At 43.1% G+C, this 212,500-nt stretch overlaps 14 protein-coding genes and 1 long non-coding RNA gene across 24 annotated transcripts in view; 10 read left to right on the top strand and 5 right to left on the bottom strand.

Annotated features, from left to right (window-relative positions):
- Positions 1–7,643, top strand: part of engl (endoglin, like) — a 20,885-nt gene extending 13,242 nt beyond the window's left edge. For 4 of the 5 annotated variants that reach the window (XR_015110243.1, XR_015110242.1, XM_086186289.1 and 1 more), the window contains one exon: positions 1–1,402. This exon is cut by the window's left edge. The gene's annotated coding sequence lies outside the window, so the exon portion shown is untranslated. The other variant, XR_015110241.1, reaches the window with a different exon arrangement.
- On the bottom strand, positions 1,317–3,609 carry LOC147245842 (uncharacterized). Its single transcript, XM_086185303.1, has 5 exons — positions 3,395–3,609; positions 2,894–3,063; positions 1,903–2,046; positions 1,657–1,822; positions 1,317–1,552 (listed from the first exon to the last, which is right to left on the bottom strand). The coding sequence occupies exons 1-5, from the start codon at positions 3,441–3,443 to the stop codon at positions 1,317–1,319; spliced, it is 765 nt and encodes a 254-aa protein (XP_086041429.1). The 5' UTR covers positions 3,444–3,609.
- Positions 7,644–14,199: 6,556 nt separating the features above from the next.
- On the top strand, positions 14,200–20,510 carry LOC147245840 (volume-regulated anion channel subunit LRRC8D). The gene is made up of 6 exons (XM_086184665.1): positions 14,200–14,291; positions 14,705–15,065; positions 15,850–16,431; positions 17,218–17,468; positions 17,766–18,143; positions 18,278–20,510. Exons 2-6 carry the CDS (start codon positions 14,724–14,726, stop codon positions 19,392–19,394), a joined length of 2,670 nt encoding a protein of 889 aa, XP_086040791.1. The 5' UTR covers positions 14,200–14,291; positions 14,705–14,723; the 3' UTR covers positions 19,395–20,510.
- Positions 20,511–20,737: 227 nt separating this feature from the next.
- On the top strand, positions 20,738–28,098 carry ddx39ab (DEAD (Asp-Glu-Ala-Asp) box polypeptide 39Ab). The gene is made up of 10 exons (XM_086184177.1): positions 20,738–20,876; positions 21,762–21,979; positions 22,546–22,673; positions 22,990–23,266; positions 23,383–23,501; positions 23,655–23,786; positions 25,128–25,237; positions 25,426–25,570; positions 26,795–26,942; positions 27,354–28,098. The coding sequence occupies exons 2-10, from the start codon at positions 21,772–21,774 to the stop codon at positions 27,368–27,370; spliced, it is 1,284 nt and encodes a 427-aa protein (XP_086040303.1). The 5' UTR covers positions 20,738–20,876; positions 21,762–21,771; the 3' UTR covers positions 27,371–28,098.
- A 653-nt stretch (positions 28,099–28,751) lies between these two features.
- Positions 28,752–38,270, bottom strand: LOC147245838 (CCN family member 1). The gene is made up of 5 exons (XM_086184178.1): positions 38,100–38,270; positions 36,318–36,531; positions 35,280–35,720; positions 34,683–34,861; positions 28,752–32,008 (listed from the first exon to the last, which is right to left on the bottom strand). The coding sequence occupies exons 1-5, from the start codon at positions 38,148–38,150 to the stop codon at positions 31,703–31,705; spliced, it is 1,191 nt and encodes a 396-aa protein (XP_086040304.1). The 5' UTR covers positions 38,151–38,270; the 3' UTR covers positions 28,752–31,702.
- Positions 38,271–47,714: 9,444 nt separating this feature from the next.
- On the top strand, positions 47,715–53,768 carry txn2 (thioredoxin 2). Its single transcript, XM_086184448.1, has 4 exons — positions 47,715–47,813; positions 49,734–50,014; positions 52,662–52,785; positions 52,899–53,768. Exons 2-4 carry the CDS (start codon positions 49,734–49,736, stop codon positions 53,013–53,015), a joined length of 522 nt encoding a protein of 173 aa, XP_086040574.1. The 5' UTR covers positions 47,715–47,813; the 3' UTR covers positions 53,016–53,768.
- Positions 53,769–63,535: 9,767 nt separating this feature from the next.
- LOC147245836 (myosin-9-like) lies at positions 63,536–99,609 on the top strand. 2 transcript variants are annotated; one of them, XM_086185171.1, is made up of 41 exons: positions 63,536–63,779; positions 78,915–79,246; positions 80,443–80,599; positions 81,902–81,929; positions 82,066–82,159; positions 82,847–82,867; positions 84,340–84,432; positions 84,532–84,595; positions 84,757–84,855; positions 85,008–85,151; positions 85,261–85,356; positions 85,450–85,721; positions 85,827–86,000; positions 86,092–86,265; positions 86,405–86,519; positions 87,633–87,820; positions 88,009–88,130; positions 88,213–88,282; positions 88,361–88,521; positions 88,742–88,850; positions 88,981–89,112; positions 89,312–89,518; positions 89,619–89,756; positions 90,725–90,848; positions 90,963–91,134; positions 91,279–91,491; positions 91,620–91,764; positions 91,845–92,051; positions 92,160–92,264; positions 92,782–92,934; positions 93,079–93,327; positions 93,427–93,639; positions 93,738–93,950; positions 94,163–94,324; positions 94,469–94,597; positions 94,727–94,815; positions 94,893–95,016; positions 96,204–96,412; positions 96,521–96,629; positions 97,144–97,316; positions 97,946–99,609. In XM_086185171.1, the coding sequence occupies exons 2-41, from the start codon at positions 78,920–78,922 to the stop codon at positions 98,052–98,054; spliced, it is 5,883 nt and encodes a 1,960-aa protein (XP_086041297.1). In that variant the 5' UTR covers positions 63,536–63,779; positions 78,915–78,919; the 3' UTR covers positions 98,055–99,609. The 2 variants fall into 2 exon arrangements, with proteins under 2 accessions (XP_086041297.1, XP_086041298.1); XM_086185172.1 differs by lacking the exon at positions 82,847–82,867.
- Positions 99,610–100,305: 696 nt separating this feature from the next.
- slc25a38a (solute carrier family 25 member 38a) lies at positions 100,306–106,310 on the top strand. 2 transcript variants are annotated; one of them, XM_086184435.1, is made up of 8 exons: positions 100,306–100,642; positions 101,497–101,611; positions 103,122–103,246; positions 103,403–103,487; positions 103,576–103,755; positions 103,998–104,166; positions 104,285–104,445; positions 105,103–106,310. In XM_086184435.1, exons 2-8 carry the CDS (start codon positions 101,597–101,599, stop codon positions 105,223–105,225), a joined length of 858 nt encoding a protein of 285 aa, XP_086040561.1. In that variant the 5' UTR covers positions 100,306–100,642; positions 101,497–101,596; the 3' UTR covers positions 105,226–106,310. The 2 variants fall into 2 exon arrangements, with proteins under 2 accessions (XP_086040561.1, XP_086040559.1); XM_086184433.1 differs by having other exon boundaries at positions 101,493–101,611.
- Positions 106,311–106,760: 450 nt separating this feature from the next.
- LOC147245834 (small ribosomal subunit protein uS2-like) lies at positions 106,761–114,180 on the top strand. 2 transcript variants are annotated; one of them, XM_086184626.1, is made up of 8 exons: positions 106,761–106,838; positions 107,555–107,726; positions 107,834–107,952; positions 109,431–109,676; positions 109,813–109,941; positions 111,576–111,717; positions 112,965–112,997; positions 113,094–114,180. In XM_086184626.1, the coding sequence occupies exons 2-8, from the start codon at positions 107,594–107,596 to the stop codon at positions 113,807–113,809; spliced, it is 1,518 nt and encodes a 505-aa protein (XP_086040752.1). In that variant the 5' UTR covers positions 106,761–106,838; positions 107,555–107,593; the 3' UTR covers positions 113,810–114,180. The 2 variants fall into 2 exon arrangements, with proteins under 2 accessions (XP_086040752.1, XP_086040753.1); XM_086184627.1 differs by having other exon boundaries at positions 106,783–106,838; positions 107,569–107,726.
- On the bottom strand, positions 112,138–118,040 carry LOC147245833 (uncharacterized). Its single transcript, XR_015109992.1, has 3 exons — positions 117,979–118,040; positions 112,813–112,874; positions 112,138–112,434 (listed from the first exon to the last, which is right to left on the bottom strand). It is a non-coding gene; the product is annotated as an uncharacterized LOC147245833 (long non-coding RNA).
- On the top strand, positions 117,716–120,212 carry rpsa (ribosomal protein SA). The gene is made up of 8 exons (XM_086184628.1): positions 117,716–117,870; positions 118,423–118,594; positions 118,699–118,817; positions 119,106–119,351; positions 119,463–119,591; positions 119,676–119,835; positions 119,946–119,981; positions 120,080–120,212. Exons 2-8 carry the CDS (start codon positions 118,462–118,464, stop codon positions 120,172–120,174), a joined length of 918 nt encoding a protein of 305 aa, XP_086040754.1. The 5' UTR covers positions 117,716–117,870; positions 118,423–118,461; the 3' UTR covers positions 120,175–120,212.
- Positions 120,213–121,181: 969 nt separating this feature from the next.
- On the top strand, positions 121,182–133,964 carry ubn2b (ubinuclein 2b). Of its 2 annotated transcripts, XM_086185396.1 has the most exons (17): positions 121,182–121,813; positions 122,166–122,294; positions 122,366–122,464; positions 123,256–123,387; positions 123,536–123,642; positions 124,068–124,563; positions 125,317–125,387; positions 125,472–125,601; positions 125,885–125,991; positions 126,085–126,195; positions 129,598–129,741; positions 129,824–129,874; positions 129,961–130,003; positions 130,660–131,925; positions 132,337–132,544; positions 133,049–133,117; positions 133,369–133,964. In XM_086185396.1, exons 1-17 carry the CDS (start codon positions 121,499–121,501, stop codon positions 133,413–133,415), a joined length of 3,525 nt encoding a protein of 1,174 aa, XP_086041522.1. In that variant the 5' UTR covers positions 121,182–121,498; the 3' UTR covers positions 133,416–133,964. The 2 variants fall into 2 exon arrangements, with proteins under 2 accessions (XP_086041522.1, XP_086041523.1); XM_086185397.1 differs by lacking the exon at positions 133,049–133,117.
- Positions 133,965–135,217: 1,253 nt separating this feature from the next.
- On the bottom strand, positions 135,218–136,955 carry trir (telomerase RNA component interacting RNase). Its single transcript, XM_086184852.1, has 3 exons — positions 136,149–136,955; positions 135,724–135,795; positions 135,218–135,638 (listed from the first exon to the last, which is right to left on the bottom strand). Exons 1-3 carry the CDS (start codon positions 136,431–136,433, stop codon positions 135,531–135,533), a joined length of 465 nt encoding a protein of 154 aa, XP_086040978.1. The 5' UTR covers positions 136,434–136,955; the 3' UTR covers positions 135,218–135,530.
- Positions 136,956–138,498: 1,543 nt separating this feature from the next.
- On the bottom strand, positions 138,499–157,016 carry hook2 (hook microtubule-tethering protein 2). The gene is made up of 22 exons (XM_086184874.1): positions 156,733–157,016; positions 155,593–155,675; positions 153,662–153,734; positions 153,515–153,565; positions 153,274–153,406; positions 152,873–152,940; positions 150,122–150,187; positions 149,927–150,007; positions 148,669–148,829; positions 148,250–148,390; positions 146,815–147,016; positions 146,544–146,654; positions 145,993–146,080; positions 144,228–144,294; positions 143,767–143,904; positions 143,060–143,147; positions 141,471–141,505; positions 141,288–141,370; positions 140,681–140,784; positions 140,475–140,582; positions 140,317–140,388; positions 138,499–140,086 (listed from the first exon to the last, which is right to left on the bottom strand). Exons 1-22 carry the CDS (start codon positions 156,775–156,777, stop codon positions 139,943–139,945), a joined length of 2,142 nt encoding a protein of 713 aa, XP_086041000.1. The 5' UTR covers positions 156,778–157,016; the 3' UTR covers positions 138,499–139,942.
- A 47,784-nt stretch (positions 157,017–204,800) lies between these two features.
- Positions 204,801–206,497, top strand: junbb (JunB proto-oncogene, AP-1 transcription factor subunit b). 2 transcript variants are annotated; one of them, XM_086185195.1, is made up of 2 exons: positions 204,801–205,010; positions 205,107–206,497. In XM_086185195.1, the coding sequence occupies exon 2, from the start codon at positions 205,115–205,117 to the stop codon at positions 206,027–206,029; it is 915 nt and encodes a 304-aa protein (XP_086041321.1). In that variant the 5' UTR covers positions 204,801–205,010; positions 205,107–205,114; the 3' UTR covers positions 206,030–206,497. The 2 variants fall into 2 exon arrangements, with proteins under 2 accessions (XP_086041321.1, XP_086041320.1); XM_086185194.1 differs by having other exon boundaries at positions 204,801–206,497.
- The last annotated feature ends 6,003 nt before the right edge of the window (positions 206,498–212,500 follow it).

Here is a 212,500-nt window from a genome sequence, read left to right as displayed (position 1 = left end):
GCACATGACAAGGCACACAAGGTCAAAGGTGAATGGAGATGTTTATTTTTGAGTCTGCCAGTTTGAAGAGTCATGTTCAGTATTTGTGATGTAACTGTGAATAGCAGCTGGATATCAAAATCATATCTATCATATTCATGTGATACATAATTGAGATGTATGAAATGAGCCTCTGTAAATACAACATTGTGGCAAACATAGCTGATTTTTGTCTGCATCAACCCTGAATGGTAATCTGTTACCATGATGTAGCACACACAAACCCAGAGGTAATATTACATTGCTGCACTTATATGTCACATTTGTCATTTTGATCCATTGTTAAAATACAAATATTCATTCTATCAGTTGATTCTTGGTGCTGAAAATTTGGTTGTCATCCGAGGAAATAATTACAAAACTAGGAAGCAGGCAGAGGGCAAATACAGATGTCATCAAAATCCATCTTTATTTCTGTTTCTGAGATGTCCTGCTAGCAGCATTTATAAGAATATGAATGGATCATCATCTCTATTGGGAGCCTGCTTTGTTCAGTAATGGGGCTGCCACACACACACACACACACACACACACACACACACACACACACAAACACACACATACATGTCCTGTGATGCCTCTCCCACAACTTAATGAGGTCAGGGGCTCCTGAAAAATAACGGTGTGCTTTCATGTTGTTACATGAAGAACTCTGCGCCCCTGGGAAAAACAACCCATTTATCCTCTGCTGATCTTTTGTGTTGATCCTAGTTGTGTCACCAAAGCAGAGCTTTTTAACAGTGGCCTGAAGATGCAATTTGCTCCTTAATTTTACTTGTTTTGAGGCCAAAGGATAGAATTTGTCCCTCAGTTTGAGTTATTTTAAGGCTACAAGGTGTAAGTGCGACCTGTCCAGGATGAACCCCACCTCTCGCCCAGTGTCAAGATGTAAGATGTAACTAAAAAATAACAAAATTTAGGGATCTAGTTGAATTTCGTGGCCCTTCAAAAAAAAAAAAAAGGGCCTGGTTTCATAAGATGTGGCGGCCATGACTCCATTAAATAAGGGAAGAGTTGTAGGATGATACTCTAAAAACACAACTAATGATGCTGCTTTATGAACACAACTAATTAGTTGTTGATTGAGATCTTGTGGCCTCAAAATAATTATATTGAGGGAAGAAGTTAAATCTTGTGCCCTCAAAGAATATTTTTCTATGTGCTTCCATTTTTTTTTTTCCTCTCTATGGCCACTCCAGGTCCCTGTGCACTTTGAATGAGACCCATTTTCAGAGGCTACATGACATTACTTGGTAGACTTTCAGAATTATGAATGACTAGGAACCATCTGCAAATGCTGCCCTTGCTCCATGGGGTGAGTTTTGCGCATGCACTGGCCCATAGCTGCATTGTCTCTCTTGATGGTGTTGCAGGTCCACCCTGCGCTGGAAGCTGACCTTACACTGGGGGCAGCTGAAAGGCCGGTAGCTGTTGTGCTTCCTGCTGTGTGTAATCAGGTTGGAGCTCTGACTGAAGCCTTTACCGCACACTTTGCACACATGCGGTTTCTCACCTAAGGTTAGACCAGATTAAAACAACAAAGGGCATTGTTTCATCATATATACACAACAGTATCACAAGATATACTTGGAAACTTCACCTCCTTTTGTCACTCACCTGTGTGAATGAAAGTATGTTTCTTCATGTCTGACTTCTGATGGAACCGTTTACCACAGTACTGGCAGGGGTAGGGCCGCGTGTCCGAGTGGATGAGCAGATGGGTAGACAGGGTGGATGAGCGCTTGAACACCTTTCCACACACCATGCAGCTGAAACTACGCTCCTGCAGGAATACACACAAGTGACATGAGTTTTTGCTCCGAGAAGGATCAGATATTTTGCATGTAAACATTTTCACTGTACCTTATCTCTGCTAAAGCGGCCTAGTGCTTTCACAGACATATTGGGCATGTCTGTGGATGCTGGGGACTTCAGCAATGGGACAGAAAGGGTGTCGTGAACGTGAGCCTGCAGGCCAACTCCTGACATGTAGACTTCTGAAAGAGCCTGAGGGAGACGGCAGAGGAGGCGGGCTGATATAAATTCTCCAATAATAGGAGGATGTGGATGAAGAATTAAGCTTCCATGATTACACAGTTTGTCCACAAGAGTGCACTGACAAATTTGGTTTTACTTTCATAAACTTTTCCAACACATTGTGGTCAGAGTTCTTAAATAGCCATTTTTTTTGTAAGTTATTTGCTGATGTAATGTAGATTTTTAAAACAGTATACATTGATGTCTTTTGTCAGGCAAAAGACAAGAAAATTCACTCATTCACTGCTCACCCTAGTGCTGATTGAAGATCAGTGGAATTTGTTTAGTCACTTTTAGCTTCAGTTGTTTGGGAGATTACTTCAACATGCTTTTCTGCAGCAGTACTTTGTGACCTAAAAAAACTCTGCGCAACCTTCCATCAGCATTAGGGCGAGTAGATAATGGCTTCTCATTTGCGTGTGACCCTTGATTTAAGAATCGAGCATCTAGCACAAAGGTGGGCAACATTTTTTTTCAGAAGACCATACAGAATCTAATTGAAGGACACTTTGCTGAGGCAGCGTGTAACTAAATTTCATTGCCAATTCTTTGATGGTGGTTTGTAAAGATGTTCTGCAATGCGTTTCAAAAACAAATGTGGGGCTTTTTTTTTATCTTTACTGCAAGACACATTTTCGTCAATTTTTTTTGATAAATTAGATTTTTAATTTTTTGAAGCATTTATCTCTGTCATTGCAGCAATGTTATCCTCAATGTTCCTTCGAGGATATTGCAGGTGAGGTCGAGTTCATTTTAGATCCAAACCTCCACCTAAGACAGCAAGGACAAGAGACACAGCAAATATAGTCTTGCCTACCTTTTGACACAGAGGACATTGACTGAAAGGAGATTTGAGGTCTGTGCGTGTTGTGCGGTTGAGTAACATGAAGACCAGTCTCTCCAGCTCTCTCTCTCTGTCAGACGGCGGGTGTCTGTTTGCTGACCAAGGCGAGACCAGCAGACGAGCGTCTCCATTCCTCACTGTGCCTTTTGTTAGAATATGAGAAGTTGACAGTGTTTTTTTAGTTTACATGCCAGGGATTGGGAGTATTTCTACCATATTCAGTAGGATTCTTAGTTGGCCCATTGTGGCCTTGTTATGTTCTGTATGCATGAAGGGTACAAAATCCTGAATGTTGTCTCAAATAACTTGACTGCTTCTACTTTCTTCCATAATATTGCAGGAAAGTTCAATGAGTTCAACAACACTTTCTTGAGGATTAATTGTGGTCCCATTAAAAAAACAAAAACAAAACACTTCCATAACCTTAACAATGTCAAGATATAATATTTTTATGCTAAAGAAAGTGTTGGGTACCTGAAGCCCAAGGGTCATCTGTGGAGACATTGTGAGTCTGCACTGCCATCCTTTCCCATGGTGTTTGGCTTTCAGCTAAAGTGAGGGACACAGGCTGCACGGTGTTTTGAGTGTCCCCAGTGTCAAGTTCCCCAGACTGGTAAAAGTCTGTTTGAGACTGGGACTGTTGTCTACACGGGTCCTTAGATGGCAAAAATAGAGTCCTTTTGCTCCGGACAAGGAAGGATCGTGGCATGGTAGAGGGAGGTAAAAAAAACAAACCTGCAGAAAAGTCAGAACTTTTAAGAGAATCACACAATCAGATGTGCCGCACCTGCTGGTGCATTTTCAGTTACAATGCCAAAACTTGAGGTTTCCTTAAAAAAAAAATGCAGCCATGCACCTGCAAAATATGTCAGAGCTTTATTGGAGGATAACTGGGGTTGATATTGCCAGACTACAACTGCTAACCTATTGTGCTCTACTTTCTATGCCTCCTTTGTGTATATAACCCCCATTTAGGTATGTAAAATTTATTAGAGTTTGATTCCTACCTTACCAAAAGTAAACAAGTTAACAAAGCAATGTTTAATACATGCTGAGTTATGATACATTACAAAAATGATCTGCTTGGAACCGCTTTTATATTAGAAAATTCTTCCAAATTTGTTTTAGGATTTTATACACTTAACTTTTATATTTTGTGAAAGCCAATATAATACAGATTATACACATTGATTGTACAGTAACAATCAAAATATGTATTTATGAAATAAAACCTTGATAGCAGCAGAAAATATTCCAGCTGAATTGCTGATCTTACCTCTGTTGCAAAGCTGTATGGTGAGAGTTTCCTACACCATCCTCTGTCTTTACATCCCCACCAACTGGTGACAATGAAATATGTTCTGATTTTGAAAAGCTGCTGAGGATCATCGAGCTGAGACCTTTTACTCACACACACACACACACACACACACACACACACACACACACACACACACACACAAATTCCCAGTACTCCATTGAGATGATAGAGAAAATTACAAATGAATCAAGAACCATAAGTTAAAAAAGAAAACCAGATCCTTATTTCCTCACTTTTTTGTTATTTGATGCCTCATTTGGAAAAGTATATTTACATAAACAAATATTGTATATCGTCCCCAGAATTCTGGGTAGTTGTAAGCATATAAACTGTAATAGAAATCAGCTGTCATGATGCCAGAGTCACTGTTCGACCAATGTGATAAAGTCATCGTTGGATGAGAGGTGTATGATTCTGACTGTGAGTGAATAAGTGGAAATTTAAATATGTCTTTATTCTCACATAAAAGAGTCTTCATGATGTCATTAACACACTACCCACACAGTTTCATCTGTGAATGGAGGGAGATTTATTTCTCATGCTAATATAACCCATGAAGCTAGTTGTAAAATGACCAAGCCTCAAGCTGACACTGAAAAGAGTTACCTTAGCTCAGGAGAACCAAAAATACAGATTTCAGGGTTTAACTAGTAATTAATGAGCTTTTATGTTTGGCAAAAAAACATTTAGGGACACTTTGATTTTATGAACAATGTGTTAAAAAAAAAAATCACTTGTAGGTAGACCAAAAGAAAAGCATGCTCCCTGGAGACAGAACACTGCAATGGCTCAACCCTGCTTTTGCTAAAGCTGCCAACAGTCGCTGGTACCCACCTATCCAGCAGACAACAGGCACACTCTTGTCTGTATGGCTTTCAGATACCAACCACCAGAAGCAACTAAATACTTTATTCAAATTAATTTCACATTACCTGATCACATATTTACTGGTCCCCAAATAAGTTGTCATTTTGAGAGAGAGAAAAAAACTCAAACAGAGGGAACACAATAACTGAGCAGAAATCAATGATCCCGCTCAGTCAGTTACCATGACAAAATGTAAGAATGGAATTTGTGGATGTCTTCTTCCAAATTTGAAAACAGACAAATGCAATTTATGGACCAGTAGGACACACAATGCAAGAAATCAGTCAATAAAACATCCATCCATCCATCCATTTTCTACCTCTTATCCTGTTAAGGGTCGCGGGGGGGCGGGACTGGTGCCTATCCCAGCAGCCTTCAGGTGAGAGGTGGGGTTCACCCTGGACAGGTCACCAGTCCATGGCAGGGCCAACACATAGAGACAGACAACCACTGGCTCTCCCAGCCACGCCTACGGTCAATTTAGAGTCTGGATTAACCTGGTCCCCTCTTGATGTCTTTGGACTGTGGAGGAAGCTGGAGTACCAGAGAGAACCCAGCAGGAACAGGGAGAACATGCAGACTCACCCAGAAAGATCCCGTGCCCAAACCGGAACTCGAACCCGGGACCTTCTTGCTGTGAGGCAACAGTGCTAACTACTGCACCACCATGCTGCCCGTCAATAAAACATACCTAGAAAAATTCAGTATTTCTGATTAAATACAACAATATGCTCAGCCACAGAAGTTTCTAAAATATAGATTTCAAAACAGGCTCCATTCATCAAGTGAAAAGCACTTAATGATGTGATATCAATCCATATGCAGATGACACACTCCTATACACTTGCTAACAACTGACTCAGCTTACAACTTCTATTTACATTGGTTATATAAATGCTGTTGCTGTAACAGTGGATTACAGTTGCACAGCACAATAACATCAAGTATCGACTAACACAACACACAAAGTCTGAAAATTCTGACCTCAGATTGAAATCAGATAATCAAGGGCAACAAATGAACTGAAACAAAAGCATTACACCATGTATTTTTGTACACACGTCTTTGAATTCTGGAGAGAGCAACATACAATGAATTTTGATGTGCATGAAGAGACGAATGTAAGAGCCCTGTGGTTGATGTGGCAGGGGGCTTGCAGGGGTTGTCAGGGAGAGCAGACGAGAGCAGTGCAGGGAGCTGAGATGGCTGGTGGGTTTGGTGGGTTTTGGGGGGTTCAGGGCCTCCTCCCCTTGTGAGGGAAGAAAACAGCCTTTCTAGGAACCTGAATCTTAGGGAGGAGGGAGAGAAGAGAAGAATGTGAAAATAGTCAAAACCTCTTGAATTTTAGAGGGTGTTAAATGAATCATGTGTTGAAAATACTATATGGAAGTCAAAGTCAGTTGTCACTTAAAACTAAAATTTCAAGTTGGTTTTAAAAAGTTTATTTTAATCCCAGCAAAGTTTGTGTTAGCAAGATTAGGGGACCCACTACAGGATCACCGTGGGATTTTATTAAATATTTGTAATATGAAAGAATACATTTGCATTTCCTCTGATTCAAAAGGGACTGTATTGGGATTTATTAGGTAATCTGTATCAGTTAAAGCTGTAGTGTTAGGAGGGGACTCATCAGCTGGCTCAGATGCGTGTTTCAATCAAGCTAATGTCACAAGAACTCGGGGACACTGACTGTCCATGAAGAAGTGGCTTTAGCCTCATTTGACTGCAGTCACATTTTTTTGGCTTTGATTGTTGGGGAGAAGGCAGGCTATTACCAAGTGTAATTCACCCCGTTGGCCTGTCCTAGAGGCACCCCATGACCTGATTGAGGTTGTGTAAGAACTTATCTCAGACCTTTTCACGTACTTAGTTAATATGCATTTTGTGGCAACAATGAAGAAGTTTTGAAGTTGAGAAAATTGTATCACAACATCATGAGCTTTCACAAAAAAAGACAATAAAAAAAACACAGGGAAACTTCACATAATCATTTCCGGGTCAAGTAGAAGTCTCAAGTTTCTGTTGTTTATCTGTGTAGCTGTTGTGGCTGGTGGCTTAAAGTTTCAGGCAAGGCAGTCAACAAATGAGTGCTGTGCCACGTTCTCACAAGCCTCTCAGCCGCACCGTCACCTTCCAGTCATTTCTTCACAACACGCTTTTTATCCCTTCTCACCAATCTCTGGTTGGCAGAGGAGATGAAGTTTATTAGCATGACTGAAGTTCCGTTTCCTCATATGATGAGAGAACGTACATTTTTTTTAAAAAGTCAGAGGGCTATCATTACTTGAAGGGCAAGATGGCCTAAATGTGTTAATCTATGCTTTACTGCAAAAGCTATGGGAACTGCAGATCACACCCTCTCTTAATGTCACACAACACCACAGGGTCATATCAAAAAAGGCTCACAACCCTCTCAGCTATGCCTGTGCCTCCCACTGACAGGAAACGTGTTTTGCTGAGGTGTTTTTCTTTCGATGACCTCATCTTACTCTTCAGTTAATTTGCTCATCTGGTTTAAAAAAAGTGCAATAAAGATGATGTGCTCTGTCTGTGGTGTCCCTGTTTTGCATGACTCTGGCGAATAACTGCCATATGAGGGGGTTAATGAAAAAAGGTTATATTTAAGATGTAGATGATGATGACCACTTCAAAATTAAGTCAGGTATGTTGTATTTGTGTAACACCAAAACACAACAAAAGTTATCTCATGACATGAAGTTATCACACTCCATCCATCCATTTTCTAGCGCTTATCCTGTCAAGGGTCACAGGGTGGGGGGGGGGAGCTATCCCAGCAGCCTTCAAGCAAGAGGTGTCACCCTGGACGGGTCACCAGTCCATGGCAGGGCCAACACATAGAGACAGACAACCATTCGCTCTCACAGCCACGCCTACGGTCAATTTAGAGTCTGGATTAACCTGGTCCCTCTTGATGTCTTTGGACTGTGGAGGAAGCTGGAGTACCAGAGAGAACCCAGCAGGAACAGGGAGAACATGGAGACTCACACAGAAAGATCCTGTGCTCCAGCCAGGGCTCGAACCCGGGACCTTCTTGCTGTGGGGTGACAGTGCTGACCACTGCAACAACATGCCACCCCTAGCACCACACTCTTTCAATTAATTTACACCCAACAATTCTCCATCAGCAAGCACATCTTGCAACAGCTGCAATGAAAACCTTCCTTTTAACAGGCAGGAATGTCAAGCAGATCCAGGCTCAATGGGGAGGGGGATCTGTTAATTAAAGATGGTTAGCAATGACTCATGCACTAACAAGCACTGATATCCTGTGATGGATGAACTGATTGTTTCTTGTGTTTATGCACTACAGCTAATACCACAACAGAGGCACCTGAATGAACCCGTGTTGCCTAAGCACCACTGGACTCGAACGCCAAACACCACCCGTTACTGCTCAGAACATACCATTCACAAGGTCGTCAAATTCAAAATGTATCTCCATAAAATGACCACATGTTGAATGTTCAAACAAATGGAGCGCTGCCCTTGCCCTCTATCCATCCATCCATCCATCCATCCATCCATCCATCCATCCATTTTCCATACTGCTTATCTGTTAAGGGTCGGGGGGATGCTAGAGCCTATTTTACTGTCATTTCACCTCGATTGCCATCCAAAAAAAAATCCCCTCAATTGTATTTATTGTATTATCAAACATTCAACTTTTTTTGACAGAAACATAGTCCATATATAACAATTAAAAACATACCAAACACAATAAAAGGCTTATACTTATACAAGTATCTCCAAATGTAAGAGTTTTCTCTCACTGAACTATACCAACCTTTGCCAACAGGTTGATACTATTTTGAGAAGCATTCAAACAACAGATACATTTCTACATTAAAATTCTCAGTTCTGCCTGAAAAGTGCTAACTTTTCTCATGGGTTTTACGTATCCTAAGCTTTTGTCATGGGTTTTGCACAACGCAAAGCAACGCAACGCAAAGCAACGCAACGCAAAGCAACGCAACGCAAAGCAACGCAACGCAAAGCAACGCAACGCAAAGCAACGCAACGCAAAGCAACGCAACACAAGATAATATAATGTAAGGAATTTCCAAGCTTAACTGATCATAAATGTAGATCACATAGGTAACATCACCGTATAAGCATCAGTATATGTATTTAAATTGTCCATCCCATCCCATCTCTGTCAGAATCAATATTTATTTTGCATGCATTTCCTGTTTTGTTTTGTTTTGTAGTCTATGTGCTTGTTGTGTTGCTGTCAGTTTTGCTTCCTGCTTTGTTCCCTGCAATGTGATTGCCGTCTCTGCCCTACTGTCTTTCACCTGTTTCTCATTCCATAGTGGATTTAAACCCTGCCTCATGCCCCTGTCTTTGCCAGATTGTTTTTGTTACCTTGTGGTCAAGCACTCTAGTATTTTGTGCTCTCGTTGCCCCCTTTGTATAACCCATTTTGGTATTTTTGTGACTTTTGGATTTTGTTCATTCCCTGTCTGCTTTGTTTGCCCAGTTCTGAATGCCTTTTTGGATTTTTGACATTTGCTACATTTTGGATTAAAGGGTTGTGTTGTGGACATTATACTTCTGCCTCGCCTCTCCTTTTTGCATTTGAGTCCTTGCACACTTGCGCCCCTTACAGTTCCCCTTTTTTGATTGGTGGCAGCACTTTTTTGTTGGACACATCCTTTACATAGAGTGCAGAACTTTTCATCAATACATATTCCAACTTGCACAAATTGGGGTCAGGCCTTAACCTGGCCTAATTTGAAAATTTCAGGAAGGCACCCTGCAATTAATTTCAGTTAAATGTGCAGCCTTTGGCCTTTGGGCCTACACTACTAAGCTGTATCTGTGTAACAGGGCTGCCTATAATTTGTATGGTCTGGCAAAGCCAAGATGTTGAATCATCAACCAACATGGTGAGGTGGAGAGTTGTTTTTCACTCAAGAGGAATAACTTTCACATACACTTACCAGTCAAAAGTTTGAACACACCTTCTCATTCAATGTTTTTCTTTATTTTGACTTTTTTCTACATTTCGTCTAAGAAACACAAGGAATGGACATCAGACCAGTGGCAATCTGTGCTTTGGTCTGATGAGTCCAAATTTGAGATCTCTGGTTCCACGCGCAGTGTCTTGTGCAAAAAAGTGAACGGATGGTCTCTACATGCATGGTTCCCACTGTGAAGCATGGAGGAGGAGGTGTGTGGTGTGGGGGTGCTTTGCTGTTGACACTGTTGGGGATTTTTTTTTTAAATGGAAGGCACACTGAACCAGCATGGCTACCAGCTCCCATCCCGTTTGCGTTAAATTGGACTATCGTTCATTTTTCAAAAAGACAATGACCCCAAACACACCTCCAGACTGTGTGAGGGCTATTTGACCATGGAGGAGAGTGATGGAGTGCTGCTCCAGATTACCTGGCCTCCACAGTCACCTGACCTAAACCCAATCTAGATGGTTTGGGATGAGATGGACAGCAGAGTGAAGGCAAAAGGGCCAACAAGTGCTCAGCATGTCTGGGAACTCCTTCAAGACTGCTTTGAAAACCATTTTAGATGACGACCTCATGAAGCTCACTGAGAGAACGCCAAGAGTGTGCAAAGCAGTAATCAAAGAAAAGGGTGGCTATTTTGCAGGATCTAAAAGATAAAACATGTTTTAAGGTATTTCACACTTTTTTGTTTCCTTCATAATTCCACATGTGTTCATTCATAGTTTTGATGTCTTCAGTAAGAATCTACAATATAAATAGTCACTGAAATAAAGAAAAACCATTAAATGAGAAGGTGTGTCCAAACTTTTGACTGACAGTGTAGTGTGGAATATAAATCCATAAACTGCACTAAAAGTAACTCAAAAACACACACACACACACACACACACACACACACACACACACACACACACACACACATCCATGCCAGCTTGACTCAGTTACAGGAAGTGACTGTATCATTTGTGTGCCGGTTTGTGTGCATCTGACTTGAGAGCATGGCCTGACACGGTATCTTAGCCATTTGATGTGCAGAGGTCTGTAGAAACCTTGTGACATTTTCTCAAGCATCTTTCATGGATGTGTGAATCCTGTCTCATCACACTACCCCACCCAAAACATAACACAGATGTGTGAGTGTGTGTAACAAACAAAGAGGTGTGAAGCTGCAAGCCTTTTTGCGGCATAACTTTGAAATCGAAGGTGTTGATCTCATATCTGCCCCTTTTAATGTCACTCTGCCCAACACAACGCAGCCCAGAAGTCTAATTTTAAAGCCCCGCTTCTGTTGAGATACAAAAATCTGTTTTTGTATCTCAACAGAAGCGGGGCTTTAAAATTAGACTTCTGTTGAGATACAAAAATCTGTTTTACTTGTGAGGAACTGAAATGTGTTCTGAAATGACTAAATGTTTGGGGTTTCCTTTTCACATTGTCCCCTGACATTCAACACACATATGGTATGATATGGAGGTATTGCGATAAGATTTTTAAAATCCAAACTTTAATTAATCATTTTAAAACAGGAGACACTATAAATCTGGTATTCCCTCTCTATCAGTGTACGTGATTCCGCCACATTACTGATGACATTGGGACTGACGATGGCAAATGTGGTCGCTCCCCTCTGGAGAATCTGCAGCTTGCTGGATGGAAGATAGAATTAGTCAGATTAAGATATTTACATCTAAAATGTTTTGTATTAATTGTATCAGCCCGGACACATGGATGTTCATGAATAAAAATGCTAATTTAAAAAAAGCAACCAAATATATTGAGGCAGGTATTGAAATATGCAATGAAATGTTCTGAATATTAACATGTCTCTACTTCATTTGATTTCCATACATTGTGTGCACTATCTGCTTTTGTTTGAAGTATCTGAATATTTGGAAGCCATGTATATTCTTCTGTACAGCCACGTAAAGCAGAATTCATTACAGTCAAGCAGGGCACCATTATTACTTTGGCTCTTCATTTTTGCCATGTCGGATTTCTGAACTTTATGTTTGTGCTGATTTTGGCAGGCCCTCTGGCCAAAAGTGGCCATGCTTACCAGTAAGGACACTGCAAATTTTCATGAACACCTCATGTGGTAAAGATCTTAAACTCAAAGAGAAGAAGGGCACAAAGTCTTTAGTGTGCAAGATGCATGGTGATGAGGTAATGTAGTTTTTGCCATCGGCCAAAAAAACTGCTACCATCTGGCTTTTGGCTGCTGTTTGAACAGATCTAATCAGCATTCGTTCCCAGGTGAAATGAGCAGTAGACGTGGGTATTTATTGGTTCTGGTGATGAAGGAACTTGATGCACCAGGGGGAAAAAAGGCACATCTACTAGCAATACAAGTAGGCCTGATCTGAATTTTAAAGCAGACTTAACAAGTTCTGACAATCTGAGGCAAAACATGACTGTATGTGATCATTTATTTTTTGAACAATGGTGCTCACATCAAGGCGGCACTGTGGTGCAGTGGTTAGCACTGTTGCTTCACAGCAAGAAGGTTGTTGGTTCACCTTGACTCGTGTGTAAATAATGAGAATTAATCACACACATCACTGCTGCAGCTATGTGATTTTTCTTTATAATACATACTCACTTGTTACACGCAGTGAATTCACAAACCAGCTGAGTGGAGTATCTGACTGTGGTTCAGTGTCAGTTTGTATCCTTGCTCCAGATTCTTCTTGGCCCACTTGTAAGGAAGCACAATGAAGAGCTACATCGTTTGTGTGCACACTGGGGATGTAAAACCATTCATTACAGAGCCAATAATCAATTTGAACAAATAAACTGCAGCTCGTTGTTGTCCACAACGAAACAAAAGATATATTTGGTTTTCAGTTGCTGGGGAGGTTATTTTTCTTCTTAATGTACCAGACACAGAAGACTGACTTAATACCAAAACACTGACCCGCATATCATGATAAAAAATGCAGCCGTGGGTTTGCTGAACCGTCCCACCCACAGCACACATATAAACACACACTTTCACACAGGTACATACCTTCACAGTCAGCATCTTCCCTAACCTTTAACCTCTCAGGAAACTATTATAACCAACACTACTATCTCAGATATGTAGATTTAAATTAATCTAGGTTTTTTGGTATAAAATTCAACTTCAGAAAACATCAATTTGAGACACCGAAGCAGGGCATATTAACCTTTGGCTGTAATGTGGTAAGCTCACACCTGTACAGTTTTAAAGAACCTTGTTGTTTTAATTGTAATCTGGGCCAGTTCAAGTAAGAATAGGTGGGCCTAAAAAAAAGAACAGGCTGTGAACCTGTGGTTTAGGGTTAAACAGTGCTGGTTTGCATTTTAAACTGCAACATACGAACTGGGTTGACTAGATTAAGTGTCTGGAGTCTAATGGACTGCAAAACTCACAGAGCTGCGACTTCAGCAGCCCCTGCTGGAAATATCTGAAAACAGTGTGGTATGTAAGACACCCGACGATGCTGTAACTTGCATAGGAAATGGGGGTGGGGGGGCCTCAGGTCAGTCTAACTAAAGTGTTTATTTTAATGAAGTATATTACTTAACTTGACATGTTGGACACTGGAGTGTTACTGTACATGGAACTTACATTAATTAGTAATTATCTGCACTTTACAGATAGGGTCAAGGATTGACATTCAGTGTAATGTATACTTTTACATCATTATTTTTAGAATATAATTGTGTTCACTTGTACGTGTTTTCTTTGGTTCCCAATTAATTGAATTTCAATTTGGATTTTACACATTAAACCTTTGACCTCCTTATAAAATTTTATAGATTACACAAACAGAAGACAAAACGTACCTCATGTAGCAAGGATATTTAGATTGTGAAAGGGCACCGTCTGAGCGGCCTATAAATCTGCTTTTGACATGCCTGTAAATTTCTTTTTAATACCTTGATGTCTTTTAACTCCCTCCGATCATTTGCTCAAGCTTAGTCAGTCCTCAAAGAGTTAAGGGGGCATGTCCCGAGCCAGTCTTGAACCCGCTGCTGAATTAGATTTTTTAGCAACACATCCTCCGCTTCTATGGCAACTGTTGAAAAGCTGTGTGTTGGCCAGTTGAGGTGGAGTTTGTTGTAAAACTTTCCCAGCAGAACCAGACAGCACCGGCATGAATGTTCTATAAGGCAACTGTGAGTTGATCAGAGAGGAGCAAGAGAGGAGAGAAGAAAAGTGTTTACTCAGGTAAGCGAAGGTTGATTCTAGGCTGTAAAAATGGCAACAATTGATCAAACTTTTAATTTCTTTTTGGGGACGCTTAAATTAATGATAAGAGCAAAGAAAGCAAGTGGTGCCATTTCATTTCCCATTCGTTGTACTGCCTTTTTGGAATTGTTTAAGGTGCAATATTGCAAAATTGATTTACATATCAATGCATTAAAACTTGCATGTCTCAAACATTTCGACAAAAGTGTGAGGCCAGAATATTCAGATGAGATCGTCAACTTATTTTGTAACATCAACATCCATTTCATCATTGAACATTTAATGATCTTGTTGAATCTAACGCGCGTGTTTCGGTTTAACACAGACATCTATGTGTTCATGTGTACTTGCCAGCCAGAGATTCCTTCACTTTTTTACAATAACTTTTGCAGTCGTCCTTGTCGTCCGGTGATGTTCTCCCTATCAGAACTGGCCCCCCTGAACCAGCATCAGACCCGGTCTAAACTGTTGAAGCCATGGTGGGAGGTTTTCATGGACTACTTGGTGGTCCTCATGGTAATGGCATCCGTTCTAGCTTGTACCATGCAGTTGTCAAGGGACAGAGTATTGTGCATTCCCTTGGATCCTCTTGTCACTGGAAATATGAGTGTTCACAGTTCGTCCACTGAGAGAAACGCAGCACCGGCTTTATCTTCAACATCTGTTCCACATGACATCAGCCCAATTCTTCATTCTACATCTCAGGGTCGACGCACACATCTGGACTACCAGCAGTATGTTTACATTAGCCAGGTACTGTAATACTTCCTTGTTCTTGAAAGAAAAAAAGAATGTCTGCACACTGGAGTGGGAGGAGCTCCAGTTTCACTAAATGGAAGTGAAAGAATATTCTCTTATAGTTATGAAATTGTCCTGGCTTGGAAATGGCTGAACTGTGTGGGATTGATTAAAGAGACTAAGATCCGTTTTTACAGAATGGAGAATTTTACTATTTTTCTTATTTTCACAGTGAAAAACAACACAAAGCCTTTTATGCATTTGGTGCAGTCTGGAGATATGACAAATGGCTACATTTGGCTGCCTTGTGTCTATTGTGGAATGTCCATCCATCCATCCGTTTCCTGTTCAGCTTATCACAGTTGTGGGGGGGAGGCTGGAGCCTATCCCAGCTGACATTTGGTGAGAGGCGGGGTCACCAGGTCTGGACAGGTCACCGGTCCATCGCAGGGCCATCGGGAGCAATTAGGGGCTCAGTATCTTGCACAAGGATACTTTGACATGGTCACTGGGGGAAGTGGGGATCAAAGCGGACACCCACTTTACCTACGAGCCATGCCGCCCCCTATTGAATGTCTCTGGGATCAAATAACTTAAATCATGATTGGCATCCAGGAACTTAAGGGCTGTAGGGGTTTAAGGACACTTTGAAATCTCCTGTTCTAATTAAATGTTCTGGATCTGCTACATTAATGACTTGATCATTTGTTAGTGTTTTCCAGCTTGCTATTCTCCCACCAAGTGCCACAAGGGACGGCGGGTTTAAGTGCATCTTCTGTCTGTCTGCCTGTCTCTTCAGGTGTGCTACCATGAGGCTTTGCCCTTCTACTCCCGATTCTTCCCTTACATAGCCTTGCTGCAATCTTTAGTGCTGGTTGCCAGCGGCTCCTTCTGGCTCCACTTCCCCCATACCTCCTCCCGAATAGAGCACTTCCTGGCCATCTTGGCAAAATGCAGTGAGTCACCCTGGACATCTCAGGCCCTGTCCCATGCTGTCCAGCAGGAGAACATTCTTGAAAAGGAGATGGTGGAAGAGAAGCAGCAAGCCCACCCTCCTCCCTCCACAGTTTCATCTTCTTCCCCGGAGACCTGCATTAGACACTCAAGTATGGACTCCGGCACAGACAGCCCACTTTTGAAGCGGTTAGATAATGCCACCCCTCCTTCTCCAAGCCCCTCCACACTCTCATCAGAATCCACCACGTCAATTATAACCCTTGGCTCCCAGATGCACTTCCCATCTTCCAAGACCTCAGGCATGATTGACAGTCCCAGGCAGGAAATCAGACTGGATAAAAGTGATGGGGAACAGGCCAGGGCGCTGTTTGAAAGGGTCAGGAAGTTTAGATCCCACTGTGAAAGCTCGGACGTCATCTATAAGGTTAGAGATCCTTTAATCAGAGGGTTTGTATATCATTCTTTGTTTTTTTTAAATATATATATCTTAAACAGTGAGATTTTTCTGATGTTTTATTGCTAAAAGAATTGAACACTTTGTGATGTGATAACATGTTCTCCCCAAAGCCTGACAAGACAGATACCCTGGTCTTCTCTGTGCATGCATAAGGAAGCCCAGACCAACAGAGTCCAGCTGACCACTATTTAGCATAGCACTATGAATTGTAGCAGGTGGGAAGTGTTAGCATACCAGCATCAAAAGTCATCACACCTTGGTTTGTCCGGAAGTTATTTCCCCTTGTCCTCTCTTACAAATGGTTAAAAATAGCAGTCACTTCTTGTCTTCAGCACACGTCTTCAGGGTAGTAGGTCAGATGTCTGTTTCTTAATTTGCAGGATGTCATCATTTTAAATTTCATAAGGAATGTTATGTGTACAATCTTTAGCATTTTAAAGAATACAAAGTGTGACGCAGTATGTTCGATGACTTTTGATAAAGGTACCATAACACTTCCCATCCACTACCATTCTTCAAGCTAAGCTAACTAGCAAGTTTCAGGGACTCAGCTCCCTATTGTATGTAGGGTATCTATGGTATCTATCTTCTTGTCTGGCTCTGGGAAGGATGGACAATAAGCATTGAAATGTTTCTTCACATACCCCTAAAACTTTTTTTTTTTAAATTCAGGTATGTAATTTGATTTGATTTCAGTTTTTGATAAAGCTTGATGACATGTTTTATCCATCACTCCTGCTCTCACCCATTTAGGTCTACTTGGCTCAAACAATACTGAAACTGCTGCTGGTCTCACTGATCGTGAGTTACACCATCCCTCTCCTCAGCACCCTCTCCTTCACCCACATCTGTCACCCTGAGGATCAGACCTTGGTGGGCTACGCCACCTTTGAGTGTATCCATGTGCTCTCCTCTCTTCTACACAAACTGCTAGTGGCCTACTTGACCTTAATGGGACTGTATGGACTGCTGAACTTTTACACCCTCTGTTGGATTTCACACAGGTCAGGCTTTGCATATACTGTGTACTATAAGCAGTATAAATATGTAGGTGCTCAGGACAGTGCATGCACAGTGTAAGGTTGAAGAGGCTTACGAGAGTATAACTTTGTATGAACAAGATAAATTAGTCGACATATAAAAAAATATATACATTTTTTGAGAATTCTTTTTGATTGTTCATAGAAGACTTTAAATAGAGTGATGCTGGTGAAGTTGAACAGGTTGAGCCTGATCAGAGTGGAAAACTGCTGTTTTGACATATTCTGTCTGAGATCATTCTTCATCTGTCTCCAATTCAGTTCTCTGCGGCAGTATTCCTTCCACTCACTGAAGGAGTTGTGCTCGCTGAGGGATGTGCCAGACCTGAGACATGACCTGGCCTTTCTTTTACACATGTTGGACCAGTACAACCCTTTGCTGGCCCAACACCTGTCCGTTTTTTTGTCCCCCGTCAGTGAAAGTCGGCTAATGGAGGAAAGCCTGGAGAGGCGCTGGGGGGGCAGGGAGCTAAATGCCATGTCCAGCATTGACTCAGAGGGCCGCTCCACACTGCAGCTGGTGGCACTGCCTCGACTTCCTCCAGCCCTCTTCAAACTCAGCCAGCTTCAGGTCCTTAAACTGGAGCTCATCACAGATGCCAGATTTACAGCTCAGGTGTCATTCATGGTGGCACTCAGGTGAGGTGTACAGTATAAGGGTGCACACAGGTTATTTCCACCGCCTGAATGCTTGGATGTGCATACTTCCCCATACACTTACGCCTTGTTTTTGCATGTACTTACTTGATTTCTGTTGGTTTATCCAATAACAGGGAGCTCCATCTCTACCACTGCACTGCAGCTGTGGATCCCGGTGCACTTGGATTTCTCCAAGAACGTCTAGAGGTCCTTCACCTCACTTTTACTCAGACATCAGAGATCCCCAGCTGGGTCCTCTCCCTCCGTAGCTTGCATGAGCTTCACCTCTCAGGTCGCCTGAGTGGTGAAGGGGGGGTGGGCCGCAACTGGGCGTTAGGGAGCCTCCGCCAGTTGCGTCACCTGCGTGTACTGGTGATTCAAGGCATGTTACAGCGAATCCCCGGTGAGCTATATGAGGTGGCCAGCAGCTTGGTAAGGCTGGAGATCTGCAATGAGGGCACACGGCTGCTTGTACTGAGCGGCCTGAAGCGGATGGTTGACCTAACAGAGCTGAAGCTGCAGGACTGCCAGCTGGAGCGTTTGCCGTCCACACTGCTGGCTCTGACCAAACTACAGACTCTCAACCTCCAGCATAACAACTTGAGAACGCTGGAGGAGCTGCTTAGTCTGGCTCATCTGCGTCGTCTGTCTTCCCTCAGGCTCTCCTTTAACCGTGTTTTTGCATTGCCGGCCAGTGTTGGTGTGTTACGAGGCCTAAAGCTGCTTGATCTGTCCAGCAATCAACTCCAGAATCTTCCCTCTGCACTGTTCACTCTATGCAATCTTCAAAGGCTCCTGCTGGCTGGCAACCTGCTAGAGAAGCTGCCTGCAGAGGTGAAGGGACTGCAATTGCTCACAGAGCTGGACCTTAGTGGGAACAGGCTCCAGAGTCTGCCCCCTGAGCTGTTCAGTAGCTGTTTGGAGCTCAGTCTCCTAAATGTGTCTCACAATGCTCTTAGGTCACTACCAAGGGGGATTGCATCTTTACGTCAGCTTTGCAAGTTGGACCTGCGCAGTAACTGTCTGGAGGAACTGCCTGCTGAATTGGGCTGCTGCTCAGGGATGCGTGGAGGTGGTCTTCAGGTGGAACACAGTCTCTTCCTTTCCTTGCCTGCATATGTTAGGGACTTCCTGAACCATTCTTGCTCCTCCTCCCACTCAGAGGAACATTCCCAGCCACAATCAGACAGTTTCCCATACTTTTCTCCTACACAGTGGAGGTTCTCTTCAGCTCTGGAATCACAGATTTAAGGTCAATAAAAATCTGCCGCTGAACTACAGTCCAGGCACTGATAGCATTATCCAAATAATAATGATGATGGTAAATATTTGCCTAGTTGAGGTTTACTGCTAAAAACTGCCATTTCATGTCCTGATTTCAAGGTAATATTTGTCTACTGTAGTGTTTTGTTTGTCCTTTTAATGCGAGGCTTTGGCAATCACAACATTGTTGGATTTACCCTTTAGCCCATGTACAAGTATCCATACTACACACTGACTTTCAAACGTTTAAACAAATGTCAAAAAAACACTAAAAGGCATTTGGAAAATTATCAAGCTTTGTGATTTTCCATGAGATTGACTATCGATTTGTAAAATAGGAATCTATAAACATCAGAATGTGGAAAACTCTATGACTTAAAGAGCTGGAGAATGATTAAATCAAAAGATGGGCCTGGTAGGCTAAGATAAGGCTGGGCATTATGAAAAAAGAATATCAGGAGATTCAGAAGTCCTTTTTTGACACTAACATTTATCACAATATTTATGATGGTATGGAAAATTCATGCCTGATAAATCATCAACATTCATCAAACTGGTCCTTGATGGCAGTGAGAAGAGTAACTGTAAACTTCACCAGACTTTTGAAACATTTCCTTTTGCGAGACATCGTTGACTTTTTTTTGGGACTTATTTACAAATAGTGTATCTCATTTCTGGCTAAAAATCCATGATACAATATTAGATTTTGATATTATTCAATACATTTCGATATACTGCCTAGCACTAGGCTTATGTTCATTAAAATTTTGAACAACGTAAAGTATCGTAACACCTGAGAAAGGCCTGTTTGCGGTTGGTCATGATGTGCTGGTAACTCTAGCCAATACGTGGGACCACCACAAGACAATGCATGTGTTTGGAAGACTTCTGGAGGGATGAACCACTTTCTTCCAAAGATACCCCCCATTTGTCGTTTTGAGGATGGCGTTGAAAAACGCTGTTAAGCCTAAATGTTCTAAAAGTATTAATTTGCGCTGATAGTGGTGACGTAGTGACCCGAATCTAATTAATTGCATTCATTGTATTCGTTATGATGTATTCTTTAGAGGAAAACATTAAGACAGCACTGACAAAAAAAATAAATTCAAGGAATGAAAATAAATAAGGTTATTGTCATTCTTCCTCCCACAGTGAGGCTACATTCTCCTTTCAATCAAACAATATTCATTTACTTACTTATTTTCATTATGTGGTTGATGTAAATGTGTTTTTCACGTATGGGTGAGGTAGACGAGAGTAGCGCTGACGGATCCCGCTTTTTTAAAATGCAGTGGACTGCGGCACACCTTTCCTCCAATCATTGGCTTGTTTTATCCTTTGTCATCCAAATCCACCAATTATGTTTACGCGCTTTTGTGAAGGCGGGACTTCCGGTTCCTCGTATAAACCGACTGAGGCCTCCCCATGCGGTTGTGATCTATTGGTGGAGTCGTAGTAAACACAATAAAGGTAAGAATCTGAAATCATTTTGATTAATTTCGATTCTCTTACATGTAGCAGGCACGGAAGTTAAACAGTCGCTTAAATTTAGTGAAGTAGCCTCTTTCATTGTTTGCTTCTGGGTATTAGCAAGCGTCTGGAGCCTATCACCTCCTTGCTTGACCAACCCACTAGTCCTCGTAATTTTCCGTAAATGAGCGGATTTTGAATTATTTCATCCAAATCATTATCATCAACAGTGTTTTGTGTATTTGGATCAGCCGGATAACGTTAGTATAGTAGCTCGAATAGCAGACTCGCTTGCAACCTAGCTAGCTAACTCGCCACGTTAGCACGAAGCTAACGTTATGCAACACAATGGCTCTCTAGTAGCTCTGAAGCTAGCGGCTATGGTTAATTCATTACTATTGGCCGAAGTCGTAGTCCAAGCTTAACCAAATACGTTTGCTACGTGGTTTTCTTTCGGGCACTGTCGTGTAACAGCGACTTCTCCCTAGGCCCATTTGTGCGCCTTCTCCATTCAAGCTTAATTAACAGGTCTTTGTCATCAGCCGGCCTCGCATGTTAGAATGGGATACGCGGATAGCACTCCAATGTGCTACCGTACTGTGCAAGGGTTAGCCTCTCGACTGTGGACTACTTAATACACCATTTGCTTTACACCAACCAAAGTGTGATTTTAAAAAAAAAAGTTTTATGGATAACATGGAGATAACTACACCATTGCAAAACCCAGTACGGTTTCTGAACTAATCCTTGTGGTGAGACAAAGAGTGGCAACAACAGGTGGGCTCCTTGAGCTGCTCATCCCGTTTGCTCAAGAAGGCAGTAATGACTACCATGGTAGATGTTCAAACAGATGAATGACCCGACCTTATGCTGCTCCTGTTCTAGACCAGAAACAATGGCCGAAAATGATGTTGATAATGAGCTGCTCGACTATGAAGAAGACGAGGAGCCTCAAGGAGCCCCTGAGAGCGCAGCCCCCGCAGGCAAGAAGGAGGTGAAAGGTTCCTATGTCTCCATCCATAGCTCTGGCTTTAGAGACTTTCTTCTCAAACCAGAACTGCTTCGTGCCATCATCGACTGTGGTTTTGAGCATCCATCTGAAGGTGAGGGGCATTCCAGTGTCTTTACTGTTGAGGTGGTAAAATGTCTTGTTTGGCTGTAAAATGCTGTCTGATGGATTGCATCTACTTGGCCCATTAATGTCAATCCTGTTGAAGTGATTTCCTGATTAAATCCAAATAGTGTTGCTAGAAATCCACCCTCAACTCTCAGAAATGTCAACATCTGTTTCATCTGGAACACACAAACTTCCTAGTTGCAGTTCCTACATGTGGACACCCAAGAACCCACAAGTGCTATTCAGAATGGCTGCTCTGTGCATCAGAAATGTGCTAATGGTCTTTTTGGCACTTGCCATATTAATTTGTTAGTACTATTTGTGTAATATCTGTACAGATGTCGCTGTAATGTTTGTATGGGCCAAATATTGCATAATATATCAAGTAGTATAATTACACACACTTCTACTGGAACACAATCAACTTGAGTGTGGCCTGACCCCCAGTTCTAATTAATTCAAAGCACACCTCAACTTCTAACCTGTTACTTCCTCTTCCGGCAGTCACATTTATGCATTGTTTGAAATCTATTTTTCTTTGTCTTTATGTAGTCCAGCACGAATGCATCCCACAAGCTATCCTGGGCATGGACATCCTGTGTCAGGCCAAATCTGGAATGGGCAAAACAGCTGTGTTTGTTCTGGCCACACTGCAGCAGATTGAACCTGTTGACGGACAGGTTCGTGTCGTAATCGCTTACAGGTTCTATGCACTGAAGTGGATTAAAAGGATTTTTGTCTCCCTGGTGGCCATGGTTTCATTCAAGCTCAGTAAAAAGACACACACTAGAAAGCACTGACCAGTTCAAGATGGGTAATAGTAATGACAGTAGACCCCTGTCAGTATGTGTTCATCCTAATTTTGCAGTCCACAAGAGGACAAAATGGTATAAAAAATCTTTTATAGCAATGTTTCCTAAATAAACACAATTTGCATTCCAATTGGGAACTAAATGAACCATATTTCCTCTGCATGTCTGTTTTTCTCCTCTTCAGGTGTCTGTATTAGTCATGTGCCACACACGAGAGCTGGCCTTCCAGATCAGTAAAGAGTACGAGCGCTTCTCCAAGTACATGCCCACTGTAAAAGCAGCAGTATTCTTTGGTGGCATGGCCATCAAGAAGGATGAGGATGTCCTAAAGAAGAACTGCCCTCACATTGTTGTTGGAACACCTGGCCGCATCCTGGCGCTCATCCGTAACAAGACACTCAGCCTGAAGAATGTCAAGCATTTTGTCCTGGATGAGTGTGACAAAATGTTGGAGCAGCTAGGTAGGTTTTACTCTGTATTAGTGGATCTTTTGTTCAATTCAAATGTGTGAGGTGATGTGTCGACCATGAATAGTACGGCCACTGACTTATTGCATCTCTCCCCTTTTGTGTGGCAGACATGAGGCGTGATGTCCAGGACATCTTCAGGATCACACCTCACGAGAAGCAGGTCATGATGTTCAGTGCAACGCTGAGTAAGGAGATCCGACCCGTCTGCCGCAAATTCATGCAGGATGTAAGTGAACGATGAAGGGTTTTCTTGTTACTGAAAATGTCCCCCAACCCACCCCACCCCCCTGGACTGTTGAGTTCTGTTGCTAAACCTGCCATTTTGTGTCCTGATGTCATGCTTAACTACGTGATTAAGTCTCTGTGCTCTCCTGTGTAGCCCATGGAAGTATTTGTGGATGATGAGACCAAGCTTACACTGCACGGTCTCCAACAATACTACTGCAAGCTGAAGGACAGCGAGAAGAACCGCAAGCTCTTTGACCTGCTCGATGTGTTGGAATTCAACCAGGTAAACTCTTTCAGTGCCTGTTGCTGCTTTATTTTTATTTTTTTATTTTTTTTTAGAATTAAGTAGATCGGCTTCAGCGGGCCTCTGGACAGATTCCTCCAGAAGTCACTCTAGCACAATTTTCCCAGTTGTCAATATTTTGATGTCAACATTGTTTCTCTGCTACAAGCAGCAGCTGTCCAATTGATAATTCTAATTATATACGATTTAATAAATGTACAGAAACGTAAAAATATGAAATAAAAACTAGGTATAACTGCATTGCCTGTAGCTGTCTGTACTGTCAGTAGTATTTCTGATGTAGGAGCAATTTAGGAACATGTTTTTACTTTCTTGTAATGTTACATTCATGTCCAGTGCAGTGTTGGGCTCTCATTAAACAATAATAATATACACTGGAGAATTTGAAAATAGCGACAGCCTCCATTTCATCACTGTGATGTCATTAATGGGGGAATTAAGCCTGGTTTATGTTTCTGCGTCGCGGTGACGGCGTTGACGCCACAGTCCTCGACGTTCACGTCACGGTCAGGATTTTTTGGAGGCACACGTCAGGCTACAGTGTAGGGTCGACGGCGTAGGTACGGCATCAACGCGACGCAGAAGCATAAATCAGGCTTTATTGTGTCATGCCGTGTGTAATTGCGTTTTGTTTTGTGTTAATGCGGGGCCACCTCTTTCCCGGTCAGCGGTTCACTCTTTCTCCCCAAAGCCCAGGCTGTTTGATGTCTCTACTCATGTTTAGATGGCGGTGGGAGATACGATGCATTTCTGCTGGTGATGACGGAAATGCTGCAGTGATTCGGAGCCTTTTCTGCGTTCACTGTGCTGCACTTTAGGGCTGACATGACTATTGAAGATACTCAGAAGGCTGATGTCCTATTAAAATATTCTACATCATCATATATGACCATCTAATTAAAGAGCAGGATACAACAGTAAAATGAACACGACTGAAGCACCAGAGCACTCTCTGCTGGACACACTAAGCAACACAAATTTGAAATCACTGTAGGCGTTGTATCTGAAAACTGAGAAGGTGGGCCAGTTTCAACCAATACATTGGTGGACTGGTGCCAGCCTGTCCCCCCCCCCCCATCATTTCGCTTGGCTTAGTTGCGTCTGTGAGATTACGAGGTTATTGGGTAGGCGGAAGACAGCACATAGCTTGAGCTGATGAGTTACATGTGTAGTAGTGTCAGTGTTAATGTGTATACTGTCAAAGCCATGTGTTGCCAAGTTCAAATGTGGCAGTCCACACATCAGCACCCTCTTTATCTGCTTGAAGGCTGCTGGCAAAACCTGCTTGAAGTAGTTTTAATGCCTCTGCTTTGCCTCTAGGTGGTGATCTTTGTCAAGTCAGTCCAGCGCTGCATCGCTCTGTCCCAGCTCCTGGTTGAACAGAATTTCCCTGCCATTGCCATTCACAGGGGAATGGCTCAGGAGGAGAGGTGAGATGCACATCTTCCTCTTGTGTACCTATGCTTATAATATATGCCCTCTTGAGCTGCAATGTATGTTTATGGCACATAGTGTCATCTATTCACTCAACGCATCATGGCCTTCAAAGGGGGGCCGTCCAGTAATGCTTACAGCAGCTGTGTCGTTAATCCTCTTTGGCTCTGCCCCCATTCCCCAGACTGTCTCGCTATCAGCAATTCAAGGACTTCCAAAGGCGGATCTTGGTGGCCACCAACCTCTTTGGCAGAGGGATGGACATTGAGCGAGTCAATATTGTGTTCAACTATGACATGCCAGAAGATTCTGACACCTATTTGCACAGGGTGAGAATGTTTTTCCTTGCACTGGTCTATGGTGTAGGTATGAAGAGTCCCACCAGCGCATGCACTCACACACAACTGCTGCTACACATCACAACAATGCACACTGCAGCAGCAGCGAATTGTCTGTTTACTAGCAGCACAGTTCCATTCAGCCCTTTTTCTTACGCTAAATGTAACTGCTGTTCTGCTTTCAGAACGATCTCTGCAGTTTAAGGAACCATTCATTGACAGACACTCAGTACAGCACCATAGAAGCCCAACCATCAACTAAATGCCTTATTCTGCTACTCTAAAGTGTCTGGTGTTCATACTGGCTCATCATCATGACTTAAGACGAACAAGTCAGTGTCTTAATGCTTGGCTTGTAGAGATTTGCCACATTCTCATGTTTTTGTTCAGCTAGAGGTGGGTGGAATGGAAACTACCCAGTGTCTCAAGTGTACTTTTATACATGTCCTACATGAAATGCAGGAGAGGAAGAATGGAAAGAGATTGAAAGTGCATTCAAAATACGTTGAAGTGCAAAACTTGCCGGCCATGTGATCGTGGACGCCCATAGCAAACACAGAGCGTGTTTCCTGCCGTGCGTCATTTGTACTCCCGAGACTGTCCTTGGAGGCAGCAATGTGCCACAGTGCTTCTAGTCTGCTGGAAATCCATTTTGCTGATTCATAATGTCTTGATTAAAGGTTATGAAGCTCATGATATTTTTCAGTAATCAATCTCTCATCATCTAATTTTTTTTAAACCTTAATAAGCTATCAGACAGAGGTAAGAAGAGAGTTTACTATTCCACCCACAAGTTGAGCTCTTCAGAAGCTGGCAAGTACAAACAAGCCAGTTGGAGAGGGATGTGGAGGCTGGAAAGTAGGACGATGACATGAAGTGTGGCTGCGGGGCTTCAAGCGATCAGCCTCATGCGGGGGGGGGGTTAATTGGAAGTAATTTGCTCAGATCTTTTGACGTGTCCTTTGGCAGCGGTGAGTTTTGCACTTAAGAGTGAGTCAATTCAGTCTTATCTGTATAGCAGTAAGTTGTAAATTTTATGACACTACATAGAGCAGGTCTTCAACCATGCCCTTTAATTTAAAGAGGCCAAGCTGCTCTCGTAAGGAAGCTTTTCGCCAGTGGAAAAAATACCTTCTTCTTTTATGTCTGTTACACTTGTCTACAGACCAAAATTGGGGGTGATGTTTGACTCCCGTGTCTTCTCTACTCCATCAGGTTGCCCGTGCTGGCAGGTTTGGGACCAAGGGCCTGGCTATAACCTTCGTGTCTGACGAGACGGACGCCAAGACTCTGAACGACGTTCAGGACCGCTTTGAGGTCAATGTGGCTGAGCTGCCCGATGAAATTGACATCTCCTCTTACAGTGAGTGAACACACTTCTGAGTGCCTACCAAAATGCAGCTCTGCTCGATGTTAATTAAGTTAGCTTGATGGGTTGACCCAGTGGAATGATTGTATCCCAGTGGATTAAATGGATTCAGAGCAATTTACAGTAAAACTACATTTGATCACACGTTAATTGTTGGTGGTCTTTGTTTTCTGGAGCTATTTAAGCCGCTGAAGTCTTGCGCCCCACTGCTAATCACTGGGTGTTATACACTCTTAGTCATTTTGGCAGCTACAGACAACAGTTGGCACTGCTTTGTAACATCAATGGAAGAGGCCTTTTGGTGATTAACCTGTTGGTGAAACATCGGTATGCCCAGCTGTTGCTCATTGTGCTTCACTTTTTCTTGCTCAACTCACGCCTCGTCTCCTTTCTGTCCCACTCCAGTTGAGCAGTCCAGATGAATCCTCCAGCCAAGCAGAAGCCTCCTCTCTATGGATCTTGTGTCTTGTAGTTGGAAGTAGACGTACTTTACTGTTTATTTGAAAGCTCTGCCCGTTCCCTCTGTTCAAACATTTATTTTTATTGTCAGTTTTGGGGACTGGGGTGTATGGTTGGTTTTAATTTGTCTTTTACTGTTTGTTTTTGCTCAATGAAATTAAAACTTTTTATAAAATGCCATTTCACTATTGTGGTCTCTTTTAGAGGCAATGGTCTGTACCCCTTTTTAATTGATTACTGTCTCTAGTACAGTTTGATGGAAATGGAGAGATAGTCATAAGGATCATGTAACGTGGTTTCATTTTTGTTTCTTTTGGTTCAATGTCCAGACTAGTTGTTGTATGAAAAAGTTTGTTTCTTCCTCCCCGCTGCAGAAGAGTTCATCTTCACAAAGTAATGAGTAATCATGTAGTGACACAAGTAAAGAAATGACTTTAGCTCAAATGGCAGCTCTTTGAATTTCCAATGGAATGCCTCCAATAAATGTAGTCACCAACTGGAGCTTGAGTAGTGAATTTGCAAGTTTTATACAAGTAAAATATTTGATGCCACATTTTGTCTCATGTTTGAGGTTCTGAAATTGTGTAACACAAAGTTCTCTGCGTTCAGGCTTCAAACGGTCCTGAAAAACTTGCAAGTCACTGGAATTTGAAATTCCAAGGCCTGGGAAAGTTTTTAGAGGAAAATTTTTTTTTTAAATTAAGTCTTGCATATTTGATTTTATTTTAACTGTCTGTTTGACAGAATCTTTTTTTTTATGTATCAAATCACATGGCTTGTCATCAATTTTTAGTAAAATACACTGGCAAATTTTGATACGGATTTCTGTTAATTTTTCTGTAGAGCACATTTAACACATCAATTAAAATCTTTCCTTTAAGACTTGGGAAAAGTAACTAAACTTATTGATAAATATATGAACCCTGAACATTGCTACTTACTCCTTGAAACAGCAGAAACCACAGGAATCAGTTGACTAATGTTTTGTGAGGGGTGTAAAGTACGTCTACCACCTGTGATATTAGTGTACTCAAAATTCAACTCAAAATTCCTCAAATTGGTGGGTTTGTGATTAAAATTGTTCAGCATCAGCTCTGAAATGTTAGCATGCTACAGTGCGGGACCAAAAGTGGCATGCATGAGAAGCCAACCCTAATTAATAGCATTTTAGCGTTCAGCTTGAAACTTTTAAGTACATTTCAAATAATTGTAATAATATAGAATTTAATTATTGACAACAGTATTCCAAGATATAACAAAATAATATGCTGAAGTTTTTTGGTTTTTTTTTTTTTGCAAATCAATACAAGTCTCCTAACATAACTGCAATGCAGAAAAGACTACTACAACGCTACGTAGGCAGATTGTAAAAATACCAGTTCTAGTTTATCATGGTATACAGTGACACAACAAAAATACAGATTGAGAACCTCAGTAAGAGTTTATCTATTGGGGTGAAAGATTTATTCAACGGGACAAATCAAAACCCGGTGTATGACTGTATGGCCAGTTTTTAAAATTTGTCTATAAGGGGAACTAATGGGCATGTAAATGCTTGCTTGCAGTTTTCTGTTGTCATCCCAGTAGTATTTTTTTTTTAGACATATAATCACTATGCCACATATAAGAGTTGTACCACCTGCAAGTCATTTTATTATCTTATTCACTGGACTAACACATTATCAGTGTCACAGCTGTAGAATCGGCTCCATACAGGCGTTACAGTTCCACCTGCCTGCCTGCCTGCTCGATTGCTTTGCTGTCATGAGTTGAAGGCCAAGTGCAGCGCATCAGTAAGATCTGCAGTGGTAGAGTCATGAGTGTTGACACACCAGTGATTTTTTTTGGACCAACTGTGACTTTCATTTATGTATTCGTGCTGTTGATGAAACATAAGGGTATGCAGTTCTAGGCAGGTCAACAACACCTCTGTTGAATAAATGCACCCACACTGTAAAGTCATCTCTGAACATTGATGAATTAAAGGTATCGACACTTGCTCATCAGTTTTGTATCCATGTAATTCCCACCTGGTCTGAGAAAATGTGCAGGTGTCAGCAGGTAATAAAAGATCTCCACATCCAAAAACATGCGGGTTGGAACATGAACAAACTGATCAGCCCATCCCAGCAAGATCAAATGTTTGTTTTACACCCTTCTACAGATGGATCATGTGGGATTCATTTTTGAGTCTTTTTTTAATATATATAGATTGTCCAAAGCATGACTTTATTATTACAAATGGTATTTAAAGTACTTGCAGACATACACTCACCATGCTTTCAAATTGACACTTAACTCTCATAAAGGATCTGACCCTGGCCTTATTCAGTGCTAAAGTATACATGAACTACTTCAGTATTTAAGTGAACAATGTATCTGTACATAGCTGCTCTATAATGTCCTCAGAACAACGCTACACTTACAATACAGGAACCCATAGCATCTACATCGGCAAATAGCAATGGTAAAATGGCACGCGCGTGCACACACACACACACACACACACACACACACACACACACACACATATACATACATACACACACACTTATTATCATCTGTAAAATTTTATAACAGTTTTGAGGCAACAAATTCTCTCAAAAAAGAAAGCCTACTGTAACCAAGAAATGGTAGAAAATGGGAATATTTTTCCAGTTTCACAGAACTTCACTGTAAATGCATTTGTGCCACTATGTCATGGCACAAATGTTTGAAAGAACAATAGTATGAAGCTTCAAAACTCTGCCTTTAAATTTGGTTTAGATGAAAACTATTTTAAAACAACTTCTCAATTATAAAATACAACATTTCATCATGACTCAAGGCTGTTATAAGGTGCATGAACATAAACCCAAGTCCCAGTTTATTAAGATGTTTGACTTCTCAAGGTTCTTGTCCCGAAAACGATCCTGCCCCAACAGGTAGTTGTTGAACTCTGTCGTTCCTGGTCCCATCCTCTGCGCGCTCTTCTCTGACAGTGATGTCAGAGCCTTCGCCAGCTTTACCCAGAAATACTTGAACATGAAGAAGGTCTTGTTTCTTTTCAGTGAGTTGGCCTGCAACCGTCACTGCTCAATGATAGGCCCAATCGGGCAGCAGTGCAGTTCCACCCACCAGTCACAAATTACATGTTTACCTCTGTGATGCAGTTTTCAAATTTTATTTTTAAAGCAGACCAGTGAGTGGCTGATTTCTCTCACTGCCCCCTTGGAGTCAGGATTGTAATTTGCAGAGGATTAGGCGGTCGACTTGTTGATGCCAGAATCCCAGGCTTGTTCCTCTGGTGCTTGCTAAATATCTCAGTTTCTTGTGGAGATAAGGCAGGGGATGAGTCCAGCTGTTTAAACAACCTTTGACATATACCCTACTAATGCACATGAAGCCATAACCCATCAGGTTCAACTGCTGCCTTTTTCCAGTCTCTTCTCATCCTCTAGCCTCCATCATCCATCATTACACAAGGCTTTCTGGCCATTCTGACCTCTGATGTGACCCTGGCGTCAAGCCCTGGATCTGTGGGAGTCCTCCTCTCCCTTCCATGGCTGACAGCTCTCAGCTGCTTTGTCCTTTTCAGATCCCCGTTCAGCCGTGCTGATGCTCCAAACATAGCAGCACAGCCTTCCCTAGTGGCAGGCCACTGTGTCTCATCATGTCTGTCTCAACAATAAATACCAAATGAATAAATACCATAAAAGGAAACAAGCCACGCTCCTGTCTGAGATGCTCCTCCATCTTCTGCTACCATCATTCCAGTCTTGTTTGTCTCCATGAGTCTTTACCTTGATTATTAATACTCGGATGTCAGCGTGCACAGATTGGTTTCAAATATGGCTCCAAAGAAACATCAGTTGCCTATCATCTTGTCAGACCAGTTGTTCAGTCACTGTCATGTGACCACAAAGCAATCATGTGTACGTGTTTCAGCTTCTGCCCCATCATCCCCAACTAAAGTTTCATAGAGTTCAGGGGATATTTGGTGCATGGTAGCAACATGGCTACATGGAAAATCCACGTATTGCATTTTCCACTGGAGTCTACACAAGTCTGGCTGGGCCAGAAACAACCCTTCATCTATACTAAAGCAAGGGCTGCTCTTGTTGCTCTTTCCAAGTTGAAAATGCGCCCAACTGATTCAATTTTCTCCCCATTCCTCCCCAAATCATTTGATGTATGCACATCGCTTGCATCTACTCATAGACACACTAAGAAGAGCTATTCTATAACGGGGATTGCCGGGGGCAGGGGGAGTAAATGTCTTTTTAGTGAAGGAATGTAGATGGGGGATAACACTGCTAGTCAACGAACTTGTGTGTGTCTCCATACAGCCATTGCTGTGGGGGCATGGCTGCTTCGTTGAGGTGGTTGCACTCATCGCTGCACTTGCAGGACTGGATGAACATCACGGACCTGTTGAAGTGTTCACCATCGGGGCAGGCGAAGGTCACACTGGCATTGCGTGTGCGACGGGGCGAGCAGCAGCGGCCATCCCGACAAACGCCGCAGTAGTTGGGTCTGTAGAGACGAGTGCTCCTGCAGCCGGCGTAGGACAGACGCTGTGGCTCGGGGGCCTTATGGGTTCGTGAGCACTTCCTTCCTCTCTGTGGAGAGAGAAGACAGAAATCAAATCAATTCAGTTGTTGTTAAATGTTTCCTCTTGCAGCTGTGATTCCATATGCAGAATCACATTACCATTTGCCTGGAATCAGCGATGTAAAATAACTCAAAGACAGAGACATGAAAGACCAAGTTAATGCAGTTAAAACCAGAGACAGGGGAAAACAAAATAAAGGTCAGGCCAGCAGATGAATGCTGGCGTTAGGAGCATACCAACAATAGCTGAAGGATTGCTGCTGATGCACATTAACACCCACAACAGCTCTGCAAACATTGGGAGAGTTGAGGAAAACAGGTGGATAACAACCCATCAAGCTCATGAGTGGCTGATGGCAGGAGGCAGCGTGTTTGGGAGAGCGTTGTGTATGAAATGCGAGAGAGCAACTGAGTGGGTGAGTCAAGTGCTCTTTAAATCACACAGCAAAGAGCCAGTGAGTGCAGCTGACAGCCACGGGGGTTCAGAGCGGCATAGCTCCAAACCCAACCCCCACAAACAAACCAGGGGAACACTTGTGGTCTCTAAAAAGTTCACGGAGTTAATCCTGTGTCAAACTAACTTTTATTGTTTTAACTGTTTTGATTTATTTCAAACCAAAAATTACAAAAAAAAAATTGCTGAACCTACACGGGTCTAGTTTCCATTTTGGTCAAATCATTAACGTTAAGTACGAATCACAGGCAGATATGAAGGTGATTTATAGATATGTTTACTTCATAATAAATGTCAGATTGATATAGCACATTTAAAACAAGCACAGCTGACTAAAGTGCTGAAAAACACAATTTAATTGATTATCATTGGTAGTATGTTCAGAGCATGATTTTTTTGTTTTGTTTGTTTGTTTGTTTGTTTGTTTGTTTGTTTGTTTGTTTGTTTGTTTGTTTGTTTGTTTGTTTGTTTGTTTGTTGCTGACACACTGATCTTCAGTTTCTGTGTACTCTTCCATCTTTGTGCATTCATTAGGGAGCTGAGACCCACAGAGACGGGCTTGTTAGCTTAGCACGATGAATAGTTGCAGATGGGCAGATTAGCATAAATATGTCATTAGTAATCAAATGCACTTTTCTCCAAAATGGTCTTTTTTTTTTGCCTTCATTAACAGAACTAGAATTGTGTATAACATTCGTTATGAAACAATTTGGATGCACCCAAACTACTTTCGTAGCACAGTGATTTGATGCAGTATCTCTAAATCCCCGTTGTAATTTCAACCAATCCAACGAAACATTTGTTGACCAATAGAATAGCGTCTGCTTCTACTAATTACAGCCGAGTTTGTGACAGAGGCTTACGAGAAAGGGTATCAATCTTCATGTCTGGCTCTGGAAAGGAGGGCAAACAAATGAATTTTCCCCAAAAAAAGTTGTTGTGTAAGGGTAACAATAAACGCAACTCCTGAGTGGAGGCTTTTGAGGGTCTGTGTGGGCAAGGCTGACCCTACCTAAAAGCAGAGCAGGCGTTGTTTATAGGGCCTCACGTTTGGAAGTAGGGCTTCTTTTAGCGCAAGATGTGCAATGAATGTGCATATTCACGTAGTGCTGAAATGAGGCTTGCCCATTGGCCAGTTGGAGGAGAGAAAAGACACATGTCAATCAAGATGAAATGCCTGAGGGTAGGTATGTTGTAAAACTGTAAAACTTGTGGCCCTGAACACTTCAGCTGCTACTCACTACATAAAGAGAAGTTCATTCTCTGAGGAAACATAGACTTAGCATGTTTCTGAGGACTGTGCATTGATAATGATAATATATTAATAGAAATAATAATAATAACAATAAGAATAATGGAAGAAATGTTTGGATTATATTACTACTGGTCGTGGAGTATGTACTAAGCGCATTTTAATGTTTTTTCAGGCAAGTATTTTCAGTCATTTCATGCTTGTGTGTGATATTAAGACCAAAATAGTAATTTTAGTGATAATAGTTGTAGTATTTGTATTAATGACATTTAAATCCTTCTTAGGCGAGTATTTTCATCAACTTCATTCTTCAGTTTACCATTAGGGGACATAAACAGAGTCAAAGCTGAAATGTGTTACCCAGGGAGATTCACTACCAGCACATAAACCAGTTATTTTTTTAGGTTTGTCCAAGTTATTTCTATTGGACTTATTCTTACAAATAAAGGCTGTTCATTTCTTTAGTATTTTATCATGCACTGCACTTTCATATATAGTACGGGTGTGAGTATGGAAGGGGATTCCGTTTAGGGCCCCAACTAGGACAGGGGCAGCCCCAAGTGTGGGATCAAAGAACATACTTTTCTTGTCCATGGTACTTATATATATTTTTTCCTAAACAAAAATATCTGACAAATGCATAAACATATAAACTTTCTATAACTAACAGTGAACACACGTACAAATAGATCTTATGTAAACTGGGCTAATGTTTTAACCCCAGCTTTCTCATCATCCTGTTGGATGTTGCCCACACAGCAACAGAACTGTGAATAGATGGAATGGACCAGAAAGAGCTATAGCAACAGGGGGATTCAGGAGCGGGGCGTTGTAGGCATGCCATGATATTAATACCAATCTGTCCCCTTGAGAGCAATCTGTCCCTGAATGTATTTAGCATGGTGGCTGGTTGTGGGCCAGTTGAGGAGCCACTCCAATCTCTTCCTTTATCATTTCATAAGAATACATTCCTCACCTTGAGAGGGACAGACATGGAGCTGCAGGGCCGGATGTTGCACAGACGTGTCTCCTTGATCAGCTTACACCGGGCATTGTCATTGGTAACACGAGAGGAAACACCCATCCCACAGCTCCGAGAGCACTGGGACCAGGAAGTGGTCTGAACCACGCACTGATCGCCCACCTGCCTCCACGCTAGGACAGATGATGAAATAAGGACATCAGAGAAAGAGAACCAAGATCAGCAAAAGTGAAATTGGGGGGAAAAGGGCCGGTGGGAGCGGGAGGCAAAAGGAGAGGCACAGAGAGATGCAAAGCACACTAGCCTCATTCAAGGAACAGTAACACATAGAGAGGGTGATTACAGCGGGGGAAAGCTGGGTGACAGAGGTATGTGCTGTGTGAGAGCACCTCTGGTGTGCAAGGAGCCAGTGGAAAACAAGCCTCACATAAATGCTGACATACACACATCCACACAGATGCAGAAGGAAAAGCTCACAGTGGGGTCGTTTGTGCGTCAGGGGGCTAAAATGGCTAAAACATAAACATGATGCTTTACAGAGTCGAGGAAACAGACGGTGCTCTGAGGGGACACTGCAGTGCCCTCTCTTACCCGCCAGGTGCTTGTGGCCACGTGGCTTGTCCCATTTGCGCACCACCTCCACCAGCTCGTTGCCCAGGGAATCCTTCTCTTTTTTGGGTTTGTAGGGGTACAGCTTCCGGTAGGGTTTTTGATATGGCTTTGAGTATGGGTAGGCAGGGTATGGGATGAATGGGTAAGGCGGGTATGCTGGAGGTTGGGGTCGTCGGTGCATTGGGGGCACAACGGTTGTTCCCTTGTGGCAGTCGATGCTGAGGCAGCACTGGCCTGGCACCTTGACCAGCTGTGGGGCAGGACAGGAAGGGGATGCCAAGGGTACATGGCTAGGGCAAAGCGGCACACAGCCCACTGCCCCATCGATGCAGGTGCACTGGTGCTTGCAACCAGCACGGAAATTCTCGCCATTTTGATAAATCCGCCCATTGTATTCACAGGAGCGGCCCTCTGCCTTTGCTGAGGGAAAGGAAGAAGATGAGTTGGTTCAAATGAAAAAATACCAAATATTTATACAGAAAAAAGAAAGCGGCTCATACGTAAGTGTGCCTTTCATATGCATGTAAGAGAGAGAGAGACAGACACACTATCTCCAGATTTGTGAAGCAAGCTCTATTCTTAGACCAGAGAGGAATTTTGACTGGTTTACAATGTCCTTCCCCTCCGCTCTCCCAGTGGGACTCCCCATACAACACCCCGGATACCCCCCTTTATATAGAAACACCCCCAAATAAACACACATAAAAATACCACTGTGTGTGTGCGTGTTTGTGTGCTCCATGGGACTGTTTGTGTACACACTGGACTTCTTATATAAATCCGGGACTTGGCCAGTTTTCAGTTGCAGCTCATGAAGGTGCTCTGTTTTTGAAAGGTGGCACGGGCTTCAAACCTCAAGCCCCTATCAAAGAGAAACGCCAGCCGTTTGGAGAGGAAGCCAGATTCCCCACCCTGAAGTTATACATTCCCTCACTCAACCCTGAAGTAAAACCAAAACTCTGAGGCCAAGCCAAACCCAAATCTAAGTCTGACCCCCACCCCCTCCTCTGTACATACCCCTGCAGATGCCATGAGCGCGGCCCACATCATTGCCATAGTTGCACTCCAGGCCTTTATGGTGGTCGCAGGGCCTTCCTTCGTGGCAGTCCTGGTTGAGCTGGGCGGCACACACCTTGCAGCAGCTGCAGCCATCGGGGACTGAACTGACCCCGGGAGGACAAGACGGCGGTCCTGCGGGACACTCACACACCACTGGACAGTCTGTAGTCACCTAAAGCAGGGAACAGTCACAGCTCAGCATGAAATCATACTAGTGGGGTTCACCTGAATATTGAAACCTTCACTTGGTGCAGGAGTCACACTGGCAGCAAGTCGGACAATAGTTGAACTCATGTTACACACATCATAGACATTCCTCATAGTGTGTGTGCGTGTCACTGAATACCCAGCACTGTCCCAAGCCCCACAGGGATATCTGTGACCCTCTGTCGCCTTCCGCTTGGCATTCGCTGGGGTGAGCGAGGATGAAAGGGATGTTCTCAGTCCCCCACCAACCCCACCTCTCTGCTCCTACATCTTTTGCTCCCTCCTCCTCCATGCATGCACAAACACACTCACACACACACACACACACACACACACACACACACACACACACACACACACAAACACACACACACACACACACACACACTCTCTCTCTCTCTCTCTCTCTCTCTCTCTCTCTCTCTCTCTCTCTGTCTCTCCAACAACTCCCAGCAGGCAGTAGATCCCTTCATGCGTCTCTCTTGAGGACAGTTCTCCCTCACTGCTGTCACTCAATGTTGGGGGTCTTGGGTAGTAAAAGCTGGACACGACATCACAGTGACGATAACGTGTTGAATTACATCTAGCATCAGACATAGAAACATCTTCAAGGTAAAAGCCACAATGTATTCCTGTGGCTATTAATAGATTTGCCACTTCATATTGACCTTATGAGTATGTCTGTCTCCATTAGGGTAATATTACTGTCATGAAATTGGGATCCTATAGTAGGATCTACATATAGCTGGCAAAAGAGTAGAGTGCTGTAGGGTTGCCCAAGGTTAGAAGCCTCTGTAGAAGCCCCGCTCCACACACCCACCATCAGCAAGTTTGTTCCAAGTGGATGAAATATAAGAATATCGTTTTATCGTCTGATATTAAAATTTAAATGAATTCAACCATGTAACGTCCAGCATTAAGTTTTTACTTTATACTTCTACTCCAGTATAAATTATTGTATAGAATATCATGCAGTGTTAAAGATTAAGGTGAATGTGTAAATGAAATTGATGAAATAACTAAAATCATAGTGAAAAATGTAATGTGGAAAATATTTGTTATTTTTTTTAAATGTAATACTTATTATCATTATTTATTATTATGATTACTATTGCTATTATTGTCATATTATCTCATGCCTTGTTTTTGAACTTATACAAGCCTACATATGAACTGGTTTGTAATGCAGTATTATTACATTTACAAAAGCTTTCAAACTTTTATTTTTCTTAATTATGCTGATAATTTTGCAATATAACATGCATTACATGAGTATTTAACACAGACTCCATCCATTACTATGCATAATTGAAGGGGAAGAGAATAGTGGTGCCCACATTTTTGACTTGTGGCAGTTCATTTCATCAGACTGTTATTTTGAAAAGCAAAACGGTGTTAAATGGACGTGTAACCAAATAAGAGCAGCTCAAATCCACTGGAGCTGCACTCGCAGTGCGGACACGTGAGTCTTTATTCCTGCATGTGTGTTTACATGAGCAAAACCATGACACTAAATACAACTCGTGCACTCACCAATGTGACTGTCACCACCTGCATAACAGCAAGTAAAAGCAGTGTCCGCATGCTGTCAGTTGATTCACACAGAGGAAGAGCAATGATCCGACAAATAAATCCTCCAGGTACAATAGCGTTTGTCCACCAAAGATTAAATCCAACTTGCACACTATGATCCTCAAAAGTCCTCCATCACTTGCAAGATTTCATCGATCAAAGTTTGGAGCTTGTTTTTATATCAGCTCATTGCTTTTTATAGCAGCCCCGCCCCCTCCGGGCCGCCTTTAGCCAATTAGGACGCCGATGGGCGGCCAAGCTGTCCCCCAAGAGGGCGGGAAGAAGGGGGTGGCTTAGAGCTCCAATACAGAGTGGAGGCTTGGGCGGGGGCGTGGCCAAGAATGAATGCAGTCATTCATAAAATTCAGAATTACTACATTCCAAAGAGGACCTGGCTTTCTGGTGTTTATTTATTTTTGTTTGAGCGAAAATAATATTTTTGGTGCTTTAAACTTCTTTTCACACGCATACCTCTGTCCAGCTTTGTGAAAGGTAAAACAAGTATAGCCAGCTGCTGCTGTGTGCTGCAGTAACACTGGAGGGGAGCAAGATTGATGGATGGATAGTGATGTTGAGAATGATAATCTACCATCACTCTCTTTTCCTTCCCCATATCCTGTTTTTAGACCCCACATCCCTTTTACCTGCTCAGAGGTTCCCAGGCTACCCCCCTCTCTCTCCCTCACACACACACACACACACACACACACACACACACACACACACCACACAAAACACTTAAGTTCATTTTTCATTTGGGAGTGGGTTTTCATTGAAGAGTGCAGAGCGGAGGCAAGGGACTGCCTGGATAATCTCCCTGTCATCCCACAGACACGCTCACAGGAAACCAACCATCTACAGAACTTACCTGAGCTGGTGGCTAACACTGCAGCGATACACACCGATGCTGTGTGTGTGAGAGGTTAAATACATATTCTACATCTGTGCACTCCTGGAAACACACATTTAACCCTTCAGCCGTGAGCTTCTTGTTGGAATTCAGTGAGAGGGATTGTCTGGCTGGATTGTTACTTTCCATTAGAGTTTTCATCAGAGGTTTCATTAAGCTGATGGACGCCTGCAGAGATGAATGCCAACACTGAAGAATTGGTCACCCTTCATCCTCCATAAATCGCTTTCTGCAAACTCAAAGGGTTGAACACACACACACACACACACACACACACACACACACACACACACTTCCATGTGTGCACTCCTATTGGAGGCATAATCGTATTTGCACACACACCTATTATCAAGTTCATCCCACTTAACACCCAAACATTAACGATGCTATCCACTAGGTTTACTTAATGTTAAATTTAATTTCTTATTTGAGAACTTCTTCATTTGAAGTAATGCTACCAGTTCAGTGACATTTCAGATTATCTTTTAAAGACACGCGAGTGGCGTGTTAGGAGATTTCCATGTACTACAAGAATAATTTGTGTCTTTTTAATTTATATGAAGCTAAATGTCTGCTTCCTGTGACGGTAAAGATGATTTTAAAAATGTGAATCCATCCACTTGTCCTTACTCCCACATGCATGAAAACTGGAATCAAAGGGAAAATTCATTAGTGATACTACATGTATCTCCAGTGTATTTAAGCCGAATGAAAAACTGTTTTGATGGAGAATGTAAATGAAGGACTGCACTTTTATGCCTCGAATTTCTTCAGCCTTAGCACACATGTTCACCAGGATTTGTTGATGAACTGAAAAGATTTTGGTCCAAAGCCCAGGTCATTGTGAAAGGTCAACAATGCGGGAGCATATAGCTGCAATGCAAAATTTATAATTGTAATTATTTCATATATTTACTTTGCACAAAAAAACTCATTTAACTCGAGACACCTCACAACTAAAAACGTGAAAAAAATTGATTCAATTAAAAACAAAGACTAAAATGAAAAAAAAATAGACAAGGAATTTACAGCAGAGGAGGATAACTAACAGAGTAAAGGAGAAAGAGCATTTTAGTGCTGTGTCATCACACATTTATTTTAACAGCCAAATACAGAGCAAAACCCCTTTGAGCGAGTTGCCCTGTTGTTTGTAATTCAAACAATGGCAGTATCCTAGAACATACGTACCCCTGCTTGATGTTTAAAGTACCAAACCCAGGAAGGAGGTTCATTTCCATATTTGCCAATATTGATTTGGCTCCTGTGTCAGAATCCAAAATAACACAATGTACAAAAGAGGTGGATGTTCATGGAAAATAAGTGGCAGCTTAAGACACACATTGCATTTTTATGACGCAGGAGACAGAACATTTACTTACCCTGATTGCTGAAAGAGTCTGAGGATTTTAGAAAAATGCCCCTGGGTTTATCAACAATCTAAAGAAAACTAAATGCTATAACTTGAATGCAATGATGATGAATGAGAGTTTTTACCTTCATAAAAACCCAGAGTTGATTGTCCAAAGCACGGCCGGCAAAGAACTCACTTGATGCAAAAACTCTGGGAATATTTTATGTACGTATGTATTTTTTATGTGTTGTTCGGCTGACAGAGTTAAGCTCCCTCTGAAAGGAACCAGCGCTTAAGAAGCTAACAGACTCAATCAAACCATATTCTTTCATATGAATTTTCTTTAATGCCATCAGGACAGCGGCACCTCTGATTGGATTGGCTTGATTTGATTGTTTTTTTGTTTGTTTTTGCAACTGGCTGGCTGGAGGACTGAAATGCACCTTAGGGACAGATAAAGTTCTTTAAATATTGAATCTTAACTGAACAGAACACACCCTATCACACACTGCATGCAGTTTGTGTTCACATAATCGCAGACACACAGAGACATACACTCACAAACACACACACGCACACATGCACAAACACAAATACATGCACACCCATGCGCACACACAGAGGCCTACACAGAAAGCAAGATTATGTATTCACCAAACCTCCATCCTCTTCCCACACAATCCATCTCTCTCTGTCAGAGTGCGGAGGTGATGTAACAGCTCTGTGTAAACAAGCCTTAAGAGAAAATGAAGAGAGCGAAACCTCTGGAGCTAAGCTGAGACACACACACTGACACACACACACACACAGGAACACACACAGTGAAAAATGTGTTTTTGCAGTGTTCTTGAAGTTCCATTGACTCATCAAAGAATCATTCCTTTCCACTTCAGTCTCAGTGGCTTCCATCCCAGACATAACAAACAAACATGCAAGATTTCCAACACACACCAGAGCAGACACATTCATTTGCCCTGGGGGATACAAGACTCTGCCACTGAGAACTTGCCCTGTACTCTGACCTTTACATTCTAACCTGACAGCGAACGTCAACTTGTAATGGTTAAAGTGACACAAGTCTGCTTTAAGAGTTCACTGGAAAGCCTCCCTGTCACTTCCATTGAAAAGTCAAAGGAGTGGTAATGGTTGAAGGCTGCAGGAGAGGTGGGGGCGGGGGGCAATGGCAGGTGAGAAACAGATCAAACATTCAAAAACAAGCCAGTGGAAACTGGACATGAGAGCGTGAGGTGAGGCTGGAGCCGCGGAAATATTAGGCAGTGAGAAAAGCAAAAAGAGGAGAGGAGAGTGAGGTCAGTGGAACAAAAGCAAATCACCTCTGATTCATGATCACCATCAGCTCAACCCTACTGAAGGGGAGGTGTGTGTGTGTGTGTGTGTGTGTGTGTGTGTGTGTGTGTGTGTGTGTGTGTGTGTGTCTGTGTGTCTGTGTGTCTGTGTGTGTATGAGTGTGTGTGTGTGCGCGCGCATGTGTGTGTGAGAGAGTCTGACGCTGTACTATATGAGTTGTGTTTCTAAGAAGCACGACACAACAGGAGCTCCACCACACCCATCTCTGTCTCTCTCTGTGTGTGTGTGTCTCTCTCTCTCTCTCTCTCACACACACACACACACACACACACACACACACACATACAATCGCACACCTTTCACACATATTTATATGAATATTAGCACATTTAAACATATTAAGAATGTATAATTAGTGATATTCAGTAAAAGTTATAGTCATAAGCATTTTCATATAATAGAAAGGTCGCTTCTTCTAAGGTTTGCAAAATGAAATGCTTTTTCTGTCTCGGTGCTGTCGGCAGTGTGGGCATAATATTTTCAAGTTGTCCCTCTGTCCATCCCATTATCAACAATGCAACATCTATAAACACCTGGAGGGATGTGCCTCTAATATCTACTGAGACTCAAGGATGCACTGAAGAGAATTTGTTGATTAAGGTCAAAGGTCATTATTACTTTATATCATCATGATGGTGGTGGGACATTTATGCTCAAGGATTTATTAGTTTAACATTCATTGACAAGATGTTCTCATAAGTTAAAGATGAAGTAATCATGAAGTAATGAATAATTACTGTCAAGCAATGTACCTCATAAGTTCAGTGTTACAAGGAGTAACCGATGAAGAGGCTCAGTATGGTTACTTCACATTTTTTTAGGAATAAATTATTACCTTTTTGGAGTATATCATTAATATATTATCTAATGGACTTTTCACCTGAACTTGTTATCATCCCCAGATTAAGAGAATTGATTAACCATTATTTTGTCCTAAATTAGTTCCTCACTAGTCACTTAAGGACTGATTGATGAGGAAATTGAGGAATTGACATCAGCAACATTCAGTCAGCTCTCTGGTAATTCAGCTCTGGTAATTCCCAATTCCGACTCATTAGTTCCTCATTTGTTCATTAGTAACTGACACTCATGGCTGTAGACTTTCGTTTTTCCTCTTTAACATATTTATCTCTAGGATGAAGGAGTGACCGATGTATTGCAGTATCACATTTGCGCTTTATTTGTACATGTAATGTTACATTTTACAAATAAGAACATGCACACAGAAGCAGTAGTAATTTGGGTTTTTAATCCACTTCACGTCTTTAATTTTTTTGGTATTTTCTGTGTATGAGTGTGAGTGTGTGCAGCATGGACCAATAGCGGGAAGAAAAAGAAAGCCGCAGAGTGTAGCCTGTTCCAAAACAGAAGAAATGGGGAAGAAAAACAAGCAAACAGAGGTTAGGAGAGTGCCGGTAAGAGAGAGGATGGGGGGGGGGGGGGGGGTCAAGGAATTTAAGTCTCAAAGTTATTTTTAAACCAAGAACAGGAACTCTACTGTTGACTTCCCAAACACTGAAACATATAGTTGAGAAAAGAAGGCACGGAGGGCATACACACACACACACACAAATTTATAGCAGCTGTCAGGTGTGTGACATTCACATGTCTACACCCAGATCTACACACACGCATCCCTCCAAACACAAACAGCTGCATTTTCATCTTCATGTAAATATAGTTTACAGCTGTGCAGACATTCAATGCCTCGATGAGAGAAGAGAAAGGCATTGATTTAAACTTCTCTATCTATAATTCCTGCTGTCTCCTGTATATATTTATGTTGAATGTAGACTATAATCAAGGCATGGTGTACATAAAAGAGAGAATCACAGGCCAGAACGATTTGAGTCACAGCATCCATAAAAATGACAGACCAGCAAAACAACATGTGAGGAGATTGAGAAATCATGCAGACACAGTTTCAAACTAAGTGAAATAAGTACAAGGTCGTCATGTTGTCCTCTCAGCACAGTCTGTCCAACAACAGATTTCATACTGGGTGCTTTTCCACAACACCAGGCTTTTTTTGGCCAATAAAAAGGCTGCGGTTTAACCCATTTAGACCTAACATGGCAAGAAAAGCATGTGTCAGTTTTGTAAATAACCTACAAAACCAGTGCATTTTCTGAAAAACTCAACATAAATATCAGTGTCCACTGGAATCTCTATTTCACCACCTCTGTAGCAAATAGAAATGATAAATTAAAAATACAAAAACAGCTCACAGCTTCAGCTTCTGCGTAAAAGGACTTGCCTTTGCCTTTGCTGTTCATTAAATATTTTTCATACAGCCTTTTTCATCAGCATCGTCCAAATGGGTTGAAGGGAACTGTTAAAATTTACACAACCTCAGACTCATACATGTTTTGTCAGGGGGTTATAGTTGCACCTGCAGCCAATTTGGAATGACCTCAAGAGAAGAAGGTGCAGAAATTACAATCATCCTACGAAGTCATTATCTGTTGACAGACACGCGGTACACTTTGATGCGCATCCCAGAGTATCAGTTCTTCTTCATGGATAGCTGTGGTCCATTCCTTAGGTACTGAATGAGGTCAGCCCTAAAACACACTCCAGGCTTGGTGCTCCTGATGGGGTCAAAGGAAACTGGGTCACCTGTACTTGTTAGTCAATGGATATGCATCTTACTGAGGCAGCCCACCCTGCCAAACCACCCAAGGCAAGGTCACGCCCTCCTCTCTGGACACCCCCACCCCCTTCCTCCCTTGTGCTTCTTTGCCCTCCCCTTAGGTGTCACAGAGAGCACCCTTGTTCTAGCCCTCTCCTCTTTTCCACCGGGACCCCTCAAAAATCCCAGATATCCCTGCAATTTCCGGTGCAATGTTTATTTGGCGGAAAGAGGGCTGGGGGGCGAGCTGCCTTGAAAAAAGAGCCTCCCTCACAAACAGTTTGGGCTGCGTTTGAGGGTAAACATGTGCAGGACGGGTATGTGAGCCGAGTGGTGAGAGGGACTGAGGCTTGTGTGTTCTGGTCCTGACACACAGATCCCACCTCAGCAAGCACATAGAGGACAGCTCTGTTCAGGCTCCAACAGCCACTGTCTCAACCCCCCCCCCCCCCCCCCCCACACACACACACACACCTCAAGTCTGGACAGCACCCTCTGCTGGAGGAATACTGACACCACAATGAAAACATGTTTCTCAAAACAAGCGCCTGAAATAAACAGTTAGGTAATTTAAGATTTAAGAAAAATAAAAGCCAGGATGATGAGACATGAACACAATAATGCAGATGGAGCGGCTCCATCAACAGCAGCAACCTGGATTACAGGACAAGGCAACAATCAAAAGAAAGAAGAAACAAATATAACAAACCCTTTGAACCAGTGAGAACCGGCAAATCAAAAGGCTCAAGTCCTTACTTCCTCCTTTGTTTGTGTTGCTGATGCTGTGGTGGTACAAGAAAGGATCGGATGGGAGCAGTGGGGTAGGTGCAGGGTGAGGGTGGCGGGGAGTTTTCAGGAAGCAGGAGGGGTACATGTAAGTGTGAGCGTGGCTCACAGATGGGAGGTAGGAAATGGGGTCGTCTGTCTCTCCTGTGGCTCGCAACTGCGTCTGGCTCTCTGTGGCCCATAACCCCTTTGCACCTGGACACAAACAAATGCTGCTGGTTGCTTGTAGCATCCTTCTCCTTGTTATCTGCAACACCCAGACTTTGCAGCCACTTACACAGTCTGGCATCCTCCTCTTTCTTGGTGAAGGATGGTACTAAATATTTCTGTTTCCCTGCGCAGTCCACCCTATAGCTTCTCTTTCTCCTTTGCTGCTGGCGCCTTTCTTTGATCGTAGCCTCCTCTGATGTCTGAAGTGGAGTCACCAGTCTGCCCCCTCTGTCTCTGCCAGTATCTGTCACAGGTGGACAGATATTTGAATAAAACCCATTTGATGCTTGAGGGCTTGCTGAGACTGCAGACCATGTTTCTGCAAAACCCAGTGACTTATGCACAGCTCCCCTTTTCAGATGTGAGTCCATGTCAGGTTGTAATGGGTTCATCACTGTGCTGGACTGGAAACTCTCTGAAAGAACATCACTGCAACCCAAATGACACATAATTGTACAAGCATGGTTGCCTGTCTGTTTGACTGTAAAGGTGTGTGTATCTGAGACTTGAAGGGTGTGTGTATCTGCAGGCAACACAGATGGGGACCTGCAAAATTTAGAGCGAAGTCGTCTGTGTGGAGGCAGACTGGTTGGAAGCTCAGGCAGGCAAATACTGTGGAACAGCCCTGGAGATTGTAAAGTTGACGAAGGTCTCAAAACTTCACCTTTCTTCTGCTTGTTTTTATCCATCTTTTCATTTGCAATACACATCCCAGCTGGAAATTCCTGTACGATATATACATATATCAAACACACAGTAGTGTGAAGGATATCAAAAAGATGGTTACCATAGAAAAATCCTCTTTAAGACTTCACCTTTGTTGGGAAAAATTGAAGTAATTTGAATTGACGATAGCTACGGCAACAGAGGAGAGGTAGAATCAGACAAACAGAGTTCTCATTTATGCATCGGCTTTGTATTGTCCAGGAAAGCCCAACTCTAACCTTACAAGAGGAAGTCTGGTGCCGGTCTTCTGTTCTCCTTATCATCTGGTCCCAGACTCTGCCACTTTGAATAGTCTCTTGTGTAATATTTTCCCTGCTGTTGGTCCATCCATGTTCTTCTTTGTCCAGTGTGTCTGAGAATGACTTTCTCACCGATCCTGTGACAACACCCGTTCAGCAACTCGCCCACCCACCTTCCCTGTCTTTCATCCTGATGCCCTCGTAGACATGAAAGGTGCAGTGCATCAACCACTCCATCTCAATAAACCATGGATTCACAGTGAACAGAGAGCAGGTACTTTCACCAAAGTGGACCTGACAGAATGTGTGACTTGTTTATTGTTCTGATTCGGAATTTGGGAACCTGAAATAGGCTTTGCTCAGTTCTTTTTATTGATGATATCAAAGATAATATCACAAGCTGGTTTGAGTCTTATTTGTTAAATTCTTTGGTTTCACTGGGAATCAACAGTTATATCTGTTGTGGTCTGTGATTTGCTGTCACTTGCTGGAGATGTTTTTCTTTCTGTCAAAGCCAAACCAAAACTGTGACCCAAAAATGGCAATGCTGTCCAAACCATGGGCCTGAGGAACCGTGACACCCCTAGCTTGCATCGCAGGTTGGGTTGTTCCTGGATGTTTTAACCCATTTCCTGAAAAGAGTCAGATGAGAGTGTTGATGTCACTGTAACGCGTGTACATTTGTTGGTTAGCTTAGCTTGGCTGAAAGAGTCAAAACAGCCTCAAGTTTATTCATCAAACTGTAGAAGCAAGCTGCACAAACATGTAAATGTTTTACTTCCGTTTTTGTACAGGTTAAACAAAAACATTCTACATTTAAGTGGTGCAGTTGGATTATGCCTTTATTATGTTTTTATGCTAACTGGCTTCTGGTGATATAGATCTTATTTAGAGACATTGATCTCTAAGCTAACTCAGGGTTAAAAAAAAAAAGAAATATTCCTAAAATGTGAAACTATTTCTTTAGCCGCATTCCTCCTCTGTTAAAATGTATATATAAAACAATTTATTCTGCGATTATTTTTGGACCAATTGTCAAGGCAATAGGGCTCCACAGTCAGAGTCGATATTTAACTGACTTTCTGACGTGCTCAGAGCAGATTTTCGTTGAAGACTGTATGATACATTAACATATAGGGAGATTTGTTGAAATGTTCATGAAAAAAGGGGGAAAAGTCAAAGTGTGGTCTTAAATGTCTGAAATGTTTTCAGGGATAATTTTTTTAAATTGTCCCGTCCAGGGTGAACCCCAGATGCATGGATGGAATTATTCAAATTCATTTCCCTCAGCATAACGTGCCTGTACTTCCCATCTTGACCTACAGAAGGCGCTACTCGCTATACTGCAGCCATGAAAGACCATAAACGCTGCTTTGTGGCTCTTGCGTAGCACCACAGCGGAAGTGTTTCGTCCGCTCGGCGAGTTCAAGTACAACGATAGCTAAGCAGCAAGGTAAACACGGGAATATTGGTATTTTTAGAAATGTTTTAGTAATTTTTGTGCCCTCTCTTGTGGACTGTAGTCCTTGGTTTGAGTATTTGTTTGCTTCGTAGCCGGAGGAAGCTGAGGCTGGTAACTTCAGGTTTGCAGGAGGAGGACGAAGAGGGCAAAGTCATACGTAACGTAGGTTAATGGAGGAGGCGAGCCGCCGGTAGATACGCAGCTAGCGCAGTCCGTTCTGTCGAGGAAATATCAGGCTAATAGGGAGGAGATGCGCGCGCGTGTGTGTGTGTGTGTGTGTGTGTGTGTGTGTGTGTGTGTGTGTGTGTGTGTGTGCGTGTGCGCGCGTGTGTGTGTGTGTGTGTGTGTTCCTTAAACAGTGTCAACTTCTCATCTGTTCTCGAGACTCCAGACTCCTGTTTACAAGCTGAACTGGCTACTAGATATTGCTGCGTGTTCGCAAACATTGTTGATGAAATCTCATCAGCAACCATTTATTGAATCTAAAAGTGAATAATTGAGAGTGCAATTTGGAAAAAAAATGGGTTTAACGAATGATATTGCTGATCAAATATTTAAGGGGCTCCTGACTGAGTTTATTGGTTTTTGAAATTAGGGATCGATTATCATTTTGATGGATTACCAGTTTAGATATTTGTCATTTCGGTAACAGCATATTTGGATTTGTCAGATGATTTTTCTTTTAATTCAGTGTACCAAAATAAGACAAAAACACCAACATTTTTTTTTGATTAACGTGTAAAATCTGGTTGTAAAATGTGTAAAAGCTGTGTTGCTTCTTCCTATTTTTAAATGATTGAATGTTATATATTTATTTTTGCTTGTTAACTTCCTGTTTCAGTCATTTAAAAAGTTGTGATGCCAAGCTGGAGACTGATTGTACTGTAGGTGGTTGGTTGGACAGAACAAGACCTTTGAATGTCAGCCAGCTCCCTGCACGATAGCTTCTGCACATCAGTGGTACTGGCAGTGTTTAACGCTACGGTCTCATATTCTGCTTAGTTCTTTTATATCTTTGGTGAGGAAACAACAATAAATGCATGATTTGTGGGCCTTTCCAAGTGTTTTGTCAATAAAGAAACCATTACTTTTGTTAAAATTAATAATGTTTACATCTGGAAAATGTGAATATCATATAAACTTGTTGTATACAAGTTATATCAACATGGATTCATATCATATCAGTATTGGATGTGGACCAAAATAATTGCACTATTGTGCATCCCTGATTATGTTGTCCAACCACAACCAAAACACACTACATTTTTAACAAAAAGCAGCACATCCTTACATTTGAGAGTCTGAAACCAGAAAACATTTGACATTTTGGCTTCTTTTTTTTTTTTTAATTTAATAAATGATTATTTCTCGATCAACATTGTTTGAAATGTAAATGAAAAAAAAATCAGATCAGCTAATCAATTCATGTTTCCAAGCAGTTGTGATAAGGATTTTAATTTTGTTGCATTTCTTACACTGAATTAATATTTAAAATAAGCGCTGCATGAATCAATGACAGAACTAGGCAATAATAATTCTTTTGTCTGTCACTTAAATGCAATGCCAAGATTTGGTGAACGGCAGAGTTCTGTAACTACCAGTCGCTTTTTGAGTAGATTTAAGATCTTAACGTCTTGTGCTCTACTGTAAATCAGATAAGACGTTTAGAATTAGTTGACAGGTTTGCGGGGGTGGGAGGGGAACCATAACGTCACAGTTATGGAAGAATGTTTTTTAACCTTTTGACGTGTTTCAACTGAACACATTGACCACACGGAACATACACACCCACCCCTACATATAGGGGTCATGTGCTGACCCTTAATGTTTCACTCAAAAAATAAAAAAAATCCAGAAATGACAACAAATTAATTCGTCGTGCTCTGTTCTTCTGTCTTTTCTATGGCACAGATGGCTCACAGGCTGCTTATACGTAGAATTTGGAGGTTCTCTGCAAAAGACATCCGCTGCCTCCCATCATCCTCCGCCACCATTGTCTCCTCATCTTTTTCCACCTCCCTGCAGTCTGCCGCCACACCCCGTCTCTCCTTCCTGTCTCCCTCACGCACTCATCCTCGCACCCTACCTCACATCTCCCGCCGGGGAGTCTCCTTCAGTGTTCAGGACCATGAGGATTTCACAGAAAGGGTCATCAATAGTGAGCTGCCAGTGCTAATTGACTTCCATGCACAGTGAGTATCCAGAGGTGGGCGATAAGTGAAAGTGATCAACTGCAGTTTGTGTTGCTGGGACATAAAGGGAGGATTAAAAAGTCCTAAAATGTTATTTATGCAGCACGTTTCACACTGAAGAGTCCTGTGTGCTTCCCAAAACATGTTAACGCGTGAGATGGGTGTGAGAAAAGTTATAAATATTGAGAATATGTCCATATTTACGCTTGATTTTAAAAGACTTTTTTTGTAAGTGAATTGCAAGCAGACACTGAGACACGTCAGTAAAGTTTTCCCTGATGCTCTTAAGCCTGATTTGTTATCCTACATTTCTTTGCATGTCAGGTTTTTCTGTAATTATTGGGGTTATTATCACAGTGCATGTAGTTCAAAGTAGAGATAACTGCTCATTAGAGAAGGAAAAGGACTTGTGTTTATTTTTCACACAGTAACGAGATAAAGATCACCGCTGTTCTTGCATCTAAAGGTTGAGAAATGATCCTGTAAATTACATAACCGATTCTTGAAACGTATACAGACTTTCTCTGCAGGGAGCCTGTGACTGGCAAAGATTTAGGTCGCAGATTTTTATTTATTTTTGTTGTTGTTGTTGTTGTTGTTGCTTTCTCCAATCAAATTGACATGTGATTCCCCCAAACTGACCTTTGACTCATAAATTAAACATGTATTCTGTATTTGGATCAATTAGCTCACACAGGATTAGGTGACAGTTCCTAATTCATCTTGGTAGGAAAAGGACCCTGTACAGGATCAGATTAGGTGTTCAGAAGGTGAGTGTTAAACCCAGGATTAAATGGTTCTCCAGTCGAATGGGCTTTTCTTATCGTTACCTCACTTGCGGTTCATTTACTGTTACGTTGGGTTTCTTTTAATATTGTTTATGGTTTGGTGCCGCTGTGATGGAGTAGATTAATCCAGGTGCTGAAGGGAGCTACCTGCTGGAACCCTTGTATTTTGATATGATTTAGGAATTCCAGCACTGACCTTCACAAGACCTTGTTGTGTCACATGCTGTGTGTGTCTTGCTGTTAAAAATAAACGTTGACAAGGGGGATTCCAATTTCAAGTCATGCAAGATTCAGCAACAGCTACTGGTAGAGAGCCACTGGATTGTTGTCTCCGTCGTTGAGTGATTATACAGAACCAGTCTTTATGTTGTAGTATGTAGCTGCATGATGACGCAGATGGTGTAATATGTAGGTGGCTTCTTGTTGTTTTGTTAATTTAACTATTTGATTAAATTTGAGGTGCCTCTTATTTCGGAGAGTGAACAAAATGTAATTAATTTTTTTTTTTTTAAATTGTCTCATTGCCCGGTTCATGTTTTTGTATTTTTTGTTTTTTCAGTTCACCAATCAGTCGGTCTCTCTTTAATAGTTTTTTGTTATTTGTTTTGTTTGTTTCAATGCAGAGACAGTTGAATGTTATTTTATTTGAATTATTACATTAATACTTGTTATTTTTTCATATTATTGAAATTTTGCTTTGTTGTTGTGGGCGGCATGGCTCAGGGGTAGAGTGGCTGTCCAGCAACCAAAGGGTCGCTGGTTCGATCCCTGACCCCGCTGACCATGTCCAAGTGTCCTTGAGCAAGATACTGAACCCATAATTGCTCCTGATGAGTAGGTTGGTGCCTTGCATGGCAGCCTCCACCATCAGTGTGTGTGTGTGTGTGTGTGTGTGTGTGTGTGTGTGTGTGTGTGTGTGTGTGTGTGTGTGTGTGTGTGTGAATGGGTGAATGAGACGACACTGTAAAGAGCTTTGAGTGCTGCTAAGGTAGAAAAGCGCTCTATAAAATTGAGTCCATTTACCAGTTGTTTAGATGTTTCCTCTTGTCAGTGTTGTAGTTTTTACACTATTGTTTTAAGTAGCATAAATATGTATGTGTGTGTATATATGTATGTGCGTGTATATGTGTGTATATGTATGTATGTATGTGTATATGTGTGTGTATACATACACATATATGTGTGTATATATATGGATATATGTATGTGTATATATGTGTGTATATATACATATGTATATGTATATATATATGTGTGTATATATACATATGTATATGTATATATATATGTATGTATTTATATACATATATATACATACATATGTATATGTATGTATATGTATGTATATATATCCATATATATATATATATATATATATATATATATATATATACATATATATACATACATGTATATATGTGTGTGTGTATGTATGTATATGTTATGGATCATTCATGGTAATCGCTATTCACTCGATATAATACACTATGACAATGTAGAACATTTATAGTTCAGAACCCAATGATTTCAAAGGGAAATGTCATTCATGCTGGTCGGTGTAGACTCCTGAGTAAAATCGTTCAGTTTGTGTCTTTTGTGGGTTGAAGGAACTTTCTTAGGTTGAAACACAAAGTTTCAGGATTCTGTTGACTTGTCTTATAGAAGCTGTGGGATCAAGTGTTTGTTGAGCTCATTTCATACTCTTTTTGTCTCCCAACTTTGTGGAAAGGCAGTTAGGGTTCCCTGGCCTCTTCCTTTTAGAGTCCTCAAACGTGCACTCCTGATGACTGGGTCATCGGCTGTCTTCTTTTTTGAACACATTCACACTGGGTCTTTCTGTTTGTGTTTCTTCTTTCCAGGTGGTGCGGTCCTTGTAAGATCCTTGGTCCAAGGCTGGAGAAGGCTATTGCCAAACAGAAAGGCCGTGTTGCCATGGCGAAGGTTGACATTGATGATCACACAGACCTGGCTATCGAATACGGGGTGAGATTTGCAGTTTGCATGGAACATTTGTTGTGTTAAGGTTAAGTTACTAGCTGGCTTTGTCCCTTGTGCATTTACACAAAAATCCAACTTTGACCCCTGTCTCCCTCCAGGTGTCTGCTGTACCCACAGTAATTGCCATGCGAGGGGGCAACGTTGTTGACCATTTTGTGGGGATCAAAGACGACGATGAGCTGGACTCATTTGTCAGCAAGATAATTGGACAATAAACCAACTCTCCCCAACCCTACCACATCGCCGCCGCCATCATCAGGGTGATTCTGGCGTGTTCGGCAGACGTTAGCTGCCATTTTGAGCCTGTTTAGTTCCAGCCATGAAACACACAAACCCTGCCACAAGTCCAGCAGGCAACCTCTACGATAGTCACACCCATCCGTAGACACACTGCCTCCGCTGTGCATTACTGCTTCGCTCTCTCTCTCTCCATCTGTTTGTCTGTCTGTCTCCTCTGTCTAGTAACGGGTGTACACCTCAATTGACCATTTTATGTCATGTTGTGTTCCTTCGCAACATTTCTCTCTAACAATGTCATGGTTGCACAGCTCTGCTCATTACCTGGAGCTGCTGTGGGACAGTTTGCTGTAAAAAAGTCTATACATTGAAAATACACCGCAATACTGCTCTTATACTGTATAACATGAGGGATGGACATTATAGTTTTTGACTCAAAGAGGATTGAACTTTAAAATCTGACTATGAATGTGGTTTGTGACAGTGTAACCTGTAGTTCCTGCTTTAGTCCACAGGAGGGTGGCATTTCTCTTAACATCGCAAAGCCACACATGGTCATTTTACACCATTATGCCTAATACTGTGAGAAAGGTGTGTGTATGTGTTTCTGTGTGTGCCTGTGAGTCCTGACTGTGAAACTTGCATCATATACAGTTTGATTTAGTTTATTACTGAAATGAACTCTCTGTACAGGAACATGACCATGTGATGTAATAAATGAGTCAAGAGAAGTATTGTACGTGCGATATGTGGGAAAAGATCCCAGACTCTGAGCTCTACTGTCCCAAATGACACTGTTGAAAAACTGAAGTGGTGTACTATTCTTCATTTGATACAGAAAATGAGGCGTTGAACATTTGGTGACAAGTTTAAGGGGAGTATAATGAGTTTTATGAGTTTTTAATCAGACTGGAAAACACCAAAGAAATGCACTGGAGGTTGTCCAAGTGTAAGATTTATTTATATCATTATTTTATCTAATGTCAGAGTCCCTCCAACTTCTGCCTGAGCCTGTGTGGGCGTTTATACTTTACAACCGTCTCATCAGTGTGATTCAACCACCCACACACACACACACACACCACCCTCCACTTACTGCTCCTCCTTAAATAACCTTGCCTCTAAAACAAGTGCCCTTCTGTAATATCTTCTTTTCTATCAAACATCCTTATCCATATCACCATGATCCCCAGTAAAGATGGAACTTGAGCTTCCAGCACTCAGGCAACCGTCTCATTAGAACTTTCAATTTCTTTTTCACCTGCAAGCGTCTCACCAGGCCACATGTTGTTGCAACCTTGAGCAGGCTAAGCTTTGTTAGGTATTTCAGGAAGAGGGGTGGGACTCTCCTCTTCTGATACAATAAAGATACACTGGCACTGCCTATCAGTTTTTTATTACAGCAGCTGATCTGATTTAACCAGTTGCCATTTTGTTTTACCATGTGAAGTTCATTGTTCTAAGCTAAGATGTTGATTGGTGTTGTTTTCGCCACAGTAAATACTCACTTCCTGCTTTTCTAGGTGTATTCTTTAGTTACATGGCTATTGGGAAGTATTTTTTTGAAATAAAGAGTATTTGAAGCATTACTGTATCATGATACTATCATGAGCAAAGTATTGTGAAGTGAAGTACTGCAAGTTACTCTGCAACTGACTCCCGTCCCTGCCTAAGGCCCCTTTACTGCAGAATTTTAGATTTTTGCTACTGTTAGCTTGTTCACATTACCTTTGCTAACACAATGTGCATATTAAATAATGTAGGAACAAGAAGTCAACAGTAAGCATCAAACTAGACACTTCCAAACGGTGTCTACAGGGGGCCGTCATTACTGTTTATGGAAGATGCGGGGGTCCATTTTAATAACCACCATTTCCATAATTCAGTGTATCTCCTTCCTATAGAATGAACGAGATTATCAATTGAGGCTTTTGGAACATCATCGCACTGCTGTGCAGAGTTGAAGGATACTCTCTGGAACACACTGACATACCACAACGGTCCGGAACATTCCAGAGGTGCTCAGTAGGAGACTAGGGATACTCAATTTCCAGAAACTGTATGCACAACCTGGCAACATGTGACCCAGCATTGTTACGCTTTGTGTTACAGGCAACCTCAGGAGTCCTGGGATACTCAGGGTTGCAAGAAAACCAACTCATCAAAGATAAGGCCTATGTGTGATTTAACATTCAAATGTACATAAATAGCCCTCGCAACCCTGTTTTTTTGGTTTTTAACAAATGTGATCAAAAGTACCCCACAAGGGTGGAAAACTGCCCGGGCTGGCAATGCTGGGCCTCATCAATTTGAGAATAATTCTATGCTTAATAGTGAGACTGTGACGGTATGAAACCGGGGGTTGTAGTGGAGGACCCAAAAGCTTAAATCGGAGGCGGGTTGAAGGTGCAATAGAAAAGGATTTATTAAACATGGTGGAAACTGTAAGGTGAACGGTTGTGAGGAGGGCCGGCGTGGTGTGGGCTCGTGGAGGCACTGCGAAGAGAGAAGAAAAGCAGAGAGCCGATGAACACGTGGGCAACAGCAACATAAATACTTCAATGGCCTAGGCCAGAATACTCCAAGAAGGAGATCAAGCTTGCTGAGCGTAATTTGTGAGAAGCTCCTTAGAGGGCCAACAAACCACAGAAGATGTGGAATCCACTGGCAAGGGTGAAACCTCCACGAGCCGGTTTTGTAGGTGGGTGATGAAGTGATTCCTCTCAGGTGTGCAGCTACCGGAGCCACGCCCACTCCTCATGCAGCAGAGGGAGCAGGAAGGCAGGGAGTTTATGGGGGAGGAATCCCCACAGAGACAAATTCGGGGTTGGGTTCACACATCAGGTATCAAGGGTAACCAGTGCCCCCTGTCTATGACCTGGCATCTCGAGAAATTCCCGCCTGTGCAAGACATAGAGCGTGATAAGCAAAATAACTCACAAAAACTTACAGAGACGAAAAAGACCACAGTATACAGAACAAATATTTAAGATATTAATTAATCAAAATAAAGATGGCTTAAATAGGGAGACCTTGGATGGCCATAGGGAAAGTTTGTTTGTTGTTGTTTTCTGGTAGAGTTTTTTTTTTTCCTTAACATATGTTAAGGCCACAAGATCTATTTTTTTCCACAGGTTACTAATGTCATATTTTTGAACAAGTTATATATTTTGGCTTCATTAACTGAATTGTGGGAAGTTTTATTTCATGGCATTAATTTTTTTCCACTAAATGCTCACATTAAAAAAAAAAACCCTCTCTCAGGCCATTCCAAAGCTCCATATAGGATAATAAAATTGTTTGCTTCCTTCTACTTGTTTGGAGGGCTACACACACTCTTTGTAAGACCTATATTAGGTGTGTGTGTATGTGTGTGTGTGTGTGTGTGTGTGTGTGTGTGTGTGTGTGTGTGTGTGTGTACGTGTGTTAAAGGATTAAGGTGTTTCTGTGTCATTGCCCTCTAGAAACACCGAGTGGAGTAAATGAGGTCAAACGGGGCCAGAGGTGGGGAGCGAGGAGAGCACCTGCAGCCGATAGTCCCTCCAGTCATCGTTTCGTCATCCCAGCTTAACTGAAAAACATTCTGGCTTGCCTTCTTATCCCTGCGTGTTATTACAGCGCCCACAGCTGACAGCATGATGGCAAGGGCCACTAGACTGCTTATTATGTGCTCATCATTTGACTTGTTCCATCTACACATTTAGTGACTCGGATTAGATCACTGCAAATGAGGCTCCAGGATGAATTCATGCTGAGCTGCTCGGTAGCAACCAGAGGCAGGAACCCAGTGGGCTTCATTGAATAGGGGGGGAATTCCATCAGCATTACACAATCAGGTGTGATTGAAGCAAGAGGGCTGGACCAGCTAGTGGTGTGGACACGATTGTTGGATGGAAGACATTCCTGCATAGTTTTGAGATGTCTGGGGCTGCACCACAGCACCTTTGTTAATGTTTTTTTAACCGCTAACTGCATCTATTAGTGACTAGCCTGAGGATTCACACAAATGAACCGAGCTGGCCCCTACATGTACACACACACGCACGCACGCACACACACACACACACAAACTCCATCCTTTGTGTCTGCACTTAGACACAGCAAAGAAATGACGACAGGCTCAAAAGGTTCAAGAGCAGCACGTAATCCTACACCTCTTCCGCCAAAAACAATAGACCACACCTCCATCCTCACTCTCGGCTTGTCTCTCTCTCTCTCTCTCTGTTACTCAACCACTCTTGTGACCATATAAGGCAAAAAAGTCAAGCAGGGGAAGCCAGCGGCTGCTGAACAAACGGCTGAGAGGCAGAGTTGCAGAATTCTTCGAGTGACTCTCTTCCAGTCAGCCTGCCTCTCTCAGAGCCTGAAACTGTTAATGTGTTTTTGATAGAAATACGATTTGCAATCACTACGCCGAAAGCCTATTCTGTGTGTGTGCGCATGGATTTGTGTTGACATTACGTGTGAGAGCTCTACAACAACCAGTTCTAGCAGGGCCTTAGAGCATTCTCTGTTTATAGTAAATACATAGCTTTATTTTTATTTTAAACACATGCTGCCCTCCACCTTGTTAGGTCTCCATTTTGTTCCAGACAAAATACCCACCAGACAGACAAAGCAGTCACTGTTGCTGTTTATATCAGTCTAACTTTTCCCATGCAGCGTGCACACACACACACACACACACACACACAAAGCCTACAATACCGTAATTACTTAGCATGCATTAGCCATGTTGTCCAAGCCCTAAAAGATGAACGAGCAGGGCATCTCGACAAAATGGAAAGCTTTGCGTCCGCTCCCTTTGCTCGACATTCCTGAGTTTTGTGAGTCAACATGTATGTTATCACTCCTTCCTGTGTACTGATTACTGAGGAAAGGAAGAAGATGGAGGTGCTGCTAGAAACAAGGCAGAGTAAACATCTAGTTGCTCTCTCATCCACTCATTGTCGCACGATTCAAACCTGCTCTTGATTATCCTTTGTGGCTCTGAGCTTTAAGGGTCACAAAAATACACTGCTTTGCTGTGGCATGTCAGTTTGTGTAAATCCCATCGTCTTGGTGGGGGTAAGTACACGAGCGGGGGAATGATCTTAGTTGTCAGAATGAACCATGTTTACACATAGCTTACATTCACACATGAGTGTGTTGAATGTTCTCTCATTGTATGTCATGTTAAAGGGCAAAGCTGAAGATCCGGATCAGAAAAGAGCAACGAATTACAAATTCTCCATCAGATTGGACTCAGATCTCTAAACAGTAGACAATATCGATGCTCACATGCCAATTTAGCAGGTACATCAGGATCAAGCTGACAGCCTGGTAAGACATCCCACCTCCATCAGGAGTAGATGCTGAGATCTTATTACCTCCACCAAGAAGGTCATGTAATCCCTAGCATGCACAGAAAAAGCTAATGGACAAATTTGGATTCATTGTGGTGTAGATACAAGATATGTCATTTTATCAGAGGCGAGCCGGATAAAATTCTAGAACGTAAAGACTCCTTTAAGCCATTGGCAGAATAGAGCTATTGGCTGTATTTTTCTGGACATGTCATCGTTGAACATGATCATATCCTGAGTCCATGTGATATGTTTGAAAGAAGAGCATTTCATCTTTCAAAAATGACCTTGATCTTTTTCTGGATCTGTGACACATTTAACCTATTTTCAACAATAATGCTTGACATCTCTGAAAATTCTTTAGCATGTTTTGATTAAATTCTTTGATTTAATGTATTCTAATTTGAGTATTAAAGTGACACTGCAGCTGAAAAGAGAATTTTCCCTGTTCAAGACTCACAAATAGGCATGTTGAGATCACAAAGATGTTTTTTCCTCCTGCATCCCCTTTGTTTTGACTCCAGAATGTAGAAAGAGTCAGCTATGCTAATTTTGGCATCTAAACTAATGGCCCCTGGGAGCAAACAACAGCAAAACTGCCATAAAAATGTCATTTTACAGACTCTTAAGTCCACTACAGAAACAAACTATAATTCCTGCATATTCCGTCGAGAAAAAAACCCCACTCATGTATCCTCAAGGTAATGCGGAAGTGTTTTGTTTGTTTTTTATTGCTCATACTGAAGTGTTTGTAGAGCAACAGCTGAATGGACGATGCACTTGAGAGTTTGTGAACGGACATTTCAAGAGGTTCTGCTGTTGCCGGCCGTCAATTGCCATAAGTTTCATGCTAAATATACATAGCTGCTTTTGGAGTCACAAAGAAATCATACAGTAGGTGAAGAGCACTTTGTGGGTTCAAGGCACAAGGCACACGAAACTTGAAAGGTAAAAAGTCTTGCTTGAAGCTCCCGGAGATGGTACAGATTGTGTTGTGTGTGTGCGTACTTTGTTCATATGCTGTACCCACGTCCCCACCTGGGGAAGCATGGTAGGTGGAAGTACGCAATCTCAGTTGATTTCGGTCTGTTTCAGATCGTTCTGATCGTCTCAATTAAGATGAACAAATATTAGGAACACATTTCAGTACAAGCCAATGCAAAAGAACAGCAGCAGAAGTTACAGCCTCCAGAACGAACCCAAAACACTTGTAAACAGTTCTATTCAATTAAAAAAAAAAAAAAAAGAGTATTCTAATCCTATCGGGGGGATTTAGCAGCTGTCGTAGTTCGCTGTATTAGCTCTATCATGGTGTCCCTAATAAACTGGCAAGTGCTCTCATGCATGAGGTCTCAGACTCCCACTAAGACAGTCAAGCATGAATGCCCACACACATGAAGTAATTACATGGTGAGAGTGGTTTGCTCCCCTTTTAACATGCTGACACTGAATAGGTCCCTTTCTTTCTAAGCGCATGATATAATAGCTTCACACACCCTGAATTACAGACACACCCTGCCGCTATTACAACCAACCGAAGAGAGAGTAGGTCACAGTGGGAAGGAGAGCGGGAGGTTGGGCGAGGAGGAGGAGGAAGAGGAGGAGGAGGGAGATAGTGAGGTCAGATGTGTCCATATTTGGTCATTCATGCCTTCATTTCAATCTTGCATTTCTTTCAGTGCCCAGGTCTGTTTGTTTTTATTACCATATTGGCATCAAAGTACAACATGTGTAAACACAATGAAGGGTTATACAATTCTAACCCCACATTTTTCATTTTCATTTCAACTTTTTATGGAATCTCTTGTTTGGTGTCTGTTACCTGACTTACTTGAAAGGTTATGGAAAGATTTTCACTAAAGTTTTAGCAAGAATGCATCTCGGCCCGCCGAAGAACACACTGAATTTGGAGATTGATCCAAATCTAGATCCAGGAATTTTCAAAAAGGATTTTTCCCCATTGATATTATCATTATATATTGGATATTTGATATTTGAAGTCTTCTCAAATATTTGATTGCCAGGTAGCATTTTTCACAATCCAAGGAATTTGCCTGAGTATAACTGAATCCAAACACTCAAACAAACACAACCTGCATACTTAAAAATGAGCCTTGACCTGAAAGAACCACAAAACCTTTTGGGAAATCCGTTTATTCATGATTCTTCCAAGAACCAGACCAGACGAGAGATACCCTTCTCTCCTCTGTGTGTGCGTTCGGAAGCTGACGCCTGGAGAATCTGACTGACCACTCGTTAGATTAGTACAATGAACAATAGTGGAATGGCAGGTTAGCACACCTCTTCAAATACACTGTGCTCTGTAGCAGCCTGTGCCTGCATTAGTGTAACTAAGCTTTTACAAAACCTTTATTGGGAATCCATTTAAAATGATGTACCATTACTATAGTATTGTAATCTTAGTACCAGACACATAGCTGGAACTACTTTCCTGACTTGATGCACTTATTTGACACAGCACATCAAACGCCCCGCTGGAACTTGGACTGACAAAACAAAATCATGGTCACCTTTGTAAAAGAGGACAAGGAGGATTACCTCTGGACAAACTAAGATCCTGAACCAGACCTATTTGAGGACTTTTGAAAAGGGTATGCTAGCGCTTACTATCTACTACCATTCATTATGCTAAGCTAACTAGTGGTCAGCAGGTCTCTGTGAGGCTCAGTTCCCTAACGCAGCACTGAGGAGAAGAGGGCTCCATCCTCTTGTCTGGTTCTGGGCAGATGAGTTCATTCCCAAAAAGCTGGCATGACTTAACAGAAAAAAACTAAGTGCAATACTGTTTTTGCAGTAACGTGCAAGCTTAGCTGCTAGGGGATGTAAATAATAACGTGAAAGGCACAAAAAGTGGGGGACTATTGCAGCCTGGTTCCTTTGGTTAAATCATGCTGAAATCTAGGTTTGTGGCGTTTTTATGCACTCGGTGGAGGTTTGCAGTTAGACTGCTCATTTTCCATCTTCAAAGTGGCTTAAAAATTCAAAGTTGTTCTTTCAATTGTTTTGTTTTTTTTAATGTAAAAAGTCCCTGTTTGTTTTACTCCCCCTCATTCTCCAGTCTTTGCCTCCCTCACAATCTGGTTCTGCTCAAGTAGTAGAATGGAGTGACCTTTGACCCATCTGCTGACATTTCGGATATTTCCCATCCATCCCAGTGAGCCAGAGTGTGAGATTTATTGATTTTCCAGCAGACATGCGAAATGTTCAGTTTTGTGCTCTGCTTACATGTGATGCCCAGCTGCTGAGAGTATATGAAAACACACAGACACATTCCTCTCCGTAATGGCAAATAGCAAACATAAATCACACATTGTTCAGAAAATGTGATTTTCCGATGAGTGAGCGTCACGCTTGAGACAGCGTCACTTTATAATGTGGCTACTTTGAATAATCCAGAGCTGCACAGTGTTTATGATGGTGGTGTTGAGACACGTTAGTCAGGTCGCAACAGCATCTGGCATCAAAACAGAAAGTGCTGGATCTTTTCCCTCTTTACACTTTTTCATTATGTGCCATGAAGTCATCTGGGTAAACTTGATTATCTCCTGCTGATCAGAGCTCTGAGTTTATTTTCACACGTTTACACTGAAAGAGTAAAAAAGCCTTATTTTCCAACTGTAATGTCTCCCCGCTGGGTGTGGGACGAGCTTGGCCCTGTGCCCTCGGTTCTACTCGACTCGGATCACTCAATCTTGATCCCGGGAGACTATTCGAGGTAAACAGGCTCACGTTGTCCCGTTCAGTTCTTCTGTGTAAACTTTGGCAGAGGCAGAGAACTTTTGAATCCATCATTTATTTTTTTGTTCACTTCAGTTCACATTCCTATTTTTCTTTTCCCGATGTCCTCATCCAGTTGAACAATTCTCTTTCTAAAAGTCTTCTCGTTTACACCTGCGCCTGCATCAACAGGTGTTCTATTCGTGTCTCTGTACTTTTGACAAGCCAAGAAAAACTAATGCGATGAGTAATGGGAGCAAGTGTTTCCCTCACTATCGTCAATTAAATCTGCACCAGCGGCGGTTCCCATGTAGTGTTAGCATGACTGGACATGCACCTGGGCTTACCTGTTTGAATGATGGGAACCTGTAAGAACAAATCGCCTGACAACACCGCTCTTTAATGGTTAGTTCTTCAAATGATTGAATCACATATCATACAGGAGCACTTGTGCATGTGAATGAATGCAAAACGCTCATGATGTATTCATATTACTGTGCACTACAAAATGAGCTGAGAAGTATAGTTATAGTTTGATCAACCATATTCACTTTTTGTTGCGTTCAGGGGCTCAGACAAGCAAAACACTTATAAAGTTGTGAGATTCCTTTGCCGACACAGGGGCCAAGTAGGTGGAAATTCTTTATTTTTAACCATGACAAGCATTTAGAAGGAGTGGGTGGATTTGTAGGTTGTACAGGAAGACCTCTGAGGAAAAAAAAAACTGTGATTTTGGATTATATAACTGAAAATGGACCTGACTTGAACCAGACACTACTGCTGAGTTTAATGTGTGCTCAAATTTCCTATTTGAGGACAAAACAGCACAGCCATAAACAACTGTATTATTCATAGCACATATGGGAAATATCATAAACCTCTCATGATCTGACAGGCAGGTGTGCCAAGGCCAGAGGAGTTTCACTCCTTTTTTTTGTGGAAACTATTATGTGTAACACAACAAAGTGTATCAACAACCTAAAGAGACAATGGTACTTGCCTGCAACAAACATCTGGAGCCATTGCGGCTTGTTGTTGAAGCAGACAGTGGTTAAATCAGACCCTGATGACACAGAGGGAGAACCTGGATGATGCAGGCCATGCTGGGAATACCTGGTACTTATATGGTCATAAAAATCCTAAGTATGCACATACCTCTCTCATTAAACACAGCTTTATCTCTACCCCCTCCTCCCCTCCACTCTTTCAAGATCAGTTTTTGTCTGCGCCCTGCCCAGTGTGCCCAGTGGCGGTCACCCCTCCGCTCCGCAACGCCCCTGGCCGAAACCTGATTGGTCCAAAGTGTGTGGATTATCAAAACGCGGCGGTCATTGGCCAGAGGGGCGCATACAACCGGGCAGGACCCGCCCCGCCCCGGACCGCACCCCGGCTCCGGCTGGCTACACACCGAATGAAGTTGAGCGAACCAGTGAGCAGCCAGTGGAAGAGGGAGGGCAGAAGGAAGAGGGGGAGAGAGAAAAAAAGAAAGAGTGAGTGAAGCAGAGAAAGAGAGGGAGGAAACGAGCACAGTAGTTAGGCTGAACTCCCTGCGAAATTGCTGCTGTCGACTGGAGAAGAAGTTTGACTCAAGGCGACGCTGACCGAGCCACCCGGTTGTTGTTAGCATCCTTTGAACGGCGTCCTGCACCCCAAACCCAGGTAATATTCCCTGTTTGAGCACTTCAGCCTGCCATGCTCTCTCTCTCCTTCTGTCTGCCCCTTCCATAACTCATTCAATCCTCCCGTCACTCCAGCAAGTGAACCAGGAAGCTCGGCTTGCTAGTTCACGGCGGTGCTGGGTGGAGTGAGACCTCCTAAACTCATTTAAAACTCTACCGCAATTGCGTACATGTATGATTGTATAAACTTTAACGAAAGTGCGTGTGTGGGGCGTGTGGGGTGAGTTAGTTAGGGGGAAAAAAAAAACAGCATCAGCGTTGTGGCAGCTGGCGACAAGCTAGAAGCCATAACGGCGGAGGCAGGAAGTGATTCGCTTGAATGAGTTGCAGAAAAAGGCCGCGGAAGAGTTTCAGCACATGACGGGGAAGAAAACTCGAGTATAGACTGGCCTGCCCCACCGGGGGTATCTGGACGTGTCCAACTTGTTTTGTAGCCGAACATTTTTTTTTTTTTGGCGTGCAGCGGTTAAACAGACTGTGTGTGGCCAGTAATATGTCTGACCGGTGGCATGACGTCACTGTTTCGCCGGTGGACGGAAAAGCGGCGCCCTCGCCGAAACGCGTCATTTGTCCGCGTGCACTTTACTCCCAGCTTGCTTTCTTTATTCCTTTTTTACTTTAGCATGAATAGCGGGGCCCGAGATGGTGCTTCAGGGCCCCTCAACGACACAAAGAATACATTTGACTGTGATTTATTTATCTTGAACGTAATATAACTGATTAAAATTGGTTAGGGAGAGAAAAGAAAGTAAAATTGTAACTTCAAAAAAAACAACAACCCCAAAGCATAGGTTTCTTTTGTTCAAGTTCAGTGCAGATTAAACTATTTAGATCAGAGGTTTTCCAAGTGTGAGGCAGGCCTCCCCAGGGGCGCTCCAGAGAGTTTCAGGGGAGGATTAGTGAGTGGAGGTGAAAGACTATCAAAGGGTCATCATGTAGAACAACCCAAGTGTATGTGGTTTGGCCAAGAGAAATAATATTTGAGTCTTTTTTTTTTTTACAGGGTTTTTCTTTTTATTTCCTTGTTTCAGAGTCAAAATCTAATAAATGACTCAGAACAGACTGTTTTCATGTATTTTATTTTCCCAGACGTTATGTGAAACGGCAGTATAAATCAAGTTTTTTAGCCAAACTAGTATTTCTATGGGATCACATAATAAATATATGAAATGTAAGGAGGGGTAGGGGGTGACTCATCTCACGCTTTATCTCAGGCGAGGCCCACCGTCTCTGAAAACCCCTGATCTAGCATACTACGTCTGACGAACAAAACAAGAGAACCCATTGGACAAAGATGCTTGTAATGAGTTTTTTTTTTTCTTCAATAGTTTAGAAACATTTAAATGATTCCTTACAGACATTCTCAGCAGAAAATACTGGGAGTCCTCTTGTGGTTACCTTGCAGCAGACTGCGACAGACATTTGCCAGGCAAAAAAGTTTTCCGTGGTTTAAGATCTTTTAAAGTATCAAAATGAGTTAATTCAGTTAAAACTTCTACAATCTTTTTTTTTTTTAAAGGGATTTGTGTTTAGAGGCGGGCGGAATAAATTTTTTCCCCTGCAGGCTTTACATATTAAATATGCAGCAATGAATTATTAACATATATAGATCAAGAGACTGATGAAATGAAAATCTTCAAAATGCCAAACACACAAAATACAGAACTGACGGTTGATTTTTATTCGTTCCAACTGACTTGCATGGGACTAGTCGAAGAATATGACTTAGCAAAGACTTGGAACAGTTTAGAAGAACCGCATTATTTGATGTTTCCCATAGGAATTTTTTATTGTTTAGCATAAAACAAATGCGCAAATTTACTTTAGGCCAATGTGAGAGTTTGTTTTTTTGTTTTTTTTTTACAAACTCTGACTATTCTCTGATCGGTTGTGTCTCTAGTGGGTTGTTCTCATCAGGCGAAACAATGCTTAGTCATCATGCACCTTTTAACACAATTGTGCTTTGTCGGAACAAATCATCCTTGCTCCGTTAAACTGAACATCTGTGTTTGGCAAGTAAACAGACTCTGGTATCTGGACCATGTATTGAAGAACTCAGAACTTTGGCTGTCCACCAGCCAAACTTGCTTTATTTGTACAAAGTCGCCTATGAAGAAGGAGGGAGTGCAGCACCTTTTCTGGTTGGTGGTAATCAGAAACATGTACTTATTTATAGCTGACGCTTGCCAACATGCTGTTAAACCACCGCGTGAGCTCACCACACGAACAGCTTTTTGATTTTGAAGCAGACATGTTTGACAAATGAAATAGACATTGCAGTGGCTTAATAATACAACCATTTCCGTGTGTATGTGTAGTCTTATGTACCCTGTTTGTATCTCCTTATCAAGGTCTTGTGTCTGATGGTCGTCCTTCATCGAGCAGCTGTCTGTGTTTGCTATGCTGCTTGGGGTAGATTCACAAGTAACTGCTCAGCCTCGACGGGGCGCATTGGGTGACATGCATGTCATATCCTGTTGTTTTATTTGAGTCACGAATAAAGCTCTGCTAGAGCATTGTGCAATTGACTCTCTGGAGGTTCACTTATTGCCGTTTTCAGTTGAGCGAGCCCCCTGCTGAGATTATTACATTCCATCATTTGTGTGTCAGCAATGTCCATACTGAAACCCCCCCCGGGAGACTCCTGTGTAGGACTGAAGAGACAAAATTAAACACAGGCTTCTTACAGTGTGAGCACTAACCTAGTGTGTGTGTGTGTGTGTGTGTGTCTGATTTTCTTCATGATAGTCTGGGTGAATATGCCTTGTGGATGTTTAGATTTAATGGAAGAACTGTTGTTCCGACTGAGGGAGATCACGTGTGGTTGAGGTGGAATGGGAGTCCAACTTTGCAATATTAGCAGGACACGGCTCACACAAGTTGTCGTAGCAGTGAAGTTTCAGGGTTGTGTGTGTGTGTGTGTGTGTGTGTGTGTGTGTGTGTGTGTGGTTTTTTAAATTTTTTTTTTTAAGGAATTGTTTTGGAATCTTAAGTGTGTGTGTGTGTGTGCTTGTTTTGTCATTCGTTCTCTGGTCCAGTTCTTTATCCAACCCAGGTTGTAAGCACTACAGTTGAAGACTAGCTGACCAAGAGGATTTTCACCTGTGCTGGTGATCAAAAAAACAAAACCAAGGGGTGGTAATTTTTTATTTATTTATTTATTTTTTTAAGCATGGATATCATAAAAGTCACTGATTCCAGTTTAGCTTCTCGATATGAGAATTCACTAGTTTTCGGTGTAGTAAATGCATTTTTTTTTTCCAAGAAGGTCTCCATATTTTGCTGGTAGGCTGCATCTTCTAATCTTTGTTACTGCTGCAGCCATGCGTTTATATTTCCTCTGCTGTCATCTGACACCATTAAAAAGCCTATTTTATTCACTCCAAACCAGTTGATGGAAATGCATATGAAGGGCATTTCCTTTCCTATGACATCATCCACCGTTCAATTGACAGATAAAGTCAAACACTTATACAACAGGCTGAAAATTTTTCCTCTGGAGATGCTGGCCTGAGCTGTCACTCCCTCAACCTGGTGGTCTCCCACTCCCAACAGTGCAGGGCTTTAGACTGTAACTCCATGAGTATAGATGGAGTCTAGTTGGACAGCTGGTGCTCATTTGAGCACCATTGTGTCTCACCCATAGCTGAATGAAGAGCTCAGGAGAGGCAGCAGAAGTAGGGCTTTGGCAAAAAGTTTCTTGGCGACAAAATGTAATCGCACTTGCTTCTTCTGGCTACAAGTATTCTCTTCATTATGGATCGTAAATCACTGGAGTAACTGACGTTTTATAGGAAATGTTTTGCAGTTTGTGCTCAGTGTTTTGGGCTCTCACTTTTTCAAATGTTTTAAGTTTGACTAAAGTTTGAATGCCCACAATGCATTTGAATAAAAAATGACATCCTCAAATGCAAAGAATGAAAAGTCCTGACAAGGAGACTTTTGGTTGGGTTTTGCCTTTTCTAAATACTTGTGCAGTATTTGGTAATATTTAATGTGTGGTTGACGATAACACAAGGCAATGTCATGCTAGTTTCTCACACGCCCCTGTCAGCTGAGATTCATTCATGCAGGCAAGCATTTCAGTCAGAGCAGAGGCTGCTGTCCATTAACCATGGCGGTGCTGAACATGCCATGTCTCACTATGTAGTTATAGTGTTGGTTCTTGTCAACACTGTGTGACATTCAGGCTCAAATCCAGACATGGACGCATTTTAATTTTACTGGTGGCGTGATGGTTGTTAGAGTTGCACTCTGCCAGTCTGTGCTGGCTTGACATTGTGCCACAATGCTGGCCTTTAATTCGGATCTTTCAAACCACTCTTGAGAATGTATTTTCTACTTTTGATCTGCCCAGAAATATTACCTCTGGTTGACATGGTCAATGTAATTATGTTGCCTCTGTCAGAGTGATTGAAGTGACTGGTTTCAAGGGAACATTTCCTCTAGTGTCTGCGTTGGCCTTCCACTGCTGTTTATTCCACGCATTTCCTGGTTGTCTCCTCTGCAGGCCTTTCTGTGCTCCATGCTTCATGTCTGAGTTCTCCCTCCTCCTCCCACCCATGACTGTTTTCCTGTGCTTGTGTTTTTGCTACCACCCCATCAGTTCCTCACTCCGCAGCATGCACCTGTAAGGTTTCAATAGAGCTGAACAATACCAGGAAATATCTGCATTTTGACTGGAATTACACACAAAGGATTAGCTGGGAGTTCTGAGTTTGCAGGACAGTCCTTGACCATGTCTCTTCAAATGATAGCTCAAGGCTGTTCTATTTTTATGGCTTAATAAATTAGGTTTAAAGATTAGAAAGTCGGCACCCGCCTGTCCACTCCCATATGTAATTACTGTAGTTTGGGACATTCTCTGCTGTTGTGCATTTGGCTCTTGAACATGCAAAATGGGGGGCGGGGGAAGCCATACATTGTTAGAGAGGCTTGAAGAAATCATCACTCTAACCCTCAAAAAGTACATCGATCAGCACATCCGTTGACAGTGTTGGGAAAATAGACTTTGTCCATGGTTTTTATGTGTGAGTGGTACACCTGGCAGTCATACTCTTGGAGGTTGTGCAACACATTCACTACAGACTCTGAACTTTGAAGCATGGTGATTCGCCTCTGACTCCTATTGGACATGTCATTCTAAACTTCTGCTACACACCAGATGGCTGTCTGATGTCTGAGTGTATTGTTTGAGGTGATTGTTTGAATGAGATAGACTTACGTCATCTGTTTGCCCTCTTGACTGACTCAGAGGGACTATCCTAAAAAGAGATAACAAGTGATCAGGCTAACAAAGGCCACACAAGAATAAAGAAGTAAAGGCAGCTGTCTTGGAGTGCAGTGAGGATTTCACAAATGTATTGCTCACAAAAAGAAATGTATAGCTTATACTCCCTCTGCATTCTTTCACTGTCTGTTAATTGGCTTACGTAACCCTTTATTTATATAATGGTCAATACTGCCTGTATCGTAGTTCTTAGTCCCATATTGGTACAGTGTTTGAATTTGCTTGAGGCAGTATTTGCTGTTTGGCGAATAATCAGTTGTGCATTCAGTGGCGTAATCGTTTAGTTGTTTGGACGACAGATGTGGAATTTGTTCTATGACCCCGAAAAAGATGTGCTTATCTGACCAACACCCTCTTTTCTACTGTCCTCGTCATGGATGTGCTCGGGCCAATAGAGTGTGGGATGAGTAGTTGGTGTGTGACTAGAGAAGTTGTCAAAAAGCAGTGGATAAATGTTTGAATTGTAACAATATAGGGAGAGAAAGAATTAATGTTTTAATCAAGCAGTTGAGAAATAAAGTTTAGGATACAAGTGCATACCACTGCCAAGTTCCATGTTTAAAAAAAAAAAAGAAAAAAAGGGATGCACCCCTAGATTTATAAATTGTGTTCCATGAAATTTTGTGAACAATGGCCATGGGGTTTCTGTTCAGTCCCGAAAGTCACATAAGTGTCACTGAAAACATAACTAGTATCATTAGGTGTTATCTACTGAAATGGTCACAGGGATCCTTGAGTTCGTCTGATGGGGCCGTGGGGTTTGGGAGGAACCAGTGGGGTGTGCAATGTGCAGAGAGCTATAGTAAGTCCTAGTCTTGGGCCTCTACTTTTTAATGGTTGATGGCATTGGCCAGCCTGCAGTTCAAAGTGAAACTGGAGCTCGGTTCGGGCAGGAATGTGAAAAGTAATGTGGAAAGTGATGTAGATCTGTCATGCAGTGCAGTTATTTTCCAGCAAGGGCTTAATTTACTTCTCAGTCCTCAGAGCCGCTCCGCTTTTGCTTAAGGAAATGCCACCTTCCCTCCTCCTCCTCCTCCTTTAAAAAAAAAAACACAAAAAAAACCCTCCACACAACAAATTCCACAAATGGCAAAATAGTTTTCTCGTTTTGTCATTTCCTTTTTTCTTCCCTTCTCTTCTTCTTACACAGCCCCTCCCATTTTCTGGGAAGAGGGGATGAAGGGGTTAGGGATTTGATGCGTGAGCTCGTAATGAGTTCTGACTGACTCGTACCTTTCGAGTCCCTGTCTGGCACCAGCTCTTTTTGCATGGGTGAACTTGCTGTCGGTAGATGATCGGTCAAGTGAAGGGGATGAAAGTAGTTCAGCCTCAGCACAGGAGGGACAGCGCGGCAGAATTTGTTGGCAGGATTGACATTGTAAGGACATATCTGGGATGGGGACGGAACTGGGAGAGCAGATTTGGCTCCATCTCAGCTGGCTGAGATGTTGTTGGATGCCAATGATGCCATTAGAGCATCATTGACGTTGTTGTTGCTCTATGAATATTGCTGTTAATGGGCATTCAACCCGGTACAGCTGGTTTATGGGTCTCCTTTTAGCTGGAGCAGGAGTGGAGTTCTATGACTGTACATAGGCATGCTGTGGTTGAAAACGTCACAACTCCTGGTTTTTACAGAAACTTGGGGAGAGTCACTGAGGTGGAAAGGAATGAGAGCGAGATGGATGTATGGGCTCACTTTTATAAAGACCAAGGTTGACCTGCTTTCTGAAGACGGAGCCTGAAATGACGCTCTTTAGCGAGTCCCCTTTCCTTTCCTCTAACCCGTTCCTCCTCTGACTTGTTCTCAGAGTCCCGCATAACTTCCTCTGTTTATAACCACACTCTGGTCTCTGTGATGAGGCGGGTTTCTAAAACTGGCCTCCCGCTCTCTTCCTCATGTTATTCATTTCATGGTTCCTCTTACTTTTTAATGTTGCCTGCTGCTTTGACAGGAGACTGCTAACTGTTTTGATTCAGGCATTTTTTTTTTAAGAAGATAATCCTTTAATGGTATATCAGATTCCATAAAAATGTATTACGTTGACTTGTGCCAAGGATTACTTTCCTGGATGACTGTGTCCTACCTCCTCCCTATTCAGTTAATGAGTAATCCTTGTTATGGATAACAAGACGAGCTAATCTCTTCATAAAGGGGTCTCAACAGAGTAGATAGTGAATGCTCTCACAGCTGACTGGTGCTGCAAGGTGACAGGCAATCAAGGAAATCTCGACTTGCAGGATTAAGGAGGGCCTGGCTGGGAGTCGGCAGGAATCCGAGCCACAAACTCACATCAAGGTTGGCTGTAATGAGTGTGAAAGCACACCGCTGAAACTCTGTCAAATCAACGTTCACACCTTGCTTTAACTATGACACACCGTAAGGTGAGGTCCAGGTCTGATGGGAGTGTTTTTTTTTTCTTTCTTTTTTAATTTTAAATCCCGCTTTCAACATAGAACATCTCTTGTCGAATCAGACTAGTGTTAGTGTTATTTTGGTCTTCATGCCACTCTCTGGAGAGGTAGTTTGAAGTGTGTCACTGAGTTTTCTATGTCAAGCATGTGCAGCCGACATCAACACACTGGACTCTGTATCTCTTCTCCCCAACACTCACCTAAATTGGTTGGCACAAAAAAAACCTAGATTTCTAGAAATGCTCTGATCCACCTTTTCATTTTTGATCTGCTAAAGACCTACTGATACTAGAGGTCTTTTTCTTGAATATTATCACTGTAATTATGTTCTTGGCATTATATTCAAGGCTAAGTCATAAGGCTGTAGTAAATCAAACAATTATTTATTTATTTTTACTAAAAGTGCATTCAATTTAAATATGCTGTTTATTAGAAGTGTATGCATCATTGACATGTCTCATGATCTCATGGCAGGTTTACTCGACAGTGCAAGCTGTGGAGTGGAATCTGAATTGGTATGTGGATCCGTGCTAACATTTTGACATCTGATGTGGGAATATTACGATTGGTATTCAGTATTCCATCTCTACCTATTAAGAGATTCAGGTGTTCAGGGAAGGGGAAAGTAGCTTTCTCTTTAAGCTAACTTTGACTGAGGTTGACTTCTTTCTGCATTTCACAATGACATTAAAACCTAGCAAGCTAAGTAAACACAAAAGCTTTGGGTGTGTTCAGCCTGTTCTCTTTCACTTCTTGTTTTTGCCAAACAACAATGTAGCAGGGATTCTAATCAGCCATGTCTCGTATTAAATCCTGCACAGTGCCAATTGATTCAGATGTACTGAAGTGAGTGATTGTGCCTGGACTCCCTAACAGAGACTGAAAGAGCTCAGGTTTGTTCGATCCATGCAGCCACAGAATGGGTGTGCTACCAGTGTGAGTTAATACTGCTATGAAGAAGCCCCTAGAGACACATATGACCTGATAATGTTGTGGGAATAAGAGGCAGGCAAAAACGGAAAGGAGAGCAAGAGATTTTTTGAGAAAGATGTAAGGGAGGCATAATGGATAAAGGACAGAAATTTGTGGAATGCCTGCCTCTCCCTGATAAGGGTGAGTATGGCAGGAATGTGACCCTGAAAAGACTGGATAAACAGAAGAGGGGCTGGTGTGTGGATTGGGTAGGGGGGTGAAGAAGGGAGCCTGGATTCAGCTGAGATGTAGAGCACAACAAGATTTCCCCGTGTAAATTTACAGGACAGTGTCAGCGGGCTTGAAAAGAGTCTGTAGGCGTGAGCTCTGATGGATGTCAGCTGTAGCCTGTGACAGTATTGAGCAAGGATGGAGGGATGCTGGGGTCATGAGAAGAATGGTTCCCCCTCTGCTTTCTTTCTCAGAGATCAGGGTTAATGTGCTGGAACAGATGCAAGACTGCTTTTCTTTCAGAAGATTCTCAAGGGTCTGTCACCTTTACTCAATATAGCTTTGTTGGTCTAAAGTTGACTGGAACATTGTCCAAGTGGAGGAAGTTTTGCCATAATTTGTATGTCCAAAGTACAACATGATTTACTGTAAAAGTGCAAACTTTGTGTACCTCCAAAAATATGTATTTTGGAGAGAGGTTAAGTTCTGGTTATGAAACTGCATTAAAGTTGATTTTTTTAAAAAAAGGGGGGAAAAAAACACATCATTTGACAGAATTGGTTGAATGAAGTGTTTGTGGAAGTAATTAAAGACTTGCATTATTGGTGTTATTTTTATCCAGTTTCTAAGAAATGACTGTCCTTTGTACAAAAGCATTCTTGAGCATGAGAATTTGGCAGCAGCATCCTGTCCCTCTGGACCACATTGCAGTGTGAGCTTACTCTCATGGATGTATTAATCGGGCTAATAAATTATTTCGGATACAAAGAACTGGACCTGACCTGATCTCGTGTGTGTGTGTGTGTGAGTGATATCAGGGAATGTTGACGAGCTAATGAACCCTGTGGTGCAAGGGAAACGGTGTCATTCTCCTGCTGTGTTGGGAAAATAATTGAGACTATAAAAATCTGGAGCACCAGTGTCAGTGAATCTGCAATATGTTCAGTAGGGTGATAACTTTTTTGCAACCTCATATCCCTGTGTCATAAGATGATGAACTTTTATGAATGATTAAATTAAATCCCATTTTAAAATTTATTGGATGAAAAAACCTCACGCACAAAATGTTTTTAAATTCTTTAATCACCAGCTTTTTTGCCAATTCTAGAAATCATACAAAGCACATGCCAGTTTGATTAAAAAAAAAAAATTAATAATGATAATGCATGGCCTATGGAGAACAGTACAAAGTGTCAGAAAACACTCAAAAGGAGGTCACATTGATGTCATTGGTCAGGAGGAATCTCAGGGGGAGGTTGTCCTTGTTGCGGCATGACTCATACAGGTCCTGCATAACTTTGATTGCACGCTCGCAGCATTGGTTGCTTCTGGCAATATCAATGGGCGATTCATCTCTTGTCCAGTGGGTTTCTAAGCATTTGAGACCTTTTGGGTATCCATCCAGTGCAGCTGACAGTTCACCAAAATCTTCAGCACGGAACAATTGGTCGCTGAACCAATGGTCGGCCCATGGGTAAGAAATAAATGTACAGATTTTCTGCAGCCTGATTCGAGTTTCAGGCATCAGAATGAATGCAAGGAGGGCCAGAATGGCACGAGAGTTCCAGCGTGCATTGCTGATGTTAGGAATCTGCTGAAAGTTCACAAAGGGGACCTCGTCTTTCTCAGTGAAGTGACGGAAGACACGCGTGAGGTGGTACAAAAATTTCATGTCGTCTCTCCAACCACCAGTTTCCTTGATCTCAGCCCTTCCATTGCTGAAAACTGCCTTCAGTCGGTCATAATTGTTCATCAAGTCCTTCACAAAAAAGTACTCAATGTTTGGAGATTTGGTTGTGCCATGGAGCTCTTGGCCCATGACTACACATAGGATGCGATCGAGCACATGGTGCTGACAGCTGATGAACTTGGGTCTGGGACTCCCATTCTTTTCAAACATCTGCTGCAGCCGAACGACTACACCTGACTTCTTTCCGGTGTTTACACTTGTCGTGTCAGCAATTATCATCAGAACTGATTCCCATAAGTTGAACTCCTGTAAGACACCCTGGAGCCCTTTTGCAATGGTTGCGGCTGTACCATCCTTCAACTGAAGCACACTCAGCTTGATTTCCTTTTCTTCATTTTTTAGGACCACTGCTTGATGTTCAATGCCATCAATTTTTTTACCATCGAAATGCAAGCTCCACTTTTCCTGATGAAGTGTGCTAACCAGGAGCTGCTTCACTTCAGCAGCTCTCCTGTAGATAGCCTTGTGGATTCCTGGCTGACTTGGGGTTGGGATCTCGATGCCCTCACCAGAAAGCTGACGGCACACCCTTGCTGCTCCGTGAGTCGATAGCTTTGCGCTTGTAACAAGGCGCCTTGCAACACCGGTGGGGTTATGCTTCCTTTTACTTGCTGATACTCCAGCCTCATCTTCCCAAGAACTGTCTTCAGACTCTTGACTGGCATCGCATGAGTCTGTGCCAGTTTCAGAAGAAACTATTTCTGCTGAAGTGGATGCTTTTGGTGAATTGGTCTTATTCCCTGGCAATGTCTTCCTTCGCTTGGATGGGTGGATGGTCTTGGCACCGGCAGGCTTGCCAGTGGAATAACCAACCTGGCCTTTGCTTTGGATTTGAAGTTTGTAGAGATTCTCATCCTCTTTGCACAGCCATTGGCCTTTCACCTGGGTCACATCAAACAGCTCATTCAGTGAATCAACATTTTGCTTCTTTCTGCAATAGTCAGTCTCGTAGGAGCTTTTCTAATTTTGCATGAATGGCTTGATCCGATAAATGCAGAAAGTTCAATGTCATGCTCCATAAAGACTTCAGCTCCACAGCAATCAGACCGACCCTCTCTTTCCGTTGTTTGGCGATGGATTCAAGGGATTTGAAATGTCCTATCACATGGCTTTTCAGAGGCATGCGGCTCCGGTCACTCAGGGGTGCATCATAGACTGCCACATTGGCTCGTCTAGATGGTGCTTGAAACTGCACCAAGTTTTTTGTCCAGGTTTCCTTGTTCTTCTCTGTGGTAGAAGAACTCTTTTTGAACGACATGTTGTACTATACTAAGCAATGGCCTGTTCTGTTGTGTCACTCAGGAACACTTCAGAATGACCTGGACACAGAATGTACAAGATCATACCAGCATGCCAAGGAGGTAATGGAAGATTTCAGAACAGTTGAGAAGGTTATGCAAAGAGTTCTGAAAACTAATAATCATGCACATGAGCTACTGGGTGCCCAGTAGGGTAAGTGATAAGTCTGAGAATGCGAACCTGATTTTGCAAGGGGAAATACTGATTCTCTGGAATTAAGCATTCAATGCTACTCATATTCATCTACTCTAAAAATAACTACCAACATTTATTTCACCTTTTTAGATGTTTAAACACTCCCGTTTGAAGGGTTAGTACACCGGAGACCACCTGTCAATGTTTCCTTGTCGTTATTAGATTTTAATGGGATAAATGTCATTTTGGGCAATTGTAAGCAAATATTCATTCATTCCTGCCACAGGAAATCAGGTTTGAGAAAAAAAAAGTCAAAGTTATTACCCTAATGTTCAGTCTCTTTGCAGCCACTCTAGATTTGGTCTGTGCTCACACCTCCTTCCAATACAGGTAATACTTGTTTAGTCACTTTCTACATGGGCTTAACCACAGCACTCCCTGTCAACATGTATTTATGAGTGTTTCAATGCCTATTAAAGCAGCTTGCATGGGTTTACACTTGTATAATATGTTGTAGTTCATAGTTTGATATGAAAAGTCTGAGTTGTAACTATATTAAATGTTTTGTTTAACTGCAAATATTACAGGAAGTTTTATATAGTTAAGATAGACTTCCCTCTCCATCTTTTTTTTGTGAGGTATTGGGAATAAACAAATCGGATCAGACCTCAAAGTTTTAAAACAGTGAGCTTCTTAAGTACTGTATTAACATTGCTCTCTACATTGGTGTAGCTTTGCCACTGGCACTTCTCCAGATTGCCACGACTTGTTTACAGCCCTTGAGAGAGTCAGTGTTCTTGCAAGATTGAATAACTGGAATGACAATAAATATTTAGTGACACATTTTGTACACTCAATATCCCGAGTAGACACAAACCAGATGGTTGGCCAATGACACACAAACATTAATCTGCTCATTTTTGTTCTAAAGTCACTTTTTTAAAGTCATTTTTAGAATACCATCAACTGTAACAAAAACGTGTGATGTCTAGTAAAATTGACCCCGAAGCCACGTTTAGAGATCCCACGATACTGTCGTAAAAATGGTAAAAGCTTGCATATGTATGCCATTCCTGCATTCTGCAACAGATTTGACATGTAAACACAGCAGCAATACTGTGAACTGTTCCAGATGGACACAGACAGCGACCCTATCCTCTCGTTCTGTCTGCATTTTTATACAGATGGCGAGGTGTTCGAGCAGTTAGCCTGGGAGCGATGTGTAAAACCTTTCTATCTTTGATTTTATCTCTGGAATGTAGAAAGGGGACTGCAGAACATGATTTATTCAGAGATACACATTATCTCTCAAACATCAGCCAGAGTCAACTCCTCTTCTGCTTTCTGACCAACCAGTCAGATATTAACAGAGTCGGACATCATAGGCCTCCCACTAGCAAACACAGCATGTGTAGCAGTACCCAGCCGAGCTGGAGGTGCCTCTGCTGCAAGAGCAACACTTGTGTCTCTGATCTGGGGCAAATGTCTCATCTCTTGCACTCAGACAGTCCAGCTGAAGGAATTTGATCACGTATTCACAGCAGTTAGCCGAGGGGTGACACGCAATCTGACATGGCTGCATGTTGTATGTCGACCTGACCTAACCTGAGCCGACATTTACGCTTGTACATCCCATCAGTGGTGACCTTTGCATTCCTGTGTTGAATGTGAAGAAGGAAGAATAGCCATGGTGTGGTAAAAGAAACCTTTTTGACACAAACACTCTGCTTATTCTTCAACTAGATTATTGCAGGCCTGTAGAATAACACTTATATGGGGTGATGGATAACAGACCTTTTAATATGGGCCAGATTAGACTCAGTCAAAACTAGAGCTGGGTATCACCACTGACCTCCCGATACGATACGATCTCGATACATTAGGTCCCAAGTCGATACAATTTCTGATACGATTCGATACGATAATTTAGTTACAGTACCAATTTTGCTTCGGTACTGGAAGAGATTCTCAAAGGACTAATGCTGTAAATTCAATTGTAAAAGTAACCCTCTAACCTGCTGCATAATTAAACATTAATATTTGCATTGAGAACTGACCATTAAACAATAGTTATACAACGTCATGCACTTTTTATGTAAATATACGACCGACTGTCATTCAAAACAAAAGAGCAACTTAGACTTCCACAAACCGTCAGCAGCTCAGCAAGATGACTCGCGGTGTGGCGAGCTTCAATCGCCCGCGTTTGTAAAACGTGGGACATGAGGGACCAGTGACTGTCAGTGTACTGAGAGGTGATGGTCAAGTAGGAATCGTAGCTCTGCTTGTCCAGCTGTTGCAAGTGATGGCAACTCTCTCTGCTGATTTCATTGCAGTTGCGACGTTGATTTTAACTTCTCTGTACATCTTTGAGATTGTGACTTGAGTCAGTTGTTTCCGTGTCAGTAGCACATACCGTGGTTCCAGTGTCTGGACGAGGGGTCTGAAGCCTATTTTTTCTACTACACAGGATGGTCTGAGGTCCTTGCAGATCAAAATTGCCAGAGCCGAAGTGATGTTCTCTGCACATGGAGACGTGGATGGAAACTTCATCCCAAATGCTTGCAGTGCCTTGTAGTTTCCTGGTTGCTGAGTGTACTCTGGGTGATGCCGAGTCAAATGGCTCCAGAGATTAGTTCTACTTTGCACATTTTGCGCACAGCATTATTTTTGTCAAGTTGGGCGCAGTTTTCTTGCTTCTTAAAGCCGAAGTGCTGCCAGACATCGGCTCTTAAATTTGCTGGAGATTAAAGTTGCGCCTCCGCAGTCTTGTTCTCTGATCGGAGGCACATGGCCTGGATCTCGCGAGATCTGATAATCTGACTGCAATAACGTTGCACTAAGCACTAAATCACGCAAGACTAAAGGGGCAAACAAAAACAAAAAAATAAACGGGTAAAATGTAATGCATTTTAAAAGATCGAAACTGGGATTCATGTATCGATCATCTTTCCTACAAATGTATATTGATAAAATATCGGTATATAGACATTTTAACCCACCTCTAGTCAACACCTCCATTAGTGTTATTCATAATGTTGCAACTCTAACCTCAAACATTCGTTCTTCCTCTCTCTGAACAGCTACCATGTCGGATGCAGACAAGTTCTTGTACGTGGACCGCAATCTGGTCAACAACCCACTGGCACAGGCTGACTGGGCCTCCAAGAAGCTGGTATGGGTTCCCTCGGAGCGCCTTGGCTTTGAGGCCGGCTCTGTGAAGGAGGAGCGCGGTGACGAGTGTGTGGTCGAGCTGGCGGATTCTGGAAAGAAGGTCAGGGTGAACAAGGATGATATTCAGAAGATGAACCCTCCCAAGTTTAGCAAGGTGGAGGACATGGCCGAGCTCACCTGCCTGAACGAGGCGTCTGTGCTCCACAACCTGAAGGAGAGATACTACTCTGGTCTCATATATGTGAGTATGGAGCCTCTCGTACACAAAAAGCATTGAACAAATAAATTTCCCAACACAATTCTTTGTGGTCTTGGAATTAAAAATGGCTGGATGTGTATGTAAATGTGTCCTGGAATTGTGCTGCAAAGTAATTTGTTGGTCATTTTGTACGTGCGCAACATTTCCCTCCAAATTGTCGGACTGGCCTCCTTGTAGAATGTAAATCAGCACTGACCAGAAAGGTTGCAGTCTATTAACATACATGGTATGTAAGCTCTCTAGTTCCTCACCATCTTGTGTCTTACTATTCCCCATAGGACTGTGTTGTTTGCTCTCTCTTATCTGGTGTACAGGAAGCTGCAGGGAACAATACTGTCCGGTCCATGTGGAGATATAATCCACATGGTTTTGTAACTGCTATTACTGCCTCCATAATTGATGCTATTTATCCCCATGTCCAGGGCTGTGAATGATTTGGTCGCGTTGACTCTGTGGTGTGACCGGGTCATATCAGCACAGCCTGTTATTCCCTCCCTCACTCCCTCTGGAGTTTCAGGCCATGGTTGGTTTGAGTGCCTCCAGGCTCTTGACCAGCTCTCAGGGGAGAGCAGCTATACAACAGAAGGAGAGAAGCCTGGTACAGATATCTTGGGAGGGCAGCACAGGAATCCAACAAGGGGGGGCAAACAAACATCAGAAGCTATGATATGATGGGAAATGAGTCAAGAATACAGTCTCTCACAGGGTATGGAAGTAAGATTTAGTAGAGTTTATGGATTAGAATGAAGGTCTTGAAACAAAAATAATCCTTCTGCCGTGTACTCTGATGTTACGACTCAATTAACCTGTCAAGTTTAGTAGTTTTACCAGGCCTCACACACTCTTCAGTTGGAAGTTGCAGCAGGGTGGGGTTGAGATTACATAATGAAGGGAGGACCAAATCAGGGTTCATGAGAAACTTCAACATACTGGTGAAGGGGGTGGGCGTCTCGGTAAATGGGGAAACTTGTACAGTACCATGAAATGAATTAAATCCACAATCTCCCCTCTCCTTTGCACATAGACTTTAACTTTCCTTTTATAGTATTTTCACATGTCCACTCAAGTATTTGGCCTCATCATCTTATCCATTCCAGCTAACACAAACAGCTTCAACTTCAATTCCTTCTTCTTAGTCAGTGTTTATGTAGTTTATTTTACCCCTCTTTGTTCTTCAGACATACTCCGGTCTCTTCTGTGTCGTCATAAACCCCTACAAGAACCTGCCAATCTACTCCGAGGAGATTGTTGATATGTACAAGGGCAAGAAGAGGCATGAAATGCCCCCCCACATCTACGCCATTACTGACACATCCTATAGAAGCATGATGCAGGGTAAGTCGCTAAACTTCCCTGAGCTTCTAATATGTCAATTGGTACTGGTCTCACACACAGGCTTCAAGGAGACTAGGTTTGGCTCCTTCTTACTGTAATACATTCTGTCTGTTTGCTCTCAATGTATCTCAGAAAGGTTATATTTAAAGTTCCCCTCCAGTCAAAAAAGTGTTTTTCTTCTTGTTCCCACAGTTGAATGTTTGAGCTTCACTGTATAGAATTATCTGTGTGCAGAGTTTGACAATGGAACATTGTCATCGGTCAAAGTCTGCATTTGTTCTGAGCTCATTGAGGAACTGATTTTTAAGAAGGGGTCCTACTTGTAGGATTTTCGGGATCACAAGCATTTTGGAGACCGATCTTGGTCCAGAGATTGTGTATTTTGGAAAAAAATAAAGGATGATCTTATTTTATCTCTTAAATTCAGTGAGCTCAAGAATGGTCTTTAAACTTGAAACCTACAGAAGAATGAGAATTAACTTTCTAGAGAAGACAACTGGTGTGCACCTTTTTAAACATGAGAAATGACATACTTGTATATAAATGTCACCTGGAACTGGAAATGAGGAAGAGTAGCAGATGTTGCACAAAGTCAGACAAGTATTTAAGGGTATTTTTGTATACCTTTTATACTTGTGTGGAGGTTTCTTCCCTCTGCAGCTCATTTATCAGTCATTGAAGGATGTACAAGTGATGGAAATGATCTGCTCTATATATTTATTTAGCTGAACTAACATTTGACACTGCATTTTTTTCCTAAAGGCTATAGATACAGAGATCTTGCAAACCAAATACAGTGTCAGGTGCTCACCTTCCTTTGCTAATGTCTGTTTCCTGTTTGTCATATATCATCTATCTTTTTGAGTCTTGTTTCACTTCAGTATGCAGTGTTTAGTCACCGATTCACCAAAATCCATAGTAACATGACATGCACCGGATTTCCTGCAAGACTATTTTTTGTAGTAGGTTTTAATGTATCTCTCCTGTATGTTTTGTCTTCGTTTGCCATCATGGCCCCCTTTTTTGTGGACTTTTTCCTGATATTCTGAGCTTTGCCACCCAAAACCTTCTCCTTATCAGTGGTGCTTTTGGTCTCACTGTGAGAGGGAATGAGTAATCAGCAGTTTAGCTAGAACCCCCTCTGCAGCTCTTTGTAGTCAAAAGATGCAGGATGTCAATATCCTGTCTGTGGCCAGTCTACTTCCTGTTGTACATGAAAAGTCAATGCAATTTGTTGATAACATACTTAGAATGATGTTGTGCCATGACTGGATAATCAGTAGTTGTACATCTTCTCTGCAGATCGTGAAGACCAGTCCATTCTTTGCACGTGAGTTAACAGTATACACACAGGCCTCACGCACACACTTTTTTTTATTCCACTTTAACATTCCACATGTGTTTCAGACTATTCTCTTCTCTTTCTCGCTGTTCTTATATAACTTTTTTGACTTTTCCTCAAACAGAGGAGAGTCTGGTGCTGGTAAGACTGAAAACACCAAGAAGGTCATCCAGTATCTGGCTCACGTGGCCTCTTCTCACAAGACCAAGAAAGATCAGGTAAGTCCTCTCACTCATACACCAGTACTCTTTCATGCTTCTTATGTTTAATGTTATTCCACCATCTTCCTCTTCACTCCCTGCTGTTTTATTTTTTTAAGTACTTTTCAAGAGGGGCAATCCCAAATGCCACCAGTGCCTTTATCTTGCAGGAAAAGCACTTCCTTTTCTTCTCTTCACTCTTCACCCACCACTTTGACATTGTGACTGTGATGTGTATACCAGTGCACTGGCACCATTACATAACTGTTAATCCATCACTATATTTTTGTGTTGAAATAGTCTGGCAGTTGCCCCATACACTGTCTACAGCAGAGAAAACAACTGCTACCAAAGGAATTGGGTGGCAATCGAGATAATAGGTCCCCGGAGGTACAGAAAAACAGAAGTGCAGATTAAAAAGCAGGCTTGAAAGCTCCTGGAGTTCTGACATTTTACAGAAACCAGAGGAATTACTTCATCTCTGCAGTGTGAATTAACTGCATCTCCTCATAAGAATTAAAAGTGAATTCTTCCATTTAAGTCAAGAATGTCACCAGGCTCAAGTAGAAAACCTGCACTACTGTTATCTGGCCTTCCAGGCGTATGATAGATGCTGCTGAGGACTCAGTGGGGTTCAAGGAAAACCACATCAGTTATCTATCATCCCTTTTTGAGGTTGTTGTATTTCTCTCTTCCCATCAACAGAACAGCTCGGTCCTGTCACATGTGAGTTAACTCTCTCCCTCCGTTCACTCTTCCTCCCCACCTGCTTCTGTCACCACCTTCCCTTCTCTCCACCTCCTCCTCCTCACCCCTCATCCTTTGCCTTCCCCTCGCTGGAGCGCACAGTTGTGGGAATAATGTTGTATTTCGGGGGAAAGGTGACTTGTCTTGGGAACCAATAGGAGGTCAGGAGGAAGTTTGTTTGCAGACCAGCAGCAGCTGTATGTGTTCCTGTGAAAAATTCAGCCAGACAATAGTAGGATACGAGGGAGGGTTCCTTGCTGAGAAAAACCCAGCAATTTTTTTTGGCGTGAACATCTAGAGCTGATAGCTGTATATATGTGTGCCTGGCTGAATTTTTCATGATTTCTGTGGCTAATGTGTGTGCTCTTGATGTACAAAATGTGTCATTTTATCTTGTTTGACCAGAAAATTTGCCTTGAGCGCCGTATGCTCATAAAATACTGCCAATTTCTGTTCAGTATCTTTAACTGTATTTTAGGGACAAACAGACGAATACAAATCTAAGGTTTAGATCACATGGAGGGGTGAAGGGACTCTGATTCCAAGTATATATGCTGTGTGAACTCAGTAATCCAGTCAGTCAGTTACAATTTCCACCCTAGATGGTGTCTGACCAACATGTTTCTATTCATATGTTACCATACAATAGAAGGCCACTGTTGGGAAATCTTCTGAAAACTCAACGTGTAATAAGGACTTCATCTGTGAGTCAATACAAATGCAACATTTGGATTATACAAAAGCTACATTGAGTATCTGTGTGTAAGTGTAGATAAAAAGTACGAATACTATATAATTTGTGGTTAAAAAAAACAACTACCTGTTCAGGCTTTTGCCAGTGTGTGTGAAGATTCACATTTTAACCATGTAAACTGTACAAGAGCAGAGATTTCTACATGAGCCAGTGTAGCATGAAGCGGTGAAGTTGGAAAAAGTGCAGTTTGTCTTGTGCTTCGTTTCTGAAGTATTCCGCTCTCTGTAATGGGTGATGGGTTACTGAGAGTCACAGGGTCTCTGGGTGTTTACAGGTTTTGGCACTAACATTAAGGTTTGTGTGGGGAAAACGCTTGGGTGCAATGTTTGTTTGTGTGTATTCCTGGTGTGTGTGTGTGTGTGTGTGTGTGTGGGTGGTATCCCTACATTTTTCTCTTTAAAAAATGTGGAAACCATATTGTCCCTTCTCCTCATGTAAGTATTTTGTGTCAATCATCAAATACAATTTAACATTTATATCAAATAGGTACCATTTTGGTAAATTAAAATTGGATCATGATAAGATTCCCACAATACTACCATTGAATTACCTCTTTCAGTAGCAAAACACATTGAATCCACAGCAAGAAATATCATTGAGTTTTATTTTGTAATTCAGCGGCGTTCTTCTCATGGAAGCAAAATGGGGAAAAATGTTCTTTTAAAATTATCTTTGCTGTTCTCTTCTTGTCCACCAGGGTGAACTGGAGAAGCAGCTGCTGCAGGCTAACCCCATCCTGGAGGCCTTTGGAAATGCCAAGACAGTCAAAAATGACAACTCCTCTCGATTTGTGAGTTACATCTTCTGTCTCAGACCTGAGATTAACTTCTGTTTTCCTATTTAATGTTTCAACATATTCAAACTTCTTTTTTTTTTTTCCACCTTCAAGGGCAAATTCATCAGGATCAACTTTGATGTCAATGGTTACATCGTTGGTGCAAATATTGAAACTTGTATCCTTGAAAATGTGCGGTCATTATTTCATTTTTAATTCAACATTTAGCTGTCAGACATGTAAGGTGACTGCAGGAACTTGACAGTATGATGGAAAAACTTAGATCTGGGAGTTTGTTCCGAGTGTTGTGAAAACTGTCCTTAACAGACTGACTTTCAGACTTGTTGGAGAAATCTCGTGCCATTCGTCAGGCTAAAGAGGAAAGAACCTTTCATATCTTCTACTACCTGCTCACAGGAGCTGGAGATAAATTGCGTGGTAAGCATCACATTGCAGAACTCTGTAACCCTTTGAAGACAGATTGAGACAGGTTTGATAATGATTTGCATAACTCCCTGTAGTTTCAGTATTTTAGAGGAGTTGTAATTTCCCTTTTACCGTTACTCTCACTCTTGTCATTGTTCTTTCAGGTGACCTCCTCCTTGAAAATTACAACAACTACCGCTTCCTTTCCAATGGTAATGTTACAATCCCTGGACAGCAGGACAAAGACCTGTTTACAGAGACCATGGACGCCATGAAGATCATGGGCATCCCGGAGGATGAGCAGATTGGTAAGAACAGGCAGATTATTCTTCTTGTGTTAGGCTCTTTGCTAGCTTTTTCCAGCATGTTGTCAGTGCAATATAAAACTGTAACCACATTTGTTCTGTATGTGCTCAGGCATGCTGAAGGTGGTGGCCTCTGTGCTGCAGCTTGGGAACATGAACTTCAAGAAGGAGCGCCACACAGACCAGGCCTCCATGCCAGACAACACGGGTAAGTTGGATCAAACCGCGGTGCTCTGTTAGAACTGAAATACTTGGCGTTGACTGGATGCCACTTTACCTCCTCATGTTTTCTCCTCAACAGCTGCTCAGAAGGTGTGCCACCTGATGGGGATGAATGTCACGGACTTCACTAGGGCCATCCTGTCACCCAGGATCAAGGTGGGCAGAGACTACGTTCAGAAGGCCCAGACCCAGGAGCAAGCAGAGTTTGCTGTGGAGGCTCTGGCCAAGGCCACATATGAGAGAATGTTCCGCTGGCTGGTCATGAGGATCAACAAAGCCCTGGACAAGACCAAGAGACAGGGAGCCTCCTTCATTGGCATCCTCGATATCGCTGGCTTTGAGATCTTTGAGGTAGACTGTTAAGGCATGTATGCCTCCGATAGAACCCTGCACACAGGCACTGTATTGTATAAATGCCTGCATATTGTGGCTCCTCACCTTGTCTTGTTCCTCCAGCTGAACTCCTTCGAGCAGCTTTGCATCAATTACACCAACGAGAAGCTGCAGCAGCTCTTCAACCACACCATGTTCATCCTGGAGCAGGAGGAGTACCAGAGGGAAGGCATTGAGTGGAGCTTCATAGACTTTGGCCTCGACCTGCAGCCCTGCATTGACCTCATTGAGAAACCTGTGAGTTTAGTAAAAATGGCTTACTGTACTTAGTTGGGTTCAGTATTGGGTGTTTCTGTTTCACTTCATGAACTCTCCCCTCTGTTTCCAGGCCAGCCCCCCTGGTATTCTTGCTCTACTGGATGAAGAGTGCTGGTTCCCCAAAGCCACAGACAAGAGCTTTGTGGAGAAGGTGCTTCAGGAGCAGGGCACACATCCCAAGTTCTTCAAGCCCAAGAAACTGAAGGATGAAGCTGATTTCTGCATTATCCATTATGCTGGCAAGGTAAACATGTAGAGTTTTTTTCACATATTTTTGGACTTGCGTTGCATTTGACGACTCATTTTTAAACAGGTTCTCATCAGATTTGAGAGCGTCAGTGAGCCACTTCTGACAACAATTTCTGAATCTTGTTGCCCCTCAGGTGGACTACAAAGCAGATGAGTGGCTGATGAAGAACATGGACCCTTTGAATGACAATGTTGCCTCGCTGCTCAACCAGTCTACTGATAAGTTTGTGTCTGAGCTCTGGAAGGACGGTGAGTTTAGCCAAATAAGTTTGTTGTGGTAATCCAGAAGCACAGAGGGCAGTGCTAGATTTGATCGTTGTATCATGTTGGCTTTCTGTTCCCATTTTTATATTTCACAGAGTTTTCTTTCTCTTTATTGTCTGGTTGTGGACCTTTGTTTTTACCTTTTCTTTATTTCAAAATCCCATCCATTTCTTCCTCTGTATGGCCCCATTTTTGTCTTTCGCCTTCTGGGTCTCAGAGGTACAGAATTGTCAGAGAGCCTATTTTTATCAACGTTTTCCTATTCTACACTCAGACTCAGGTGACATGGTTTCCTTTTCATTTATTTAGTCTTCCCCTTTTATTCCCACTCCTGTCACACATTTTAACATGCTTATTTTCACCATAAAATACTATAAGTTGTCTCCTTCCATTTTCTCCTCAATGATCAAACCTGTAACTCCAATGGTAGCTGCTGCTCAAAAGATTTCATTTAAATTTGTGAGCTGCGTGTCTGTGTCTGTGTGTGTGTGTGTGTGTGTGTGCGCGCGTGCACAGTAACGGTGTCTATTGGTCACCTTACCACTTGTCCTATTATTGAATTCTTCCTCTCTCCCTCTGTGTAATAGTGTTGTTTGGGACTCCTGGTGGTGATCATGGGTACTGCAGCAATGGGTATATACTGCATGGGTTTGGTTTGTTTTTGGGTCATCACAAAGATACATGCCCACTGCAACCCGCGAAGTTTGTCACCTTTTTGACACACAGACATATGTAAACCACCACACATAGTTTTCACCCAAAATGACAGACCATCAGTGTCTACCGTTGACATTCACCCACTGCACTGATTATTTTTCTCATTATGGTGTGACTGAAATCTCCACGCTTCACTTGCTTCTTGTGACTCCTCCTCATTTGTGTCCCTCTGCATTCACTTGGTGTGGTGTTTCACTTGTTCTGTTTTTCTGGAAATCACAACCTCCATCTCTCTCCTGGTGTTTATTTACTGAGAGAAATTGGAGAGAACCTAGTCGTGTATTTGGTTTGAATTTACCTGGTGGTTAAATATTCACTTTAATTTAACCCTCTGATTTTTATAAATGTCACCTTCTCTCTGTTTCTTGTTCCCTCTTTCAGTTGACCGCATTGTGGGTCTGGATAAAGTGTCTGGCATGTCCGAGATGCCCGGTGCATTTAAAACTCGCAAGGGCATGTTCCGCACAGTGGGCCAGCTGTACAAGGAACAGCTGTCTAAGCTCATGGCCACTTTGAGGAACACAAACCCCAACTTTGTGCGCTGCATCATCCCCAACCATGAGAAAAAGGTGTGTGAGAAATACTGGAATCAAAACCACCAAGTGTACCTGTTGCCTTTATGTTTTTTGAGTCTGTCTGTCTGAATGTTTCTCTTTTTTTTTCTCACTCTCACTCTCTTTCACTCTCACTCTCACACTCACTCACACACACACTCACTAAAATATTGTATGCTCCTGTGTCATTTCACCTCCTTCAGGCGGGTAAATTGGATCCCCACCTGGTTCTGGACCAGCTTAGATGCAATGGTGTTCTGGAGGGGATCCGTATCTGCAGACAAGGCTTTCCCAACCGCATCGTCTTCCAGGAATTCCGACAGAGGTAATAAGGATAAACTCGGTGCTTCTCGTCTGGCTGATGTGTGTGAGAACATGCAAAATACCATCATCTGCTTCTCTGATAGGTATGAAATCCTCACTCCCAATGCCATCCCCAAGGGCTTCATGGATGGGAAGCAGGCTTGTGTGCTCATGGTAAGATCTACACTAATTCACCAAAATATGTAGTCCCAGAAAAGCAGTGGAATTGATGACTGCTCCCTGCCCTGTCAGATCAAAAGCCTCGAGCTCGATCCAAACTTGTACCGGATTGGCCAAAGCAAAGTCTTCTTCCGAGCTGGAGTCCTTGCTCACCTGGAGGAAGAGAGGGACATGAAGATCACGGACATCATCATCAGTTTCCAGGCATGGTGCAGAGGCTATGTAGCCCGCAGGTAAGAAGACACAAAGTAACAACTTCAGATGCTCTTGATGAAATACTTTTCTACACTTTTTCAAAAACATTTTACATTTTGTGACCCAGTTTTGTGACATTATCCCTGTGATCCACTGAAAAAATATCGAAAGGAAATAAGGTTTTGATATAATATTAATATTTTCTTTAAAACTATTTTTTGTCAAGTCTGCATGAATCTTTGTGATATTACTCTGCAGGGCTTTTGCCAAGCGACAGCAGCAGTTGACTGCGATGAAGGTGATCCAGAGGAACTGCGCTGCCTACCTCAAACTCAGAAACTGGCAGTGGTGGAGGCTTTTCACCAAGGTGAAGTCCTGTGTACCTCTTCCCAGATCTCGCCAACATCTTGGATATTGTACCTTTAGCCTGTCTTTGCTCAAACACCTGTTGTTGTTGTTGTTGTTGTTTTTCTTAAACACTTCTGTTTTGTCTTTAGGTGAAGCCCCTGCTGCAAGTGAGCAGACAGGAAGAGGAGATGCAGGCCAAGGATGAAGAGTTGTGTAAAGTGAAGGAGAAAAATGTGTATGCTCAACAGCAGCTCCAGGAGATGGAGGAAAAACAACACCAGGTAAACTTTAGGAAACTGAATTTGTGTTTCGTTTTTTTTCCTCACAGTAGGAAGGCGTATAGAGTTCAAAATAAACGCCACACCATTGAATACTGACGTTGGATCGATGAGGATTATTTGCTTGGCTTCACAATGCCGTTTATTTTGATTTAAAAGAAATATACATTACGTTAAAGTTGTACTTGTGCTCTGCCTGCAGCTGAATGCTGAGAAGATGGCCCTGCAGGAACAGCTTCAGGCTGAAACAGAACTGTGCGCTGAGGCTGAAGAGATGAGAGCTCGTCTGGCTGCCAGGAAGCAGGAACTGGAGGAGATCCTCCATGACCTGGAGGCCCGTGTGGAGGAAGAGGAAGAACGTGCCTCTCAGCTGACATTAGAGAAAAAGAAGATGCAGCAAAACATTGCTGTAAGTAGTTCGCTCACTCTAAACACCTTAATTGACATTTCAGAAGGTACTCTGTGACTGGATTGTTGGACCAAACCCTCTGTTATTCATCTGGAAATAGGACTTGGAGCAGCAGCTAGATGAGGAGGAAGCAGCCAGACAGAAGCTACAGCTGGAGAAAGTCACGGCAGAGGCCAAGATGAAGAAGATTGAGGAGGATGTCATGGTTTTAGATGATCAGAACAACAAACTAAACAAGGTTGGAATGAAAAAAACATGTTTTCAGTTTACTGGAAAATGCAGGCGGACTTTCCATTGGGTTTTTAGCTATCAGAGGACAATCTGCCTCGTGGCTTGTAAATGTTTGAAACAAAATAGTAATTTAATATCTCTCCTGATCCAATCTAAACAAAACTGCTGGATCGATCCAGACAGTTGGATAATACAAAGGATCTCAAGCCACAGACCATCTACAGGCTTCTAGATTTGCTTTATTTTTGGAGCTTATGGGAGCAGGCGCCTGGATCAGGATTTGTGTTCATACTGCAGTACTAAAACTGTTTTACACCGAAGGGTTGCATCATATCTCATATCTACACTGCCATTTAAGACTGTATAGGAGTGACTTCATGGCGTTTTCAATGCACCTCGTAAACTCTGATATCTAAATCACTTTTGTTCAGAAAAAAAACACAAGACTTTATGGTGCACTCAGTGGCGCCCTGTAAACTCAGAAATGTATTTTAAAGGGCAGGGAAGCTGTTTAAAACAAGAAAATGTGGATTTTTGTTTACTGTGGTGAAATGACTTGTCGTCCTTTCACTTCTTTCATCCGTTTTTCATAATTACATAGCAAAGCACAGTGGATTCCAGTCTTAGAATTATGATTAAAAAATGAAATCAGTTTGGGTTAGTCAAATGTTTCTACACTCATCACAATACAAAAAATGATTTGCTTACAATCAGTTCTGGCCACTAGTCTTAATCACCACCATAGTCTGTTAACATATATGCTTGATAACTCAACACAAAAAGATGTACATATTAGCTTTTTTTTTAAAAATTGGCTTATTTAAAAACAAGTCTCCCAGATAAGAAATAATAAAATATCATCTACCAGATATTAGGCTGTTAAGCATAAAACATATCTGACCCTGTGCTTAATGAGCGCGTGCGCATTAATGCTTATATTACTTATATCCCCCCCCTTTTTTTTTTTGAATACAGGAGAAGAAGCTGCTTGAGGAGAGGATCTCTGAATTCACCACCAATCTAGCTGAGGAGGAGGAGAAATCCAAAAGTCTGCAGAAACTAAAGACCAAGCACGAGGCCATGATCACAGACCTAGAGGGTATGGCGGGAGTGCACCATAGGGTGCATACAGAACCCACCTATTAGACCTCCTTTTCTGAACATTCAGATTTTTCTTTTTTCCCCTATAAACTCTTGTTTTTTATTCTGGCAGACCGGCTGCGCAGGGAAGAGAAGCAGCGGCAGGAGCTGGAAAAGAACCGCCGCAAACTTGAGGGGGACTTCACTGATATACACGACCAAATCGCGGAGCTGCGGGCTCAGATTGCTGAGCTCCGTGCCCAACTAGCCAAGAAGGAGGAAGAGCTCCAGGCAGCACTGGCCAGGTCTGTGGATGGTTATTTTCATTGTTGTTCTGTTTTGACTATCAGTCAATAGTTGGTCATTTTGAATCCCAAAACATGAACTATGTTGTTGTTGTTGTTGTTGTAATATTATGAACTCATGTGCTGTTCCACTGCTCCCATAAGGATTGAGGAAGAGGCAGCGCAGAAAAACCTGGCCCAGAAGAAGATCCGTGAGATGGAAGCTCAGCTCTCCGAACTGCAGGAGGATTTGGAGCTTGAGAGGCAAGCTCGGACCAAAGCAGAGAAGCACCGCAGGGACCTGGGAGAAGAGCTGGAGGCCCTCAAGACTGAGCTCGAGGACACTCTGGATTCCACAGCTGCTCAGCAAGAACTCAGGTAGACATAATATTGCAGGAAGAACTCATTCCATTTATCATCATATTATGTGACGAAAATAACAATTTTTTTTGTCTGAGTTATTTTCTCAATATAATCAGAGATACACCTGTGTTCTCTTTGCTTAGGACCAAACGGGAGACAGAGGTGGCCCATCTTAAGAAGACTCTGGATGAAGAAGCAAAAGTCCACGAACAGCAGCTGGGTGAGATGAGACAGAAACATGGTCAAGCCTTCGATGAGCTGAACGAGCAACTGGAGCAGGCGAAAAGGGTAACCTGACTGTTCTCAAAGCCTTCTATCAACTATATACATTTGACTGTAGAAACATTAACGCTTTTCCTTTCCTGCAGAACAAAGTGTCAATGGAGAAGGCCAAACAGGCTCTGGAGTCTGAGAGAAATGAGCTCGCCATTGAGCTGCAGTCCCTGATGCAGGGTAAAGGAGAGTCAGAACATCGGAGAAAGAAGGCTGAATCCCAGGTTCAGGAGCTGCAGCTCAAACACTCAGAGAGTGAGCGCCAGAGGGTGGAGCTTGCTGAGAAACTTGGAAAGATGCAGGTACAACTTTTGTGACCATTGATTTGTGCTAATGTTGATAATACTAAAGCTAAGTAGCTGATGTGTTCCCTATTCAGTCAGTTCATGGGTTTGTGCTTTCATCCACAGGCTGAACTGGATAATGTCACTTCTCTGCTAACTGAGGTGGAGGGCAAGTCCATTAAGGCAACCAAAGACCACTCTTCTCTGGAGTCCCAGCTGCAGGATGTTCAGGTACATGGTGGTTTTACCCTCTTGCATGAACGTGTCCCACAACAAGATAAACCGCCCGCACTCATTTTCCCTGCTTCATTTGAGTGTCAACATTTCGGTCAAGCTGTAACTTTCTTTTGCATCTGTATTGTAGCCATTTTTCTTTTTGATTTAGGGTGTCATGATCTGATCTAAGTGCCCTTGAATCGCATAATTTATGGCCCATGAGTAATGCTGAAGTATTTGATATGGTCTTATATGGTCAAATGTGGTTGAACAGGCAGCACAGAGGGATTCAAACCACGTCTGGAAAAATATCTCATACTAGTTGTGACATGGTTTTGTTGGCTATAGCCAAATACTGTCCGCACTGAATTATCACTCCATCTACAGACCGGACTGCGGTTTCTCTTTCATCCGCCGATCTATTTTGTGTCTGAGGGAAAACTTGTTCATATTAACATGATCAGCCACCTTCAAACATCAAATGGTCTTCTGTTTGGAATTCACCTTTGTTTTCTGTCAATGTTGAAAATAGGAAGTCCTCCAGGAAGAGACACGCCAGAAGCTGTCGATGGGCACGCGTCTGCGCCAGCTGGAGGATGAACAGAACAACCTGAAAGAACAGCTGGAGGAAGAAGAAGAAGCCAAAAAGAATGTAGAGAAGCAGCTTATGGCAGCGCAGGCTCAGGTATGAAACTGCTTATATTGGCTGCTGCTAATTTAGACGTTCAGAACAAAAGCTTAGCATAAAAGAAAACGTTTCAGGAGGTTCAAACGAAAGAAACAAACAGCTGTTACTACTGTATGACTAAACTTTGATTCACTTTGGTAGCTTATGGACCTGAGGAAGAAGCTGGAGCAGGATGCTGGATGTCTGGAGAGTTCAGAGGAGGGAAGGAAGAGGGTTCAAAGGGACTTGGATTCAACTAGCCAGCGGCTGGAGGAAAAATGTGCCGCCTATGAGAAGTTGGACAAAACTAAGACTCGTATCCAGCAAGAGTTGGATGACCTGCTGGTAGACCAGGACCACCTCCGACAGATCGTCTCCAACCTGGAGAAGAAGCAGAAGAAGTTTGACCAGGTGAGTAGACATTTGAATTCAGACTTGTGAATGATAATGAGGCCTGTTGGTCACATGACCAACCATATAGCTAAACCCAACCATCCTGCTGTTCTCCAGATGCTGGCGGAGGAGAAGAACATCTCTGCCCGCTATGCAGAGGAGCGTGATCGAGCTGAACAAGAGGCCCGTGAGAAGGAAACTCGGGCCCTATCTTTAACTCGTGAGCTGGAATCTCTGATGGACATGAAGGACGAACTGGACCGCAGTAACAAACTGCTACGTGCTGAAATGGAAGACCTGATGTCATCAAAGGATGATGCTGGAAAGAATGTAAGTAAACCGAGTTCATATCCAGAGCTGTGTTTCTTAACCCCTAAAGTGTGTCGTCTCTCTCAATACAACTCTGTCTCCCGATTACTGTTCCACAGGTGCATGAGTTGGAGAAGGCCAAACGTGCCATGGAGCAGCAGCTGGAAGAGATGAAGACTCAGCTGGAGGAGCTGGAGGATGAGCTGCAGGCCACAGAGGACGCCAAGCTACGCCTGGAGGTCAACATGCAGGCCATGAAGGCCCAGTATGAAAGAGACCTGGCAGGACGCGACGAGATGGGCGAGGAAAAGAAGAGAGCCCTGGTCAAGCAGGTACACGGAAGAACTCTTAGATGCTGGTTCCCTTTGTGCTGCAAACTAAATTGTGATTATAGTTACTATTTGACTAATTTAATTGTAGAGTTAAATGTCTCTGATTGAAATTCTGATGTCATATTTTAAAAATCATGGACATGGACATTTCTTAGAGGATGTAAGCATCTGTCGACAATTCCTTGGACTGAATTTATCTCTTCGTACTACAGGTCCGCGAGATGGAAATGGAGCTGGAGGATGAGAGAAAGCAGCGCTCTGCAGCTGTGGCATCCCGCAAGAAGCTGGAGCTTGATCTGAAGGAGCTGGAGGCCGGCATTGACATGGCCAACAAGAACCGTGACGAAGCCCTAAAACAGCTGAAGAAACTCCAAGTGAGTCAGATGTTGGAATATTGTCCATATAATGAAAATGCTCTTTCCACGTCAGCTCAACTAGCATTTAAGCAGTAGCCCTGTAGTTTGTTCTCTGCGTCTTTCTCTCTGAGTCTTTTTTTTTCTATTCTGTTTGTTCCTCAGGCCCAAATGAAGGACCTTGTCAGGGAGCTGGATGATGCTCGTATATCCAGAGAGGAGATTCTTGCTCAGAGCAAGGAGAATGAGAAGAAACTCAAGGCCATGGAGGCGGATATGCTCCAAATGCAAGAGGTGGTGATTTTTCCGCACTTTGTTTTATCATCCTGCCTTTGCTGCAGGGCGCTTTCTTTCACCTGTACCTGTTTTTCCTAACTCAAATGATGATCATTATTTGCTGCTTTATCTTCCATTCCTTTGTAGGAGCTTGCAGCTGCAGAGCGAGTAAAGAGACAGGCCCAGACGGAGAGAGATGAACTGCAGGATGAGATTAATAACCAGGCAACCAAGAAGTAAGACATCTTTCACTCAGGGAAATGTCACTTAGGCATTTTATAAGCTTCCTTCATCTTTTCATTGTTAATGTCAGTGCTCAGATTGCAGAGGACAGGAGGCGGCTGGAGGCTCGTATTGCTCAGCTGGAGGAGGAGTTGGAGGAGGAGCAGTGCAACACTGAGCTGGTCAACGACAGGCTGAAGAAGGCAATGCTGCAGGTCCGTAGGCTCACAAGGCAGTTTTTCCAAAATTGGGGCCTGACCAATATGGAATTTTTAGGGCCAATATCGATATTAGGGAATAAAAAATTCTGATAACAATATATCGGCCAATTAAATGTGTTACGTTTTTCATATAAAAAGGACAAAATACCTGCTTTTGTTGTCTTAAATATCATTCCAAACACTTGTTACCAAGTTTCACCTTGAAGGGCAACCCACTATCATCTCACTAAACATTTACAAGTCTCTCTGACAGTGTCAACATTTACAAAGTAACAGATTTATTGAAGCAGAACTCATGGCAGGGCTGTTATTGCTGTGCATTACATTGCTCAGTGTCTAATTTAGATGTCGGTCAGTGTGTCTCTGTAGGTGAGAGGCAGGCGGATGAACAGCGTCGTATGGATTCGCATGCCCTCTCAACGGTGTTCATTTTCTTTCCTCCATGAAGTTCTAACTTCGGCCAGAAACGCTTTTTCCTCCACAGAAGTTAAAAACACAACTGCTGAAAATAAAAGCAGCCACAACGGGTTTTTTTGCATTGCGATGAAATTATTATAAACTCACCACTGAGGCAAGCTGCTTGATTTCAGTCTGGTATGCGATGCTGTCTTTCCAGCACCGTACACTCCTTCACGCTCACACGTGGGGTTGCTGTGGAGCGTGACGTGAGAGTCGGAGCGCCCTCTACTGGATACACAAGGACATAATTTCTCAGAAAAACAACATATTAATGGCATTTTATTAATGAAAATTACGTGTTGAAATGGGCATCAATTTGCCAACTTGCACCACTTGCTGGCTGATTACTGATGATGCTCCATGGAGGGCCGTGTGTATGCAGGTTTTCCTTCCAACCAAACACTTTCACAGGTGATTCCACTGATTAGCACTCTTCTGTGGCTGAAGGTGTGTTAATCACTGGAATCACCTGTGAAAGTGTTTGGTTGGAAGGAAAACCTGCATACACACGGCCCTCCATGGCACATGATTGCCCACCCCTGCTCTAATGGCTAGAATCGGCCAAAGAATGGGTTGGGCCCTGTTCAGAACCTCAAGTTGAGTTGGGATCAGCTGAATAACAAATAGATAATTCTTGCTGTCTGTGCTTTGAAAATGGTTGGCTTGTATGTTCTTGAGTGTCTACTCATTCAAGCACTAACTGAGTCTCTTGCATTTTCAAGACTGACCAGTTGAATGTGGAGCTGACAGCAGAGCGTAGCAGCACTCAGCGTTTTGAGGGGGCTCGTTCCCAGCTGGAGCGTCAGAACAAGGAGCTTAAACTCAAGCTGCAGGAGCTGGAGGGAACAGTCAAGTCAAAGTACAAGGCAAACATGGCTGCTCTGGAGGCAAAGATCGCTCAGCTGGAGGAGCAGCTGGACATTGAGACCAGGTGAAAGAGTCTGTCGAAGGAAAACTGAATATTCTTGATATCAAAGTAAAATCTCATGGAACAGAGAAGTAAATCTTTATCCTGACCCCTGCTGTGTTGTTGATTCAGGGAAAGGCAGGGCGCCACCAAGCTTGTGAGGCGCACTGAGAAGAAACTGAAGGAGGTCATCCTGCAAGTGGATGATGAGAGACGCAACACAGAGCAGTACAAAGACCAGGTCAGAGGTTTTCCGTCACCACTTTCTAACTGGGGGGGGGTCTGAAATTTCTCCCTTGGAGAGCCAAACCAAGTAAATGATGGGCCAAAACACATAATTTGAACAGCAGCGGAATGGCATTTTGATGACTCAACATATAATTCTTTTTATTGTATATTTTCAATCAGTCTGTATTTTATTTATTATTTTATTGTTCATCTATTTCTACATATGGCGGGCCAAATCCAAACTTGTGTCCCCTGGGCCCTACTTTGGGCAGCCCTGTTCTAACGGTCCATTACATAGTAATTTGTCAATTATAGGTGAGACTCTATTTGTCTTGTTATCTCTCAGATCATGAGATCTGACTTCAGCAGAAGTTGATTTTAATGCCAGAATAACTCCAGGAGGTCCAGCTGGTGTTTTAACTCTGTCAGAAACAATTGCAAATAAATTTCCCCTGCATCTACGAGAATCTATCATGAACATGCACCTGATTTTTCTTTTTTTTTTCATGCTCATTGGTATTTTGCAGGTGGACAAGTTGAACTCTCGTATGAAGCAGCTGAAGCGTCAGCTGGAGGAGGCTGAGGAAGAGGCTCAGAGAGCCAATGCTAACCGAAGGAAACTGCAGAGAGAGTTGGAGGATGCCACAGAGTCGGCGGATGCCATGAACCGTGAAGTGTCCAGCCTCAAGAGCAAGCTCAGGTAGGCTGAGCCCTGTCACTTGGCTCTCTAGATAGTTGTCAGATCTGTGGACGTGTGGGGAAACTGTTGGTAATAAACCAAATTCTAGGGGTTTATGATACTGGACTTTTGCAGATTTCAGAGATGCCGATATTTTACAACTGAAGTATCTGATACTTACCAAAGTGGATACCACCTATAAAGAAGTTTTTATGATATTCACATTTTAGAAATACTGAAAAATGCATGTGAACATTATGAATTTGAAGAAATTGATATTTTATCATCCATTTGTCAAAACAAAATCTGTTTATTTCTTAAGTCACGTGTAAATCACCCACTTTTGACCAACGTGCTGTATGACAAAGTCCCAATAGAAGAACAAACATAGCAAGCAGGAAAAACCTCAGCCTACAGCAGGATAAATTGACATGGAGATAGAGGAAGGACTAGCCTACTGGCCAAAAAGCCCAGGGTTGGGGTCACATTTACTAAAAAGAGCCTTCAGATAAATGGAAAATAAAAATGCAAACAAACAAAATCTGCTAACCATCAATCAATGACATGCTTGTATCATCGTATCTCCTTGCAAGATACAATCGTGGCGTTATTTCAAACATGACCTTTCACTTTCTATCCCTCTGTTGTAGGCGTGGTGACCTCCCCTTCACCATGCGGCGCATTGTCCCCCGCCCTGGCGTGGAAAGCGACGAGGAGGCCGAGCCCAAGAGCGAGACCCCTGAGCCCAAGCCTGAATGAACAGCCGCGGTGCCACTTAATTACTTAGACGATTGAACAGCATCCTAAATAGACCCAAATAGACATCAGAGCACACGTCACTGTACATTTGAACAGCGACCAACACAAACGACAAGTTGTTAAAACTCGAGGCAGGGACCAACTCCAGTCCTTTGACCATCTGATCTCTTTAATAGTGACAATCTATGCATCCTTAAAACTCTTCTCTCTCTCACACACACACACACACACACACACACACACACACCGAAGCCAGTAAACTCGGACAATCACCATGCTGACTAATTTTTCTTTGGGCCAAAATTTCCTTTTGCTTCATTTTTTTCATTCTCTGGGGGAAAAAAATTAAAAGACAAATATTTTTCTAAGGAACCATCACAGGTATAATAGTCCTGATGTAGGCTCTATTTTTCTAGTGGAAGAATGAGAGACGAAGGAAAGAAGCAAACCTAAATGAAGACCGATTACTGGAAGGGGACCAAAGTAATATGTCAATCTATAGATTTGTATTTTATGCAGAAGTTTTTTTTTTTTATATAATGGTTAAGAATTGAAGTACTACATGTTTATTATGGCTCTTGCTTGCGCTCTTGCCTTTCTAATGAAGGTATATATGCTCAAATGTATTCTATCGATTTAGCTGCAGTTAGAAATGGAAGCATCTCTGCTTTTGGGTTATAACACATGAAGGCAGACGACACGGAACACAATTGGAGACACATTTGACCGATACTGAAGGCATTTGATTGTGACTGTGCGGAAATTTCTTAATTTTGCACTGAAATAATGATTAAAAAAAAACAAACGCTTAAGCCTAGACATTGTAAACCACTGCATTTGTGTGCTTCATTGAAACCTAAGTGGAGAAGCTTTTTTTTTTTTTTTTTTTTTTAAAGACCATGCACATATAGGTGCAAAGAACACCAACACACACACACACACACACACACTTAAGGCCTTAAATGCAGCTGAATTGAACTGGGCAGTGTCGATGGTTTTTGTTTTCTCTGGACATGCATTGATTTTTTTTTTTTAACTTTTTTTTTTTAATGTTTTTCACTATCAGTGTTTTTGTTCAGGTTAAAGTTTAAATGGGGTGGTTGGGTTGTTTATTACTCACAGCACACACTGTATTCTCAGGGCACAGCTTACTGTGGGAGGAGTAGCGTTGGAAAACAAGATCTTGGAGTTACACGTACTTGGATCTGAGGACATATTTCATCACAGTAACCTACGTACGCTATACTCAGTCTGGCAGATAGACTCAGGGAGTTGAGATATTTGACCAGGGATGTACTGGATGACGAGCTGGTTACCTCACAGGCTGTGCTCACGGTCGGCTTTTGGCTCACACTGCTGGGAAGTGAGAGGAATGTGTTGTTACTAAGGAATAACGGCTCACAATTAAAAGGAACACTCTTTCGCACTTAAATAAACGAAATCCAAAAAAAAAAGATGAGAAATTATCAATTATTTTATGTTTGTCTGCACCTCTGGAATGGAAACCATGTTGTGACAATATTGGTAATGCAATTAAAACGGCTTTCTGACATGATGATCTCACCTGTGTCATTATTTCATGATCATGAAGATTATTTTGAATCCACTTCAAGAAAATGATTAACTTGTGTTTTGACATCAGAAACGGAATTTATTTTCATGTAATGATGATTCATGACCAGCAGAGGGCAGGCAACACTTTACTGTTGGGAGCGCACGAACGAGTCCGAACCGTTCCAAGGAATTTGGGGTGACGTTGTGATGTGGCACGTCCTCTTATATACTACAGGAACAGTGCAGCTTTAAGTTGAGTTACCAAGATGTAAATTTGAATGAGAAAGGAAGTCTAAAACATCACCAATAACTCTATTTTGTGTTCTTAATATGTTAAACATTCCCTCGATTCAGTGTTGAGCAGATCTACACGCCCGACCCACACCAACTGTATCGATCTTGTATAATTGGTGGTATTTGCAGGTTCCCTCAAAGGTCGAACGGGCTGCCGCCTCACCACCGACACCTGACGTCTCCTTTAATCTCAGTATCCCAGTAACGCCAATCACAATAAGTGATCTAGGGGAAGTTGGCATCGAGGACTCGGTAACTAAATTCCACATTCATGCCTGCCAATGGTGAGTTGGCGTCCTTAAACGAGTTCACGACAAATCAGAGGACGGGTTCTCACTGGTGGGCGGGGTTTTTCTCTTACGTCAGTGACGCGCCTCCTAAGACGCGCTCCTCGCCAGGAACCGGCTGGTTTTTACCTTGTGTGAAACGGCTGGTTTAGTAGGATTTTGTGTGCGTGTGTGCGCGCGCGCGCGCGCGCGTGTGTGTGTGTGTGTGTGTGTGTGTGGTTTGACTCTCAACACAGTGCTCTTGAAGGAGAAGAAAGCGTGATACTGGGAGACCTCCCGGCCGAAAGGTTACTGGACTGGGACACGATAGGAAGGAGAGAGAGAGGACACGAGGATTTTTGTGGTTTTCTTTGCAGTGTCCCGTTTGTCTTTTCTGTTGTTGTTGTATTTGTCAAGTATTGAACGACAATTTCAGTGTCCCACCATATCAGAGAGACGTCTGGACAACTGAGGGTAAGAAACAGCGGAACTGCTCCTCTGCCTTTGGAACTGTGGCACTGAGTTACTCGCAGGTGTTTGCCACATGAGAGACATTCATTGACATTCAGTCAAGAAAACCTGCAAGTGAGGTTTTTAAGAAATGAAACACAACCAGAAGGCTGTGGAATTTGCGTCACAAATACCGGCACATTAGAGGGCAACATCTGGGTTGGTTAAGACGGACCTGGTGGCTGATATTGAGACACTTCAATACACGATTATGTTGTCATTTTATTTAAATAATGCCATCGATTTTTTTCATGTGTTAGCAGACGTTTCATAGAAAAGAGTGGCCATGAAAATTCCCCCGTAAATTGAGGAAAAGTGACGGAAATTTATTGGGAGCAGTGTGTTTGAACACCTCCATTAAATATAACGATGACGTGTGATATTTTAAGAGTTAACTTGGTTCGCTGGCTGATGTGACGTCGCTGTCTCCCAAGCCCACCGGCATCCTGACAGAACACCGCTCACTCAACCAAAGCAGGACCGAAGTCTCGCAGTAATCGCGCTCTCACAGCAGGGTTTCATGCAGCAGGGTTTCATGCAGCAGGGTTTCATGCAGGAGTCCAGCCTGTCTAGTAGGACGCAGCGTGACCTTTGCTAACTAGAAGCTGCATGCTGTATCAGGTGGTCACAATTAGAAAACTCGATGTTGGTCAGGCGATCTGTTCGTGTGCGTGTGTGTGTGAGAGAGAGAGAGAGAGCGAGATCATCAGCAGCCTGACACACACACACGTCGTGCATCATTATTTTGCAGCTGAGCGCTAACTGTAGCCTGTGACCAGAGAAAGCGCACCTCTCACAATGTTTCTGGCGCTAGGAAGGATTTCCACCTGAGAAGCTGCCAGCAGCTGAGTGAGGATTGTCGAAGGGAGGCAATTTCTTGGTTGAAAACCCACTGCTAGATCAACTCCAAGGAGAACTATGGATGTGTTGGTGGTAAGTTGTCAGCATGGAACTGTCCAACTGTTGTTGTTTTAGTTTTATATTCTTTTTTTTTTTTTGGGGGGGGGGGGGGGTTGAGCATTGGAGATTTCTCAATGTCATGCGTTCTAACTGAAAGCTTCACTTCGACCTCCTGATTGACCCAGTTGCGCCTCCCCTCTCGCTCAAAAAGTCCCAGCAAATACATCTTGAGCACAACACTTGGTGTGGGGTCAGCACTCACATTTCACGTCCATGGCTTGTGTACATTTGATAAAACGTAGGTGTTGTAAAGACAGGACCACTGCACAGAGATGCGATGTCGGGGAGCTGATACTGACATCATTCAGGTATGGCCTTATTTACCCATCGACCACATATGGAAGTGCTAGTCCCAGTCCAGGTGTTGGTTTACTGCAGCCTCATGATGTCATGTGAAAGCTAAAATATTCAAAGTGATCATTTTTTATTTAAAAAAAAGAACTCTGCTGTTGTTATCAGCGGGTGTGGATCAGTGCATCTCCACTACCGCGCATCGGTGAATGAACTCCACACACTATTTGTGATGGGCAGTTTTTAATGGAGATTTTCAAGGGGACAAGAGTGGGGAAAACGGTTCCACTTCATCACTTCGCGACCGAGAGGGAACAGGCTGTAACAGGAAGCTAAAGATAACTGTTCATTATCAGCTGCTCTGGTTTGGTTTATGACATGCAGTTGAGATAGCTTATCAATTCACAGTACAAGCAGAATCAAAGGAAGATAAAACTGGCAAAATTCTGGGATGTCTCCTTGCTCCTGTTGTGTTTTTGGTGCACCTCCTAGAACTGCCAGTCGCCCAGCCTAGCAAAGGGAGTCTTGCAATGCTTCGCTGGGCCACACTCGTCTGCTCCAAAGAGCCGAAGGGATATACACATTGTTTGGTTGAAATGCAAAATGCTACCGAGATTTCAGGTTCCCTCACTACCCTACAAGTTTCAGATGGAGTTTAAACGAGTTTATAAATTGCTTACGTCGCAGGTAATTTTTCAAGCGCAAGTAACTTTCTGAGCCAAGCAGAACAAGTAGAACACAAATGCACCGTAACCAAGGAGGTCAGTCTTTAACTTCAGTGACTGAACACTGACGTCCTGAGCAAAGTCACACTCTGCAGTCTCCTGGTGAAATTACGAGTAGTCATGATGGATCCTATCAAACTTAAAGAGCGTTTTCGTTTTGTACCTCGCAGAAAAAATATTTGAATGAGTTTTAAAATGTTCCCACTAAACTGTGCCCCACTTTGGGCAACCCTGCGATGGATGCTCCTCTTGAGCAGCTAGTTGAGCTTCCTCTCTTCTTCTTGGGCTGTGCGAGACCGAAGTTGTTTCTCGCTGTGTTGTTTTCTCCCTCACGCAGTACCAAACCCTAACAGACATGGTCATTCTCCTTCTTTCCTTCCTTCCCTGCGTCCTCCTCCCCTTTGTCTTATCCTGCTCCTTCATCCCCGTCCTCCATCTATATCCTCTTTCGCCTCTCCATCACTCAGGCACACCCAGCAATTAAAGCCTTCATGTGTGGTTCCCTCAGTGGAACCTGCTCAACGCTGCTTTTCCAGCCCCTCGACTTGGTCAAGACCCGTCTGCAGACGTTGCAGAGCAGTGTGCAGCCTGGGTGAGTGTTTAATACGCACACACAGACAGACACACACACACACACACACAAACTAGAATGTGCACAGATGTTTTGAGAGGCAGGTGCTCTAACCTGAAATGGGTGAAACACCTTTTGATAGTGTGTCTCTTCTGGATGTTCCTGCTGGATGTCCAGGTCAGGCAGAGTGGGCATGGTGAAAGTGCTCCTGAATGTGGTGCGGACAGAGAGGCTGCTGGGACTGTGGAAAGGAGTTTCCCCGGTGAGAACCTCACCCTACCTCCACCCACCAGATAGCGCTTTCTCTCCTCTGTGATTGAGAGTTTGACTTTGTTGGTCTGCTTCTCCAGTCTTTTGCACGGACCATCCCAGGCGTTGGGCTCTACTTCAGCACCTATTACTCCCTTAAGCAGCACTTTTTCTCCCAGAGCCCCCCTGGGGCCCTGCAGGCTGTGCTGCTGGGAGGTGGGGCACGGATGGTGGCGGGGGTCTGCATGCTTCCAGTCACAGTCATCAAAACACGCTTTGAAGTAAGCACAGGCACTGATGTAAGGACAGAAAAAGATCATCTTGAGATTAGGATGCAGAATTCTAAGGAAATGCTGATTGTCTTTTAACGAACCAGAAAAAAACCAGAAATCATTATTTTGATTTTATTCATCTGTTATTATTGCTTTAGTCTTATTTAGGATTACTACATCGTGCATTCTTATATAACAATTTCTGATTCTGATTTAAACCGAATAATGAATGTTACATCATTGTGCTTCAGTGTGGCAGGTACCGCTATGAGAGTGTGACGGGGGCCCTCCGCAGTGTGTGTCAGACTGAGGGTCCTGCAGCTCTGTTCTCTGGGCTGATGGCTACTCTGCTTCGAGATATTCCTTTCTCTGGGATCTACGTCATGTTCTACAGTCAGACAAAGAGCTCTCTGCCTAAAGGTGAGTATCCACCCAGATGCGTGTTCGCAGTGACTTAGAATACATCAGACAAGCATCAAGTGAGCTGCCATGTTTCTGATGGTGGTTAAATGAAACCTCTGCTGCTTGTTGCTTTCAGAGATCAGCGTGTCTGCGTATGCACCGTTGGCGAACTTCAGTTGTGGGGTCCTGGCTGGTGTGTTGGCCTCGCTCATCACTCAGCCTGCTGATGTGATCAAAACACACGTCCAAGTGAATCCTCAGCTGAGGACAGTCGACGCCGTCGGTTACATCTACGTGGTAACGAGCTTGCTCATGTCTGTCCATGTTGGGGTTTGGTTTGAGTGTTGGAGACCTGAAGGCACAATCATAGCGGACGTAACTGAGAACATTGATTTGGTTCAAAGTCGATGTAAAGACACTGTGACACTGACCTCGATAAAGTTCCTTTAACATGGAGGACAAGTTGATCATTGTAGTGTCTGGGCAACCAGAGCTGACGAACGAACGAAAATGTCCGTGGTGTTTAAATACAACATATTATCAGAGATGGGAGGTCCAGCTAGCGTGTACACATAGCTTAGCTAGCAGCTAGTAGTCTCTCCTGTAGTTATACACCAGATACAGCATAATGAACAGTCAGCAAGTCATCAAACCCAATGTTCACTGCAAGGCGTGCTAGCTGTCCCCGTTAGCATCTCCTACCAGTCGCGCCTGCTAGTCGTTCCAGCTAGCAGCTCCCTCACACCTTCAAAAAGTCCTCCGATTTGAGGTGAGCGCTACGTATTTTGCCTTATAGATTCTTCAAGTCCACATTACCACTCATAGTTTAACAAAAACAACAGGAGTGTTCCTCTCCTCCTTTACGGGGGAGAAAACTGCCTCCTTAATAGAAAATAGCTAAATGGCTGCGAGATACCCTGCGTCTTATTTTCCATCTTTTCATGTCCCTCTAAGGAACACGGACTCCAGGGGTTCTTCAGAGGCGCAGTTCCACGCTCACTGAGGAGGACTTTGATTGCCGCCATGGCATGGACAGTTTATGAGCAGATGATGGCCCACATTGGACTGAAGTCCTGAAGAGGATGTTGCACGAAGTGAAGAGCAGAAAATGGCTCCAGTGGAGTTGCTCTCCAGAGTCTGCAGGGATGGATGAACTATGAAAGCTCCCATTGAAAAGAGCCACAGAGAGTTTGCTCTATAAAATATGTTTCACTGGGTTATGACTTAATTGCCTTTGGCTCTGCTACGTAACCTTCGCAAAGCTATTTCAAATCACAGGACTGAACTGTGGTCTTGTTTTGCACTAAATTCTAATCCCTAATGAGTTTGTGTCCACAGAACATGAGACTGAGCTTTCCCACATTTTGAAGTGATGTAGAACAAACACATCCTTATTATGTGAGACGGTCTGCTTTTTAGTAGGCCGTTATTAGTCAAGACTGTGTTCCACTTGAAGCTCTGACGCACATTGACCTCACCCTCACAGATAAAACCCAGAGACTCCGGAGTGTTAATTTGAGGCTCCATGACGTTCCAGTACCACAATGTCACCGAACCCTGATATTTGCCTGTGGTCCTTCATCTGCCTTTAAATTGAATATTTCTGTTTGTTTTGATGTTTGCATTGTATTTTCTTGAACCGCTTTGAAGATACTCACTATTTAAGTACTAACATTCTTGATGAAGTTTTATTTAATTCAGTAAGCTGAGAAATATTCTACATTATGTGAACATGTGAAAATGATTCAGTGGAATGTGACAGTTTTGCATGACTGTCATGAACTGTGAGACGCTGGTGCGCAGATATGGCTGTTGTATAACTAGACGCACTGCTGTCTTGGTCCAAGATCGTTGTGACACAACACTTATCATGCCCTGCTATTCCTTTGCTCTATTTATTGATCAAATAGTGGTGGTGTAAAATTGATGTCAAAACAGACTACTGCTTATCAAAATAAAAAAAGTGTTGTCACTTGTTTCACTCCAAGAATACGATGTTAAATATGGTTTAGAAGGTGGTGTAAAAATGTCTTGGGATAGAAAGACCTTGCTCAGCGTATTGCAGCTGGAGCAGACTTATGTGGACTTATGGTTCTGTAACAGAGATAAGCAGCAAGGGTGCAGGACATGAAGCAGTAAATATGACTGGACAAAATTACTTGCTGAGAAACCAGATAATAAATTACTTATGAGGTATTTCATTGACAGATCATTCCCCTGTGTGTGTGTGTGTGTGTGTGTGTGTGTGTCTGTTGATGATTCAGCTTTTCGGGTTTTAAGATTATTATTATTATTATTGGCAACATGTTGAGAGAAGCAAACCTTTAATGCCATGCACATTACTTTTAAATTATTTCTCAACCTGCACCCCTGACATTGTGTACTGGTCCCTTTTCCTGGAACTCTTATCTTTTGCAAACAGAGTTGCGACACGGTCGTGAGTCCTTCACCGGGAAGTCAGCGTCTCAGCATTGTCTTAATATGGTCTTTCCATCTCCATTGTCTTAATATGGGATACCCATCCGACCCGTCAACGACCACTCATCCTGCCGTGACGACACCCCCCCTGGTGGCGATATCCCAGAAATGCAACTGGCGCCTTCACTGGAACCAACCAATCAAACGCTTGAAAGTTTCCGCCCGCTTTCAGACCGTTCGCTTAGATTTCCTCCGCAAGGCGCTGTTTCGCAGTAAGTTTTGAAAATATATTTGGTGAAGGGTATGAAAAATGTCCCAATTAAAGCCAGGCTGTCTTCAAATTAATCACTGGGGTTGTATATTCAGTGTATATACGGCGTTTTGATTTTTTTTAATCTAATTTGAACTATTTGTGCTAACCCGTGAAGCTAACCTTTTTGCACACATGCTAGTATTCCAGCATGCAGTTCTAAATACTTATTATTCCATCTCCTCCTTGTAAATTAGTTTAATCCAAGAAATTTACGTTGAAATAAAAAATATATTTAATTGGGAGTTTGGAAATTTGCTTTGAAATTCCTAAATTATGGATGTGGATTGGATCGCTTCTTTAGCCTTTGGGCTGAAGTCTCCTTAGCTTTAGCTCTCCTGTTTGACTACAGGATCGAGTTGGATCGTCTGAAAAACCGGGTTGGCTTATGTCTCTCCTGTTGAATTCCATGACAGGAATTTTTAGGGTTATTCTTTTCACATCTTCTTCAACTTCTGTGCGAACCAAAATTCCTCAGTCATGCATGCTTCACAAATGTGAATAATAAATTGAAAGAAAATTCAATTCTGTCTCGGTGTCAAAATGGTATTTATTATTAATGCTTTTACTTGAGATAGGAATCACTCAACTCAAGACAAACACAGTTGATCCCGCGCAGCAAACTGACACAACAAAACTTACTGTGACTTTTTTCAATAGTGCTATTTTACTTTCCAGCCCTCCTGTTCCAGTTATAGCGCAGGGAAAGCGGTCAGAATGTCCGGTGGTCTGGATGTCCTTCAAATGACTGAGGGGGATGTGCTGAAGTTCTTGGTCGCACGTACTCACTTGGGAGACACCAATTTGGACTTCCACATGGCGCAGTACGTCTTCAAGAAAAGAAGTGACGGTAAATCCACTCAGGTTATCCAGAGACAGTTTGGCAGTGCCATCTAAGGTTGCCAGTTCTCATGATCTGGATTGTAGCTAAACCTTAATTTTGACCTCACCCATCAGGTGTGTACATCATTAATCTGAGGAAGACCTGGGAGAAGCTGCTGCTGGCAGCCAGGGCCATCGTTGCCATTGAGAACCCAGCTGATGTCTGTGTCATCTCCTCCAGGAACACCGGGCAGGTACAGTGGGACCATAGATCCTTGAAGCAGTGCGACTCGCTGACTGCTCTCTCTTTTTTCTTTTTTTGAGCAACTTCATTTCAATTACATTCCACGTTTATATTTTTTCAAAACTTATTGTTGTGTGTGTATTCGAGCTGCACAACTTAAAAAAATAAATGCAATCAGAGTTATTTTGACTGATATTGAAATTGCGATGTGATTTTTTTATATAAGATGGAATGTAATTTTTTTAATGTACACCAATACATATTATGAGTAACTGTGGAATACAATGTGTGGCAGGATACCAGTGTAGCACTTCAATATTTATTTCAAAGTTATGTCTTTACGTAGTCAGCCTTTAATATTGTGCCCTCCTGCAATTTAAAATTTGCATTTGCTGTTGGCCATGTAGTGATTTAAATTACATTTTGATTATTGCACAGCACTAGTATGCATTCATCAAATGGGAAATTATGATGAGATAACTTAATAATGTTGGATAACATAATAATTTGATAATAATACACTGAAAAATGGTTCAGGTCCCCTTCCTGATTCTCATCTGCTGATAATGAATCTGATACTGAATCTGGTTTTATTCATGATTACTGTCACTATGAGGCTGTAGAAAACCACACAACTCCATCCATCCATTTTCTTTTGCTTATCTTGTTAAGGGCCGCGGGGGGGGGGGGGGGGGTGGAGGGGTGGAGCCTATCCCAGTGGCTTTTGCGCGAGAGGTGGGGTTCACCCTGAATGGGTCGCCAGTCCATGGCAGGACCAACACATAGAGACAGACAACCATTGGCTCTCCCAGCCACGCCTACGGTCAATTTAGAGTCTGGATTAACCTGGTCCCCTCTTGATGTCTTTGGACTGTGGGAGGAAGCTGGAGTACCAGAGGGAACCCAGCAGGAACAGGGAGAACATGGAGACTCACACAGAAAGACCCTGTGCTCCACACAGGGGCTCGAACCCCGAACCTTCTTGCTGTGAGGCGACGGTGCTGACCACTGCACCACCGTGCCGCCCTGCACACAAATCGTACTGAGTAAAAATAAACGGATGCGTTATCTTTCAATGTATTCCAGAGGCATTTATTTGAACTGTAGGTATCTGTGACATGCCTCATATCAAATCATGGCAGATTTCATGTTTCAGCACAAGCAAAGGAACCTGTACTACCAAGCAGGATCTGCACATTGGTTTGGGAAAGCTCTCGAGCAGGTTGGGTCCATAGCAGATGTGACTGCGATGATATATTCTGCTAAATAAAAACTCAGAATCAGCCTCAATCAAGAGGGGCTGTTCTCTCAGCCTGTATGGGGTCCATTCAGGGGCCCCAGTCTCACTGCACAGGCGACATCACAAACAGTCACATTGCTCTCTTTACAATATATACACATATTCTGTTAAAGCTGAGCTGTCAGTGTTCAGGTGCAGGAAGTGCGCAAGAGCGTCGAACATTCATAATTTGTTTGTTCCCACTCTAGAGAGCAGTGCTGAAGTTCGCCTCTGCCACTGGTGCCACCACCTTCCACGGTCGGTTCACTCCTGGTACATTCACCAATCGGTTTCAAGCATCTTTTTGGGAGCCCCGCCTCCTGATTGTGACAGATCCTCTTGCTGACCATCAGCCAGTGACTGAGGCTTCCTACGTGAACATCCCTACTATTGCTCTGTGCAACACTGACTCTTCACTAAGATACGTGGACATTTCCATCCCCTGTAACAACAAGGTGAGCGTAAAAGATGAAAATCAGTGGTGACAGATTTAATTGGCCTATTGTGAACATTTTGCACGCTGTTGCAGCCAAGTACTACCCTGTTTGAAAAAAGGGATGAAGGAAGTGCTGAAGAAGATGCCTGTTATAGGGTCACCACTCTGTGGGTCTGATGTGGTGGATGTTGGCCAGGGAGGTCCTCAGGATGAGGGGGACCATTTCCAGGGAGCACCCATGGGAGGTCATGCCAGATCTGTACTTCTACAGAGACTCTGAAGAGGTAAAAGATGCAGTACACCTGGTCACATGTGCAGTAGCATTAGGGAACCATGTTATTGTTTCCATAAATTAGGGCTAAGAAGTTAATCAATTTTAAATGGACATCATGATTTAAGACAATGCGATTAGCAGAGCAAATTAGCAAATTATGTAACTATACAGTGTGGTGCTTCTGCCCATTGGGATCTTTGACCAGCTCAGCTTCTTGCATCCAGTGGCTGGGTGGAGTCGGGGCTCTGTCCCCTACCTGCAGCATGCAGGGAGAAAGCAGAGATGAGGTGGACACGAGGCAAAGAAAAATGAGTACCAGTCGCAAATTCACAAGTTCTGGTATATCGTTGAACATAGGTCACCTGAATTGACGGAGCGACTGGAGTCCAACATATGTGTGGTTACTATGAAGTATTGGTGTGCTAAATCACACAGGGAGAGTGTGAGTGTCGACCCTGCCTGTTCTGTCCCTTCTCTTGTCCTGCAGTGTTTGTCTCGTGCACGAACACAAAATCAAATGTGGACACGGCTCTCAGCTAAATGATGTGTCCATTCCAAATATATCACATGGTATCAGAAGTGCAACAAGAAACAGCAACTTTGTGAATTTAGCGTCACCACGATTCAGACATCTCTCGATCGACTGGGAAGCTCCTGCTTTGTACCAAAGGTTGGAAGATTTGGAGTCACGTCACTTTTGGGTGTCCTCTCTGAGCAAACAGCTAAACAACAGCTGGCTAGTTCCAAGAGAATGACAGAGAGGAAGACAAGACTTTAACCCGGGTTGATGGGGAGAAAGAACAACCTCACAAGCATGCTAACTACATCAGACCAAGAAAAAACAATCGTGAATAGCCAGAGATTGCTTTAAACAAAGAAGACTAGACCTTTGAAAGCTTTGTTAAGACTTGAGGTTTATGTTAATGCATTGTGAGTACACAGATCTGAACGACATGCTGATTGATGGCATGGCAGGAGTGAGAGAGAGGTGATTCCAAGAAGTGATGCTGCCTAAAACAACAGAAATCCCTCAACAGTTCGAAATGCCAAAAAAAAAACCAAGTGTGAATGGTTGGAGAAGTGGATTGATGAGTAGCAGCAGTATTCATCAAGCAAAAGTAAGCATTTCATAAAAAAGCAACAGAAGCAAGCATTGTTCATCAAAGGAAAAAGTTACTCAAGCTGTGACAAAGAGCACAAGTGAAATCAGGGCTGTGCCCAGCTGAAGGCTCTGTCTGCTCCGACCGTCACAAACCAAACCTGGGTGTCTGTGTGCCGTGAGCCAACAGTAAACACTGAGTATCGAGCAAATTCAAGTTTCACCAAATGAGGACATTCCCAACGTAACCTGAAACAGACTGACAACACACAGGAGGGTTGATGTTGAACTTAAGCCAGTTGTTGCAGTTGACCTTCACATTAAAGCAAGAGAAAAAAGGTGAAGTGAATGCAACACATGAGATTGTGAACATTAATCAAGACAAGGACTGATTGTCCTCCTTAATCCACTTCCAAATATTGTGGGGGGAAAAAATAAGCCAAGTGACTGTGATGCACCTCACCGTTGGATTTTCAATTCAGTTTTTCAATTTTTCTTGGAAGGTGCTATACATGCTTGCTAATTTACATTCTACCAATATTCAGATTGCAAAGGAGGAGCAGGCTGAGAACGCCGTTGTAAAGGAGGAGCTCCAGGGCAACTGGACTGATTTTGCCCAGCCTGAAGAGACTCTGTGGTGTGAGGGTGTTGCAGTGCCATCTGTACCCATCCAGAAGTTCCCTGCATGTAAGTTCTCTCATTTCACGAAGAATGCACCCTTATCAAACCATCATTTCATGAAGAATGCACCCTTATCAAACCATCATTTCATGAAGAATGCACCCTTATCAAACCATCATTTCATGAAGAATGCACCCTTATCAAACCATCATTTCATGAAGAATGCACCCTTATCAAACCATCATTTCATGAAGAATGCACCCTTATCAAACCATCATTTCATGAAGAATGCACCCTTATCAAACCATCATTTCGTTTATTTTCGTCAACTACTTGTCTTTCCTGCTTAAGATGTGACAAAGACTGGCTAAAATACATCTGTGATGATAAAAACTGTGTCAAAACACATGATGAAAATTCAACGAGACTTGACAGGATGAAAATGTGAGTTATGAATTCCAGGACATTAAAAAAGAATTTGTTTTGTACAATGCATCCTGGTCTTGGATTGAATTGCCATGACTGCGATGTGTTTGTCAGCCTCACAGACAATGGTGGCAAGATGGCTCACCAACTTTATTGTGTGTAAACAGCTTCTATTTTTGGTAAATAGAGCAACAAACCTGGCAGCAATGTTTTGGTGGGAGAGTCTAGGGTAGACGTGTCCATCAAAGGAATCTTGATGCCACACAAGTTGAAGTTAAGAGAGTGAGAATGCAGTGGTGCTTTACAAGTCTCTTTGTTGTTGTCATCTTGATTCCAGTTGTCAGTGTCCTTATTACCCTAAAAGAATTACAGAGAGAACACTATTTTGACTTAAAATTGACTAAACTGTAATGAATTTTTGACGGATAAAACTGAGCTGAAATCTACGGATAACAAAAATGACTCAAATGTTGGGTTGGGTATGGTTTGGATTATACCAATTCCGAGTCCGATTCCGATTCTCAATATCGATTCCGAACCTTTGAGATAGAAGTCAACAGGTCACAGCCTATTCATCGCTGGCTGCTAAATGTAGCAGCAGCAGGTTGTGACTGGCTAACGTTAGCGTCACTCTGCGAGCGTTCAACCACTATAAACAGATATACACAGTTTCAGAAATTGGTCGTCTATCACTTAAGCAGGTTTAAGAATGAGACAACCATCATTTTCACCTACCGGACTCCGTCAGCAACGAGGAGCTGCTGGCTCATGCGATTAGGCTACTCAAACGCCAATATCTGCAAGACAGAAAAAACACTGAAGTCTTTTTCACTGGACCTTTGATAGATTTGAAATTAACAACAACTAATCGAATGTCTTTGTTTCAGCTACCTCTGTGACAAGCAGGTCTGTTTATCAAGGTGAGTCTAATAGTAATGGCACATTTGACTGAACATGTAAGCAGTGTTTTCCCTTCCTGGATCTTTGCCATATCGAGCTTTTTTTTTTTCTTCCAGAGCACCAGGGCACTCAGGCTGCCACAGAGGACTGGAGTCCTCAGCCTGCCACCAAGGACTGGAGCACTCAGGCTGCCACAGAGGACTGGAGTCCTCAGCCTGCCACCAAGGACTGGAGCACTCAGGCTGCCTCAGAGGACTGGAGTCCTCAGCCTGCCAAAGAGGTCTGCACAAACAACTGGAGCGCTCAGCCTGCCTCAGAAACCTGGAGTCCTCAGCCTGCCACCAAGGACTGGAGCACTCAACCTGCCTCAGAAACCTGGAGTCTTCAGCCTGCCACCAAGGACTGGAGCACTCAGCCTGCCTCAGAAAACTGGAGTCCTCAGCCTGCCACAGAGGTCTGCACAAACAACTGGAACGCTCAGTCTGCCACAAAGAACTGGAGCACTCAGTCTGCCACTGAGGAGTGGGAGACTCAGTCTGTCATGGTGAGTTTCTCAGAGGACCGGAGCACTCAACATGCCACCGAGGTTGTGGACCCTGAGCCTACCAGAAAGGACCGGAGCCCTGAACCTGCCGCAGTGGACCAAAGCCCTCCCCCTGCCACAGAGGTCTGGGACTCTCCGCCTCCCACAGAGGACCTGATCCCTCGGCCTGCCACAGAGGTCCAGCATGCTCAGCCTGCCACTGAGGTCTGGGACTCTCCACCTCCCACAGAGGACCTGATCCCTCAACCTACCACAGAGGATCAGAGTGCTCAGCCTGAAGAACTGTAAAACACTGACTTTGTCACCGAGGGGTGCAACAGTTCAGCAAGCCCACTGTTCGGTTTTTATTGCATTTTGGGGGCGATAGTATTTAGTGTATTTTCTGTGTTCAGAAAAATCCAGAAGCACTCACACTTACAAAATATGAATTAATAACATAAAAAGGTACCATTTATGGCTGAGGTAAGGTTTCTGCTCTCATCCTCGTGTGTGTATTCACTGCAGCAGCTGGCAAAGTTTATGAAATCGTTTGTGGTAGCAAATTTTTGTTGTTCACCTGCAAATTGAACCTTAGGTTGTCTACAGGATGGTTCTTTCTGGTTTTTATGATGTGCTTTTCATCTCTATGATGATTTAATAAAATGTTTTCTGCACACTGACTTTGTTGTTGTGATTCATCCAATATTTTGTCTTCTGCATTGACTTATAGTGCAACTTGAAACCAGTGTGTGAAAGTCAGTGGAATGTTATCACTAAGCTAATGCATGCTTGCAACATGCTATAAACTTACTAAACAGCTAGAGCAGAGCTAAGCCAGCCCCCAAATCAGAAAACGTGCTATCCCCACACTATTTTGCAGTACATATACCTATATACTTAAAGTTAAAGTTTAGGTGACAAGAGACAATTTCAGAAGAATCCCTTTTCAACCTTCCTGCAGCACAATATCAAGCTGCGGCTTGTTAAGTCAATGTTACACCCCATGAGCTCGTCAAGAATATAGTGATAATATGGAGAACAGGAGTTTAACACTTTTTCGTCTCAGTGAGTAATGAGAATAACCATCCAGCCATTTTCTACTGCTTATCCTGTTAAGGGTCACGGGGGGTGGAGCCTATCCCAGCAGCCTTTGGGCGAGAGGCGGGGTTCACCCTGGACAGGTCACCAGTCCATGGCAGGGCCAACACATAGAGACAGACAACCATTCACACTCAACTCAAGAAGGCTCCTGGCTCGAACCAGGAACCTTCTTGGTGTGAGGTGATAGTGCTGACCACTGCACCAACATGCTGCCCAGAAAGAACCATTGTTGGAAATAATCTTGGAACTGCTACAGTATGAAGCAACACTTGCCCTGCCCTACAGCCCCAGGGCATTCTGTAATGTAATGAGTGGGGCAAATGGCTACCGCTACATTACACTCACTAAAAGTGCAATTATTTTTTGGACCCTGACGATCTCAGATTGTTTTTATGATTACCCAATTACACTTTTATTGAACATAATTTGATGGTAACCAGTTGCCCCACTGGATTACATTAGCTGTGTCCCAAATACTTGTGCACAAACCATTTAATATTTTGAGTGCTTGTGTTCAAAGTGCACTGACACTGAGAGGGATGTGAAAATCTACTCAAAACCATCCAAAAATTCGGTGTGGACGCTGTCCTCCCTCAACCAATGCCATATTGGTGACGTGGCAGTAGCTACGTCACATTCTTCCCAACTGGTCTCAGGGGATATTAGCCACCTGGCTACAGTTGTGCATTGCACATGTTTTTGCTTTCAGCACCACGATGTAAATCTAAGGTATTAATTAACCATTAGGTAACCAGGGACCAAGTATTAGTTAACAATTGAAGAATGATTGCCTCCTTAACTTCTCTGTAAAGCAGATAATCATGAGTTGCGGTTTCAACATTGCCTACTGCTTTCATGTACCTTACTGTGGGGTCACACAGGTGTACACTGATACTGATGGCTGCTTGAAGTTTTTTTTTCTTCTAAAATATTGTGACTGACTCTTTTTTTAGTGATGTGAATTTTATATATGTAGACTCGCACAGAATTCAGCGTCAGTAATAACTGTGTCTTGCATCTCAGGAGGTTTAAAATGATAGAGAGAGAGAAGTTATTTTGTTGATTCACAGGTAACTGCGAAATAACGATGACCTATGGTGATCAATTGATAGGGTTGCTAATGGTCAACCCTCTGGAACATTAAAACCATCAACTATCTGATTGTGCTGCACGTGTTGTTTTTGCAACAGCTCTCTGCCCTCTGCTAGTGTTCATGCCGCTAAGCTAACTGGTAGCCAGCTGTGCGGCGGGCGTCTGGAGCGCCAGAACACATTTTCAATTGCACAAGAGTATCTTTCTGTTTGTTTAACATAAATATGATAGATAAGAAGTGTGTTTCTTTCATAAATTAACACTCAGCTCTCTGTCCAGTTAATTTGGTCATGATTATCACACAAATTTTTACACATTAATCATTAAATCATCATAAACTCGTCAATGTCCTTGATAATGAGTCTTTAATAGTGTAGGTAAGGGTCAGATCTCTGGTAAGTCATGGTCATCGACTGTATTAGTTTCTCATTAAGTCAGCAAATTTCACTTATTGTTTGTGTTGACTGATCAGAGAAACAGACTTTGACCTTTGAGATTTGTTCTCATGTAATTACACTTTGCTTTTCTAAAAAAAAAAACCCTCAAAAACATTTCCTTCATCCGTGTTTGTAATGTCCTTGACTTTCATCCATACGTCAGTCCACTGAGCCTACTTACAGTATCTGCCCCTGTGCGTGTGTGTGTTCTTTGTCCCTCACGTTGTCCTTCAGGACTATTACCTCCAACATGTTTGGTCAGATACACTCTCATGCACATATACATGTCTTTTAAATTATTTCTCAAACTGCTCAGCAGACATTGTGTACGTATTCTGGTCCCTTTTCCTGGAACTCTTTTATCTTTTGCAAACAGAGTTGCAACACAGCTGTGAGTTTTTCACTGCGAAGTCAGCATCTCAGCATTGTCTTAATATGGTCTTTCCATCTCCATCGTCTTAATATGGTCTTTCCATCTCCATTGTCTTAATATGGGATATCCATCCGACCCATGATCCCGACCTCCAGTTACCTCTCATCCTGCTGAGGCAACACCGAGTGAACACCGCCACCTAATGACGACATGGTAAAACTACATCTGCTTTGTTCTCCGGAATGAACCTGGGTAGCAATAACTGAAGTCCACTAATGACATTCGTCCTGTTATGTTGAAAAAAGTTTTGCATGTGGTAGATAAATTAATATTTTTGGCTTCCTTATATTGTTTTTGGGGTAGTTGATAATTCTGAGTTTTTTATCATGCAAATCATGTGATTTTTTTTCATACAATGTAAATCAACAGACATACGGATATCTTGTCAAAAAATAAGAGTGGATACAAGTCAAAAATGGATACTATGAATTTGAACACTTGAATAAAAAGAGCAGTCCATAAAACACTGGGATAAAAATACATTTGTGGTAAAATCATGTCCTTGGTTTGTAAAGCAAAACTTTCAAAGATGTTTACCTAATTTTCCTGCAGTTAAGATTTAAATGATTCCAGTAGGCAATCGCATTTGAAACCGAAACCATTTCTTTTTTAAATAAAGCACACATCATGTAATAACTGTAGTTCTTTCTTTTAGAGGCAAAAACGGCTTTGTGCAATGCAATTACAACAAATATTGTGCCTTGCAAAAATATTCACCCCCTTAGCATTTTTCTTATTCTCTTGCCCAACATCCAAAAGGTAAAATCAATTTTGGGGAGATTTGTATCATACCATGCCTCCTGCCTCTTGCCCAGTGTCAGGTGGGAGAGGCTCCAGTAAACAACAACAACAAATTAACGCCTCCTTTCCTATGCGTTTCAGTATATTATGAGGAATGAAGTACAACATCGTTTTTTAAAGTATTTCTAAAGCCATCCTAAGAAAAAAAGTTTTGTTTTTGTCACCAACATCCAACATCTCAAAACTGTCCCTCACTTTTTTCTTTTGCATTTTAACCATAGCGAGTCCTTTTTAATTGCTTTTTTTCTTCAAAATTAAATTTCTCAACTCTTGTTGATTTTTTTTGTAGCCGCATATTCACTATAATTTTTGCTGAATTTTGGGGAAAAATTTCTGCTGTTAAAAGGGACTATTATAAAACGGAGATGACGTGTCGCTTACCGGGGTTGTACCTTTGTCACTAACCAATCACACACTTGTAAATCTTCTATAAATTCAACGTCATTTCCTTTTGTCGGCCTCTTTTTCCATCGTGTGGTCGGACTTCCATACGGCGTTGTTTCGTGGTGAGTTTAAACTATTGTATTTCAATAAAGAGAAACCAAATATTCTTGAAGGAGGGTTTTGTTGTTATGCTATCATCTAATCAACCATTAAGGCTGTAAATAGCCGACCTGTCGCGTCTTGACCGCCGTGGATCCGCTTCCAACCATTAGTGCTAACTTCTGTAGCTAGCTTGCTAGCATCGACACGCGCTGACGCTCGTGTTTCCGTAACACCCGATGTTGTATGCTAACTACTGCAATTTGTCATATCCAGTTCATATAATCATAGGACGTGGCGGTAATATAAAGATTATTTGGGCTAACAATGGAATTGCCGCCAGAAAATTGAAAGTAAAGGATCATCATTCTGATTCGTAAGCATACATGTGGTCGAAGTTAGCTCACCTCCGATGCAGTGCTTTGAAACTAATAAGCAATGAAATTTGTAATCTTACAATGGTCAATAGGCCATGAGAAATCTCATCGATACTGATGAGGAACACACCATCCTCAAGCCTGTAGCTGTAGCACATTTTATCCAGGAACTGGGACTGATGCCTCAATTTTTTCCAGCTCTCCCACCTCACTCGTAACGCAGGGAAAGCGGTCACGATGTCCGGAGGTCTGGATGTCCTTCAAATGAAGGAGGAAGATGTGCTGAAGTTCCTGGCTGCAGGAACCCACCTGGGAGGCACCAACTTGGACTTCCAGATGGAACAGTATGTCTACAAGAGAAAAAGCGATGGTAAGGCCATTGGCATCATTTGTAAACAGCCTGACACATTGAAATGTCAGTATTTGGTCATATTGCATAAACCTCAATAAACATTATTTTACATTCCTCATCAGGTGTGTACATCATTAACCTGAAGAAGACCTGGGAGAAGCTGCTGCTGGCAGCCAGGGCCATTGTTGCCATTGAGAACCCAGCTGATGTCTGTGTCATCTCCTCCAGGAACACTGGACAGGTACAGCAAAGCATAATCAGTTTATTGCATTGAGACTGTGTACAACAATACTCATGCACTCTATTAAAACCTGGCACTGCTGTAAATCAGTGTGTGGGTGTCGGAAGTGTGCAAGAGCGATCAGGCTGGGTTTTCGCTAACACCTTGAGGACTAACGTCCTGTGACTGGAGTTTGAGTGTGTCCTGAGCCACATGTTCAATTGTTGCCTCCTCAAGGCACCTCAGTATAAATGTCAAAATAACAAAGGATTAATGTGTTGAGAATTAATGAGTTTGTTCCCACTCTAGAGAGCAGTGCTGAAGTTCGCCTCTGCCACTGGTGCCACCACCTTCCATGGTCGGTTCACTCCTGGTACATTCACCAATCAGATCCAGGCTGCTTTCAGGGAGCCCCGCCTTCTGATTGTGACAGATCCTCGTGCTGACCACCAGCCACTGACTGAGGCTTCCTACGTGAACATCCCTACTATTGCTCTGTGCAACACTGACTCTCCACTAAGATACGTGGACATTTCCATCCCCTGTAACAACAAGGTGAGCGTAAAAGAAGAAAATCAGTGGTGACAGATTTAATTGTAGCATTGAACATCGTACATGATGAAGTGTGGGGCATAGGACATGTGCTGAAATAAATGCCTGTTATAGGGTCACCACTCTGTGGGTCTGATGTGGTGGATGTTGGCCAGGGAGGTCCTCAGGATGAGGGGCACAATTTCCAGGGAGCACCCATGGGAGGTCATGCCAGATCTGTACTTCTACAGAGATCCCGAAGAGGTAAGACAGTGCAGTAGACCCTTTCACTTGTGCAGGCTCTATGTACTGTTTACATGCATGCTAATTAACTTTTCTTAAATTCAGATTGAGAAGGAAGAGCAGGCTGCAGCTGAGAAGGCTGTTGGAAAGGAGGAGTTCCAGGGTGAATGGACTGCCCCTGCAGCAGAGTTTGCCCAGCCTGAGGTGGCTGACTGGTCTGAGGGTGTTGCAGTGCCATCTGTGCCCATCCAGCAGTTCCCTGCAGGTGAGATCATTCATGAGATTAAATCACTTTTTCAAGGCAGGTGTGTGATTAATCAAGATAGAGAAGTTTGAACTGATTTTATAATCAAATTGTATTTTACAACATTTCAGCTACTCCACCTGTGAAGACTGGTGAAGTTTATTCTGGTGAGTTCATTGGAAATGGTGCATTGAACTCAATATAAATGTTGTTTTTGACTTTGTAATCATGATTCAATTGAGTTTTGTTTCTTCTTCTCTTGCAGAGGACTGGAGCACGCAGCCTGCCACGGAGGACTGGTCTACTGCTCCAACTGCCCAGGCCTCTGACTGGGGTGGGACCACTTCTGACTGGTCTTAGACATTGACTGTGGCATGTAATAAAAGCATTTGTCGCAATGAGTTGTTTGATATTTCATCACTCTCCATGTTTCTCCTAAACTACTTCAATTGCAACTGCAAAATAATGAGCCACAATCCAAACATTTGTTTTGTGATAACTTTCTTGCATATTAAAATTGTGGTAATATACTGGTAGTTTGGGCAAGTGGCGTTTATAAAAGATCTTAACGAAACACTGACAGGAATGAAATGGGACTGTTAATCCTGGTGAGGCATACAAATTTTTGCTGTCTAGTCAAAATTGAACATGTTTATAGACTTCAATACAACAGTGGCACATGACTTAACTTGGTTGTGGGTAATCAAAACTAGCATAGAAATTTGTCACATGTGGAACTCCTGGTGTGCTCTTGTTTCTGTAGCTGGCACATCCTGCCTTGCACCTCAGCAGGAAGTTACCCTGTGAGGCAGAGAAGTGCTGTATAAAATGTTACAATGTCCACATTCCTCCCTGTGTACGAATGATGCAGCTTTGGTATGTTGCAAAACCTTTCAGTACCCTGTTTCAGACAAGCACTGGTCTTGCAAAGGTATTTTTGAGGCCAGAGTAAACATCCAAGCCAAAGAAACCAGTGTTACAATGTCATGGGATCTCTTGTACACGACTTGAAATGTTTAAATTTCTAAAATTAAATTGTCCCTAATTGGGGGGGGGGGGGTATTTTGGTCCAGTAAACGCATCAAATGTAATTCGGTAATTTACTTTTTTAAACTGGTTAATAAGTCACTGTAATGCAGTTGGAAAAGGCAGTATTGTTGCATAGCACAGGTTTCTTTGTGTTCTCGGTGTAGTAAGCAGAGATCCTCAGGAGTCCCACATCCCGCCTGACCAGAACAATCATCTCCACATTCGCGCTTGTATAGCGGGTGGGCGTGTCCGCGAGTGCTTTCGGCTCTGCTATTGGTCAAACACTTTCCTTTCCTCCACGGCTTCCGCTTCTTTTCATACGCACGCCCAACCACGGAATAATGATAATAATGATCAAGATGGCTACTATAGAATCCTCCTTGCGGTAGCTAACCACCAGTTTCATGGAAGCACTTAAAACTGCGATTTCCCACTCTTCAAGTCCCTCATAGGTGACGGGGCCCGCGCCAGGTAGAATACTTTATGGATTAAAACGGGCGGAGAGGGGGTAAAAGTCATAGTGTCGCGTGCAGCACTCATTCCGAGGAAGCTAGCTACAGCTAGCTAGCTAGCTAGCTGTAGCTGTCGACTGTACCTAAGGTTAGCTTTCCAGCCTCAGAGGAGCTTCGCGCTCCCGGTTTCGCGTGCCAGTCAAATGGCAGAGCCGAGGAAAGTGCCGTTCGTCACCATTTCGTCCTTCAACACCTCTCCACCGACCCAGGAGTCCAGCAAGAAACGCCGTCGCGAAGACGAGGCCGTCGACATCACTTTTGGAAAAGCTGGTGGTGCAAGTGTCGCGGCCATTGGGTCAGGAGGTTGTGGGGGTCTGTTTGGCAACACGAAGGGAGCTGACGCCGACACTGGACAGACCAAACCGACTGTCCGCCTCAATCTCTCCCTCAGCGAGCCAAGTGACAGAGGTTCTGCCGAATTTAGCTACAGCGAGCTGGTCCACTCCACTGCTTCTCAGGTGAGGAGTTATCGAGCATTACGATGGGAGCAGGGGTGGACTCGTGCAACCCTCCTGCGGGGCGTCCAACCCGGCACCCCCAGGGAGTGGTGCACTGAGCCACACGTCATTCTTGCACATATTGGTGGCTTTTAGTTGTCAATGGTTGTATTAGGTTTGTCAATGTACATGTATTTAAGAGGCACACGTCTGTGACCCATGCCAGTGTCATTCTCCAGTTGTTAGAGCCATGATCTGGACAGGGGTTTAATCAGGAACACTGAATTTTTGTTGTTGAGAAAAAAGATGTGGATGAGGTATAGAGCCTGGTAATCAGATGTCTCTCTTTTGCAAATGCCCTTGTTCCCTTCAGGAAAAGCCTCCAGGTCTAACTGTCCCTAAAGGTCTTGCACCTCCCCTAGACCCAAACGACCCCTTTGCTGACGATGAGAGGGAGAGAAGAGAGGTCGAAGAGATGGCTAGGAAGTTTGAGAGTAAATATGTAAGTAATTCTTTGGCATGGCTGCCACAGTGAGGACGCTGTAGTAAAGTGTTTATCTTCGCTGTTTGCAGGGTGGTGGCTCAAAGAAGAAGAAGGACAGGATGCAGGATCTTATCGACATTGGTTATGGCTATGATGAGACTGACCCCTTCATTGACAATTCAGAGGCTGTGAGTTCCCATTTTGCCAAAACGCACTTCATCATAAATGTTGTTTTGCGACTCTGCTATTCACAGTAAAGTAGTTTTTAAGTGATGACTGGGATGTTTCTATCACCAAACAGCTAAAAGATTTGTTGTTTAATTTAATTTACAGCAATTATTTTTTGAAACTTGAGTGCTGTGTTGATGAGCACTGACATATCAGACGACCACATGGAGTGACAAAGTATGTCGGTGGAAAACGTGCTCTTAAAATCTGACATTTGACATCCCTTTTTCAGTCAGTTCTATTTATTTGTGTTCTTGTAGTTTCAGTGTATTGTGTTCTGTTTTCTGGTAAAAGAATTCATCTATTATTTATTTATTGTATACTAACTAACAGTTGTAAACTGTGATGATTAGCACTAAAGTACGTAAAGTTCAGTTTTATGTGAATTATTGCGGCAGGACTCTGTGAGAAAGTCACAATTGTTGTATACAACATTGTGATTTAATAAACAAATGATATTATGAGTCCAGTGGCTTTGTTATAAATTCACAAATAAACTGATAGTTTTGAATTTCTCAACTTAAACTCAAACCTACATAACCATGTTTTACATAATTCAATAATTGGTAATTAAAATAACTTTAAAAAATATAGCAATTTATTCAGTACTGTTCAAAGTAATTGCTGTTATGTAATTACAGAGGCTGGCTTTAAAGTTGTGAATTGGTTGATCATGCAGTGCGAATAGGAAATCCCTTTGGAACAACAGCAGCACTTTGTAGCAGTGATTGTAAATGTCTCCTGTGTACAGTACGATGAGCTGGTACCTGCCTCTCTCACCACAAAACATGGAGGCTTCTACATCAACACAGGCACTCTGCAGTTCCGGGCCGCGTCCGACTCTGAAGGAGAAGGGGCCAGCACGGAGAATAATCATTTCAAGGTACATTTATTCTTCTTTACACTTGTGTGAACATCAAAAGCATGTGTGAGTGCTGGAAGATTGTCTTTCTTTTCTTTTCTTTTTTTTTCTCTCAATTTACTGGGCTGAAAACCAGTAATGGACCACATTTTTTTGGATTTGATTTCAGAAAATGAAAGATGGCGAAGAGCGGGTGATAAAAAAACGAAGGAAAAAGCAAGATGGTGGAATTTTGGAAGTCAAGAAACCCAGGAAGAATAAATTACCAAAACCCGGGTGAGGTTTTAATGTGTCTTCATTTTTTTTCTTGCAGGCTTGCTCTCGACCTGCTATTATCATGTTCATAGAGGGAAATGATGAGATGCCTTAAGCACAATCGTATAAAGTATTTCCTGTTTGGGAAATTAGTTGACGAAATTCTGTTTTACAGCTGAACGCAGGATGTGTCATGGGTTCCCATCAGCACCTCATTAACCTCCTAGCCGGGATAGTGGTCCTGCACTCACTTGCTGGATTATTCAGTACATTTAGATACAACTAATGTGGTACTGTACATTTAACAATGATGGACAAAATATTAGAAACACATCTTAGCAGAACTCAGTACAGCTCAGCAGCATGACAAGCTACTGACGAGAGCTGTTTTCTTTCCACCATCTGTTAAGTGTATTTTCTTTGTTGCGTTTTGTGTGCTCCTGCAGGGTTTCAGCCCTGAATGTTCACCGGCCCGAAAAGAAAAAGCGGAAAAAGCTAATGAAGGACTCAATCCACTTGGCCAACATGCTGCGTCGCTTCACCCGTGAGAAGGAAGAGATGCGAAAGAGGAACGTGGCTGGTGCTGGTCTGCCTCGACCCAATGCCAAAGTGCCCACCGCCAATAATGCTCTCCTCAATGCCCAGCCCAAGGCTGCTGGCAGCAATGATTGCAGCATGGCTGACCTGACTTCTGACCCGACTGTAATGTCACTGTTGGGATCAGCCAATAATGACATTTTGCAGGACATGATGGGTGATTTGGACTTTGGGATGCTGGACTCCCCTCAGCCATCCAGCCCAGCACAGGGGGAGAATGGCTCCTTTGGAATGGGACACAAAGCAGGTGGAGGCCGTGTGTTGCAGGGTAATATGATGTCCCCTCCCCCCCTGCCCAGTGGACTCCCAGGCCCACTCTCCAAGCGCATTGAGGACCTAAGAGCGGTATGAGTTTCAGTATCTTCTCAGATGGCATAGAATGTCTGTTACAATGGTGTGTTCATGATGCAACTCACTCCTGTGAAGACTTGGCAATAAGAGGCACACTTTTGGTGCTTTGACTCGTCCTTGTCAGATTGACGCTGACAGTGTAACGCATTGCATAGGAAAATATGCTGATTGAATCTTGACTGTAACACTAGCAAATAGAAAGTCTCCAGCTGTCTCCTTGTTATGTTACTTCACATTTATTTCCATCGACTCACCCACCCACCCACACACACACACACACTCACTCACACAATTAAATTGTAAACCAGACATATCAACCCAAACAAGGGAATAATTCATTGAGAATTATAAATGTCAGTGATAGACATGAGTTGGATGTATTGATGAACAAAATCAACAGCAAAAAAATACATGCGTTTAATTTCTGTATGATTTGGATATGCATGACTATATGCTGGTTAAAAAGGTGCAAACGGAAGAAGAGTAGGTGTTTATTTGAAGAGAGAGTGGGACGGTGAGATCCAATCACAAGTGGTCATAGGAGGCACATTTTAAATCAAATGTGATCACACTTGAGAGAGCTGTCCAATTGGGATTGGATTACATCAGGATGAGTCTTAAAACCAGGTGTGAATATGGCTTTGGACTTAATGTGACATGTCATCTAGCTGTGTCAAAGACTGTGGCATTTTCTCTCCAAAAAGCAGTGTTGCTCAAGTTCTGTTCGTTGTGTGTTTAATGTTCCAGGCATCCCGTCTGTTTGATGAAGAGGGCAGGAAGAAGTTCTTCACGTTGGACATGAACAATATCCTCCTGGAGTGAGTAGCACTCAGTTTTTTTCCTTTCTGCTGATGTATGTGAAATATAAATCATATGTAATTGTCCATCTGTCTATCTGTTAGTATTGAGTTGCAGGTTCAGGAGCAGCCATCAGATGTACGTTCGGCTGTCTACTCTCACCTGGAGGCCTTTGTTCCCTGCAATAAAGAAGCTCTGCTGAAACGCCTCAAGAAGCTCAGCCTCAACATCCAGGTGTTTTTCTTAGACCTTAGATTCTTAGATTTGCAGCATGCCTGAGTGTTTCTCATCTTTTTGATGTGATTGTGATTGTTTAGACAACCAATGACTTCCACTTTAAGTTAAAATCACAAAATTATGTGAAATGATGAGGTCTGAGCATGACGACTAAAGTTCTTGTTATTCTGCCAGCAAGGTGCTTGTCACTAGTTTCTATATTTAGATACAAGTGTGCTCCCGTGTGTGTGTGTGTGTGTGTGGCACATTTCTCACTGTGCTTACACTCATCAACCTACAGGATGACCGCCTCCGTGCGCCCCTGCTGAAGCTGAAGCTGGCAGTGTGTAGCGTGATGCCAGAGCAGATCGCGCGGTACAACATGGACTGTATTGCCAAGGTGGCAAAGTAAGGGCACTCCTCATGTCAGCTGCGACTTGTGGGTTATCACTGTCAGTATTTCAGTTCACAAAAGCTTCGCTGTTGTCCCTCTGTTCACAGGCAGCAGTCTGAGGAGGGTGAGAAAAATGGCTCAGAAGACGACGATGATGAGAAACCAGGCAAGAGGGTGATGGGGCCTCGAAAGAAGTTCATCTGGGATGACAAACTCAGGTCAGTTTCACAGAGGAATTGAGGTTCATTTATTCATATGCTACATGTTTGCTGCCCTTAGAAAGACCTTAAGCATGTGTAGGAATATGGGAACCTTTTGGGAGTTTGGGTCTGTTTCCCACCCAGAGACAGACAAGAGAATAGATCCCCTCTGTATGTGCACTCAGGAGCTGAGACAAACAAAGATCAGCTGACAGCTTGTTAGCTGAGCTCAATGAATGGTAGTGGATGGAAGTGCATACCTCTGTCAAAAAAATCCAATAGTTAAATTTAAGGATATTGGGTTGTCCAGAAGTAAATCCTCCTCATTCTCCCTTACATAGTTGTCCATGATTATTAGAAGTCACTCTTTGAGTCATTAACAAATGCTTTGTTTTGCTTGGTCGGAGTTATAATGGTGTAAAATCTCTTTGACCAGTGTCTTCGTCAGGAAAGGAATTCCAACTGTGTGTGTAATTCTAAAATAACAATATCTTGATATTGTAACTTAAAGTGAATGTTCTGCACAACCAAGTTATATTAATGAAGGCAGAGAGCATTTTAGATAAAAGTATTTGGTGAGTTTAGACAGAGGTATGCTCACACTTCCCATCCACCATTATTCATTGTGCTAAGCTAAGTAACAGTCAGCGAGTCTCTCCCTAATGCACACATAGAGGAACAGTGCGTCTCTGCCTTATTTTCTGGCTATGGGTAAAATAGCAAATAAGCATAATTCCAGAAAAGTTCTGGGTAAGGCCATGTCATATTGTTGGATAACACTGGTATTCATTTTTATGTAGTAAAAAAGTGCCATATAATGATAGAAACAATGCAGCTGTGTGACATGGACTTGCTGCCCACAGTGGGTTTCACAACACCACGAGTGCTGGGAGCTACTTCATCTGTGAGGATATGTTTATAAGGCACTCTAATGTGTTAAGTATGTACTGAATCCATGACGCCAAAGAATGTTTTCACCACTTAAAGCAAAAACACAACATTGCATGTGAACAGATTGTAAAGGTGAAGTGCAGCTCAAAATCTAATGCAGGCCTGACTCGAAGCATAGCTAGAGCCCTTCTAAGTTGCACTCAATACTACAAAGGGCAAATGGTGGATGAAAGTCGCTTGATTATATACTGCTCCAAAAAAAAAAAAAAAGGGAACACTTAATTACACACTCATCCCAGAACTTAATTGATTGCATAGTGTAATTTGTTGTAAACAAAATAAGGTAAGCATGATAAATAGAAACCAAAATCAACCCTTTGAGGACTGGATTCCAGAATGATATTCAAATTCAAAGTGGAAAAATGAGATGAGAGTCTGATCCAACTTCTGTGAATTTCCTTAAGACAAGTCAGTGTGGCTCAGTCGCGTGTATGGCCTCAATTTGCCCTTGTGCACCCCAGACAATGTCAGGGCAGGCTCCTGATGAGACTACAGATGGTCTCCTTTCATATGTGGATCTGAGCGTCAGTCAGCTCCTGAAAAGTCTGATAGTAGTGGTGGTGGTGGATGCAACGATACATGATATCACAGAAGTGCTTGATTGGGTTCAAGAGAATGGGGCACCGATGTCAAATCGGCCAATTTTGGTGTTCTCTGCCAAATGCCCATTGAGCTGCAAGGTGCCTGGCAGTGGGTACAGGCCCCATTTGGGGATGTGTGGCTCTCATGCTGCCCTTATTGAGTCTGTTTCTGGCAGTTTGGACAAAAACATGCACACAAATGGCCTGCTGAAGCTCATTCTGTAGGGTTCTGGCAGATAGCAGTCCTGCTGCTGGGTTGTACCTCTCCTGGTGTACTGGCCTGTCTCCCGGTCTCTCCTTCACACTCTTGACACTGCTGGGGGACACAGCAAACCTTCTGTTCACTGTGCACATATGGATGTGCCATCCTGGGGGAGCTGTGCCACCTGAGCAACTTCTCTGGGCTGCAGATACTCCTCATGCTATCACTAGTTCACCAGGGCACTGGAAAAAATGCTAAACTTGCCAAGAATCATTCAGAAAGGACAAGGAGAGGGAAATAGTCTGTGACCACTTGCAAGTCAATTCCTTCACAGGGGTTGTCTTGCTAATTGTGTCTCCTTTCCACCTGTTGTCTGTCCCAGTTGCACAGGTGAAATTGATTCACGATCATTATTGCTTCCAAACTGGACTGGTTGTTTTCCCGAAAAAAGTTTTTGACTAAGGAGTTCCATTGTGATGAATATGTGTTCCATTTATTTTTTGAACCTCGTGTATTGTTTGGCTAAGGATATGAAGCTTATCCAAAGAGTTGAAAAAGGTTTAAATACAGTTACTAATACAATAACTATAACAGCCCAGGTAGAAGTTAATTTTCAAAAACATCCTTGCCTATGATGTATGATGAGTTCCATGACGAGCTAGCAGCTACACTATTGTCAGTGGAGTTATTTTTGGCCTCATCCATGGATGTGTGGTCAGGCTGAAGACCCAAACAGGTGGCAGCCTGATGGTGTACATAGACCACGGCTGGAACAACTACTGCCAATTTCTCAAACAGGTGAGAATGTTACGAATCACGAAACGGTTTGTTTAGCTGTGACTCCTGTGTGCGTGCGTGTGTGCAAATACAAATGTGTAATATTATAATAATATATTATATATATATATCATAATATTATAATATGGTTAAATGTTAAGTTCTTGATAAATTATGTCATACTTTTGCAAAAGATTCCCAAGGCACGAAAACAACTCATCCATCCATCCATTTTGTATACCGCTTATCCATTAAGGGTTGCGGGGGGGCTGGAGCCTCTCCTAGCTGACAATGGGCTAGTGGCAGGTTCATCCTGAGTGGGTCAGTCCATCACCATACTTTGACATGGTTACCAGGGGAAGTGAGGATGGAACCAGTGACCCTTTTGTTGCTGGACAACCACTCTACCTCTGAGCCGTGCCGCCCCTGGAAAACAACTTACTTTTATATCAATTTGATTTATACTGCATTAGTATTGCAACTTGAATGCTGCTGCTGCTGCCGCCACCTTGTGGTAATAGATGAATGTGAATTAGGTAGTCAGCGATGTGAGTCTTTGGAAAAAGATGGCTGTTGTAAGGAATATCAGTATGGCAAATTCCCCTGAAATATTGTGATTACATTTTTTCAGGATGATTTTCCCGAAACATTGATTTCATCAGTTACATTGAAGCTGTAGTTGGAACACATACACACACACACACACACACACACACACACACACACACACAAATCATGCAATTTGTGCACTGACACTAAAATCAATCAAACAATGCTCAATCACACAGAACATCAGACACAAGAAAACGTATTCTTAGATTCACCCATTGCCGAATGTGATCAGCAGCTTTTTTGGACTTTGAGAAGCATTGAGAATCCATAGTGACGGAGGAGGTGTGTGTTTTGCAGGGCATTGCTATGTAACTTGGTGCGGGTGAAGCTGAGCTGCTATGAGCTGGAGGGCAAGAACTTGCTGTCACCAGAAGACTATCTGAAAGCCTTCATGGAGAATGAAGTCAAACCCCTCTGGCCTAAGGGCTGGATGCAGGCCAGGTGTGTGTGTTGCTCTTGAGTACATGTGACCGTGACCAAGATTTCAACCCCCTTCATTTGGACTTGCTTTCCTTTGTGATAGGATGCTGTTTAAGGAGAGCATCATGGCTCATGGTCATCTCACCGGCTACACGTAAGTCAGGCAACATTTTAGATCCCAGTTTCTTCTTCTTCCTCACGATTGATCTAGTTTCTCTCACTGATGTCTGTTCAATATAGAGCAAAGAAGAAGATGATCCCAGCACCCAAGGTTAAGCCAAAGGTAAGTTATCAATGCCACTTGGTCCTCCAACGACCTGGGTCCCTCCATGATGAGAACATGAGTGCATCCATGGTTATGGCAGTCAGCTTTGACATACATGTCTATTTCATTGTGACATGTCTTCTTTCTTGTCACACAACATACGCATTTAAATTGAAAGAATTCCTTACAGAAGAGGCTCAGTTTGTGCAGCTGGGCAGCCAGAACAAACTGAGCCAGTGTGCCTGCTTAAAAACCCTGGCAACGCTCTGCCGACACAACGCACTGCCCGTTTCACCAGTGCGTTCCAGGCATGCTGCCGACCCTACACAAGAAGATGATCAGGACAATTATGGGTCTGCTTTGCTCCTCCCAGCAATTGGGTAGTGTTGTACACTTGAGGCTTGTCGGAACAGATCGTCCGCCCAACTGATCCTGTGGCAGGATCAACAATGCTAATGTGCTCAATGATTTGGAACAGTGAATAGCAAAGTGCTAGTAGGGTGAAATAGCAATCAGAAGCATCTGTGACCTCCCTTATTATTTAAAATGAAGGATTTCCACATCTCAGATCACCACTTGTTAGTTTCTCTCTGCCAGCTGAAGTGTCAAGTCAGTGTTCTTTAGATACATTCTTGGTTTTGTGTGATCACATTTATTGAACCTGTATTTTTCAGGAGGCTGTGTGGGTTCAACGGACCACACCTTCAACAGGTGCCACTCCTTCCCCTGGTACCCAGATTGCTAAGCGACCTCCTCAGTCACCGGCTGAGCCCATATGTCTCGATTCCCTTGACGAGGACCTGACAGCTCCCTCTCTAGACTCCATTTCTCAGGCGCTTGCCATTCTTGGCAATGCAGCAAAGGGCCTGGCACAAGGGGACAGTCCTCCCTCCCCCGAGGGACCTAAAACGGCCCCCAACCCCTCTCCTCTTCCTGTTTCACCACTCATCCAGCAGCACAAAAAGCCCTCTGTCAGCACACCCACCTCCAGTGCACCTCACTACATCTCTACCTCTTCGTCCCCCTCTCTGTCTCGGCCCTCATCCGTCACATCCTCTCCTCTGACCTCAGCAAGGGTGGATGGGATGGGGGTCGTTAAAGGCACGGCGCAGGTGCACAGACATTCAGTGTTGAACAGTCAGAGACCTGTGGGGGTGTGTGTGGCAAAAACCAACGCACCTGCCCCAGGTACACCATCTAAACCACGCCCACCACCCACTGCATCGCCACTTGTACCCCCAGGATCAAAGATGGGGGTCTCCACTCCCCCTTCTGGCATCCTCAAATGCAGCAATAACAGTAAAACTAATAGTGGTGACACACTCATCGTTACATCACCTCAGTCGCGGCCACACACCCTCCCCTCAACTGTGCACCTGACCCCCAAAACCCTCCACACGACTCGTGTGCCCCTGATCCCTCAGAGCAAATCCTCCCCCTCCCTCTCTCAGACCCTCCCGGTGCAGCCCCAGCAGCAGTCCAACTTCATCACCCCTATGCATGCCACCCTCACCAAGTCCACCCACAGCAGCATCCCGCCCATTGTCAAACTCACACCCCGCACCCCCAACCCTATTGTCACCACCCCCACCTCAACCTCACCCTCCATCTCTCAAAGCCCCAGGTCTCAGGCAACACCCTCCATACACCAGTACTCTCCCAAAAGCCCAGCAGGGTTCCGCCCGCCATTCTCAGGTGCCCAAGCAGGAACCACCAAGCCCGGTCAAGGCAGCTTCACTCCTCAAGGCAACCCGAAGACCCTCACCAACAGCAGCACCGCCAACACCAGCCTTATTAACACCTCGCCCATTAGCAAGCATTCAGGATCCAGTGCCTCCCCCACAATGGCCTCTGCCAATCCAGGCCAGCGTCAGAGGCCAGGGGGCGGGACACCTCAGGGGGCCAAGCCAGTCGCGTCTCTCGCTTCTCAGTTGCCACAGGTGGGTCCCTCCAAACTCCGATCTGATTGGTCGGTAGATGTCATGCATGATCCCTCAAAACGCCTAATAATGGGGAACCTTGATGTTGTATTCAAATTTTGGGGGTAACTATTAACTACTCTCGTTTTCAGAACTTTACCTCTCGACAGCACTATACTAAATACATGTGACTTCATGGTTATCCATTCTGGGCGTTTCAGATCGAACGGGACCAAATGCATGATTTAGCTTATTGATTCAAACTCAGTGCGTGAAGTCTTCCATCTGAAGTGAATGCATCAATTCCTCCGATGTACAACTGTAGTGCCCCGCATTACAAAAACGTTTTTTTATGGGTTTCTATAGTCATCCAGGAATGAGAAGCTCATCCTTTGTTTGTGTGGTCGTTGTTATTTTGTGTGTCTTGCTTAGGTTTCCACTGCAGGCGGCAGCAGTCTGCTTGGCTCCGCCCAGTCTCTTCCCCTGGGGTTCGGGATGTTGGGGGGCCTGGTGCCTGTGTCACTGCCCTTCCAGTTCCCCTCACTGCTGAATCTGCCGCCGCTGGGAACAGCGAGCTCCAACCCAGCAGCCAGCGGGTCTGCAGCTAGTAGCAATGCACCATTCTCTACCCTGACCCAGAGTGAGTGCAGCACAGAATCCTGCGTTTCAGTCTAAATTCTGCCCCCCCCCCACACACACACACACAAATGTAACAGTTGGCAGGTTTCAACTATAATAGTGTGTAAAAGAGAAGTGGCTGAACACACGAGGCAGGTTTTGTGTGTTCCTCTGCTGTTGTCTGTTTAGTTACTGCTGTGTAGACTTTGTTTTGTGTTTTCTGTTGTAGCATCACTTGTTTTATCATCACATTGTGAGTCTGGATGTAAGCTTGTGTGTTTTTTTTTCCCCCGTTTGACATTATTCCAATTTGTTTGCTTCATTTCCCTCATTTTCTTTTCTCCCTTTTCTTCTCTTTTGCTTTAATGATGCCCCTTTTTTTCAAACGCCTCACGTTTGGCGGTCATTACCTCTCTCCTTTCCCTTCTGCCCTCACTGTCATCCTCTCTTCCCTCCTGTTGTTGGAATCTGTTACGTCCTCATTTCCTGCTCCCTCGTTTCTTGTCCCCCTGTCCTGTCTCCTCAGATCTGTATAAGAGTCTCCAGTCAGGGTCTCAGGTTGCTCTGCCTCCTCACTTGCAGCTCGCTTTCTCAGGTAAAATCTGCCCCTCCCTCCCCCATAAATCTTGCTCCATTTACCCCCTCTCCTGCCGTTCTCTTTTCCAAGTGTCTGATGTTTTCTGTCTGCGATTGTCTTTCTGTCCAGTTCTGTGCTTTGCTGGTCTGTCACTGGTTGCATGCCCCTTCAGTAGTCATGTTAGCAGTTTGATCTCTGTTGTAGCCTCTGTGTTTTTGGCTGTCAATGTTCTTCACTGACATATCCAGACCTCTGCTGTTCCTGTCTAGATGTCAGTCAAAGCCAGGGAGCTGATGCAAAGAGGAAGACTCTATGATCCAGCCGGACCTCACCGCCTGCTGGATGCAGTCCAATGAAACGATGGGACGTCAGGACACCTGGGGAAGGATCAGTGACGGATCACAATGAATCCTACAGTGATGCTCAGTCTGACCCGAGGTCAACTTTTCACTATGACTACCAGTTAAATTTAACTTTAAAAAAAAAACCTTTTTAAATGCTATTCTTCATAGAAATCAAAATGACAAATACAGCTTGTCAATGTTTACAAGATAGACCTATATCACTGTGGAAGGGAAAGGAATGAGATATTTTTAGGTGTGTGTGTGTGTGAGTGTGTGAGGATGTGAATGTGGTGGGTGGGATTGAACGTGTGCCTTTGTAAGTTTCCCTCTGATGCATGGTCGGTGTCTATTTGGTGCTGTTTTTATTCTCTTAATGTAATTATCACTGATACTTGTAAGAAATGTAAACTGCAAATTGCTGAATTTGAGCTTTTTTCAAGCTGTACACTTTTTTCAATGTACTTGAATGAATTTTCTGTATAGAACTCAAACTGCTTTTAATTAAAATCTTTCGCAAGGTAGTAGCTTGTTGCAAGTTGAGTATGTATATGAAGTGCAATCAATGCTCCAGGACCAGTGACTCCAACATTGGACCATAGTCATGGATTCCGCAGACCTGGAGGGGCCGGAGGTTGTTTTTTCTCCTTCGTGTGCATGCAGAGAAAAACATGTTTTGAGGCCACAAGATAACTTGTTCTCTAAATTGATTTAATCTTAAATAATGAAATTGAGGGAAAACGTTCTCTTCTGGCCTCCAAATGTTTTGTTTTTTCGCCCTGTGGCTTCTCCAGGGCACTGGAATGAAATGTTCTTACTCATTGGTGTGGTGGCACGTAAATGGACTCAATTTTATAGAGCGCTTTTCTACCTTAGCGGCACTCAAAGCGCTTTACAGTGTCATCTCATTCACCCGTTCACACACACACACACACACACACACACTGATGGTGGAGGCTGCCATGCAAGGCGCCAACCCACTCACAATTATTGGTTCAGTATCTTGCTCAAGGACACTTTGACATGGTCACCGGGGTCAGGGATCGAACCAGCAACCCTTAAGTTGCTGGACGGCCACTCTACCTCTACCCTGAGCCATGCCGCCCATGTAGGAACCCATAACTCCCCGTGAGTACGTAGGAACCCTCCATCTGTGAGTGTGTGAATCAGTCAACGTCATGAAGTGCTTTTGACTACTGAGGTAGAACATTTTCTACTCCGCCCATCCGTTAAGGGTCACAGGGAGGCTGGAGCCTATCCCAGCTGACATTGGGGGAGAGGCAGGGTTCACCCAGGATGGGTCACCAGTCCATCAAAGGGCCATCAGGAGACATTAGGGGTTCAGTATCTTGCTCAAGGATACTTGGAATGGTCACCGGGGGAAGTGAGGATGGAACCAGCGACCCTTCAGCTGCTTAATGACTGCTCTACTTCTGAGCCATGCTGCCCCTTGAGGTAGAACAATGCAATATAATACATTTAGTACTTTAGTTCTTTGTGTGTGTGTGTTTTTTTTTTTACCTTTTCTTGCAATTGGGAAACAAAACCTTTAACTCTTGCTACATCGATTGTGGACCTCACCAAAGTCCCTGCAAGCCTGGGAAATTTCCTGCTACTTCAGGAACCAGGAGTAAATCAAGATTTGCTTCCTGTCTAAAAGACTAAATTGAGGGCAAAAAACCCCTCATGCGAATAAATACTTTTAAAGAACGAGGCTCGGTGTTTCACCGGGCAGTATCTTTAACAGTAACTTTTCACTGATGCACAACACCACACAAACAGGCAGTGTAGTTTTAATCAAAACCTTGATTTGGCCAACAACAAATCATTTAACTTTAACATAAAACAGACAATTTAGAAAGTATTCATCAATGTATGCAAAGTTTCAAACACCTTTTGACACTGGAACAGATCAGTGAAGTCCATCAAATAACAAGCAAGACAAAATAATAGAAAAAACTGTTTGTCAGAGCAAATAGTGAGGAAGGGCAACCCCGTGGCAGCATGTGAAGGTCAAAGCTGGCCAGCCTTCGCATAGCATCTCCCTCGTGCCCCCCTAACATGTTGCTCCAAGTCTGCCCCCCGGGAGCCTACTTGACCAGAGGTCTGGTTTTATCGTCGTCGCCACACTGGTGAGCTTTGTACTTTTTCACCTCAGCCATGTACTTTGACCAAGCATCGCTCTTGCCTGGAACAGCCTGCAGGAACAAGAGGCATCTGCTGTTAGTAGTGGCGACCAAAAAAATACCCATCATCGCTTACCACCATTGCTCCCAAACTCACTTCTGTGTCCTGTTTCTGCTTCTTCGCAACCATGCCCGTCTTTAGGAACACCCCGCCTCTGCGCTTCCCCACCTGGGTTAGGGGATAGAAGACTGAAACCGTTACAGGAGCCCTTGCAGGTGGACTGTCAATGAAGGAGACTACACCAGAGAAGGTGGTCTACATTTAGTCTCCTGCCGCACCACCAGCGAAACCATCATCTGTGAGAGCACCCCTACTCTCGACTCATCTACACGTTACATTCTGCCTGTAGGCAGTGTTTAGACAACTATGCAAGTATAACAAGCACTGAGTCTGAAATACTGCACTTTATACTTGGCCATTATTTCAGGACGTTACAGCTCAAGGGTCAATTTGAGTAAGGCATCAATTTGGGTGTGAGGAGAACTACTGCTAGCTCATCTTACAACTGCCAAACCCCTTACAAAGCTCGTCACTGGAGGGGGCTTCTTTTCCACTGGTGTCTGTCCTTGTTCTGTGGCTGTCGCATCTCCTGTGTCCTGCGCCTTTTTCCTCATCTCCTCCTCCATCTTCTTCTTAAACATCTCCATGAAGCTGCCGTCGTTGGCGAACACGTTGCCCGAGGACACCGGAGCCGAGCATCCTGCCGGTGCAAAGCTGCTGGATGGGGATGCGGGGCTGCCGCCGCCGGAGTCCCCGCTGCTGCTGCTGCTAGTGTGAGGTTTGCCGTGCCCGCGCTTCGGATCCATGATTCCTGTTCGCGGCGTTCACAGGCCGACAGTCCGGTAGCGCAACGACACGACTGTGGAGACTCCTTTCTGGCTTTGTTGTGAAGTCAGCGAACGCGGTGTAAGGCAGACTGGAAGCCCGAGGTGTCCGGACACATACACCGCCCCTCCTTGAAAACAACGTGTCTCCTCAGAAATAACACGAAATAATAAAAAAAAACAACTGTCTTCACAATTTCAGTCTGTTAGCACATACTGTGGGGTAAACAACAAAAAACAGACGCTGCTTCCGATGCTAACGTGGCTAACACGACCGCCCTGATTACTAGGGCCTTCCCAGACCAAGAAAATCGAATCAAGCCACCTGTTCGTGTGGAGGATGTATCTATGTATAAAAAATACTGCTCACACAAGCTGCCCAACTCAAATACCTTCGTCCTGGGATAGAAGATATTTCGATTACTACCAACGCTTTCCGCTAGTTCCTGGCCATCCCTCACTAGCTGTCGGCCATGTTTAATTTCTTCTAATGACGTCATGGGGCGGGTGTGGAGCTCCTGCCTTTGCAGGAAGTGACGCTCAGACAAACCTGTCTCAGTGCGGACTTGAACCCAAAGTTACTCCAGGGTACGGAAGGGGAAACGATTCGTCTGTTATGAATCAATTAAAGCTTTCATTTATTTAAAAATGGCCCGGTTTTTCTCGATTGAATTGGTATTTTTTCATGAAAAATAACTGCCCTGGTTTTACCTCAATTGACAAAATAATCAGTTTAAAAATTATGAAATCCTGCAAGTTTTAATTGAGCAAACATTTATTTTGAGGATTAGTTGTTTATATGAATTAATCAGGTATGACTTGCATAAAAGAATCATCCTCATAAGCAGGACTCTGTCTTTAATCCTGAATGAAGTAGCATAGCATTGCATTCACCTGAGAAACAAAGGTTTTCTGAAAAAAAAAAGATTTGACCTGTTTTATTTACTTTTTGGCATTACTTTTTTCTTAAAGATAGAACAATGAATATATATATATATTTTTTTTTAATTTAACTTTTAAGTAACAACTGTCACATACTCAAAATAATTAAGGAAAGTAGAATTTATTATTCATGGGCCCATTAGCTAGTTAGAATTAATCAGCTTAGCTTTGTAGTCAGACAGGACTTAGATTAAGAGCTGTTGTTGGGTTTTGTTTATAGGTTATACTAGTTTTCAGCTGCAGGCACAATTTGACTCACACTCAAAACCAACACCAAAACAAATTTTATATTTTACAACTGGAAGAAGGTAGATGTTACATTCCTGACTAAAATGGTTGTAATATCTTTCAACTAACCACTGGATGACCTGCAGAATTATTTTTGACCCCAGACTGTGACATGGTCCCGTTGGGTATTAATCCCTGGAGGAAAAAATTAAATGTGAAAATGTTGCCTTTTGTAGAATACAAATTGTTCACTGGGAGGGTTCAGGCTGCAAACTCATTTTGTTTTCAGTGCAGTATTTTGTTTTTAGTCCATCATTGTATTTTCCCAGATTTGAATGCATCATCTCTTCTTAGGGGCTGCACGGTGGTGCAGTGGTCCTCCCTGTGGCCTCACAGCAAGAAGGTTCTAGGTTCGAGCCCCGGCTGCAGCACGGGATCTTTCTGTGTGAGTCTCCATGTTCTCCCTGTTCCTGCTGGGTTCTCTCTGGTACTCCAGCTTCCTCCACAGTCCAAAGACATCAAGAGGGACCAGGTTAATCCAGACTCTAAATTGACTGTAGGCGTGGCTGGGAGAGCCAATGGTTGTCTGTCTCTATGTGTTGGCCCTGCCATGGACTGGTGACCTGTCCACGGTGAACCCCGCCTCTCGCCTGAAGGCTGCTGGGATAGGCTCCACCTCCCACGACCCTTAACAGGATAAGCGGTAGAAAACAGATGGAAATGGATCTCATCTTTGTTCAACATCAGATGTTTATGATGAGATTAAACCACCATAAACATCTGATTTTTGGGCTTTTCCAAACGTATTGGAAACAAGCGGGAAAAAAATTCAAATTTGCATATTCACAAACAAAACACAAGGCACCTTCACTCATTTTAAGATCCCATTTATTTGTAGTGCAAATGTAAAAAGGACTACAAACCTGCATCTGACCCCTGTGTGAAGTACAGTCTCAGGTCATCTACTAGACCACTGTATGACACAAACACCCTACACCCTTACAGGCCATGCAGCCGTGCAGCCAAACACCATAAACACCAACTCAAAGAACCATAAATGTGTATACAGCTGGATTGTGGTCTGTGCAGATGAGAGCACACACTCACAGGGATGAAGGGACATTTATGGGCCTTAATAGACTAAAAATTGACCAGCAGGGATTAAAGACAGCTGTCATGTTGATAAGGTGCCAAGTAATACAGCGATACTGAAACCAATTCTCTCAATATGAGAATTCCTGCATATCAACACGTTTCTTTCCAGTAGACAAACATGAGATGAGTAGTAGCAGCAGTAGCAGCCCATCAGCAGTTGTCAGTGTTATCCTCACCGGTGGCTTGATCGCCTCCTTTCACATCAGTTTAGAGTCTAAAGTGGTGTGTTCGTTTAGGTCCGTATCCACAACCAAAACCCTGTTTCTTTTGGGAAGGGGCGGTCAAACAAAACATGCAAAAGTGAAAGGATTGTTTGCTGTATGACAATAAACAACATTCAAAAAGTCAAAAAGTATTCGTACAACTTAGACAAGAAGAGGGAGAGACACTAAACTAACTAAAGTAAAACACTGCAAACTTCCCGAACTTGAGTCTCCAACACATCGGTGTGAGGCACTGAACAAACCCACCGGTACAGGAAAGTGCTTTGGTCTATGTGTAAAGATTCAGATATGAATATTAAAATTAATATTCAGTCAAAAAGAAAGAAAAACATGGCAAACACTAGAAGTCACCCTCATGCTCTTTTCCTTCAGATTAAACAAGGAGACTCTCCTCACAGCACACGATGGAGAAAATACTAGAAAGTTCTTTAAAAAATCTTCTGAGATGCACTAAGAACAGCATGGGTAGTGAATATGGAGGTATTTGTGTAACTAGTGTAGTTCCAGGCCACAGCTCTCTACAGCTCACTGTCACGTGTTCCCTGCTCAAGAGACATTAAAAACCAGGAAGAGGGAGGGTCCCAGTCCTCCTAATGACTCCTTCCTGCATCCAATATTCTAGCTCACATCAAGTCCTACCGTATAACATAAAAGATATTTTAAAAAAGGACTAAAAAAAGAGACAGAGGAAATTAAAGCCACCTTATAAGGTGAAAGAGCATCTTTTCAAGGCCTCTACTCCTTCCCCGAGACTGAGCATCAGTAGTATCTTCCCTCTGTGCTGCTCCAGCAATCGTCCTCATTCCTGTACCATTTTTGGCCAGAAGGGGGCATCAGCAGCTTGAAACATCTCTCAAGGGTGCAGTGATCCAAGAAGGTTGAGGTGAAAGTCTACAGGTCGCCTACTCGCTACTCCCTCTCTCCACTGTGTTCTCCAACAGATTAGGCAGGAATAGATTGTCTCGGGTGGAGTCGCACCAGGCCTCTCCTGGCGTTGGTGGACTGCCTCTGCTGGGCCAGGAAGGACATGGCCTGGTTGGAGGGACCCAGGCGCTCACCTGACACTTTCTGATGCAATGCCAAGCCCTGAGAGGAAAAAGGAGCAGTGAAATGGCAGTACCAATATTGGATTTATCAGTCATTTATAAGGATGTTTTTCAATGTAACATTTTTGTGGATTCAAGCACTTATGAATGTAAAACGCAACTCTGAGGAAGAGCGCCTTTGCTTGAAGCCTCATTGCACAATTTAACTCTTTAATGGGAGCTGTATGGCATGTGGTTCTTTATCCCCCTTCATGATATTCAAGCACTTACCATGTTGCACCATGCACTAATGATAAGTTTCTCCTCCCGGTCATGTCTGGCTCGGCTCCTCTCGTGGTCATGCTGCGCACAGGAACAGATCACCCTCCATGAGTGAGATTGAAAAGAGCAACTTTGGCTCAGTGGCTTTAAATAAAAACGGTTCAGACCTCCAGGTGCTGGATTTTTCTCTCTTTTTCTGTCAGCTGGTTCTTCAGGGCCTTAATGTCAGGAGCCACAGTTACCGGCTGTTGCTTAGGATCCAGGGTTTTGATCACCTGCATGGACACACGCTTTTACTCAAGGTGCACTCGTGCAAAATGAAGCACAGAGCCACACGGTGCTGGGAACTTAATATGCTTTTCAAAGAACTGACCGTTCTCGCTTTCTCCATGTAACGCTTGTATTTCTCCTCCATCTGCTTCATGTCCTCATCCTTCCTCCGCAGGATCTCCTGGAGTTCATCAATCTTCCTAGCCACTGGAAGAGATGGGAAGAAATGGGAGACTGAGATTAAAAACTAACAAAAACAAAGAAGCTGCTACTAATACCTCACTCCTATGTGCACCTGGAGTCTGTAATTTTGTGTATTAATATACAGAGTATGGCCTTGTCAAGTGATAGAACCACAGCTGATTAGGCCAGGCTGAGAGGCTAATTTGTCTGTTTTACAACCGAGATGAGAGGAATATCCTCACTGAAACACTTCAAACAGCAGTGAAAGCCAGAGCCTGTTTTCTGACTCAACAATGGCTTTTGGGTTGAACACTGTTCATGGGATGTGCCCAACGTTAAATGGTAACATCAAAGTAATAGAGACATAACCAAACCAGAAAATAAACAGAGGAGGAGTTTTGCAAATGCATCCATCCTGAGGTTCACACTGGAGGTTCATGATGGATTTCCAAATGTATTCAGGAACTTCGGGACTCCTGACATCGTTAGTGGAAGTGAGGCGTGAGCATTTGGAAGGACTGACTTACTGTTGTTGTCCACTCTAGGCTCCAGGTCATCTATGACCTCCCTTTTCTTCTGGAGATCTGAGTGGGCTTCATGGAGCTTCTCCCTGGAAATAATCACACCTCATCAAACGTGTGTGTGTGTGCGTGTGACAATTTGATTGGAAACACAAATGGGTCTTAAGTAAGCTGCACTGGAGTACTTACAAATGCTCCTCAAGCTTTTTCTTCAACAAAGAGGACTTCAAGGAGGAGAAAAGAGAAAAGACACATTTAACTCAAAGACAAAACAATCAGTGCTTTCACACCGGCCACTGAGCATCTAATTCACCCATCTTTTTTGCGGCTCGGTCCAAGGTATCAGACAGAATGCGGCAAATTGGGGGTCAGTTTCAACCCGGCAATTTTCCTTCTCAGAGGGTGCACTTATTGCCGCCTCCATTTTTATGTGAATCCAAGCTGTCAATTTGCCAGGGTGAGGTGGGCAGAAGTGTGGATGATGACGCAAACTCTTAAACATAATGCTCGCCGGTTCTCCCGCATCAAACACCTCCGAGGATGTCAACACCAGAGCTGCTAGCAGCCAGAGCGGCGAACTGCTGTTTTGAAACTTACAGACTGTCATATTCTTCCGACGCATCGTCACTTCAGCAAGATGAGCAACTGGGGAGCCCTGAGTTCAGGGAGCTGCAAACTAGCACTGCCGGGAGGACCGTGGATAACCACCTCACGGGATTGTGAAGGATGGCTTGTTATGAAAAGGTCGCGGAGGAACTTGGTTGATGTGGCTACCACCGGAAGAGGAAACAGGTCACCAGCAACTTGAAAAAACTTAAAGAAAAGTACCACCAGGTCTATGACCACAACAGCAGCAGCAGCAGAGGGAGGTTGGACTGGGACACTACAAGGTTTGCCAGACTGTCACTGGGCTGAATATTCTTCTGACGTACATGTGGTATGTCACTTTTTACGCGAAACGACATGCTGCACGTCACGTCACATGTTTACGCCCACAAAAGTGGCGGCTTTTTCAGAAAGAGGAATATTAGGCCTCTAATTCACACAGACAAGACGGCAAATTCCCACCTCTACTGGGCCGCAAATTTGGCGCATTCTGTGTCTGAAAAGGGCTAATGTTCTGACTGCAGACACCCACACACACACACACACACCCACACCCACACACACACCCACCCACACACAGAGTCAAAGCTGTGAAAGTCAAGCTGTCAGAGCTTAATCATGGGCCAGTTGGAGAGAGGGAGGGCCGTACTTACGATGGCCTGATTTTGGCAGAGTTGTTGGATGGGGGCAGGCAGAGAGAGACAGAGAGGGGCAGATGTTAACGGTGAGTCACCACAGCAAACGGGTTATAGTCCCACACAACATGGATCAGAGTCAACAAACAAACACTTATCTTTGCAGAACACCAAGTGTGCTACACAAACTTGGGGATTTTACAGGTATGTGTAGAGTTCTACCGATAACTGTGTGTACTGGGTCAATTATTAAAAATGCTTTGACATGAAGTCCTTCAAATCTCACAGTGGATTAGCACTTTTGTGTACTTACATTAAAGGGAAGTGCAATGAATTTTTCATGAAAAAAAACACTGCTAAGATGATCTTAATTTTACTGTGTTGATCAGTTTATAAAAGATGTGTTGTGTCAATTTGTCACTGGTGTAGTCTGTCAATATTCTGTCAGTGTAGAAGTAGAAAAACACATTTGGGGATGCGTTTTGATAGAGAAGACAAAAGTGGATGGAGGAGAGGGATTGCAGCCTCGCCACTCACGTCCTCAGTCTTGCTGTCCTGTTCCTGAAGCGCTTTCTGGAGCTCCTCCACATGCAAACGCAGTTCTGAGATCTGCTGCTGGTTTAACCTGGGACACAGATGAGAACAGAGGGAGGGGGAAGAGATGGAGGTCAATCGGGGGAAAAGCGAAGACATGGAGGTCGAGCAGGAAGAAGGTGAGGAGACAGAGGTTGAGGAAAGTGAGGAGAAACAATGTGCACAGAATCCCAGGTGGTGGTAAAAGAAGGAAAAATGGAACAAGATTAATTTGGGTGTAAGATGTCACGATGTGTCACTCTTTTTACATCTGCTGTGGACTCTGTTTATGCCTTCCACTGAGTGTTCCACTTAGCATGCTCAGTTCTCTCCTCCTGTTACCGAGGATGCTTCCCACACCCTGAGCCTCGTGTTGTATGGACGGACTCACAAAAACGCACAGTCCACCCACATGTCCACAAGCCCGCAGACATGTAAGCACCCATGCACGCACAAACAAAATCTGGCTCTCTGCCGTCTGTCCTCCAGTCCAGCCCACACACCTCAGTTGACAGTCCAGAGGGTGAGTTGACATTTAGGCAGATATCACTCCACCATTCACCCAACAACCATGTTACTGTCAAGACACACACACACACACACACACACACACACACACACACACACTGGACAAACACGCAGAACTGGAGAGTACATCCCTGTGTACCTACCTGTTCTGGGTCTCCAAGGTGTTCTTGCTGCGCTGAGCCTCCTCCAACTCAGTCTGCATCTCTGCTAGCTTCTGCTGGTACGTCTCTTCTTGGACACACAACATCTTATTTTCACTCTGCAATCGTACCACTGTCTCCCTAAAAGAAACGGGGGATGAGAAGAGGTTGGGGGAGGGGGTGGCAATGAGATTGGCAGGAGGCAAAAGGAGGTCTGCTGCTTTGAGTATTAACATTGCTGCCATTTGTGGCGAAAACTGCGCATTCAAGATCTAAAAATAATCTTTGGTGACCGTGATGGCAGCCCTGAACGGTTGATCTCCAATAATAGAAGGTGAAAATAGAGTACAGACCACTGACCAGTGAAGGTTTGTTTCAGCATAGAGTGGAAAATGTCATGGGTTTCACAAACACAATAGCTGTCTCTCTCTCTCACACACACACACACACACACAAATACATACTTCAGCTCAGTAGGCATGATCTCAGCAGCAAGATTTCCTACTGTTGCCCCAGTGTCACACAAGCCTCCTGGAGAGAGAGAGATAAACTGTCAGCTAGAATCTTGATACATGCAGAAAAAGAGCCTCTGTATTTTTGATTTAACCAGGAAATACAAATCACATGTACAGAACATGTTTACACAATGTTTAATGTAGTTTACTAAATACAGCCCCAGCTCTTCTTTGGTGAATTTTCTCAAACTTGTTTAACTTCCAAACTCTTTTACATTGATTTAGCCTGTGAGAATTAACATGGAAGAAAGATTCAACTAAAAGGTTGAAAAGCAGCAGATTTGGCAGATACAGGGACCCAAAAGAACTTTTTAGCTCACAAGACAAATGTCTGCACACACACCTTTATTCTGCTTGGCACCATATATAAATAACACCTGTGGTGATGAATAAAAACAACGGTCAAAGCAGACTGGACCACAATAATCGAGGTTTTTATTAATAGAAATTCATATAGAAAAATGCCTGATAAATAGATTTGATGTTTTTTTCAAATTTTGTAGATTGCAATCTATATTTTGTTTCCTTGTGGGATTATTAGATGAAGTGAAAGAAAGTGACGACTGAGTTATTTATTTCAACACAGAAAAATAAGAAAAAAACCCTGTCATTTAACAACATTTCTATTTAAGAATGGATCATGTTTATGAGGTAAAATTGTGAAACTGTCAAGTTTCACACTTTTCTGTACAGTAGTTCTGTACTTATTTACGGTCATGACTAGCATGTTGTTGATGTAAAAGTCAAGCTAGTTTCTCAGTAAAAATCAGTCAAGTCATGGAGCAGGTGTGTGTGTGCTCCCATATCGATATGCATCAGTGAGGGAGCGCCATGTGCAGCACCAAAAACAACTAATCGCCTGGAGACGGTCTGTGGCTGGAGCTCGAACCATCTCAATTGCTCCAGCAGGTTTGCTCAACTTGATCATGACAGAAACCCTGGCGCGTCCGCCGCAGCCTCCCTACAAGGACGTCATTGAAAGCTTGAGGCTTGAATGGAAGTCGTGTACAAACCGTACAAATGACACTATTCAGGATTCCATCCATCGTCAGGATTCTATCCAAAATTTCAACTGAGTTTTCAATAATTCCACAGAAAGAGCAAAATAATGTGCTTTACTGTCCACTAGTGTGACTGGAATATGAAATGTTTTATTAAGAACAGGGTAACACTAAACCTCCCATCTACTGTAGTAAAAGAAGAGGGCGCAGCAAGGTAATGTAATCAAAACAGCGACAGGTGACCTTCGAAGGAACATGATACAAACAAAGAGGACCAGTGGGATGATATCAAGCTTATAGACAGGCAATGGAAACGGAGGGCTCTTAACAACTAATGTTACACCTTGGAGTCCCCACTGTCACCATTCAAGTACGTCTTTCAATTTACTGAATTACTTTTTAATCACTTTTATCTTTTCTACCAAATCTTCCCCAAGCATAAAAATGTTTTTGTGACATTTACATTTATTCAAACTTTCAGCGTGTCCACTATTTCTTTTTTTTAAATGTGCAAATTTAAAATGCACATAAAATAAGGATGGAAACACACCTCATGATTCAGTCACTCAGCAGGGTGCTGGAGGATGATACAACTTGCTTCAGATTGGTATAGATAACTTGACATGTACTCATTTGCAGAGGGAGCACACGTGTACTTTACATATGTACATTTGATTACATATGTTTTGAGAACAACTGCAAGTACAACTCACCTGCTCCACTGAGACACCTCTGCTGGACTTGTGCACACCTGAGCTCATCGTTTGTCTCCCTAAGTGTGTCTCTCTCAGAAATCAGACGCTGAAACACAAAGCACATTCATTTCCAACTCCTTTAGTTTTATTTGGCGTGTTCAATTAATTATTTTGAATATCTTTTGATTCAGTACACTAAGAACTTTTACAATCTGGAAAGGAAAAGTACAGAACAGAGCGAGAGCTCATCAGATCTTTAAAAACGTACACTTCATATCAGTACAGTGTCACTCCCACCAGTAACAGCGGACATTAATCACTCCTGTCAGCTTGCAGGAGGTGCTAGAATTGACACATGATGTGGGAGTCCACTGAAGAATAGGAAGACATTTGCCTGGCAACAACAACTACTGCATCTTTTAATGATCACAGCAAATGTCTATCAACACAGACTAAGTCACAGAATACTGAACATTTAAATAACATTACTAGAGTGATGCTAATAATATAAGTTACTGTGAGTGTTGTCAAACAAATCCACAATCAACACTTTGGGTTCACCGACTCACTTCTTTCTCTTTCAACAGAGCGTCATACTTGTCATGAAGGTTCTTGTACTCAAACTGCCATTTCTCAGCTTTCACGGCCTCAGCTGAGTGCTTGGTGTGAAGCTCATGAGCCTGCAAGTCAGAGAGCACAGCAACGTTGGCATGAGCGCTCCAGAAAACCCGCCGGGCTTCCCAGGCACGTGCAAGAGCCAGACTGTGTTTAACTTCATTTGGATGGCAACACAAGAACAAGTTTCACTTCTTCACTTCCTCGTCTTTGCACAAAGCTTGCCTGTCTCTTGTAGGTGTCCAGCTGATTGCGGACAGCGTTGGCCCTGCGGAGCTCTTCTTCCAGCTCGCAGGTGCGCTGCATATACACAGTGTTACGCTCCTCCAGGAGGCGTACTTGTCTGCGGAGGTCACCCAGGTCCTCCAGCTTCCTCTTGTATGTCTCCACCAGTGATTCAAGCTGGTTCACCCGGTCAGATGAGTGCCTGAGTGGGAGGAGGGGAGAGTGTGGGAGGTGTGGAGTACCAGCACAAGAACATGACTTACTGTATAGTTAAATAGAATACACCCCTCCCTGTTGAAATGTACTCAAACGGCAGGGACTGTGACATCTCTGATAGGCCCTTGCTGTAGCAGACTACTCTGACTCAAGCCATTATTAATGATCCTAATGCAGTTTATGAACACAGATGTCAGAGTGGGGAGTGAATGGACATCTGTGTGTGGGGAGTGTGGGATTTGTTTCTGTGAATGTAAAATGAGAATGGATCAACTCTAGCCTAAAGTGGTGAAAGAAATTAACAGCCAAAACTGGGCTTTAATATGCTTTCACAATGAAGAACTGGCGGTGGAAAATAATGGCGTATGTATTCTAGGCCAGTCGATATTTCATAGAAGAGTGTTATGGCTTTCTCATACTCATGTATAGGAGCCTACAGCTCACAAAGATGTTTATCCCTCCTGCATCACCTCTTTCTGGTTCCAGAATATAGAAAGAACCAGCCATTTATATTTAGTTTGAAACTAAAGGTGGCTGATGGCCAAAATGAGCAAAACTGTCTAAACTAACTCTCCATTTACATACTCAAAAGAGTGCGCTCTCCCATTTCATCCATTTAGATTTTGGAAAACTTTTGGTTTGACGCTAACAAGAACAAACAGATGACTGGAGATGGCTGGCTGTCTCTGTATTCTGGAGTCACAGAGAAGTGATGCAGGGGGGAAAAAAACCTCTTCATGAGGTCAAAGTTGCATTTGAAAAATTCCCATCATTTATTCCTATCCACTTTTCCTTGTACCTGAAAACATCATGGGCTCAGGAAAGGTGGACAGGAAAAGGCGATGGTAAAGCTGAGAGAATGCATTACCACGAAGCAGCACCTAGAGGCAACGGTGGGCTTGTTATTGACATGCATCTGCCCTGTTTGCAGTAAAAATACACTAATTTTCCTGTTGATTGTATTTATCCAGATGTAGCCCAGTTATTATTGTAGGAAATGACTGACAAATTTGTTTGGACTGGGATCTGTTCCTAGTATTTTGTTTCCTTAATTGATAATAATGGAATGGACAAAATATTAAATACACCAATCAACCCAGTATTGCTCAACAGCACAACAAACTACCGCCTTCAAATGGTCATTTAAGTAAATCAAACAAATTCTCAATACATTTTGCGTCCAAAATTCATGAAACCTGATCTGGTGTGGCGTTCTCACCTTAGAATGTCCATCTCATCTTTGAGGGTCTGGGCTTCCTGTGCAAGGCTGGTCAGCTCTTCATTGCGATGTTGCAATTCGATCACCTCGCGCTCCAATATCTCTCCTCGCACACGCATGTCATCTCTGCTGTTCTCCAGTCTGGGATATACATGAAAGCTCTGTTTAGCAAGACTAGCTTAACTGCATGGACACATTGGGACGTTAAAGATGACGCTATCATAGCAAATGACTTGCAAGTCTAATGATGTTAACTCTTTCATGACTTATGCGATGGATTTGGGGAAAATCAAACACTTATGTAACTGTCAACATGTCTATTATACATGGGCCAGATAAATGCTACACATTTAAAAACAATATTTTATACCACCCTGAGACCTTTGACTCAAATAAATCTAACTCTGCACTTCTTGTACCTGTAGTTCTCCTCCTGCAGCTGCTCCATCTGACTCTGCAGCAGCAACAGCTTTTTGCCAGTGATGGCGTTGGTATCTAGTGAGCCACGGCGGCTCAGTTTCTCCTTCAGAGAGCGAGTCTCAGTCTGCAGGGCCAACTTCTCTTCCAGAGCTACCGACAACTGTGGGAACCGAGAGAAACTAAAGATAAATGTCACAAACAAGCAGTCCAAAGACTGGGACATCCATTTATAAACTGCTGAGAGCAACTTTGAAGTAGTTCATAACTAAGGGAGGATAAAGCCAAAGGTACAGAGTACATTAAAACATTAAAAAAGCAGACATAAATAGGGATCTTTATGAAAATAACAGCCAAAGCATACAATAGAGTCAAAGAGGAAAAACTCACCACTTTAAGAGCACAGGACATTGAGCACAGAGGACATTGAACACAAGCTATGTTCTCTTTTCACATGCTCAATCATCAAACACTAGTTAGTCAGCTGATGTGCAGCGATGTCGGGCGGAGGGAACTGTCTCAATAGTGAAGTTGTTAGCATTAGCCTTCGGCTTGTGGTCAAATCTCCATGACACAAATAAATGAATATGCATTGCTGACACAGTTCTACTTTTAATGCTGGGAACATTAGTTAGACTGAGAGAACAAGTAACTGTTTAAAAAAAATGTCTGTGTTGGAGTTAGGCTGAGAAGGCCAGGCATACATGTGAGGTTGCAGTTATTAGACAAGCTAAAAAAAAAAGGGGGGGGGGGTGTATACTTACCTGCTAGACATCCCCAGTTCACTTAATCTCTTCACTGAACTTTAAGGACAGATTGCATGCTTTAGCACTGGACCGTCAACAGCAAGTAGCTTTCACAACAACACAAATGACTAATTCCTAATGCGTGGGCTGAGTAAGTAAACAAACAGGTGGGTTGAGAGCAGTAAAATTATAGCTGGCAGTAGCTCCATCCCAAGGCAATGTGTCAGTTTAATCTTGATGTTATGCAACTATTGACTTGAAAGCAAAAAATAAATTAAGTCTCCTTTCAGTCACTGGTGCAAAAACAAGCCATGGGTACACAAACACAGCAAAACAAACAAGCCTCAAGAGTTCTAATCAACAATCAGACTACAAAAGCTGGAGGCACACACATTTAAGAACAACATGGCTTCAAGTTGATGACGGTGGAGGTGAAGTATCTATATGACCACTAAATGATTTTCCTACTGAGATGATACCACATGCTCTTGACACATAGGGTCAAGGAACCAACCTGATGTTCCAGGTCTCGACAGCGCTGGCTCAGATCCGCCTTCTCGTCTGCCTCCTCACTTAGAAAATAATATTTCCTGGACTACATAAAATGTGAAAGCAAACAGAATGGATGTCACTAGCTGCAGGGAGAACACAAAACTACAACATATCCACAGGGATTAAAAGGGAGAAAATGAAAGTGTTGGGGTTTCACCTGGTAGTCGAAGTCCCCAAAGGTCTCTGGGCTTCCTGGTTCAGAAGAGGGCTCTTTTGATAAAAGCTGAGAGAAAGCAACCACATGAAATAAACAAAAGGCTCACAGGAAAAATAAATCCTCTTGAGAAAAACAAAACAAAACTTTATTGGGTTTTCTGGAATTTTAACCAGTTTGAATTCCCCTGCGTTCAGAGTTTCACATTCTATTGTGCCTTCCTTTTTTGGTCTCAGCACTTGGCCTAAGTTGTCTATCCATTTGTGCCATTCTTGTTCAGGCAAAATACTGCTTAAGACCAACTTGAACCTTGTGCCAGTTCACAGTCAAATTGCAAACCTTCGAAGAACCAGCTTGTGTTTTGACTGGCCTTAGAACCAAGCATCTGGTTTCCTAGCAACACTACTGCCACTCTAATTCAGTGGATGATGGTAATGATGTGTCTTAACACTGGTTGCCACTCCCCATTGCACTGAAGAAAAACTTTGAAAAAAAAGGCCCATTTGTCTACTTTCAAGCCACTGTCTCATTACATTTAAGTTAAAAAACCGGATCAGAGCAACATAAGGGCTTTTCTTTAATAAAAAAACATAATCTTTTTTTCAAGAAATTGCAAGTAAATTATGCTTATTCTAAGCAAAAAACACTCCCCTGCTGAAAATGGTTTCATGTGAAATTATCTGACGATGGAATGAGCAGCTTTTACTTCTTAAAGGGGAGCTATTATGCTTTTTCATCTTTTCTGACCTATAAGTGTTGCTATAAGTGTCAGAAACTCCCGTTAAACAACGCGTCACATAATGAGGTACACGCATTTGGAAATAAGCCCTACAGGCCATTTCAGCAAGCTTTGTGCGATGCGTGTTCCCATCATTTTTAAAAAAAGTGTTTTACCGATGATGTGAAGGCATCCCAAACTCCTTGACATGGGTGCACTCCTTGCATACATCCAGCCCTGTACCCGCCCCCTTCAACCGTTCAGCTTCGTAGGTTTTACTGCTACAAACTGGTCACCTCATAGTGAACGCCATGCAATGACTCCCAGACAACGGTTCTCCTGGTGTGAGGGAAAGTTAATGCTGTTTAACTTTCTTAAAACAGTCAAGCACCAGGCAGAAGTGGACAGAGATGCTTTTTCCAGAACAGCCATAAAACAAAAACACCAAAAACAGGCCTGTTTGTTTCCAGCACTTCACACAGGCCTGTTTTCATAACCTGAGCCTGTACAAAACTGGATTATCTGCTAACCTGAAGCTAAAGGAAAGCACTGTCCCCTTATTACTTGGTTATTTTAAGAGTCAGAAGCTCCAGTTGTAAGTAACATTCTACCAGTGTCACAGCTATGCTGACTTTGTGTCAGTAATCTGACAGTAAGGACTGTAGGTAACTTTCTCTTTTCATTCATCATTCATTCGTGAACCCTTGCACCGGCAGAATGAGGAGGGGGTGCTCAGCAGTGCTCGCCAGCCCTTCGGAAGTTCTTGGAATGATGACAAATCACAGTGGAATGGGTGTGGCAGGAGGCATTCAAAGAGGAGTGGTAAATTACACGGACTGTTTTCGGGAGATGCAGAAAATAACAGGAAGAGAGACAGCGAGGAGCACAGCACCCTGAAGAGCCACAAAGCTTTGCCTGCAGTCAATGATGTCTAGCTGCTTAATAGGAGTCCTAAATCAATCCCAAAGACCCAAAAAATGAGAACAACTGCTCCCATTTAACATTGCTCAATGGAACTGGCAGAGGTGCTTCAGATAGAGGTTCTCAGGAGGTAGACCTACCTGAAGCATGATATATGGAATTATGTAGCTAAGAAAAAATTGTTAAATAACTGTAAATATGTTTTATATTTTAGATTCCTCAAAGTAGCCACCCTTTGCTTTGTTGACAGTGCTAGAAACACTTAGCCTTCTCTCAATGAGCTCCATGATGTCAACACCTGAAATGGTTTTCTCTTCACAGGTTCGCCATGTCAGGGTTCATTTGTGGAATTTCTTGCCTTCCTAATGGGGTTGGGAGCATCAGTTGTGTTGAGCAGAAGTCAGGTTGCTACACAGCTGACAGCTCCATTTGACAACTGTTAGAATTCATATTATGGCAAGAGCCAATCAGCTAAGTAAAGAGAAACGACCGTCAATCATTAGTTTAAGAACTGAAGGTCAATCAGTCCAAAAAAATTGGAAAAACTTTGAACGCGTCCCCAAGTGCAGTTGCAAAACCCATCAAGCGCTACGATGAAACCGGCTTACATGAGGACCGCCCCAGGAAAGGAAGACCAATGATACCACCTAAACTCAGTGATTTGTGCAGCCCCCCCCCCCCTCGTTTATAATAACCTGACTTCAAACACAATAGTTAACAATTCTATAAAAAAATATGGGCTCAATTTAGAAAACATTTTGGAATACAAAGTCCTTCTACCCTCTCCCTTATTAAGATGATTTTGAAAAACAGCTGCAATGGGAGCCTGGTCAGACTGAATAATGAGTTGGAATTTCATCAAATCTGCCCAAATGTCCACTGGGACCCAAGGATGAAACCAAAAATATTTTGGTGGTCAAAGGCGCTGTGACTGTGACAGACACACTTTGTAGAAGCACACAACCACAATGCAACATTTCTAGTCAGAAACAACACAGTCTGGTTTTTGGAACTTAAACTCATCTGTGTCTCTTTGATTGTGAATTAAGTGTGACTAAGAGGGGGATTAATGTACCGGAGAGAAAGCCAAGAGGATAAGCAAGAGGCTCACTTACCTCCTGAATGGCTGTCATGACAACATGCTGGACAGATTCCTCAAGTGTCATTATCTGCTGGATTTGTTCTGCATTTAGGAGAAGACAAGAGACAACTGAAGACGCAGCCAAATACAGATTAATACAAACACTCTCCCCAAACACAGAACTAGCACTGCGTCTACAATCAGACAGTTAAGCTTGTGTTTGAAAACTGGACTTGATTACTGTTTTTGGATTATAATTTTTAAAATAGTCCTGAGTGTGAGGTGAAAAAAAGCATGTAATCAGTTTATCATCTTACAACACAAGAATCAAGAGATTCAATCATGCGTGTCATTTTCACAGATGGCTGCTTCTCTCGGATTTAAAGACGTGTTGTTGTTTTTTTCTGTTTTCCCGCCAAACAGCGGAGAGTTCACCTTGTTTCTTCTCACAACTGATAGCACAGCCCAGTACAATCTGTACCAGCTTGCCCAGTTCAGTGACATCTCCCATCTCTCCTATTAGGTTCACATCGGGCAAGTGCTCATCTGTCACCTGGTGACCCAGCACCTGTTTACGGAGAGTAAGATGAGATGCATACATTTTTCATCGCCAGATATTCATACTCATATGAGATAGAAACTAGAAGTGATGAAATAAGCAAGGACATCTTCTTACATCATGGTAATATTCCAGCATGCTCTTCAGAATCTTCTTCAAGTTGCTGACCTGAAAGAAGAAATCAGAGTGAAAATCTTAAAACTCATTTTAAGATGTCAAAATAGCCTGGACACTTGAGATGGCTAATGGATATTCTGTCATTACCTTGAGGCGCCAGTTGGCCCCACTCTCCTCCTTAATCCGGCCCAGCCATGTCTCATTAAACCAAGAGGGGTCTCTGTTAATTAGAGAACATGAAAACTTTAGCGAAAACACATCTGTGGACATGAAGACTCACTGGAAGCAACAAGGCCCTTCGGTTCTGTTCTGCTTTGCTAAGGACAAGAGAACACTTAGGAGAGTTTATTAAAACGTTATGTCATCTAATGACGCATTTGTTATGAAATAACTTGGGAAGCAGATGAGCACTGTGTAAAAGCTGAGGTGACTTCCAAATGAGAAAAAAAAAATCAGTCATAAACATGAGCCATTTATTTGTGGAAGACGGGGAGTCTCGATACAAAGTCTCCAACTGTGGTTTCAAATGTCATCAAGCCAGGACAGACAGGTTTGCTAAATAATTCACCTGTGCTTGACACATTTAACTGGCCAAATTTTCTCTTGGTATATAACAGCTCCTCTCGTCTTTTATAGGATGATATGATGGCAGTGTATCAAAATTTTAGTTACTTTTCCACACAGCTGAGGGAAATTTTTATGACTTTATATCCTCTTTTAACCCAGAAAAAAAAAAAACAACAACCCTAACAAATCATGTCAAAAGGTATCAGTATACAGTACAGTACAAGTATACGTCACAGTTTGATGCAACATCATCGGTTAAAGTCCATCAGTATTAACTAGAGGAGATATTCTTCAAAAAAAAGCAAGCTTCTGTGTTTGGGGATCAGCCTGCCAAGGCCCCCGGCCACCAGACGCTTGCCCACAGGCCCCCATCCCGGGCCTGGCTCCAGGGCGGGGCCCCAGTAACCCTCTGGGCAGGGTATGCAGTCTCTTTGGTCTTCTTTTATTTCACATAAAGGGTCTTTTGTATCGTTCTTTGTCTGGCCCTTCGCCTAGGACCAGTCTGCCTTGGGTGACCCTACCAGGGGCAAAATGCCCCTGACAGCACAGCTCCTAGGGTACTTGGGGCACTCAAACTCCTTCACCACGATAAGGTGACGGTTCCAGGGGGGTAGGATGGAGCGGGAGATTGACAGGTGGATTGGGGCGGCATCCGTAGTGATGCGGCGCTAAACCAGGCCATTGTGGAAAAGAGGGAGCTTAGCCAAAAGACAAAGCTCTCGATTTACCAGTCAATCTACGTTCCAACCCTCACCTATGGTCATGAGATTTGGGTCGTGACAGAAAGAACAAGACCACAAATACAAGCGGCTAAAATGATTTTCCTCTGCGGGGTTTCTGAGCTCTCCCTTAGAGACAGGGTGAGAAGCTCAGTCATTCGGGAGGTGCTTAGAGTAGAGCTGCTGCTCCTCCATGTCAAGAGGAGTCAGTTGAGGTGGTTCAGGCTTCGGGTGAGGACGCCTCCCTTGGGAGGAGTTCCAGGAATGTCCAACCGGGAGGAGGCCTCAGGACCGACCCAGGACACGCTGGAGGGATTATATCTCTCAGCTGGCCTGGAAACGCCTTGGGATTCCCCTGGAGGAGCTGCTAGAAGTGGCTGGGGAGAGGACAGTCTGGGCTTCCTTGCTGAGGCTGCTGCCCTCGTGACCCGAACCCAGATAAGTGGAGGATAACGTGACGAGACGACACGAGACGAGACATTCTTCAATCTTAGTTTAACCTATAACCTCCAATACTCAGGAGCTGTATGTGTGAATCAAATTTCCATTTCCCCAAGTTAAAGCCTAGATTTAGTTGTCAAAAGTTTATCTAGGCTTTAAAACTATAAAACTATGTTAAAGCTATTTTCAAATTCTGTCACTTTTCTAGGTTTTACATTAAGAATCCTGTGCGTAGGTTTCATATGATACTGAGTTCACGCTCTGCATTTAAATAATGAAATGAAAACAAAAACAAACAAAAAAATACTTAAATCACATTACCTAGATGTGAATATAAAAATTTGTCCTTACATTCTGTGCAGAACATGTGCAATGGCCACTCCACTTGTAAGATCATGTTTGCTGCTGCATGATGGTACCTGAAATGTCTGCAACTAAGAATGAAGAGAAGTAGTTGTTAAGGAAGTAATCTTTAAAAAAGCTAAGACATCTGCTACACAGCTGCATTTTATAAAACTGAACCTAACAAACAGACAGTGATGGTTGTCTTTTTAAGTGTGTCAAAACCATCTAATACCTTTTTGTTAAATGAAAGATGTCATCTTTTTGGAAATAAGACTTATTTATTGTCTTCCACAAACCCAGACAAGAAGATAGGCACCCTTCGCTTCTCTATACATGCATTAGCGAGCTGATGACTTCTAAATGGAGGTATGCTAACACTTTCAATCTACTACCATTCACTGTGCTAAGCTAACTAGCAGTCAGCTGGTCTATGTGGGTCTCTTGGGATCCCTAATGCTGCACAGAGGAAATAAGGGTATCTATCCATCAATCCATCTTCTTGTCTGGCTCTGGGGACGATGGACAAGTAACCCTCTGGGCAAGTTAGCATTTTCATTTGATATAGTATGTGCAAACACACTCTGTTGCCATAAATTCACTACAATAATGTTATTCTTGTAAAAACTCTAGTAATAATTCTACCCCTAAAGTTAAACGGTACAGGTACTGTACATGAGAGGGATTTTAGCATCACATAGCAAGCTAGTTTTAATAGTTCGTGCCTTCCCAGTCAGGCGTTGGTCTGTGTGTTAATGGGACAAACAGGTGAGCTTTCCCTGAGTGTGGGTAGTTAAGTAACATAGTATTGCTACACAGAAGTCTGTCTTTCTACTTTTAAGTTAATTTTCACCCTCTCAGTGATTGTTTTGCTGACTTTGCAATGAGGCTGGTACAGATAACACGATGAAAGACACCAAGAGCAAACTTCCAAATTGTTTACCTAGCTAAGTCTTCGTTAGCTTGGGTGTATTGCTTATAAACACGCAAACTTAACAACTGCTTCCATTTAGACACTTGAGCAAAAAAGACAAGATTCTCGTTTATGTAAAGCTACATTTCCCTAGCAACCTTTCTTTCCTTCTTAATTACTTTACAGCTGTCACCTGTTAGCGGCTAACCTCACAACGAAGCTACCAACAAACTTACCCAGGTTAGCAGTGAGTCACACAGCTCGGCTTTATCCAAACTCATCCTGCTCTCACCAGTCAAACCTCCAACACTTTACGAGGCAGCGGTGGGTATCACTCTTAAGACCTTTTTTCCGAAGTTTGTTGCTCACTCCTGACACTTCCACGTCAGTCAGCCATGGCCTCCAGCTGCTCCTGCCCCGCTTTGCGTTTCAACTTTTTGATCCCAGCGAGTTTCCGTAGTACGAGCGTTCCCATGGAAATGGTTTCTGATGCGGTTCAATTTGTCTGATCATAGTAAAATTGATAGGCGAAACATTTCAATATGCTGTAGCTGCTGCTGGCCTGGTAAAAAAAAAAAAAAAACTTTTTTAAATTATCCATTTTATTTCATGTAATTATCATCATATTTTATCAGACCTGAACGGAAGTGTCCTGAATCAGCAAAAAACAAAAAACAAAACAAAAAAAAACCCCGAAGAAACAGACGGATAGTCAAATAACAATAACTAGTATGAAAAATAACTTAATTAAAAGACTTAAAAATGAAAACACAACTTAAACAGATGGGTTTTTGTTGTTGTAAATAGCAAAAATAGAACATAATAAATATGAATAGGCTAAGTAAAAATGTGGTACAAAGGTACAAAAAACACATGTAATAAAATTTCTTATACAGTAGACACACACACACACAGACACACACATATATACATACATACGGTACATATATATATATATATATATATATATATATATATATATATATATATAAACAGGGTGACACCAAAAAAGCAGATTCAGTTTCAGATTATTGCACAGTTTTAGATTAAGGATAATATTAATGGTGAATAACTTCATCTTACACAGGGCATTGATGTAATTAGCAAGGAACAATTGTTAAATAGATTTAACTTTTGATGATAACTATAATATAATAACATTTTGTAAAATATATCGTATCCATTCTAAAAACCTGTGCCTGTTGCCTATTTCCATGTATACAAAGCAATCCTCAAATCATGGATACTATAGCTGCTTTATGTAGTAGCAGGGCAGGCACTTCATAATCCACCTTGACAAAACAGAACCTGCTATTCTTGTAATCTCTTTACCAAAAGCTGTCATATAAGATGCCAAATTCAATGGTCAGCATCTGTTTTGAAATATACATTGCTTTCTTTTTAGTGTACTCAAGTTCTGCAAAGTACCACTGGATGGCTCTAGTTGACAAATATCCCAGTAGCGGATCTCAGCGTGATGCACAACTGGCTGTGCCAACGCTCAGAAAAATGTAATGACAGGTGTTTGTAGAACATGTAAATTGAAGAACCAGATGAATCAATCTATTTTACACAAGTAATTTTGGTCAGCCACACCTTACAATTAAATAAACAACTCTCTTTTTTAAATTGATAAATGCGTTTCGCGGTTGTTTTTTCTCTAGGTTTATCAACAGTGTTCCGACAGTGAATGTCACACTAGTTTGTGATTAAATAAATAATAATATCCTTAGCGGAAACTCTCACATGACTTACATGTTCTCACACATGTACTCCCTTTGCTGGGGTATTGTGAATACCACCCTGTCCACACGTCTTCTTCCTGCATTCTCTGCCATGAACGTGAATCAAAGCACGGACACCAATCACAGCGGAACACTGCCCACAGCTTCCTGTTTGCTCTGGCAAACCCAACCTGTGACTGTGTCTTATGTACACAAAATATCCGCTGGACCTCCAGTCCCTCTCATCCACCTGGTGCCTTTCATCTGGCTCAACCATAGATGTTTGATGGAATTCCTGTTTTTCTAGATGTTTTCTAACCAGAAGAATGCTCATGTTTACCCCTGCACTTTCTGTTTGTCAGAAACCTCAATCATGCTTACTCCTGGTTTTGCTTTATCTTTTAAAGTATATTTCACTTGTTTGAACTCTGTATCTGGAGTCCCACAAACCCTTCAGTCCTATGAGGGTAATTATTTATGTTTGTGTCAGAAGGGGAAAAGACAGACGGGGGGTTTTAAAGTCAAGCAACCCTGGACTGAATTAAGACGCCTGGGAGGAAGTGAGGTTCAGAGAAGTTAGTCACCCACTGAGGGATAGGTCAGGGCTGACTAATGCCTGAGCGGCAGGAGGTGTGGAGGGGGCTCTGGCAAGGCAGAGCTCAAGCGGAGGCTGACTATTTTTGGCCATCTCCTCTTCCTCCACGCTAATTCCTCTTTTCAGACGTTCTCTCTTTCCTTATTCCCCAGATGTGTTTCCTTCCTGAAAGTCAAAAGGCTTTACTTCTCCTCTTTTCCAGCTCTTCATTGACGCAGTTGCATCTCTCTGGGGGGAACTGAAGGGTGGTAGTGGGAGGCCCAGTAGCTCAGTTGAGTAATCAGTCCTCTCTTTTTTTGAAGTTTGTGGTTTTCTTGGTAGAAAAAAAATGGAAATGGTTACTTTTTTTTTTAATGTTTTGTGCAAAGAAAAATGTATCTTCTGCATTCTACACATTTCAAGAATGATAAAATTGTAATTGTTTCAAAAATACTTAAAATTTTTCTGTTTTGTTAAAAGAAATACATTTTTCTGTCTTGTTTTTTGTTGACTCTGGCTTTCACTTCCTCTTTGTTTGTGATCCTACACACTTTACCGGTGTACGTGTAAAAACGATCGTTCGTTTTGGTAAAAACCTTAAACTTGGTCAGGTTATTTTCTCTTCCTTACACCCTTTATGTAGAAATATTATTAACACTGATATTTCACAGAAAAGGAAATATTTCCTCTTTAGAACTTGTATGGCGGCTGCACAGTGGTGCAGTGGTCAGCACTGTGGCCCCCCACCAAGAAGGTTCTGGGTTCGAGTCCTGGCTGGAGCACAGGGTCTTTCTGTGTGGAGTCTGCATGTTCTCCCTGTTCCTGCTGGGTTCTCTCCGGTACTCCAGCTTCCTCCACAGTCCAAAGACATCAAGAGGGGACCAGGTTAATCCAGACTCTAAATTGACTGTAGGTGTGACTGTGAGTGTGAATGGTTGTCTGTCTCTCTATGTTGGCCCTGTGATGGACTGGTGTCCTGTCCAGGGTGAACCCCGCCTCTCGCCCGTAGCCGCTGGGATAGGCTCCACCCCCCCGCGACCCTTAACAGGAATAGGCGGAAGACAATGGATGGATGGATAGAACTTGTATGGGTTACGTCTGAATAAATATGTATACAATCCTGCTACAACACAACAATGAAATAAATAAAATTCCATTCATGAACTAGCTGTGGTGAAAGTCTAAAGACAGAAGTAAACGTTGCTCTGTTAAAAAGGCTCACTTTTATTAGGTTTTACTACTCCTACAAAGGAAATTAGTCATTTAAAGGGAAAAAAATTTAAAATGACATGCTGTTATGCTTCTACGCAGTTATCATGACATTAGCAAACGGATCAAACCATATTAATTGTGGGTTGTTGGTTTTTTTTTAACAGTAAAGAAACCAAACAGGAATGACTTAAGTCCCTAAACAGGTCATAGGTCAGCACTGAGAGGGACAAACACATGAAAATCTTCAGCCTAAAAAGAAGTCCCCACAGCCTGCATCTGAATAAATGATGTGGTTTGGAAAGACAAAGAAATGCTGCACCTTTAAATGAAAGAATGCCAGCGATGTGTGGCTGTGCCCGGGCATTTGGAGCTGGAATGTGTCGGAATGCTGGCAGCGGCTGATTTCCCCTGCAGCTTTCCCAGGTGTTACAGGGAGAGGAAAACAACAAAACCACAGAGCACAGAAGGACGGGTCATGGATAAAAAGAGACTGCGATGGAAAATCAACCCCCCCCCCCCCCCCCTTTTCTAGACATGAGGTCATTCATAGGAACAGAGACAGAAGTAATTTACTGTATGTCGTTCTTATCCGCTGTCCCCTCCCTCCCTCTGAAACCGCAGGTTTGTCTGGGCAGGTAGTTAATAATAACCTCACCTCTGGAACCTGGCAGGGAGTGTTCATTTTCAAACACACCAGTACAAACAGACGGGCTAAACTGGTTGTTGACCCACAGAGAGAGTGTCTGTCTTTAAAAAACATTGAAGTAACAGTTTAATTGATTCTATCTGATGATGCTTTCGTTGTCTGAACCACTTGAAAAACAGCAGTTTTTGCCCTGTTATATAACAGGCACAACATGACCTCCATATTTACTGATTTAAATCCTAATGTGACTCAACAGAAGCAACTGCTCCTTTCAGGCTTCATCAAACCAGACCTAAGTTTTACTTACACTGCACAGTCAAGTTTTGATTCACCTCTTGTTTTGGTTCTTGATCTCTCCAAGTCCCCCTCTCTCTTTCTGTCTCAGTTTCTGTTTCGATGTGTGTGTGTGTGTGTGTGTGTGTGTGTGTGTGTGTGTGTGTGTGTGTCTCTCTCTCTCTCACACACACACACACACACACACACACACACACACACACACAAAAACAGGCAGCACATGGCCAGCACAAGTGAGTCACAGCAGCCTGATAACAAGTGTCTCTTCTCAGGGAGAGTCCCTCCATGTGTCTATGTGATTAGGGACAATCACCTTGAGTGTATCAGGTGCATGGCTCCTTTGGGCAGCGTGAGACGTTACAACAAAAATGAGAACATTTCAAAATACAAAGTTGGTCATGTATGGGACGTCGTGAAAAACAGAAGATAATGGGGTCATTTCATTGCTTTTTGGTGACATTTGTGCTCTGTGTGCCGCATCTAAAAATAGCAATATTAAATCATCCTCTGAGACACTGTGTATTGGGTATCCAGCTGACATGGGCTCACATATGCAGAGAGGGCCCGCCTGCCTGGAGGCAACAAGCGGTGTTTCTGCTTTACAGATTAAAAATATAGTGTGATGCGCTCCACTGGCTAGTGACAAAAAATAAATACTGTCTCTGTCTCAACGAGCCTACATGGATTTGAATACAGATTATTTACTGTTCCAGGACAAAACAATTGTTGATAAGAAATGATGAAGACTGCATACCTCGGCTAAGGATAGAGAGTATGAGCGTATTATCATCAGAAGCAGTTCATAAAATTTCTTACCTACTGTTCGTTATAGTTACTTAGACGGTTACCGTCATTCAAATGTTGCTGGTTTTAACATTATACTTGCATACACAGACCATTGATCGTGGCAGAGTTAATGACGTACTTTCAAAATGTATCTAATTTATATACATATATATATATATAAATTAGATTATATATATTATATTTATAAAGTTTTCAATGATTTTAAAAAGAAAGAATTTTTTAATGAAATGAAAAGAACAGCTGCTGATTTTTGCTGTTTTCCCTCACTTATACACACCAGCTGTTTATATAGGTGACTCATTATTTTATTGGCATATTCAAATAGATCATATTGCTGTCATCGGTTAAGTACAATGTAATATCTTTAATCTTCAAACACCACCTCTTGAGCTACGGCTGTGGAATATGCTGCAATTCAGCGGTTATGGATGCAATAATTACTGTGCAGGGCTAATAACAGGTTCTGAACCTTCTCCTCCCAGCAAACACACCTCATACACCCACAATCCGCTATAACAATAGTGAGCATGTGTATCTCTCCTCCGCCCTATTTGCCTTTTCTCATACACTTCACACACCCTTAACCAGAATTTGGTGTTCTACGTAAGCATTACATGTAAAACTGGTCGTCTGGTCATACCAGCAGTGATTGGTTGGATCAACGCTGGAGGATGTGCAGTTAACAAAACTGGGCCAGCGACAAGTTGCTGCTGTTGTTTTAATGTATCCTTTTAAATGAGACTGTCTGTTCCAGTGTGTGTTCATAAGTAGCAGTACATTTTTGTGTGAGTGTGTCTTGTGATCTCTATCAGTAAGTTCAGTTTTCGTAGCCACGGTGATCTCAAAAGCACCGTTCTTGGCTGCTTGCTGGGTGTGAAACCAGATTAAAAAGAACGGTCACCACTTGCCAGAAAAGAAAAGAAAAAAAGGCAACCACACCTTCAACCTTGCACAACTTCCCTATCTTTTGGTCTGCACACTCTCAGTAAACACACCCTTGAGTCCCTCGCTCGGTTTTCAGAGCTCAGCCGGCCCAGCTTAATTGATGCCCTTCCCTAACAGCTTAAATTACACAGCTGGGCTTCGAGGGCCCAGAGTGGCTTGTCAACAAGTGTGGCCCGAGTGAAGCCGCGGCCCTTCACCAAAAGTGACACTCCACCTGACTCAGCAGCACACAGGCAATGTTTACTGGACCTGTCTACAGTAATCAACACGCCCGCAACACGCATGACTGTAATTCCACTGATGCGCAGTGCTGTTAACCTCGTCACAGCAGTGAGGAGGGGGAGGGGAGGTCTTTTTGTCGTTCCTCATCCACATCAGAGTAGGGCATGCAAGGCAACAAAATGGACACACACACAAACACACACACACACACACACACACACACACACACACACACTCACATACTCACACTGCTGGAAATGTTCAACTGAATAACAGTTTCATTTCCTTCTCAGAGTTTTGCAGTTGTATTCTGTGTTTCTTCTGTAGCTTGTTTGCACCCTCTCAAGTTAGCCATTCTTTCAGTTTGAGAAACCGTTCAATTATCAAAACGTTCCACTTGGTTGTGTCTTTTTCAGATTTCTACCTCTTTTCTTTTTTTCTTTATAATAGAAGTGAAAGGATTCTGCTCTTTGAATCTTCAGTTCTTTCAGGTTTCAATCAATTTAAGCTTTGAAGGGTTTTTAACCCATGCTCAGCATTACCTCAGTGTTCTCTTTCAGGTGACGTCTTCACTTTGCATTCTCTGCAGGAAATGCCTTATGTTGACTTTTTATTAATGGTCATTGTGAAAGGGTTCATTTGTGATGATGGCAAACTGTTCTCCTGACAAATGTTCCAAATATTTTATCAACAATAATTAATATAAATGAGATCCATAGAACAGAACAACATGTTTCTTGTATCATATCATTTGATGTGCTATATTGTACTGCCTTACTTTCATCCGATGTGTGAGCAAATATTTTCCTGATGTTTTAGTCCCGTGTGCTTCCTTTTTGTGTGTTCTGTGTGTTTCTCTGATTTTTCCCTGTTCAAAGGGTTTTCTATGGAGTTTCTCCTCAGTCGATGTGAGGGTCTGAGGACAGAGGATGTTGTTATGATGCCATGAAGCCTGGAGACAAACTGGTGGTGAAAACGGCTCTACAAAGAAAACGGCCTTGCCTTGCCTTCCTATGTTCAAGCATAGTACCTCAGCCAGTCGTTCACCCTGTCTTAAACATTGTCAGCATAAAAATTGTGTGGACTGTCCATCTGAGCTTGATTCACTCAGACAATTACCTATAGTGACTGATCTGGACTGACCAAGTGAGCTCAGCTCACACACAAGTGATGGACAGGCTGCTCCGCTGACTGATGTGCTATCAAACGCAGACGGCCGATGACCCGGGAGAGTGAAAGCTGCTGACCTTACATGTTGTCATCATCCATTGTAAAGTCGTGTTGTCATTTCTCAGATCTGTCTTTAGCACAACTTGCTTGGTGATTGAGAGGCTGACTCTCAAGCTCTTTGAAGTGGCTGTGATCACAGGAGCTGCTAAGGTGAACATACACAACGTAACACTAAGGCATGACGGCACATGTTGTTGGGAGGTAATTACAGGAGAGTGAATAAAGGTACATCATGAAAGGTGTTTGAAAAAGGGAGCAGTCATGTAGGATTAAAGCCTTGTTGAAATGAAAACTCTCATGACCTTTCAACTCTTCGTTTTAGGGTCAGGTTGAATTCCTAGCTGAGCTGCAGGGCCTCTCCCAAACCACAGACAACAGAATGATCTCACTCATGTGCACTCCCAGCTGACTATTACCACACTCTTACTGCTATCTGTCAGAGGAAAGTAGCCTGTAACCCTGGATTTTTATCATGTTCACTAATTAAAAAGTAGCATGCAAGAAGTTAAAATTACATCAGTTATAGGTGACTGACCAAGAAACATATCATACTTACTGATCGCTGAAAGGCATTGCAGTTAGTTGCATAAAGCCCAGTGCCAATGATCGAAAATGTTATCACACAACACAAAATTCTGGGATGGACTAAAAAATTTCTAAAACCAACCAACCAACCAACCAGCCAACAGACAGAAAATAAAATGAAATTACAACTATAAGTTGTAATTTATTACAACAACATCAGAACTAAAGTGCCTATATTGGAATAAATTATTTTTTGGTTAGTTTCGGTTTAAATTTAGGAATTAAATGATTTTCAAAATCATTGAGTTAGTTCACTGAAATATTTCTGATATGATTACTTGCTATATTTTATGTCTCTTCTGTCAATAATACCGAACATACGGGGTATATGAAACTGCATTTGTTGCCAGGTATCAGTAAGACTGTTTCGAGATGTAGCATAGAACAATGATGAAGGCATCCATGAGTCAGTTTGATGTGGTAAAGCCAGAATTTCAGTTACAATTAAATTTTCTAATTAAAACAAATAAAACACCTTTCTACTCTTAAACAATACATTTTAAAATGGCAGTTATGCACAGCTGGTTTGTGTTGCTCGTTTATGTTTAAGTTTGATAGTTTATCTTCTTGCTTGATGGGGCTATCTGGCTAAAAAAAATTTTAAAAAGCAACATCATCTCTTTAGCTTGCTGGCTAAAGACAGGCAGTGGCATGTGGTTAGCTGAGAGGTGATGTGAAGTCAGGTGAGATGATTTTATTTTGTTAAACGCTAACTTGAGTTTTTCAGTGGCTGACTGATAAAATGCTAAAATGGAAGCTCCCATGGTGTGACTCCCTTCTGACTGTCTCGCTCTCTGGGGGAAAGAATTAAGCATTCCACTGTATCATCAGGTAAACCCAACCTTCTAAACATTTCTTATCTGTGCAGGAAACATCATGCAGTAGCCTTCTGAGAAAGTCAGTCCCATCAGGCACCATCTTTGCATAGAATTTATAATCCAACCATTTACATGTAACACATGGGCCAGTCGCTGATGAGGAGATGTGGTTTAAAACTAAAAAAACAAGACCTTAAGTTATACTTCATGCTCAATTATTTTTGTGTCCATACACCGCTTTTGAGGCATAAGGCTACTCGTTTGAAACACACAAAATCACCTTCTTTTTTTACTTTTAAGTAAACAGCACATTAGTTTGGCAGTTGCCAATCCCGACCTCAGCGGTGTAAACGACTGGTAGAGGGTCTGGTTATAACAGAGAACAACGGCTCATCTGTCTCCCAAACAATCCTCCTCCACACACTGCCAACAAACCTCACAACGTCTGCCTCACATAATGAGACCTGTTTGCCCCCGTAGAGACGGATGAAACGGTTCCGCCGACAAACATTACTCCAGTCCCTGACCCTGCAGCTTGTCAAGAAGATGAACGTCTGGGACTGCAGAGAGAGAGAGAGAAAAAAAAAACAGCATTCCATTTCCCGTAAACCAGGAAGGGGGAGGGAGGGGGATTTTGGGAAGTTTGGTGAGTCATCACTTTTTCTTTTCTTCTGGCGCTCCCCCCTTTGGCGTTGCAGAGCGGAGCTTGAATACCTCCACGGCAGATTGCCCCGTCATGCTTTCAATAAGCCCCCTTCAATCTTGACAAGTGTCTTCCACTGAACGTTACTGAGCTGCGCCATCGGAGTCGCAGCTGCCACTATGATAAGTTCCCTTTGTTAGTGGGAGCAGATTCTTCACTTGGAAACCTGAGGAGATAACAAGTTAAGACTTATAGCGTTAAACCAAAATAAGCGTGCGATGACTTGAACTGCTGCTGGTTCAAATGCTTCATTAATCAGGTTCGTTCTTTTGAGACTGCAAATGTGTTAAAACTGATTCATGAGGGCAGTTGATGAGTCAGTGGATGTCTGCTACCCTGCAGAGAATGTATGACTGGCTAACTTCATCTTGTGTGACAATAACATGCTGATGGAAGCTTGTAAAATGATTACAGTGCTCAAACATAGGAACATTTTACAGCAGTTTTAGAAGCAGCCCATAATGGAAAGTGCTTAAATGCTCAGAGAAAAAAAAAAACCCAAAAAACAATCCACTTTCTTCTCCTGTTTTCATGTTAGCTCTTCTGTGTGACCACTGATTTGTCCTTAAAGCACTTAGTTCCACTAAATGATCATCAACATCATTATGTGGTCAGGGACTCTCCCCAGCGGGCCCCTGCACACCGCACAATAACACCATCAAACATTCTATTAGGGGCCTTTTAGCTTCAGGGGCTAAGCGTCCCACTCCACTGTTTGATGCTGCACACACAAGATATTTACCACTCTTTAATGATAGACTCCACAAAGAATGATGTCAGCAGCCACAACACAACAATATACAACAAAAGGGTCCCACTTCTGCTCTCGGATCAACCACAGTGCCCTCAGTTGATTGAACTGCCTTAGTCTCACTGGGCTCTTGTGCCCGTGCAGCCACCATGGCACATGAGGTCCCGACGCTGCTGCTGCTGCTGCTACTGATGACTCAGAGTGACTAATCAAAACAGTTGTAGAAACCAGCCTGTTTCACAAAGATGGCTGCTGCCATTAAAATGTCATCGATCACTTGATATAAGGCTGGGTGTGCTTTGTTGATGCACTGCAGACAAGTGTGTACTGCCTTCGTCTGGTGTCGTAGAGGGTCAATCTGTTTGTGCGCACATAATTAAAAGCAATTCACAGTCCAGATACTTGGCTTGAGTTATCTGATTGGGTGCTATTATCAGCCACAAACTGACATTGTATCCTTAACTTCTTGCCTATCCCTTGGCCTCTGTGTAAGCACTTAGTTAATGTCACAGAAGATATGACGATTGTCTTTAACACAGAAACAGAATCCAAGACAACATTTGGGAAATACACTGATTGCGCTATCTCCCCAGAGACAGACAAGAAGATAGACACCCTTCTGTCCTCTGTGTGGACTTTAGAAAGCAGAGAACTACTGACTGTTAGTTAGCTTAGCACAATGAATGGTAGTGGATGGGAAGTGTTAGCAAAGAATAACTCCTTCAAAAGTCATACAACCCTCTCCAAAATTGTATTTGCTTGCAGTGGTGCACATAATATTTCCTGTATGATAATTATTAATAATAATCTAATATCATTATTAGACACCGTACGAATCAGACAGAAGTATTTCCCTGTTTGGGTGCAGTGATTTGACGCAGTGCCTCAAAGCCCAATGGAACTTTGGCCAAAAAAAACAAAACAAAAACGTAGTCATCACGGCCAACTTTTATGACAGGAAGGCAAGGATTACTTCTGGACAAACAAGGGTCCTGAACCTTATAGACTCCTAATGATTCCCACTCACTTACACTTATGTGCAACCCTCACAAGCTGCCAGTTGGTCTCACCTCTCTCAGGGGTATCTATCGTCTTGTCTGGCTCTAGGGAGGACTACAAATGAGTGTATTTCCCAAAATGTTCCATCCATCCATCCATTTTCTTCCTCTTATCCCGTCCTGTCAGGATGTCCTAAATACTCTCTAAAGAGTCTCCAGCTGGTCCAGAACGCTGCAGCCAGGGTTTTGACGGGAGTTAAGAAGAGAGAACACATCTCTCCACTTTAGCTTCTCTCCTTCCTGTAGGATCTAGAATCAACTTCAAAATCCTTCTGCTGACTTATAAGGCTCTCAATGATAAAGCCCCATCCTATCTGAAAGAACTCATTAGTCCCTGCTGTCCCACCAGAGCACTCCACTCCCAGAATGCAGGTCTTTTAGTGACTCCCAGTATCTCTAAAACAGACTGGGAGGTAGAGCCTTTAGTTACCGGGCTCCTCTACAGTGGAACCAGCATCTCTCCATGGGTCAGAGAGGCAGACACTTTAACTACGTTTAAGTCCAGTCTTAAGACCTTCCTCTATGACAGAGCCTTCAGTTAGGACTGGTTCAGGTAGCTCTGAACCATTGATAGCTATGCTGCTATAGGCTGAGACTGCTGGGGGACACATCAGGTTACATGGAGCCCTTCCCTCCTCTTCTCTCCTCTCCCCCTCTCTCCTCCTCTCCTCTCCTCATTACCATTACTTGTTGCACTTTGTAGTTTGGCCTTGATGTCTCTCAGTCTCTCTGTGTTTCCACAGATCCACCAGAGCTCCATCTCTCTGCTCCAACCGCCGCCTGCATTGCCCTCCTACCCCCCCTTTTTTTTATCCCCTGCTGTTACACCGGCCTGCGCTCCCCTCCCATGAACCAGTCTACCATCCAGTCCCCCATCAAGCTGGCTTGCTCTCCCTGCCTCCCCTTCCATGAACCAGTCTACCATCCAGTCCCCCATCAAGCTGGCTTGCTCTCCCTGCCTCCCCTTCCAGAAGCTTCCTTCTTCAACTGTTATTAACATTTCCATGTTTCCCACATTCTGCATTGTAAACTGTTTTCTTGTCTGTAACAACATCTCCTGCACGTCTGTCCCTCCTGGTGAGGGATCCTCCTCTGTTGCTCACCCTGAGGTTTCTCAGATTTTTCCCTGTTCAAAGGGTTTTCTATGGAGTTTCTCCTCAGTCGATGTGAGGGTCTGAGGACAGAGGATGTTGTTATGATGCCATGAAGCCCTTTGAGACAAACTGGTGGTGAAAACGGCTCTACAAATAGAATTGCCTTGCCTTATCCTATTAAGGGTGGTGGGGGTGGAGCCTATCCCAGCAGCCTTCCCCCTGGACAGGTCACCAGTCCATCACAGGGCCAACACATAGAGACAGACAACCATTGACTCTCCCAGCCACACCTACAGTCAATTTAGAGTCTGGATTAACCTGGTCCCTCTTGATGTCTTTGGACTGTGGAGGAAGCTGGAGTACCAGAGAGAACCCAGCAGGAACAGGGAGAACATGGAGACTCACACAGAAAGACCCCGTGCTGCAGCCGGGGCTCCAACCCAGAATCTTCTTGCTGTGAGGTGACAGTGCTGACCACTGCACCACTGTGCTGCCCCAAAATGTTCCTGTAAACTTAATTTATGCTCCCTTTAACTTAAATTAAAACACATTGGCTTCGGACTATGCAACCATGACTGCCCTCATGCTTCCATGTGTCCAATTGGTTAGCATCAATGTTTTGCAAAACAACTTCAAGGCCAATATAGTTTCATAAAACTCACACAACCTCCCCCAAACTGCCCCCATGACTTCCAGTAGCACTGCTGTTTGGTCTCTATCCATCAGCTTGAGCAAAAATTGGCCTTTACACTACTTGCCTGACGCCAAACCTCAACCATAAACCTAACTTAATCCAAACAGTTGACCCCAAAATCAGCATTTTATTGAGGCTTTTGGCTTAAATTACACATGCTGTCCCCAGTTTACTGGTTTTTCATGTGGTTTATGTACCTGAAAGTACCCCCCCACACACACACACACACATACACGAACAAGCCTGTATTATGGTAAAAGCATGGATCCCTTCCCACAGCAATTACACACAATCTTCTTTCTGTTTCCAGTAACGGTATATAATTTCAACAACATTTATCTGAGTGTTTTTCCTTGTGCATAAACACATATTTATCTAATACACTCATCAAAGACCTTCCGTTTTTAAAAACAACCCTACCATCCTCTACCATGATTTATGAAAAACTGAAGCCATCCCTTTCCAAGCCCCTGCTTGTGGTTTTCCTTCAAACGGGTGCCTTACTGGCTGACTCACTCGCTGAAGTGCAGTGGATTTCCACTTCCACTTTGGCCCGTTCATCTGAAATTCCGCAGAAAAACAGGGACAGGGAAGGGGAATGAAGGGAGGAAGAGACGGAGATCTGGAAGCCATTAGAAGCTGGCAGCTGCAGCTTGGAGTGTCTGATTCAGAGAAGAAGAAAGAAAGAAAGAGGGAGGGTACACGGCACATGATTGCCATAACGAATTTAATATCTGTGTGCGTGTAGGTCATTAACCTTGTGATTTAGCAGCGGGGAAGATCAAGAATGTAAAAAGTAATTTCAAAAAGAAGTCGTTCGTCTTTGCAGCTCCTACTCGCTGGCCGCATTTCCCCTAGAGAGTAATTAAGTCTAATCTGACTGTATATCCCTCCTCTCCCAGCAGTTATCTATCTCTTTCATGCTTCCTTCCTCTCTTGGAAAGTGTGCTACCACACACACACACACACACACACACAGACCCTTATACGTATATCTTTGTGAGGACTTTCACTAATGTAATACATTCCTTAGCTCCTCACCCTAAACCTAACCATCTTAACTGACTGCCAGACCCCAACCTTGACACTAAACCACACACACACACACACACACACACACACACACACACACACACACACACACACACACACACACACACACACACCAATGCCAAGGTACAAAGAACAAACACAAAGAATCCTTATTAAGTGATAACCCATAAAGATATGGAAACAAGTGTTAGTTAATTTAGAGTGTATCACGATGAAGCTCTTAAAACCTTAAGGATTTTCTTGTACTACTTTATTATATTTTCTGGTGCAAACATGAGTGAAGTTTCAGCAGAATGCCAAGCAGGAGAAGTAAGACAGGCTGCAATAAACGAAAGTAAACAGATTCCAAAGGAACGATTCCAAATCTCTCCAATCATGTTCAGAACATTCATGGAGACATCCCAGAAGTGGACCACGGTGAAACACTGAATTTTTCCTGTGACTCATCTGCATGAATCTCTGGGATGGAGATCAAGCAATGCACTCAAAGACTCATTCTCACATACGCAAATAATGTGTGTATCCAACAAATGCAGGTACAAATAAAATATGCATATGTATCTGTTTTATCAAAATGAAGAAAATACTGACCACTTTCAGTAGAATTGTTTTCGAACATTGAGGGAGAAAAACAGTCACAATGCAATAATACTGTACGTAGGCCTTTCTGCATCAACGTCCAACCACTAGAAGTGTTTCTCTTCACCTCTGTGCCAGCGATGTTGGGCTGTGTGTTGTGAGATGTTTACAGGAGAAGTCACCAAACTTATCAGAGCACAGCATTTAGCCACTAGAAACTGTTACATATAGTGTATTTCCAAAACTCAGCGACTGTTCATCCAAAAGCTGTCCATTCTTTTGAGACGACTCATGAGAGATGGAGAGAAAGAGACGGAGGAGTGGAGGAGTTTGAATCAGTGATGGCTGCACAGGCCACAGACCTTAGGAAACATGGTGGTGTTGCTTTGGGTGCTTTGATCTGATGCCCACAGAGGATGTCCCCACTCCCATGCTGGCCTGTACTCACATTGCTCCAGGACTGACCCGGCCTGAGCAGGATCACGTCATTACTGAGCTGCAAACTGGAGTCTGGTTTAGTCACAGGAACGGGATGGAAGTGAAAATCCACTCACATGCCAATCCCGGATGTACAAACACACTCTCTCCTGAAAGGTGACAGGTTTGCACCCAAAAACTGTAGGTTGGCTACGTTGTTTGAAACCACACATGACACAACAGTCTTTTCTGCCAAGCAAAACTAATTTGCTTTGCAAATTAATTTCACCACCATGAATGGGCACCAAACTGGAGGGATTGCTCTTTTTGGGCTCGCTTCAAAGTGTTTGTGGATTATTAAACATATGTCTGTAAAAAGAAGACATGGATTATACCGGATGATGCTGTTCAGAGTTGGTAAATGGACATTTTTGGATAGATTTGCTGTTGTTAGCCATCAGACCCCATTAGCTTTGAGCTAAATGTACTCAGCTGGCTCCGTCTGCATTCTGGTGTCACAAAGAAGGAAATCAGAAAGACTGACCATGGGCAGTTACAGTCTCCTCATAAAGTCCTTCTGAACAATTTTAATAGTTTTGGCTCCAATCGATCATTTTGAGCCAATCACACGGGAAAAGCTGGTTGAAAAAAAACAAAACGGCTATCAACCTTTAATGTTTCTGCTTTAAGAGATGACATCATTCAAAAGTCAGTGTCATGAATGTTCAGTAATTGACAACCATGAAAGGGAAATTAATGTTCCCTGATGTTTGTCCTCTGGGTACCAGACTCCATGTCCATCTGTCACAAGGCTGCCTTTTCTACATCCAGAAAAATGAATAAATATGCACGCAGGCAGGCACGCGCGCGCGCACACACACACACACACACACACACACACACACACACACACACACACAAACACACACACAGTAAATCCATTTAGAAATTATATATTAAGGAATATCTTCCATTCTATCTTGACTCAATGTCCTGCGTCTGCTTGGAAAACCACCCCAACTTCATCTGTCTTCTAGCTGTCACAGGACTGTCACAGTCAGAGGAGTGATAAAGGACCCAAAATGAAACCTCTCTACTTTGTGGTTAAGTGGGGCTGGTGAGCAGCACTGTTCAATGATGTGCAACATGAGAAGTTGGGTCTGTCCCTCTGCCTGTACTACGCTCCCTCCAGATTTCCTCTCTGGGTGGCTTGTTGTCAGTTACATGCACCGGTCACACAGTACCCCACCTCCCCTCACCTCTTTTGTCATGTTCAGATATTTATTTCCCTCCAGCGTCTCTGGTGGTCTGAAACACGTGTGGAACCTCCAGGTCAACATGAGAGACTGGGTCAGGGAACACACACACACACACGAACACACACACACACAAATTAAAAAAACTTTGGTTTCCCAAAATTGTACAAATCTGTGCTGGAGACAATACGACAACTTGTCGCTACAAAATACGATCAAAGATACTGCTAAACAGGTTTTTTCATTTCGTTTTAAATTTGAATTCAAGTGGTCTTTCCTCTGTTGTAAATCTCCATCAGCAGCACCGCAGTGAAACAAGACTAATAAGAAACTGATGCACCGTAACCAAAACACCAGCCGTTCTGCTGAAATGTCATCATTTTATAAAGAGTATTTTTCATAAAATTACATAACACATTGGCATAAACTATAATCTCTATCATCTGTCTTAATTTGTTTAAACTGTTGTCGAGAGAAAAATCAGCTGAGGAACTAGGTTGACTTTTAAGAGCAGCAATGATTTTCTGAGCCTGTCAGTTAAATATTAAGAGAGAGACTAAAAAGAAATGCAAACTGGGGCTGTTACTTGGTGTGATACTGAAAAATCAAACCAGCCAAAATGTCTGACACACTTGTAATAAATCTCTATGGGCTTACAACCTTGCAACGCAATTTTATTTGAAGATTTAATTAACTTGGGAGGTACAGAATTTTGATAGATGTTGCAGTGTAAAAATGTCTTGAGAGGGTGGCAAGGAGAGTTCTATACAGGCAATGTGCTACAATTTATACTGCTTTTAGTTTACATTGAAAAAAATAAATTTCAGACAAGTGAACTGAAAAAAAAAATCAGTTCTGAGGTTTAAAATTAGTAGGGACTTCCTAAAATACAGAACTTGAGTTAAACTGTGACCTCTGATTAGTTTCACTGCCGACACAAACAGGTCTGGTATTTCTGAAAGCTGGACTAGACTGCATTTCTTTTTGGCAGCACCATCCCATGTACGAATGAATGGCAGTTTTATGGAGGAAAGAATTTTCAAAACAATTCCAGAAATTTCCTCAAGTAAAGTAAAGTCCAGTTAAGTCAGGTTTCCTCAAGTAAAGTCAGGTTAAATTTTAGAAGATAAGAATCATAAAGTTCACTCTATATTCCATCAAGTCACACAGCCATAAGTCACATACACAAGACAAGCTGGACCAAGCCATGAGGGATGGAAACAACCGAACAAAGGTCCATAGAACAGCACCAGAATGAGTCGTCAAGCCCAGAAATAAATGAGCATTGTTGAACTTCTTCTCAAAGATGGAAGGTTGTTGTTTAAAGGCTTGAAGTAAAGTCTGTGATAAACAAAAATTTTATATTTACTTATTTATTCTAAGGTTAACCCAAAACCATGCATCCATCCATCCATCCATCCATCTTCTGCTTATCCAGGGTTGGGTAGTGGGGCCAGCAGCCTAAGCAGAGAAGCTCAGACTTCCCTCTCCCTGGCTACTTCGTCCAGCTCCTCACGGGGATCCTGAGGCATTCTGGCCAGTTGAGAGCTATAGTCTTTCCAACGTGTCCTGGGTCTTCCCCGAGGCCTCCTGCTGTTCGGAAGTGCCCTGAAACCTCCCCAGCTCCTCCCGGATGACAGAGCTTCTCACCCTGTCTCTAAGAGAGAGCCCAGCCACCCTCGGGAGGAAACTCATTTTGGCCACTTGTACCGCGGTCTTGTTCTTTTGGTCAATACCCAAAGCTCATGACTACAAGTGAGGGTAGGAACAGAGATCAACTGGTAAATTGAGAGCTTTGCTTTTCGGCTCAGCTCCCTCTTCACCACCATGGACTGATGCGGAGTGCACATCACTGTCGACGCCGCACCAATCTGCCTGTCAAGCTCACGATCCATCTTTCCCTCACTCATGAACAAGACCTTCAGGTACTTAAATTCCTCAGGATCTCATCCCCAACCCGAACGTGGCAATCCATCCTTTTCCAGGCAAGGACCATGGACTCCAATGCTGTAGGGTCATGGAGGCCAAGACGGCCCCATAGCATCCAGGGCATTGAGAAACTCCAGGCGGATCTCATCCACCCCTGGGGCCCTGCCACCAAGGAGCTTTTTGACCACCTTGGCAACCTCAGCTCCAGAGATAGGACAGCCCACTGTTAAGTCACCAGGTACTGCTTCCTCATTGGAAGACGTGTCAGTGGGATTGAGGAGGTCTTCGAAGCATTCCTCCCACCAGTCCTCAGTCTTCTTCTTCAGCTTGATGGCATCCCTCACCGCCAGCATCCACCAACAGGTTCTGGGATTACTGTCACGACAGACACGACCACCTTATGGATACAGCCCCGATCGGTCACCTCGACAATGGAGGCACGGAACATGGCCCACTTGGAGCATGTTTGAAACTCTCCCGGAGGTGGGAGTTGAAACTCCTTCTGACAAGAGACTCCACCAGATGCAATTGGTCCTGCCAGGTCCGACCGGCGTCCCCCCCCACCACCAGAGCCAACTCATCATTAAGGGGTTGATTGGTTGACACCTCTGCCCCTCTCTTCACCTGAGTGTCCAAGACATATGACCGCAAGTCCAACAACACAACCACAAAGACAATCATCAAACTGCGGCCCAGGATGTCCAGGTGCCAAGTGCCCGTGTGGACATCTTTACACCTGGACATGGTTTTAAATATTATTATTTTCCTCTTCGACCTGCACCACAATTCATAAATTTATATAAATATTTGCAGAATGTTCTTATTCTTCTGATTACCAGTAGCAGCTAATCAAAATATATAATTTACTCTTTTTTTGTTCCTGTAGAAATTAATTGCCCAGGCCTGCCCCACCTGAAGGCGGAGGGAGACTACCCTTTTGTCCACCGGGTTAAACTCACACATAAAGACACTGAGCCAAGGGGCAGCAAGTCTTGCCACCCCTGCCCGTTGCCTCTCAATGCTGGCAACTCCAGAGTGGAAGAGTGCCCAACCTCTCTGGAGAGGACTGGTTCCAGAGCCCTTGCTGTGCGTTGAAGTGAGTCTGACTCTACAGAGCTGGAATTTCTCAACCTCCACCACCAGCTCAGGCTCCTTCCCCACGAGAGAGGTGACATTCCATGTGCACAGAGCCAGCTTCTGCAGCCCAGGATCGGACAGCCAAGGTCTCCGCTCTCGACTGCCACCCATCTCATGAGTGGTGAGCCCATTGGAGAGTATACTAACCTTTCAATATGTCAATAAATACAGCTGTTGTGTATGTATTTCTAAAAAAAAAAAAAAGGCAGTTGCTTAAACAAAGGGGCTGTCAAGTCAGCTGCATCCATATTTGATGAAAGTGATGGAGTATTCTACTATCTGTTATTCCATCAGTTAAATGGATAAAGGACATGCATGTCTTACTGACATTCCTCGAAGGAAAAAAACAGCAACTGGTATCGTATGGAACCGTCAACGATGAGCAGTCACATGGTTTTAAACGTAGCCTTGAGGCAGAAAATACGCATCATAGATTCTTTTTTACATGGTTACTTGAGAAATTGTTTGAACCTTATTGTTAATGTTATAACAACAAACACAGAGAAATGCTAGTTGTGGCTCAGGTTAAGTCAGGCATCTGTTGAGTAGTTCGCTCACAGCCTAACAGCTTTTAACTTCTAGCAATGGCATTTCCACTTAAAAAAATCATAGCAGAAGAGGAGATGATTCGTAATGGTTATTTTGATAAATAAAATGGGTCTCATTAATTTTTTTTTCACCACTGAGGTTATAATCTGTAATAATCCAGAATTAATGCTAAAAATCACTTTGGTTTTTGGTTAGGAGAACCTTTTGTGACACAAACTTCCATGAACCAGTCTACCATCCAGTCCCCCATCAAGCTGGCTTGCTCTCCCTGCGCTCCCCTTCCATGAACCAGTCTACCATCCAGTCCCCCATCAAGCTGGCTTGCTCTCCCTGCGCTCCCCTTCCATGAACCAGTCTACCATCCAGTCCCCCATCAAGCTGGCTTGCTCTCCCTGCGCTCCCCTTCCATGAACCAGTCTACCATCCAGTCCCCCATCAAGCTGGCTTGCTCTCCCTGCGCTCCCCTCCCATGAACCAGTCTGCCATCCAGTCCCCCATCAAGCTGGCTTGCTCTCCCTGCGCTCCCCTTCCATGAACCAGTCTACCATCCAGTCCCCCATCAAGCTGGCTTGCTCTCCCTGCCTCCCCTTCCATGAACCAGTCTACCATCCAGTCCCCCATCAAGCTGGCTTGCTCTCCCTGCCTCCCCTCCCATGAACCAGTCTACCATCCAGTCCCCCATCAAGCTGGCTTGCTCTCCCTGCCTCCCCTCCCATGAACCAGTCTACCATCCAGTCCCCCATCAAGCTGGCTTGCTCTCCCTGCTCCCCTTCCATGAACCAGTCTACCATCCAGTCCCCCATCAAGCTGGCTTGCTCTCCCTGCCTCCCCTTCCATGAACCAGTCTACCATCCAGTCCCCCATCAAGCTGGCTTGCTCTCCCTGCCTCCCCTACCAGAAGCTTCCTTCCTCAACTGTTATTAACATTTCCATGTTTCCTACATTCTGCATTGTAAACTGTTTTCTTGTCTGTAACAACATCTACTGCACGTCTGTCCCTCCTGGTGAGGGATCCTCCTCTGTTGCTCACCCTGAGGTTTCTCAGATTTTTCCCTGTTCAAAGGGTTTTCTATGGAGTTTCTCCTCAGTCGATGTGAGGGTCTGAGGGCAGAGGATGTTGTTATGATGCCATGTGAAGCCCTTTGAGACAAACTGTTTGTGAAAACGGCTCTACAAAGAAAATTGCCTTGCCTTGCCTTGCCTAACTTCCTGGTTGGCCTAGAAAAATACATCATCCCCGCGGCAATCGATTGAAAAGGGAAGGAATGAAGTCCAGATCGGCATAACACAAACCTGAAGCCCAAAATGAACCAGGATGTACATAGATGAGGAGTGACACATGGACCACGCAGCTAAAAGCAGTCCATCGAGGTTACAACCTGTGAGTAACAGAGAAGATGACAACAGCAGAGTCTGCATGGTTCACATCAGTGATTCCTAAACAACAAAAGTCCTGTTGCTCTCTTGCCTCTCTGCTCTCACTGAATGTTACATTTTGCATTATTTGTAAGCCTGCTACGAACAGAAAGTATAACAAACGTTAAGCCTGCCTGTTATATGAAGACATGAGCGTTTCAGTATGGGTCAGTCAGTCAGGACTAAGGGCTTCAGATGACACAATGCTTCCTCTGACAGTTGGTGGGAACATGAATAAAAAGACAATCTAGCCTATTTGCACTTCATATGGAGTTTGCAGCCCGCGTGCGAACAGAAGCCAGTCAAACACAGCAGGCCTCAGTGATGCTTTAAAAAAAAAAGACCCCCACAGAGCCTTTAACATGTGTAAAGTACACTTCCACAGACAGAAAATGCAGTACACAACAATTACCTCACATCATGGGTTAACTGATGTGACGTTGAGGCTATTAATAGAAAGATAACTTCCTTTGACTTTATTACCAGCAGACACGGTCACAAAGGTTTCTAAGAATAAGTCAGCTATGGTCTAATGCACCCGTGACTTTGACAGAGTCCTGGCTAAATTGATATGATTTATTACCATTTTATGTTACAACTGTTCTGCTAGAATCACAATTGTTTACAGATTGGCCAGAGGGAATTTGTCACAAGATATGTTTTTTTTTCTCAGTACATTAATACTTCCATAAATTTTTCAAATGAGGCATAAAAACAAAACTGAACCGTCAACCTAGTGCTATTTTCAGTGCCACCTCTTCTACTGGAAAATAACAGCCTCATGACTAACACCAGGATGCTCTTCTTTGCTCTTACGCCTTCTTTGCTATTATTTCTTCATGGAAAACCACCTTGCCTCTTATATCTTTCATCCCTGGCTAAAGTGCACAAACCAGAGCGCTGGTGAGAGCACAGCTTCTTTGGTCTGTGGTTTGTGAGATTCTTGAGCAACATCTTTCATTGACGTACGACATAAACTTGATGACTCGACTTCTGAATCTCCCGGTGTATGTGTCACATTTTACAGTACCTTGGAATGCAGAATTACATTGGAATCAACACGGGCAAATTAATATCTCACCATTTTTTGTAAAAGTGGTGCTGGCCCGCTAGAGTGATACATTAAAGTTTAAATAAATATATTTGAAAGTTATTTATATATATTTTTTAATTTTATTTAGTTTTTAGTTTTTTTAAATGATGACTGATGTGTTTCTGTTGGTCAGTCACATACGTTAAGTTTCTCAGGTTTTAAGTGGCCACAGACAGTTTTGGATAAAAATACGTGTTCATGAATCGAGTCAAAATGGAAGTTTACTGAACAACGTACTGCAGGCGCATCAAACAGAGGATCGTAGTTGTTGAAAAAGTAGTTAGTAGGGATGGGCCATTCATTTTCAATATTTATTCCATATTTAAAAAAAAACAACAAAGAATTATTTGACTATTTGTGACTCGTCTGAACATCTTCTTTTTTAGTTTTGTGAACGAATTTGAACATGAATTTTTTGGGAGTGGGAGGGACAACATTTAATCCAGAAAGATGATGTGATATGAGCTGAAAAACAGATGAGGTAATATATTTCCTTCCTCCAACTGTCTGTGCTCACGCTTTAAAATTGACTGCATTTTATCAGCTGAATTCACAATAAACATCATGAAATAGCTATGAATTGCGGTTTAGTTAATTGCAGTTACATGTTAATTAGCACTTGTTAGCTTATGCTATGACTTGTTAGCTACCATCCAGAGCTGCTGTAACTCTAGATTTAAAAGCAGGAACATTCCCTAACAGGATCACCAAACATGGGCTGCACGGTGGTGCAGTGGTCAGCACTGCGGCCTCACAGCAAGAAGGTTCTGGGTTCAAGTCCCGGCTCGGGTACAGGATCTTTGTGTGTGGAGTCTCCATGTTCTCCCTGTTCCTGCGTGGGTTCTCTCTGGTACTCCAGCTTCTTACCATCCAAAGACATCAAGAGGGGACTAGGCTGATTGATACTCTAAATTGACCGTAGGCGTGGCTGGGAGAGTGAATGGTTGTTCGTCTCTGTGTGTTGGCCCTGCGATGGACTGGTGACCTGTCCAGGGTGAACCCCACCTCTCGCCCCTAGATGCTGGGATAGGCTCCACCCCCCCACGAATGTAGGAATAAGCGGAAGATGACGATGGATGGATCCCCAAACACACAGTAGCGCTGTGTTTTCAGTAGCATTCATGAGTAAAACAATCGCTCAAGAAAAAGATCCCAATTGACGGAGGAGCTGAGGTTGCGAAGAGGAGTGAGGGAGTGGATATCTGTTGTCCTTTCTTCTTGATTAGTAAGTAACACAACCTGCCTACTTTCAAGTTCAAACCCAGGTAGTTCCTGCTGTGTTGTACAACCACAGTTGGACTGAAAAAGGCACATTCTACTTATCCTATCAGTGTACAATTAAAATTACATTTACAGAAAGTTATTTGATCCATAAAACACTCTATAATAATGATTCAATGCAAGGTTTTCTTGTTTTCCCTTTCAATTTTTTTTTCCAATTGGAAAATGACATTTGCAGCACTGCAGTGATACCAGACGGACAGAAAGAAGCGTTGCCAGGTCTCACAGATGTTTCCGAGATGTCATTTTCTCTTGCAAAAATGCAAAAGAATTGGTCATAATCCATGTTCGCATTCACTTTTGCCATTGCATTCAATAGACTCAAAACCTGCTGCTGTAGTCTTCCAAAGGGCGGGATCGTTGTGTAATACATATGACACAGATACAGGAAATGACTCCTAACTGGGCCGTCTTGTTTGTGGCCTAACTACAAACAACTTTCATGAAAGTGAATTGATTGCGATACTGCAACGTCTGCAAGCAGCATTCTCTGCCATTTTGGACTGAAAAACGTATGCCACCCATAAATCTGAAACTGGGGCATCTGTAGCTCCAGGGATATACACAGTTTCATCAGTGGTATGCCCCCACCCCCCCCCACCCCCCCAAAAAAAACAAAAAACACATGCACACACACACAAAAAAACAGTAGTATCCTCTTAAAATCCTCCATCAAAAATAAATGGTGTTTTTTTTCCCTACCTATGTTCTGAAAAGACCCACTTCTTCTCTTCTTCTGATTGGTTCTGCCTCCACATCACTAAACTAAGGGCTAGCCACTCAGAGGTCAAGTTGGGTGGTTGGCATGCTCTCCGGAGATGTGCACCTATTATATCTAATTCCTTCTGGGTCAGAAAAAACAAGGCCCTTGTTACTCAATATCTTACCTAAAATGCACTAACATAGATATAGCCGTTGCGACAACATTGCCCCACACTCATGGGAGCAACAGAAACACTCAGTGGTCATCAACCAAAGACCAAGTTCAAATTTTTGAAACCCTCTGCTCTGGGGCTTCCTGTACCATGTCTGACAGAGCCATTATTAATGTTAGTCTTGCTCGCCTCACCATTGCTGGTGCAAGCACTGGTGTCCATATTAGTTACATATCACTTTTGAACTGAACTGATCTGCATCATGTAAGTTGTTATTTGATGAAGTATGAGATGCTTCTGAGGCCGACTAAAGATTCAAACCTGAAACTACCACTGTCAGGTCTTCATATCATAGGCCTGCTTCATGTTGGGTTTTTTCAGCAGGCTTTTAACCAAACATGGTAAAGTGTAACCTCAATGAACAAGGCAAGGGAGGATAGGGAAGGGAAGCTTTTAGTTTCCATTTTCTGTTTGAGTAGCTTGTCCTTTCACATTCAAACAGGCCATGGTTATGAACACACTGGCTGAAATGCAAGGTTGGAAAAAATGGCTGTCGTCTGATAATTTAACAAAGGATTTTTAGTGGTTTTAAACTGTTACCTGAGTGTAAACTGGATACTTTTGAAACAACCTGCAAATATTCTTCATCTTTAAACTCCATGCCAATGTCGAACTGATTGTAAAAACAGAGTGACGGACGGATCAATGAAGTCTTGGATATTCACTTGGTACACTGGAACCCCAAAACACACGCCCTGGTTCCCAGAAGCGAAGTCATCAGACATAGCCCATGGGGCCTGGAATTGAGTAAAACTATGAGGGAAATGATTAAAAAAACATTCTGAGAGTTGGCTGTCTGTGGAGGTGGAGGGTGGAGGGTGAATGTTTCAAAAAAGTTTGGGAACCATTGTTCTAGACCAAGGGGTAAACATACAGTAAGTTTCTCTCTTCTTGGTTGTCATGTCTGTTATTCTGTAGACATGATTCATTGGCTCTTTCCTCAATGGTGGCAGTGCTGCTGTCGCAAAAGCAGCAAAGATTTTCCCTTTTTTCTGTCTATGCAGTTTGCATGGCGCCCATATTGACATACCATTGCAGGATAAATGCAGGGGCAATTAATACTTTTAATCATGGCACTGCTCCATTTAGGTGGACCTGGCTCACTGGAATGCCTGAGATAAAGTGAGGGCATACCCTACACTCACGTGTAAAAATGGCTGCAGGGATGACATAATTTTGTCAGTCAATCCAAAATTTAGCATCAACATTTGGTTTCCTCCACCAAAAGCCAATGGGGTTGTTACCATGGAGTTATTGTTATTGCCAAAAATAACTGTGGGAAACAACATTTGATGAGAATTTCTTGATTATTTCATTTGTTCATAATGATTATCTGCAAAAAAAAAAAAAAAAAACATTTTAAGAGTTTGGAAGCATAATTGGAGTTGATCCAAAGACAAAGTGTATGTTATGCAATGCACAAGCTACACAGATGCATGAGTTCAACACCACCACAACTACCTTGGCCTTTCCTCTGCTTTCAGCAAGATGACAGTTTTAGCCTTGATTACCCACTTGGAAGCAACTTTGGTTTTTAAGACACATAAACACCTCGAAATTCACAGGTGTGGCATCTGCTGATATATGCTGTAGAACAAACTTAAGCCTTATTCCATCTGTTTAATCGGGAAAAAAATTAAAATGATATATCGAAATCCTGTCTTCTAGTAAACATCATCATGTTAACTGGTCGTTTTGAGCATTTTAGCATGCAAACGTTAGCATTTGCCTCAAGAACTACAGAGCTGCTGGTATGGCTGAAAAGAGCTCTTCATCCTCCTCAAAGCCACAGTGTGAGCTGCATTAGGCCAGACTCTGCTGTCAAGAGTAACACTGACTTTGCCCCACTGCTGTGTAGTATTTAAATCTATTCCCACGCAACTGCTTGTGCCTCAGAGCGCACTGCAGCTGTCTTGGCTTACGGTGCACTGAGTGTATCAGACTCGGCATCCTGCCACAGGAGCTGCAGCTTTCAGGACTTTTCTCATAAATCTATTCTGAAAAGTTGGGCCACTGACCAGGGAAAGCAAGAGCAGAAATCAAAGTAAGGTCGCATGCCCGTTAAAAGAAATACAAAGACAGGAAAAAGCTATTTGCCAAAACAGGTCAAAATTCTTGAAGCCTTGTGTTTCGTTAGAAACATGACATTGTGTTAAGCTCCCTCAGGGTGAAAAACCAAACACATCTGACTGAAGTGTTTTTTGTTTTTTGTGTGAAACAATGATATTTTATATAGTCAAAAGGCAGTGATTTGATATGGTGATATGACGATCAGATGGCAAGCTATGTATTGTTTTCAACATTCCAGTCCTTGCTATCTGATTCCACACATCTATTCTTTTTGTGTTAGCATTTGTGTGTGTGAGTGTGTGTGTGTGTGAGTGTGTGTGTGTGTGTGTGTGTGTGTGTGTGTGTGTGTGAGAGTGAGTGTGTGTATGTAAAGTCAACCGTGAAAACCTTTAAAGTGAGTAGGCCTTGTTAGATTCCTGTTTTTTGGTAGAAGATCAAAGTCAGGTGGCCTTAAAGTGCGCCTGAAGGGTTTTGCATCATATGTCACCTCTGAGTATAGACACAGAAAAGTTAGTGAGTTCTTTAATGTTGATTCAAAACCAGAATATCCACTATTTCACAACTGAGATGCATTGAAACTAATTCCTCCAGTAAGCTGTTGCCCTAGCACTGTGAATACTAATGTGATGATTCTGGGTTCATCCTGTTATTTTTTATAAGGATCCAAATTCACATTCTGGAAGAAATGTGGCCCACGAAGGCAAAGCCTTCTTTAGTGACAGAATCGGATTATGTGACGATCCATATGCAATCGCTTTATGCCAAGGGAGAAGACAGACGTGGAGGAGAGATGGCAAAGCTGAGACAGAGGGATGAGAGATGAGAAGGAGGTGTGGGGGTGTGCGAGGACGAGGAAGACAGAGAGGGAGAGGATGGCGATGGGAGAGAGAAATAGCTGGGTTGCCAGGACTCCAAAGCTCGTCTGTCATTCTGTGCGTCAGCCATCCTATTCGCGGGCTCAGACGCAGGTACTGTATTTGCGCAAATGAGGGTATATATATGTGTATATATATATGTATATATATATATATATATATATATACATACATATATCCATATATCCATGCACAGGGATAAAACCCACAGTTTTCACTCTGTCATCATATGGATGCTGGACACATCCCTTTACTTTCATTTTCAGTCTAATTAGATTCCACCACCGCAGCTTTCCCTCCACACGTCTCTCTCTTTCCTTACCTCACTCACATTTGCTGCCATGCTGTAACACTGCAGACCCTCTGGCTGGTTCCCTGGCAACAGCTGCTTCCTGTTTGTCTGTCTATGTTGCCAGGGTGGAAGGGTAAGGGTGGCGTCGGTAGCTCACTAATGACAGTAAACCAGTCCTGAAGAGGACATCAGGCTCACTTGTCAAACTGCCACGATATTACAGATGGTAAACATTCCTCAGAATGATGGCAGGACTCAAGAGTGGCCCCTGCAAATATCATCATCCTCTAGTCAACAGAATAATTAACGTATTTAAAAAAAAGAAGTGGTAATATGCAGCACCTTTTTTCCCCTTTGGAACTGCACAGTGCCATCCATCAAGTTTTCTCAACTTTTCCTGGCCACTGACACAGATGTCAAATCTGAAACTTCACCTATGCTTGACTCTCAGCTCTCCACATAAACAATTTTCACTGAAATTGCAGACACACAGCGTTTATCCCTTTTAGTTCTGACCTTTTGACAAAAAAGTTAGCTTAAGGAGTTAACAACTGCAAATTTAACTCAATAATCACGATAATAATTGCATTACCTCGAGATGACTAAGCCTGTTTTCATTTACTTCTTGAAACAACCACATGGCTTGTTAATTTGATAAAACAAAAGAAGATTTTTATGATAAATGTTTAGCATGTTTAGCTCTGACGATGATGGCAAAAACACGAAACTGACATGGGCTAGCTAGTTAGCATGCTAAAATTCCCTTGATTTCTCTGCAACATAAATGTCATTGAAAGATTTCGATAGAATTAAATATAACCCATTTACAGCAGATAAGGACACACTTTAACCCATTACTCGGACTTACTTATCTTTGTGTTTTTATGCAACTGTAACAGCTGTTGACCTGAGGCCTGTTTTTGGGTTGCCCATGTGTCTGACAGAGTATCATCTCAGTTGCCTTTTTTTAATCAATTTCTTTCAATTTGACCAGAAATATTTAGGTGGTCACAGGTTTAAGGTCAAGGTCACCGCCACCTCACATAAACAAGATCTTTGGAGGGCCTTGAAGAAATTGCTCCAGATTTGACAAAAATATCCACTGGGATGGGAAGACGAGCTGAAGAGATTTTTGGTGGTTAAGGTCAAGGTCAACCCAAATGAACACAATTTCAGGGAAGCCTTGAGGAAATGTAATCAAAAATTATAGAAACATCCACTTTAATGTTTTGATTTCTCTGCTATTTGTATGATAAAGCAAGTGTGTTACTGTTATACTTTTTTTCCCAACCCGTGAACCCGTATGACCCTGGTGTTAGAAGAACTGATCCTGTGATTGCTAGCTAGATAAAGGATGGCGGCTTGAGATTTTGCCATTCATTTACAAACTCTGCTGTGCTGGTTTAACAAACCAACCAGCAGCTTGTCTTTTACATGTACTGTAAGTAACAATCCACTTGTAATTCCTCTTGCGCACGTTGCCATTTTATGCAGACCACACAGATCACCAGCATAATTAAGAATTTGCTGCATGGAACTGCATAAACTTTGATGTGGGCATTGCTGACCTATCAGATGAACTGGCTCAAGAACTGGTGAGGAAGGTCAGCGCCAGTCAGTGAAAGCAAATTTGACCCCAGAGTCCAGTAAAAGCACGCTTCCTCTCAGTAATTACTGTCTACTGCTTTCGAAAGTGGAGTAAAGGATAAGCTAATGTATGAGAACTGCGCAGCGCCATCAATCACAGTAGAAGTCTTTTTGCTTTGATTGTAATTTTATACTGTGTTACATGAGAATACATAACCAAGAGGCAAACAGTCACTTCAGTTGTTGCAGTTGATTTGAGATTTGCATAACCTTTCCATGGAAACAGTCATTGGCATGTTGTAACATCTTCATCAGAAGTTCACTTCTTTACTTATCAACCTCTCCCAGCAAAACGTGCTGTAATTTTCGTCCTAAGTATGTGGAAATTGTACGTTCTTTTGTCTGCATTGTCATTCTCACGATTACATGCATGCGAGAGTAGATGTGTCAAATCTTAAGTAACTTCAACTCTGAAGAGAGAGAATCCAAAGTGACACCTGGCATATTTGTCCAAGCATATCAGATGAAGCTTAATGTCACTTGCATCTCAAATGGGGTCTGATAAATGCCTGGAATGACATCAAAAACTTTGTTCCGCAGGCACTTATTTAAAGAGGAGCTCTTCATCCAACAGCCACAGCAGAGGTTTGGCAAGATGTGAGGGTATACCAATATCTTATGGAACAATAGCTACTATGCGAGCAACTTCTCAAGTTCACAGGTACAACACATGGTAAATAGCATATGTGGGGCGAGTATCTTGTTCCAAGCTGGCTTGTTTCCCTCCCAACTCACAAACTGTCAGGAGATAAAAGAGGAAACATCGCAGAAAATGAGTGGGAAACACAGAGTGACTTCAAAGCTGAAGAAGAATTTCTTTAAACATGGTTCTCCGAAGACCACATCAAACACAAGGGGAGGCGAACGGGGGAGGGAGTTGTGTGTGTGTGTGTGTGTGTGTGTGTGTGTGTGTGTATGTGTGTGTGTGTGTGTATGTGTGTGTGTGTGTGCTCACACGCGTGTGCTCATCATAACATGGCACAAAGTTGTAGAGATGCATTTAGGCTATGCCGCTGCAGCCGAAGTGAAGAGAAGTACAGGCTGTCAGTTCTGATAAAGAGTTCGGTCAGTGTGTGTGTGTGTGTGTGTGTGTGTGTATGTGTGTATGTTTGCTCTTGTTCTGGGAGGCCTCTTCAGCACCCAAAGAGCTCTTCAGCACAGCAGCTGCCAAGGAGACGATCAGAGGGTGGCCCCCGCAGCCCACACACACGCTCACGCATACTCACCCTGCTGCATCAGGGCTCCCATCATGTAAGTGCACACACACACACACACACACACACACACACACACACACACACACACACACACACACACATTGTGCTCTTACTGTGTACAAACCAGTGTGGATATCGATTGTTTTAAACAGAGCATTTACGACACAAATGCTATTCCTAGTGCTTGGAGTACACCCACACATGTTTTCCCCCATGATACACACAGACACACACACACACACACACACACACACACACACACACACACACACACACACACACACACACCACCAAGGAGAGCACACACATATACGGGCAGAAACAAACCGCAACACATTAAAACAGACACTGCTGTAAAACCCTCTGGTATCATCAGCAGGCAGCACAACACAATTGCCTCAGACTGTGAGGCCCTTTGTAAAATATATATTAAAAAAATCATGACCTTTCTGCTGTTTTACAGTCTCAGATGCAGTGTTTCTGGCCTCTCTCAGGAACAATGGAACTGGTGGAAAAAGAGTAAATGCAAACAGTGTGAAGTATTCCAGTCTATGGGCTTGTGTTCCGTCTGATCCTGTGGCTCCTGTTCTTCCTTTCTTTTCATGGACCTCTTCCTATTTCTACGTCACTCACACTGGCAGACAAGCCAGTATCCTTCCTGATGACCTTCCCTCGTTGGGTGTCTGCCTACCTGCCACTTACCTCCACCGTCTGCCTGTCTGACGCCATTTCGCTCTGTCTATTTTGCTTGGGGTTACTATCCTCTACAGCCGGCTCGATGCAACGCCCTCAGGGCAAAACAACACAAGAGACGGTGCACTGCATTGTGATTTTACGCCCCTCCAATGTGTGCCTGTCATGCTGACCTTGACCTGTGACCACCAAAATCTGTTCAGTTCATTCTTAAGTGCCGCATTTGAAGAAATTCCCTCAAAGCATCGCTGACATATGGCATTCGTATGAGGTGACAGTGGCATTGACCTTTGACCGCCAAAATCTTTTCTGTTCACCCTCGAGACCCAGTGAACCATTGTACTAAATTTGCTGAAATTTCCTCTATGTATGTAGATATCCCAAAACAGAATTCCTCTTGCCAGTACAGGGGGCAAAAAGATTGTTAAATTTTGCATAAATAAAAGAGCACTTCCTGTGTAAGATCTATTCAGTTTGTATGCATCACAATCATCTAAGTGAAAGATATAATATCGCATCAGTGAGTGTTTCTTGCCATTGTGCAGAGTATCTAGGTACCCAGTGTGTATCATGGTGTCTCTACAGCAGAACCTCCTTGACTGATATATTTAACTGTCTCAACACATGAACTGGTAAGATTTTGGTGGTCAAGGGTCAATGTCACCGTCACTTCACAGGAACACCATGACGGAACTTCTGTTCATATACATAGAATCACAAAAATTTCATTTTCGCTGTAATAAACTGCTTGGAGATGGAAAGGGTGAACAGTGGAAAATGTACAGCCGTTAATGCTTTGGTGCCAATGGCAAATTACCAAAGCCTCTCACAGGCCCAATCAGATTACATATTATGGTAACCGTTCATCTTTGATCATCTCCAATTTCCAGTGAATTTGATAGCAGGCGCAGAATCCACCAAAACACACGACCACAGATTGCTATCAACATCCTCTCTCACCCCTCAACATCCTGTGCGAAAATCTTGCTACCGCAGCACAGGAAGTCTTGTCTGTAAGGGAGGACACAGGGCTTTGTGGGGACATGATGAGGTAGCTGAATGAGAAAATCACTCTCAGTATTGAGATTCAATACAGCTTCCTCTGTGTTGCCGTGCAAGCTGGGAGTTGAAAAGTGTCTGACAGACGCCTCATTACCACATTAGACACACAGCCAGCTGAGCAAGAGTAGCAGTTGACCTGCATGAAAGAGTCAGTACCAATGTGATGAGGTTTGATGCTGCAGATGATTTGCCTCAGGACATTGTTCTGCTCTCTGATCCTGCCTAATTGACACACGGAGGTGGGTGGACGGCTACAGCTAGCTAGCAAGGGGTGAGAAACCAGGATGAAAAAAATGAAGCGAAAGGTTTGAAGAGGGTAGAAGAAGCACCTGCTGGGTCCACATGGCTTTGAATGGGCCTGTTTAAGTGGCTGCAGTCACGCACGCATCGGTCTGAAGCGCTGCCCTGCTGTGAGTAAATATGTTTGCAAGCATATGGTGCCTCTGATCAAGGATATTGGCAAAGTGGTTTGTGTTACCTGGGGGTGGACCAGATACTGGGCTGGTTTTTATTGTGAGGGAGTTCAGGCACAGGTGCATGTCGTAAAGGAGGGGAATTAGGGGTGAAATGAGGATAAAAAAAGAGAGGGAGGGGAAGGCACTCTTCCTTTAGTAGTCTTTGGGCACAATATTGTTAAGAAAATGACTCTATCTCAGAAAGCAGCTATGCACACATCATGACGCTGGCCACTGATTAAACTGATTTTTCATGTGGTTCATAAAATGTTTTAAATTCTTCCATCTTTGACAAAAGTAAGTCTGGACAAACTTTTCTAACTGGAGATCAACCAGGGCAAACCTGTTTTTCCGTCACACATTCAAACACCTGATGGTTGTTAATGGGAGAAAGGGCATCATATACTGTGTTCTGTTTTTAACCCTTGAACACTAACGTTAAAATTAGTAACATGGCAACACAATGAAAATCGCATGATTAGGATCATGTGGGTGAAAATCAGCTGACTTTTGTGTTCTTGGGTTAATACCTTCAGTTTAGAGCTACAAATAACTTGAGGCTCCACAAACTCATCAGAACTGGCTGTATTCTCCCCAGAAGCTCAATGATGTAGTCGACCGCTTCCTGGCTTCAGGCACATGGGACATTCAGCTCTCAGGACACTAGACTGAAATGAAGACCAAAGGGAGCATCTTTTTTAAGATTACCAGAGTTCTGACCAGATACACCAAAGCGGTCTGACCTACACTAGTACTGATTGTTCTGTTTTTTTGGATACAGCTCCTAATATTTCTATATTAAAGTATACAGTATGTGGGAGTATGAGGGTGAGAGAAGCAGATGGGGGACACAACCAATGTGTGTGTGTGCTTTCAACCCACTCTGCCAGGAGAAACATCTGTGTGTGACCCACCTGCATGCAATCATCTAAGCAGAACATCCGTGCATTTCTGTCAGTAAGCACAAAAAAAAGATCTACTTATCTAACACCTCACTTAAATGCCAAAACAACTTTTCCAACTGAATACAAATGCTCATATATTCAGGATCAGAGAAGTGTTTATGAGTCACAGATTCTGAATGCTCATAGTCTTGGCAGAGGTTACAGCCAGATAACATCAAATGAGAGTTGGACACACACACACACACACACACACACACACATGCAAACACACGCGCACACACACAAACGCGCACGAGGCTGTAACAGTCCTCTATGTGAGTAACTGCAAAGGCTGAGCTGTGAAGTTATCGAGTGTTTGTTGTAGGATACAGATGAAGCCAACTGACTGCACAGAAGGCGGCCAAGTTTGCACTTTAAGTTTCTTTTACATCTGACTCTCATTTCTCCCTTTAGTGTCATCGGGCCTTGCAGCGTTTCAATAAGATGAATGAAGATAGTCGCAAACAGTCACTTGCACCGCATTGCCTTCTCAGAATGTCAATGCAATGAAAGTACAACTATTGTTATTACTCACAGCCGAAGCTAAAGTTGACGGCTCCCAACAGCTGCTTTGTTTTATGGGGAAATCTTGTAAATGAAGGCAGCTTCTGAGTGAATGCAAGTTTTACTTTTTACCAATGAAATGTAAAATAAGTTTGATTGAATATAAGTAGAGTTGGATTTGACAATAGTTAGAGACGGTCTGACTCTTAGACATCTACAATTGTGTATAGAGGGCCATAAATAGACCAAAGAACAACAACAGACTGATTTCCCCCACGTGAAACAGTCATTTTAGCCACTTTGTGTGTTTAAGTCCAGTAGCTCAAACTAAAGGACATGAAATGAGTTTCAGCTTGAGCTCTGTGTGTGAGAGAGTGCAGCGATAAAGAACATCTATGAGCAATGCATACACCAGCCTTGTTTGAGTGTGTGTGTGTGTGTGTGTGTGTGTGTGTGTGTGTGTGTGTGTGTTTGTGTGTATGAGTTTGCGCGCGCGTGCGTACATGGGTGCATGTGTGTGTGTGTTTGGCAGGTTGCAGGGCAGCTCTGTGTGCATATGCAGTGTGAGAGTGCTGCGGGGAGACCACCTACACTTCCACCTGCTCTGCCTTTTAGAAGGGCCTCTTCAATCACAAGGCTGCTGTCATTATGGATGCGAGCCTCTATAGCCAGCAGGCATTGTTTAGCTATTTCTGTCCTCCCGCTTTACAGTGAAACATCGAGCAAAAGCCCCTTGAAAGCTGCGCTTCAACACATGAACAGCCACACTGGGAAATATTAAGGTCCTTTTGCTCATTTGAAGAGTAAAAGGCAATCTCAAGCAATATGATAGAGGAACAAATTTTTGGAGAAATATGCTTGTTCTCCATCCTCCCCAGAGCCGGACAAGAAGATAGATCCTCTTCCCACTCCTGTCCTACATTAGGGAGCTGTGACCTACAGAGACCTGCTGACCAAGTCAAGTCAAGTCAATCTTAGGGCGCGTTTCCACTGGCTCACTTAGGCTCGAGTGGTGACGGCTCGGTACAGGTGTGTTTCCTCTAGCACTGGGTACCAAGTCAGCGTGGGTGGACTAACCGGCCGAGAGTTCCCCAGCGTGATTTGTGTGCGACACAACAACAACAATGGACGACATGGAGGCAACGTTTACCTGTTGCTCAGTCAGGGGTTTTGGGGGGACAACAGACAGGCAAGGTTTCAAGCGGCAAAACAGAACACCCAAGAAATGTATATAAGACTTTACCAAGCGATGACCAGTATTCTGCCAAAGTCAAGAAGATACAAAGTAGACGACATAAGCGGATAAGTTACCCTGTCAGTACCCCGCTATGTGTTTACATCACATTTTAGTCTCCACTTGGCTCGCTTGGAGCCCCAGTGGAGGAGGGACCAAAATGGTAAAAGTTAGTACTGTGTTGGGGCCAGTGGAAACGGGGCCAAACCGACCCCACCCCACCCGACCCAAGCCAAAGGGAGCCAGTAGAAAGGAGCCCTTATTTGTATGGCACCAAATCTCAACAAAAGTTCTCTCCTGACTCTTTCCAAGTAGAGCAGGTCCAGTACCTCACTCCTTCAATGAACCTCCACCCAACAATTCTCCATCAGCAGCACATCCTGCAACAGCAGCGATGAAAACCTTCCTGTTAACAGGCAGGAACGTGGAGCAGATCCAGGATCAGTGGGGATGGCCTTCTGCTTTGACCGGTTGGGGGTAAACGGAGCAGGAGAGCGGGGCAGAGACAAGGACAGATAATGGAGAAGACAGATATGCAGAAGGAAAGAGAGGGACAGAGATAAAGAGAGGGAGAGAAAGGGAAAGAGAATGATGGACAGACGGGGACGTGAGCAGGTGGAGCTATGGGTGGCAGCTTGAGCCTCTTCAGGTCTGCAGCCTCCTCCAGCAGCAGCATCAGTCAGGGATCTGGGAAGTGGAGAAGCACAAAGGCTCCGGAGAAGAAGATGAGTTACTCACATGTATGAGTACAGGACGACAGAGAGGAGGACAAAGAAGCCCAGTGTGCCATGGGAGATCCCCCGGTAGTCTAAGACTATAGCAGCATATCTAAGGGGTAGCTTAGGCCAGCCCTAACGATAAGCTTTATAAAAACTACTAGTTGGCTTAGCGTCATGAATAGTTGTGGATGGGCAGGTTAGCCTACCGCTGTCACAAGTTAACATAAATGCTTTTCTCTATGAAGGTCTTCGCCTGCATGAATAGTTACTTATGACATCATTTAGAATTATGAGACCAAGTAATTTTAGAGTTAGATGCCGATGTCCTTTTCCCTCAGCAAACATCTGTGTACATGCATTTTAAAAAAAATGTTTTACACACATTTTTGTATTCACATTGTAGCAGACATGAAACTACCCCCCCCCCCCCCACGCATCACATGTGACATCATGAATGCAGTCAACACACCAGAAAGAAGTGACTGGTCAAAAAAGTAGCCTAGTTTAGTCTCTTGGGCTTTTACACTCTTAGATATGGTAGAAAGAAACATCGACGGTGGCGGTGGAATGACTGTCCTTGACTTGGTGTAAGGACTTTACACAGCTCCTCAAAACTTCAGACAACAAAACGGATGTTTGTTCATGACTACAAGAGTAACTGCTGCGAGTAATCATGGCTGACCCTGTAGGACCGGACGAGGAGGATTACCCCTGGATGAACCGAGATCTTGAACCTGAATATACAAAGGACAGAAGAACATCTCTCTCTGACTCTGGAGAGGATGGCCAATAGGCATATTTACTCAACCGTTGGTGTGTGCATTTCAGATTGTTTGATTGAAAAGTGTTGAGCAATTCTGTAAAAATGCATGATTGAAACTTTTCTTCATTATGGAGGTGTTTGTGCTAATAAATGAGGACACCTCTGAGTTTGCCCAAACTGACACGGTGATGAGGGATGACAAAGCAGTGAACTGTTTGACAGGCACTGTGAGGATGACTAAGTCCAAACTTTCTGAGTGAGATATGATTAGGGGAGGGGGGGGGGTGATTGTTCTTCACTTCAGGGAAACAATTTGAAGACCTCTGATGCTGCCAAAGTCCCCCCCCCCCCCCCCCCCCCGTGTTTTGGTGGCTCCTGCAGCTGGTTCACTGAGTCAACCACATGTTGTGTTGGGCAAGCAGAGAGCTGTGAAATGTAAAACAAATGCGCTACAAATCATAATTTCAAGATGAAATCATACTAGTGCTGAGGATCCTTAAAGCTGTCTCAGTCTTTACACTTATGGAGCGAAATCATGAGTAAACAAGCCATGAACAGTGATTCAAACAGGATTCTTGAATTACACACAGAGAGAAAAAGACTATTTTTGGATCAGGGTTTTCTAAAAGCACAAGTTTAGGTAAACAACATGAAATGTGAGGTAATAGTTCGCCGTAAAACAGACCACAAACTGCTAATTGTGCTGCCTGCGGTTGTCTCAGCCTGCCTCTTCCCAACAGAACCTGCAAGGTTCAGCGTGATTGTAAGAGAACAAAATGTGCAAACAATAATTGTCAGCTGAAGTAAAACACAAAAATATAGCATTCTAAACAGAGATATGTGTGTGTGTGTTTGTGTGTGTGTGTGTGTGTGTGTGTGTGTGTGTGTGTGTGTGTGTGTGTGTGTATATGTGTCTGTTTAAGCTGTGTGCAAGGTGGCACACCAGCATTTGTGAGTAAGACTGTGACGGGAGTGGAGTGCGGTGTGTGCATGTGAGCAGGGGTGAGTGTGTGAAAATATGTGGGTGTTTGTGGGGGAGTTGGATGATTTTTACAGGCGCTGATTCACTCCGGGGTGTCCATGTCCTGGCTTGTTTAAGACGTGCTGGGTCGCGGGCGTTGGAAATGGCACTCAGTTACAGGATCACGCCAAGGCTGCCCGAGGCTGAACAGGAGTTGCAGACGCAGACAAAAGTCGGAAAATGAGTGTGTGTGTGTTTTTTTTTTTAAGTTGACCAAAAACCTGCATATGAGTTTGCCCTCAGAAACTGCTGGCACAGCACCTTTTCTCTCAACTAACTGGAAGACAATATACAGCATAACAACATGTTTGTTATAAGTATTGATGCTTGGTTTTATTACTTCATAAGATATGAGGCTTGTGACTCAAAACACACTCACTCTGTTGTCATCGACTTGAACCAACCAGAGACGTCATTCTCATCAAGGTCGTGACCTTACTATTATCCATATTTGCCCTGAAGGAATTTCCTCGTCTGGCTTCACCTACACAGTGACATCCTGGTGTCTAGCACTGCAACTGTTCTGCATTTATTTGGACTGTGACTGAGAGGGAAAACCAGGAAGTGGACCAGACACTGAGGATGAGACTCAACACAGACAATAAACACATGCTGACAGGAACAGGGGAAAGCATATGTGTCTGTTCTCACACACACGCACGCGCGCACACACACACACACACACACACACACACACACACACACACACACACACACACACACACACAGATTTCTTATAAGCAAGTCCGTAATTTTTGGAGTTGTGGAACAGCTGCCTTTAAATTAGTGAAACCCTTCCAAAGAGTGAAGTAACTGCTGGTGCTGTTATAATTTATATTGTTCTGATCAACTCCATGGTGGCTGACATGGCATAACCCTGGAGGCATTTTAATAAAAGCCAAAGCTGCAAGTTTGGACCATGTGGCAGTTAAAGAACCAAAAGGAAACACACACACACACACACACACACACACACACACACACACACACACACACACACACACACACAGCAGCTGTGTCTGTATGACAGAGCCAAACCATAACTGAGGAGACCCACTCAAAGGAAATCTCAAAGTAGCTTGGCAGACGGCAAACGTGCTAGGATCAAATGTGTGCAGACGGTGGGGAGAAGAGGAATCCGAGCAGAATTTGATTTGCTAGTTGAAGACTGAGAGGATACAATGTCAGCTATATTGAATCCCTGCCTGCCTGTCTTTACCCATCACACACATACACACATACTCTCTCTTTCTCACACACACACACGCACACACACGCACACAGAGGGACGATCTGGATCCAATTGTTCTCTCGTGCTCATGCCACAACACCCTCACCCACACATTCCCCTCTGTTACGCTAAATGTCCTCTTGTCCTACATAAATTCCAACTTAAAGAATTACTTACCTTAAAAAAAGTGTATTTTAACATTAAAGTACTCAAAATATGGGTATTGTGAGCTCGCGAAAAAAACCCATTTGTCAGCTCACAAACCAGACGGCAGAAAGAGCGAGTGAGTTGATGTCAACGATGACAGGTCGCTAACATTGGCTACATCAAAAAACAACTTGTCTGTAAGTGTCCATTTATAAACTCTCAAGCACATTGTCTGGTTGTCTGGTTCATGGTTGTACTGAAATGTTAAACTTTGTCTGTTTTAGCTCAAAATAAAATATTTGTGTACAACGTGCTTGTTTTTTTTAATGTATATTTTTGGACATCCATCCATCCTTCCATTTTCTACACTGCTTATCCGTTAAGGGTCGCCGACTCGGGGCTGGAGCCGATCCCAGCTGACTTCAGGCGAGAGGCAGGGTTCACCCTGGACAGATCACCAGTTTACTGATGTAGCTGTCGCCACAAGATTCAGGCAAAATATACAATGTATAAAATATATAAAAGAATATAACGTATGGCTCTTTCTGTATTCTGATAACGTGTAGAAGAAATGCAGGAGGGAAAAATGTCTTTGTGAGCTCCAGACACCTGTTTGTGAGTACTTGAAAAACCAAATTAACTTTTTGGGTGAAGTATGAATTTAAATCCCCCTTTAAAATCAAAGGAGCTCGTTCTCTGCATGTTTTGAAACTCAGACCTGAGAACGAAAGAAGGACTGGTGGACGGCAGAAGAGCGAGTCGCTAACATCCGTGACCTATACTTTTGGCGAACAGATTTTCTTGTCTCTCTTTCTCTCTCTGTGTCTCTGCATGGCCTACTACTGCTTAGGAACAAGGCTCCCGTCAGCTACCTGACTCACTGCTCTAGCAGATGTTTCAGGTTCATTGAGCAACAAGGGGACCTTGCCAAGCACAGTCCCCTCAGTTAGCACAGCCATGGATAGCGCTGTGTGTGAGAGCACTGCCCTCCCCCCCCCTCCCTTTTATCATAAATAAGTGAGCAAGAGGTTGTGACAGAATGGGTGGATGCACACAGGGGTTACAAGCCTTCAGGGGGAGTTGGAGACATTTTCTGATGAGATTCTGCAGGGAAGTAGTGTGAACTAAAGGTCATGTCAGGCTTTCATGACAGATAAAAGTTGAGAGCAAGGATTAACTGCAATGTGGCTGCGTATGATTGATTTGTTCAGTCACATGTACAGATTTGCCACTGAAGCTGTTTTGGCCTTTATTGCCATGGGTATGGGTGCAGGCATTTTTCCTCCATGCAGTATCACCTCACATAGATTCAGCAAGATCTTTTTAAAAATTTTATTTTGCTTTGTCTGCATTTTGATTTTTAAACACCGTCTCTAACATATTTTTGCTGCTGTTAAGCCTGGACTTCATTTCAACATGGCAATTTAAGAAAAAAATGAAACCTTAATTGCACCATCTTTGATTTGGTGCTATCATGGCTCTATTCTGGAAGGCCAAAGGCAGGGAGAGCAGCAACAGAAAAGACCCACTGGACAGAGAGCCATTGACTACATCCTCAGAAATTATGCTAGTTAAGCTTGATACAGAATGTAAATGAGGAATTAGAGGGAATTGGGGTTACAGGGGCAGCACAGTGGTTTAGTGGTCAGTGCTGTCGCCTCACAGCAAGAAGGTTCTGGGTTCGAGCCCCAGCTCAAGCGTGGGGTCTTTCTGTGTGGAGTCTCCATGTTCTCCCTGTTCCTGTGTGGGTTCTTTCTGGTACTCCAGCTTCCTCCACAGTCCAAAGACATCAAGAGGGGACCAGGTTAATCCAGACTCTAAATTGACCGTAGGTATGAATGTGAGTGTGAATGGTTGTTCATCTCTCTATGTTGGCCCTGCAATGGACTGGTGACCTTTCCAGGGTGAACCCCGCCTCTCGCCCATTGACGCTGGTATAGGCTCCAGCTCCCCCCCCCCCCCCCGCAACCCTTAATGTAGGAATAAGCGGAAGACAATGGACGGATGGATGGATACTCTAAATCAGGGGTGGGCAACCATGTGCCATGGAGGGCCGTGTGTATGCAGGTTTTCCTTCCAACCAAACACTTTAACACACCTGAGGCCACAGAAGAGTGTTAATCAGTGAAATCACCTGTTAAAGTGTTTGGTTGGAGGGAAAACTTGCATACACACATGGCACATGATTGCCCTCCCCTGCTCTAAATTGACTGTAGGTGTGGCTGTGAGTGTGAATGGTTGTCTGTCTCTATGTGTTGGCCCTGTAATGGACTGGTGACCTGTCCAGGGTGAACCCCGCCTCTCCTGCTGGGATAGGCTCCACCCCCCCCATGACCCTTAACAGGATAAGCTGTAGAAAATGGATGGATGGATGGATGGATGGATGGATGGATGGGGGGGGGGGGGGGCGTTACAGGTCAATTGAAACTGCTAAAAAAGGCACCTGTAATGACATGTGCCAATAGACTGCATGGAAGTAACCACCTGAGGTAATAAAATGCATGTGCAATGATGGCCAGTGGTTACATTTGTGCAGTGAGCAAATCTCACTCCTGACACTTCAAGAAACACGCTGGTAACTGACCCTCAAGACCACAGGTGTCAAACTGATCCAGTAAAGGGCCGTGTGGCTGCAGGTTTTCATTCCAACTGAGGAAATGCAACACCTGATTCTACTTAAATCAATCAAGATGTGTCTCATTTGTTGGATCAGGTGTTGCTTTTGCTTGGTTGGAATGCATCCTACATCCTACAAACCTGCATCCTACCTTTACTGGATCAGTTTGACACCCCTGCTTAAGTAGTCTCCTTGCTAGCATGGCCACCTCCCAAGCTGTAGATGCGGTGTTTGAGTCCAGTAGTGGGTGGCGTATGTACACATTACACAATAGATTGATACCATGACCAAAATGGGAGTGTAAATGTGTCCGCTCATGGTTCCGTGCAGTGCATAAATCTCACTCCAAGACACCTAAAGAGATGCGGAGGCGACTAACACGAGTGGTCCTTAGTTTTAGCCTTCTTGCTAGCATGTCTATGCAATGCAGTACAATGCCTACATTGGTCCCCGATTCAATGAACTTAAACAAATATGACTTCCCACCCAGCGACACGGTCAATTGTGTACAGATGCCCGACCAAACTGGGTGCACTACAGGGAACTGAACTAGGCAATGAAATATACTGCTGCACTACCTGGGCGCAATACCATTTATTACTCCTCGAGCAGCTGCCATATGTCCTCTTTTATTTCAGTGCACTTTTGTTAGCACTTAAGGTACATATGAGGTTGGCTGATGGGATTTCGCTATTACATCTTACTGGGCTCACAATAATGTAAGGGCAATCCATCCAGTGAGATACTTCATTAGATAGGAAGTCTGAAAGCTTTGTGATGATTCTCAATGAAACATCAGGAGATCTTTTCACTGTGTCTCTACAGCCATGCAATTTCACTTTCTCTGAAACACTGCTGAAACAAACAAAAATACACTGATGCTGTCATGCATTAGTAGATGCGTTGATGCATGTCGGACTTGGAGTCAATCAAGCACCTCATGGACTTTAAAGTTGTGGCACATGAAGGTTCAGTGGCATCAGCAGCCAAGCGTAAATAGATTGGCCATTTAGGATTAATAGAGGAGAGGAAAAAAACAGCAGGTCATCATGTGGTGTTGACCACGATGAGGATGATGATAATGATGTAAATGATGATGGGACACTATTAATAGACCTGGTGATAAAGTGACCGCAGTCACAAAAGGACACAGCAATGCCATGAAAGAGAGGCCCTATTATGTCTAAATGAAGGAGTCAGCCACTCTGTCAAGAGAACTTCACAAACAAACCTCATCTGACTGAGCCTGTCTTTCTCTTTCCCCTTGCCCACCCGCTCTCCCTGCGCTAACCCCTGCTCTTTTCTGCTGAGTGGGTGTTTGGAGGAGTTGTTAAGGTCAGGAGAAAGACTCTGAAGTGAGGCGTGAGCTGGGGGCTTTGACCTCTGTGTGGCCCCGGCCAGCCGTGCTGCTCTGAGTCACTGAGATGGAGTTTCTCACCAACTGAAAGGGTGCTGCGTTGTAGAGAAACAGACGACAAGTGGGCTACTGCCCGGCTCTGACAAAAGGAGAGCTGTGCAGAGGTGGTGATGAACAATGGGACGGTTTGAGAGGAGTTGAGGAGAGCTCAATCCTTGCCATAAGCATCTTATTGTGAAAGCCTGCATTGTGTATTACAGAATCTATAGGGTAGAGAAATTAAGGGGATTTTCCTCTGTGTGTACGGGTGATGTTACACGTTTGTGTATGAGGTGGAAACTGATGTGCTTCATTGATTTTGGTTTTGTGATAGAAAAAAAGTCTCTCTTCCTTTATAATGTTTCCAAGTGTAATGACAAGTAAATGGAAAAAAAACAACAACTGGTGTTTGTAAAAAATAAAATGAAATGTTTGCTTCCTCCTCCCTTCAAGCAAATATTCACATTGTGGTAAAAAGTCCAAAGTCATGAATATTCCCCCTTAGTGATATGCCTGCTTGTTCTGTCTCTGTCTCTCTCTCCCTGTCTCTCTCTCTCTCTCACATACACACACACACGCACGCACGTACTAACGCTTTGCTTAATCGTACAGTAAACAGCTTCCTTCCATCCTCAGGCCTTGCCTTTCCCAAACTCACCCTGGAACAAGAACAGGTAACACTCAGTTGGTTTTGGCACTCGTCCAAGTGATCTCGACTGTTAGAACGCAGTCTGCTGCCAAGCAGCTTATCTTGCCCTGGACTCTTTTTGAAACTTTGCCCAAATATAAAAATATGCATAAAACACATCAACACACAATCCTGGAGGAATAACAAAGGATGTCTGCAGAAGAGGAAAGCAGAACTCAGAGGGAGGAATTTTTGTACACATTTTAGTATACAGAACAACTCTAAGTATACACAGACTAAACAGAGATGTGACTAATCAAGATGTGACTAAGACGTCAACCACTTTTATTGTCTTCACAAAAGCTGAAACTTGATAACTGAAGTGTTCAACCACATGTCATTGTTTAGAGCAATTGGCAGCACGACTCTCTTTGGCCTACAAGCCGATTAATAGAGACTGAGACAAAAACAGTATCACATATGAATCTATAACACAAAGTAGATCTGTCTCAGTGTTCATCCACTTGTCTGTCCCACTGGTTGGGTAACTGGAGAGTTTTTGTGTAACATTTGGTAGAATGGCATGGTGCCATCTCATGAGAGTTCCAGTAAACACTCTACACTCTGGACTCTATACAGTTGTGCTTTGCCAAAATGTCACTGGGACAGTGGTCAACCTCAACCGCAATCCTGAATAAAACCTAAACACAAGCAGAGAGGAGCAGCCGCAGAAACAGGCAGCTGCACAAAGAATAGAATTTATAAGGGAGGTGGCAAAGTGGAGGCATAACACTGCCAGGAACTGTTGTTTTCCTCTGTTTGTCCATATTCCCATGGATACTGGCAGAGAGAAATATAGTTAAAATAGTCGCTGTGAATACCAGAGAATTACCTGAGATGAGATCATTATTATCCAGCATAGGGAACATTTAATAAAGTCAGATTTCAGCCAACTTTCCATGTTACATCAGGAACAATTTAGTTATCAGTTATAGTTTTTTAAGGTGCTGTCTTGACAAATTGCCTTTAACCATAAACGTGATAATAGGGTCTGTCTTTACAAATATTTGTGCGTGTGACTTTTACAACAAGAACAAGTTGTTACAGGGTAGAGGTGCTGTTTACTGCCGCAGCAAAGACATGTCAAACACTTGTTCCAGCCCACTCCTCCAGCACAGGCTGTCCACATGTGGACATGCTGCCGACTCAAACCGGAGAGGTTAAATCAACAAAGGTGAAGCTGCTCTTGTTTTGAGATATTCAGATTGGCCAACATTCCTGATTGAATTATATTTGTATTGCCAGGAGCACTGAAAACAAGGGGTTATTGTAAATTCATATTAAGCTTTAGGCCGACAGTTGTTTTATGTGTGTCATCTAGAAACCAGTGAAACCAGGGGTGTGATGCCTCCAAAGTGTAAAACAGCAAGCCTCCACTATGCTGCTACTACTGCTTTTTTCAGAGTTCAAGGGAAGTGGTTAGCGAGCAAACAGAGAAGAAAATTCGCAAAAGAATTGATAGTTGGATAAAAAAAAATTCTAACATTCATTAAAAGCAATAGATAAGCAGGTGGAAAGGTAATCTAGAAATAAGGGGTAAACAGTTGAAATTGTTCAAGTATAACAGGTGAAAAATAATGTCAGTTGGAACAGTTGGCTAAATGTTAAAGATAAACAAATGAAATACAAATATTATGACCAAACATTTGGACAGTAGAGATGATTTGACTGAAACAGTTACCCAAAAAGGAGGGAATGAACCATTTAAGATGAAACGTGAATAAAATATGAATTAATAGATATGGTATAAAACAGCTAAATTATAATCGTTAAAAAAACACAGCTTTAATAGTTAGACAAAAGTTCAGTTTAAACTGTTAAAATGGCTACAGAATAAAAGCTAGCTTGGAATAGCTAAAATATGATGAAACCATCCAACAATTTGATAACACAATGGTAATACCAGCTAAAATATGACCATGTCAGACAGAAAAAAACAAACAAACCCTGAAAATGCTAAATAATCCGGGTGAAAATAACAAAATGGTTAAATCTTGAGCTACAAGATGAGCTAAACTGTAACTCCAGTGCCCCCTGTGACCCTTACCAGGATGCGTGGTAAAAAATGGATGGATGGATGGATGGATGGACATTATCAGAAATATGAATCTAATATTTAGATGATGATATAAATTATTAACTAATATTTGATAGTGAGCGTAGTGATCTCAAGATATCTCATCATTATGTTGCACTCTTGAGTTAACGACATTAAAGCTATTACAAGCACGGCCGTCCTGCACTAATCTGTACTAGGCTTCATGGATGAATGGTTAAAATAGTTCAATGGCCTCGGTGGCCAACGTATCAGTGGGTTACAGTTTTTGGCCTTCATTGAGGGCTTAAAGGAAGTAATGACAAACTCATCTGACATTCAGTCCAAAAGTATCCAAATGCAAATGCAGTTGGAAGTACAGGAAATACAATTACGTAATCTATCCCTGCATTTCCTCCTCTGGACATCTGAATTATTATTGATGTGCTGCCTGCTATTTTTGACTGTTACATGAACAGAGAACTGTACCTCAGGTGCAGCGAAGCCAAACATCTTACCTGACTTGTTTTGTCTGTGCAGGCAGATGGGATATATCAGTGCAGGCTTTTGTCTGTGTATGTGTGGGCATTAAAAGAATTACAAACAGGAGACAAAGATTCCCTTCTCACACCTGAGGCAGGTGCACTTGACTTTTTGTCTGTACATTGCGATCTTACAGAGCAAACCACAATTGTTCTACCAGCAGACCATAACCAAATTAAATGTAATTTTGTGAGACAGGCTGAACAGATCAAACGGATTAGCGAACATCAGTCTTCCTGCTTGAGATAATTGGCTGGGCTTGGTTCATGTTGGACAAAGTTCCCTCTGTTTCTGAATACTGCAAGTGGAAATAGCTTTGTCAATACTTTGGTGTGTGGTTTGAAATTTCACTGAGATCAAATGCTAATTATTGTCAATATTAATATGACTATCATCATGTTTATGGAAAACAAACAAAACCAAAAAAAAGGACAAAAAGTGCCAAGTGATTTCAGGATTCCTTCAAGCAGAGAACTCTTTACACGACCTGCTAGTCTCAGTGAACACAGAGGCTGAGGACACTTTTCCTCCCGGCTCAGACAGAAAGCCCCTAACTTACTAGCACATGGAGAGGTTTTATGGAGCAGGAATGCTGCTGGAATACCGAGCTGGTGGGCGTGGCTTTCCGGTTCTCCTAGGCGGAAACCTCATCGTCATCATACCCATATAAGGCATTGGAACTTCCTCTACAGGATACATAACACACAGAGAGCACCGGTGTTTTGTGGTCTGTATTATTCATTTTTAGATTTTAACAAATGGTAACAAATGGATCATTCTGTATTTATTTAATATTTACTTGTTAAAGTCTATCCAGAGGTTCTTTTAATGCTCAACACATTTATGATTTGAGAGTTCTATTTGATCTAACATAATAATCTCACCTCCTTGCATGCCAAAAGACACGTATTCAACCTAGAAACGCTAAACAGACGGGCAAGAATACAGTAAACTCCCCTATTTCTCCTCAACCATCCCTCCTCTGTGCTCTCGCTTGCCTACAGGCGTGTGTACAGTGCCGTCTTCCCGGCATTGGCGTCACTTGACGCGTTGCTGACGGGGTGTGGTCACAGAGCTGCCCAGCCAATCACAACACTGCACTGCACTGGCAGCAAGCGTGTGTCATTCCAATATAAAAGACACACATTAACCCGCCTGAACACACCTCAACAAGCACTGAAACCGGCTCAACGTCTCAGACAGTGGTAACTTTTCCCTGACAGGATTGCGAAGATCTCAGCAGTCAGACACTGGACGAGCTGCTGTTGGACATTGGACTTTCACTCTTGATTTTGATTCTGTTTTGAAATTGGGACACTGACATTTGTTGATTATCCAGAGACTTGTTATAAGCAGCCGGTAAGCTTACTACCTACTTTTTCGACTTTATGTCTACAAAGATGGAACAGCCTTTTTATCATGATGACTCTTTTCTGTCGGCTTACGGCCACTCAGATGCAGCCATGCACGACTACAAACTGCTAAAGCAGAATATGAATTTGAACTTGACAGAGCCCTATCGCAACCTGAAATCCCAGCTGAGAGCCGAGACAGACCCCTACCAAGCGGGGCAACAGCAGGACGTTGGGTCCCTGAAGCTGGCATCCCCAGAACTAGAGAGACTCATCATCCAAAACAGTAACGGTGTCATTACCACTCCGACACCGGGGCAGTACTTCTACAACCGGGGAATCACCGATGAGCAGGAGGGCTTCGCTGAGGGGTTTGTGAAAGCCCTGGATGAGCTTCACAAGATGAACCAGATGCCCCCCTCGAACGTGTCCATTGGAGCCGGTGGAGTTACGACGTGTTCCGCGGCGGCCTCTAGTGTCTTCGGCTCTGCCTTGCAGCCTGAACCTCCTATCTACACGACACTTAACGCCTACTGCCCCAACACGAGCCTCTCTTCCGCATCCAGCTACCCGACAGCCACCATCAGTTACTTGCCACCCCACCAACAGAGCCACCCGCAGACCTCCACGCACGGCGCACACCAGTTCCAACACACGCTGCCCGCCCCCGGCCTCCACCCGCAGCGACTGGTCACTCTGAAAGAGGAACCCCAGACCGTCCCCGACCTGCTCAGCAGTGACGGCTCGCCTCCGATGTCTCCCATCGACTTGGAGACCCAGGAGAGGATCAAGGCGGAGCGCAAGAGGCTGAGAAACCGACTCGCGGCGACCAAATGCCGGAGGCGCAAACTAGAGCGCATCGCGAGACTGGAGGAGAAGGTGAAAGTTTTGAAGAGCGATAATGCGGGTCTCTCCAACACCGCGTCGGTGCTGCGGGATCAGGTGGCCCAGCTCAAACAGAAGGTCCTTACACACGTGAGCAGCGGCTGTCAGCTGATGCTCACGAGCAAGATGGAGGCGTTTTAAACACACAGACTACTAAACTGACTGAAAAGTAATAACACTGGAGTCTGCATGGGCAGCACTGGAATATGTTGTCAGCACTGACACCAGCACAGAGAATCTGTTAAGGGTGAAAAGACTGAATGAAATGGTACTTCCGGATGCTGGACACCCCTCAAAGGACCATTCAACCCTAGAAAGCAGGGCAGCATCCAGACCGAGCAGACAATGAGAAACACAGGGCCCGGGCCCCAAGACCGGTTCACTCATAGCGGAAAATGGGAATGATTATTGTGTGTCTTTGTATTTCTTTTTTTGTTGTTGTTGTTTGTATGTTTGCAAGCAATGATATTGTCATTCAATGCTGCATTTATTCATTGTGTAAATTATTGTGTTTGACTGGTTGATCCAGACAAACTAATGATGTCCAATGTTTACAATGTCCTTTTTTATTTGTGACGTGTATTTAAGTAAAGTGTCTTAAAATGAAAAGTTGATCTTGAGTGGTTGTTTGAAATGAACGTATGAACTTTCTTGCCAGTTCAGGTACACCTTGATAAATCTCGAGTTCAGATTTACAGCCCCTAGAATGACTATTAAATTAACTTGGATTTTTCATGAACTGGTATCATGTCATGGTCTTTAAACTAGAGTTATCTAAGAGAGACAAAAAGCAGGGGGAAAAATCTTCATTCCTACATTATTGTAACCGTAACAGCTCTCAGTGAGGAAGACTTACGAAAGCACAAATCTGGTTCCTGTGTTTTTACGCACACAGCGTAACCTGCGTAGGTTGATAATTGCTGATTACGCATGGGCCTGTCCTTATATGGGTATGTCGGGGAGTATTTCGTCATAAGGGAGGATTTCTGGGAACTCCCGCCCCATGTGGTAATGCAAACTCATGGCTTCAGTTGTTTTATTGTATCGATAAGGCAGCACGAGGGAGGTGGAATTTCCTTTTGATAAGAGCCCGCAACATGAACGGAGCAAAGTTCACCCGTGTTGGCAGACAGATGGTGAAAATAGATTTAACTTTAAAAATGACAAGGACAGGGGCATACAAACCAATGAAACACAAAATAAAAATCCTCCAGTCGCCGAAGCAACCTGTCGGTGCCACTCACGCGTCCAAGCCTCGCGGTGTCAGTAGAACTGTATAAACTACGCACACGGGGAAGTGACGGCGGATTCAGGAATGTCGGGGGCGCTTCAAGATGCCACGCCGCTCTACAGAGGTGTATGTGTGGGAGTGGGCGTCCGTGGAGCGCAGGAGCATCTGTGGATGGATGGAGATGTGTGCGCTGCCAAGGACAACACTTCATCAGCGGCAAAATATGTGCGGCACCGGGGGCTCAAAGATGGACAACAGGGGGGAAAATCCCGCTTTAAATTGATATGTGTGAGTCACTCAGCAGTAACGCTGTCACACCAGCGGGCCCCAGAACGGCCCAGACGCGCTTAACAGTTATAATAATGCGGTTTGAATGGTTTGAAGAAACGTCTCACCGCGCCAAAATGCGTACAACAGCTTGTCTGGCCGAAGTTTTATACAAGCTGGTCTTAGGAAAGCCTGAGGGGGATTTCTGTTCTATAAAACTGTCTGTGACGTACATGTAAACAAGACAGTGTGGACCGAAGACAACCTCCCTCTCACGCAAACCACATCAAGAGGCGAGGAGCGCGGGCTGCGGTATCAGCGCACTGCCACCTCAACTTGTTTTGAAGATTTTTTAACCTCCTCTTGTGCACGTAGATTACTTAAATAGCCATTTTCCATCAATAACAAGCTTTTTTTTCAGTGGACGTGGAAACAGTTCACACCCACACAAGTTCTCTTTTTCTGTGTCTATTATACTTTTTTATTATTATGATGGAACGTAGGGGATGTACACACGGTTTAGTCTCTTTTAGTCTCATCAGCGGTAAAATTACACATAGAGTCGTGATAAAACAATATTCTGAGACCGTGAGGTGACAACATGATTGATTTTTTTTTAGAAAAAAACTTTTTTTTTATATTAAATACAGACTAAACCAATACCAGCTCCCATCTATAAGGAATAGTGTGTTAACTTCTTCGTTTAGGCACACACACACACACACACACACACACACACACACACACACACACACACACAGACACACACACACACACACACACACAGACACACACACACACACACACACACACACACACACACACACATTCTGAAAACAAGCCAACTGAAGCCGTTGGGCTCCACACGCCTCGGCCCACAACCCACACCGAGTGTCTGTGGGAACATCTGTGATGTGAACCGTGACGTCTGAAGAGCTTTTGGTGGGTTAAGTTTCCCTCTCAACGAGCCCCCCCCCCCCCCCCCTCCAAACACTGGCCCAGCTCACTCATCCATTCTCTTCTGCTCTCCGATCCTCTGTTGTTTTCTTGAGAACCGAGAATATTCCTCCCCCTGAGTCAGAACATCTGAAGTTCATATAAACGTTGGATCTTCAGTTTAAAGCAGTCCGAGTGACAGATTTGGAAAGGAGATAAGTGAAACAGTAACAGAGTAAAGTTTGCTCCTGCCGTGAAGCTCATTTGGACATTGTATGATTAATTCTAGTGTGTATCAGAACATACCAGGGTGCGCTGGGATAGACACGGACACAGTTTGGGGATTTTAGACAGCATTTTTGATGACATCCATGCAACTACAGGTGACAAAATAAGTGTGATTAAAGGGCTCAACTTCCATTAATTTTCTATACTGCTTAAGGGTCGCAGGGGGGCTGGAGCCTATGGCAGCTGACATTGGGGGAGTGGTGGGGTTCACCCTGGACTGGTCGCCAGTCCATCGCCGGGCCAATTTTTGATGATATTTATGATTTTTTTTTTTTTGGTCATAACACTAAAACAGAGCAGCGGGAAGCAGGCTTGGATCCAGACATTTTTTCAGACGGTCGCATATTGCCATCTAGTGGTATCATTCTGGAATAGCACCTAAAAAGAGACAATTTAGAACCACTGCATCGTCTCACCACATCAGATCTCAGATTCAGGATATCTGTAGATTGATGTGATCTTTATTTTGCTTGAACAATCAAAAAGTAAAACCACAAAGAATAAAAAAAAATGTAATACACCATAATGGCTCATAATCCACATAAAGACAAAAGGTTTAGTTTGAGAAGGGACAGAAGGAAATCGTTTCCCCTCCCCTTCTTACATCCATATTGATATATCATATTCTCATATTGTATCACAAGATTTTCAAGATGTCCTAAAAACGAATTTTATCTGAAAACCAAGAAAAAAAATCATATCTCAGCAAATAAAATTTTGAGTTCTACATAGTCATCCATGACCAGTTATTTATAGCTGCATTTGAATTATTTAAGATTATTGCTCATATATATTATTTATTTTATTCCATATCTCAACTATTCCAGAGGGTTACCCTCCCACAAACGGAGATATATCTATCCATCCATTTTCTACCGCTTATCTTATTAAGGATCGCGGGGGTGGGGGTGGAGCCTATCCCAGCAGCCTTCCCCCTGGACAGGTCACCAGTCCATCACAGGACCAACACATAGAGACAGACAACCACTGGCTCTCCCAGCCACGCCTACGGTCAATTTAGAGTCTGGATTAACCTGGTCCCTCTTGATGTCTCTGGACTGTGGAGGAAGCTGGAGTACCAGAGAGAACCCAGCAGGAACAGGGAGAACATGCAGACTCACACAGAAAGCCTTAGCGGGGCTCAAACCCAGAACTTTCCTCCTGTGAGGTGACAGTGCTGACCACTGCACCACCGTGCCGCCACAAGCAGAATTACACAAGCTTTCAAGAGTCCTATGAACAGTAGTACAGTTTACATGGACTATTCCTCTTAAATCACAATTATTTTCTCTACTTATGAACATTTTTTGGAAGTTTCTTGGACATATATCACAACAGACGTTCAACATAATTTGAGCAGTTTTTAATTTTAAAAAATCCATACATTTCAAGGTATGTGACTGCAATTACAGCTCACCAGTATATTCTCCATACCCAGGATGATGCACCATTCATACTGCTCCAGTTTGAAATTGCAATTGCAGCTTTTACATAGCAAATGCAAACTAAGCACAGCTCCACAACATTGGAGGCAAGGCCCATAATGCCACCGCTATGCTACGGTTCCGACACAGCAGCAGGAACTTCTAAATGGGCTAAAGCTGTCACTCTGAGGGGAATTTAATGAGTTTGTAGCTGGTTACCTGGGAGGTGATGCTACCCCTTCCAACCACGGACTCTCAATCTTTCTGTTAGATGCCTCTGTACCTCTTGAGTTCATATATCAACCATACTTGTTCCTAAAGAGCTATAACAGGGATATTGTGTCTGGGCTACATAGGCTACATGCTCTGGAAAGTATGATCGGTGTGCATGAGGAAAGCAAAGGGCTTTTCATTTTTGTTTACACAAAAGTGTATGTTCTATTCCTCAGCAGGCAACACTGGTTACATTTTAGTGGCAGGAACTGTGTAATGTAACACGTTACCTTTAAGAGTCATGTTAACCATCACTGTTAGTGAAATGCAGAGAAGATTTTTAATCTAGCAGAGAGCCTGAAATTAAACAGATCTTAAACGTTATCAGTGCGCCCTCTAGTGGAGTTTTTAAAATGTCCATCTATCTATCCATTTTCTTCCGCTAATTCCTGTTAAATGTCGTGGGGGGGCCTGGAGCCTACCCCAGTGGCTGGTGACAGGTCACCAGTCCATCGCAGGACCAACACATAGAGACAGACAACCATTGGCTCTCCCAGTCACACCTACGGTCAATTTAGAGTCTGGATTAACCTGGTCCCTCTTGATGTCTTTGGACTGTGGAGGAAGCTAGAGTACCAGAGAGAACCCAGCAGGAACAGGGAGAACATGCAGACTCACACAGAAAGACCCCGTGCCCGAGCCAGAACTCAAACCCCGAACCCTCTTGCGGTGAGGCGACGGTCCTGACCACTGCACCACCGTGCAGCCCCTTTTTAAAATGTGGAGCAACAATATTCAGCTGTCCTCCTGCAGTTGTTCCTTTTTCACTGAAGAAAAAAGAAAGCGGGAGCAGAGAACAGGTGGGTGCGCCGTGGGAGAAAAGAGACATCGAGACATTTTAGGTATCTACTTATTGCCACCCCTATGTGAGTGATGGTCTCACCCTGGCCCCCCAATGAAAAATTTCTGGCTCCGCCTCTGTTGAAAGCCATAATCCAGCGAAGAAAAACATGCAGAGCACATTTTGCACTGTGTTTTCACGTGGGTGAAACTCACAGTATTTTGCGTCTTGCCCACCTCCCAACCGAAGCATGTTCCCACAGCTATGACAGTATGAGGAACCGTCCTCACCCTGCCACACTCAGTCACCTGCACCAGAACCATTTTACAGGCTCACAAGACATTCCGTTCCGTTATTGGGATTCTACTGTGTACAACTGCTCTTCACACCATATGGCCATGTGGTGGAGGAACAGCAGAAGAATGGTGCTCCACCTCACCAAATGGAGGGGCCATCATAAATACTAGTGGCCCATGACAGCTCCGACGATACTGACTCCTGCTGGCCCTGAGCAGATGACTCTCCAAGCACTGATGGTCGATCCCAGGAAGATGGCCTTCAGGGGCTCTAATGGCCTGCCTGCCATCAGGGTCATCTCACCAGTCTACATGTGTTGTGCCACTGAGCTGAGGACCAATGGAGTGTCGCCAACTACTCAGGAGGATGGCCACATGCTTATGTCCATCCTCTGCAGGTTCACCAAGGTGCCGCTGCTGACTGGAAACACTCCAGGAGTGAAGAAAAGGAAGAGGAACAGCAAGGCTCCAGCCAGGAAAGAACCGAGATTCTGATGTTACTCTCACTCTAACCCAGAGGGACACCTGAAGTTCCAGCTTATCAGATAACTGGACTGCAAATGAGTTTACACAGTAAATGTATTGATTGATACTTGATCATATTGATTGTGTCCCCTTGTCTGACATTTGTGTTAACCAGTGAGGAGAGACCAAAGAGAAACTCAGGAAGAACTGAGGATGGGCCCAGGAGGAATCCTGGAGCAGGAACTGAGTAGGGGCCAAGAAAAGAACCATACCAGACCAGACCAGACCAGACCAGACCAGACCAGACCATCTCCGGGCAAAACATCTCTCCTTTTATGGCAACACACGAAATGACATAGCATTTAACTTCCTTTCCTTTCCTTTATCTAACACTCTATAGAACAGTTGTGAAGAGCCATAATAAGAATATTACAGTGGAGGTTGATCATGTATGGATTCTCATTTATGCATTTGGATATGGATTATAGCATAGATTAGTAGGCACTTTTCTTGAAAATATGTTGCTGTGTTGCTTGTACTGTTTTGGTTCCTCTGGTTGTCAGGACATTTCAAGTATCAAAGCAAAATTTCATAATATTTCTGTGTGTAAGATTATGTGAAATTCCATCCATCCATCCATCCATTCATTCA

Source organism: Aulostomus chinensis, chromosome 18 (assembly GCF_037954235.1).
Source record: "Aulostomus chinensis isolate RoL2024-O1b breed Wild chromosome 18, RoL_Achi_v1.0, whole genome shotgun sequence".
NCBI classification, from domain to species: Eukaryota; Metazoa; Chordata; class Actinopteri; order Syngnathiformes; family Aulostomidae; genus Aulostomus; species Aulostomus chinensis.
Note: the sequence above shows the minus strand (reverse complement) of the source record. Positions and strands in the feature narration are given on the sequence as shown.

Bases quoted from the DNA above. Each gene is read 5' to 3' on its own strand.
- LOC147245834 (XM_086184626.1), top strand. From the start codon at position 107,594: ATGTCCGGTGGTCTGGATGTCCTTCAAATGACTGAGGGGGATGTGCTG. The intron at 107,727-107,833 runs GTAAATCCACTC...CTCACCCATCAG, and splicing joins CTTCAAGAAAAGAAGTGACG to GTGTGTACATCATTAATCTG. The intron at 112,998-113,093 runs GTGAGTCTAATA...TTTTTCTTCCAG, and splicing joins AAGCAGGTCTGTTTATCAAG to AGCACCAGGGCACTCAGGCT.
- txn2 (XM_086184448.1), top strand. From the start codon at position 49,734: ATGGCTCACAGGCTGCTTATACGTAGAATTTGGAGGTTCTCTGCAAAA. The intron at 50,015-52,661 runs GTGAGTATCCAG...TCTTCTTTCCAG, and splicing joins CTAATTGACTTCCATGCACA to GTGGTGCGGTCCTTGTAAGA. The intron at 52,786-52,898 runs GTGAGATTTGCA...GTCTCCCTCCAG, and splicing joins ACCTGGCTATCGAATACGGG to GTGTCTGCTGTACCCACAGT.
- LOC147245842 (XM_086185303.1), bottom strand. From the start codon at position 3,443: ATGGCAGTGCAGACTCACAATGTCTCCACAGATGACCCTTGGGCTTCA. The intron at 1,823-1,902 runs GTACAGTGAAAA...GTATTCCTGCAG, and splicing joins GCCGCTTTAGCAGAGATAAG to GAGCGTAGTTTCAGCTGCAT. The intron at 1,553-1,656 runs GTGAGTGACAAA...GTCTAACCTTAG, and splicing joins ACATACTTTCATTCACACAG to GTGAGAAACCGCATGTGTGC.
- LOC147245838 (XM_086184178.1), bottom strand. From the start codon at position 38,150: ATGCGGACACTGCTTTTACTTGCTGTTATGCAGGTGGTGACAGTCACA. The intron at 36,532-38,099 runs GTGAGTGCACGA...TCCCTGCTTTAG, and splicing joins AGGTGGTGACAGTCACATTG to GTGACTACAGACTGTCCAGT. The intron at 35,721-36,317 runs GTATGTACAGAG...CCTTTCCCTCAG, and splicing joins CGCTCATGGCATCTGCAGGG to CAAAGGCAGAGGGCCGCTCC.
- ddx39ab (XM_086184177.1), top strand. From the start codon at position 21,772: ATGGCCGAAAATGATGTTGATAATGAGCTGCTCGACTATGAAGAAGAC. The intron at 22,674-22,989 runs GTTCGTGTCGTA...TCTCCTCTTCAG, and splicing joins TTGAACCTGTTGACGGACAG to GTGTCTGTATTAGTCATGTG. The intron at 23,267-23,382 runs GTAGGTTTTACT...TTTGTGTGGCAG, and splicing joins CAAAATGTTGGAGCAGCTAG to ACATGAGGCGTGATGTCCAG.
- hook2 (XM_086184874.1), bottom strand. From the start codon at position 156,777: ATGAGTTTGGATAAAGCCGAGCTGTGTGACTCACTGCTAACCTGG. The intron at 148,391-148,668 runs GTACAAGAAGTG...TGTATATCCCAG, and splicing joins CTGCAGGAGGAGAACTACAG to ACTGGAGAACAGCAGAGATG. The intron at 146,655-146,814 runs GCAAGCTTTGTG...TCTGACTTGCAG, and splicing joins TGGACACCTACAAGAGACAG to GCTCATGAGCTTCACACCAA.
- rpsa (XM_086184628.1), top strand. From the start codon at position 118,462: ATGTCCGGAGGTCTGGATGTCCTTCAAATGAAGGAGGAAGATGTGCTG. The intron at 118,818-119,105 runs GTACAGCAAAGC...TTCCCACTCTAG, and splicing joins CCTCCAGGAACACTGGACAG to AGAGCAGTGCTGAAGTTCGC. The intron at 119,982-120,079 runs GTGAGTTCATTG...CTTCTCTTGCAG, and splicing joins GACTGGTGAAGTTTATTCTG to AGGACTGGAGCACGCAGCCT.
- slc25a38a (XM_086184435.1), top strand. The intron at 103,488-103,575 runs GTGAGAACCTCA...CTGCTTCTCCAG, and splicing joins TGTGGAAAGGAGTTTCCCCG to TCTTTTGCACGGACCATCCC. The intron at 104,446-105,102 runs GTAACGAGCTTG...TGTCCCTCTAAG, and splicing joins CCGTCGGTTACATCTACGTG to GAACACGGACTCCAGGGGTT.
- ubn2b (XM_086185396.1), top strand. From the start codon at position 121,499: ATGGCAGAGCCGAGGAAAGTGCCGTTCGTCACCATTTCGTCCTTCAAC. The intron at 126,196-129,597 runs GTCAGTTTCACA...TGTGTTTTGCAG, and splicing joins ATCTGGGATGACAAACTCAG to GGCATTGCTATGTAACTTGG. The intron at 131,926-132,336 runs GTGGGTCCCTCC...TGTCTTGCTTAG, and splicing joins TCGCTTCTCAGTTGCCACAG to GTTTCCACTGCAGGCGGCAG.
- junbb (XM_086185194.1), top strand. From the start codon at position 205,040: ATGTCTACAAAGATGGAACAGCCTTTTTATCATGATGACTCTTTTCTG.
- LOC147245836 (XM_086185171.1), top strand. From the start codon at position 78,920: ATGTCGGATGCAGACAAGTTCTTGTACGTGGACCGCAATCTGGTCAAC. The intron at 85,152-85,260 runs GTAAGAACAGGC...GTATGTGCTCAG, and splicing joins CCCGGAGGATGAGCAGATTG to GCATGCTGAAGGTGGTGGCC. The intron at 96,413-96,520 runs GTGAAAGAGTCT...TTGTTGATTCAG, and splicing joins CAGCTGGACATTGAGACCAG to GGAAAGGCAGGGCGCCACCA.
- trir (XM_086184852.1), bottom strand. From the start codon at position 136,433: ATGGATCCGAAGCGCGGGCACGGCAAACCTCACACTAGCAGCAGCAGC. The intron at 135,796-136,148 runs GTAAGGGGTTTG...CCCCTAACCCAG, and splicing joins CCCCTCCAGTGACGAGCTTT to GTGGGGAAGCGCAGAGGCGG. The intron at 135,639-135,723 runs GTGAGTTTGGGA...TTGTTCCTGCAG, and splicing joins AGCAGAAACAGGACACAGAA to GCTGTTCCAGGCAAGAGCGA.
- LOC147245840 (XM_086184665.1), top strand. From the start codon at position 14,724: ATGTTCTCCCTATCAGAACTGGCCCCCCTGAACCAGCATCAGACCCGG. The intron at 15,066-15,849 runs GTACTGTAATAC...CTGTCTCTTCAG, and splicing joins AGTATGTTTACATTAGCCAG to GTGTGCTACCATGAGGCTTT. The intron at 17,469-17,765 runs GTCAGGCTTTGC...TCTCCAATTCAG, and splicing joins CTCTGTTGGATTTCACACAG to TTCTCTGCGGCAGTATTCCT.